General features: G+C 39.0%; 8 protein-coding genes and 1 long non-coding RNA gene across 9 annotated transcripts; 5 read left to right on the top strand and 4 right to left on the bottom strand.

The window, feature by feature from the left end:
- The first annotated feature begins 2464 nt into the window (after positions 1-2464).
- On the top strand, positions 2465-64526 carry js (jiangshi). Its single transcript, XM_028184579.2, has 6 exons — positions 2465-2620; positions 2658-2774; positions 39019-39111; positions 56909-57059; positions 60092-60213; positions 61580-64526. Exons 2-6 carry the CDS (start codon positions 2712-2714, stop codon positions 62684-62686), a joined length of 1536 nt encoding a protein of 511 aa, XP_028040380.2. The 5' UTR covers positions 2465-2620; positions 2658-2711; the 3' UTR covers positions 62687-64526.
- Positions 64527-71068: 6542 nt separating this feature from the next.
- Positions 71069-82419, top strand: LOC114250618 (uncharacterized). The gene is made up of 10 exons (XM_028184569.2): positions 71069-71410; positions 72400-72534; positions 73162-73336; positions 73838-74117; positions 74858-75664; positions 76304-76452; positions 78350-78473; positions 79095-79190; positions 79947-80192; positions 81584-82419. Exons 1-10 carry the CDS (start codon positions 71230-71232, stop codon positions 81677-81679), a joined length of 2289 nt encoding a protein of 762 aa, XP_028040370.2. The 5' UTR covers positions 71069-71229; the 3' UTR covers positions 81680-82419.
- A 2351-nt stretch (positions 82420-84770) lies between these two features.
- On the bottom strand, positions 84771-88528 carry LOC149500094 (uncharacterized). The gene is made up of 3 exons (XR_016325249.1): positions 86818-88528; positions 86241-86361; positions 84771-86149 (listed from the first exon to the last, which is right to left on the bottom strand). It is a non-coding gene; the product is annotated as an uncharacterized LOC149500094 (long non-coding RNA).
- Positions 88529-93959: 5431 nt separating this feature from the next.
- LOC114250636 (uncharacterized) lies at positions 93960-207928 on the top strand. Its single transcript, XM_028184597.2, has 8 exons — positions 93960-94269; positions 162481-163373; positions 165222-165331; positions 168551-168737; positions 169676-169735; positions 202393-202582; positions 206053-206233; positions 207404-207928. Exons 2-8 carry the CDS (start codon positions 162548-162550, stop codon positions 207443-207445), a joined length of 1596 nt encoding a protein of 531 aa, XP_028040398.2. The 5' UTR covers positions 93960-94269; positions 162481-162547; the 3' UTR covers positions 207446-207928.
- On the top strand, positions 180118-181799 carry LOC149500095 (uncharacterized). The gene has a single exon (XM_089737388.1). The coding sequence runs from the start codon at positions 180119-180121 to the stop codon at positions 181739-181741; it is 1623 nt and encodes a 540-aa protein (XP_089593514.1). The 5' UTR covers position 180118; the 3' UTR covers positions 181742-181799.
- On the bottom strand, positions 184476-185878 carry LOC149500096 (uncharacterized). Its single transcript, XM_089737396.1, has 5 exons — positions 185789-185878; positions 185552-185688; positions 185247-185425; positions 185118-185175; positions 184476-184958 (listed from the first exon to the last, which is right to left on the bottom strand). The coding sequence occupies exons 1-5, from the start codon at positions 185836-185838 to the stop codon at positions 184606-184608; spliced, it is 777 nt and encodes a 258-aa protein (XP_089593522.1). The 5' UTR covers positions 185839-185878; the 3' UTR covers positions 184476-184605.
- LOC149500097 (uncharacterized) lies at positions 188256-189946 on the top strand. The gene has a single exon (XM_089737385.1). It carries the CDS (start codon positions 188282-188284, stop codon positions 189902-189904), a length of 1623 nt encoding a protein of 540 aa, XP_089593511.1. The 5' UTR covers positions 188256-188281; the 3' UTR covers positions 189905-189946.
- LOC149500098 (uncharacterized) lies at positions 192639-194514 on the bottom strand. Its single transcript, XM_089737395.1, has 5 exons — positions 193952-194514; positions 193715-193851; positions 193410-193588; positions 193281-193338; positions 192639-193121 (listed from the first exon to the last, which is right to left on the bottom strand). Exons 1-5 carry the CDS (start codon positions 193999-194001, stop codon positions 192769-192771), a joined length of 777 nt encoding a protein of 258 aa, XP_089593521.1. The 5' UTR covers positions 194002-194514; the 3' UTR covers positions 192639-192768.
- A 78576-nt stretch (positions 207929-286504) lies between the features above and the next one.
- LOC114249929 (uncharacterized) lies at positions 286505-287096 on the bottom strand. The gene has a single exon (XM_028183649.2). It carries the CDS (start codon positions 287093-287095, stop codon positions 286538-286540), a length of 558 nt encoding a protein of 185 aa, XP_028039450.2. The 5' UTR covers position 287096; the 3' UTR covers positions 286505-286537.
- Between the last annotated feature and the right edge of the window lie 1262 nt (positions 287097-288358).

Genomic DNA, 288358 nt, shown 5'->3' on the forward strand with positions numbered 1-288358 from the left:
AGGTAGTAGGTGAGCTCACGGGGCTCAAACCTCACGATGTTGCTAACACGAACCTTAGCAAGAGCCGTGCTTCGCAGAATCTACCACTGGATTGGAAACGCGACCCACTGAGAAGATCCGGCGAGAAACTCAGTGGGCTGTGTCTGAGAGTTAATTTACTCGTCGAGCCCTTCGCCGCAAGCGACGGGTTCGACGAAAATGATGACCGGTGCTTGAGGTACCTAAAAGCACCGTTAGTGGATCGGGAGGATCCGAAATGACGTCTTTGGGGCGACGTTCCATTCTGTCCGCAGGATCGGGAATGTAGTTACCGTTGGCCACGATGAGAGGGTTCTCGTGCCGTGCCGCTTTATCGAAGTGGCGGTTTACCCGATGTTAAGCTATTGATAGTACCCGACCACTACCGGACTGGAAGTCTTATTTATATTGTAATAAAGGTTATGTCACCTCATAAGGTTATGTCACCTCATAAGGTTATGTCACCTCATAAGGTTATGTCACCTTGTGAGTCCCCCCCACCGCCCCGCCTATTTCTGCCGTGAAGCAGTAAAGGGTGGGGCAGCCGTTGTGACATGCTGAGACCTTAGAACTTATATCTCAAGGTGTGTGACGCATTTACGTTGTAGATGTCTATGGGCTCCAGGAACCACTTAACACCAGGTGGGCTGTGAGCTCGTCCACACATCTAAGCAATAAAAAAAGGGTGCGTGTACTTATGTACGCGCGTAAGAAGTTATACTTTATTTTTATTAAATTTATTTCTTTTTTTTTAATTTAAATTTTAATCAATTTGAAAAAAAAAACGATTAAACAACATCCTCAAACACGCATATTGGACATTCTTTTTCTTAACATCGCATAAATTCGGTAATCCTCGGTACGGTTCGGAAAGTTCACCTGCGGCTATATTCAGACTCGCCAAGTTACGTCGGTCGTATTGTAATGAGCGATTTAGTGGGCAACTTCATTCTGTTAATTTTGTGTCACGGTGCGCGCGCATCGTAAAATTTCACTCTCATCAATTTTTCATAACGCGCCTAAAGAAGTATAACTTCAAATTTAAAAATATAACATACTTCAAAAAGTTCATGATCGATTTCCGCGACGTAGCATCGTGCGATAAAAATCAAATCTACGTAAATATAATTGCTTAATAATTACTAGTGGTACTGGAAACCAATTCGGGTAGGTAGGTACCACCACTACGATGATTTTTCAATTAAAGCTCTCAGGCGTTTCGTTTTAAGGGTGTGCGGCGTTAATGTGTTTAGCGTTGTGTTATCGTCATCATACCCTTTTTCCGGTCATCTGGGGTTGGCGCAACATGTTTTCTGCTTCTATACTCCTCTATCATATACTATTTCTTCGCTCACTCCCCTCTTAAACATATCGTCTTTCACGCAATCCATTCCATTTTTTCTTGTTACCTTCATATTTAAAACTCTGTTTATGGGTTCTCAAAACTATTTAGCACTTGACGGACCGCGATCTTTGTTACCTCTTTAGTGCAATCAAAGATATATAGCGAAAAGCACTTTATGACACCAATTAGATTCCCACGTTTCCGCCAAATGTCACGAAAGACATTCGTCACTCGTAATCGCGGTTTTCCGTATGCGGCACGAATGTGGGTGTCATTATGTGAATAACGTAATGTGACTTGTTATGTGTGCGGTCAAGTGCGGGTCATACGCCCAACGGTGTCGCTACCGTAGCCTTGTAGAAACTGCAGGCCTGGAATGGTCTGTACCACGCGTCGCTTCGTGATGTGACCCTTTTGATTAACTGGACTATTTTTCCATCTTTGTTTGTAAACGTTACTAACAATTAAAGTGCAGTACTGCTGGCGGGTTGCAGGGGAGGTCCATACGGATGACCATAATGAATGATTAAAATGATGTCGGCCGGTAAACAACTAGTGATACGATACTAATAGGTTCTATGAACTGCAAAGAAGTTCTCGCAAGGGAGTTTTCCATTGAGTGCTATTGGTAAAAAGCGCCACCAAAAGTCGCTAAGGGATTTATCAGAGAACGGGAAGGCTATTTATTTTCGAAGTGTTATACCAATTTAATGCAATTCATGATCGGAATTTGTGGGCGTATTGTGATGGGAGGTATTGGGAAGGGTACCACTATTTTTTATATTTCTTCTGCGAAGCAGCCGTCCTTTGCGGTTTGAAAGCGACTTACTATGTCGCGACTTTCAGGTTGTGAGATCTATGGAATCCATTGGATATTTAGTTGTTAAGAAATTAAAATAGATTGACAAAATAGAACGGATATGCTGAGGAAGTAGAGAAAGCCCTAAATCTGGCATTAAAAGCGTGTGTACCTGTAATGAACATTAAATTAATATCATGGTGTTAAAACGAACGCAAAGTTCAAGGCTCAATGCGACCATAGTAGGGGAACAGGCCTTGCTGAATTCAGAACTCAAACATCCACCCATCTGCCCATCACCACACCGGCCGTAGAATATCAGTTGAATTCCGACAGCGAAACGTGCAGCACGCGTCGCAAGATACCTACGCCCGAAAATTTATCGAAATCGAAATGACATTTTAAATTCGAAAAGTTGACATTGACAACTGTCTGAACTGTCAATACTAGATCTGTAAAGCATATCTCTCTAATATATTAAGTGTATAATCTATGAGCATATCCAACAGGAGCCTATTTGTGTGTGTGTTAGTGCGAAACAGAATAGACATGGCATGTGAACGTTTGTGTGTTTGTTTGATTTTATTATGTTGCATCGCTGGGTATGCGCAGGTGAGAATTAGAATGTATATTTTTTCGTGGGTCACTAAGTAGATATTGTTTATAGAGATAAAGTTCCCTATTGTATTTTTTAATTGTCGGTTGCTTGCAATTGGCTTTATTGAGTTGTAAAGATTTTTATAAAAAAGTGTTTTTAAGTTGGATTCTGTTTATACTTTATGTAGGCATGTTATTATATTTGTTGTTGTATCTTTAATTGTGTGTTATATAATATATTTAATTGATGAACACAGTAGCACACAGCATAGACACAATAGTTTACATTATCGTTGGTTGGCTGGTAGATAATGCTCTAAGTATTAAGTCCGCCACGATACGCTTTGTGCATATAGTTTAATCAATGAATCTGTCGGTAACTTTATATGTTTGTTCGCCAAACAATTTCTTCCATTCTTATTGAGAGATAAGTGAACGAACTAGCGGCCTGTCTTGTGCTAAGTGGTTACCGATGCTTATCTATACACATGATAATGGGCATGCTATTATCCACTTTGGGACATGAAGCGTATTTTTCAATTACACTCTAATAGCAGTCTCAGCTATCAGCCTGGCTGCTTCACTACACAAAAATGCTGAATAGTGACAATTACCAGTACGGGTAAACCATGCGACTTACAACCAATTATGACTGGTATGTTATAACTGTTATAACATACGCGCTAATTAAGTAAAACAGAAGAGAGGAGCTTAATAAAAACAACTTTATTTTATACTACTCGTAATAGCGTTACTTTATTGAATTTTAAGATAATAATAATCAATTTAAATTAGAAATACTTTCTATAACTAAACGCTGGTGCTATATTATTGCTATTTGGGAGATTTTGTGGTGACAAAGCAGAAATTTGCTGGTTCAGAACACTCGCTCGTGACCCAGATCGTATCTCCTCAAGTCAGAGGTCGCGGGCTCGCCCAGTGCGATTTCCACGCTGTTTTTATTTTCCAATAATATATGTTTATAAATGTTGACGTCCGGCAGTCTGTTAGCTATGCCTTGCCATTGTTAATGACATGGATAGTGGCGCTTAAGCCACTCGTTAGCTTCGGGAAAAAAAGACACAAATAATGGGTAATAAAACATTTAGAAACACAACAAAACAATTCGTTTGAAAGATAATAAGGTCGTATAGGTCACTGTGTTGTTGTTTTAATGTAAATAACAAGATAATCAATTCATTACGACTCTATTTATTAAATCAGGCTTTTTAAGAACATTTAATACTCATTTGAGTTATGATATATACGACACATTCAATACCGTTTTTTATGTTGTTGATCGAACAGTCCACTTGGTTTTAAGTGGTTACCGGATTCTGTAGACATCTGATTTCCTCAAACCTGATTACGTGATATCGCGGCTGAAATAGGCAGGGTGATGGTATCTATGGAGCTGACAAAACGCCCAATCAGTAACTAAAACACGTAATTATGGGGACGGCGGGATGGATGTAATATGCTCTGCGTAAACCCTGACCCGCCGTCTCAATAGCTCCGACTGGGTTCCGGCCCGGTCCGGGGTAGGGCGCCGGCTGTGAGCCGAGCAGGAGTTTTTAGTGAGGTTCACTCCCACATACCGGCGGGATCCGGCGATTTTCTCCTGAGGATAAAAAAAACACGTTATTATAACAATTGTATTTTTTGCGGGCGTAACCTTTATTACTCGATGTTATCCCTTCATTAGCTTCTCCAATTGCACGCTACAGAGCACGATTATCGGATTATCACATCCAGCTCTCGCCAGCCACCCTGCATAGATCGTTGTTACTCCAACGAATCTGAGGCTTATGTGCAGCAGTCTTCTGATATAAACTGATAATGATAATGATGATTCCTTCATATTTTAAGTCATTCTTAAACTTTTTTTTGCTTAGATGGTTGGACGAGCTCACAGCCCATCTGATGTTAAGTGGTTACTGGAGCCCATAGACATCTACGATGTAAATGCGCCACCCACCTTTAGATATAAGTGCTAAGGTCTCAAGTATAGTTACAACGGCTGCTCCACCCTTCAAACCGAAACGCATTACTGCTTCATTACAGAAACAGGCAGGGTGGTGATTCACAAGAGGTTCTACCACCAGTAACATGTCTTAAGTACGTGTTTTATTACAAAATTTGGTACATGATTGCGGGATTCGAACACCGGCGCAGTCACATCGCTCGATATCAACGCACCGGGCGTCTTATCACTTATACCACGAAGACTTCAAAAACCTAAGCCTTTCAGAATAACTGTGTGCTTAGTGAGAGTTTTTTAGTGTTCTCGATCGCGTATTTGAGTTCAATTTCGAACCTCCGACCTCAAGAATGCGCGAAGCACACACCTGTGCACCGCGAGCGCATTCTTGAATTAAACATCGCGATATTAACACGATGCGATTAATATGTATGAACATGTTCTGTTACTATATGTTTTTGAGAATGTCTCGATTCATAAATTTGATTATATTGATGGGGATGAGGATGTACATGGGTGGACGAGCTCACAGCCTACCTGGTGTTAAGTGGTTACTGGAGCCCATAGACATTTACAACGTAAATGTGCCACCCACCTTAAGATATAAGTTCTAAGCCCGCCCTTTAAACCAAAACGCATCACTGCTTCACGGCAGAAATAGGGAGGGTGGTGGCACCTACCTATGTGGACTCAGAAGAGGTCCCATCACCAGTATTTACGCAAATTAATTTTGCTGGTTTGATTTTTATTACACAATGTTATTCCTTCATTGTGGAAGTCAATCGTGAACATAAGAAAGAACATAAGATTTTTCATAAGAAAAATTGGTACCTGCCTGCAGGATTCGAACATCGGTACATTGTCAGATACACTGGGCGTCTTATCTTTTTGGTCACCACGACTGTGATATTATGCCACACGTGAATGTGATATTGTTGACTAGCAGGGTGTCTTGTGAGCCTGCATGAGTAAGTACCATTATCCTGCCTATTTCTACCGCGAGCAGTAATGACTTGAGGTTTGAAGGGTGGGGCAGTCGTTGTCCTTAAAAATTGAGATTTAGAGAACGTAAGAACTACGACGAAAATGAATTGTAAAACGTGTTAAATAAACTAGATAATAATTCGTAAAACTCACGGAAATCATAAACATAGAATTCAAAAGTTTGATTCGTCTTGCTACTCGTTGTAATAGCATCTTCAAATAAGCCGCGTGTTCACTGATATTTTTTTTCTGTTCAACAAAAACCTAATCGTAATAATTGGAACTGGGCAATGAAAACGAATCCAAACCATTCTGCGATGTAAAGAATTTTACTTTATTAGTTTTAATATTACTACTGGCGGTAGGACCTCTTGTGGGTCCGCGCGGGTAGGTACCACCGCCCTGCCTATTTCTGCCGTGAACCAGTAATGCGTTTCGGTTTGAAGGGTGGGGCAGCCGTTGTACTATACTTGAGACCTTAGAACTTGAATCTCAAGGTGGGTGGCGCATTTACGTTGTGGATGTCTATGGGCTCCAGTAACCACTTAACACCAGGTGGGCTGTAAGCTCGTCCACACATCTAAGCAATAAAAAAAAAAACTTTCTTCATTAGTTAAGGATTCGTATCTCTCAGCCCGGTCACCGTCCTCGTCGAACCCGTCGCTTGCGACGAAGGACTCGACGAGCGAATTAACCAATAGACACAGCCCACTGAGTTTCTCGCCGGATCTTCTCAGTGGGTCGCGTTTCCGAATCGGTGGTAGATTCTGCGAAGCACTACTCTTGCTAGGGTCAGTGTTAGCAACTCTCCGGTTGAGCCCCGTGAGCTCACCTACAAACGTTAGGGTGAAGCTGAAATAGCCTATGAAGGCTATCAGCATAGGTAGGAAAAAAAATTTCTCTCAATCTGGCGATGCGAGATATTGGATTATAATTAATATTACGTTTCGCAGCGTTTAAAAATCTGCTCGAATAATTTTAGTATCGAGAACCCCTAGACGTCGCTTGCTTAACATATCCCAGCTACGCGTAAACATCGATAAAAAGCAAAAATAATATTATTATTATGATGTAAAGGTCGTTTTGAACGAATATTGGTCATGCTCTATTGTAGCCAAATACAGGTTGTTATGTTTTAGCATCGCTATAAAATTAATATTTATTGACCGAAGATTCAAACAGATTTAATAAGAATTTGCATACTTTTAAATATATACATTTGTAGACATCATCATGAATGCCGGTATACATCTATAGAAATGAAGGCGAAATGTCAGCTAAATAGTGTAACGGGTAACCTTTTGGAAGACAGCACGTGATTTTGTATGTCTTGATTTCAAGTTTATGAATGATGAGTACTATACACTAAATTAATGTTGTTAAGTCTAAATTTTTTTTTATTGCATACAAGGGTGGACGATCTCACAGCCTACCTGGTGTTAAGTGGTTGCCGGAGCCCATAGACATCTATAAAGAAAATGCCGCCACCCACCTTGAGATATGAGTTCTAAGGTCTCAGTATAGTTACAACGGCTGCCCCACCCTTCAAACCGCATTACAGCTTCACGGCAGAAATAGGCAGAGTGGTGGTACCTACCCGTGCGGACTCACAAGAGGTGGGAGGTACACTCCCAGTAAATACTACCCATGAATATGTAGCGTGGCATTGTCGTCAGGCAGGAAACCGTCCGTTAATTCATGACAATTCTCTATGCAGTATAATCAGAGGACGCATACTGCGGCGAAAACACATAATGTGGTATAACGTCATAAAGAATGAAAAGTGTAAATCAGTAGGCTATCGAACAAGCCAATACACTACTATAACTATCTATTTGAAAGAGTTGCTCAACATTTTCTTTAATATTTACAGACATAGATATTTAACGCGTCTCTGAACAGCTAACCGTTGCCAAACATCGAAGGTTTTTATGTATTGAAATACATTCGATTGAAATATTCGAATTGTGGTCGTTGATTTGACGAGTTTCACAAGAAAATTTCATTTGCGTTGTTATTCGAATGTAAAATGCAAATTGGTAAGAGCGCCGTCAAAGTCCATAGCCACGTTTGGACGCAATACCATTAAAATTCGTAAATCCACACCACCGTGAAACCTATCTGCAGTGGGATTAGTAAAAGAAACTCAGTATCTAAGTTGATGGTATCTTATTTATACCTTTAAACGAGCAATTCTTGTATATTCATATATACCTATATGTATATAATCTGAATCTCGGAAACGGCTCCAACGATTTTCATAAAATTTAGTACACAGGGGATTTCGGGGGCGATAAATCGATCTAGCTACGATTTATTTTCAGAAAATGTTGTTTTATTCGTTTTTTCAATAATCAACTCTTCCCGACATCTATTGGCGAATAATAATACTATTTTTCTTAATTGAGGGCAACTAACCGCTTTAAAGAGACAACAAGATGGCGTTATCAAAAAAAAAGCTAAGCTCGGTCATCGTCTAGTGATGAGTCATCGTCTATCGGAATAGCACGTGTCACGGAGACATTTCGCATTAAGGATTTTTTTCTTACCTATGCTAGTAGCGTCGAGGGGTCATATGCTAGATTCACCGAGCGAGCAGGTGAGCTCACGGATGCTTTAACCTGACAATGTTGCTAACAATAGCCCTAGCAAGAACAGTGCTTCGCAGATTAACAATCTCCGTTTAAAAAGGACATTAAGGTCAATTTAATTCAAACTTTGATTGTGGAAAGGATCCGTGCAATAGACATAAGTTTTGAGTATTATCTAACTCACGGTCTAGACTTTAGCGCGTGCTTGAAACCTTTAGTTACGAAACCAATTAAGTAATAGGCGAGAATCCGTATTCATTTATACTTTTTTGTAGGTTTTTTGTAGTGCCTCTTCAATGAGACATTACAGCGTCACTGCTGACACTCACGTTGAGACAATATGTCAAGGTATAATTTATGTTATATAACCGCCGACTTCAAATGAGAATGAATTTGAGATAGATCAGAAACGATTACACCACAGACTCTTGCATCCTCTGCCTCAGTTTTCTAGCGCATCGAAAAGAAATGCCAACGTAAGGTCACTTTCAACATTCGCATCTAGGTCTAAATTACAAAATAACACACATTTAATGAATAAGTGTATAATCTAGATTTGGACATCGTGACTTCGCGAAATGTCGTATTAAGAAACGTCCGTCATGATTGACGTGGAAGAAAACGAGAACAATGGATTATTTAACTGTCTTTCATTTGATTTTATTACTGGTAATATGACTAGACTGTGTCATTAGGTATTGCGGACGGAGCTGTGGATTTAGGGATACATGTGTCCGTGACAAAGTTATTATGCTGTTACGTATCGCTATCGCGCTGTATGTACATGTGATGAGATGAAATGACAATGAGGCTGGTAAGAGAGTTTGAAATATGAAAGAGGAAGGCTTTAGACGAAGAGGTAGACCGAAGAAAAAACTGATGGATTGCGTGAAAAACGATGTAGGGACACAGTTTAAGTAGCGCATGCGGTTGTACATAGCTTGTTAAAGTCAGTCGTACATAGCCCGTCCGACACGTGAGACACTTGTGACAATATACGGAGTAAAATCGGAACTAACTTGCTTTTTTTTTATTGCTTAGATGGATGGGTTGATAGAAGGTTAGGTGAAGAATGGTGCTTGTAGAAATTGCGACTAGCCGTGTTGTGTATAAGCTACGCTAAACGTGCTAGTTTTCCTCTTGTCTGCCTTGTTCGACCTTTGTTTAATCCCAGGTTCTGTTGCGGGTTGTAGGACGACTGGGACTTTGGTCGGCCGGAGTTCTGCACAGGTTGCCGCTATCAAGGTGGATGTGCTAGTCCAACCAGTTTCCCCCTAACATGTGATAAGATAATGAGTGAGACGACTATCAAACCACGACCTCCTGCTTGATGAAGAGATCGCTACAAAAAGAATTTGAAAACTATCTATACTATCTATACTAATATTATAAAGAGGAAAGATTTGTTTGTTTGTTTGTATTTATTGAATAGACTCCGAAACTACTGAACTGATTTGAAAAAATATTTTACTGTTTGGAAGCTACACTATTCCCGAGTGACATACATTTTTTATTTATTTATTTAGGGATCCTTACTAAAACTCCAATAATGTAACCCAAGCTGTAAAAAAATTACTTTAAATATTTTCTACATCGCGTGCCCTGCGCAAAACTATTGATGATAGAATAAAATAATGTACTACGACTTTGCAGAGCTCATTATTATTCACAAAAAGTGTCGCAACAGCATATGTTTTACTATTATAGTTATGCCGCAATAAGTGTTCCTTTATTTAAAAAAATAAAACAACGTCAAATATCGTTGAAATTTTTGTTAAAGAACCGAGCGGAGTCGGAGCGGGCCGCTAGTAAAGTATATTTACAGATCTCGAAATAACATATTGTTTCAGTAGCGCTAATTTTCGCAAACGCTGTCCGGTCTCGGTCTCTATTTTGTCCGGAAATTTCAAGGAGACCAGGAGACCAATAAAGCACCGATGCTCAAAACGAAATAAAACTCTACGGAATGTCTATAATTTATATATTCGATTTCAAGAATCACACAAAAAAAGTCATATTGACTTTGATACTAACCTTAAAAAGACTATTTAAATGACTAATGTTATTCTTACATAGATCGACTGGTATTTATTGTCACATTTATTATGTCTACCGCCATTAAAAGGCTTTTTTGTACTTTTTAAATCAATTTTGTTATTAAGAACTAAGCTCTTTAATGATTATTTTTTGCTTAGATGTGTGGACGAGCTCACGGCCCACCTGGTGTTAAGTGGTTACCGGTGCCAAGCCATCTTCAACGTAAATACCGCTACCTACCTTGAGATATAAGTTCTAAAGTCTCAAGTATAGTTACAACGTCTGCCCCACCCTTCAAAGCGAAACGCATTACTGCTTCACGGCAGAAATAGGCAGGGTGGCGGTACCTATCCGTGCGGACTCACAAGAGGTCCTACAACCAGTAATTACGCAAATTATAATTTTTGCGGGTTTCATTTTTATTACACGATGTTATACCTTCACCGTGGAAGGCAATCGTGAACATTTTTTGCATCGCTCAACACGAATGCACCAGACGTCTTATCCTTGAGGCCACGACGAATTTACGCTAAAGTACAATAATAATATGTGTGTGCACTTGACGTGGTATTAATAAACACACATTTTCGAGATTGAGTTGCTTTAATTTGTTTAGAGACGATTATTTTTAGTCTTTTCAAGCAGTTTTAGGTCACTGAGACAGAATATAAGTATATGTTTTTTTATTCATTTTCTTCTAGTATCCGATAGTTTTTTGGCGTTAATTGCGAATGCACGGTGGAAGCAGTTGAGGCCTGTAGTTATGATAGCGCGAATACCGCATCCATTTTGGGACAAGAAGTGGAGCTTATCTTAATTAATTATATAGCAACTGTTTTGATTTGAAATGGTACGCCGGCCGTTATTGCCCAAACGACTTCAACCTCATAGGTTAAGTTTGGTAGCGCACTTCACATTTTATTACGTAGTTAGGCAGCGGTTTAGCTCTGCCCCTGGCATTGCTGAAGTCCATGGGCGACAGTAGCAACTCAGCATCAGGTGGGCCGTTTGCTCGTCTGCCTATAAGGCAATAAAAAGGGAAGTACGCTCCTGTGTAAAGTCTGAGTAACTATTATTCACGTATCGTAATATACCCAATATGCAATCACAATACATCTTCAAGATACATTAACCTTTCATTTGCGGAACTGTATGAGACTATTCACACGGAATCGTTTCAAAATATTACAAAATGGTTGGGCTGTTGCGTGCACAGTAAACTTTTTGTAAACACGGTACGTACTCAGGTGTTTTAACGAATTAAGCCTTTTTTCCGTGGCATGAAAATAGAAAATTGTCTTTCCCGGGTCACGGGTGTGACCTTGTGAGTATTGTAGGTGTGTGAACTTACTAAAATTTTCATTATAGATGAAGAATAAATAACTCGGAAAACAATCACACCTGGTTATTGACCCAAAATTAACAAACCAGAGACTGATATGCATTTAAATAAAAAAAATATATTTATTACATTTATATTATAATAATTAGTATATATTTAGATTCTAGGAAATAGAAGTGTATTATTTGTGTGATAGATTGTAGGTATACAAACAGCCAGGGTTCACTACACAGATTTATAGTCTGTGGCAGGGACAGAAAGCCCGCCAAAACTGAAACACGTAAAAATAACACTCATACATAATATTTTAATTGCAAAATATTGCATTTATTGATTTGTATATATTGTAAATATAAATATAAATTTTATAAACATAAAAATATTGATTTGTAGGTTAAAATGAACAATTAAATGAAACATTGGCTTTGGAACTAACAGAGATCTATATTAAGAAAAGTCTTTAGACGGTAACCACTTGCATAAGTGATAGCTATAAGAAAAGTCTTTAGACGGTAATCACTGGCTTAGGTGAGCTGTATCACGACTATCAATGCTTCTAGAGCCATTTTTAAAGTAAATCACTTATTAAATCAAATGACATATATAATTATAATAAAAATCACTCCACTGATAAAATCTATTCTTACTGTACAAGAAATCGAATACAAGACTAAACTAAACCTTATATCTTCGTGGTAAAGACTAAAATCATATAACGTCCTAGGCCTAGGTTAGGTAACCTATGAATGAATATCCTAGGTCATTGGCCTGTATTTCTTATTCAAATGATAGCACTATATACTCTAAGTCTACTTCATCAAGATCTGCTTTCGCTTGAACTACGATGGTTTGAAAGAAATACGGTCACGTACTGAGACTGGTCATCTGTTACTTTCAATTGTTGTCGCTGATTTAGAAATGTTGTAGTCATGATTTCGGGACTCAAATAGTATATTTTAACCAAAATGAATGCACTAACTCATCGGGCGATAAGCGGCTGTTTTAGTTCATGCTGATCATCATGAAATATGAATTCGTTTGAATAACTACCGATAGAAGTAGGCATGATCGTACTCAAATGTGTCAGAAGTTGTTAAGACATCTTCTGTTTTATCCTCAATTCGTTTATACTTCTCATCTCCATGATGACCTGGAGCTCGGACAGTAAGTATCTACAGTTGGCATCATTGCGCCACTTTGAAAAGGCGGCACGACATGAGAACCTCTTGTCGTGGCCGCTGGAAACTACATACCCGATCCTGTAGACCGAATGGTAAACAGTCATTACGGATCGGTGATTTTAGATACCACAAGCACCGGTCACCGTCCTCGTCGAACCCATCGCTTGCGACGAAGGGCTAGACGAGCGACTTAACCCCTAGACACAGCCCACTGAGTTTCTCGCCGGATCTTCTCAGTGGGTCGCGTTTGCGATCCGGTGGTAGATTCTGTGAAGCACTGCTCTTGCTAGGGTCAGTGTTAGCATCACTCCCGTTTGAGCCTCGTGAGCTCACCTACTAATTAAGGTTACGCTTAGGTAGGAAAAAAAATACTTCTCAACTTCTTTCCGCCTTTTCGCTCATGATAGGGCATTTTGTCGGACCATAATGTTATTGTTGTAGTCCTAGGGTACCCCACTGATACATAAGGCCCTCACAAGTTGTCTCCACGTCACTCTTACGCTTGCTCCTTAACATCGCTCCAGGCCTGTGCCAGGCCTGGCTGTGTACAGGGCGACTAGGTCTTCTCCTGGCACGATTGATGCTGCTTTGTTGACTGTGTCCTATCCAACGCTATCGGACCATAATAATGTTTTTTTTTTTTTTTCGGGCCGAGGGCCGAACCTCCTACGAGGTCCCCGCACCTAGGGGGCGCGCGGGGTATGTGAGACTTAACGATCTGCAGGTGTTGAGAGCAGATCGCGGGCCCAAGGATTTTAGGGCCCACCCACTAAACGACTCCCCTGCACTCTTACACCCGACGTCCGATCTCCGTTCGGGGTCAGAACCTGGACACAGTAGGGGGGTTCCCGCGGTCAACACTACAACCAGACACGCGGGGCCACCCCGAGGACGCCCGACCGACGGGTCGTCGTGGCGATAGTCGACGACCAACGACGTCGGTCTCCGCGGTACGGCGGCCCTACCAGGCCGCCCGGGCGGTGCCGCTGGTGTTCCGGGATACCCCGCTGGGCCAGAACCAGCCTGCCGGGTCGGAACGCGATACACCGCCGACCGGGTTGCTCTTCAACAGTATGTTCGGCGACGACAGCGACGACGAAAATGCGGACCGCATCGCAGTCCGCAGCCGCCGACGCGCCGTCTCGTCCTCCTGGTGCCAGCGCGCTAGAGTGACGGTAGCGTGCGGCGCAGCCTCAACCCCCTTAGGTCGAATAATGGGTAACCTAACTCTGCTGTGTATTCGTTCGCTTCAACCCATGTCTCTATTGAGACCATCACCTGGTTGTTCAGAGTTGTTTAAAAGGTGGAATTTACTTTGTGGCAGTTTTTGTTGTCTATGAGCTTCGAAAACAACTTAACACCAGATCGACTGTAAGATCGTTTGTCCATCTAATAGTATCTGATAAAATGAAAAGTGTGACCCAAAATTTGTTCGACAAAAGCGTCACTCGGACTCAGGACAAATGAAAAGAGCACTGACTTCAAAGCCTTACTTAAAAACTATTTGAAAGCATGATTTCAAGTGTGTGGTTATTAAAATTTTTCATAAATGTGTACATGGCTGGGAACACAGAAATTATATTATGCACTGTACTCATATTCTATGCTGTAAAGGTTTACACCAAGTGCAATGGAAGATGGATTGAGGATTGATCAAGTCTGGTCGGCGAGTTCCAACATGTCAATGCTCTCCATTTAAATGTTAGAGTATTAACTAATTATCTAATAAGAACATATAAATCAATAAGAGTATTGATTTATATATGTTTTATCTTCGCGTAAAAGAATATTAAAATAATATTAATGTCATATTAACCGTAATTTTTTTTAAACACAAGTCGTCTTTTCGCGTTAAAAATGTACAATTTTCAAAAATATTCGAAATTGAGTTAATATGCGGAATCATTTGGTATCACCAGTATTTTTCTAATAAATACTGTCAAAAGAGCGCAGTTTAGTTTTAGTTTACCTATGTTTTGACTTCTATTAACAAAAGTAATACATAATTTTATCTAAAAGACAGATAATGTAACTGGTACAAAATAAAAAATAAATGTTGCAAAGATGATTAATATTAAAAATATCGCATGTTAAACCTTTAAAACACTCTCCTGTAAAATTAGTAAGTTTTGAGATTATTAATATGATAAGTATTCAAATTATTAGTATCCTAAAAAGTAACATTCTGGCATTTTTTATTTGTACACCTGTAAACAATGACATCAATTCGACTAAAATCCAATTGTTCAAAACCAATTCTCAACAATCCATAGTCATACCCATCATTGAAGATAAATTTTACGAATAAATTGCGACATCTTGCATAACACGATCGCACCTTATTTGACTTGCATTCACTGTGCGAACTCAAGGGCTTTGAACGTCTTCATGTTTCTATTTTATTGGCTTAGTCTATGGTAAATGAACGTAAAACATGATGTCTAGTTGTTATAGTTGAAATCGCGTGCGCCTTATAAATGATGACCGCTTGTTATTTTCCAAGTACTATTAAATTAAATTTATATAATTTATATACAGAGTGTTACCTAAACAGAAACAAACTATTGTTTTAATGTAAGAAGAAAATAATATTCATTGGTTAATCTAAAATGTGTTTGTCGGTTTGAAAATTTTTTGGGGATCCGTAATTAGTTTGTGTGATTTTTGTGTTTTTTTTTTGTTATTCTATGCGCCCGAGAACATGGCCCAATTGACGATGAGAGCTCGTGGGTATCAACGTGGATGCTATAAATTGATCATGAACTATCATTATATATTTAAGTATATGTCTATACATAGTAGCATGTACTCTATCAATATTAAAAGCCGACAAAGGTCTATTGCTTGAGACGCCCCACAGAGCTCAGTCTGCGTCAGCCGTCTTCCCAAATCATCAGTGTGCTTAGTGCGAGTTTTTTAACGTTCTCGATAGCGTAAAAGTGAACTCATATTTGTATGCAGCTGGAACAGCGCCGCTAGTGGCAAACATGGGCAAACGTTCCAACTCCATACAAATTTGAGTTAACTTTTACGCTATCGAGAACGTTAAAAAACTCGCACTAAGCACACTGACTGGAAGGGAATCTACTATACATGTACATCGAGGGGTTAAACGCTATTTAGTTTAAGCGACATTTAGCTTAATACGTGATATTTATCTTTGTAATTAACGGTGTGTTTTATTTTATACTCAGTTCGATGTTTGTAAATGAATTTCAATCGATTTTAATCCATTCAAATAGCTGAAGAAGCTTTTTTATTATGTTATTTTTTTCAAACTGTAAACGTTTAAATGGCTCTCCTGTAGAGCTGCAAAAATGTCGCTTAAGCCACCTTTCACCCCTCGACATAATGTTTGTTGAGCTGTCTCCACTCAATTATTCATCTTGGCTGTTTTATTTAGTTGCATTCCATGGAACCATCTTGACGTGTCTGGTTCGCTATCGCATAACCTCGTTTTGTGTATCGTAATATTAATGTGACTCCAGCCATGAGACACTCCTTCACACATGAAGGCCACGCAATACTCACATTTACATCTAAATTCACACCCACATTCCCACCCAATCCCGCCGTTAATCTGATTTGGAAATCGCGAAATATTTCTAAGTTTTTAGAAATGCAGCTTAATATTTTTTTATTGCTTAGACGGGTAATCGAGCTTACAGTCCTTTTAGTTTTACCGGTTTAGCGTTTACCGTTTAGTTTAGTTTAGTGGTTACCGGAGCCCATGGATATCAAAAACGGACATAATTACCGCCACCCAGGCAGGCAGGCAGCGGCTTGGCTCTGCCCCTGGCATTGCTGAAGTCCATGGGCGACGGTAACCACTCACCATCAGGTGGGCCGTATGCTCGTCTGCCTATAAGGGCAATAAAAAAAACCCCACTTTGAGATATGCGTTCTATAGTAGGATTATTGCCTCACCCTTCAAGTACTACTACTGTTTCACGTCAGAAATGGACAGTTTAGTGGGACCTACCCGTGCGAGGCCACTAGAGGCGATACCACCAGTAAAATATATTGGGGAAAATAGACGAAATAATCAATAACAAACTTTAAAGATCTGGGACGGTCGACGAAGTTTGATGGTTACCAGTAGAGATGGGTCGTACTAGATAAATCAGATACTAGGTCCACCTGTTCGTAATCTTAAGGAACACCTAATCCAAATAACTAATCTACATAATTTTCCTAATCTCATTCACAACCAATACTTTACTTGGCAAGCAATCTCAATCTCAAGTTCTGAGTTCGATAATATAATTTGATTAATTTGATCATTGGATCATTATTTGAATAATTTGGATTAGGCATTTAGGGATTGTGAGATACGTTGCAACGTGTAAATGAGTAAGATAGCGCAGGAACAGGTGGGAGCGTGTACTGAACATTCGATTTATGTTTTAAGAATACGAAAATTAGGTGGAACAGGTGGATTATACACATTGACAAAATGGGATTAGGTGCAGCCTAATCTCGTAAAATACCTAATACTCGGCTCTGTTCTAATAAATCCAGCTCATCTCTAGTTACCAGTAAAGGACGTATCCTGCCATTGGCCAGAAATTACTTTTTTTTTTTTTTTATATTGCCTTTGTAGGCAGACGGGCATACGGCCCACCTGATGGTGAGTGGTTACCGTCGCCCATGGACTTCAGCAATGCCAGAGGCAGAGCCAAGCCGCTGCCTACAAACAAGTGTACCCGAATTAAACCGTTGATGATCCCATAACGAACTCATACAGTGCTGACAAACTACGACCCTGGAGTTTTAATCGCGACGCAATCATACGATGGCCAGTCGTCGTACCAACGTGATTGGAATTAGGGTCGCCGCGTTAAGATCTTCCGCAAATCAGAAATATACCAAGAAGGCACAAGTAGACACACGTGAAAGATTTCGAAGCGTTCTTGGGTCAATACGAGAAAGGACTGATGCAATGACACGTATCAGTACTTCGAAAGAATTATTAAGCGTGTGATGAAATTATCCACTTGAAGAAACAACTTAACGTAATTAAATCTCATCCGCGCTGTTAAATAATTTGGATAATTACCGTGGGCATGTTGTAGATCCTGTTTCTGATGCCCGGTTCAATGCATTAAAAAGAACAATCATCATAATTTTGACTTGAAATAAATAATAAAACCGTGCGTGCCCTGTCTCATGCCCATGATTGTTTCCTCGAAAGATTAGAATACCGCCGCGCAATGAATGTAACTACAAATGACATCTCGAAATTATCGTAGCTCAATCGATGTACATGATCAATACAAAAACTATTCGTGATCGACATTCTGTAATCGATTTTAGTAATCGATTCAAGTCATCATCCATGTTGTAATGTATTATACGGCTATTTCGTTTAGTTACTTACAGCTATGAATTGTATTTTTTGCTCACCGAAATAATAAAGTACGAGGAGCGAACATCAAGATTTTCTATTAAATATTCGTTTTTCTTTTTCGATTTTCTTGGATTAGTATAGATTGAAATTTTCAACGATATTTGACGGTGTTTTATTTTTTTAAATAAAAGAACACTTATTGCGGCATAACTATAATAGTTAGACATATGCTCTCGCAACACTTTTTGTAAATATAATGTGTTCTACAAAGTCGTAGTACATTATTTTATTGTATTATCAATAGTTTTCGCAGGGCACGCGATGTAAAGAATATTTTTTACACCTTGTGTTACATTATTGGAGTTTTAGTAAGGATCCCTAATTTTTTTCAAAAAGATTTTAGCCTATGTCACTGGGAAATAGTGTAGCTTCCAAACAGCGTAAAAATTTTTCAAATCGGTAAGTAGTTTCGTAGCCTATTCAATACAAACAAACAAACAAATCTTTCCTCTTTATAATATTAAGTATATATAATATATATTAGCAGTCTTAGGAATTTCCATCTTTTGACTGAGTTTGTAGTAGTGTTTCCCATTAACTGTACCTATGAAATCCTAAGCACTCTTCTCTACGCCAACTTTATATAGCTTATAGCATATAGCTCTTGCAGGCTCGACAAATAGATAACATCACATTGTTTTGTACCGCTCAGAATTTTGTTATCATTTTGTTTTATGAACATTAATATTGCAAATATTTTTCGAAACTAGTTTTCATTTGACACCGCGATTTTTAATAAATAGCTTTTTTGATAGCGCGATTTTTAATAAATAATTAATATTGCTTTGTAACGAACAAAATATGATTGGTACATTAATTATGTGACTTTTTTTTACTTTTTATTAATAAAATGTTGATTTGAATAAATCGTTCTCAAACGATAAGATCACCATCTGGTTTTGTGTTTGTGTGTGTGTCTGTAGTTAACAAATGGCTTCATCGCTGTATCCACTCTATCTATGAAAGAGGGATCTTTCGTTCACTAATATCGAGAGGGCGGTACTCACCATGTCTCTAATATTACTGTAGTAAGAACTCTGTTATTTGTCAGTTTCTATGTTAATTTTTTCAATGAACATGCACTTTTGGATTCATCCGTCAATGGAACAGAGTTCATCCATGCCATTTGGAAAGATATATCTTTCTCTGGAAGATCCTTCACGATGTCTCTTGTATATTGTGATATGTCCGTCGAATAAGGTTTGAAAAGATTGCTTACCGAGTTGGCTGCACTCAGCACGGCTGATGGTTTTCAGTGACGGTGTTTCATGAGCACTAATCGTTATTAGGTAGACCGCAATAACATCTACCTCCAGAACAAACTAGTTGGACATGTTTAACTTTGATGACAGCTAAATTCAAACACATTCGATAGAAACAAACCACAGTGTTAGGAAGATTCGTAGCACAGCTAATTTTTTATTATTTTTTATTGCTAGATGGGTGGACGAGCTCACAGCCCACTTGGTGTTTAGTGGTTACTGGAGCCCATAGACATCTACGACGTAAATGCGCCACCCACCTTGAGATATAAGTTCTAAGGTCTCAAGTATAGTTACAACGGCTGCCCCACCCTTCAAACCGAAACGCATTACTGTTTCACGGCTGAAGGCAGGGCGGTGGTACCTACCCGCGCAGACTCAAAAGAGGTCCTACCACCAATAAAATAAATAAATAACTGGGAACAAATCCCGCACGGTCACCCGGCCCCAATATTAGGATTTTTTGTGGTATGGGTACCGGAGACTGACATACATACTTATATACGCTTAAATATAAACATATATAGATAATAAACATTCAGACAAAGAGCAAACAAGACTGCTCTTCACACGAATATTTTCTCGAGGCTGGATTAGAGCCCGCGACCCTTAGCGCAACAGTCAGGCCGGTAACGACTAAGCCACCGAGTCAGTCATAATGTATTATTACATGTATTCGTAGAGCACCATTTATTAACTCTTTGACTGCCGTATAGGTCACCCGTGTCCTACGCGGCGCACTGAAGTAATTATGTCGATTTCTGTTACTAAGACGCCTGGATTGCCTAACTCTTTGCCTTTTTTTGTTTGTTAATGTATGTTTTAGTCTTTTAGGTCTATCGTTCTTAGTATCGTTCGGATTCGTATTTCCCAGAGTCTAGCAGACATTCCGGCGTCTTAGTAACAGACGTAATTACTTCAGTGCGCCGCGTAGGGCACCGGTGACCAACAACACAGCATTCGAAGGGTTAAGGCAACTGAAGTACCATATAAATCGCAGCATCGCTTGCAATTTTACAAATGCTTCCAATAACTCACAGATATCGCGCTGTCTTTTTTTTAGGCTTAAAGTGAAAGTCTACAATCGAACACGTTACGGGTCGTGACCAAAAGACGTAAAGTGTTGGACAGAATGGATTGCTGTATGACCCGACCGACGTCCTGGACAAATTGCGACAAATCAGACTTTTTGTCAGAGATAAATAGGAAAGTTATCGGAATAATTTCTAAAATAATAAAATAACCGGTTTTATTGCAATTTGTATAAAATGTCGGTCGGGTCAGAAGTCAAAATAGCTTAGCTTACAGAACGAACACTATTTAATATTAATTTCTAAGAAAGCATATTTTACTTAAATTTGTGTCGGATTAATTCAACAGACGCTCTGTTATAAAACATTATGTATTATTATGCAGGGGAAAAGTGTACGCAATAAAACAGATCGAAATAGAAATAAAGCTTTAGAGCTAACCAGGCTTAAAGGGACACCCATTAAAATACTGATACTTGGGCTTCAAGTCTAAAAGTGGGTGGTGTTAAATAGTCGTTTCTGTGCACTTAATATGACACATAAAAATAATTACGAAATTTATTGAAATTATTTCTGTTCTACTATGTATGTACTTTCCACAGTTTGATAGCGAAAGAAAATCCTTAGCATCACTGTCTTAATTAACAGAATACATCCAACTTTGACTGGAAAATAGTAAAGTTTATAAATACCGATTTTTACAATATCTTTCTTTCAGTCGTGTTCCTCACTTTTTGACCGCCTGCATCCATGGCTTTCGTCCTCACGATTTTGCGCCGCTCACCCTGACTTCGGCTAGTCCGAGAGCATATGCACGGTGGTGGTCAACCAACACTAAGGGTGTACGGATCTGGCCAGACCAATAATTTTTCTTCTTTGTCGTATTACTCTTATCGGAGCGGTCGTAGTCGGCATTCAGTATTTTTGCTGTACAATCACCATTTCTCCCGGTTTGTGGTGAGCCTGGTACACTCATTTAAACAACCGCCAACTACTTCTTTTCGACTTCTCTTCACCAATACAATCTATACTAATATATTATTATAAATCTACAGTGGTTTTCACGGATGTTCCGTTATAACTACTGAACCATGCATCTGATTGACTTGAAACTTGGTATCCATGTAGAAAATACATGTACTTAATGGATAGGTTAATATTTATATGAGTGTTGGACTCCCTACGCCGGTTGCGGGGGCGTTAATGATGAGAATCTTTGTGGGGGTGAGAAATAGTAATGTTAATTTTAAATGCCCAGCGAAGCGGACGGGTACAGCTAGTATTATCACAAACGTGAAATTAGAAGTAGCATAGCTTTAAGTACACAACGATGTTAGCTGATAATGTTGACCTTTGCTTAGTAGTAAACATGTAGGATTATTTGACAACTAGTTTTGTTAATGTCGTAGTGTCAATAAATGAGTTATATTACACCTATGTCATTTGATTAGCTACCTACGGTATGAGTATGCTCGCATCGAGAGGCCTCATACGAACAGCCGCTAATGCTGTGTTTATTTAAACAAAAAATGTTTTCAAATTTAATGTGAAATCGACCAATCAAGATTTGAGGTTAGATATTTAAAGTTATTGCTATACATTGAAAGGGATGCTTTGTTTTTTATATCACGAGTGTTTGTCATAAATTTGCACGGCGCACGTGAACGATGACGTCATTATTCAGGATGTTCTTTTTGTAGCGTGTTATTTAAAATATTACTTATAACTTATGAGTGCAAAAATTTATCATTGTTTTCATTGACCATGTCCCTTTATTGTTGAACTCGCGGACTGTGGCGGATCTTTTACGCACTTATTGTTGTTGTCAATAAGACTGTCCTGGTGTCGTGTTAGATTAACGGGTCACAAAAAAATTACGTATACTTACAAAATTTCCCCGTCCATATAATATATGGTTGATGGATTTTAAGTCATAAATACCTGAAATTTTAATAGAATTCAAAATAATAGGATCACGTGTGCTGGTTAGTAACATTTTTTCGGGGATTTCGTAAAAGTGAATCCATCGAAATAGCTTGCACAACACTAAACTAGATTCCAATAAAGTTTCATAATGTTTCCACTCGGGTCGATAGTAAAACGACCACACAAAAACCACTCGAATGTGGCAACGGAATTCTCTCTGGTTTTGGGACGAACGAAGAAAATAACATGTGCTTCATAATTAAGTATTGCCTGTTAATATGAACATTAGTATTCAACATTAGATTATCAAGAGGATTGCATTCATAAAGGCCCAATCTTTTCAAAAATGAATAGTGAAGTGGGAGTCTTATAAAATAACAGAAGCGACCACGATTCGGTGGTAAATTAAGCTTTTTTTGCCCACCTATGTTTATAACCTCGAGGATTGTAGTAGCTTCCCTAGCGTATAGACGAGCTCACCTGCTCACAACTGCACTTGCACCTGAGCAGAGGCTCAACCTGGCTAATTTACTAACTAGCTCTAAACAGGGCAGTGATTAGCTCGCTGTGGGTTAATTATTTACCCAACCTCTCGTCGCATTCAACGAGAACGGTGACTGGTGCTTGGAATGTTTTAAAACATCAATAGTGGATCGGGAGGATCCGAAATGACGTAAATATTTAGCTAAGCGCGGCTCCGTGTAGGGATATTGTTCCGTTAGCGAGCTACAGCCGTGCGTAGCTGAATTAGACCATCAGCTTACTAGTGATTATATAGGGGAAAAAGAGTTTTGAAGTCGTCGTGGCCTAGAGGATAAGACGTGCGGTGCATTCGTGTTGAGCGATGCACCGGTGTTCGAATCGCAGGTGTGTACCAAGTTTTCTACGGTGAAGGTATAACACCGTGTAATAAAAATCAAACCCGCAAAATTTTAAGTAGCGTAATTACTGGTGGTAGGAACTCTTGTGAGTCCGCACGAGTCGGTACCACCGCCCTGCCTATTTCTGCCGTGAAGCAGTAATGCGTTTCGGTTTGAAGGGTGGGGCAGCCGTTGTAACTATACTTGAGACCTTAAAACTTATATCTCAAGGTGGGTGGCGTATTTACGTTGTAGATGTCTATGGGCTCCAGTAACCACTTAACATCGGGTGGGCTGTGAGCTCGTCCACCCATCTAAGCAATAAAATAAAAAATAAAAAAACTCAAGACGTATCGGGGTATTTTGTTATACCTGCTTTTTAAATTCTGAAAATTTAAAGATTTATCCAAGCGTAGGAAGGTTATTTATAAATATTCATTTTAAGTTTATAGTCATTTGATTCATAAATTATTTTGATTCATAAGATCTATGTGAGCTACTCTGGTTTCATCAATTTACTGCTAATTCTTCCCTTGTATTAACCCGCAGAGGTATCCTCTACTTCATTATCCGCTAAATACCAGTCTAGGGGACTAGTGAGTAGGTTAGCGCTGCAACTCCAGTTCGAAAGTAGCTGTTTATCTAATGCAATTTTAAAATTGGGCTGTGATATCCATGGGCTACAATGACCAGTTTTAGATTAGCCTAATTGAAGTAATGGCAAGGAAGTGACTCCATAGAGCGTCTTGTGGTTCAGAGCAAACTAGAAGGTACCAGACCGCGTGGAAGGTTGTCCATGCGATGGACCGATCAAGTCAAGTTGGCATTTGGCGATTGTTTACATCAGTGTACCAGACTCATCACAAACCGGGAGAAGTGGCGACTGCTCATGAGGCGCATAACATCTGCCCACAGCAATTAAACTTTTTACTGGTGGTAGGACCTCTTGAGAGTCCGCATGGGTAGGTACCACCGCCCTGTCTGTTTCTGCCGTGAAGTAGTAATGCGTTTCGGTTTGAAGGGTGGGGCAGCCGTTGTAACTATACTGAAACCTTAGAACTGATATCTTAAGGTGGGTGGCGCATTTATGTTGTAGATATCTATGGACTCCAGTAACCACTTAACCCCAGGTGGGCTGTGAGTTTGTCCACCCATCTAAGCTTTGAAAAAAAAAACTGAATGACGACCACGACAACTCTGACAAGAGTGATACGAAAAAGTAGAAGAATTTAAATAATAACATTCAACGGCTTTAGAAATTCATTTTCGGAATTGTAAGAGACATGTTTGAAGTAAACGAATTGAAAAAGTCCTTAATCCCAAGCTAATATTCTTTGGTTTCAGTTTGCGTAATAATATTCCAATAAAGACATCGTTTTCATGACTGAGTGGTAGGGTAGTGAGAATGGGCGTTCACGTTCCGCCAATATTGAATTAAGCGAGAATCAAGTTCAAACATAACATGTCATCGTTATATTAAACTATTTTGTTAAATGATAATATGTAAAATGAAGGTCGGACGTTCGTAACAGGTTTTCTAATTTTAATACAGGTTATGCATGTGTGGAGCCGTCTATATGCGCCTACGGTTCGCCCACTTGGGCACCTAGATTGTTCCATCTACGCTTTACCAAATATTGATTCTTTGCCAAAACTTTACAGCTTTTTTTTACTTTTTTTTAGTCTTAGATTGAAGGACTATATTCCTATTACGAAGTCCCATTTGACACATGTTATTATTATGTTATTGTGTCTGTGAATTAATTGTATAGTGATTATGTATTTTTTAAATGATATTTACGACCTTGAACGAAAAATGATTATTATTTCAAACTAACTGACCCAGCAGACTTCGTAGTGCCTCAATCGATAAATAAAAAACCTAAGCTTTTGTATAAAATAAACTTAAAACAAACAAAAGGAATCCGTCCGACGGGGGAAACATCAAAGGGAAAACAAAATTGTTATTTTTATTGAATTCTGAACATTTTCTTATTTATCTACCTTTTAAACCTTCTCTGGACTTCCACAAATAATTCAAGACTAAAATTAACCAAATCGGTCCAGCCGTTCTCGAGTTTTAGCGAGACTAACGAACAGCAATTTATTTTTATATACAGTCAAACCTGGATAAGCGAAAGTTCAAGGGAGCACAATCTCATTCTCGCTTATAGAGGTTTCTCACTAACCCGAGTTTCTCGCTAATGCATCCTCTGAATTTCATTTCGCGATTTTCCGGATTCAAACGCATTCACTATTTTAAGTTTATCACTTAATGACAGTACTTTAATTTTCCGTTTTGACATGATGCTGAACAGAACTTTCCTTCGCAATTGATTAACGATAAACTGAGTAAGTCCGACAAACAGGACGGTACACAGGCACACGTGTCCATTCGAAAAGAATGCGATAAAATAACAACGTTATTTAGTTCCACGAAAGTTAAGAATGAGTCATAAAATAGCAGATGTTAAATTTATAATTTGTTTTGTCATTTGTTCCTCCTAAATAATATAAATAAATAAAGCTCGACTGTCGCTTATAGAGGTAAAGATAAGTAGCAGGCTCACTTGAGGAGGTCCATGAGGGAAAAACGACTCTCTTTTCCTAAGGTTTCTGTTTCTCGCTAATAGAGGTTTAGGGAGCTTAAAATGACGGGTCCTGGCTCTCACTTATAGAGTTTTCTCACTCATCCAGTTCTCACTTACCCAGGTTTGACTGTATATAGCATTTATGTATATGGATTATGCGAAACGTGAAGAGTTTAAGAAGTGTCAAAAGGGACTTCGTAATTGGAATAGACTATAGCACACATTCCACTTCATGTTAAGTGGCTGCTCCCCCCTTCCCCTTGCGTCATATTCCTCACTGATGACCGTCGTGACCACCTTTTTGTATCTATCACCTTCGCACGCACAATCATTCTCCATCTATTCTTGTGACTGGCGGTGTAGAGGGCGTTGTGAAATGTGGAATCAAGAGTGGGGCAGATCTGGTCGGATCAACGTATTGGACTGCGCTTCTGATGCCTTTTCTCATCTCCTTTACTGGTTACGATGAGCCTCTCGAGATTGTTACCATCATTCCTTGCAATATGACCGTAGTATTCAATGATTCTGCGAAGACACTCTAAGTAGGTACCGAAGCCTAAACACAAAGGCTTCATTTCAGTTTCGACTCTACCTTATGTCTTTGTTTTGAAGTCTACCGTTTCCGGTAACCATATAACATCCGGTGGGTCGTGGTCTCGTACGTCAATCTGTGTAATTCAAATATAGACGAAAAATTTGTAAGAGATTTAAATCAAAATATGAAATGCGAGGTTAAATCGTAATAATTTCACTATCCGGGAAAAGCGAAGAAAATGCGATTTACTACTTAGTCTTTCTATATCATACATGTTCCTCTCATTTTAAATATTATCCTTTAAACATAATTTTGAAATATGCTTAGCATAAATTGTCAAATAAATTTACAACAACACATTCTTACGTTACATAGTTATGATTTTAAATCATTTTTATTTTCAATCCTTCTCAGTAACAGCTGGTTTCGAAGGTGCTATATTCATAATTTCCGTGTAATTTTAGTATGTGCCTTTCGAAATGAGTTTCGATTTTACGGTGTTTCAACTAGAGACTTCAATGCTTGCACAGTACCAGACAGTGGAATCACATCCATCTAGAACAGCTTTCCCAAAGTGGGCGATAACGCCCCCTTGTGAGCACTGCAGGCCTAATTGAGGCAGTAAGAGACCCAAAAAAAAAATGGGGTCGTTGTGTAGAGGCTTGGGAGGCGATTTGTAATTTCACCTAGTAGGATTCTTAGACACCGACTGAGCTCTTGCTATAGTGGTTTTTAAGTAGATGAAAAAATGGGGGCGCCAAAAAAAAAAGGGCTTTAGATGAAATTAGTTTGGGAGCCCCTGATCTACAGAAACAAAAATTCCACATACGACTATTTCAAATTTCATTTTTGAATTCAATTCGACCTTGAATCAAAAGCCGTCAAATAAAATCTCAATTTGACTTCCAAAACAGCTCGTTTAATGGGTTCCAAATGATTTAAAATCTAACAAGAGGACTGTAGAACAATAAATTTTATTACATTACAATGGACGACGCTTCCTAAATAGGCAACATGGCCTATAGATTTTATTGTTTCATGTCATTTAAATCTATGCTCCATAATATATGTATGTGGTTCCATGATTTCACTTTCTAGCCTATATTTGTATAGGTCGTTTCTTAATCTCGACACAAAAGCACCTTTCGGCGCTGTATTCGAATAAAAAAAGGCTATCCACTGAAAACTTACGTAGACTTGGTTAAAAAAAGCTGACACCTAGTGTGTACTGAAAATTTAATGGTCAACATGTATCGATTGCGTTTACCAATGCCCTTATACTTTGGTTTATTTATTTTGTCTGTCGATGTCTATAAACTGATATAGTTATAGTATTTTCTGTGGTTGTTGGAAGTTATCATACATAATTAAAAGTACTCTTATTTTTCGAATATTTTACAGTTACGTGGTCACAGACGATGAAAGCTGTGAATAGAACACCGACAAACCATAAAGTAGTGTTAATTAAACTATGATGATGTTATGGAGTTGCGTAGGAAGGATTTTTTAATTTTTTCAACAAGTTAATTGGAAATTCGACATCACTACAAGTCATGTTGGACCTGGAGTGTGACCTGGAGTGATGTCAAGGAGCAAGTGGAAGACAGGGTCAAGTGAAGACAACTTGTGAGGGCCCTATGTACCAGCGGGTTACCCTAGGACTACAACAACAACAACAATAGGAAATTTTGGTTTCGGAATATTCTGTTCTAAAGTCGTAAAGATAACGCAATTTCCTCTTTTAAAATACAGTGTGAAACTCTGGAAGAGAAAATGAAAAGATCAAAGAAAATTACTTTGGTCGCAGTATCTGTTAAGGTTTCGATCCGATAGGAAAGAATTTTCAAATGAAAAAATTCAAGAAAATTGTGTCATGGTTTCTCTATAAGGCTTTTCCTCGGGCCTTTTAAATGACTCATAGAGCCATTAATCAGATAACCATTAGAAGAATGATATTAAAATTTGTGGTATAGTTTAGGCGTAAAGAGATGACTAAATAAGGAAAGGTATGCTTGTTCATAGGAAATTGGAGCGCGTATTGTTTTTATACGAAAAATATTAACCGCTGGTAAAAATATAACGCGCTTCGCAGTTCGCTGTGACTAGATCGCGAAATATTACACAATATTAACACGAATTTTTAAAATCACTCCTGAGTCAAATCATCTCTTATAAGTCGATTGTAAATTCTGAACCCAATGAGATATTTACAATTTTAACGTATAGAACGAAAATATAAATTTAAATGTATTAACCTTATGTTTTCTTAAGAGGCTTAAAAATTTAACAATACACGCAATTGAGAAATAGCTTACATCTCGCCATGTTTGTATTGACGGATTAAGTTTTATTTTTAAAAAGGCTGTCTGTCGTCCTAATTTACTGGTGATTGAAGAGCTTGCGGCATTGTAGCATTAACCAGTACAGCCTGATATTGCTGATGTCCATGAGCCACGGAGACTGATCACCATCAGGTCGTATGTTCGTGTGTCTACAAAGGTAATAAAATAATTTAATATCTTTGATTATATGTATATAATCAAAGTTTGATATAAACAGATTTTTTATTGATGTAGTGGCCAGTGACATTGACAACGGTTATGTTCAGGACCGCGTGACTAGTTTGCTCGTCTGCTGGTATAAACTTATTTAAGTGACTTTATTGAAAAACGTATGAAAACAGGTCCAGTTCAAGTGTTTGGTCAACCATGTTCGGACCAGTATGTTAAATTATTCTTAAAATTTCAAATGATTAATCATTTAGTTTTCGATGACGCATGGCAGGAATTTTATAATAGATTTTGTTTAAGCGTATGTGGAATGCTAATATTACGGTCGAAATGTCTAGGTGCTGGTTGCTATGGTGTGATTATTATGTGGTCACAATTTTAAGGCTAGGGCTGTCCCAGAGGTATTATCTCAACGACGTTATGCGGGGGATTTTCTTCTGTGTTCTAGGTACTATTATAGAAACAAAAATAAAAAGTACACTACTGATATGTGTGTGGTGGTCTTATGAGGGCTTCTGGGCCCAGTGTCAGACTCGACTGAAAAAGCAATCATGAAACAGTAAGCTGTAACTATACTGAGACCTTAGAACTCATGTCTTAAGGTGGGTGGCGGTACTTACCTTGTAGATGTGTATGTGCTCCAGTAACTATTTAACACTAGGTGGGCTGTGAGCTCGTCCACCCATCTAAGCAATTAAAAAAAACTGCAAGATCTCAAAGCCAATTTTGTTTCTCGCCGGATCTTCTCAGTAGGTCGCGATTCCGATCCAGTGGTTGATTTAGCGAAGCACTTCTCTTGCTGGGGCGGATGTTAACAGACTATCTTAGGTTGAGAAAGTCAGAAGAGTCTCTTGAGAATATTTGCACATAGATATTATTGCACATAGTGAAATAACTTCTCTTTGCTGTACCGAATATTCAAAATAACTATTCTCAAAAGTTAAATAAGACGATTGTAAGTAAACCGGTCAGGTTTACACGCGCATCGTGGAGCGTGTAATAAGATTCAGTGACATACAGACAAGACGGTCTTGCAAAATCTCGTATTATTGATGATCTGTCGCCTGATGTTGCGAAAGTGTTTGCATCTACCGATATGGGGAATTCGGAGTGTCTGTTTGTGCGGATGTAACATTGTCCCTGCTCGTGGTTTGCTAGAAGAAACCTCACGGATGGGCTCTGGCTTATTTTTTTTACGTAATAAATGTTTCAGTTTATAACGCGGCGTAGCTCTCTGATTGTGGAAGTCGTATTGCGAAGTTATGCTTAGAAAGCTTGGTAATCACGGCGGGATTCAAACACCGGCATAATCGTATCACTTGTTATGAGTAGGTACATTAGGTGTCTAATATTTTAGAGCAGGATGACTTTAAATAAAAAGGAGGAAAATAATAATAAATAAAAAAATATTCATATAAATTTTCAAATAAAAAAGCCTCGCTTAGTAAAAGTATTTTCCGATTAATTGCATACATGCGTTTTTGAAGTGAAACTTCTTAGGCGCGTTGGGAGTAAAATTTAACTAGCAAAAGATTCGTTACGGCTAGAGAGAAAATATACAATTTAGGAAGAACGAGAGTGAGAAAATAGATAGAGTGTCTCTGAAACCACTCGATCGTGGAGAGAGGGAAACACAGCATTCCCTACTACAAAAGAAAGGACAAACCCGAAATCCATACAAACTTGGGCCTGGCGTTACAGTGCTAGAATTTGGGCATAAGTTACAATACCTAAGAAGGTTTCATGAGCCCAATTTTCAGGTCTCCCAGCAATGGCCAAATTGGTAAAATCAGACAATGTTTACATTTTAGGTTATGTTTATTGTTCGAGATATTTTAATAAAAACGATATTTTTGAGGCTATTTCCTACTAAAGATAAGTATTTTTTTACGAAACCTGTTGCAGCAACAGGTTGCTTTAAAATAAAAATGGAACCTGTTACGAGAAATCGCGCGTTAGGTTGTTTACGAAAACGAACGAAAGCCAAAAATTAAAAACAACGTAATGCGAAACGCGCTGCGCACGAAATGATTTTTTTAAGGGATTTTATGACCTGGTAACTAAGACCTTTAGGTCAGTCTTATTTTAATTTTAATGAAAACTTTTTTATATTACTGGTGGTAGGACCTCTTGTGAGTCCGCACGGGTAGGTACCACCGCCCCGCCTATTTCTGCCGTGAAGCAGTAATGCGTTTCGGTTTGAAGGGTGGGGCAGCCGTTGTGACTATACTGAGACCTTAGAACTATATCTCAAGGTGTGTGGCGCATTTACGTTGTAGATGTCTATGGGCTCCAGTAACCACTTAACATCAGATGGGCTGTGAGCTCGTCCACACAGCTAAGCAATAAAAAAAAAAAAAAAAAAAAAAAAAATGAAAAACTATATTTATATGATAACTTTTTTAAATAAAATATAAATCATTACGTGCTCCCATATTATCTCATCACATTTCATTTCATTTTATTTCATGCCTTTTTTATTTTAATTTTTTATTGCTTAGATACCCTTCGACGAGCTCACAGCCCACCTGATGTTAAGTGGTTACTGGAGCTCATAGACATCTACGACGTAAATGCGCCACCCACCTTGAGATATAAGTTCTAAGGTCTCAGTACAACGGCTGCCCCGCCCTTCAAACTGAAACGCATTACTGCTTTACGGCAAAATCCAAAATATCTTCAGTTGGCAACATTAAAGATAACATAACACGATTTGATACATTTGTGTTTTTCTATGGCATAGTCACATTAATATAAAAATGCAAAACTACCCTTTCATGCTATATTTAATGTTGTCAGTTGTAGATATTTTGAATTGCCGCCATTGTAAGTAGTTGTGTCACGATTCGATGGCCATACTCTATTTACATTGATTAAAATACCTATAAAAACAGTCATTTATCCTAAAGCAAAAGAGTATTAATTATTTTTTACACTTGATTTCCACTAAATCGATCCTATTTTATGGATGCTCTAATTCTAATCCGCACGTTTGTGGAGCTAGTTACGGATATTGAAATAAGTGTTGCAGATGTTTACAAAGATTGTTTAAAACAAAAAATTGAATTCAACTTATTTTCTACACTTGGCCATTGTCAATGAAGCTAAGATTTTAATAGGTTAATCAAGCAAAATAGACGAATTTTTTGGTACATATCCCATTCGTGTAACGCTTAGGCCCAAAATGGGGTTTCTCCTTTATTTAGCGATGAAAAATGAAGAAAGCCATAATGTTACACGTCGTTAAAGAAGTTTCACTTCTTTCACTTGTACGAAGTTGCACGCGCACCATTTTTAAAAATTCAGGTACAGTATGACACATGTCCATTAAACTCGACAAGAATAATGAGGAATTAAGTGAACCATGAAGAGAGTCATAGTGATGGGTAAAGTGGACGTAAGACGATCCAGAGGTCGGAACCATAAAAGATGGAGCGACCAAGTGTCCGAGCATCTGTACACGCGACTGAGCCAAGCACTTCACTGTGCCACTGACCTACATACGACATTCCCGATCCTGCGGACTGAATGGTAAACAGTCGACGTCGCGCAAAACACGTCATTTCGAATCCTCCCGATACACTAACGGTGCTTTTAGGTACCTCTAGTAACGGTCATCGTTCTCGTCGAACCCGTCGCTTGCGACGAAGGGCTCAGCGAATAAATTAACCCACAGACAAAGCCCACTGAGTTTCTCGCCAGATCTTCTCAGTGAATCGCGTTTCCGATCCGGTATTAGATTCTGCGAAGCACTGCTCTTGCTAGGGTTCGTGTTAGCAACAACGTCAGGTTTGAGCCCCGTGAGCTCACCCACTAGTTCGGTAAATCTAAAATAACCCCTTGAGGTTACTAGAATAGGTAGGAAAACATAACTGCAACAACAAAAAAAGACCGACATAAGTGGCTACAAATCACAAAAAGGTCACAGGCGAGCGCATCACGATGCTCAACAATGAGCGATCGATTGAAGGGGGAGGAAGTGAACCATGGACACGCAGTAGGATTATTTTAACCAAAACATAATAATTTAGTATACACGTAACCGTCGAAAATGAGAAATGATTCAGCTTGGGTCACAGGCTTACACACATTCGTTCGAATTTGCTACGCCGTGCCTTCTACTCAACATGTTATGAGTAATGCAATCACTACACCCGTACCAAGCGCTTAGAATCATTGAAAGGTATCCATCTGTGTTCCTTGTTGAATATATTAGTTGAATATGTTAGTAGTTATTATACCTAGTCAGGTCATAAATTCTGTCACATGTTTAATGTAAAATAATTGAAACAAGTTTATTCATTATGTAACCATTCATATACCAAAATGAACTTAACAAAACATAGATTCTTATAACACTAAAGTTTATTCAAAATGACCTCCGTGATTTTGAATACAGGCCTTCAATCTGCGCGGCCAGTCGTCTAACGCAGCACGAACGAGGTCCATGCCAATATCGGCGGCTGCCTTAATCAAGGATGTCTTGAGTGACTCCAAATTGGGATGAGGCTTTGAGCACGCCTTTTCCTCCAAGTGTTGCCATATCTTGTAATCTAAAGGATTCAAATCTGGACTGGAGGAGGGCCAGTCTTCGTGCCGGATGAAGTCGATTTCACGCGCCGCCAGCCAGTCTTGTGTGCTCTTCGCTCTATGAGTTGGCGCCGAATCTTGTTGGAATACCCAGTGCCTGTTATTGAACATGGTATGAGAAACAGGTTCCACAAGGTTCGTCAGGACTGTATTTTGATACACAACTGCATTCGTTTTTATACCTTTCTCACAAAAATGTACCTCTGTTAAGCCCCAATAAGAAACTCTCAACCATACCATGAGCGAGGATGGAAAATGACCTCGTTGGACACGCGGAATACGGTTGCTCGCTTCTTCACTACTGTGTGCGCACACCTTATCATTTTGTTTGTTGTAGCTCTCTTCTACGGTAAAAATTTTTTCATCCGAAGAAAGAATTTCCCGATATTTTTTTCCCGCGTACCGCTTCAACAAAGCGCGGCATCTCTTCAGTCTCAGTTCCATTAGACGAGCATTCAAACGATGTCCTGTTTTTCTTCGATATGCCCGAAGCCCTAAGTCTTAATTTAACACCCTTTTCACCGTGGTTCTGCTTAACCCCATCTGAAGGGCCAACAGTTTCTGCTTACGTTTGGGATTTCTTTGAATTCGCGCCTTCACAGCTTTTATCACTGCTGGAGTCATAACAGACCGAGGGCGACCACTTCTTGACCTGTCATCTACACTAGAGTCTTCATTGTATCGTTTGATGGTACGATAAACGAATCTTTTGGTTATATTCAAATATTTCAGTATGTTAAAAATTTGAATTGGCGCGTAACCGCAACGATGCAACGCAATAACTGCAACACGGTCTTCTTTAAGCGTCCACTCCATATTTAAAAATGAGTAAAATTCTAAAAGTATACATTTTTATTTTCATGAACAATTCGAAATTCGAATTCAATAAACTTTTTTGTGGCCAGCATTCTAAAAGAAAAGTTTTTACTGTGTGACAATACTTATGACCTGACTAGTTATATTAGTAAATGGTGAGGCGGTAGGTATATGATTTTAGATTCGCATTTTTTTATAATTAATAATGCTTAAACGAGAACGCATCTGATATTGTTATATGTTGTGAAGTAGGTCGCTGTTATCACGAGATATGATTTATTATAAACAATGCATAACGTCATCTTAAGCCTTTTTAAATACACAACAAGGAACAGGAAGGCTCGATTGCATCGCAGCAGAAGTAAGCAGGACGATAGCACCTAATTCACCTCTTGTGAGTCCCCACGGGTAGGAACCACCGCTCTGCCTATTTCTGCTGCGAAGCAGTAACGCTCGGCTTGAAGGGTGGGCAGTCGTGGTAACTACGAGTATACTGAGACCTTAGAACTTATATCTCAAGGTAGGTGGCGGCATTTACGTTGTAGATATCTATGTGCTCCGGTAATCATTTGGGCCAGCACCAGGTGGGTTTTTAGCTCGTCTATTCATATATGCAATAAATAAAAAATAAATCAAATTAAATTCGTAGGTTTTGAGTGCTTACTCACTGAATGTTATGCAACAGCTATGCAATAAAATAATTTATCTAAGTATAATAAAACAGAGAGAATGTCAGCGGTTCCGGGTTTAGATATATGTGTACATATGTACTAAAATACCACAGTAGGTATAGTGTGTTGTTTGAAAATATAAGTTCATTTGATAAATTTTAAAATTTTATCTTACCAGACCAACAATTCAGATAAATATGTTGTGGAAAAAAAAAAACTACCGGAAAGTTTCGGTAATTTCGGCTCTCAACCGAAGGAACAAAACACGCGTTCCGTGGATAAAAACATGTGTTATCACTTAATCTAGGAAGCACTAACACAAAGAACGGCTGGTTCAAGTCTACGCAACTCGGACAAAGAGCATTGCGCAAGTGCAGGAAGAGAAGGTTTTGTACTTATTTCGTAGCTATGAAAGTTTTATTAAACACTAGCTTACCCGGCAGACTTCGCAGTGTCTCAATCGATAAATAAAAGACCTAAACTTTTGTATAAAATAAACTTAAAGCAAACAAAAGGAATCCGTCCGACGGGGAACACATCAAAGGGAAAACAAAATTGTTATTTTTGTTTAATTCCGAGCATTTTCATATTTATCCACCTTTTAATCCTTCTCTGGGCTTCTACAAATAATTCAAGACCAAAATTAGCAAGTCGGTCCAGCCGTTCTCGAGTTTTAGCGAGACTAACCAACAGCAATTAATTTATATATATATAGACTAGACGTGAATCGAAATTTGACCTACGTTCATTTTGTAATTCAGAAGTAATGACATTCGTTGCGTTTACTCTGGATAGAGAATTGCTTGTGTCACTCTCTGGTTCTTAAATAATCAGACGGTTCGTAGGCACGTTGTTACCTTAAAATCACGAACTAGGGTATTTGTTCGTATTTACTAAAGCAACCATACCAGGCGTTTTACGTAGTTACCATGATAAAAAGTATCTTCTTTGTCTTGACTTACAGGCTATCTATCTGCGAAATCCCTTCATTCAGATCCCTTCTACCATTTTTGTGTAATTGATAAACAATTTTCACATTTATATTTTTAGACGGATATACATAATTGTAAACGTTTAAATATATGACAAAAAACTACATATGACAACATCCAGACAAAGAACAAAAAAACTATTTCATCACACGAATATTTGCTCGATGTGAGAATCGAACTCACGACCCTCGGCACAACAGGCTTTTTTTTTTAAGTGATTTTATGACCTGGTAACTAAGACCTTTAAGTCATGTTTTATTTTAATTTATATTCTTATTTTTATGGAGTGAAATGAAATGAAAATGATTAATTTGAGACATTAATCAACTGGGATGAAATTAAATGAAATGAGATGGTATGGAATGAAATATAATCTTAGTAAAATGGTGGTCATTTACTAAGATTTTTTCAGTGGACTTTTTGGAGGATCCCGAGAAGTTGCGTCCAGCGGCTTTGTTTCATTTTCCCACAATTGTGCACTTTCACAGATATTAAACAGTTATTAAACCACTGTTATTACACATTTAAACCTGAAGAAACACTAAATAGACAAAATAAAACAAATCACACAACTTCACTCCTCGCGTTCCCGCCAAAAAGTCTCGCACAACAGGCTCTAACTACTGCACCACAGAGTCAATCATTACGGTGTTAGTGCCGTAGATTGGGAGGGAATAGGGACTAGGGGTTGTCACAATGCTTTTGTGAGATTTAAATTTGTTGAATAGAAAATGACTTTTATTTAGTGTTTGTGATTATTAAATAGTTTAATTTAGTCGTCAGTTAAAAATAACTGATTAAAGATATTGAAAAGTTAATTACCTAAAGGTAAGTACCTACGTAACAACTAAACAGTGCCAGCCCTATCGAAAAACTCTATTGTTCCCATACGTGACCCGAATCACCCCAAAAGCCAAGGTGAATCAGGTCAAGCTAGTTTTTTAGGTTTTGTGTATATTTTTCAATGAACTATGTCTAATATCCAACCATTTTAATCTCAATTTTATTGGTTTCACTTAAGAAAAACCGCTGAATTTGTGTTGGAATTGGAAAGCGGCCCGATTTTTTTTTTTTTTTTATTGCTTAGATGGGTGGACGAGCTCACAGCCCACCTGGTGTTAAGTGGTTACTGGAGCCAATAGCCATCTACAACGCAAATGCGCCACCCACCTTGAGATATAAGTTCTATGGTATCAGTATAGTTACAACGGCCGCCCCACCCTTCAAGCCGAAACGCATTATTGCTTCACGGCAGAAATAGGCGGGGTGGTGTTATCTACCCGTGCGGACTCATAAGAGGTCCTATCACCAGTGATTACGCAAATTATAATTTTGCGGGTTTGATTTTTATTACACGATGCTATTCCTTCACTGTGGAAGTCAATCGTAAACATTTGTTAAGTACGTATTTAATCAGAAAAATTGGTACTCGCCTGCGGGATTCGAACATCGGTACATCGCTACATACGAATGCGCCGGACGTCTTATCCTTTAGGCCACGACGACTACTTACACGATTACCCCCAATCTACTTTGACGATGGTCAAATACTGTACTCATATTTCTAAAGATTGACAAACGATGAACCTGTGAACTTCTGTATTAGAGTTAGGCGATCCAGTTGAGCCGCGACCGTTGAGCTGGAAGTTAGATTGAAAAAAAATGTATCTTCTATCTACTGTTCAACGATCATAAGTCGACTGATAGTTTGATTTGTGGATTGAAATGTGCATATCAGCTAATCATCAACAAACTGTAATGTTCACCTACCTTCGGAAACAAAAAAAAAAACTCCGATAAATATGTTTTATGTACGTATTGTATGTAGTAGCTAATCACACATGATCCTAGAGAATTTCTACGCTGTCTTTTCCTGATGTTAACAATCGAATTTAGATTTTAAATATCATATGCGAAAATGAGTGAGTGATATATCGCCATAGTTCTTATTCTCTCGTTTATTTTTACTGAAGGGACTTTACTTCTACGAGTAATACTGTTTTTTCTTGTGGATTAACCGTTTAGTTTAATGTGAAGCGTCAGAATAAAACTGTATGCTTATTGCCCAGTAGCCAGAATTTATCAGCTGGGGAACGGACTGCATTTAGCAAGACCAGGAAGAGAAGGGTGCGGCAGTAATTGGAGCCAGTTTAGTTCGCAATTGTATCAGGAATTATTCTTGTAAAGTATACCGAAATGACGTCATAGTGTTGTAACCAATATACTTTCTTTGCCTAGGGGTTGATCGAGCGAGTTGAATGTGTGTCGGCCCCACTAAGTAACTGCAGACAATTCCTTCATAGACTTCCACGATCCATTTGCTTAAATTTCCTTTTATAAGAAGAGAGTGGTGCTTACAATATCGTGCCTTTAGAATTGAAGCGGCTTAATCTAAAATTCTTGTTTTTCGGTTAACGCCAAAAATGTATTACTGAGGAATTGCAATTTTTTTGTTTTTCGATTTTAATACTTTAATGTATGCGCTTGATTTAAAAGGGATGGAAAGGGTAAATTTTTCCTTTCTGGAATAAAAGATACTTTAATTTTAAAACTACTAGCGGCCCGCTCCGGCTCCGCTCGGGTTTTTAACAAAAATTTCAACAATATCTGACGTTGTTTTATTTTTTTAAATAAAAGAACATTTATTGCGGCATAACTATAATGGTTAGACATAATATGCTGTCGCGACACTTTTTGTAAATAATAATGTGTTCCACAAAGTCGTAGTACATTATTATATTTTATTCTATCATCAATAGTTTTCGCAGGGCACGCGATGTAAAGAATATTATTATGTATATTTTTCAAAATGTCACTATAAAAAAAAACCAGAAACTGTATCTATTACACGAAATTAATCTAAATATCGAGTCGTCAGTGATTAAGGTGGGATTTGGATCATCGGGCGAACATTGACATAACTTTAATACAGTAATATCTTTGTTCCAGAGTGACACTCCTCAGGTGAAGATACCACCCACCAGCTTTACGTGTCGAGGACGGGCGGCGGGATACTACGCTGACATGGAGACCGGATGTCAGGTAAGAGCAGTTGTACATGACGATATTCGGATACGTATATTGTAAGAACTGTGCCTTGAGACATAATTAATAATGAAGCATATTGTAAAGTCAATGGCTACCTAATAGACAACGCGATCTGCAAAGGAGGCGTTCGCTCCAGACCCTTTTATTTCATTATAGCAGACGAGCAGCATACGGCCCACCTGATGGTAAGTGGTTACCGGAGCCCATAGATATCTACAACGTAAGTACCGCCACCAACTTTGAGAAATGAGTTCTAAGGTCTCGGTATAGTTACAACGGCTGCCCCACCCTTCAAACCGAAATCCATTACTGCTCCACGGCAAAAATAGGCAGGGTGATGTTACCTACCCGTGCGGACTCACAAGAGCTCCTACCACAAGTAAAATGTATAAAGCTAAAAATAGCGTATTAAAAAGGAAGTCCGGTGAGTCTTTTCGCCAGTGCTTTTGAGGTGTCATGTTTTATTGGAACACAGTGGTTCATCGTGAGTCCTCATAACTGAATCATGAGGAGGCTGTCTCACCCTCCAAACTAATGTGTGATTGTTTTGCGACTCACGGTCAGGTGAGGCGTAAATGCTTGGATCCGAAGGCAAAAAAATAAATGCAGTTTCTGATCTCCACTTTTTCGTTAACACCAAAGAGTGTTTGTTTCAACGGGCTGTACGATAATCTGGACTTCAAATCGAAACCCACGTTAACTAACCCACGGGGAACTCACACGGTTCGGCACCAGTAAATGAACGCAGTATTCAGACCGTAGAATCCGTCAATTATCAAGAAACAAAAACCTCAATTATCAAACGAAAATGGGGTATTGAAATGGAAAATAATTTAAAACAAAAGATTAACGATATTTTTAATAGATCTATTTCTCGAAAATCTTCCTTCACGTAGAACAATAAATAACAACTAAAATTGGTTTTAATTACACATAATAGAGAACTTCCTTGTTATAATTATTACAGTTCTTTGATCAGATTATATTTTAAATGCACAAAAATCGTTGTTATATTATAATCGTTAAGCTGTACACAAATTAATTCGTCTTCATAATAGGTTATCTTGTAAAGATCGATTGTGTTTACGAAGCGCACAAACCAAAGATGTAATGTTTGTATGTATGTGCATATGTAGAGTATGTATGTATGAGACACTACATTGTGTCGCGGTTCGTGCTGCATTCTCTTCTCGACAGCAGAGGAGTATGGATAACACGATATACCGGTTTTGTAAATCGCGATGCTCCAGCTTAGTATGTCGATTATTGAAGCATGTGAGGACATGGCGCCTCGTATAGGTTAACGAAAAAGAGCAAACGAGTGCGGCAGCAACGTCCAGAAACACGGAAGGGAATCAAAAGCCTTAGGACGTGCTTAGGGCGTCAATAGTGGCCGTCTGCTGCGATCGATAGTGTAGTTGCCGGCGCCTACCATGCCCCACTTAGTCACCCCTGCCTTACTAGGCAGGGAGTTCTCTCCCGGGCTTGCAAAGTTGCACGATAATCCGTGATGATGGTAACGGTGGTATTGACGCGAAGTAGCATTTGTTTCTTGCTTAGATGGATGGATGAGCTCACCACGGCCCACCTTGTGTCAAGTGGTTACCGGTGCCCATAGATATCTACAACGTAAATGCCGCCACCCACCTTGAGACATGAGTTCTAAGGTCTCACTTTTATCAGTAGATCGGCTGTTCCGCCTTTCAAATCGAAACGCATTACTGCTTTACGGCAGAAATAGGCAGAGTGGTGGTATCTACCCGTACGGAATGACAAGACGTCCTACCGTCAGTAACTACGCAAATTATAATTTTGCGGGTTTGCCTTTTATTGCACGATGTTATTCCTTTACCGTGGAAGGCAAACGCGAAAATTTGTTAAGTACGTGTTTCATTAGAAAAATTGGTACCTGCCGGTGGGATTCGAACACCGATGCATCGCTACATACGAATGCACCGGACGGGCGACTTAAGTTTTAATTTACCTACGATAGAATAAGCCGTCAAAGACACCTTCAATGATATAGGCCAGGGCTATCTGCGACTGAATCGCGCAGAATCTCAGAATAATGCGAGATAACATTGTCGATAACGTTTAGTGTTCGGCCGGGTTTAGCAACGGTAGCCGTGTGAACGTCATTGTATCGTTACAACAACCCGTGATCTTGGAGATACTCGTGCAGGCGTAATACGCTTTAGTGTTTTGTTTAAAATAAATGTATTGCATATTTGAGTGAGCGAACTCACAGCCTGTGGACATCACAACATGAATTACCTTAATTTAAGCGCAAATGTCATTTTTTGTTTAACTGTCCCACATTTTTGTCACGAGCACATGGCTACTTAGCGGCAGACTCCTAGGCAGGATGGTGGTATCTACCCGTGCGGGCAAACAATACGATTCACGTAAAGGATTTGGTTTTATATTACACGAAGGATTTCGAAGGGTTCTAATGCCCCTATACTATTTTCCATTTTAAATGGTCTACATGGTCCTTTATTTCTTAAGAAATTGAGTCCGCGGTCTACACGATGGGAAATGCTTCTGTATTTTGTTAATGCTTTCGTAAGGCAGAACTGATCGTTCCGTGTTTTATTAAATTGTTTACGCTAATTTTTGTTTGCTGTAAAAATTGTTGAGTTTGGTTACAGCACTTTTAGCTCTGAGGCAATGCTAGTTAAGCGGCCCTCAAACTTTTTATTCAGCAAAGATTACATACTATTTTATTTGCCAATTCGCGACACCTTTGTATACTTACTTTTTTTTTATAGTTCAAGTAACAACCTACTGTTAGGTACATTTACTTTATTACAGTATTTGTTTAAAAAACGTAGTTCTACAGTTAACATTAAGTAAGGAGTTTTATATTCACTCATATGTACCCTACAGATGCATATCTTCCGGGCATCTTAAATACAAAATATGTTATCAGTAAATTCGGGACAAACTTGACAGAGGTTTTGCGATACACTAATGTGTCGCGATAAGGTGTTTGAGAGCCGCTGGACTAGTCGATAAATGGTTGTGAGGTGTTTCTGTATGTTTTGTGGATTTACGAACTCCGCGTGAGCAGTCAATTGTAGATCATTGCAATAAAATTTGGATGGCTGTCTGCGGCACCCCGTGTCTATGATTTTTAGATATACCGAATTATTTGTGATCTATTTGTTTCTTTGCGACAGGGTATTCAGATTGTCAAATTAAATCTTCCTACCATAATTGGTCCTAATGGAAGTAATAGCCATTTTATAGTTAATTTTTGTGCTACGAACTATCCTTCTTTGGAATGAACTAACTCTTCAAGGTGTTTCCCGAGCGCATGCGCATTATGACATGTTTTTCTTCAACCGAGTTTCGTGGAAAGTACTTAGCGGTAGAGAGCGGCTTGGTTATGATCCTAGTCTTGCTGATGTCCATAAGTAGCGGTATCTACTTACAATCTGATAGGCTTTAGGCTCGTCTGCCTATAATGGCAAAAAAAATCAATCACATTAACTGCCATAGTAAAAATGGATTGTTTATTTTATATTTTTGCCGTTTATTTGACGGCGGTCTGGTGTAGTGGTAAGTGACATGGTCACTACACAAGGTGGTCGCGAGTTCGAATCCCGCCAAGGGAAGATATTTTGTATGAATAATATAAAATGTCTTTTCCAGGGTTATGGATGTATATTAAATATATGTATGTGTATAATAAAAATCTTACATTTATTTCCGTTATCTGGTACCTGTAACACAAGTTCTTTACGAACTTACCACGGGACCAGTTAACGTGGCGTGGTTGTCAGTAAATATTTATTATATTTATTTATATTTATTTACCAGAAACAAATTATACTTGTATGATACTTTAAAAATCTAGTGGTCTTTATAAAGCTATAGAATAAGCTAGTCGTACTTAAAATATTATTTCTTCTTTTTTGTTCAGAGCGTGTATGTAGCTTTTATTTTTGAAATTGTAATTTGTTTAGAATGAGATTACATTAACTAGACTAATTTACTTACTACAGGAAGCATACAAGCCAAACTACCCACGAGTTCGTAAAACATATTTTTCACTATAGATTCGACTTTATGGTTATTAAGGTGATCCACGAACGATCGGTGTGCATGACAGCCCACTGAGTTTCTCGCCGGATCTTCTCAGTGGATCACGTTTCCGATCCGGTGGTAGATTCTGCGAAGTACGGCTCTTGCTTGCTTGCGGCGAGTGTTAGCAACACCTCCTGTTTGAGCCCCGAGAGCTCACCTACACGCTTGGGTAACGCTGATATGGTATCTCAAGGCTATTAGCATAGGTAGGGAAAAAAGTGCATGACATCTTAAAACACATGCAGTCTAAGCTTATGGACCGTCGCACCCCGCTATATAAAGAGGAACGCATCATTACTCCTTATCACACTTTTTTTCATATCCCTTGTAGTCAGACGAGCACACGGCCCACCTGATGGTGAGTGGTTACCGTCACCCACGGACTTCAGCAATGCCAGGGGTAGAGCCAAGCCGCTGCCTACTGCTTAATACTCTCCACAAGCCTCGTTTGAAGAAGGACATGTCATAGCGCTCGGGAAACACCGTGGAGGGGAGCTCATTCTATAGCCGGATGGTACGTGGCAAAAAAGGCCTCTGGAAACGCACTATGGATAACCGCAGTGGCTCCAGGTAGTATGGATGAACTCTACTCCGATGGCGGGCGGTGTGATGGTAAAAACGAGATGACGGCATGAGATGAACGAAATAGGCAGGCCTGTGAAAAAAGCACGTACAAAACCATACCTTGTACGGAATGATCTAAAATTTAAAATATAATTCGAGAACACGATGAGCCAGTTCTCTCGCCTTGACCTTTACTGGCTTACATAACGGTGCCGCGGCGCCACGCTCATGAGCGAGAGCGATTCTTGTATACAGCTGTTTTTGGGTTCACATTTAAAAGATAAATCTATATAGTAATACGTAAAGCAAAAACTGTGTACCCCTTTTAACGAAAATTGCGCGGACGGAGGAGTATCAAATTTCCTACACTTATAGAGAAGGAGTGCAGAATGGTAATTTTTCTTTAAAATTATGCAAAAAAAAAAACATGAAATCCATAAAAAAAACATTACACACTCTATCATTTGACACACATACTCACCCATATATAATATTTTATTATTGTTAAAGTCTGTGGTCTACTTGTGAATAGATTAATACTCTTTTTCTTGAATATTATTTATCTATAGTGTAGCTTTGGCGAAATCTGTGATTGTAGAAGGTTAAATAGTCTTTGACAATAGAACCATAATCATTTTTAATCTTCTAATTTAAATTAATTATGGTCGAATTTCGACCACTGGACGACCACTAGTTCAAATTAATACGTATGTTTCAAAGGATTTTCTATACATAATATACATGATAAAATCAATGGATCTCGGTTATACTTAAATGGAAGGTACACCGGAACGTTTTGTTATTTTCGGACCTCTTAAAAAATCCGCTCCGCTCATTAATGAACCAGCAGCTCAGGTTTCATACTTGCGTTTTCATTGAGACCGTGCAAAGACGCGTTCAACTTTCTTTTAATATTTACTGTTATGGCTCTATAAATCGAATTTAATTTAATTCTCAAGTTAGACCTTTTTGGCCCTGCTGAAATTCGTAGTATATAGCGCGGTGTGATGTCCTCTAATATGATTTTCGAAAAGTCTTCCAGGCTGAGACCCGCGAGCGCGCCTACACATTTTTTTTATTGCCCTAGTAGGCAGACGAGCATGCGGCCCACCTGAAGGTGAGTGGTTACCGTCGCCCATGGACTTCAGCAATGCCAGGGGCAGAGCCAAGCCGCTGCCTACCGAAACCGGCGAAGCTAGTACACCTTTCGAGGCTAGTTGCAGCAGGTAGGAAAAAATATAGATCTGCAGAATAGAGATCGCAGCGCATAAAATAAAACTTCCACTGTTCCAAAATCTTCTGTTATAATAATAATTAAATATTAATTAATACTTTTATTACGGCTTGCTCATTTTTTAACCGTCTTCGCCATCTTCCTTTCTCTGTTATTCTGTTTGTCATTATCTTCCCTTTCTTACCGCTTTCTGTCACTCACATCTTAACGCTCCGTTTTACACTGTTTTCATACGTTCCGTATCGGTCACTGCGGACTGTTGGTCGAGCACTGTTTCTAGCCATAAAGTTGTTATTTTGTCATCGGTCCTTGACGCGTGTGTAAATTTTCAAAACAACACAACGTCTTTGAGTATGCGAAAATGACGTTCAAAGATTCTATAGCACGCAAACATACGTAAAAGCATGCTTAAAAGGTATTTAGTTCTATCTTTATGTGTACATCTCGGTGTAAATGATCCTATAACAATCGTTTTTAATTGGCCTATGTAGAACCGTTTTCGACCCCGTCTCAGGTCAAGGCAAAGTGTTGTCACCTCAGAATTGTATTGAGAATGTCTTACAGAGACACTTAATTAGTGTTACACGGTTTTAAAAAGCTTTTAGCCAAACAGATTTTCGTGAAGAGTTCGCCGCATAAGACGCTCCTAATACATGTGTATCCTTGGTCCTATTAATATTGTTTGTTACATGTTAAACTAGGCCACGTTCCACTGTGACATCTCTCTGAATGTGTAAAAAATATATCCGTTTGTTAATTTTAATGGTGCCATCTGTCGGACGTTGATGGTACTATGTATTGATGTACTACACTTTCATTGACACACTCATTACGGATCCTCCCAATCCATTAACGGTGCGACGAAGGGCTCGACGAGTGAATTAGCCCATAGACACAGCCCATTGAGTTTCTCGCCGGATATTCTCAGTGGGTCGCGTTTCCAACCTGGTGGTAGATTCTGCGAAGAACTGCTCTTGCTAGGGCCGGGGCTAGCAACACTCCCGGTTTGAGCCCCGTGAGCTCACCTACACGTCAAGGAGAAGCTGAAATAGCCTCTCAAGGCTATCAGCATAGGTAGGAAAAAAAAGAAGTGTCAAGATTAGAAGTAAAAAGAGTCTTGATAGAGTTTAAGACGCGCGAGTAAATCCATATCAAACAAACAAACAAACACGCGCATTCACACTCATTTTCATATACGAAATTTACTTTGATATACAGTTACATTACGGTTAGAAAATAAAACATATTTTACGAAATCTGATATTATTTTAGGTTATTCTATGCTTTATTAATGGTTATGTTAGTTAAGTAACGCTTAGAAGATGTGTTCATGTGTTCATACATGCCAACATCACAGAATGTAGAATACCCGGGGTATGTAGATTCGTGCGACCATGTCCAGAGGTTCAAATCACGTAGACTTTTACTGAAGGTAAATACGTAACAATACAAAACACGTGCTCACGAACGATCTCCACGATAAGAAATTAAAATCGAGTAACAAAATTAAGTCGGAAATATTTATGAATTTTTGTAATTGAACTTATTTTGAGTCCGCAAAGGTATGTACTGTTGTCCTACCAATTTCTGTCGCAAAGCATGCGCTCTGGTTTGAAGGGTTGGACATACGTTGTACTAGAAAGTTGAGGTTTAAACCTTTTGTTCTGAAGTTGGGATGTCTATGGGTTTTGGTTAACAAATTAAAATAATATAATATAATAATAAATTGTAGGCAGATGCTTGCCTCTGCCCCTGGTATTCCTGAAGTCCATGGGCGACCGTAACCACTCACCACCAGGCGGGTTGTATGCTCGTCTGCCCACTAGGACACTAAGTTTCTTTTTTTTTAATTAAGCCGTATTCATAAATGATCTTTAATACTAAGTGGAAATACTGTGCACTTTAGATGTCTAGTTTAGTTTGTAAATAATAAGTTCAAGGCAAGACCGCATTCGCTAGTTAACCTCACACATAGTTAGGAGTGCTTCTTGATTATCGTCAAAAGGGCGATGTGATTATCATCCATCTAGGCATTTAAATAGGTTTGTTGGAGTTTGCTGATAAATGCTAGAGTTAGATTAGAGGAAGACGTAGATCTAAGAAGAAATGGACGGATTGCGTAAAAGACGATATGTGTAAGAGGGGAGTGAGCAAAGAAACGGTATATGATAGAGGAGTATGGAAGGAGAAAACATGTTACGCTGATCTCAGGTGACTGGGAGAAGGGCAGGATAATTACGTTGATAGATGTTACAGTGTGTGGTGTCCTAGAATAGGACCTTCTCCTCGTGGGGAATTGGGTAGTAGCATTCTCTGATTATCATACCAGTGCACTCATACTACGATAATTAATGAGGTTTCAATGCACACAAACATAGATATGACCTAAGCTCACCAAGACGGAGAGAGACAATTCGTCGCAAGTTGTTTGATCGCAGTAAGAATCGAACTGATAGCCTAGCAGTCATAGGCGCTAGTCACTCCATGCCATTGAACCTGTGCTTGAACATTCATGGTATAACCAATCATTAGAATAATGAGACGACAAAAAGGCGTATACTTACTGTGCATAAGTCGTAGATTTTACATGCTAGATAACGTAGCCTTTACTTCCAAAAGCAGTCATTTTTTAATCAAGCAATCGCCAATTATAGTCATAAAAACTTGAAAATAATTTCAGATTAAACAGATATTGATTCACCACTAAAGGTCAATGGTCTTAATAAATGCAATTTATAGGCTGAAGTCACGTCTTTCATTATCCGATATCGGCAAGCCTAAAAGGGTCTTTATCTGCTGGAATGAACTCTTCTCCACGGTGTTTCTCGAGCGCTATGATGTGTCCTTCTTCAAACGGGGCTTGCGCAGAGTACTTAGTTGTAGGCAGCGACTTGGCTAGGCCCCTGGGATTGCTGAGGTTTTTTTTTGCTTAGATGGGTGGACGAGCTCACAGCCCACCTGGTATTAAGTGGTTACTGGAGCCCATAGACATCTACGACGTAAACGCGCCGCCCACCCTGAGATATAAGTTGTAAGGTCTCAAGTATAGTTACAACGGCTGCCCTACCCTTCAAATCGAAACGCATTACTGCTTCATGGCAGAAATAGGCAGGGTGGTGGTACCTACCCGTGCGGACTCACAAGAGGACCTACCACTATAAAAAAACCACTCACGGTACGGTAACCACTCATCATCAGATGGGCCATATGATCGTCTGCCTACAAGGCAATTAAAAAAAATTGGTGTCTTCGTAGCGCCTAGCGTTTAAAACCTAGTATTACAGAAATCATAATACTTCGCTTATCATTGGCTCTATATGGGTTCAATAATGGATGGGTGAACGATCTCAAGAGCCACCAGGTGTTGAGTGCTTACCAGAGTCCAAAGACATGAACAAAGTAAATCCCGCCACTGACCTTGAAAAATGAGTTCCAAGTCTCCGTTTTTACAGTACAACGGCTGCCCTACCCTTCAAACCGAAACGCATTACTGCTTCACGGCAGATATAGGCAAAGTGGTGGTACTTATCCGCGCGGGCTCACGTGAAGTCCTACTACCAGTATAAAACAACTCCTGAAAGCTAATATGGCGGATTTTGTTGTAATTGTTCGGTAATTTTTAATCTAAAATTACATTTTCTTCTTAACACGTTCGCGGCAGCAACGTCTTACAACGTCGTGTTTTTAAAATTATGAAATGGCGCAACGTCATATTATGACGACTTCTAGATTATCATATTTATTTTGTCCGAAAGTCTTTGGACGCCTATTTTATGAGCAAATTCCTATGGCGCATCTACTTAGCGCCGCAACACATTCGATTTTCATAGACTTCATCGCCGCGTTCCCTAAAAAAAATCATAATACGTACATATTACGGCAGGACCTTTTTAGACGTTGCTAAACTTTGTATGGGAAAATGGTGCACTACAGTAACAATATTCAGAAATGAGGTTATTCACGCGAAGGTGTTAAATAATGCTAACAAACATATTTGGTAGTTGTTCTATGAATATTTACTGGTGCTAATTGTGAGCAGGCGGGGATAAATACCACTAGCCTGATTCCGGTTCCGGATGCCAAAGCCGGACTATCTACCAGAGGTAATACAAGAATGAACTGAAATGTATTATTTAATATTCAGTGAATATCTACCACTTTTCTATCTGTTTTGACTGTAAACTAATTATACATTTCCGTTTGAAGAACGAAATAGCCGCTCGTCTATTCCAATTGAGAATTTGACCTTAAATATCATGTTAAGTATCGCTCGTGTTACATTATTTATTGGTCACACCTAATGTGAACGGACTTCATCTATATAAAACGTATATATACTATATAGGTATAAAAAAAATAACAAGGCCATTGAAATCCTTGATGCGTCTCATAAATTTTTATGAACCAAAAAAATTAGTTCAAAAATAGATAACGACAAGGAAACATAACACAAAACGTAACGTTACGAATTACAAACTAATTTTGTTATATTATTATTTGAAAACATCAACGATTTCCGCCTTCGATGAATACAAATTGCGATCAACAATGCAAGCTCGGGCTCATTCGATGTCTTGTGACTTAACGAATTCGTGTCTAATTTCAATTCGATCGTAAATTATGATCTAATTATTTAAAACCGATGCTCTTTTTAATACATATTTTTAACGCAGATCGCATTTGTGTGATACATTTTATTGGATGTCGAACGGCTGGACCGATTTGGCTAATTTTGGTCTTGAATTATTTGTGGAAGTCCAGAGAAGGATTAAAAGGTGGATAAATATGAAAATGCTCGGAATTAAACAAAAATAACAATTTTGTTTTCCCTTTGATGTGTTCCCCGTCGGACGAATTCCTTTTGTTTGCTTTAAGTTTATTTTATACAAAAGTTTAGGTCTTTTATTTATCGATTGAGGCACTACGAAGTCTGCCGAGTCAGCTAGTCGTGTAATAAAAATCAAACCCGCAAAATTATAATTTGCATATTTACTGGTGGTAGGACGGCTTGTGAGTCCGCACGGGTAAGTACCACCACCTTACCTATTTCTACCGTGAAGCAGTGATGTAACTATACTGGGACCTTAGAACTCGTATCTCAAGGTGGGTGGCGGCATTTACATTATAGACGTCTATGGGCTTCGGTAACCACTTAGCAACAGGTGGGCTGTGAGATCGTCCACCCATCTAAGCAATAAAAATAAAAGAAAAAATCTATTTGGGTTCACCACATGTGCCGGCCTTACCATAATTATGTAACTGAATTTTTATTTTTGGGTTTTTTACTACTTAATTCTAATACCGTAGAAGCTATTAGTGGATGGAGGTGCGACAATTAATTATTCAGAAAATAATCAAGTAAGTTTAAAACTATATTTGGTGCAGTTGTTCTGATATCGGGTATTTCGATCGCTACTATGCTGCGGTGAATCGGGTTCCGGTTCGATTCCTAGTCGGGGTCAAGTTTTTTGTTGAGGTTAGAAAGTCTTAATTTGGGAATGGTGAATTTTGCCTCAACCGGGTCGGGTGTCCTCGGAGTAGTGCGGCCAGTCTGGTTGTAGTGTTGGCTACGGGAAACCCCTACTCTGACCAGGTTCTGACTCCTTTCGGAGATCGGATGTCGGTTAGAGGGTGCAAGGGGGTATGCTGAATTTGATATATTTCTAAAACCAACCTATGTTGTTCTACATTGAATACGGACAATGGGACATCATCAGAATGAGGAAGTAAGATGGGACCTTGACCTGACATTCGTGCTCGTGTCTGGAGCATCGTGTCTGAACTGATAACGTCAATAGTTCCGTGATGGTTTGTTGATGTTATAGACGACAAAAACAGTAGGGATGCTTCATTTATGTACCTAACCTTTAATACGTTCAGCTAATACCTTAAAATACGTTTCTCGCACGAGGGTCATCGCATTTAACTTTTGCTATTTATGACACCTTCCAGCTGTTTTTTAATTAATGTACGTCATCAATCGCAGGGACACAGTCATGGACTGCCTGCTTCTTGTAAACAACACACCCGGTGAGCTATCAGAAAATTAAAAAGCTTTAAACTAGCGACAGGTTCCAAGTTATTTAGGTTCTGGTGAGCAATGTAGTCAAACGTTATGACAGAAGACTCAATCCTGCTGTTCTATACTCATAGATCATCTCGTTATCTCACACCACAAATTGTGTGAATGATAACGCGAAGTTATCTTGATGCGGAAGATGTTTGCTTTGTAATAGACTGGTGACGGAGCGTCTTGTGAGTCTGCGCGGGTAGGTACCACCACCCTGCCTATTTCTGTTGTGAAGCAGCTGTGCATTTCGCCATAAAGGGCCGTTGTACTGTAAAACTGAGACTTAGAACTCATGTCTCAATATATGCGGTGGGATTTACGTTGTTGGTGTCTATGAATTCCGGTAGCCACTTAACATCGACTGAGCCGTGAGCTCGTCTACCTATTTTAAGCAATAAAAAAGCTACACTAAATTTAGATTAACACTAAAATGTTAAAAACCTACAGAAAAAAAGAGGTAAACCACAGAAACACAGTTTAATGTGAACCAGACCGCGAAATCATATTTTTTTAATCGTGACTCCCCAAATAACGTGTTTTTACGAGTCGTGAGTAAAAAAACATGTGTATTTTATTTAGATTTTTATTTAATATGTGCATAATGACTACCTGTTTAACTGACTGATAGTGATGCAAGATGCGTCGCGTCTCGAATTGCTTTATCGATTTAAAATATTATTCGATAAAAAATACCTATTACTACATCTAGAGGGGTGGATTAACTCGCTAAGATTTCACCTTGTATTACTGGACTCGTTCTTCAGAATCTGACACATGTTCGCTTAGTGGCTGAAATAGGCAAGGTGTTAGTATCTGCGTGTCATAAGTAATTACAGAGAATTCGCTAACACTAGCCTTAGTAAGGGTAGTGCTTCGCAAAATCTACCACCGGATCGGAACCGCGACCCACTGAAAATATCCGGCAAGAAAACCAGTGGGCTGTGTCTGTGGGTTAATTCGCTCGCCGCACTCTTCGTCGTAATCGACGAGTTTGACGGTGACCGGTGCTTGAGGGATCTAAAAGCACCGAGACTGAATCCGGGGGATCCGCATTGCTCCGTCGTAGTCGGATAAGTAATTAGCGGCGGCCACGATAAGAGGGTTTTCGCGTCGCGCCGCATTGTCGAAGTAGGATTCTGACGCTTTTCATTAATCGTGAAAGAATGTACGTATTTACTTGAAAGTTTTTTTTACTTTATAAGAGACATACCTAGACCCCGGCATAGTCACGATATTAAATATACTTATATTCATTTAAAATACAAACGCTTGAATTGTTTGAATAAATTAACTTTGTTTGACTTTGTTTGACATACGTTGGTAAACAAGAAACTAGTTCAAACACAACTGTCATCCATATCAATAAAATTAGCACGCTGCAATGAATGAGCAATGAACTCTCGTGACCCTAGATTACGAAATTAAAAACATAGTGTTATGTATCCAGTTTTGAGCTTGCTAAGTTTAATTGCTTATTAATGACGAAAGTCAAATCTGAGCAACGATTTTTAATTTTTCGCGTCCTTTATTTATTTAATTGAAATATAAAGGATTCAACAATCCAAACATGACGATTGCATGAAATGAATCTATGTGACTATACTTAGCTCTTTCAATTTGTAAGCATTGTATTTTTAAAAATTTATGAACATCACTACATTCGACCTTAAATTTTAATGTATCTAACATGTACATTATAATGCTATGATTCATGGAAGTCAACGTAGGTGCTTATAAAATGTATTGTGCAATCAACTTTATTGTTATGGTTTCGGGGGTAAGGTCGGAGGACCTTATCCATTTAGATCTCGAGTTTCTAATTAGTTTGACAAATGTGAATGATTTCTGAAATTTCAACTAGACAAAATCAATGCACATTTTCTAATCTGTCCACAGGTTGTATGCAAAACCATTGAAGTTTTTTAATTGATTTATTGCATAGTTAAGTGGTTAAGTGGTTACCGGAGTCCATAGACATCGATAATGTAAATGCCCCAACCTTGACATATGAGTTCTAAGGTCTCAGTATAGTTACAACGGCTGCTCCACTCTTCAAACCGAAACGCATTACTGCTTCACGGCAGAAATAGGCAGGATGGTGGTACCTACCCGTGCGGACTCGCATGAGGCCCTACCACCAGTAATTACGCAAATTATAATCTATAATTTTTATTAATGCATTTGGAAGTCAATCGTGAACATATGTTAAGTACGTAGTTATTCCATTAGAAAAATTGGTACCCGCCGGCGGAATTTGAACACCGATTCTCAGCATGAATGCACTGGACGTCTTATCCTTTAGGCCACGACGACTTGTAAAAGTGAAGTCAGAAGCGTATCTAACCATAATTAAATGACAACGTAATACTAACACAGAAAGCTGAGGTTTATACCGTCAATAATGGCAGCACGACTGCGCAACCATTGCTTGTCAAAATGACGCGCTGTTACATCAAATGTCAGATATAATTGCAACTTGTCATTGTAAATCGTTTGGACTGAGTTTGAGTTAATGTAAATATAATTTGACGTGTAGGCTAATTTTAATGCAATTATAGATATTCCTAATTTTGTAATGCTGAGATAATTTTAGATAAAAAAATAAGTTACAGGTTTTTCGTGATAATGGGGTTACTCTTACTTTGCCTGTTTTCTTAAAATTACACCCATAAAATATAAAATCCTTATGTAACTAAAAAAATGATTTTGAGTGAGCTGAGCGGGCGACGCGCTCTCTGCATGGTAATCGAGTATTTTGTGTATTTTTCTCTTGCCTAACGTTGCTAGCCTATGGGGCTAATTCAAGTACACACGGACGGATAGGTCACGGGATAGGTCACGGGGCTTTATTTGGGAGAAGTTTCTAACACCAGCTCTCGGAACAGCAATGCTGTGCGGAATCTGCCACCGGGTCGGAATTGCGACCAGCTGAGTAATTTGAGAACGGTGACCGGTTCTTGGAGAGCCTTAAAGAACCTGTGTATGAACTGAGAGGATCCGATTAGATTTTCTTAGGACGATAGCGGCTTTGCGGTGCCTCGTCGACTGTGTTGGTTATATAATTAGAGGCCGCCATGGTAAGGGGATAATCGTGTCGTGCCGGTTTTTAGATTGGAGTTTTCTGACGCTGTCATTAGATATACACGTATCAATCTCCTCGTGAAGATCTACATTCCTCAAACAGCACGGTGCTCCGATGGCTATCGCGCAAAAACGGGATTGGGTGATCTGGAGAGAGTTAATGTATGTACGGGCCGCGTGAGCGAACACCATATCCGTATAAATTACATCGCTTGCAGAACATGGGATAGAGGCGATTGATACGCAGCGAAATCGCAAATTGAATTAATGAGTAGATGCCTTTGTACTATTATGACCTTTAGCTACTTTGCGCACCATCAGAGTGTCGAAGCGTGAAACACCAAATCCTGTAATATGTATTAGGGTGTACCAGGAGGTTGGCCGATCGTTTAGTTTACTGGCGGTCTGTTGACGGTATACACTCGGTTCTCAAGAGCTGAATGAATCATTTGCCTGCCGTGGTGAGCGACGATCGACTTTGCCAGTGCACTGTCATGTAGAAACTGTAGATCTCACGACCCTGTGAGAGCATGGAGCCGGAGACTGGAATAAGATCGCATCCGAATCCAATCGATTCTGATTGTTTTTAGGCAATGAACTGGACCTTTTAGATACTGTAGATATGGAAGCGTAACATATGACCAGAAAATGCGTATTCACACTTCTCGTTCTGATCGTGAATTTCAGAAAAGCTGATTTTCTATCTATCTCTATCTCTTCTACGAATGCACTATACCTATAGGTATGTAAGCCACTTAAGTTGAATGCCTTTTCTAAGGCAACTGATGGAGCGAATCGATTAAAAATTAAATCGATTTGAGTAAAATTTATGTTTTTTTTTTTTTTTTTTTTTTTTTTTTTTTTTTTTTTTTTTTTTTTTTTTTTTTTTTTTTTTTTTTTTTTTTTTTTTTTTTTTTTTTTTTTTTTTTTATTGCCCTTGTAGGCAGACGAGCATACGGCCCACCTGATGGTGAGTGGTTACCGTTGCCCATGGACTTCAGCAATGCCAGGGGCAGAACCAAGCCGCTGCCTACCGAATGACCTGACCTATGTCAATTTAAACATCATCATACTTGTTGAATGTTGTCAACGCTGACAACTACCTCCGGTTCGAGCCAGCTATGAGATAAATCGGTAAAATAAACTCGGCGATCTTGTGCTTTTCATTATAACATAAAACACTACATACAATATGACTGCCAATAGTAATAATAACAGGACATGTCCAAGCCTCATTTCCATATTGTGCTATCTGTTTGGTAATAATTAATTGGAAGCATTACAGCGTTTCATAATAGGTTTTTTAATCCTGAATGTATTTAAGTTTTAATCTTTTCGGTATACCACGTTTTAAAGACAAAGTATAGTTTTAATGTTTTAAAGAAAAAGTTTGCGGTAGGCAGCGGCTTGGGTCTGCCCCTGGCGTTGTTGAAGTCCATGGGCGACGTAACCACTCACCATCACGTGGGCCGTATGCTCGTTTGCCTACAAAGACAATAAAAAGAAGAAAAAAAACAGTCTCCTAAAAGATTTACTTTTTGCATTCTAGCCACATTAAAAATAAGCGGCCTTGCGTTCAGTATGGTCCAGCGACCTTTGACAAGTCCATCTTGTGTAACGAAAACATGCACGATAATTACTATTAATTATATTATGAACGTCAGTAGCACATCACTTTTGTTACAACAGTGTTAATTTTATGTTAGTTAGTACGTACTTGCTAGAATCGTTTCCTATCAAAACAGGCTATTCAAAATGTGACGAGATTTCTGCAAGAGTTGTTTTAAGAACTTGTAATTTATTTACAGTTTGTAATGATCGATATTCGACCTTAGCTTTAAGAGTCAGTTTATATAGTAAATATTTTTGTTCCGTTAATGAAATTAAAAAAAAAACGTCTTCATTAAAATTTGTTTTATTAGTACTTTAGTCTTAGATACTAGATTAAATCGGTTGACAAAGAAGAAGATGATACTTGAGCGTTTTCTGTTTTAGAATAGAAGAAACTACTATCGAAACACCTGTTAGAGTTGGATTCCTAGAATAACGGAGGAGAAACTATTACTGGTGGTAGGACCACTTGTGAGTCCGCGCGGATAGGTACCATCGCCCTGCCTATTTCTGGCGTGAAGCAGTAATGCGTTTCGGTTTGAAGGGTGGGGCAGCCGTCGTAACTATACTGAGACTTTAGAACTTGTATCTCAAGGTGGGTGGCGTGTCTACGCTGTAGATGTCTATGGGCTCCAGTAACCACTTAACACCAGGTGGGCTGTGAGCTCGTCCACCCATCTAAGCAATAAATAAAAAAAATAAAAAAAAAGCAGAAGATCCACTAAGTCCTGATCCGCAAATCCATTGATATCATAATTATTCCGCGGCGTTAATTATTATGGTGATGGTTTTTTTACCCAAGATTATTAAACACAATAACACTTTATTGTAAATTAGCCGTACTCGCTCGCTTCGCTGGGCATTTAAAATTAACATTATTATTTATTGTCATTATGATTAGGGAGTCCAACACTCATATAAATATTAGCCTATCCATTAAGTACATATATTTTCTACATGGATACCAAGTTCTAAGTCAATCGGGTGTATGGTTCAGTAGTTATAACGGAACATCCGTAAAAACCACTGTAGATTTATATATTAGTATATATTGTGTTTGTCGCATTAAGCATTACAAAATTTAAATGTCAAAGAATCTTTTACACGATCCGTTTGTAAAATTTCCTCATGTATTCCAGGTTTACCACATGTGTGACGGCCTGGGTCGGCGCTTCAGCTACTCCTGTCCAAAGACCACCCTATTTCAGCAGAGAATGCTGGTTTGCGACCACTGGTACATGGTCAACTGCTCCATGGCTGAAAGGGACTATGACGCTAATCTGTTGATTGGTAAGTAAAATCAGATAATTATTCTTGCTGTGGACACACAGGTGTGTCTATTATGTAAACTGTATAGATGCAACGGATAGTCTGTGGCGGGTGCTATCATCGAACACAAGACATTTGTGACAGGTGCTTTAATTTCGCTAACGACATTGTCAATTGAAGCTTGCATATATACAAGTCCCGAACAACATTTCGTCGTGGCCTAAAGGATAAGACGTCCGGTGTATTTGTATGTAGCGATGCATCGGTGTTCGAATACCGCCGGCAGGTTCCAATTTTTTCAATGATATACGTACCTAACAAATGTTCGCGGTTGACTCTCACGGTGAAGGAATAACATCGTGTAATAAAAATCAAAGCCGCAAAATTATAATTTGCGTAATTACTGCTGGTAGGACAACTTGTGAGTCAGCAAGGGTAGTTACCACCACCCTGCCTATTTCTGCAGTAAAGCAGTAATGCGTTTCGGTTTGAACAGCGAGGCAACCGTTGTACTGTTAAAAGTGAGATCTTAGAACTCATGTCTCAAGGTGGGAGATGGCATTTACGTTGTAGACGTCTAAGTTATTAAGCTTGCACATATAAAAATCCCGAACAACATTAAAATTTGTGACGTCGGTCTGTCGAGAATATTCCCTCGCCCGGTGAAAGATCTTGGGTTTGTCGTAACCTTCAAAAGTCAAAATGGGGCTTGTGGCGCCATTACGGTTTTCCGCATTGTCCCGTGCCTTACTCGTAGGGCAATTCTAGCACCGGGACTTAAAAAGCGCATCAGCCTAACAGACTTTAGATCAAACACGAATCGACGAGCTGTTTAAGTGAAATAAATAGCTTCCGCTTAAAACACAACGAAACTGCGACTGTAAAATAACGATTACAACGCTTTTTTGTACGTTCTCAACAATTTGTTACATCAATAATTATCTAGAAACGCACAGCCTCCTCGAACCAGGAAACGTTGTACAAATAAAACAAATTAAACGCATGCACAATGCGTTGTTAATTACCGGTAGTATATTAGGAAGTGAAGATGGGTCTGACCCTGTTACGATGAACCACAATATTATGAAGCGTTGTGAATTAGCAACAAAAAAGAATTTAAAAAATGGTGCGCGTGCAGCTTAGTGATGTTGAAGTTAACTTCACTTCTTTCACGGTGTGTAGTATTTTGGTTTTCTTCATTTTTCACCCTTACATCAAATTTCTAATGGAAGATGGAATGCTGTGTAAAAGAGAAACGACTTAGCTCGCTTTGTCCTTTCGGTCACCATCCTCGTCGAATCCACCGCTAATTACTTATCCGACTGCGAAAGAGCAACGCGAATCCCCGGATTCACTTTCGGTGCTTTTCGATCCCTCAAGCACCGGTCACAGTCGAACTCGTCGATTACGACGAAGAATGCGGCGACTGAATTAACCCATAGACACAGCCCACTGAGTTTCTCGCCGGATCTTCTCACTGGGTCGCGTTTTCGATCCGGTGGTAGATTCTGTGAAGCACTGCTCTTGCTAGGACCAGTGTTAGCAACACTCCCGGTTTGAGCCCCATGAGCTCACCTACACGTCAAGGAGAAGCTGAAATAGCCTCTCAAGGCTATCAGCATAGGTAGGGAAAAAGAAAAGCTTTGTCCTTTCCCTCTCTCCATGATCGAGTGGTTCGCTGTCTATTTTCTCACTCTCGCTATTCCTAAATTGTATCTTTCCTCTCGACCCGCAACGAATCTGTCGCAAATTAAATATCTTCTCAATGCGCCTAAAGAAGTTTCACTTCCAAAAGTCGTTATAAATTATCTTTGAAGCATTCAGTCAGTATTTAGCAATTTTTAATTACTAATATTTTAAATCATAAGTTATTTCGTCTTATTCTCCAACATCGTTATCGCAACACCTCTCTGCCTGTTTTCGATGGCTAAGCACTTATGGGTTCTGATTTGAAGGAGGGTACAGTCGGTACACAATACAATAACCATGAAAACACGATCTTCATTCTTGGTCAAACTTTTTGTTGCCCGGGTATTATCCGAAATGAAAAACAACGATGCTGTCGACATAATATGTTACGAATTAGTTAAGGAAACAGTGAAGCTGGAAACCTGTACATCTTACACGAAAAAATAATCGTTAAATGGAACTAATCAGGCTCTTAAATGCATTGAAACATTAGAATGGTCTTAAATTTTTTGTTTTGAGCGAAAATTACATTTTGTGGGAATCATTTTGAAGTGATAAACATTTTTAGCATCATTGTCATTTGAAATTGGATGGAACAGGAAAGACACATGAAAAGCGACACTAAAAATAAGACTAACAAACGTATCTATAGGATTTAGCTTGCGAGATAATCTATTTGAAAGAATTGAAAAATCTATTTGAAAGAATTGAAGACCGATTTGAAAAATTCTTTTTCCATTAGAAGCCGACATTGTCCCTGATGAACATAGAAAATTTTTTTTTTTTTTTTTTTTTTTTTTTTTTTTTTTTTTTTTTTTTTTTTTTTTTTTTTTTTTTTTTTTTTTTCTTTTTTTTTTTTTGTTTCATGTGTTTTTTAATGTTTCCGAAGCGAAGCGAGGGCGGGTCGCTAATCATTTATATAATACTGCACATATCTTTCATTTTTGAAGGCACATTAAAGAGGTTCAATCAGCTTTTAGAATTATTTTAGTTATTGTATTAAATTAAATTAAATCTAAAGAAAACAGTAACAATGTGTCTAGTCTACAAGTAAGTGTACCTACTACTTACTGTTAGTTATATGGTGAGGCTGTGCAATTTCCCTTTGCTAGTTTGAAACGTATTTAACTTAGTTACTGAAAGAAATGGAGTGGTGATATTTTAGATCGCATTTAGGTACCAAACAGTAATTTAGGAACCCCTTAGTTGGTCATTATTTAGTACAGGCTCATAAATGAAATGTTTGTCGTTTATATTATGAGACTGATGGATATAACCAAAATTTTTGTTGTTGTTGTTTCTGTCAACCAATTAAATTAAAAATTTCGCTCATAAATTTTAAGGTGCTATAAATTTTTTTCTAGGCCAACGCGACAAACCGTTTGTCTCAGACGAGGAGATGAGCCAACGTACTCCCAGACCCGATATACTCTCCGTACCACTCACCAGTAAATATTACGATGGATTAAAAGAAGCAGAATCAAAGGTATCAGTATGAAAGTAACTATAATATAATTTATACTTAATGTTATTATAATAATACCTAATCAATTTATAAAAAATTATCGAAAGGTTGAAAAGCTGTAGACGAAAATATTTGCACTAAAAACACACACACATATCGCAATCTATACTATTTAAAGTAATATTATACAGCTGAAGAGTTTATTTGTTTGGTTAAACGCGCTAATCTCAGGAACTACGGATCCGATTTGAAAAATTATTTCGGTGTTAGATAGCCCATTTAATGAGTAAGGCTATAGGCTATATAACATCACGGTAAGACTAATTCAATGGGAGCACTAATAAACAATGTTTCAAAATCTGTTTTTTTTTTCACTTTTGAGAGCTTCCGCTGCCTGCGCTGCGGAAACGGTTAGCTTCGCTAAATTAATATTTGACAGAATTGTTCCCCTTTAAAAGTTCTAACAAAAAAGTGGTAGCATGTTATAAAGTCTATATTAAGGTTGGTTCACTATAACGTTTTTTAGGCTAACCAAATTTGTTCTAAAATAAAGCATTATTTGTGAAGTTGTTTTTGTAAAGATGATATTAATTCATATCCAAATAAATACGTTATTCATTACAAGTATTTAATTTAAAAGAAATTCTTGATATCATTTCATTTCAATAAGTATCCTAAAACATATCGCAGTTTTAAAATAACATCGCATTTACTGGTGGTAGGACCTCTTGTGAGTCCGCACGGGTAGGTACCACTGCCCCGCCTATTTCTGCCGTGAAGCAGTAATGCGTTTCGGTTTGAAGGGTGGGGCAGCCGTTGTAATTATACTGAGACCTTAGAACTTATATCTCAAGGTGGGTGGCGCATTTACGTTGTAGATTTCTATGGGCTCCAGTAACCACTTAATATCAGGTGGGCTGTGAGCTCATCCACCCATCTAAGCAATTAATAAAAAAAAACCATATTAATGATCAAGCGCGTAATAATGATGTACCTACAAGGCGTCAGCCGGCCGGTGCGCGACGCCACAGAATAACAAGAAACACTCAAATCAAGATAGGCTTTGAAAATTGTAGATTTTTCTCGATTTCTCCAGGATCCCATCATCAAACGAACAAAACCAACGAAAAAACAATTATCAGAATTGGTTTAAGCTTTCTCGAGTAATCGGTGAACATACATGACTAAAAAAAATTGTGGTCAAATTGATAATCCCTTCTTTTGAAGTCGTTTAAAAGGCGTGATTTTGGTACCTTAAATGGGTCCTTAACATTCTATTATTCAAAAAAATATTTTCACCTTCTAAGTATTATAAATTCGCGAAAAAGTCGCGGGCAAAACCCTAGTATTAATATATTTTACAATGAAAACTATTCTGGTATTGCAGTTCCTATTGCACCCTGACAACGACATTGTTGGCGTTGCGGACACCATATCGGGCGACGAAGACAACATCCTAGACAGCGCGAAGCAGAACTACAGACCACCTACGTCCTGGTCGACCCGAAAACGAAGACCCAATGTCCAGATCAACAACATTGACAGTCTCGCTGGTGCCGCTTCACAAGAACCGGGTCCAACTATTCGACCACAACCAGAAAGTAGAGACACTTCGCTAAAAAATAAAGGAAATCAACCAGAACGTGAATTAATGCCTCCACTGCTGCCTTCTACTACTGAAGCCGAAGACGATGCGACTACAACTCAAAGCTCCGTTTACCAATTCATAAAGCGCTTCGACCCTAATTCCCCTGATTCCATCAAAACAGCAATCACTCAGTCCGAGATTATTGATCTGAACAAACACTTACCTGAGGGCCAAGTGAGTTCGGAAGGCCAGGTCAGTTCCGAAGACGAACGTACGCCAAAAAAGAACAAAAGCTTCGGTAACAAGCTGAACGATTTCAAAACAGATAATGACAAAAAGTTTAGGGAAGGAACTAGGTTTGACAGTGTCAATACGAAGCCTAATCCAACAGAGAATAACACCGATGGAGATTCTGGAGTCAAGAGCAATATTCCTAAGCCGGAACAAGTGTTGCTTCCACCGAAAAAGGATTACTCTCAATCTCCACTGGACTCGACTACAATGGGACCGCCGATTTACTATGAATGGAAATGGGCAGTTCCCGCATTCGGTTTACTTCCTCCAAAGGAAGGTAATATCACGAATTCGACAGCGCTACCTACTAAATCTCCCAAAACCGGTAAAAGTCCTTTCAGTACTGCAAGGAGGACTACCATCAAAGATGAGGATGCCACCCCTAAGCCTAGAAATGTGGAGTACAACATCAGTTCCTATTATGTTCCTGATTATGTATTCCCGTTGGATGGTCCTCACCCAGGGTATGAGTCTGATGATGCGCAGACCTCGTTCCAGGTGCAAGTGTCCAGACCAGGAAGGTCAAGCTACGGTGAGAACCCAAAATGTCCACAATGCCATCCTGCCTATCTTAAGCCAGGGTCGTGTGAGCCATGTATTGTCAAACGGTAACCATAACAATATTTTATTAGTTTAAAATAAATTTAAGTATGTTTTAAGGTAATTTTATAATAATATTAAATAATATACAATAACAAATATGTATTCAAAATGATAAAGACAATTGATAAAATAAGATTTCTGTCATCAATGGATTTTTTTGTTACAAATTTAAAATTAATGGAATGACCTAAAGTATAAAGCCTTGTTCGGACTAGGCGAGTATTTTAATCGAGTACCGAGTAATTTAGTGGCTAAACTACTCGCTACTGCACAGAAATCGTTCGCATTACGGTCGAGTAGAGTACACAAGTGAGTAGTGTTTAGCAAGATGAACAGGCCGCAACCCAATAGAGTGAATAAACTGATTAAGCTAATCGTAATGGCTATTTTATAAGAGGTGGACGAGGAAATTTCTGTGATTAAGAAAAATAAGTTATGGGTACGAAAATGGATCGATAGAAGAGATAAACTAGGAGCTACTAAATGTCTTCTGAAGGAATTAGCATTAGAAGCGATCCTAAAGAATACTTCCGATAGTTTGAGAATGTCCGTAAGTTGTGTGAATTTTCTGTTAACGAAAATACACTCTCAAATTCAGCGCAATGATACCCATTTGAGAAGTGCCACTAATGAACTCGACTAATCAACAGGTTCGGACTTGTTTAGTCAGTGAGCCAGTAAGCAAGGACGCGTGGTGGGAGGCGCTACTCGCCCGAAAAAATAGAACAAAATGGATTGACTTGACTAAATTATTTACTAGCCTACTCGACTAAATTTTTGGTGTTCAGACACATTTATCTACTAAATTACTCGGTATTCGACTAAAATACTCTTCTAGTCCGAACAAGGCTTAAGAGAGCATTTTTTGTTTAGTTTGTCGTTTTGGACAAACCTACAGCCAGATCTTGTTTGATAAACAATCTTCTCTTCGTTGTTCAAACCTACATTGCTTGCAATGTTTTAAAACTGAGACCTTAAACAACAGCGAAATAAAACTGTTCAGTAAAATGATGTAATTATAGAAACCTGAAAAAAAAATACTTTAAAAGGCATTTCCAGGTTTTTTTTTCACATTTCCACTTTTAAATTTTCCACACTTATAAACTTTTGTAAAACATCTTAAAAACAATTACTGTAAGAAGTAAGAAATAAATAAAAAAGCGAATTGCAAAGAGCGAGTTAATTTTTTTTTTAAATAACTTTCAAAGCAAATGATTTGCAGACATACATTTCTTATTATAAAATGTAATACTTAGACACTATAAAACCAATACCTTTTATAGCGTTGCCATCGTGATACGGAACACCGCCGTTTTTTTAAAGTAAACGATTAATATAGCCATAGATATTTCATTTAATATAAAATATGAAGTAGGTACTTAGAGTATAAGCAGATATAATAAATATAAAAGAAACTTAGTCTCACAACAGTCAACTTTAGGTATTTTAGAACCCATACATTGAAATTGATACAATATGATTCTATAAAAGTTAAATGTGATTAATATATTCGAAATTGATCCAAAATATCAGACACGTTACGATGCAGAGTGAATAATACGAATACCGGACAAATATCACATATCTCTCTCTAGCTTTCATTGGAAGTAGAAGAAAATACTACACGCGTGGATACATGATACGCAAACATTGGGTTTCATGTCTCAAAAATCAATTTATCAGACATTCTGAGGTGTTCCTTTGTTCAATGCAGTCTAACTTTTAATTTTGCGTGATAATTTACGAAATAGACTTATTTAGAAGCTAATTTGTCGATAATAATAATTTAATATTTTATATGTTATTATTATAATTATATTTTTATACGAATAAAATGTTAACTTTAGAAGTTTTTTTTTCTTATTAATTTTAATTTACTCCAAGTTTAGATTTCCGCGGTTCCACGCTTGATCGCGGGTCGTCCCTCATGTGTAGTTAGCTTTTCTTTGGAAATGTCACAAATTTTTTAATTTTTTTATTGCTTAGAAGGGTCGACGAGCTCACAGCCCACCTGGTGTTAAGTGATTACTGGAGCCCATAGACATCTACGACGTAAATGCGCCACCCACCTTGAGATATATGTTCTAAGGTCTTAGTATAGTTACAACGGCTGCCCCACCCTTTAAACCAAAACGCACAACTGCTTCACGGCAGAAATAGGCAGGGTGGTGGTACCTACCCGCGCGGACTCACAAAAGGTCCTACCACCAGACGATCATTTGCTGGCCCATCATGGCCGATTGTGAAGAGGAGCCATTAGAAGTTGCCAGTTCTGTCATAATATGCCCTAAAGGATAAAATAACACATTTTTATTATTTCTTTTATTATTTCGGGGGTCGATTGCTTCCCGCTTCCGTAGGTTTTACCCGCGATTCCCTACAAGTGACCCCTGGGTGGTGCAAAACGGGAGCCGAATACATAATCGGTGGTAGGACTTGTCCGACTGGCTGGCGACCACCCTCCAACTAGAGTCCGCCGCCAAATAGCCTAGCTGTGTTCCGGCGTGTGGGTTGGAGAGCCAGTGTTATTCCTTCCCTTTCCTCTTCCTGGTTCGGGGTGAATCTTGGCGATACCTGGAACATGCGGAGCAGACGTGCGTGTGAGCTCGCGGGACGTGATTGTTTGACGGGGGTATAGGGAGACCCAGTGAAACGGTGTTCGCCGCCGCCCGCCGGTCAGTTGGGGACCTGAACCCGGGTGTCACTACTAAACTCCGCCCCGGGAAGCTGTCCCGCCAACCGGTGTAAAATCCTGTCGTGCGGTCGTCGTGCCGGAGTCGGAGACCGGAGTGGATCCCGGCGATCGCACGCAGGGTGGACTGGGGGCCCTTCCATGCCCTGCGTCAGTCGCTCACGCAACCCGTGGTCGAGCACGTACTGTGCTTCGCGCTTTATTCAGGTATTGTCACGATTTCGCCCTGAACATCCTACCCCACCCAATCCCACTCTCCAAATAAAATTAAAATATATATATGAAAGTTCGAAAAAGGAAAAGGGTTTTGTCGGCGATTCCCCATTCCACATTTAATGTGGATTTCAGCAATGTAAGGGGTCTACATAGCAACCTCGACGCCGTACACCACCATCTTGAGACGGCGCAGCCTGCCCTCCTTTTTCTGACGGAGACGCAGATATCTGCTCCGGATGATACTTCGTACCTTGAATACCCCGGCTACGTATTGGAGCACAACTTCCTGCGTAAAGCCGGGGTGTGTGTATTCGTCCGGGCTGATGTCTGTTGTCGCCGTCTACGAAGCCTCGAACAACGGGACCTGTCCCTCTTGTGGCTGCGCGTAGATCACGGGGGTTGTACCCGAGTCTACGCGTGCCTGTACAGGTCCCACAGCAGTGATGCAGGTTCAGTTCTGATAGAGCATGTGCAAGAGGGGACTAACCGCGTGCTTGAGCAGTACCCATCTGCGGAGGTGGTGGTTCTTGGAGACTTTAACGCTCACCACCAAGAGTGGTTGGGGTCCAGAACCACTGACCTCCCGGGTCGGGCTGCCTACGATTTCGCCTTGGCCTACGGCCTCTCCCAGCTGGTGACACAGCCCACCCGTGTCCCAGATATTGAGGGGCACGAGCCTTCTCTGTTGGACCTTCTGCTGACCACCGATCCAGCCGGATACAGTGTGGTGGTCGACGCTCCACTTGGATCGTCTGATCACTGCCTTATCCGTGCTGCCACACCACTCTCTCGTCCTAGTCGTCGAACGACGACCAGGTATCGAAGAGTTTGGCAGTATTTGTCAGCAGATTGGGATGGATTGCGTGAGTTTTACGCATCCTACCCATGGGGGCGGTTCTGCTTTTCCTCTGCTGATCCTGACGTCTGTGCGGACTGTCTTAAAGACGTGGTGCTCCAGGGGATGGAATTGTTTATCCCCTCCTCTGAAGTGCCCGTTGGGGGTCGCAGCAGACCCTGGTATAACAATGCCAGCAGGGATGCTGCACACCTCAAGCGGTCCGCATACGTTGCATGGGATGATGCTAGGAGACGTCGGGATCCTAACATCTCAGAGGAAAGGCGGAAATATAACGCCGTTTCCAGGTCCTACAAGAAGGTTATTGCCAGGGCGAAATCGGAGCACGTTGCTAGAATTGGCGAGCGATTGAAGAGCTATCCCGCCGGGAGCCGTGCTTTTTAGTCGCTCGCCAATGCTGCAGAAGGTAACTTTTGCAGGTCTAGTCTCCCACCACTATGCAAGTCCGATGACAGTCTGGCCCATAGTGCGAAAGAGAAGGCTGACCTTCTGGTCAAACTCTTCGCCTCGAACTCGACTGTGGATGACGAGGGTGCCACATCACCGAACATCCTCCGGTGTGATAGTTCCCTGCCGGAGATCTGCTTTACACAGTGTGCAGTCAGGCGGGAACTCCGACTCCTGGACGTCCATAAGTCGAGTGGGCCAGACGGCATCCCTGCAGTGGTTCTAAAAGCGTGTGCCCCTGAGCTGACGCCTGCGCTAACGCGTTTGTATCGCCTCTCTTATTGCGCGAACAGGGTTTCGTCTTCATGGAAGACCGCCCACGTCCACCCTATCCCCAAGAAGGGTGACCGGTCGGACCCATCGAGCTATAGGCCTATCGCGATAACTTCCTTGCTTTCCAAGGTGATGGAGCGAATAATTAATATACAACTCCTGAAGTATCTGGAGGATCGCCAGCTGATCAGTGACCGACAGTACGGTTTCCGTCACGGTCGCTCAGCTGGCGATCTTCTTGTATACCTTACTCACAGGTGGGCTGAAGCCTTGGAGAGCAAGGGCGAGGCTTGCTGTGAGCCTTGATATCGCGAAGGCCTTCGACAGGGTCTGGCATAGGGCACTTCTGTCGAAGTTACCATCTTACGGAATCCCCGAGGGTCTCTGCAAGTGGATCGCTAGCTTTTTGGATGGGCGGAACATCACGGTCGTTGTAGACGGTGATTGTTCTGATACCATGACCATTAACGCTGGCGTTCCACAAGGTTCGGTGCTCTCCCCCACGCTTTTCATCCTGTATATCAATGACATGCTGTCTATTGATGGCATGCATTGCTATGCGGATGACAGCACGGGGGATGCGCGATATATCGGCCATCAGAGTCTCTCTCGTAGCGTGGTGCAAGAGAGACGATCAAAACTTGTGTCTGAAGTGGAGAACTCTCTGGGGCGAGTCTCCAAATGGGGTGAATTGAACTTGGTTCAATTCAACCCGTTAAAGACACAAGTTTGCGCGTTCACTGCGAAGAAGGACCCCTTTGTCATGGCGCCGCAATTCCAAGGAGTATCCCTGCAACCTTCCGAGAGTATTGGGATACTTGGGGTCGACATTTCGAGCGATGTCCAGTTTCGGAGTCATTTGGAAGGCAAAGCCAAGTTGGCGTCCAAAATGCTGGGAGTCCTCAACAGAGCGAAGCGGTACTTCACGCCTGGACAAAGGCTTTTGCTTTATAAAGCACAAGTCCGGCCTCGCGTGGAGTACTGCTCCCATCTCTGGGCCGGGGCTCCCAAATACCAGCTTCTTCCATTTGACTCCATACAGAGGAGGACCGTTCGGATTGTCGATAATCCCATTCTCACGGATCGTTTGGAGCCTCTGGGTCTGCGGAGGGACTTCGGTTCCCTCTGTATTTTGTACAGTATGTTCCATGGGGAGTGCTCTGAGGAATTGTTCGAGATGATACCGGCATCTCGTTTTTACCATCGCACCGCCCGCCACCGGAGTAGAGTTCATCCATACTACCTGGAGCCACTGCGGTCATCCACAGTGCGTTTCCAGAGGTCTTTTTTGCCACGTACCATCCGGCTATGGAATGAGCTCCCCTGCACGGTGTTTCCCGAGCGCTATGACATGTCCTTCTTCAAACGAGGCTTGTGGAGAGTATTAAGCAGTAGGCAGCGGCTTGGCTCTGCCCCCGGCATTGCTGAAGTCCGTGGGCGACGGTAACCACTCACCATCAGGTGGGCCGTATGCTCGTCTGCCTACAAGGGCAATAAAAAAAAAATAAAAAATCTGAACGTTTGAAAATAAGTACCGTATCCATATCTAGGTAGCTATGCGGTAAGGCACCAAAATCTACTTATTTTAATTTATCATAAATGGAAAAAGTACGGTAGGTACCGGTAAAATGGGGCGATTAGGGATTGAGAGGCGAATCGGGAAAAAACCGGGAAAATCTTTCGACGCTCAATATAAGTTTTATATTCGTTGCAAAATCTTCCATTTTTTGTAGTTTAATAGTAGAATGTTGAAAGTTCACAAAACAACTCTGAATATGCATCATAATAGCTGCTAACTTATAAAAAATCGCGTTTCAAATTAACTTCCTGTGGTGGTAATTATTTTAGTGCTAGAAACTTTGCTCTCTTTTATTTATTTGATAATAATAGAAGACGACTATGATTTATAAACGTTATTTAGTGTTTGAACCAGCATATATATTAAAGGTAAGTCTCAGTTGTTATTGGTTTTAATGTATTTGATTAAATAAAAATACATGTAAAAATCTGTTGTTTTTGGGGATATTGGGGACGTCTCAGGTATAAATAAGAACGAAAAAGGGGTCAATTGGGATGAGAATAAGTAAAATGGTAACGAACTAAGTATAAATAGGTACAGGTTTGTAGGGTTGTCTATGTAGTTATAACAATATTTTTTAAATTTGTTGGTAAAAATCTGGTTTATTCGAAGCGAAATTGGGAATAAGTCTTTAGTTGAAATAGATAAGCAATTTAATATAAGTAAGTCGATTTTGCAGAGACATGTAATGAGTCGTCTATTATCAAAGCCGGCAATCTGACTTTTGAACAATATTGGTAAATCAGAAAAACGAATTATTGACTTTGTATTCCATTGGCAGTCACAAAACTCTTCGGAACGACATCTTAGATAAATAACAGGTTAACTATTAACCTTTATTTAATGCAGGTTTTGAACCGTATTCTTTGAAGGAGACGATTATATTCAAATCAATCTGTATTGACATAGCAATAACATTTTTTTGTCCAAATGCACAGATTGCCACCTTTGATAATAGACGACTCTAATAAGATCAATGAAATCTCAAGGTGGACAAAAATGTCTAAGTAATACTAAAATATTTAATATGTGTTCAGAGTGGGGGGTATTCATCTGATTAATCCATGGAATAACCGACACACCTAATCTCTTAACCCAGATAGAAATAGCAGCCCCTAAGTACTTACCAAGAACGGAGAAATATAAACCGTTTCTAAGAAAGCCCACTATATATTTTTAATTTTTTTTTTTTTGTTGTTAATGCACTGTCGATTGAACCTATAATTGAGGTGATGTCTGCCATGTACTTTTGTCAGTTTTTCAATTTTTTTTATTGATGATCACTTTGTTGGTGCAACTAAATAAATAAATAAATTAAAACTATATATAAAAATAAAAGTAGTGTCAACCCTAGCAAATTTCTCATTTCGTCCCAATTAACCGCAATTTTCGGGTAATTAGGGATTACACCTACTTTTGCATTTTTTGCTTAAACTGGAATGCTAGTTGCATAATTTTAAATTAGACAACAAAGATGCCCCCAAGACTCAATCATTTTGATCCTGATATAGCGTTATATACATCAACAACTACCTTAAAATTGCTCATAAAGTTGGAATTTGTCCCTAATCGCCCCATTTTACGGTACAGGTTAATGTTAATGACAGTGACACTTGAAAGAATGTAGTCTGTCAAAATTCAGTAGTGTTCCATTAAGTAGTGTTCCATAAAGCTTTGTACATATTCTTTTTGTGAAAAATAATATAATAAGTGAAAGATTATATGGATGAAATGAGGTGAAGTTGATCTATTTGGAATTGTCAATTAGGATGCAAAGTAAATGAATTGAGACGACATAAAATGAAATAAATTATCCGTAAAATGGTCGTTATTTACAAAGACTTTAGCGGACTTTTTGGAAAAACCTGAAAAGTCACGATCGGCGACTGTTTCTTTTTCCCTTATTTATGCACTTTCATAGATATTAAGAAGTTACTAAATCACTGTTATTAAAAGTCTATGCCTGCAGAATCATTAAAATAACAAATTAAAACAATTCATTGCTTCACTGCTCACGATTCCGTCATACAATTGCAATTAAAGTTCACACTGTCACTTCCATATTAGATAATCTTAGAAGGCTCATGTTTTGACCTTAGGTCTCACGTTCTATTAATTCTATAAGGACATTAACCCGTGCTTTGATTACTGGTAGCGTGATTATTTGTAGTATTGAGCGCTGAGAATGATCAGAAGGATCTATCAAGCTATCAAGCAAGAAGCTATCAAAACAGTAAAACCATAAATTTCCACCATCGATTCATAGGTTAGTATCGATTTAAGAATCGATATTTGTTGATAAAAGTCGAAGAATCGATTATTCAGTCTTAAATGGTCGACGCATCCCTACTCAATGGCTAATGTAATGTAATGACAAATTAAATAAAAAATTGACACAAATCGTTCAAAACGTGGTTATGACCGTAAAATTTGATAACTTAGATTAAAAAACAAAATAAATTGTTTAATCTTATCTGCAAAACTTAGTAATGAGTAAAATAAACCCTTTGGCCGGCTTGATCGGGAATTATGATGATTCTGAAGAAGAAGGTGATGATACGTCAATGCAATCGGTAGCTGTGATTCCTCCTGGAGTTAAAGCCCCATTAAAAACTCAACCGTCGGAAGCAGCGCGCTCCGGAATCCACAGAGCCCCGATATCACATTGTCGTAAGTTTTTAATTGCTATGCCTTATATTTTACCTGTAAAAACAAGCTAAGAGGAAAATATTTGTTTTTAATCTAATAGTAAGATATATTAAGATTATCATCATATAGATTGTTTAACGATTATAATTCAATATCGTTTCCTTGGTGTAGCATCCTGGCACATGTAGTAGATTGAATGTGTACATGTTATTATGTTTTCAGTTTTTCTTTTGAGTTCTTGCCATGTTTTTGTGCTATCATTTTTATTTTGAGAGTTACAGCCACCACCGCGTCTTATATTCACCTTCCAAATGGAATTGTTAATCTAAGCCTTAACTATTGAACTGTATGTACAAGATATTTTTTAGTCTATTTGATTTCAATGATCTTGTGCCATTTTAGGTGGATTTGAATTGTCTAATTTGTTTAATAATCTATTTTAATCCGCTGCCACCTCTCTCTCTCTTCATACTGAGAACTGTTTGCAAGCTTTTAACATCTGTTGTGTTTTCTTCTGTTTCATTCTCTAGTTATTTTAGGGAATATTCTCTGTTTGACAGATACTAGATAAAAATTCTCTGTGTACTGTAAAATCTTGTTTGATATTAATAGATTAGCATAATTAATATTTGGCAGATGGGAAATCATCATCATGCTCTATTTCTTGATTGTGTTCACAAATGAATAATGGAAGAATAGAGCTTGATAAACTACATTTTGTTTTTTAATTGGTAATTGGTAGTGTTCCTTATATATATAAATAGTTTTGATTTTTTAAATCTAATTAATATAAGTAATTAAAAATAATATTGAATAAATAAAATAAAAAAATTAAAAGCAATTTCTTAGTACTCTATTAATATGGTAATAGGAATTTTAATAAGAAACAATTATAAATTACTCAACATTGTAGTCTTCCTCCTTAAAGATGTAATTAAGAATACATAATTATGGTTTGTATTTATTCATTTTACTAGTTTCTTTAATGTATGATTTATTATACCCTTCAGCATGGTCAGCATGCTATGATGAAGCCAGTGGCTTTACATACTACTGGAACCAACAGACTAATGCGGTTACTTGGGAAGCACCTCCAGAGTATTTATTGGCTTTGAAGATTGCTCAACAACAGTTGAACATGGGAGGTTTGTAATGAAATACTTACAGAAATACATAACATCTCGAATTGTTATTTGTTGAGTGTTACATTCTTCCAACGGAAAATTGAAGGTTGTTCTTATAGATACCCATACAGAAACTTCGAATCAAAAAATCGAATTCTTACAGAATCTCATTTTACTGGTGGTAGGACCTCTTGTGAGTCCGCACGAGTAAGTACCATCACTCTGCCTATTTCAGCTGTAAAGCAGTAATGCGTTTTGGTTTGAAGGGTGGGGTAGCCGTTGTAACTATACTCGAGACCTTAGAACTCATATATCAAGGTTGGTGGCGGCATTTACGTTGTAGGCTCCAGTAACCACTTAACACTAAGTGGGCCGTGAGCTCGTCCATCCAAATAAGCAATAAAAAAAAGGAAATATTTACAGAAATACATAACATCATTATTTGTTGAATGTTACATTCAACTGAAAATTGAAAGCTAGTTCCTATAGAAACCCATATATTTCTAAGATCTCTTTAATCACACACTGCACTGACGTTCATGCAGCATACTTTCTGAATTTATTTGGTCTTCAAGTTACATACATGGTAGTGACAAATAAAAAGTTAAGCCATGAAGACATGAAAAAAAAACATGTTTAATACTCTAGGTTCATCGCAAGTATCAGCAGCAGAATGGCAAATGTACCAGCAAGTATTGGCGGAACAACAGACTAAATCACAAACTCAGCCCCCTGCGATAGGAACAACAAATGATAATGTAAAGAAAAAATTTAATGTAAAGAATAAATCGGGATATAAGAGAAGAATTAGTGATGAGGATGAGTGAGTATTCTTTATGAATTTTAGTTCAGTAGCATCTAGTTTTTATATGGAGCTGTGACCAATTTATAACTAAAATATACATGATAGCATGTTCTGTATGCCGTTATGTACCTGTTTGTGCTGAAAAGTTGTTCATTAATTACAATTTATTGCCCACAATATATAACAAGTTGATAATGTAAAAGAACACACTGCCAGAAGTACCAACTTGACTAACATAATGTTTTCAGTGATCTGTGAGTGATCTCTTTTAGATTAACAATGACAGAAAGAACATTCACAGTGAACAAGGAGTGACATACAATTTCAATAGGGACTATTTATTAAAATCTACATACCTATTTTTTTATTGTTGACTTCAATCAATCATTGTTGAGTTCAATCGATTGTTGAGTTTATCAATTTTATGACATTGTCAAGTTTAAGCATCCTTTAATATATCAATTGAATTAGGGATAATATCTTTGCATATGCTATCTTAATAGTTCATTTACTTCACAGGAAAATAGAACTTATAACTTCGTACTATCATTCTGATTCTGAATCCAATGATGAATCTGAAAGTCCTGTCAAAGCTCCTCCACCACCAAAGCCAACATTGAAACCAAAAGTGCCAGTTAAGAAGCCTAAAATGAAAGAAAAAGAGCCACCAATTGAATACGGACCAAGCTTACCTCCAAAACAGAATTATACTGTGCCAATAGGCCCAGAAATGCCTACCGACTATGTGATTACTGGTAGTCTCAAAGTCAAAGAGGGGAGTAGGTCAACAGGAGAGGAGGTAAGAATAAAAAATGTATAATCTCCCAGAGTTTCTGCATTGTACTTCTTTCAATATTGTAGTAACTTGTAAGAAACATTCTACAAAGTTCGGTTACATACATATGTTATAAAAGTTTAACTCAACCATAGAGCTGAAATAGATTTATTTATTTTCAAAGTATTATTATACTGCTCTTAGTTGTTAAAAAATTGCCAACCCTTTATTTATTTAGCAAATATCTCGTTTCTACCTTGATATCAAGTTGATATCTGCAAATCGACCTGTTGTCCATGCAGGTGGGAATTCTCATTATTTCCAATCCCGCTTTGAGTAGAATGTTTCTGTGCAAAAAATATTAAGTAAAACATCTTTGTGTCAAAAATACTTGAAATTACTTACCATTCATTTAAATGATGAAATTCTGCGCCTGATAAAAGTTACAACTGTTCTATTGCGTTGGAAATTTATAAAATATTTTGCCTAATTTTTTTTTTTTATGGTCACTCTGATAGTTTTTCTTGTTTTTACATGTAAAATATATACTGACATTTTCAACAAATTTATTCTTAAATTATTGTAATAACTCGTAAACTTTTGATTATCTTTTCATTAGTGTTGCTATAAAATATAAATTTTCAACAAAACTGAACATGTATGAAACTTTATGAAGTCTAAGTTTTCAATCTGATGATATCAATGAATTTCGAACTTAAAAATCACTAATGACAATGAACTTAAAGCAAGTTAAAATTCTCCAGGAAAAACTTCCAACAAAAACAGGAGACAAACAAGAAGAAAGTGATTTATTGAAAAAGTTGAAAGACAAAGCCAGGATATTGGAGAAGTTGGGAGGCGACATACCTCCTGAACTTCAAGAAATCATTGAAGACAAACACGAAGAAGCCATAGATAATACCAATCCTCCAAACGACAGTATAGATGATTTACTTAGTGAAATCGAAAAGACAGAACTACCCAAAGTCAAAACTAAGAAAATTGAGACTATTGAAGAAGGCAATAGTAAACCAGGAAGCCAAACTAGCTCCCCGCACAGAGACTTGTCTGAACACAAAACTTTATTCCCCAGTGCGAAGAACATTGATGATGACGTTTCCAACAAAGATATACCTAACAATGCTGAAGTCGAGAAACCAGAAAGATCAGCATCTCCTCCAGAAAAAAGTTCAAATATATATTTAAGTGATTTAAGTGAGACCAAAGAGGTTGTAAGGAAAAAGCTTCGAATATCAAACTCTGTGTTGCCTGATCGAAGTAAAACTGAAACACCTTCATATACCACGAAATATTCACAGTTCATTGAAGGTTTTTCTAGTGAAAGAACCGGACTCGGCTTCACACAAGAACCAATGGAGGATGACTGTCCCAAAACCACCATTTCATATGGGAATGGTTTGACTTTCACAAAAGGTGAAACTCTTAATGAAGAGAAGCACGAAGATGATGTTGACGATTTAGAAGAATTGGTCGTAGCCAAGTTGAAGTATTTAAATCAACTCGAGACGAACACAGTCACACCCATTCAGGAGATGTTCATACAGATGCAGGTGAGCGGTGCTCTTAGTGTGATATGTAGACATTTGGTGGTAGGACTTCTTGTGAGTCCGCGCGGGTGGGTACCACCATCCGGCCTATTTCTGCCGTGAAGCAGTAATGCGTTTCGGTTTGAAGGGTGGGGCAGCCGTTGTAACTATTCTTGAGACCTTAGAACTTATATCTCAAGGTGGGTGGCGCATTTACGTTGTGGATGTCTATGGGCTTCAGTAACCACTTAACACCAGGTGGGCTGTGAGCTCGTCCACCCATCTAAGCAACAAAAAAAATAATTTGGAATAGTAGTACTTGTTCATGTCCCTGGTCCCCAATTTATGTCTGTTTGTTCATTAGTTCCTTTAAATGCACACAAATTTTAGATAAGCCTATTTTATTTAAAAGTATTTGATTAGCAAAATTCGGTGTGGGTTATAATATCGAGGGGTAAAAGGCTATTTGGTTAAAGCGACATCTAGGATGATATTGAGTTATATATATATCAGTGTATTTTTCTCCGTCGAATTCGATGTTTTTAATTCAACTTCAATTAAGTTTACCACACTCAAATAGCTGAAGAAGTTGTTTTTGTTATGATATTATTTCCAATATTTTAAATTTTTAATGACTCTCGATGTGTCTGGTGGGTGTGGCAGACGCTGCGTGCGGTGCGGGGTGTGGAGAGGGGCGCGGAGCGGGGCGCGGGCGGCGCGGCGGCGCGGTACTGGCGCGCGTGGCTGCAGGGCGCGGCGCGGGCGCTGCGGACGCACGAGGCGCCGCCCGGCTGGACCTGTGACTTCCTGAGGTACCGCCCCCGCACTCTCCCCCCCGCCGCGCCCCCGTGTCTCTTCATGTGCTCTATAGACCTGTCGGCTCCGGAAAGGATAGACTTTTACTGTGCTAAAGAAGTGTTGATAGTGAATTATTGAATTTTAAAAACATTATCACAAATATTGTCACACTATGTTCTCTTTACCCCCCCTTATGTGAATTTTGCACTCAATCTCGGAACGCCGTTAGTGTCGTGAAATCAGTGTACTTTGATAATTGAATGTCCTAATTCATTACATTTACAATATCTCGCCACAAATGGTGATTTACAAAATTTCAAGAAAATGACGTCATTTCATAATAGAAGTCGAAACGTAGTTTTATCGTCTGTAGCATAAAGATTAATATAGCGGCCCGGCCGTGCGCCCGTCCCCCTCCCGTCGGCACGCGGCTCCACGCCTGACCCCCTCCCGTCGGCACGCGGCTCCACGCCTGACACCCTCCCGTCGGTACGCGGCTCCACGCCTGACCCCCTCCCGTCGGTACGCGGCTCCACGCCTGACCCCCTCCCGTCGGCACGCGGCTCCACGCCTGACCCCCTCCCGTCGGCACGCGGCTCCACACCTGACCCCCTCCCGTCGGCACGCAGCTCCACGCCTGACCCCCTCCCGTCGGTACGCGGCTCCACGCCTGACCCCCTCCCGTCGGCACGCGGCTCCACGCCTGACCCCCTCCCGTCGGCACGCGGCTCCACACCTGACCCCCTCCCGTCGGCACGCGGCTCCACGCCTAACCCCCTCCCGTCGGCACGCGGCTCCACACCTGACCCCCTCCCGTCGGCACGCGGCTCCACGCCTGACCCCCTCTCGTCGACGCGTAGCTCTCGCGTCCGACACCCTCCCCCTTCCGGCGGTGCTCGGCCGAGGCTCTCTCCCAATGACTGATCACTAACCTAAGCTAATTCTAACGAAATCGTCTCACTCGTGTAATTTTGAAACTGTAACTTGCCCTATTTGCTGTTGTCTATTGTCTCACTAAACTAGATACACAGTTAAAGAATCCCATTCGTTGCAAGCGCGACGTCCGCTGGAGCTAGGGTCGGTCCGCGGCCCCTTCTCTCGGGACACAGTCTGTTCTCGATCATTGAGTCCGCGTATACTGACCTCAGATCTTCAACAACTTGTTAAGTATTGTGGTTGGTTCGCGAGAAATATTTTGAATAAACAATAGAAACTTATATTTTTAAACACATCTTATTTAACACATATTTAGATGTCATACGTAATAAATATATCGAGTCGTTTTATTCAAAGTATTTCGATATATAAACTCTCGAAGCTAAAACTCTGTGATGCAAACTGTGATATTAATTATAGAATAATAAAATTTATGGAACCGTTCATTGAAGTTTCTTTAATAAAAACAAGAAATACAAATTAACCCATGAAAGATTGAGCAAAAACCCATACACAGTCTAACATTTAGCTGTAAGAACGAAGATGGAAGACCGAACACTCGGGAGCGAGATATCTCGGAGGCGCTGCGCCCGTGAACTGGTGAGAGAACACACGCTTTTAATTAAATCGATTATTGTTTATATTCGAGATAAATGCGCTTTGATCTTTTCCAGAAGTTTCCAGACGCGCAACGGGTAGCTCGGCATGCCGCCAAGGAGACTGTCAAGTATTACAACCGTGTATCGATACCACGAAATCGATTATCATATCGATACTCGGACGTTTAAATCGATTAATCTGCAATCGATTTTTCTGCATACGAATAGTGATATTGTGTTTTATGTTAAAATTAAATAATCGAGCTGCGTATTTGAAGGTATAAGTTGCTAAGTTATGAGTTGACTTTTGAAAATCATCAAGTTCCGTGTAACGAATGACACGTGTTTGTATGGTTGTCGTTGTCTGTGCACGCAGGGCCGAGGGTCGGTACCGGTACGTCCGCGACTCGGACGGACTGGTACAGTGGGAGTACCCCGCCGTGGCCACCACCGACATGGACATCTCCACCACGCCCCCGCACCCCGGCTTCGAAGGAAAGGTAACCACCCCTACCTAACAAGTTGTCCGACAACGCGTTTGCGAGACAAGAACGAAGTGTGACATCGAGTATGAAACATCTCTAAAAGCTTTTTATTTAATTTTATTGCATAGTTGGGTGGACGAGTTCACAGCCGACCTGGTCTCTAGTGGTTATCGGAGCTCATAGACATCTACAACCTTGAGTTATAAGTTTTAAGTCTCAGTATAGTTACAACGGCTGCCCCACCCTTCAAACCGAAACGCATTACTGCTTCACGGCAGAAATAGGCGGGGTGGTGGTACCCACTCGCGCGAACTCACAAGAGGTCCTACCACCAGTAGTAGTAAGAAGAGTATTTACGTAGATATACTTGAAAATTTAGGTCAACATCTCGTACCTGAAATCTAAAAAATAACGAATATTTTATCCATGACATAAATAAGCTCCTTGAGTATTCAAATTGTGCTCTCGATATCATAGATACTAAAAATTGGCTCAATGGTAATGGTAGTGGTTACCGTCGCTCATAGACGTGTCGGTGTCTACCAATCTAAGATCGATCCCAATTCCTTTGGTACAATGGCTCGTGTAAGTAAGTAGTAGACAGAAGCAGCCGCACTGAGCGCGTGTGTCCCGCAGGAGAGCGCGCCCCCCCGCAGCCCGCCGGCCCCGCCCCCGCCCCCGCGCTGGCCCGACCCGCCCCCGCCCGGCTGCGACGAGCACCCCGCGCTCGCTGTGAGTACACGTGCACCGACACTGCATACCGAACTCGACACACTGTACCATTTTATTTTATTTTTTTTAGGGACACCTTAAATTTTTTTTTAAATGACGTAATGAAAATTATGTGGAAGGGAGCATGTCTACAAGCAACACTTCGCTATGTCACGTACTGTAATAGCGTTGATGGATAAATCTTAATTTGTATTCTATATTCACATATAAAACGACATAACATTTTGATTTAAAAAAAAAAAACATGCCCAATTCTTATCTTTAAAATGAATATTGAATATGTAAATTCACTGGAAGTAATTAATTCTGCTAAAACTCCTAAAGTTTGTAGTCGTTCGAGACCAACCGATGCTTTTATAGTCTTTGAAGGTGGGATTCCCTATTGACAATGGGAAATTTCTTAAATTATTTGATAATATAATAAAACCTCAAAGTTCTATATTACAGCTTAAAAATCTCGATTGGTGCTTCTCTGTCCTTTGAGATGTACGATACTGCAAACCCAATCCAAATGTTCCTGGTCAGTACTCAACATAAAAAATAAAAAAAACTGAAGAACTCAGGACCGGACTCAACTAGTTGTCCAGCTGTCTATAACATTATCAATTTTAAATTGTGAACAAAATACTCCTTGTATTGGCACGTTAGCTTATGAAACGCTAACTAACTTCAGAGGGTTATATTTGATGACGTCACACGATACTTGATCCCCGTCCCCCGGAAGGCATACGTACATGTGTGTTTTGTTTCGCTCAGGAAGAGAAACGCGAAATCGGTGACGAGCTGACGTCATTCTACAACGACATCGCCGAGCTAGAGAGGCACGAGCCGCCGCGCGCCGCCCCCCCGCCCGCACCCGCACCCCCCTCTGCACCCCTCTCTGCGCCCGCCTCCGCCCCCGCCTCCGCGCCCGTCTCCGCGCCCGCCTCCCCAGAGCCGCCCCGGGCGCCGCGGGACGCCGACCGGGAGAGAGAAACCAAAGCTACCAAGAAGAAATCTAAAGTGAGTTTTTTCTTTCGGTGCTTAACGAACTTGCGACCTGTCTGATGTCAAACCGTTGCCCGTGGGCATCACCAATGTGCTTAAGTAAAATTTAATAAATAATAGTTTAAAAAAACTAACAAAATACGCTTTTATAGAAAATCCAAATAAATAATAGAAAATAAATTTTAATAAATTTGAAATTAAAATAGTGTAAGAAAAATTGCTTTTATTGTTAAAAAAGCGTGGGGTGCTTTTCAGGATATTATCACAATAACTCTTCTTCTACTCATATCTGTTCATAAAATATTTATAGCTACTGATACCATGCGCCCCACGCTTTTTTTATAATAAAAGTCCTTAATAAGTATACAAAATTTCGAGTTAATTCGACGTTTTGAAGAGTGTCAAAATCATGTTCAAAGATTCCGTTACATACTCACATACATACGTCTGAAGCTAATAAAAGCGCATTAAAAAAATGTGTGCAATTCACACGTGGTAGAAGTGAAACCTTCCAAAATTAAAATACAATTATCCTAAACGTCTTAAGTATATGTAAAATTTTGTCATTAGTAAATAATTGTAAGGTAGCGCCCTCTGTGAATTGATATTTTAATTTCACGTATAATCCTAAATTAAAATTCACTACAAGAGCTTTCATACACACGTTAGTATTAAAAAATCTCACAGATGGCGCTGTATTAAATAGTATGTATATTTCTGTCTCATTCTTTGCTGGCTTCATCCTACACATTTTTGTATTTGTGTCTCTTACCTGTCGTTTTTTCCGTTGCATCCGGTTTGAAATCACAACGATTCTAAAGAAGTTTTCACTTCAAAACCTTCGATACTGAACTAGTGTAAGTTATGGTTCACTGTGCTCTTGCTTGTGTTGATGCGCCAGTTACTAGTGACGATCTGTCGGCCGCGTGGACAGACGACCCCCCGCCCCCCTGTGCTCTTCTCGTCGGGGTGCAATCCGCCCCCCTAACCCTAGAACTCACCCTTGTTATAATGTTAATGTCTCCCACTAAGCTTGACGAGGATCTTCGGAGGTGCCGCGGCGCTGGCTCTATCATTGTCAGCGCGCTAGCCGTAAACAACAAAAATCGTTTGACAAAAAAAAAATTCGATTTTTTTTATCGCTTTGTTGGGTAGACCAACTCACGACCTTCACCTAGTGTGAAGTGATTATCGGAGTCCATAGACATCTACAACGTAAATACCGCCACCTAAGGTCTCAGTTTTTACAGTACAACGTCTGCCCCACCCTTTAAACCGAAACGCATTACTGCTTCACGGCAGAAATATTCAGGATGGTGGTACCTACCCGCGCGGACTCACAAGACGTCCTACCGCCTGTAATAAACCTATTTTTACCTTAGATTAATTCAGTCTGTTATTCGCAGGTAAAAATATCATCGTCGATCGGCATGAAGCAGAGGACCGTGTCGAGCCTGGTCGCCAAGTGGCAGCAGGTCGCCGACCAGATACATTCCGACTAGACGTCCGCGCTCACAGAGCCGCCCGCACACTACACTACACCAGTGTGTCCGGCCCGCACCCGGCGCCTCAGCCCCGCCCTGGCACGATAGGTGCAAGCTTCATGACCTCGGATTAGACTCTTCATTACTTCGGATGAGACTCTTCGTGACCTTAGATGAGACTCTTCATTACTTCGGATGAGACTCTTCGTGACCTTAGATGAGACTCTTCATTACTTCGGATGAGACTCTTCGTGACCTTAGATGAGACTCTTCATTACTTCGGATGAGACTCTTCGTGACCTTAGATGAGACTCTTCATTACTTCGGATGAGACTCTACCTGACCTCGGCTGAGATTCGCATGACCTTCAATGAGATTCAATCCATGGTATTTCCGTGAGTGGTGAGGGCAGGTCCGGTGCCGGACTGCTCGCAGTCAAGAATAACATTGATTAATTCTTGGAACAATCAGGTAAAAGTAAGGTCGCGAGCTCGCAGCCAGCGGCGGCCGGCTGAGGTGTGAGGTTCCCGTTACGAAGATATATATTTTTGAAATTGAATATAAAAACCCCACACCGCCTCAGGAATGTGGAACCCAAACGAAGGGTCCGTGATTTAAACGAATATTTATAAACGTAAGTTGTGAGAATATACAATTGATGATTCAAGTCTGTGTTTAAGAAAATGTTCCAAGTTATTGTAATAATTGTGTACATAATAAATTATAGTTTTTTAAAACGAAAAAAAAAATTAAAAGAGTATTGTTTGTTTTAGTCTCCTTTGTGATTTAAAAAAAACCACGTGTGGCACTCGGGGACTGCCGCGGTAAAGCTATTGCATAGCATTTCTATCAACTTATGCAATTATAATTAGAGATTAATAATTTAATATTAAAACAATAATAAGACCACGCTATATTTATAAACATTAACAAAAGCAAAACATAACTGTCCCCTTCAGGTGGGCCGTATGCTCGTCTGCCTTCAAGGGCAATAAAAAAAAAACACAGACTCTTTCGCTCTAGACCGCGCGCAAGAGAGATGGGTAGACTTTTCATGATGTGCGACGTCACGCCACGCGCTTATTCACAAACACTACACAAGCGCAACGTGTGAATGTATTGAACGCGAGCTACATGGTAGGCGGAGTGGGGGTGGTAGGTTTTATTTTCGTTACGGGATTTCTTGATTCGGTCGCCGCGCTCAAAGCCCGCAATGAAAGCTATGCAATAGCTCAATAAAAAATTAAAAGAGGATTTTTTGTCTTTAGTTTCCTTTGTGATACAAAAGATTTTAATATATCCATAAATTTGAAACCAGATTTTATACTGCTTACGAAGGTTTTACGAATAGTTAGCCGAACTGATGGTGAATGGTCGCTGTTGGTCACTGACATTAACAGCATCATGGGAACAATTGAGGACATTGTCGCTTATACCTACGTAGTACTAGCACGGGCGTTTCAGAGAACAACATAAAATCCTGGCAGATATTTTACTAATGATTTTTGTGCTGCTCGCAATGGAACACGATAATCATTTGATCCGCCGGGTGCAATGACCCCGTGCGGCGCGGGGGTTCGTTCACTTTCCTCACTTAACATTTCGAGATCACATGAGGCCGTCAGCGTAAAAGTGGCCTAACCCGCAATTTTTCACAATCGTGCTTATAATTTATCTATTTATTTATCTCTATATATAAAAATGAATTGCTGTTCGTTAGTCTCGCTAAAACTCGGGAACGGCTGGACCGATTTGGCTAATTTTGGTCTTGAATTATTCATGGAAGTCCAGAGAAGGTTTAAAAGGTAGATAAATATGAAAATGCTCGGAATTAAATGAAAATAACAATTTTGTTTTTCCTTTGATGTGTCCTCCGTCGGAAGGATTCCTTTTGTTTGTTTCAAGTTTATTTTATATAAAAATTTAGGTGTTTTATTTATCGATTGAGGCACTACGAAGTCTGCCGGGTCAGCTAGTTTAAAATATAAAAAATTTTGATGCAAAACCGGCCTATCCATAGTTTCACCCATAAATAACAGATGGCTCTGTAAACATTATTTTTGTGCGTATTGTTTTTTTGCCTAATCAAATTCAATTCATGAAAACTTAAACCTCATTGCTCAATAATAACTATAGGCCACTTTTGCGCTGACGGCCTCATATGTGCCTTGAGTGAGTTATTTGTGCTTAGTACGAGTTTTTAACGTTCTCGATAGCGTAAACGTTAACTCAAATTTGTATGGAGTTGGAACAGCGCCCCTAGCGGCAAACGTTCCCACACCATACAAAACCATCCAACACCATGCAAAAATATAGCTCCTATTGTTTCGTACGTTGTGTTAATTACAAGTTGATCCAAAAATGCCACTTTCACGTGAAATAAGGACCCTGTTCGGAGCCGCTCAATTGGTGCTCAGAAGGTTCGGGAGATACTAACAGTTCCCGGGAAGCGTTAATGTTTCATCAGGATTCCAGGATTTCTTGTGCATCCTACAGTCGACCCTCGATTTTAGATCGTTTCAGCAAACCCCTACGCATCTGAACCCACACTATACGCTATTACAATTCCACTGGTATCCATTCACATACAATCCCAAACTACCATTTCCTTTGATTTCAATGCAATCGATTTCTTGACTTCCCAAGATAAGCTTAACGCCAATATGGGAACGAGTCTGCCTATCTACGGTTAAAAAAAATCATACTAGAATTTCCAGAAGTTCAGAAACAAAATTGTCATTACACAGACAGCTGATGTGACAGGTTGTCTTGTCAAGCGTCCTCTATCTGGGCCATAGATTATACACTTAATATATTTGAGATAGATGCGCAACTCTCATTTTTATTTTTGCTTTAGTTAGAGCCCAGGACAGCAGGCGTCGCTGCTGTCGATTATTAATCTCCCTACCCCCCACCAGGTGGCTTTTTTAGTAATTTTAATATTTTTTATAATTAACTCTCTTTATGAAAAAATCTTATCGTTTAGAATCGCTGAAATTCCCGGTAGTACTTATGAAATATTAAAGAACGTTTGATTGTGTTCAGCATTCTAATCGATAAGACCTTTTCATACAGAGAGAAAACAGTTTTTTTAAATAAAAAGCTGTAATTCTCTGTAAGCTATTTAATTTCCCTATATTACAAACAATTTACTGTTAAAAGATAGTATGAACGTACAATTGTATAAAATTTCGAATAACAATAACTCCAATAATTACAAACATAGTAGACAATTTGAATTAAATTTAATAAATTTGTTTCTTAACTATAGCAGTTCTTGCTTAAAGTTGATCGTGACAGATCATGACCTTGTATGAAAATATTACATCTATAAACACTACCTATGCTTCGTCATACAATAATTGTCATTTATACTAGCATTGTAGAGATAATACACACACTAAAGTGAATACTAAATTATTCTTAGCATTCTTATAAACATTTAGAAATTTAAGAAATGATTAACCCACAATCATGTTCATAACATGTGACATTTTGTTCTGCACAAACGTTTTATTACATGATTTGAAAAACAAAAAATGTTTAAAAAATGTAATGATGATTTAAAGTACTCTTAAATATTGATAGTTTGTACTTAATGACGCTTATAGTAATCTTAGACATGATTACATTAGTTATACTTTTATTCCCTATCTAAATTATTTCTATTCTGACGTTTCTGATGCTTTAGCTTTGGTAATACTAGATGAAACAAACAGCAGATTGAAAGAAAATCATCTTAAAGTTAATTACATTCATTACAAACCATTAGTTTACATTTTGTTAAAAAAGAAACTGGTGTTCGTTACATGCAAATGAATTATAAACATACACATGCAAACATAAAATGTAAATTTATCTTTTAATCCAAATTAAATGTACACTAATATTACATCTAAATAATAGAAAGGGTTTCGAAAATTTTTATTGCACTCAACAGCAGACGAGCACGCAACCCGGCCCGTGATAAGTGGTCACCAGTGCTTATAAACTTCAGCAGTGCCATAGGGGTTGCTGTCTATCACTTAAGTTTTAATAAATTATTAATATACTCAGTCACAAGCATATTGATTTCACATAATGAAAATGTAAGAAACATAATCATGTTTGGGCATTTTCATTTATATCTGCTCATACAGAAAACACAACTTAGCAAATATATTCCACAGTAAATCTAAATAATTGCAAATAATGCTTTTAAAGACCGTTGACTTTTGATCATTAATTAAAATCATCTTCTCGTAGAATTTACAAAAGGTTATTTACAAAAATTTATATCAGTATTTTCATATATTACTAACTTACTAATTACAACTATTCAAACGTAATACTATAACTATAAGAACTAAACAACCTATTTTAAAACAAAATTGGCATCAATTTAGTTCTTATGAACTATTTCAATTATTAATTTATCAATTATAAACATATTTAAAAAAAATTAAGATCCCTTGAGAGTTCACGTTCCTTGCTGAATCAGTTTCTCTTCTGAAACGGAGAAACAAAGTATCTTAAGTATGTAACAAATATTGAAAAAATACGACCATGAAAAATTTAGTGTTAATGTAATCTTACTTACAAATTAATATATTACATAACACGTTCTGGTTCAAATATAGTGCATCAATATTTTCATGTTTCAGACATTTTAGTGCTCCTTATAATTTTTCCATAAAATTTTGTCATTATCAAACCTTTGTCTACAAAAATAAAAACATTATTTTATATTGGGTAGAAGGATGAACGTGGTCACAGGCCACTTGGTGTAACTTAGTTATCAAACACCAGGAAACAAAACGTGAATGCCATCATCTAACTTTGGATGTGAGATCAATTGTGCTGTATTTTATTTAAACAGGAAAGCATGACTGATTGATCATTCCAAAAAACTAGTTCGGGCCCACTTGACAATAAGCATATAATACGCTGAGTTGCAAAACATAAATACTTCCACCCACTCGAGACAATTTTATTATCTGAGGTGTGTGTGTGATAGTACGAGACTTAATACCGACTGTTTTGATCAAAACTTAACATATATGATAGCTAGGCAGCAGAAATAGGAAGGACCATTAGTTGGTGCTAATTCATTTAATTATATTATGAATAATAATTATGTTAGCAAATAATATACCGGGAAAATAGTGTCAACTCACCGTTATCAAGGCATCCGAAATAGCATTTCATTTTCGATCTTCGAGGCATGCTGATTTTTAATAATAAACATTCTGTAAGAAATGAAAATAGTTACACAGGCTTACGAAACGCTAACGAAGAAAAAAGTATTGGAGCCAAGTTATGTCTAAAGAGAATTCAAAACAGAGTTTCTCAATGTCTAATCGTCTAATATTCTCATAAAGCTAAAAGTTGCTCTAAATTAATACTACAACGTAAAATAACTCACACCAAGACCAAAAAAAAACGATTTAAAAAATTAAATCGTTACGACATTTTGAAAACTTTTTTTTTTTTTGAGATTGTTTTACGGCCCTGGAATTTTGAAAACTTCAAAGCAGTGTTTCCACTTACGTTTTTTTTAACACATTTTACCCTAGTTTCTTTTGAATTTACCCTAAAATTTCCTAGACAACTTTCATAAATCCTTTATATGAGTCGACTATTATCAAAGCCGGCAATCTGACTTTTGGACAATGATTGGTAAATCAGAAAAACGAATTATTGACTTTATATTCCATTGGCAGTCACAAAACTCTTCGGAACGACATCTTAGATAAATAACAGGTTAACTATTAACCTTTATTTAATGCAGGTTTTGAACCGTATTCTTTGAAGGAGACGATTATATTCAAATAAATCTGTATTGACATATCAATAAATTTTTTTTGTCCAAATGCACAGATTGCCACCTTTGATAATAGACGACTCATATAGAAAGCGTAAATAAAATACAGAAAATAAACCACAGCATATTATTTAATGTAGGTATATATAATATAAACGCCCCCAGAAGATCATAGATCTATAGGATTAGAATTTTCAAGGAAGTCGACGCATTGCTTTTATATTCTTTTGCTGCACAACCTAACACTGTTCGGTTCTAAAATTGAGCAATTGTTTGCTGGCAAAGTTGGGAACTTTCTATGAAGCAAGCCGTTCAGGGTTTCATTAGAAAGCCTGTTTCTTTTGTCAGTTTTTAAATTTGAGAACACTGAATAATCTTTCCACCTCAGTCTTTGAAGAAGGAACTGCTAGCAAAAGTGAAATGACAATTACAAGGTTTTCGTAAATGAAATTACCATGATAATTTTTCATGGTACATGAAGTACCTGTATATTACAATACAAGTAAGTTCTGGTGACATCAACGAAAATAGGTAAATAAAAATTTGGCGGATTATACTTATTGGGATTCTGGGGAATCCCTAAGAAAAAGCAGTGGCTTAATCTATGATTTACTTTACTAGAGGGTTACTGTTGAATCAAACCTTTATAGTTTTTATACACAACTCTGTTTTATTCTTTTACTTGTCAACTCGACTTAATGTCATTCTCTCTCCATAAAATAAAATGTTCATTGTTTTACTTTAATTATCGTTTATTTTAAAATTCACAACAGTTACTAGTATAGGCTTTGCTTTTTACCCCGAAATATCCTAAATCCTGGTATTTTTTAAATTGTCTTTATCATCCAAAATATCAGCTATTTTTCCCTAAAAAAGGGAGAATTCCCTAAAAGTGGAAGCACTGCTTCAAAGTACGCTACATTTTTTATTGAGTCAGAACTCATATCTGCCATCTAGTGAGTTTATTAGATCATTAATGCCTAAAAGTTACAAAAATGACGTCGCCACAGGAGTAAGATGACGCTAGTTGTATGTTATTTTCCTTTGTATGGGAGTTGCACCCCCCTGATCTGGGCGCTCTAGGCACTGATCACGAATTAACGTCACTCAGATTTCATGACACAGATCTTGATGTCGTTTTATGAGGTCTCCGTGCTAAACGTAAATAATACAATTAATATTTATGTGTTAGAGGGACAGTTAGAGGCGTATTTCATTAGATTAAGTCGTTTAAATATCAAGAAAGAAGAGATAAGAAAGAAGGTATTAAAGCTAGATATAATTTTGTTTTACTGGATTCTATTTTATGTTTGGAATTCCGTAGTTATAGTACAGGATCCCTGGTACACTTTTCATCATTTATTACTAACAAGCTGATTTTTCGTGAGTAGCTTTCTTTTGACTAGACGCCCAACTTTTTCCTTACAGTAACATTGGTAAATAGTAGCTTAATAGGGGGTAGCAAGGATAAAGTATGTTGATTCCACGAATTTAAAAAAATTATTACTAACCGAATTTTTCTTTGTTAATTATTGAGATAATTATGTAAATAACGTGAAAAAATACCATTAAATAGTGACTGATACTGATACCATCCACCTCGAGATATGTGGTCGAATCGAGATTGTTATGGTATAACCCTTCGGACCATCAATTTGTGCCGAAAGATTTTTTTTATTGCTTAGATGGGTGGATGACCTCACAGCCCACCTGGTGTTAAGTGGTTACTGGAGCCCATAGACATCTACAACGTAAATGCGTCACCCTCCTTGAGATATAAGTTACAACGGCTACCCCACCCTTCAAACCGAAACGCATTACTGCTTCACGGCAGAAATAGGCGGGGTAGTGGTACCTACCTGTGCGGACCCACAAGAGGTCCTACCACCAGTAAAAAATGCCCCCTGCCTATAGCGGCCGTGAAGCAGTAATGCGTTTCGTTTTTAAGGGCGGGGTAGCCGTTGTATTGCAAAAATTTAGACCTCTACAATCATGTCTTAAGGTTTGTAGTGCCATTTAAGTTGTTGATGTCTATGGGGTCTAATCACTTAAGCAAAAAAAAAAGAAAAAAAAAACAATCTGTTAAGACAGGTCAATGAAAAATAAAGGCTTAAAATCTTCATAATTTAAAGAAAACGATTGGAACGCCGCACCTGTTATCTAATTGCCGTTTAATGGACGTCTATTGCTCGATTAACCAAATTAATTAGTTAGATACCCATTTTCGCAGACCGTCCCCTCTCGGAATCACCTTCAGACGTCTGGTATAGCATTAAATTGGTGTAGAGGGATAGAAAAATGGCCCATCTGCGGCTGCCGAAACTCGTTCACATCGAATATTTAAATTGAGGATTCTCCGAGTACCGAGAGCCTCCAATAGACACACGAAGGCCACTCGTCCCCTTGAGGTCTAAGTCGAAGTCCTAATTACATTGCAATGCCCTATCCTAAAAATGGAAATGCATGACTGTTTCGCGGAAATAATAAGTAAAATGGTGTGATACCTACCCGAGCGGACTTTCGATACGCACTGTCACTAAAAACAATTATTTATTTCAAGTCAAAAATTAGTTAAATATTATGATCATTATCCAGGAGTGTAAAACTTTAATAGAGCGCTTCAAATATTTTCTTAATTTTTTTATTGCCTCTGTAAGCAGACGAGACCATATGGCCCACCTGATGGCTAGTGGTTAACAATGCCAGCGGTCCAGCCATGTCGCTATCTATCAGTGACTACTCTCCGCAAGCCTTGTCTGGAGAAAGACATGTCACTACTTTTAAGTTCTAGTCTAAGCAGAATTATAAACGTATCGGCATAACATTAATTAGTCGTAAACTCGTTGGATGTTTATCAACTAAAAGAAATAAATAAAATTCAAGGACATACTGTTATTTTGTTCAATAACAAAACGATCTAAAACTGCCTATTTAATATGCAATTTTATTTTCTCAACAAAGAACGTAAATCTCCGATAACGACAGACTGGAACTGGGCTTGTGAAATATGTACCGGCTGCGTTGTTCAGCTGCTCGATTACATTACATTATATAGGTATGTATATATAAATAACTATATGTGTCGGAGGAGATATGTATGTCGGAGACGGTAATTAGTTTGGTAGCAAAACAAAGCGCAGCACGATTCCCGAGAGTAGTCGATGTGGCCTAAAGGATAAGACGTCCGGTTCATTCGTATCTAGCGATGCACCGGTGTTCGAAGCCAGCAGGCGGGTACCAATTTTTCCATCCTAAGAACTGTCATTCGGTTTTGTTAGCTAACGTCAAGAGAAGATTTTCTAAATTGTTCTAAGACAACAATCGCGTTTTGTGTACTCAATATTTCTCTTAGCTCGATCACCCTAGCTATTCGCCCCCATGATGTCTGAACATGGTCATAATAATGCGGTTTCCCCGACATGTATATATATTTAACTTACCTGTCTCGCTACCTGCGGCTGACACAAAGAAGTTCCTTCTATTTTAATCGCATCTCATTTATTATCCAATCGTGGCTAGTCTACACTTCGAACTGGAACATTTGACTGATCGAGCCAGGACGATTATAATAAACAGTACTACCAGTCAAATATTAACGAAGAAACACCTTACTATTCAACATCCAAGACTGTCATTATCAAACGACATTAATGCTTTCTCGCTACCTATTTAAATAAATAAAATAACTTCTGAGAAATAAGTATCTCCTCTATTAAATTAAGCTCATATATCCCAGAGTCTAGACATTTAAATGGATCTAGTCTAGCTCTGACATTGCACTGAAATGTATTTAAAATTATAGGATGTCATTACGACTGAAAAATCCACTGATTCCAAACTATAGACACTTTCGTTGGCTTCATGTTTTAATTGAAGAAAATTAGGTACCTAATTGGAAGCTAATATGACTAGTCGGGGTTTAAATCGTTAATCGAAACATATTCGTGTTCGCGAAGGAGGAAACGAAAATAGCATAAAGAAGTGAATGCTCGGGTAGGTACAATTTTACAATCTATCTCTGCTACGAAGTAACCGTGCGTTCGACTCTGACTCTTTTACTGGTGGTAGGACCTCTTGTGGCACGGGTAGGTACCACCACCCTGCCTATTTCTGCCGTGAAGCAGTAATGCATTTCGGTTTGAAGGGTGGGGCAGCCGTTGTGACTATACTTGAGACCTTAGAACTTATATCTCAAGGTGGGTGGCGCATTTACGTTGTAGATGTCTATGGGCTCCAGTAACCACTTAACACCAGGTGGGCTGTGAGCTCGTCCACCCATATAAGCACTAAAAAAACTTACGTATAGCTATTAACGGCCACACAACAGACTGAAAGAAGTTAGCTTGTGTTTTTCTAGGAGAAAAAAGCACCGAGTATTATTGTAGCGAAGGATAGGTTATAATTAAACTAGCTGGTAGCCACCGCTTCGACTGCGTGGTCAAGGTGAAGTGTCAGTATAGTTTTCCACGGGAATGAGAAGTCTTTTTGGGATAAAGAGTGGCTTTTAAAAAACATGCTAATTCGTTGCTTCCTTTCGGCGTGAAAGAAGGATAAACAAACACACTTTTACATTCATAAGAATTTTTTTTTCATTGCTTAGGTGGGTAGACGAGCTCACGACCCACCTGATGTTAAGTGATTACCGGAGCCTATTGGCGTCTACAACGTAAATGCGCCACCCACCTTGAGATATGAGCTCTAAGGTCTCAGTATAATTACAACGGCTGCCCCATCCTTCAAACCGAAACGCATTACTGCTTCACGGCAGAAATAGGTGGGGTGGGGGTACCTACCCGCGAGGACTTACAAGAGGTCCTACCACCACCAGTAATCCACCAGTAAACTAAGATTTATACTACCTGTAATACTGCCACAAAAGTTAACGCAATATAAGCAATTAATAATCGTAGTTTACTTCATTATAATGTAAAAATTACCCAGACTGGAACCTTATTGTGTATAGTCATTGCTTATCGCTATCCATAGCATGATTACCGATTTTAAAATAGTATTTACAATTGTAAATCATTTTCATATGCCTAGACCATAGCGAAGCAGATATTTTCTGAATTTGAATAATGAAAGGCTTGAACTCGACAACCTCTTATTTAAATACGTGGAAAGGAATAATTCTACCCACTCAATTAGATATAATTTTGAATGGGAAGTATATGACTACATATATTCTTTTACTTTAATTAAAAAGTCCGAAATAATTTAATTCAGGTATACTTTATCGTCTCAGTTCCATATTTGATCACTGGCAACACATATTGGTCAAAGACTTTCGTCTTGAGACACTGTGGTATCTGGATTCGACGGTTGACCTCTTTTTAGAAGTTGGACTTACCGAGAGAGAGACGGAAGACGTAGCGTGGGTAGGCCTCCCACAATATGGACCGACGATCTATTGAGGTTTGCGGGGATCCTCTGGATGCAGGCAGCACAGGACCGGTCTTTGTGGCGCGGCTTGGGGGCGGCCTATGTCCAGCAGTGGACGTCTATGGGCTGATAAGAAGAAGAAGAAGAAGATACTTTATCGAATAAACGTTCATAAGCTGCTCGTGTATAATTTTATTTGAATGAATGTTTTGGTCTGTAGTTTCTTGTGAGATCTCATCAATGTTCCATGTTGACTGATACCTACTTGTTCGCTTTTAAATTTGAATGATCTGCGATACTATCAAATTAAGTTGGCATTAACATTCGTACTTAATATCTTACGCACTAAGGTTCAATTTCTTGTGTATGTAGGTCTAACAGCGACAGACAAAGGTATCGCACGTCGTTAATTGAAAGACAATATTGTTATTGAATCTTAATCAATCGTTGACGGCACGTATCAATTCGTTTTGGCGAAATTTTTGTGTCTAATTAATTTATTATAATACCAGTGTTAGGTTTATTAACTAGTTAGCTATGTAGAGTACTGTCAATGTGCTATTTTTCCTTTTATTTATTAATTTTTTTATTTCTTTTAGTTGTTTGTTTAAAAAAGTACTGCCACATCACAAACATTTAACATTGAAAATAACTTAAACTATTTAATTTATGGCCTGATGCATGTGACAATAATGGCGTACATAACATTGGCAATTCATCGGCTCGAAGATGGAATACAATAATAATAAAAAAAAGAGAATACCTAAAGAAAACATACTTTGAGATTCAAATTTAACAAGTAAAACAGTAATAATTGTTGAAATATTAATATGAATGTCTAATAAATTATGTCATGTCATATAAAAAAAAAGAAATGTCAATATAATTACAAGTAACAACAAGTCAGTTATAAAACAACAAAACATATTTTCTTGTCAATATTTAATGATACTTCTGTTGTAGTTTAGTAAATTTAATTGAAGTTCCGGAAAAAATGTTGGCTTTATTAATTTTATTGCGATAGCCGTAAATACAAACAATAAATATCGATTTGAATGTAATGGACACTAATTAACAGTGTGAGCTGTGACTCTATGAAATTTATTTTCATTGAATAATATTAAAATTTTATCCTAATAATTTCGAGTGGGAAAATACCTTTAGCCGTAGCACTTGCTACGTGCTACGCGTCAGTGCCGCTACGCGAGCCCTCCACTACGGACGTCAACGCGATCTCGGATCCAAACGAATAAAACCGTAAATGATTTTCGAGATTTTTGTTTCATAAAAAATATTAAATACTTTAATATAAATAATTTATTCCGTGTTTCGAAGTTTTATTACGTGATTCATTTTTATTGTACTATTAGTGACTTTATTGATTGGTAATCACCAATTTGTAATCGGAGTTGTGGTGTTATGTGTGAGTATTTAATTTTAATCAATTTGTATTTTTTTTTAATTGCACTCGATTCCTTAACATTTTACCGTTTAAAATGGAAATATTATAGAATTTACATAAGGTGCTTTTCTTTCAAGCGATTTAGTGCACACTTAGCGTTGAACTAAAAAGTTCAAAACAGTATAGTTAAAAACTGAAGATCAAGAGATATCAGTTGTCAGAAACATTCATCAATATACAATGTGTTGGAGAATAAGACATTTGTTTCACAATAATGATCGAACTCCCGAAGTAGACTATACGAATTACTGCCTTTTTCCGATTAGTGATTAAATTCGATAAAACATTTCAAATCCAACTGCCGCACACTTTGGCCTTTAACTCAGAAGTAAATCCTGCTTTGACATTTAAAACAATAAAAACAAAATTGTTAGTAGGTACAGTTTTATATAGCCTGGGAGCCCACTGAGTTTCTCGCCGGATCTTGTCAGGGGGTCTCGACTCCGATGGTAGTTTTTTTTTTATGGCTTAGATGGGTGGACGAGCTCACAGCCCACCTGGTGTTAAGGATTTACTGGGGACCATAGACATCTACAGCGTAAATGCACCACCCACCTTGAGACATAAGTTCTAAGGTCTCAGGTATAGTTACAACGGCTGCCCCACCCTTCAAACCGAAACGCATTACTGCTTCACGGCAGAAATAAGCAGGGTGGTACCTACCCGCGCGGACTCTCGAGAGGTCCTACCACCAAAAGCTTCTGCGAAGCACTGCTCTTGCTAGGGATAGTGTTAGAAAATTCTCTCAGGTTGAGCCCGTGAGCTCACTTATCCCCGGGCGTAGCTGGTATAGCCCCTTAAGCTACCAGAGATAGGTAGGGAAAAAAATAGCCAGGATTATGTCCTCGTTCATACTTCTCATATGTGTTTATCCATGGCCTTCGTCCTCATGATGTTGCACCATCTCATCTTGTCTTGAGCTGCTTGGGGAACATCGTAGAGGGTGGGATCGAGGCTAGTGCGAACCTGGTCAGTTCAATACGTACGTTGCCCCCGAGATCTATTTCCTTCCACTTTGCCGGTAATTAGTTCTAATAATAAAGTAAATGCAAACCTATCCAAAATTAAAAGGGCAATTTTACCAGAAAATCCTTGAACTCTTAAAAAAAAAGCAAAGAACTTTTGAGGTTTAAGCTTCTCGTGAAAACTTAAAAAAGTGTAGGTACTAATTTCGACAACATCAAAGTTCCATTTCTCTAACGACATCCGTTTTTTACACAAATTCGACTTTTTTAATATGCTTTCCTGAAAATACCGTACAACTTCCCAACAGAAACCCACCAGGGAAATATTAAAAAAAAATGTGATCCTGCGGAATATTAAAAAATGAACCCACGTCGAAATGTAATAAGCTATTTTTTTCCGTATCACTTTTGAAACGTATTTTCCTGTTTAAACGCTTCCTGTCCGCCCCCATACATACATGTCGTGAACATAACATCAAATAAACGGTGACTTAATTATGGAAATACGAAACGATAAACGTCTTATAATATTTAATTTTTTGGAAGTAAATTCACGAATATTTTATATTAACAAATTAATGTTTACGCAACTGACATAAATAGAACGAAATTGTTAATAAAAACTCCAAACGTGGGTTTCACGGCAAAGTTTTACTGTATAACAGAATATTATAAGGTTTTGAATGTATTTGATATTATTTATTGCATCATTGTGGGTCTTCGCAAATTCCTGGTACTGCAATACAGTCGAACTGTTTTGATGATGGGGATAGTTTGGTCAGGGCACTTTTGAAGGACTACAAAGCATTATTAGATTTATCTGACATATTCTAAGCCCGAACGCCGGTGGCGCTACCACCAGTATCATGCCCATCGGTGCTACCAGCATTTGAATGGTATAATATCATACAATACATTTAAGATTTTGACTTGGTGTAGAATGTGTGTGGCAGCATTAATGCGTGCTATCTTCGGTTTACATGTGAATCAAACAGAAATAACGTGTGACTTCAGATACATCTCAGATTAACTGACAACAACTATATCCGGTCTTGTTGTTCGATAGCCGGGTCGCCGGGTGATTACCGGTAGTTGTACAACAACCCAAACGCTCGTATCTAAATATTGTATCAAGGCCGGTCCTCGTCGTTGTTCAGCGTGACTGTTTATAATTTTGTCGTAGCTGCCACTTGGGTCCAGTTTATTGTGAGCTTTTGCTTCCGCAGTCAGAGTTGTTTTACTTGATTCTGCTGCAGCCAATCCGAGTTCACAAAATATTCTATCACGAAAAAAAAAAAAAACTCAGTTTTTTTATTATTTTTTTATAACTTAGATGGTTGGAAGAGCTCACACCCAACCTGTTGTTAAGTGGTTACTGGAGCACATAGACATCTACAACATAAATGCCGCCACCGACCTTGAGATATGAGTTCTAAGGTCTCAGTATAGTTACAACGGCTGCCCCACCCTTCAAACCGAAACGCATTACTGCTTCACGGCAGAAATAGTCGGGGTGGTGGTACCTACCCATGCGGACTCATAAGAGGTTCTACCATCAGTAATTACGCAAATTATAATTTTGCCGTTTTGATTTATATTACACGATGTTATTCCTTCACCGTAGAAGTCAATCGTGAACATCTGTTAAGTACGTATTTCATTAGAAAAATTGGTACCCGCCTGCGGGATTCGAACACCGGTGCATCGCTACATACGAATACACCGGATGTCACTCTTATCCTTTAGACCACGACGACTTCAAAGGGACTCTGGGGGTTTGATTGACGAGAACTTTGGCTGGATCTTTGAGTATAGCCCGGACAAACTCTTATCGTATTATCATACGCTATGGACGTGCTTTTTTTATTTTTTTTATTGCCCTTGTAGGCAGACGAGCATATGGCCCACCTGATGGTGAGTGGTTACCGTCGCTCATGGACTTCAGCAATGCCAGGGGCAGAGCCAAGCCGCTGCCTACCGCTTAATACTCTCCATAAGCCTCGTTTGAAGAAGGACATGTCATAGCGCTCGGGAAACACCGTGGAGGGGAGCTCATTCCATAGCCGGATGGTGCGTGGCAAAAAAGATCTCTGGAAGCGCACTGTGGATGACCGCAGTGGCTCCAGGTAGTATGGATGAACTCTACTCCGGTGGCGGGCGGTGCGGTGGTAAAAACGAGATGCCGGTATCATCTCGAATAATTCCTCAGAGCACTCCCCATGGAATATACGGTACAAAATACAGAGGGAACCGAAGTCCCTCCGCAGACCCAGAGGTTCCAAACGATCCGAGAGAATGCCAATCAATTCGAATATCAATACTGAGTTTTGTCAACAGAATAATATTAAAAATTGTCTTTACCACTCTGTTCTGTTGGTAGTACTCATATTGATTTACTGTCAGTTGTGTTTGTAAATCAATTAACTACCAAACGAAATGCCACTAACCTATCAAAGAGATTCGTTGCAAGGTTCACGAAATGTAAGTTAAGAAGGTAAATTTTATCTATTCTTATGAATGAGCTTAAATGCTTAGAAGAATATAGAAAATAAGTGAAAGATTGGAAAGGTACGGGCGTTGCAAAGCTCAATAAATAAATCATAATACGCATATACGTATGGGCATAAACTAAGATATTCAAAAATTCGAACCCTATGCAAATTATTTATTTATCGACAGAGTTAGTAAGTAAGGGTTGCTCGGAAGGGTCTGTCTGGCCAATCATATGTTTTATTTGTAGGCAGAACGCTAGTGGTGGCTATGCCATTTGGATTTTTTTAAACATATAACCTGGTACTAGATCAGTAACAGATGTATTGACTGCGACCGTAAATTGAATGGTGCAATCATCAGTCGTCAAGCATCTAGTTGACTAAATTTTGATCTCCTATCATACAGGCTGCGTCACTCACGTTATTTTCCGTAACTACAACATAAAGAAAGACGAACCCTGAACTCAATTGGCGTTTGAGCAAAAAACCTTTGTAAATAAAATTACAAATCCTATTGTATATTCATGTCTTATCGATTGTTCTATTTACGTAGATACTATTCGATTTATGACATTTAGAGTGATGTTCTATTTAAATATCAAAGACGTCATAGAAATAATTTCTTGTCCCGTCATTATCTATGTATTACTCGTAGTACGTGACGCAAAATTTGTACCCCTTTTTACGAGAATTGTGCGGGTAAAGGAGTATTAAATTTCTCACACTAATAGAGAATATAGAGGAGTGCAGAATGCTAATTTTTCTTTAAAATTATGTGTAAAAAAAACATTTAATCAACAAAAAAACATTACACACACTACCATGTGTTTGACACAACACATATAAACATGTACACTCTTTGTTTATTGTCAAACACTTAACTTTGTTAATATTTTTTGTCTTTAATATAATTATTTGTCTATCAGTGTAGTCTTGGCTAAATCTGTGATTATAAAAGTATAATAATAGTCTTTGACAATAGAACCATAATAATGTCAAACTTATAATTTCAACTAATTATAGTTGAATTTCGACTATTGGGGGACCACTAGCTTACATAGATTTACAATGAAGCTTCCGTAGTGATTATATTTTTTTCGTACTGATAATGATTTGCCCATTTACAGCAAAAATTAACAGAGTAGTGAAATAACAACTGTTTCCTATGTGATACGTAACGGGAAGAAATATACTGATGAGACTTTTTAATTACTGAGCACCCTTTTAATAAACGTAACGATTAAGTTGACGTTCAAAGTTATAGAGAAGTTTCTCAATTAGTCAGTTGGGTACAACAGTCGCATCTTCCAGCTTCGATCATTGTTAGATGTTAGCTATCAGGCCAAGATTGTGGAGTCAAAGCATTGGCCGTATTGTGTCGTTATTGATTTGAGAGACGAGTATCCAGAAGACGTTTAAGCCTCTTATTATCACCGTGTATCATAACGAAAAGTGATTGTCTCGGGTGTTGAAAGTCGTCGCGGTCTAAAGGATAAGACATCCGGTGGATTCGTATCTAGCGATGCACCGGTGTTCGAATCCCGCAAGCGAATACCAATTTTTGTAATGAAATACGTACTTAGCAAATGTTCAGGATGACTTCCACGGTGAAGGAATAACATTGTGTAGTAAAAATCAAATCCGCAAAATAATAATTTGCGTAAATACTGGTGGTAAGACGTTTTGTGAGTTTGCACGGGTAGGTACCACCACTCTGTCTATTTCTGCCGTGAAGCAGAAATACGTTTCGGTTTGAAGAGTGGGGCAGCTGTTGTCGTACTGTACTGAGACCTTAGAACTCATATCTCAAGGTGGCGGCATTTACGTTGTATATGTCTATAGGCTCCAGTAAAACTTAACACCAGGCTGGCCGTGAGCTCGTCCATCTATATAAGCAATAAAACCGGGTCACAAAGGCCAGTCCACAACAGCATGGCTAGAAGTTAGAAGGAACGTTTTTGATTCACCGACATGTTCGATCATGAATAGATAATGAATTTATGATTTAGAGTAATATTCTAAAAAGAACATGCATGCTTTAGTTGCTGAGATAGTTTTGAAGTTGTTAACCATTCACGATTGGCAGTGGCAAATTGCCCTTGGAAAAACTACTATAACACTCGGTAGGATAACAAATTTAATGAAGTTTTTAGTAATGTCAAAAGTGTAATGTGTAGAGGTCAGTCGCTTTCTCAGTGGAATTGAGTGCCGATAACATTATATTTAAATTAAGACATGTTCTTAGAATCCAATCAAATTAAAACGATGCTGCCAGAAAAACAAATTATTCCACGAGAATTCTATGGAAATTTACTTAAAGAGGTATAATATATATGTATACATACAAACATACATAGCAAACGAAATCTGAGATGAGACGCGAGCTTTAATTTGTCTGAGTTCGTTGAGTCTTGGAAGATTTTAGAATTCGAGATTTTATTTTAAGATTACCGAGCTTATCATGAATGTATCGTCGAAATGTTTTTGCTGCTTGAATTAGACGTAATTGTGATATATCTATCTTCTTAGGCATACCATGTATCTACTTTTGTAAATTATGTATAAAAACCAATTTTGTTTTGTTGTTCAGACAAGTAAATGATCTTACGGTCCACTTGGTATTAAGTGCTTTCCGGAACCCATATAATTCAAAAACGTAAAAGACGAGCATACGGCCCATCTGATGGTGAGTGGTTACCGTTGCTCGTGAACGTCAGTAATACTAGGGGCAGATCCAAGCCGCTATATACCATTCCGTACTCTCCATAAGTCTCGTCTGAAGAAAGTACATGTCGTAGGACTCAGGAAACATTGTGTAGGGAAGCTTATTCCAAAGTCATAGCAGAAAGGATTTCTGGAAACACACAAAATACGCCAAATATATATATATATTTGGGAAACCCAGCCCAGACATAGGAGCAGTACTTCAAGCAAGCCTAGACTTGCTTGACTAAAAGTTTTTGCTCAGGCGCGAAGTACCGCTTCGCTCTGTTTAGGATTTCCAACATCATTATTTGGCGTCAACTTCGCTTTGCCCTTCTATTGACTTCGGTATTGGTCGAAACGTCCACCCCATGTATCCTAATACTCGTGGAAGGTCACAGGGATCTTTCTTGTAATTTCGGTGCCATGACAAAAGGTGCCTTCTTCGCAGTGAATAATGTCTTCTTATTGCCAATAATAAACACGAGGCTAAGTCGTGAAAATAGTTATATGAATGGGCGACAGGAGAAAACTGAAGAAAGTACTAAAATACAATTAGTGCTTGGAATAGGTAATATGATATTTAAAGCAATATAATTGAGAAAGTTTTAGATTGGCTATAAACAGGAGGCGTATTTCGGATTTGAGAAATGTATTCTGCTTTAAAGAATTATTTAAGAAAGTAAATGAATTATTAAGAAACTCGAGCTTAGTAAATAGCTATTTAACAACATTGACCTTGACAATGTCACAATATATTCGTTCTCGTCGATTCATATTCGTCAATCGCGAGACTTGTTACAATAATTTCACAAACAGATTTTTTTTTAATATGTAATATAAGTACGGATGTGTGGAAGGGGCAATGATGATACTACTACCCAATGTTAATTAGTTACTGGTGACTCTAGGAACCTAAAATACGTACGCATAGACTCCTTTAAACACTGCAGTGTGACCAGACGTGAACTTGAAAAAAATTGTAGTTTTAAGCAATCTGAAAGGAATCGCGAAAGACCGCTGACCAGATTTTCTTTTATTGCTTAGATGGGTGGTAAAGCTCACAGCCCACCTGGTGTTAAGTGGTTACTGGAGCCCATAAACATCTGTAACGTAAGCGCACCACCCACCTTGAGATATAAGTTCTAAGGTCTCAAGTATAGTTACAAATAGACAAATGCTATTGAAGAGGCCCCAACCAGTGGCGTTCCAGTTGTGATTGATTGGTCTGAATCCCAGTAAGCTTGGTGAGAGGTCTGGAGGCTTGATGATGGTAAGCACCGAATTTCAGTCACGAGAAATCGACGAGGAGCCTAGACATCACGACGTGACCGCCTCAATCCTCAATTATACCATATAGACTGGTTCATTTTTCAAGTCGATCATAGGACGGCTTTGTGGCCTAATTAGCAATAGAAATTTCGTGTACATTCGAGATTTACTTTTGTCTGGTGAGAAAATTCAAGTTCAAACACACTGTACCTAATTCTGTGGACAATTAAGAGCACTACTAAGGTTTTAATCTTATTGGATCCACGCACGACTGAAATGTCTATAACTACTGTTAAATACCTGCACTAACTAATGTCTATTAGTATCTGTATTATGTTTGCTCATTTCCGTTTCGTGTAAAACATATCACTCTGTCATTCAAGGGAAAATAAATAATATGTTCTTTCTGCAAAATGTGTATTAATAAAAGAATCCAGTAGCATCCAAGATATAGTATGCTCCTATAATAAGCAAAATATCAACAACTACTAACTGATTTTTTCTATAAAAAGAATATCTAAATCTATACAAAGCGGTAGGTGGCGGCTTGGCTCTGCCCCTGGCATTGCTGACGTCCATGAGTGACGGTAACCACTCACCATCAGGTGGGCCGTATACTCGTCTACCTACAAGGGTAATAAAAAACATTTTGAATTTTGACCTCTCACCCAGTAGACTACGCAGCTTTATTAAGTAAATTTTTTCTCGAATGTTATTGAATCTAAATTGCGTATTATGCATATAGCTAACAAATATGATGGACTAGAAAATCGCAAACCAATTGCTAAAAATATTTGACGATAAGACGAATTATTAGTAAAATGCTTAAGTGGGCTTAGCTTTAGTATTTTTGTTTTTCAAGAGCCGTACACACTTAAATGACCTGAATGAATATGAAAAATAACTTTAAATGTATATAATCTCGCATTTGTAATTTTTATTTTAGTACCTCAATGACTAAAAAAACTGTAAAACAATTGAAACGTAGGAAGCGGTTTAAATTCGTTATTTCATTCTTAGATTACGTTGTATACTCGCGTGTTCATAATTTTGCGTATAATTTCTGAACAATAGACTGTCCATTTGCAAGCTTTGTCATTGTTATTCTAAATTCTGACAAAGCATTCTTTCGTCACCTTCTTCTATGTTACATAATATATGTGTAGGAGCAACCGCATTCAGACATTTTAGGGCCGAGGAGCTAGGGTGATCGAGTTAAGAGAATTAGTGACTTCACAAAACACATTTGCTGCCTTAGAACAATTTTGAAAACTTCTCTTGACGTTACCAAACGAAAACGAATGATAGTTCTTAGGATGGAGGCACCGCTCTTCGAGAAGGCTTGTTGGTAAGTGTCATGGCGTCTATGCGCGCCTCCATCGGCTAGACTCTGTCGTAGCACGAACTTAGCCGAGTTCCGACATTATGATCGTGTTGGCTGTCACCTCTCGGGAATCGTGCTGCGGTTTGTTTTGCTACCAAACTAATGACCGTCTCTGACATATGTATATTAACGATCATCCAGTTGTTGATTCACAAAATTTCTAAAAATGAATTTTGTTGAAGATGTACTCTTTCCATCTCTCAAATATACAGAGTTCAGATTCAGAGCATCATAAGGAAACTGCCAATTTTCACAAATACCGCATTTGTGATGTGCAATAGGTAAAAAGTATTTTCAGGACAAACAAAGCAACGACAAACATCTTCTAAGCTTCGATATCTAGGACAGTAACCATGTATCCATCGCCGAAGATACTAATGTAAAATTTGGCATACAAATCGAATCGGAAAATATAGTAATCCAAAATCGAAATCAATAAATTGAATTATTTTTTTACGAAAGGTCGTGGAGGAAAATTCTGTAATTTTCCTAGCTCTTTTCTCTTAAACCAATTTTCGTAAAGTAATTGTACCGAATTTTGGGTATGCTTCTAATTATTTAGAGTGTGTGGGTGATATTAAACGCGAGAGTGAATATTTTATAGAGTAACATTTAATTTTGGTTGACCATTAATTTAGATACACGCGGGACAATATTGGAGAGTCTAATACAACTTAACTTAACTTGGTTATTGTAGCTAAGAACACAGATATAAGCTTAGTTTTGAAACTATAATATATGTTCTGATATGTAAAATATGATCTGAGAACACGTCGTCACATCTTGTGACTGCATTTTGTTGGAATGAAACTATTAATTGAATAACGAAAGATAATCGATATCATTCAGTGGAAATCGTAATTTGGGCTATGATATTTATGTATCAATCCGTTATCATGAGGTATAACGAAACAGTTTTCTCAAAAATTCAACTAGGCTTCAAAAGTACAACATACAACAGTGCATATCTAGTCTATCTAATTACATTTTATCTTTTTTGTATCTCAAAGATATCTCAAAGATCGTGCCTTGATTTTCCAAATTTGGATTGTGTTTGGGATATTGTAGACAGTAGAAATCTCAAATTTAATTTAAGTTAAATTATTCAGTACCAAACTTTTGGAGACTTGCATAATACATGACTTCCCATGATCTTGGCAGACTCCATGAATTACTTACGTCATGAACCTCTCCTCGGCTGCGGTGACTATGCTATGCTACGTTAAATTCGATTGATTTTTTCGCAACTTATCAAGTGTTCTTATAAATGTTTCCGACTAGACCAATGTATGGTTGCATCGTTTGATATTTTAACCATCAAAATGAATGGAGTCATAAAAAAATGAATATGTGATGGGAATGTAACGTAATGGGGCGGGTACCCTAATAAATTGATTACCCCAACCTTCGTTCGTGATCAAAAAATATTATCTAATAATTTTAGAGTGGTTATATACAATATTAGCTCACGGTAGGACGTTCCTCAGGAGTGAGTTGTGGAGAGGCACATATTTTTATCCATTATCTCACAATCCCACCTTTTTTTCCCCTACCTAAGCTGATCGTCTTGAGAGACCATTTCAACGTAATCTTAACTAGTAGGTGAGCTCACGGGGCTCAAGCCTGAAGATGTTGCCAACACGAACCCTAGCAAGAGCCGTGCTTCGCAGAATCTACCACCGGATCGGAAATGCAACCCACTGAGAAGATCCGGTGAGAAACCCAGTGGGCTGTGTCTGTGAATCAATATATACGCAGAGCCTTTCGTCGCAAGCGACGGGTTCGACGAGAACGATAACCGGAATCTCAGTAAGACACCAACGGAGCAAGATATTTCAATATTACTATTCTATGTTAAATATCATGAACATGTCAGAACTAAGAAGCGACAGTGAGCTCGCTTCATTTTATAGCCAATATGTGTTGTAGGAAACAAGAATTGGAATTGCTATCTCATGTGAGCTTAATGAATATAGCAGTACTATCAGTACCATCTGTCATAAAGCCAATGAAACTATAGTTATTTATTATATATTATTAAATATATTTTATTGTTCACTGGTAGCTTTTGCGTCTATTCAAGTTACGCGCGCACTGGTAGGTGAGCTCACAGACCCAATCTGAGAGTATTTGCTAAAACCAGCCCTAGCAAGAGCAGTGCTTCGCCGAATCTACCACCGAATCGGTATCGCGACCCACTGAGAAATGCATAAAGAACGAAGCCTAAAATTTATAAGTTATTGTTAACATTTTCGTGTTGGACACTGCTGAGCTGTTTCTAAAGATCTACTATTTTGTGTTCCGGCTCGAGACATGGAACAGTTATTTTAAGCTTGTTACGCCGGTAAGAGTAACACCATCTATCGCAGAATAGCCGAACAAATATCGAATGCACTAGTAAAATCGAGAAGTACAGCGCCATCTATTGTCAGATAGCAGAAACACACATCGAGACTACTCGACTTGCACAGAATGTACTCGATAAATCTAGGGATGTCGTATCGACTATAAAAGCGTTGCAGAGATGGCACACAGTCAGTTAGTAATTGGATCTACTCGAAGCAAAATAGCGAACGGATCACCTGAAGCGAAACGGAAGAAGTGAATGAAGAATTTTAAAGTGTTTTGTGAGTGTTTTAATTAAGTACTAATACATACATACAGTTTTAATTTGTCCGTAAGTAGAATTTTCATTTATCCCGAACCCCACCGCGTTACATTATTGTTATCGTTTTCGTGTTGTACACTGCTGAGTTGTTTCTAAAGATCAACTATTTTGTGTTCTGGCTCGAGAAATGGAAGTTGTTCTAGCAACGGCGCTCATTCAAAATAATCAGAAGAATACTGATCAAAATGTAAATCTCATTTTTAATGAGTGAACGTTTGCTATCGACATCCCCGAGGTTAATCGAAACGAAATAATCTTTCACGACTCTTAATTGAATCCGCAATAGTGTTGTAATTCCTGTCGATAGTTAAATGATTAGACATTATTTCATCAAAGTTGTAGCTTGTTTCTATGTTGTGTGCAACTTGAGCTACTAACAGTTTTAAGATTAGTCACCTGACTAGTAGCCAACTCCAAATTTGTTACATTTCTAATACACGAGTGTCAATTAAATCAAGATTTATATTTCCTCTAAGTGATTGATTAGAATATTAATTAAAAAAAGACAAACAGTGAACTTTATAGTTTTATTTACTAAATCTAAATGCGTTTCGGCTTGAAGGGTGGGGCAGCCGTTGTAATTATACTGAGACTTTAGAACTTATATTTCAAGGTGGGTGGCGCATTTACGTTGTAGATGTCTATGGGCTCCAGTGACGACTTAACACCAGGTGGACTGTGAGCTTGCCCACCCATATAAGCAATAAAAAAAAATTAATGCACACTAAATACTTATAATAAATTATAACCTGTGAAGAAAATATACATGATTCATTGAGAGAAGACAACACTTACTTCTCTGTGTTGAAATTATTGAACCTCGGTAATGCGCAGTATTACCGATGTTCGCCACTATTCTGGAGAAATTTTTGTCTGACCGAAGTTTCATTTTTTGTATCAGCTGGTTAGTTTTTGGAAATACTAGTCTAGTTTGTCTATGGTGTTTCGTGGCATCTGTTTTTAAGCCGGGTTCAACGAGTGTGTTTTGCGGTAAGATCCCCGGTCCCTGGTATTACGACATGGCAGTTACAATTAATCCTAGTGAGTTCACAAAGAGCTATAAATTCGTATGGCTATCGAGAAAAATAAACTTTTTTTTTCTGTTTTTATTGCTTACGGTTAGCGTGGTATGGACATGTGATGCGTAGAGAGGAGATGCATATGACTAGGAGATGTATGGAAATGGTAGTGGTAGAGGGAAAAGAGGTCAACCGAAGAAGACATGGATGGAGTGTGTGAATGACGATATGAGAGAGAGAGAGGAGTGAGTGTTGAGATGAGGGCTGATAGAAGAGAATGGAATATAAAAATTCGTTGTACCGATGAGCCCTGGTGATAACTGGTTACCGAAACTCATAGACATCAACAACGTCAATGCGCCACTCATCTCGAGACTTGAGTTCTAAGGTGTTCATTTTTACAGTACAACGGCTGCCCGACCTTTCAAACTGAAACGCATTACTGCATCACAGCAAAAATAGGGGGACTGGTGGTACCTGTACAGAATAAGGTTCTACTATCGGTATAAAAATGTGTGCAATTTACAGTCAGTAGAAGCGAAACCATAACGAGTTTTTTTCTCATTCTCTCGCAGCCGGCATGGCATAGCTATGTCTCTATATTATTAGTATCGTGTAATTGAGTTTGAAATCACAATGATGCTAAATAACGAATAACCGAAATAAATGAAGTCGTCGTGGTCTAAAGGATAAGACGTCCGGTGCATTCGTGTGCTTTTTTTTTTTTTTTTTCCTACCTAAGCTGATAGCCCTAGGGGCTATGTCAGCGTAACCCTAACTTTAGTAGGTGAGCGCACGGGGCTCAAACCTGATGACGTTGCTAACACGAACCCTAGCAAGAGCCGTGCTTCGCAGAATCTACCACCGGATCGGAAACGCGACCCACTGAGAAGATCCGGCGAGAAACTCAGTGGGCTGTGTCTGAGAGTTAATTTACTCGTCGAGCCCTTCGTCGCAAGCGACGGGTTCGAGGAGAACGGTGACCGGTGCTTGAAGTACCTAAAAGCACCGTTAGTGAATCGGGAGGATCCGAGATGACGTGTGTTGGGCGACGTCGACTGCTTTCCATTCTGTCCGCAGGATCGGGAATGTAGTTACCGGCGGCTACGATGAGAGGGTTCTCGAGTCGTGCCGCTTTATCGAAGTGGAATTAGTGTGTAGTGATGCAATGGTGTTCGAATCCCGCGGGCGGGTACCAATTTTTCTAATGAAATACGTAGTTACCAATTGTTCACGATTGACTTCCACGGTGAAGGAATAACATCGTGTAATGAAAATCAAACCCGCAAAATTATAATTTGCGTAATTTCTGGTGGTATGACCTCTTGTGAGTCCGCACGGGTAGGTACCACCACCCTGCCTGTGTCTGCCGTGATTTGAAGGGTGGGGCAGTATTTGTACTGTTAATACAGAGGCTTAAAACTAATGTCTCGAGGGGGTGGCGGCATTTACGTCGTAGATGTCTATGGGTTCCGGTAGCCACTTAACACCAGGGGGGCCGTGAGCTCTCCCACCCATCTAAGCAATAAAAAATAAAAAAGTATTTTTATTACAAAAAATCAAAATTTCGCTTTTTTATGATTTTTCTTTAAAAATTAAGAAGTTTATGTGGTTTATCTAGTATAGTTATTATTCAATCACCCACATCAATACTTTGCCAAAATGCCAGGCCTGCTGTGACTTAACTGAACTTAGTTGTTTCAAATGTTCGAAGAAAAATCAAATAATCGCATCAGAGCTTTAAGTGACAAATTATTTATTTTATCAGGCCCTAATTGCGTTTTACGAAATTAATGACTTGAAATTTTGATCACTTTTGATTAATTGTACAATCTGTTTAATTTAGATTTCAAGAGATTTGGTGGTGTTTTGTGTTTTGGAAGCCACATTGAAAATGCCGTGATTTAAAGATTAACATTTGAAAATTTAAATTGGATTTCAAGATTATGCATTCATTTGGATGGCGTGTTGACTCTGTAACAGTTGCTACCACTGTTTATACTGTTCACAGTACTAATTTGTTTTGTCGTTTAAGAGAACATTGGCATATTTTTAACATTTTAATAATACTCAGATATAAATCGACAAATTTAACTGTAAAAATATTTTCCCGACCCTAAATCATAACGAGACATGACTTTGAATAATAACATTACCTAAAAATCGAAGTAGTTTTATAATTCGTTGACAGAATTCAAGTTATAAATTTGTTATTTGGTCGGCGAAGTCTTTAGGCCAGTCTTTAGGCCTTAGGTCCAGTTTTACCATCCGGCTATGGAATGAGCGTGGAGGAGCCACGGTATTTCCCGAGCGCTATGACATGTCCTTCTTCAAATGAGGCTTGTGGAGAGTATTAAGCGGTAGGCAGCAACTTGGCTCTGCCCCTGCTGAAGTCCATGGGCGATGGTAACCACTCACCATCAGGTGGGCCGTATGCTCGTCTGCTTACAAGGGCAATAAAAAAAAAAGGTTTAATTGTGACCGAAGTGACTATTCGGGGGTTGAAGTTTTGCAATTTACGATTTGTTGTTAAGAAAATACGTACATATTTAACCTACTTAAAAATGGTTTAATTTGCAATTTTTTCCTTTGTCGTATCACTCTTGTCAGAGCGGTCATGGTCGTTATTCAGCATCATTGCTGTGGGCAGATGTTATGGCCACACAAGCAATCGCCAATCCTCCTGGTTAGTGGTGAGCCTGGTACACTCATGCAAACAGCCGCCAACTGCCGACATGATCAGCTGGTCGGTCCATCCCAAGGGCAACCTTCCACGCCATCTGGTGCCGTCTACTTTCATAATCAACAAATATTTTAAAGTTAAAAAATGGAACTGATATTTTTTTAAATTTCTGATTGATTGTGGTAGAGCATATTTTGAGGTTTGCGTGGATGGCTACATCAATCCTAAGCATTTACATGGAAGCAACCATATATTTAGATTTGAAGGACGGACCAAAGTAAAACATGTTACTATATAACATTTCTCGGTCGTTATCAAGTATAAGTTATGTTCGGTCCGGGTCTCTCCCTTGGGGCTCGGACATGAGGTTTCCAATTTAAGTCTGTCTTACTGTTAGATTACGTTTCTGTCGGTAAGGATTTCGGTTTGGTTTGTTTCAGCAATGTACCGACCTGATTTCCGTCAGTAATATTTTGGAGTTTTCATAGCTTAGGTTTTTGTAATATAGTATTTTTATTATTTGTCTACTTACGAACGAGCGACTGGTTTTAACATAATCTGGTATGACGACACCTAGATTTTTGATTTCAATCAGGCCCGTAGTCTTTTAACACCCTGACCTTAGACTCTAGATTTAAAGATAATAATTTATCGAAATTGAAAGTTCGTATTAAAACGTACCGTCTTAATGTTTTTCATTGATTTATGGTACAACAGCTTGATGCAGATCTCCATTACTAATGGCTTTATCAGAAGAACACCGTATCCACTAAGATCCAGTATTCTCAAAACGCTATTACTAGAGACAAGAAGCTGTTACCGACAAAGTTGATCCTCCGAGTGTAGAAGAAGAAATTGCAGGAAAGGTCTAAGCTGACTTCAACAATTTCAAAACGAATAATCACATGGATAGCCCACCGCACGAACATCTCGGTCCTGTAACAGCTTAAAATGGAGAACACTCAACGCCTGTCTACCACCTGCAACGCATAATGCGCTACTTTGGCCACGTTGCCCGCAGAGGTGTAGATAACTTGGAACGTCTGATGGTCACTGGAAAAGTAGAAGGAAAACGTCCTAGAGGCCGGAGCCCCAAACGTTGGTCCGACCAGATCTCCGAGCAAACCAGCAGACCACTTAGCGTTGCACTACACCAGGCAACTGACCGGAACCGAAAGAGGCTGGCAGTCGACAAGCTGAAACGGAGTCACGATCCTCAGTAATGAGGGAGCGATGGAGAAGAAGAAGAAAACTCAGTCGTCACACTTATAGAAACTGAAATAGTGGAATACCTATGTCCAGTATTGAACTATCGACATCATGAATGAGAAGTACATGACCGCAGAATAACGTCTGCATATTTCCTTGGACGTATTTATTATGTTTTCACATCTAAAATAGAAAAAGAAAAAAAAATATTGATTTATGTTGTAATATTTATAGAGCTATTACAAATTTACGTTTCCTTTTGACATTGAATACACTACAGTTTGAAATTGTTTTATCGTCTGCTAAATATAAGTCTTTTGTGTTCACTTGAAGATGCCTTTCAATCTTTAAGCCCACTGAATGAATCAATTGAATGAAACAGATGAGAGTTGACGGCTCTACTAAAACGAATGGATTTTCTGTTGAAATCAACATCATTATGTAAATTGTTGATTATTATCATTGGTATTTATAGACGGCGAACTCTTGGCACACTTAGACTTCATAGTGAATACTGCTAATCTCTTAAAGCATTAGCTTGGAGTGTTAAGTAGTTTCATCGAGCTAGTATTAAGGATATGGTGTTGGCGGCACATGTTACGCATTCGTTAAACGGTCTTACAGACGAACGCTTCCATCCTCAACGAACTAAACCTGATCAGAAGCTATCCACTAAATGTCTATATAGAGTGCTTCAATATTTTGGCCATATAGCAAGAAAACCCTCAACCTGGAGAGACTCATAGTGATGGGTAAAGTGGATGGAGTGACCAAGTGTCCGAGCATCTGTACACGAGACTGAGCCACGCAATCCAATCCCACACGCCTTTAATAGTAAAAATTAAAACTACTAGGACGATTTCATTTCGCGTTTTTGATTGTAATTAATTGATTTCCCTTGATAAGCTGCCAACGGACAAGCGACTTTCAAAAGTGTGCTAAAGTATGCGATTCACATGAAAATACAGCGTATGCGAATAGTTTTCATACATGATTGTATTACAAAACCGGTCGTGGCATCCTCGGTATCGAGTAGCCAAATATCCGTATATTTAGAAGTTTTCGGGGAGCCTTCTTTATGGAGAGATTTGAGTGAAATAGCGGAGTTCATTCCCTAAATATTCCTTTAGATGAAGGTGTAATCTGTGTGAGTTGAGTGAAAATGTTAGTTTGAAATTCGATTAATTTTTTTTATTCATTCCGGCTGTTTCTAAAGCGCAATGGGTTTTTTTATTTTCCCAAATTACCGCATTACCAAACGTCATACGAGTTATCATTTCAATGACAATTAATAATTAATCAATATTGGATTGATTATTTTTACAGTACCAGTTCCGCGAAGAAAAAATGATACGTACAATTATAGACAATCTTATCTCAATCATCGTTATCGTAATTTGAATAATTTAGAGGACAAATTAATGATTGAAAATGGCGGCGATCGAAAATGTGAATACTTGTCATTACGGCACTGACTACGAAAGTGAATTTTTTTGATGTTTATTGCTGCTCTTTTCTTCGTCGATAAAATATTGATAAAAACACAGCCAGTATGAATATGCTCGGAATGGCATCACAGCTCAGAAAAAATTGGCTGTGACGCTATTATGCCTTCGGCTTTTAAGCGTACGTCGTTTCAATGGATGATACATAATAAGTTGATTTTTACACGCTTTATATTAGCTTCACTTGTTATGCACTCCATGCTTTTTTTTTACAATAAAATATATATGTCGTGGATAACGACTTTTAGTAATATTAAGACGTTGTTTTGACTATTGTTTTAAATGATGAAATGTTGTTTTGATAAATATCACAAATTGTAGGGTAGACTCCGTAACGCCACAGTATAAAATGGCGGTGCGTGGACAGAGTCGTGGCGTCGCCATTCAGTTCCGATTGCATCACCTTACAGTCCGGACGTGTTTTTGCGAGAAACTGTCGCTGCCGTCGCGATCTTGTGTCTTGAGTTTCGCTGCATTGTCGTTGTCGCATCGATCGCGGCATTGTTGCGAATTCTTGACGCACTATCGCTGGCGTCGCGACCTTGTGTCGTAAAAGCAACTCGAACTTGTCGATTGTGCATTCGTAACGACTTCACATTATCATCCACTCATATCATTTATTAAATTTATTTATTTATTCGGCGAGTAAAACAGTCTCTTTCGAGACTAACCCCCCGCTGAGATCACCGCTTGTTGTGGCATTCTCACAACCCAGTGGGGCCCCACCTTCCCAAACTTCCACCCCAATCCTAGCCGACTGCCGTTTTCACGGCAAAGGCACTCCCCCCCCTTGGAGCTGGTAAAGCTCAGGGGGTGAACTCCTACTCAGGGGACTCGCCTTTCGGCGAGTGTGCCTTAAGTCCCGGGGACGCCCCCCCCGGGCAAAAACGAAAAAAATGGAAGAAGAGCTCTTAGGGTTTCTCGGGTTACTTGCCGAGAAGTACCCGGTGCTATCCAACCTCACGGCCGAATTCGCGGCCTACAGGGCCGCCCGCGCGAGTCCCGCCCCGCCCGCGTCCCTCGCCGCGTCATTTCGAGCCGCGCAGTCATGCCCCGCCCCCAAACCCAATTTGAGCGCACGTACGCACGTAGCGACTCACGAAGCGCCTAGCGCCAACGAAGCGCCTAACGCACCCGCGACGTCATTTTCGCCAATCTCATCCGTCGCGTCGTCCGTAATAATTAACTCAGGTTCAGACTCCGATACCGGATCGGAGATGGACTTCGAGTCCGCGACGAGCCCGCAGCCCGGAACCTCGGATGGGTTCCAAACGGTAAAACGTGGGAAAAAACGTACTCGCGCCGTGGAGTCCCGGAGCTCCACGACAAAACAAACAAAATCAGCGACTGCCTCCCGTCCGCAGGTAGTCGTGACACCGGAGTCGGACTCCGGCCGCCGCGCAACCCCACCGCCGCGTCCCAAGCCCGCACCCGCGCAAAAAACCGTCGCCCCGCCCCCGCTGATTCTCCAGGAGAAGTCAGCATGGAACCGCGTCTCCCAGGCCCTTCAGGCAAACAAAATAAATTATACCCATGCGCGTAACGTCGCGCATGGGATTCAAATAAAGGTCGCAACGCCGGGCGACCATAGGGCTCTATCCGCGTACCTCCGAAAGGAGAACATAGGTTTCCATACCTATGCTCTTCAGGAGGACCGCGAGCTCCGCGTAGTAATACGCGGAGTTCCGAAGGAACTCGACATAGAGTACGTAAGGGAGGATCTGACCGCTCAGTCCCTCCCGATAGTAAGTGTGCACCGGATGCACAACGGACGCGACAAAAAACCATATAACATGGTTCTAGTCGCTCTAGAACCAACCCCGGAGGCCAAGAAAAAGATCGCATGTCTCGCGACAGTATGTGGCCTATCCGGGGTTACCATTGAAGCCCCCCATAGACGTGGCACTCCCGGACAGTGCCACAGATGCCAACTATATGGCCACTCGGCTCGGAATTGCCACGCGCGCCCCCGCTGCGTGAAGTGTCTCGGCGATCACGCCACGGTAGATTGCTCGCGAGTTAGGGAAACCGCGACCGAACCTCCAAGCTGTGTCCTATGCCTTAAGCAAGGGCACCCCGCGAATCACCGTGGATGTCCTAGGGCTCCGCGAAAACGTCCGACCCACCCAGCCCCCCGTATCGTCGGCCCAAAGACTTCGGTGCCTTCAGCACCGAAACCCGCCTTCGTACCGGCTGCGGTTCCCACCGTCTCGGCGTGGAACAAACCGCTGCCGTATACGAGGTCGGGAACACAAACCGCACCCCAGCCCCCGCTCGCGACACGTCCCGCGCCGCAGCCCCTGCTCGCACCTCCCCCCGCGCCCGCGTACCGTCCCCCGCAACCCTCAGCCGTCAACGACTTCACGCTCGTGCGCGACTTCGTCACGGCGGTCAACTTCGACCGTCTGCGATCGTTCGCAGACGCGATGCGAAGGGCGGTAAACCCCGAACAACGGCTCGCGGCCGCGTTCGAATACATGGACGTTTACGAGTCCGTGGCCCGTACTTTCTAAAATCACCGGTAATCAATGGCGCAAAACGCTAGAGAGAAACCATATTCCCTTACGTTAGCATTCTACAATGCTAACGGACTCGCGCGACAACGCGATCAAATTTACGAATTCCTCCGCGACAATCTTGTAGATATTCTGCTAGTGCAGGAGACCTGCCTGAAGCCCTCGCGTCGTGACCCGAAAGTCGCGAATTACGTCATGGTTAGGAATGACAGACTCACCGCCTCCAAAGGCGGGACTGCCATTTACTATAGGCGGGCCCTGCACGTTGTCCCTCTCGATACCCCCTCGCTCTCACATATCGAGGCGTCAGTGTGCCGTATCTCGCTGACGGGACACCAGCCGATCGTCATCGCATCCGTCTATCTCCCCCGGACAAGCCCCTTCTGAGCAGTGACATCGAGTCACTGTTCGGCATGGGAGACTCCGTCATCCTGGCAGGCGATTTAAATTGCCACCACACTAGGTGGAACTGCCACAGTTCAAACATAAACGGTAGGCGTCTCGACGCGTTTATAGACGACCTTACCTTCGAAGTAGTCGGTCCCCCAACTCCAACATGTTATCCGTATAACATCGCGCTCCGTCCGAGCACTATAGACCTGGCACTGCTGAGGAACGTAATTCTGCGCTTACGCTCCATCGAAGCAATGTCAGAGCTCGACTCAGACCACCGACCTGTCGTTATGCAGCTCGGTCGCCCCCACAACCCAGTCACAGCTACGAGGACCATGGTGGACTGGAAGAAGCTGGGCAAATGCTTAGCCGATGCCGCTCCACCAATCCTCCCCTGCGGCCCGGATTCAACTCCATCCCCCGAGGACACAGTCGAATCCATAAACATCATCACGGATCACATCTCTTCCGCGATCATAAGATCCTCAAAAGAAGTCGATGTGGAGGATAGCTTTCACCGCATCAGACTGTCCCCCGAACTTAGGAACCTCCTAAGAGTTAGAAACGCGGCAATCCGGGCCTACGATCAACTTCCCACGCACTCAAACCGGATTCGGATGCGTCGTCTACAGCGGGATGTAAAATCTCGCCTAAGCGACGCCCGAAATGAGAATAGGGATAGCTACTTAGAAGGACTCGCGCCCTCTCATCAAGCATACTGGCGACTAGCAAGGACTCTCAAGTCCGAAACTACTGCTACTATGCCTCCTCTCGTACGCCCTTCAGGCCAACCACCGGCTTTCGATGACGATGACAAGGCAGAGTTGCTGGCCGATGCACTGCAAGAGCAGTGCACCACCAGCACTCAATACGCGGACCCCGAACACACCGAGGCAGTCGACAGGGAGGTCGAGCGCAGAGCTTCCCTGCCACCCTCGGACGCGTTACCCCCCATTACCTTTGACGAAGTTAGAGAAGTAATAGAAAACCTTCAACCTAAGAAGGCACCCGGCTCCGACGGCATCCGCAACCGCGCGTTAAAACTCTTACCAGTCCAACTGATAACAATGTTGGCTACCATCTTAAATGCCGCTATGACGCACTGCATCTTTCCGGCGGTATGGAAAGAAGCGGACGTTATCGGTATACACAAGCCGGGCAAACCGAATAATGAAACCGCTAGTTACCGACCGATTAGTCTCCTCCCAGCGATAGGCAAAATTTACGAACGGCTCCTTCGGAAACGCCTCTGGGACTTCGTTACCGCGAATAAAATTCTAATAGACGAGCAGTTTGGATTCCGCGCCAAACACTCGTGCGTACAATAAGTGCACCGCCTCACGGAGCACATCTTAATAGGGCTAAATAGGCGTAAACAAATCCCGACCGGCGCCCTCTTCTTCGATGTAGCGAAGGCGTTCGACAAAGTCTGGCACAACGGTTTGATCTACAAACTGTACAACATGGGAGTGCCAGACAGACTCGTGTTCATCATACGAGACTTCTTGTCGAACCGTTCGTTTCGATATCGAGTAGAGGGAACTCGTTCTCGTCCCCGTCATCTGACTGCCGGAGTCCCGCAAGGCTCCGCACTCTCCCCGTTACTATTTAGTTTGTATATCAACGATATACCCCGGTCTCCGGAGACCCATCTAGCGCTCTTCGCCGATGACACGGCTATCTACTACTCGTGTAGGAAGATGTCGTTGCTTCATCGGCGACTCCAGACCGCAGTAACCACCATGGGACAGTGGTTCCGGAAGTGGCGAATAGACATTAACCCCACGAAAAGTACAGCGGTGCTATTCAAAAGGGGTCGCCCTCCGAATACCACTTCGAGCACCCCACTCCCCAATAGGCGCGTAAACACCTCCGCCGTTAGCCCCATCACTCTCTTTGACCAGCCCATACCGTGGGCCCCGAAGGTCAAATACCTAGGCGTCACCCTCGACAGAGGGATGACATTCCGTCCCCACGTAAAAACGGTACGCGATCGCGCCGCGTTTATACTAGGACGACTCTACCCAATGCTTTGTAGACGAAGCAAACTGTCCCTCCGTAACAAGGTAACCCTCTACAAAACTTGCATACGCCCCGTCATGACGTATGCAAGCGTAGTGTTCGTTCACGCGGCCCGCACCAACTTGAAACCCCTTCAGGTTATACAATCCCGATTCTGCAGGATAGCCGTCGGAGCACCATGGTTCCAGAGGAACGTGGACCTCCACGATGATCTGGAGCTCGACCCCGTCAGTAAGTATCTACAGTCGGCATCGCTGCGCCACTTTGAGAAGGCGGCACGACATGAGAACCCTCTTGTCGTGGCCGCCGGAAACTACATACCCGATCCTGTAGACCGTTTGGTAAACCGTCGACATCGCCCAAAGCACGTCATCACGGATCCTCCTGATCCATTAACGGTGCTTTTAGGCAATACAAGCACCGGTCACCGTCCTCGCCGAACCCGTCGCTTGCGACGAAGGGCTCGACGAGCGAATTAACCCACAGACACAGCCCACTGAGTTTCTCGCCGGATCTTCTCAGTGGGTCGCGCTTCCGATCCGGTGGTAGATTCTGCGAAGCACTGCTCTTGCTAGGGCGGTGTTAGCAATTCTCCGGTTTGAGCCCCGCGAGCTCACCTACACAAGCTAGGGTACGCTGAAATAGCCTCTCAAGGCTATCAGCATAGGTAGGAAAAAAAAAAAAGAGTCGTGGCATTCCGTGTCAGACAGTTCTTCAGTCCGTATCAGACGGTCCGTCCGTCTCTGTCAGTCAGTCGGTCTGTCGGTATGTGGAACGAAACTGTCGGTTTACCCTGTCATTGTGAAAGTTGTGTGTGTTGAGTTTCAATAATTATTATTCAAAAGGTTTTATTGACTTTTTATAAACTGAGTTCAACCAAATACGAGTGATGACGGAAACTACCGCTTAGCCATCCTTGGCTTCCGCCGACATGTATATTTTTACACTACTTTCAATTTAATTTTATTAAAATTTATTTTCTATTTTTTAGTTGAATTTTATACAAAGCGTGTTATTTTGTTTTTTTTAAACTATTTATATTTCATTTCTCTTCGTCATCATAAAACAGCACGTGCAGCCAGATTTCAGAGCTGAATTTACACGATGCACAGAGTATGTAGTGTTTTTACTATTTAACTACAATGTGGTCAAATAAAAAATAAATAAAAAATCAAGTCTTTCTTTATTTCCGCTGTGTCTTGCGTCCCTTAACTTTAGTCTTTAAGTATTCGTTAACGTGAGAGATAGCCATTTATAACCGAGCTATCCGCCTGAAGGCCAGGGTTGGGTTACAATCGGTACATTTAACTTCTTTTTTATAGAATCGAAATTGTTGAGTATAGATATAGAATCGATTTGTTGTGTTACTGGATATTTATTAGGCTTTTCCGTGAGAAGTCGAGTGCATCCATCAAGATTCGAGTTACAAACCTAAGTTTACATCGTTAGGCACTTTGTGCTTGTATGGTGGCATTTCATAAATATTTTATAAATTTTTTTTTATTGCTTAGATGAGTGGGCGAACTCACAGCCCACCTGGTGTTAAGTGGTTACTGGAGCCCATAGACATCTACAACGTAAATGCGCCATCCACCTTGAGATATAAGTTCTAAGGTCTCAAGTATAGTTACAACGGCTGCCCCACTCTTCAAACCGAAACCCATTGCTGTTCCACGGCTAAAATAGGCGGCGTGGTGGCACCTACCCGTGCGGACTCACAAGAGGTCCTACCACCTAATTCATTGGTACTGGGGATGATTTCAAGAATATATTTGTATTGTACGATTTACAAGAGTCACATATTAAAACGCTATTATCGTTTCGCTTCAGCTTATAAATACGTATTAATATTTTGTAAGTTTGATTTTGTACAACTATATATGTAATGCACAGTAAAATATAAGTTTTTCTATCTTAATATTTGTAATCAATAAAAATGAGTTTACACGTCCTTCGACTGACTGGGTGGGGCAGTAGGCAGCGACCTTAACTGTTGCGCCAAGGGTCGGGGGTTCGATTCCCACATCGGGCAAAGATTCGTGTGATGTACAAGTCTGTTTGCTCTTTGTCTGGGTGTATTAGTTGTTTATCAGTCTCTGATACACACAGCCCAGGGAACACTAATTTGCAGCCGAATGCCCGTGCGTGATTTGTTCTCAATTATCTATATATTAATACGTGAAACAAAAACTTTGTATCCCTTTTTACAAAAAATGCGCAGACGGAGGAGTATGAGATTTCACTTATAGAGTATATAGAAAAGGAGTGCAGAACGCTAATTATTTTTATTCAAATTATACATAAATATATATATTAAATCAATAAAAATAATTTTACACAACCATGTATTTGACAAACGCGAGCATATTTACTCTTTTGTTTATTTTTAAAGTCTGTGGTCAAATTGAGAATAGATCAATATTGTTTGTCTTTGATATTATTATTACAATTATTCAATATCTTCATTAAGATGACTACCGTCATGTGCTTTCGGGTTGATTTCATTGCACCAAGCTGAATAAGCATACAGTGTAATGGCTATCCGATATCGAGATAGCTGATAACGCTTCCAACATTGTAACCAGTCGCCTTGAAGGCAAACAAGTTTTACGCGTTACGTCAATCGATTGGAAATAACTACCCGCAACTATCGCGAGCCAGCGCTGAGTTTCCTAGCAATTGTGACGGTAGGGCCATTGAGCTTGCACCGATAGACATTACTACTACAGCCCGTTTTTGCCGTGATGCAGTAATATACTTGAACTCGTCGTGGTCTAAAAAATAAGACGTCCAGTGCATTCGTATCTTGCGATGCAACGGTGTTCGAATCCCGCAGGCGGGTACCAATTTTTCTAATGAAATACGTACGTAAGAAATCTGCACGATTGACTTCTACGGTGAAGGAATAATATCGTGTAATAAAAATCAAATCTGCAAATTTAGAATATGCGTAATTACTGGTGGTAGGACGTCTTGTGAGTCCGCGCGGGTAGGTACCACCACCTCGTCTATTTCTGCCGGGAAGCAGTAATGTGTTTCTGTTTCAACTGTACTGTAAACATTTAGACTTAGTACTCATATCTCAATGTGTGTAACGCATTTATCAGGAATTTTGAAGTGAAAACTTTTTTAGCATCGTTGTTATTCAAAAGTTGATGACGAAAAAGCGACAGTAAAAAGACAGACAGACACATAAATTCATAAGATTTAACGTGGGAGAAAATGAGATAGGCAGCATTATACCGTGTTTATTATAATCGTGGTTCTCTTTGTGCTCTGCTTCGTACCTAATATTCGTACTTAATACATTCTGAATAAATCTAGGTAATATATACGAATAAAATGTAAAATAATTATCAAACTTTGTATCACTAAGATCATTACTAAAACCTACAATTATCCTCTTCCCGAAATTTTACATTTTTGATTATTACTGTTAATTCGGCCTGAACTAAGTAAATAATTAGGATAGTATAACTATAACAACTCCCGAAGTTGACGTTGATTCCCTTAGTAATGGTTCTCGAATAGACAATTCTATACGGCACGTGTTTTATCCTTAACAAAAATATTACACAAATTTGAATAGGCAGATTTGGGCGCGTCGTGTGTTTATTGAACTCAAAAGCTCTGTACAAATGAGATAAAAGTTACATACGTTCAGCGCTTTTCGTTCAGCTTTCGATAAGTATTTGGCGGCTTGGTGAGCGTTTATTTAGCTTTTGTGCTTTCAGTGTTAATGGTTTTGAGTTTTACGTAGAAATTATTTGTTTATTACCTACGCTAAATTTGAAAATTAATTTTAATGGTTATGTTTATAGTTTCTCTCACGCTATCCACAGATCACAGGTGCCACAAAGTGAAGGCTCACATTAAGACATGAATTTGACCGCACTTCCTAATTGAGCTGGATTGTACGCAGCGTTAACCAACTAATTTACCACATGATTTTATACAATTTGATCATTTTTGAACAGCATTTTGATGGACAGTTTCAATAGAGTGCTTTAATTTTTCATTTAACACAGTTGTTCTATCATATTTTAATAGTTAAATAAGTTATATTTATAACAAAGATTGTGACAATTATTGGAAGCAAGCATTCATTGTGATCACGTTTAGACCCTCTGGGTCTATGAACCCTGTTTCTCTCTGTGTTTGATTTTCTTTTGTTTTCACCTTATCCCTCTAGGTGGGATCGGTACAGCTAATTTTTCTCTTCCATTCTCTTCTATCAGCCGTCAGCTCAACATTCACTCCTCTCTCTCTCTCTCTCTCTCTCTCTCATATCGTCATACACGTTTGATGAGAGATTTAATGCGTATTTTTTAAACTTTACGTATTCGATGTAATGTCTTAGACTTTGGATACTTGGATAATGTCATAACAAAGATTTGTTTTCTAAATTTACATATTTCTCCCAACCATTTCGCTGATAGGCTAGGGTCTATTCCAGCTATGCTGTGACCAGTAGGTAAACGCACGCGGCTCACCCCCTGACAGTTTTCTAAACTTAACCCTAGCAAGAGTGCCTTGCAGAATCAATCACCGGATTGGAATCGCCACCCACGGAAAAGATCCGGCGAGAAACTCCGTGGGCTGTGCCTATGGGGAGTTTACATAAACTTTTTTCGTTACTATTTTCATGTGTGAAGTGAAATTTTGATTTTGGAAGGCAACAAAAACCGCGCATTTTCCATTGTTTCAATATACCAATAATATATTCTTAGTTTTTTACATATACTGTATTTCCGTTGTACGAGCATGTACCGTATTATCTATTGAGGTCAGCGTGCACGGCTCTTGTTAGGTACAAGACCGATGGGAGGCCTGGCCTCATTGAAAACGGTTGCTTATTGTGATTTAGAAGCACGTGTTTACTGTGCACAATATTATATTGTGGACGACCGGCACTCCGCTTGCGTCACGACGCCGTAAACAAGCTCCAGACGGCTTCCGAGATGATTCCGTGACATTGTGTGAGATAATAGAATATGTGGAAAGCTGTGTGTGTGACCTAGAAAAGTTTCACCCCACCATTGTACGTCGCTATCGCTAAAGGCATCTTAAGAATTCACCGGAGAACAATAATAATAATAATAAGGGTATTTCTGATATATATTACTATCCCCTACGACGAGAGCCTCGTGCGGGCCGAGGCAGATAAAAAGACCAAATATCTGGACCTGGCGCACGAGGTGACCGATATGTGGAGGGTGGTATCTACAGAAATAATCCCCATAGTTGTATCGGTGAATAGTTTGGTCCCTAAAAGCCTCTCAAAACATCTCGAGAGGCTTGGTCTTAACAAAAAGTCGGTAATGGCCCAAATGCAAAAAGCAGTCTTGCTGGACAATGCCCGTATAGTTCGCCGGTTTCTCTTCCAATAGTTCCTAACGCTCCGGCCGATTGTTGCTCACCTCGCCGAAGTGTGTCCTGCCGTCTTCCCAGGCGAGTCAGTATTTAATACAAATAATAATAATAATAATTGACTCAAAAAATATATAAATATACAGAATTAACTTATAAACGTTTAATTATATACATATATACACAATATACATCCAGAAGAAGAGCAAAAAAATCTGTTTATTACACAAAAGTTTGCTCGATGTGGGACCCCTCGAACCCTTGACCGCTGGTGCAATCGTCAGGAGCTGAAACTACTACACCACCGAGTCACGGGTAAAAGTGATATTTAAATGTTGTACTAGCAAACTAAAATTGTAAATAGTCATTTTCTGGGCTTAAAACGCATTATAATCGCACACAAGAATATGGAAGCTCTATTCACCAGATCTGCCGTAAGCTCGTTTGCTGAGCAATGAAAAAGCTTTTATTATGTAGGTTGCAAGGCTGGCTCTACATTTTAAAAAAATACTCTATGTGCCTCGCAATGAACAGTGATCAATGTTTGGATGGACTAGCTCACAGCCCACCTGGTGTTAAATGGTTACTGGAGCCCATAGACATCTACAACCTTGAGATATAAGTTCTAAGCTCTCAAGTATAGTTACAACGGCAGCCCCACCTTTCAAACCGAAACGCGTCACTGCTTCACCTCAGAAATAGGCAGGGCGGTGGTACCTACCCACGCGGACTCACAAGAGTTCCTACCACCAGTAAATGAAGGTAGTGTGAAATGAAAATAGAAAAATTTACTGCGACACCAAATAGAGTCGGACAACAGAGGCTAAATCGATTTAATTTTCTGAAATCTGAGAGCCGAGTGCTTTCTCTGCGACTCCCACTCGACTGTACACGAGTGCTTTGAGCGGAACTCGTTCGGATTCCAATTTCCTTTGGCTTTAAACGACGATAACGATAACAATTTTACTTTGTGTAAATTTAGTGAAGATTTTTTTCCAATCGAAAGCTCTTACCCTTGTGGCCAATGGCTTTTTGAGTATTTTTATCTGTCTTGGACGATTGAATACTTAAATTATACGAGTAGTTTTGGAAATATGTGATTGACCAAATATTGGTTTTTGCGATTAACATCAAGATAATATAGTTTTCTTGTGATACAGTTATGGATTTTCCAACGTGTAAGAAATTAAGTAAAGTAAAAGAACTGACACGGAAAATATAATTTAGGGAATAAAAAATTCACATCTCACTATTCGACCACAGTCGTTTAATCATATTTTAGTTACCCAAATCAAATTGTAACATTGCAATGTGCTTTGTAACACTGTTTGATTTTTTTTAAATAAAAACAATAAGAGTTCTTTCCATGTGACTAGGAGATGTATGGAAATGGTAGTACAAAGAGGGGGAAGAGGTCTACGGAAGAAGACATGGATGTAGTGTGTGAATAACGATATGAGAGAGAGAGAGAGAGAGGAGTGAGTGTTACGCTGACGGCTGATAGAAGATAAAAATTATCTGTGTCGACCCCACCTAGTGGGATAAGGTGAAGAAAAAGAAGAATAAGAGTTGTTTCCATTGCATTGTGTAATGACATGCGTTAAGTATCTGATGCATTGTGCGTCATTTAATTTCGCAAATCCAAGTACGTCTATAAACGTTGGTTACAAGCTTTAGTTGAAATTTCCATCCGATCTCTTTGTGCTACAAAATTGGCATGCGTTGCGGATTGGCGCTTTGGACAGCAGTTACTGTAAGCCGTGGGTCGCGTTTCTGATCCGGTGGTAGATTCTGCATAGCACTGCTCTTGCGAGTGTTAGCAACACCTCGAAGTTTGAGCCCCGTGAGCTCACCGACTCGTTCTGCGAATCTAGCATAATCACTCGAGGTTACTAGAACGGGTAGAAAAAAAAATGCACTATACAATTTGACGTCCAGTTTATTTCGGAAAGTAGGAATCAAATTGTGACATCCATGATGACCACTCATTATCAGGTGTTCCATGAGTCTGTTCAGTAAAAAAGTACGAGAATAAAAAACTGAAGAGATCTTAGGAATAATTTAGATTTGTCTGTCGTAGTTATCAAACAGTTTGTAGTGAAAGCAAACCTTTAGATACTTCAGCCTTGATTATTAACGGCTCTGTGGAGAAGCCGGCCTCTCGTGTTATGTACGTACTCGAACAATTACGCTTGGAGGGCTGTGGGAGCAATAGTCTATGATGAATTGAATTGATTATTTGATAGCATTGATGGAATGAATGTTATCTGATGTTGTGGCGCGCTCATAGGTCAGTGAGTGGATGCGTGCTCGACACGTGAGAGGGTATATGTTTTAGATTATTTCCGAATATATTTTTGTTTTAAACTATTGCATAGCCTTTGTCGCGGGCTTTGAGTGCGGCGACCGAATCAAGAAATTCGGTAACGAAAATAAAACCTAACACCCCCCACTCCGCTTACCATGTAGCTCGCATTCAACACATTCACACGTTGCGCTTGTGTAGTGTTTGTGAATAAGCGCGCATCGTGACGTCGCACTGCATGCGCATCATGAAAAGTCTAGCTTATGAGTGTGAAGGGAAGTTAATGTTTTGCTTTTGTTGTTAATGTTTATAAATATAGCGTGGTCTTATTAAATTATTGTTTTAATATTAAATTATTACTGTCTAATTATAATTGCATAAGTTGATAAAAAAATGCTATGCAATAGTTTTACCGCGGCAGTCCTCGAGTGCTACACGTGTTTTTTTTTTCTTAAGTTCGCTCAGTGCATTTCCTACAATCAATGAAGTTCTTCATTCAAGAATATAATATTAAATTGAGCTGGTCTGAACAATTACGCCTATAAAAATGTTTTTGTGTGACAAGAAACGACCAAGTTCTGATGGTATGATAAATTCATGAAAAGCCCAGTTTATAGACATAGTTTATTCACGTGTATTGCGGATTGATTGGAATCGACAATGTTCTAGAGTATTCCACGAAGTTGCTTGTCGCAAAACAATTGAAGCCCTTCCCAGAAATCGGTCAACATAAAGACTCGAGCGAGATAGATGGTTCTTTAGTCTGAATTTATTTCATCCAACTGCCGCTGGTTTATCGAAGTCTTTGTGAACGATATCTACAGGGTGTTTATTTACAATCTATTTTTGTTATTTTAATTATATTACAGTACATGTTTAAACCTCGCATTAGTGCTAAAATATATATGACATGTTTGTTATTCTATCATCATATTTAGTCTCCACATAATTATTTGGAAAAATTATATCGGGTCCGTAATATAACTTTGTATTTGCTTAATCTCAAGAATAGCACACGCCGTCTTATTTATCAGCTCGCGGACAATTTGAATGCTAATGAGGACGTAAAAACAGTAAACTCCTTTTCTATTAACATTAAAGTTTTGCAAACTAAATAAAAGCGGCAAAAAACGTTTATACGTCATTTATAGAAATGGTGATTCGATATTCATTATTTAAAAAAAAAATCTCTATTTCATTAAAAGTTAGTTTAAGAGTTTAATCACTAAATGTACATTCAAATGAACCTACAAGTGAGAGACACCGTAAATATGACGTCAAAATGATCCTGATTTCTTTCAGTGCGTGCCAGTGGAAGAGTATATACTTTGCTTAAGTTATTTTGTAATTGTATTACTGCATTATCGGAAGGCTGACTTTTTTTTTAATTATAAAAGAATATGTACATAATATACAATATGAATTTTCTAATTGATTTTTTTGTCATCATACGAAACCAGCTGTTAAATACTGTTACGCGCCGGGGTTCGGGATAAATAAAATTCTGCTGAAGTACAAATTCAAAACTGTATTAGCACTTAGAACATTTCACAGACACTTTAAAATTCTCAATTCGCTTCTTCCGCTTCGCTTCAGGTGATCCGTTCGCTGTTTCGATTCGAGTAGTTTCTATTCAATTCCTGCTCAACGCCTGTCTGCCACCTGTCTGCAACGCATAATGCGCTACTTTGGCTACGTTGCCCGCAGAGGTGTAGACAACTTGGAACGTCTGATGGTCACTGGGAAAGTAGAAGGAAAACGTCCTAGAGGCCGGAGCTCCAAACGTTGGTCCGACCAGATCTCCGAGCAAACCAGCGGACCACTTAGCGCTGCACTACACCAGGCAACTGACCGGAACCGATGGAGGCTGACAGTCGACAAGCTAAAACGGAGTCACGATCCTCAGCAATGAGGGAGCGATGGAGAAGAAGAAGAAGAAGTTTCTATTACTAACTAACTGCGTACCATCTCTGCAGCATTTATATTCGATACGACATCCCTAGAATCGTCGAGAACATTCCTCACAAGTCGAGTATTTTCGATGCGCGTTTTCGTTATGTGACAATAGATGGCGTTGTACTACTCGAGCGTTCTAGATTTTCCCAGATCCTTCGATACTCGTTCGGTTCTTCGGCAATAGATTGCTTACTTTTACAACGTAACAATACTGTAAAATACCTTGTCTCCGTTCACATGCCCTCTTTCCAAGCTTTTATTAAGACATTTCACATCTTGAAGGTACTGTTCTATCGAAAATTTTAGAGTCAAAGCTGCTAACGTTAGTAAATAAATTAAATTGGTCAAATTCTCTTCAAATACACACACCCTATGCGATTTTGCATAACACGGCGCTCGGCGAGGCGCTTTGTGTAACACAGCGAACGATTAATATGCTCATAAGAAATTCAATTCACATACCATATTAACCTCAGATGGGCCGAATGCTTTCTACCTCGTTAGGTTAGGTTAAAAACGAATTCAATTCAGATACCATATCACCATTAGGTAGGTGGCTTTAATTGTTTCTGCGTCGTAAGCCAATGATGAAAAAACTATCTAATTGCAGAGTAACATAAATGATAGAGATCTGTATTTTATAATTAAGTTGGGTGCATGAGCTCCCGACTCATTTGGCTTTAAGTGGTCACAATAAGCCATGGGAGTGAGTGACATGAGGTCTTAATCTCTGGTATATTATAACGACTGTCTAAGACTCAATAATCATTCTACTTTTGTTTGGGGTTTTCTTGGGGATCCTTCATCGCGGAAGTCTTTTTTATTTATTGCTTAGATGGGTAGTCGAGCTCACAGCCCACCTGGTGTTAAGGGGTTACTGGAGCCCATAGACATCTATAACGTAAATGCGCCACCCACCTTGAGGCATAAGCTCTAGGTAGGACCTTTTGTCAGTCCGCACGGGTAGGTACCACCGCCCTGCCTATTTCTGCCGTGAAGCAGTAATGCGTTTCGGTTTGAAGGGTGGGGCAGCCGTTGTAACTATTCTTGACTACTAACTACCTTAGAACTTGGTGGGTGGCGCATTTACGTCGTAGATGTCTATGGGCTCCAGTAACCCCTTAACACCAGGTGGGCTGTGAGCTCGTCCACCTACCTAAGCAATAAAAAAAAGCGTATGCCGTTGTCCATAACATTGAACTGTTGTATCCATTGAATGCTTCTTTATAAGTGCTCGCTTTTATCAACAAGACTTACTCATGTACATTTATATACTGATTGCATTTCTGTTTTAACTCATAAAACATAATAATATAATCTATCTTTTTCTATCTACTGAATTTATTTACTTTATTTGTTATTTACAGTTACATTTTTTATTCTAATTTTGGAACCTGGCAATGCGAAGCTACATATAGATAAATAGCTCGCCAGTGTTTTTTCAATGTGCCTTGAATGAGATTTGAAAAGTGTCAGTCGACAACGATTCCAAATTAATTAAAGCCGATGAAAATTACTTACAATCAGGTAGTTGATCGGTGCCACTGACACCGGAAGTATAAAAAATTTTTTTTTTTTGCATTAATTCGATAATATTTCAATATTTCTATCTACTGTTAAGCTATTTTTGACGGTATTGATAATGAACATTTTTTTTATCGAAGATACAATTCGGATTCCACATCATTGTGTTTCCTTCCAACAATTAGCTGTAAGCATTATCGACAATCGGTTTGTCTAAAACATCGCGTGCACGCGTCGCGTGTCCTATGTAGTTTATTCACCTTACAACTCCGATATAAGAAATGAATTTAATACTATTATATAATATTTCAAAACAAATTTTAAGTAAACAAAAATAAAAGGATTGTGTGGTTTTATGAGACCACCGTAAAAGTGAAACTTTTTTTCACATTATAAACATTTAACTCTGACAAACAACATTTACATTAAAGACTGCCAAAAACAAACAAAATAGCGTGGAGCACTGGCACAAGTGAGTAATAGTCTATACACTACCCGGTCAGCTGCTGCGAACTATAGGCGCCGCCATATTGGCCTTGGCTGCTCTGACGAGCGCCTTTCACTTTATCCCTACTCCGCAGCCTACCGTCACGCGACATGCAACACACAGAAGAGTTTGTAGTCATCGTGGCCTAAAGGATAAGACATCCGGTGCATTCGTGTGTAGCGATGCACTTCCACGGTGAAGGAATAATATCGTGTAATAAAAATCAAACCCGCAAAATTATAATTTGCGTTATCACTGGTGGTAGGACCTCTTGGGAGTCCGCACGGGTAGGTACCACCACCCCGCCTATTTCCGCTGTGAATCAGTAATGCGCTTCGGTTCGAAGGGTGGGGTAGCCGTTGTAATTATATTGAGACCTTAGAAATTATATCTCGAGGTGGGTGGCGCATTTACGATGTAGATGTCTATGGGCTCCAGTAACCACTTAACACCAGGTGGGCTGTGAGCTCGTTCACCCATCTAAGCAATAATAAAAAAAAAAAACGAAAAAGTTTGAATAAATATCATCCTTTTGTCTTTGCCTATTTGCCCACGTCTCGGCTCGGCACAGCGGCCTATCGATACAGTATCTCCGCGATAACGCCGAGTCACCCGAAACTAACATAATGATCGTTAAGTAAGAAAACGTTAAATAATATACGAAGTATTATCAATATTGATTTTCGATTTATCATGTTTCGTCAGTGATTCATTAGTCGTGACCGTAAATGGATCGTAATTGGATAAACATTGCTTTTGTATTGTATTTAAACAAGCTTACCGGTATATACAAATATGTATGTAATTAACTATATACAAAAAATACAGAATATAGTAAGTAAAATGGTAAAATCAAACAACATAATTTACAATACTTTTACTACACCGCAAAAGAAACTGAACTTTAAAGTGGTAACAATCTATACTAATATTATAAAGAGGAAAGATTTGTTTGTTTGTTTGTTTCGAATAGGCTCCGAAACTACTGGACCGATTTGAAAAATTATTTTTCCATTAGAAGCGGACGTTGTACCTGATGAACATAGGCTACTTTTTTTTATTTTTTTTTTATTTTTTTTTTTTGGTTTCATGTGTGTTTTAATGTTTCCGAAGCGAAGCGAGGGCGGGTCGCTAGTCTTTAATAAATAAACAACGCCTTTATACATATACAAATAATATTATTACGCGCTGGGTTTCAGGATAAATAAAAGTTCATCGAAGTATATATTAAAAACTGTATTCAACACTTAGAACACTTAAAACACTTCACTACACTTTAAAATTCTCAATTCGTTTCTTTCGGTTCGCTTCAGGTGATCCGTTCGCTGTTTCGCTTCGAGTGGATCCGATTACTAACCGACTACGTGCCATCCCTGCTACGCTTTTATAGCCTATAGAATTATCGAGAATATTCCACACATCTCTAGCATTATGTTTCCGCTATCTGACTATAGATGGCGTTGTACTTCTCGAGCGTTCTAGGTGCTACTAGATCCTTCGATATTCGTTCGACTATTCTGCGATAGATGGCGTTACTCTTACCGGTGTAACAATATTATTGATTCCTTCATACTGTTTCTTTTAATGTACACTATAGCTTATTAAAGTAGCTGTTGGATTATTTACTTATCAAGTCAACAAAGATCAATCACAAATTTGCTGGTTTATATTTCTAATGAATGGTTGATGGAATGAATGATAAATATCAGTTCTAATGTAATCTTCTTCTTTAACTTAAGAAAGAACAGAAATAATATTTATAATAACAATAGAGCTAAAAGTGTTAAAATAAAATAATAGTTAAAATAAATTAAGTAAAAAACAAAATTTCATATATATATTCAAAAATAATTTTATCTGTCATAATTCTGTACGTAAACACATAATTTACGTAAACGTCATTATCTGTACATCAAATATGTATGTGTGTGATACTGACATTACGCGGCGGCCTAACCTTTACCCCGAAAAATACTGGTATTTGAGGGTTGTATAAATATATCTGCATTTTATATAGTTCACGTTCGTAATAAAAATAATTGATGACATTCTCTACCATATTTGACGAGTTAATATTATGCCAAGCAATCAATGGTAAAGCGTCTTAAATGGTATCGGTTTATTAACGATGTACAGTAAGCACAAGCACAAAGGAAAACAGAGTGAAATATAGCCCTAACCAACAGATCAGCCCGTTGAGTTTCTCACTGGATCTTCTCAGGGGGTCGCGAGTCCGATCCGGTAGTAGATTTGCGAAGCAGCTGCTCTTGAGTTATTAGGTCTCCTTCGAAAAAAAAAAAAAAAAAAGGTCTCCTTCGAAGGCGCTCGGACAGCTGTTAGCAAAACCCACCTCTCCTGGCTGAACCTTTGCTCGCCCACCTGTCTGGTGAATCTGGAAAGGTCTCTGGGCCACCAGTAATCATTCAATCCTAAAAAAAAACATCGTGGCAGATAAGCAGGATAATAATTCCTACCTATACAGGCTCACATGGTTGCATCACTTGATGTGAGTATACAAGGTAAATTAGACAATTAATTAAAAAATAAGAAAAAAAATGGGAGAAACGTAGAAAGCAGTGCTATTGTTTGAGGTAGAGCTATATGGTAGACTTCTGCTACCAGAACTTGGCCGTTAATATTGACCAATGTTCTTACGAATTGATCTTAAAATACTTCTTCATCTCGAAATTGGTAGTAATTAACGACACGTATTTAGGCAATACGTATATGAAAGAGTTTTAAATTCAATGATCATAACTTGGTACGTTTCGTAAAAGCTCCTCGAGGGATATTTTACAATGGAATTTGCAATTTCAATTACGTTGTAAGGATGCCACAACGCCACTTCATGCCATTATCTAAATTGCATCAGTACGGCACAAGAAATACTGGGCCGGATTTGCGTTCGACTTCCTGGGGGTCGAAATAAATAAAGTTTTCTATTTGAAGGCATGCTTATAAATGTTATGATTCTGGCTTAGCATAAAGCACAGTTCTTAATAGTTCGGTCAATTGTTCATCATTGTAATCTACCAATAACACAATTTTAAAAACAGATCTGTAAGCATTTTTATTATGTTACATAATATGTGTTAAAATCGATTTATTTGTCTTGGTTAGTTGTACATCATCTTTCAAATAGTCACGTAAAACAAAAATCAACAAAAAAAATTATTATGAAAAATTTGATTAAGTTTATATTCATTTGTAGCTTATTATTTGTAACACCTATTGCTGTGAGCTGTTACATATACGACCCCTCCTTTGCCTAGTTTACTTAGTCCGTTAGAGTGTGATAACTGGTTGTAGGACCTCTTGTGAGTCCGTACGGGCAGGTGCCATCACCCTGCCTATTTCTGCCGTGAAGCAGTAATGCGTTTCGATTTGAAGGGTGGGGCAGCCGTTGTAACTATACTGAGACCTAAGAACTCAATATCTCAAGATGGGTGGCGGCATTTACGTTATAGATGTCTATGGGCTCCGATAACCACTTGAGACCGGGTGGGCTATGAGCTCATCCACCATCTATGTACTATGAAAAACAAAACCACCCATATAAGCAATAAATAAAAAAACGTGTTCTCAATCGTCCGGTTTAGGCAGTATCTTCAAATCCTTCTCTATGTGACTAACTTACTTAGGTACATATCTGTGGTCTGTTCAAATAAATCGCCTGCTTTGATGCCCCTTGATCTACAGGGACCTTTCGCACTTACGTTTTCGCCATTTTTCTTATATCTCTCTTTTTTTTCTATACGTGTCTCGGTGGAAATTTTGGAACTGTACCGAATAGAATTGTTGACGTTGTAACTTATTTTGGATGAGACGTTTTGTTGTTTGACGATACTTGTCGCAATATTACAGATAGATCTCTAAGTCTCAGTCTGTTTGGAGCTAATTGGCTACCGGTGTGATAGAAATGATGATTGTTTGCTCATTCTGTTGTCTACACCAAGATAGTTTGACGTAAATGTATAAGCAAGTTCTTAGCCGTGAGGATGCTGAACTTTGTGATTTCCGTGGTCATAGCCATCACGGTTGATGGTAATTGCCACTTATCGGTATTTGTGATACTAGGGATAAAGTTGAGAGACTGCCTATCCTGTACGCTGTTTTTGAACCTCGTTTTAAAATTCTTATTTCAATATTAGCTCACAACTTTTAAACCTAACATAAAAACCAAATATGTACTCTGTTTGGTTTTTGCTGAGAAACAATTTTACAATTTCTTTTTAAAATAGACTAACTAGATGAACGGTGGGTCGTTGGATCGGACGAAATGGTACCCAAGATTCTCAGAGAAATAAACAAGTGGTACTAACCTACTGGAGTGCACGAAGTACTCAACAACCATACTTAAAAAAATATAATTCTGGATTGGAGAGAATTACCACTATGGAGTGATAATTAATCAAATGTAATGTATTATATTTCTATTCAGTGTAGATATTAAATATTTTGCTACTTAGTGACAAAGTATAATTCTGGATTTCATATTTCTTAAAATTACTTTTACTCATTGTATTTTTAGTTTTCTATTTTCAAGATGTAGTCAGCTATTGCACTGTCGATTGCACCTGTGATTGAGGTGACATCTGTCATTGTCAATTTGTTAATGTTTTGTATTGATGATCATTTTGTTGGTGCTAACTAAATAAATAAGTAAATATATTTTTTTTATTTACTACAAGGAAATAAACCAGCAACTAACATAATTTTATAATATAACAAATAATGGAAACAAAAAGCCAATTAGAGGTCCTCACCAATATAAACAAATTAAAACACTAGGGAAACAAAAACATAATATAGAAACAAAGAAATTAAAAACAATCAGCAAGCAAGAAACATCATAAGCAAAGAAGGAATAATAGCGAGATCATAATACAGATTGCTCATATGCGTCTTATGATTAATAGACGGTTAGAATATCAAATAAGACCATCTAGCTGGTCTAAATCCTGCCCAGAGTTCAGTTGTTTTCGTTCTATTTTGTGGCGTTTTACTGTCGTGGCGGTCAGACGATTTAACTATCCACCCAGTGACCGTAACCCTAAGATATAACAGTTGACCTTGAGACGTTAGATGTTCCCTCGCTCCGAGTGACCGCCATCACACCCTTGGGTCTTGGCGTTATTACCTTGGAATAAACTGACGATTCCTTTTTGTGAATTTACTCTATTAGCACAGATTTAGATGTTCATCTGTGGGACGCACTCTGCTGGATGAGCATTTATTGCTACATCGTGTAATATTTATCGTGCTATAAAAATCAAACCCGCGAAATTATAATTTGCGTAATTACTGGTAGTAGGACGTCTTGTAGGTCCGTACGGGTAGGTACCACCACCCTGCCTATTGAATTTTCTGCCGTGAAGCAGTAATGCGTTTCGGTTTGAAGGGCGGGGCAGTCGTTGTAACTATACTGAGACCTTAGAACTGATATCTCAAGGTGGGTGGTGCATTTACGTCATGGATGTCTATGGGCTCCAGTAACCACTTAACACCTGGTCTGTGAGCTCGTCCACCCATCTAAGCAATAAAAAAAACATTATATTGATGGCCGACTTTGAGCACTAATTCCAAGTTTCCTCTGCATCGAAACAATGGGTATCCTAGTATTTGAACTGGAAGATGTTCAGATAACTGAACATCTTCCAGTTACATAAGTAACGGTCTAGAAAGTGACTGCCCATCTCTTGCCATAGGCATCGTAAAAGGTAACTAGGGATCTCACCAGATAATTGATATAAAATTGAGAACTATAATAGTCGGCTGCGAATATCAATTACCTTCCTGAAGCCAATTTACCTTTGAAGCCTTTGTTTCCGTCCGTACATAGTTTAAGACACAATAACGTTGAGTCAGCTACTAAATCGTTTCCCACGAAACCTTAGCGTGTCATGGGGCTTTCAGTATCGCCACAAATATCGATCCGCACTATCAGAAGCTCGGACCATTCCATGAATATATTTCTTCCGGCTGCGATTTTGAGAGTTTCGATTTTTTTTAAACTAAGCTTAAATTGTGACAATGACTTTACAAACAGCCAGTCCATCTGGTGGTGGGGGGCTTAGAGTGCATTTCCATAACAATCTCAGTGCAGCCACCCACTTGGAGATGTGGGGCCGAAATTTCAGTAGCACAGCTTGCGCTACACAAAAATACTGACTCCAACCGAGGACTCGAACCTGAAATCAATAGTACAATAGGCTCCGTCACTAGCTACGGCACTAATAAGGCTTCAAACGTATCCTTTCAACAAAACAAATTATTACACTGAAACAAACACTTGGTTTCAGAGAAATATAAATCGAACAAAATATTTCGAATAAGTAGAATGAAGCTACGACTTCCTCATTGCTTCTCAATTCTCACACAGAGATGGGGAATGGGGATAAAATCTATTTCCTCTATATATTCTTAACGTTAAATCAGCTTGCGACGGGAAATCTGCACTGAGATTAGTTTTCATCATTCTATTCATCATGTAGTAGCTAATGCAGTGGATTTTTTGAAGTTATACTACTTTAGGCGCGTTATGAAAAATTGATGAGATTGAAATTTTACGATGCCCGCGCAACGTGACACAAAATTAACAGAATGAAGTTGCCCACTAAATCGCTCATTACAATACGACCGACGTAACTTGGCGAGTCTGAATATAGCCGCAGGTGAACTTTCCGAACCGTACCGAGAATTACCGAATTTATACGATGTCAAGAAAAGGGATGTCCAATATGCGTGTTTGAGGATGTTGTTTAATCGATTTTTTTTCAAATTGATTAAAATTTAAATAAAAAAAAAGAAATAAATTTAATAAAAATAAAGTATAAACTTCTTACGCGCGTACCCTTTTTTTGTGGTAGCGTGTGTGTGAGTCGTCATGAGTGAGGTTGATCATATTTTTCATTTTAAAGAGAGAACATCACGTTTCTTTACGTGAATAAAATTATAGGATCCGTACACTAATTTAAAAAATCTTAAATGTAGCCACGATTAAATGTTCAATTCAAATTTAGCTGCCGATACTAATTCATGGCGGAGTGGATAGTTCAGAATTTTACGCGGAAATAAATTTTCATGCATATTTCCCTAGTGGTATTATGGACGGGGAAATTCGATCGGGAAATACTGTAATGGTTTTTCAAAACGAACAATTAATTATAGGCGACGGGAAAATTTTATTTGTCTGTTTTACTTTAGTTTAACGTCTTAATTGATTTAATTTCCAGAATTCCTTCTCGTTTTTATTTTAAAAAAACTTCATTTTTTTATTGCTTAGATGGGTGGACGAGCTCCCAGCTCACCTGGTGTTAAGTGGTTACTGGAGCCCATAGACATCTACAACGTAAATGCGCCGTCCACCTTGAGATATAAGCTCTAAGATCTCAAGTATAATTACAACGGCTACCCGCCCTTCGAACCGAAACACATTGCTGCTTCACGGCAGAAATAGGCAAGGCGGTGGTACCTATCCATGCGGACTCACAAGAGGTCCTACCACCAGTAATTATCGCAGTCTTATTAATGGCTAACAATTCTAAAATAAAATTACTAACCAGTAAAGGAGTCTGCGGCGCAACTAAGGACTCTATCCGTCCAATCATGGAGCAGGTGCCGAGGAGAGTGTGTCTCGCTTCAGTGGGGAACAGCTCTGATGTGTATATATATATATATACTGCTGAACGCCATGCTGATGCACAGCTTTCCGATCATGTTGAGCGTTGTTTGGAGCCAAATGATGTCTGTAAATTATGTAATGTGAGTAAAAAGTTGTCCTTCGTAATAAAATTTTCGATCATTTACAATATTCAACAGGACTGTAAATTTTACTGATTATAAGGAATCGACGGTATAGAAACCAGACAACCTCCACTAACTTCAGCCTTTTTGGCACCTAATAAATAATCACTTAATATCACGTATTGAAATGGCAGTTGATTTGCGTCTAACAGAACAATAAGACCTATTTCAACTTTGTTGACGGTAAAAACATCGATTTCGTTTGATCTCGATTGCTCGATTGTGAGCTTGCGATCATAAAAAATGTAGTCGAACACAAATTTCAGTGAGTACCTTATTCCCTTTTCGTATTCCATGTATATTTCATGTAAATATAATATTAAAGGCGACGAAATCAATAGAACGTACGTGTCTGTAACGAATTACTTTTAAAGTATTTTCGGAGTCTGTTTTGATACGTTTTAAAATAACTTAAAATCGTTGAAGTCATTGTGGCTTAAAGTGTGTATTCGTATCGGGTGATGCAGGTGTGCCGGTGTTCATATCTCGTAGGTCATTGAGGTCACCACCCCCTTGCCCATTTCTGAAGTCTATGGGCTCCAGTAATCATTTATCACCAGGTGGGCTGTGAACGCGTCCACCCATATAAACAATAAAAAAAAAAGATACAGCTACCGTTATGGAATTTTTTGAAATTTAAGTTGAAGAAGAACACGTTCAAACACTATAAATAAAGACATTATTACAGTTATTCACCACGCCCTACTAACTGTAGTATTAGCAAGCTGTTCCAATAAAATACTCCATGCTTACATACGTCATAATGTATGCTCTCCCGTTTATGTAGACTAATGTAAACACGTTTGAAAAGATAAATATGGTAATTTATTTAAAGCAGAATTTCTTGAGCATTTCCGTTTTAAAATATTGACGGTTCAGAATACAAATTGAGTGCATTTCCACGGAACACGGAGAGCGAGCGTGGAGAGTTTTAATAATATATCCAGCGTAAGACGTTTTCTTCACATTTAGGGAGTGATTTGCACAAGGAAAAATAGTTATAGGTTTTTCGAATACGAGCTAGACTATTGCCTTCAAGTGTTCACATGTAGATTAATGTTAGACACTCCAAATTCATCGGCCGCAAGATTAAAATAAGGTTTCTCTTGTGCTATCGGCATTAGAAATATAGATATCCGAAACCAGAGCAAATGGTAGTCAAATCCAAAATTTTAGGAAATATGAGAGAGAGAGAGAGCATACTTTATTGCACACCAAAACACAATTAACAGATTAAAAAAAAGTCAACAAGCAGATACGTTTGTACAATAGGTGGTCTTATCGCTAAAAACAATCTCTTCCAGACAACTGTTTACAGTAATTCTGGAAAAGATAAAGATACAGCAGATATGTTGCGGTGTACTATTAATAATTTAATATTAAAGAAAATACATACACACAATAAATAGATATATACCGTTACATATAATATGAAATCTCCATATAATTTATATTTCAATATACTTACACACACATCACACAATCAACAGTAAATGTGTTATTGTTTGATACTAGCATTTGAATATAGTGCTTTACAATATTATTTTTTGTGAAATACTCCAAATGTAAGTCTTGTATCAGCTTTAACGGCTGAAGGCACGTAAGAGCTTTCAAGCGCACTTATAAAATGCATTCTCCGATTTATTTACACCAGGTGTCGAGCAGTAGTCTATACTCGACCCTAAGCATTGATGCTACAAGATTTAGAATCATTTTATGTATTGCTTTTTACTTTTCTATTTTTACTGCCAATGTATCTCGTGTCAGTGGCGAGAAAGCCTTTATTGTTAATAAAAAAAAACCATAATGAATGAAACGAAACAAAAAATTTAGGAAAACTAGTTGACAAACAGAGAAGGAAGATGTACTGAAAGGTTTTTGTTTTCGCTAATTCAGTTTTGTTAGACGAGCTAGTTGACGGTTGAAAAAATTTTCTATTCTTCTGACATTTGGGGCTTGTAATCTTCTCAGCGTGTCGCGATTGAGGTCCGGTCCTAGTTTCAACAAAGCCTTGTTCATTGGAGACATGGTGCACGAAAAGCCGCGATAGCAAAAATATCGATGCCTTTGAAATGTGGGTGTGGCGGAGGATGCCCCGAATACCATGGACTGCCATGAGAACTAACGAGTCCATTCTAAGCGAGCTGCACATCCCAAAAAGGCTCTCTGTCATCTGCCGGGAATGCATTATTAGCTTCTTCGGACACATCATGCGGTCTCCCAGACATGAATTAAAGAAGCTCATAATTTCGGGTCGCATAGGGGGCAAGCGCGCCGTGGGCAGAACACCAGTCAGATGGTCGAATCTGGTAAAGGAAGCGATTACACCATGCGGCTTATGGTACCTATGATCGAATACTGTGGAGGAAAGTCACATGTGGTCGCGATCCTCAGCAGTGGGGGAACGAACGCAGTGAAGAAGAAGAAGATTGTTCTTGTTAGAGCAGATATTAGCACGTTATCTCAGACTGAGCTCTGCAAGTAAGCCTACACATCAAAACAGACAGAATAGGCTACTGGAGGCTCTAAAAGTAAGTAGGCAAAAAGAAAAAGCCTTGAAAATCGTGACTTTGCTACTTTTAGTACGAGAAGCTATATGTGAAAGCTATGAATAAGTTTTAGTGGCGGGACGAATTTTCGTTGCATTCTCCAATTATTTGGAACCTCTACGTCTACGGGGAGCTATCGGATCGAATTGCGCTTTGTAACTTGAAGTACCCTGAGGAATAATTAGCGATGATACCAGAAGGTCAATGCTATTCAAGCACTAGTTGAGAATAATTAACTTTCTAGAGCTCTCTTTTCGTCTTTCGAGGTTTGGGAATAAATTTCAGGCAGTTCCTTAACGCTACTTTGATGCCAAAACGTAATACATACTTTACTCTAATGGATACTACAGAGTCTGAATCCGGCTGCAGACTGTTACATTTCGTTCAAAATACAAAATACCAAAAGATTTCGCTTTGATCACATCGATTTTGATATTCACTTCTACTTACATATTATTACATACAGCCAATATCCAGTTAACTGAACATTATAGATTATATTTTTGATAAAAAATCTCAATTTGATTGAGCCCGACTGAATGGGTTCTGGAATTCTTTGTAATTTTATTTCAGTACGTGAATCTTTGGATCATTGTAAATTAGAGGTACTTCGAGTTGTCTACCTTTAAATGCTATTTCAGCAAATATATTATAGCTGTTACTATTATAACTGTTACTAAAGGAGTATATTTACTGGTGGTAGGACCTCTTGTGAGTCCGCGCGGGTAGATACCACCACCCTACCTGCTTCTGCCGTGAAGCAGTAATGCGTTTCGGTTTGAAGGGTGGGACAACCGCTGTAACTATACTTCAGACCTTAGAACTTATATCTCAAGGTGGGTGGCGCATTTACGTCGTAGATGTCTATGGACTCCAGCAACCACTTAACACCAGGTGGGCTGTGAGCTCGTCCACGCGTCTAAGCAAAAAAAAAAAAAAAATTATGCTATTATTGCAATTGACATTGTGTGAGTTATTTTATGGCTCGGGATGGCTGATCAAATCTATTTTAGGGGTCAACAAACTTCAATTGCTACGTTCCATTAGACGTCGCTTGCTAGCCCGATTTGACAATATTGAAAATTGAAAGCGCAGTAGCGTGGGAATTATTAAGTCACGAACACATACGTAAGTGCATCTGGAAGAAAACGAGACAAAAGTAAGCTCGGATTCTCATAAAAGCTCCACGAAAGCCCCGCAGTATAACAGACGGAGGAAAAAAGCTTACAAATTGCGGACATTAAATGTAAACTTTCGTTGTGAAATATTAGGGCTCCAGAATAACGGGATCCCTCGTAAAAGAACGAATTTCACTCATAACGCACATTTCTATGCCGTTATGTATGCCCCTTTTGTCCGTGCACCCGTATGCCCGTGTCATTTCATTTCACGTGACTGGAATAGTTCGGGTAAATTCGTGAAATACTCGAAAAACTTTCGGTGTAGAGGGCATTTTACTACCTTTTTAACCCCTACTTTGGTGTAGTTATTTTAACTAAATTCGAGGGATCTGTCAGATAAATGAACATGAAATGGGACAAGATTATATATATGTATTTTTTTATTGCTTAGATGGGTGGACGAGCTCACAGCCCAATGGAAATCTACAACGTAAATGCCGTCACCCACCTTGAGACATGAGTTCTAAGGTATATTTACAATGGCTGCCCCACCCTTCAATCCGAAAGATTTACTGCTCTTACTGCTGCTACTAATTGTATTGTATAATGGTGGTATCATCTTTCAAGCCCAAATGATGATTGCATCGCCTCGGAAACAGGCAGGTACTTGACCCTGTAGGCACACAATTCGTCCTAACAGCAGAGTTATTAAGGCCACTGTCGCTAAATCCACCTAGGAAACTTAATCTTTACTTGAGAGTAAATATGTACATAAATATCTATAGCTACTTATCGGGTGGAATCTACACTGATCAGCTTCACCGACTGTTTGTTACGAAACTTTTCACTTTGTTAACCTTTTTTTACAATAAATAAATATTTACTAACAATCACGCCACATTAACTGGTCCCGTGATAAGTTCGTAAAGAACTTGTGTTACAGGTACCAGATAACGGAAATAAATGTAAGATTTTTATTATACACATACATATATTTAATATACATCCATAACCCTGGAAAATACATTTATATTTATCATACAAATATCTTCCCTTGGCGGGATTCGAACCCGCTACCCCCTTGTGTAGTGACCATGTCACTTACCACTACACCAGACGGCCGTAATAACCTTTATTTGAAAAAATATATAGAAAGATATTTTTATCATACACGTTTCTAGCTTACGAAAGAACTGATCTTAAAGGAGATCCCTCTCAATAACTTGTTTACAGATCGGTATCACCTTTCTATTGAACAAAGTACTTTCCAAGTCTCTGTTTGAATGGAGTCTCAAATTGTTCGGACCTTTCAGAGGAATCAATGCTTTTGAAAGGGTACAATGGGACAAAAATAGGAGAAAACAAACTCAAGATCGGGTGAGGTTCGTATAGAATTTTATTTGCCGTGGTTCGATTCTTTTCTTCCGAAATCTAATGATTTGTTTATTCATTTGCTCCATAGAAGAAATCGCTAATCTATTGTGAATCTTACTTTAAAAACTCAATGCATGATTGAATTGCGGCAAAAAAGGAATTCGAATTATTCCAAGGTGGGGGATGTCACATTTATGGGCTTCAAGAATAACTTTACATCAGGTGGGTCGTGAGCTTGTTCATTGTTTTTTTTTTATTTTTTTTTATTGCCCTTGTAGGCAGACGAGCATACGGCCCACCTGATGGTGAGTGGTTACCGACGCCCATGGACTTCAGCAATGCCAGGGGCAGAGCCAAGCCGCTGCCTACCGATTTACGCGATAAATAAATAGTTCGACGTTAAAGCATAACGTGAGCTGTGAGTTTTGTTCATCTATGTTTATAAATGAGTAGACTGATCGAGAGTGTTGATGATAATACTAATTTACCTCGCTTTCAATATCACTATTAGAAAGTTTTAATAAAAGCGAGAACTTGTCCAACTTCGAGCTTGTGGCTGTAAGAGTCGTATATCGCTGGGTCAAGTTGAAAAGCGTCGTTGGACTGCAGCTTTTCAGATACTCAACATAGCAGGCCTGTTTACGTACAAGGACAAATTCGACATAAATCACAACGAATGTGCCATGTTGTGGTAATTGAAATATATTTCGGGTTCATACAATTGTTTGAACTTACCACACCTCAATTTCACATGGAGAATTTCTTTCCCTTTGGAAAATGGGCTCACTGTAAATGTCACAGTATAATTTTAGGAATTTGATTCTTGTACGACGTTTTTGATTACCACATTAAAGCGATCGAAGGTGTGCCTAGTGTATGAGATTGGTGGTAGGACCACTTGTGAGTCCGCGCGGGTAGGTACCACCACCCTGCCTATTTCTGCCGTGAGGCAGTAATGCGTTTCGGTATGAAGGGTTGGGCGGCCGTCGTAACTACACTTGAGACCTTAGAACTCATATCTCAAGGTGGCTGGCACATTTTACGTTGTAGATGTCTATGGGCTCCAGTAATCACTAAACAAAAGGTCAGCTGTGAGCTCGTCTACCAATAAATAAATAAATAAAGAAACTTTTTTGGCTTTGCATGCAAACGAGCATGCCGGCCAGCTGATAGTAAGTACTCGTCGTCGCTCACATCAGCAATGCCAGGGGCACAGCCAAGCCGCGGCCTACAACTCAGTACTGTGATTTCATAGCGCAGATTTTAATTTAACATCAACCGAATACGCTTATCAGTTAATTCGTACCAAGTAAATTTACGTATATACGTTATTGCTCTTCACGTCATTATCACTGTAAAACATAGAAATCAATATTTGGTTTTCTGACATCGATTACTAATGTTTTCGAAGGGCTCGTGCCCTACTTTAATGTTGACATGTCATTAAAAGGCACTGTTGACATTCTGAAATAATAAATATGTTGATCGCGCTTGAAGTACATAGAGTAGTTTGATGGTATTATGAATACGCGTCCGATAGGCGATGTCCCATCAAAATTAATGGCACGTTCTTATACTTATGCACGGACAAACAAATCTGAAGTAACAATGTGTGTCGTCATTAACTTGTGTACACGCTTTGAACGTGTGAATGTATTAAATTTAAATAAAAGTGGAAAGAGCGTTTCCAGATATTTACTTTGCGACATAGCATCTGATTCTGGAATGACTTAACAATGTTACATGAGCTCTGTGCTATATTATTCTTCGCGTGGTGCTTTTACGAGAGTTCTGAATGGTACGAAGCAGTTTAGTTTTCACTGTGGCTTTGACTGTAATCTAAAAACGATATCAACCATTCAATAATCGATATTCATAATCAATCGAATTCAATAATCGATAATCGATAGCAACCATAATCTCAAGGGGCTATAGTTTCGCTGAATGTGTAGGCGAGCTCATTTGGCTTGGCCTGGGAGACTTTACTGACACTTGCCTAATTAATAGCAGTGCTTCGCTGAATCTACCACCGGAACGTAATCGCGACCCACTGAGAGGATCCGGCGGGAAGCTCAATGGGCTATGTGGGGTTAAGTTGCACGACGAACCCTTCGCATTCCAAGGGCTCGACGAGAACGGTAACGGGTGCTTGGAATGCTTTAAAGCACCGAGTGTGGATCGGGAGAATTCCGAGCGTTCCGATGCGTCTTCAGATACTTAAGGATAGATTCGAATTGTGGGTCATCGTGAAAATATACCGACGCTTGAAAGGCAAACGTGACTAAGCGACAATGCGTGAACTTTACAGTAGACTAATATAAAGTTGAAAAGAAAAAAATCTATTTTAACGAATCTAGCTGTAGGATTGAAATATATATATTTTTTTTGCGCATCGAAGGTGGTTATTGCCTATCATTCATGTATAAAGCAGTTATTGTCGCTTAGTCACGTTTTGCTTTCAAGCGTCGATACATTCCTCACGTATCACGGTTATCCGACGAATATCCTGCAGAAAGGGAATTGAATGACTTGTAGGGTGTTTATGCGAGTGCCGACCGCGTGAGGGAATAAGTTATGACCGGGCGTATGCAAGCTCTGTACAGTGTAAGTGATCAGCATACCCAATTATAAAATCTAAAAAACAATGTGATCGCGACCACAAAATTATCATAAAGGCTATAAGGTTTATTATGCGGTATTAACTCACCCAACCCAATAGTAAATAGTCTCACTATGGTGAACTAGCATGGTGAAGTAGCATGATTATAAATTTAAAATCACACGATAAAATAATTTAATAATGTCAAACAGTTGTTAAGCTTTAACATGTGCTAAAATAACATTGAGTTATTGTCGTTCATTTAACTGTAACGATCAGCCGAAATTTGACGACCGAATGATTGAACGGCTAATGGAGCGAAGTTTCGGTGATTTACAAACTTCAAACAGTCGACACCTAACTGATTAATGACGGTAATCCCAGCCAAACTCATCTGATCGTTTGGTCTCTATATACTAAATATATATTTAGCACTGTGTTCTAGTATTTTTTAAGCTTTTGAAGAGTCTTTAATATGATTAAAAATCATTTATCTCTAAAGTTAGTATTAGTTCTTTTTATGAATCATTTCCGACATTCTGAATAATTCAACGATTTTGTGTAAATTTCGTTTTGCTGAACAAAAAGTGAGTCGCACCCATGGCACAATTTTGCTCCTGTTAGAAAATCGACAAGGCAACTTTAAGCCATTGGTTAAAATAAATACTACGTTTTCAATTAACGTAGCATTTTTTTCCATTGCCGCAGACAAATTCTCATTCTAGTTTCCTTACAATGAGAAACTACGTAGTTGTAAAAATAACTAGGTCATCTATATAAACCAAATTCTTACGTTCGTGTTTTTCTACGATCCTCAGTTTTCCACATTAACTGCAGATCCGTTGTAAGCGCCCTTAAGTGTTGTTCTTAACGATGCTTAGAGAGGCTTCAGGGTTTTCTTTCTAAGAAAAATGTTTGTAGATGTAACAACTATTTTCATTAGGATTGTATGAAAAGCACTGATGAACTTTATTCTTGAGGAACGCGGACTTTCTCGATTCTTTGTAATTCTAACGTGACTTCAAGTTTTTGCTTCTAAACGTCTGTTGAAGGTCTTAATGATTCTAAAATTGTTGAGTCGATTTAAGTTGAAGTCTTTGAAGATTATTTACACTTTTTTCTACCAGGCTGGCATAAAAGTCTGGTTCTAAGTGGTGTTAAAGATGCAACCGTAGGAAATTCATCACCTTATTCCAGTGTTGAAAGAAGTTAGGAATTTCAGTTTCAAAATAGTTAAGAAAGCTTACGAAGTTTGATTGACACTTTGGCTCCATGGTTCAAGAGTACGTCACATTTTTCAGGTAAAGAAAACATTATGGTCCTTGAGCTTCTTTTCTCATAAATGAACTCCCAAAAATGTACTAGCATTGTTAAAAGAATGGTTAAAAGAAAAAAAAAAGAAAATTTATATGTATTTATGTTCACGTTCATTATCTTTGAAGAGCTAATATTACAGACCTGTTTCTAAAGTAGTAGTCAGTTAGTCAGTTGTCTATTGTAATTTTAATGAGGGCATGGGGTCGATTACCATGTAATGCAAGTATTTTAATGCTACTAAATGAAAACACGATAACAGTAAATATAATAACCCAGTCAAAAATCTAATAAAAAAAAAAATATATATACCCTGTATTTTTAGAAAATTATTAGATCAAAATTTAAAAACAAAATCTAAAATCTGAAATACGAACGATATTATATACTTCAAATAAATCGTACGATTTTCGGCGCAAAATTCATTTTATAATTCACAGAACAGCTGTTATTTATAATAGTAGAAATGATTTATATTAATGTTCACGTTTTAATTAGCGCACTCACCTTCACGCCGTGCGATCACGTAAATTGAATCGGGTGAATAAAGTTATGTAATTATGATATCAGGTATGCGCAGCGCCATCTTGAGACGAACGAAGAGCCTTTTGCTAATTAGCATCTATTTTGTTGACGTTAGCTTATTTAGTCTTATTAACTATGTTAAAATTATATAAATGTACTCCCAACGTATTCTTTATATTGAGCGATTGGATAGAGTTCAAAGAAAGTTTTTAAACATCTTCTATATCTTGTCGCCGGTTATCGTTCTCAAGGGCTCGACGAGTAAATTAACCCATAGACACAGTCCACTGAGTTTTTCGCTGGATCTTCTCAGTGGGTCGCGTTTCTGATCCGGTGATAGATTCTGCGAAGGACGGCTCTTGCTCGTGCTAGCAACGTCGTCAGGTTTGAGCCCCGTGTGCTCACCTACTTGTTAAGATTAAACTGAAATAGCCTCTCGGGCAGTTGACCGGGCTGGGCCGGGCAGTTTATTCTTTTTTATTCATTGAATAGGCACGGTTACGGAGCAGCGTTACGGCTCATCTGGTGTTAAGTGGTAATCGAAGCCCACAGACATCAACAGCGCAAACGTCGTCACCCATCTTGAGACATGAGTTCTAAGTTAGAACTGCTGCGCGACCCTTTAAACCGAAGCCGTGTACTGTTTCACGGCAGAAATAGGTAGGGTAAAGAAAATAACGTTAAATTACCACGGACGGATTATGTTGAATGATGTAGAAATAGCACTTCCTGGTAATGGCTGGAGATTGCTGGCGTCTTATACCAATTTGTATCAGCATATCAGCACACTTATAAAAGAAACATAACTTAAAATATATCAAATATAATGTAAGATGTCCTTTAGTTACATTTACATACTATAAGTTTTAATTCCGTATTTGTTCGAATTGTATTCTTACAATGAATCAAAACATACCGATTCTTTTCTGAGTGATAGTTAAAATGGATTTTGAGGCTCCAAAATATTTCTAAACATCACTGTAGTTCATGTTTTAGGCCAGTTCATTCGTATCCCGTTCAAACACTAACCGAGTTTGATTAAGCACAGATATTTACTCGGCAAGGCCTGGATTTGTGAGCTAGCCAAACTTAACATGTGGATTACAGCTGGTTTGAGGTAGCGTTTACCGTGGATCCATACTTACTTATGATGATATAAGTACTTACGGCTAATTCACATGTACAGAAAAACAAGACGACATCCGTAAGAGAAATATGATGTACGAATAAAACAAATAAATATTTGAAAATTATTTTTTAAATATTGTTTTAGGAAGCCTCCATCAATAATTCACACATTGAAAGGGAATAAATAATACTATTAAAAATTCCCAATAAAATGATTATTACAAAGCAAGCCGTCATAAATCTGTGTCATTTCCTGTACCTATTTACGTATTTTGGTTTCTGAAATAATATCGGTATAAGTCCACGAAGTTCGGTTCCTTCGGATTGTTTACGTTTAATTTTTCAAAATTCAATATTACATGATATGCATTAAATTTATGTAATACTAGCTGTACCCGTCCGCTTCGCTGGGCATTTAAAATTAACAATTATTTCTCATCCCCACAAAGATCCTCATCATTAACGCCCCCGCAACTGGTGTAGGGAGTCCAACACTCATATAAATATTTGCCTATCCATTAAGTACATGCATTTTCTACATGGATACCAAGTTTCAAGTCAATCGGATGCACGGTTCAGTAGTTATAGCGGAAAATCCGTAAAAACCACTATAGATTTATATATTAGTATAGATTAAACAGTTTAAGCTGTTTAATCTGCTGTTAAGCTGTTTAAACGACGGATGCTCTAATCTACGCTAAGAAACTAAAATGGAAGTGGGCTGGGCACGTAGCGAGGCTAAAGGATGAGAGATGGACCAACAGGGTAACAACGTGGAAGGGTCCAATCGGCAAACGCCGGAAACGCAGACCCCACATGAGATGGTCAGACGAGCTGATAAAAATAGCTGGTACCCGCTGGCCGCAAATAGCCCAAGATAAAGATACATGGTATTCTTTAGAGGAGACCTTCACCTTCATTTGAGGAGGGTTCATGTAAACAAACTTTTATATTTACACACTATAACTTTTTTTAAAAGCACTATCTACATTTATAATTTTCTAAACGAGGGGAGGGAGGGAAGAGGGATGAGAGAAGGAAGGAGAAAGGGGTAAACAAGTGTAAACAGCATCACTATTATTTTTTCTTCTTTCCTTTTTTTCTTTTTTCTTTTCTTCTTTATAATTCTTCTATCTTCTTCATACTTGAAACGTGTACGTAACCTATTATTTGCATGAAATAAAAGGCTTATTACTATTATTATTTATAGATTAAACATATTTTTTTCTTTTTATTCTTGAATACATTAATGTGTATGTAGGATAAATGGTATTAAGCTTTTTGGAACAAATTAGCTTACCGTTGTCCCCTACGCACCTGCGAAGACAGACGAATACTTCAAAATAGCGGCTTTATTTGTTTCTAATAATTCATATTTAGTGATTATTGATAACACGCTTCATAATATTAACACTTCGCGCATCCAGGTGAAACTAACAGTTTTCTTTCCTTTCAAATTAGGTATTCTTCACACAGTAGATAGTTAGGTTCGTACACAATTTATCAAATCAAATCAAATCAAAAAAAAATTATTCAACATAAATGAAAGTATATACTTGTTGAATGTCAAAAGAACTACCGCCAATTCACAAAAACTAGCCACCGTCCTGAGAAGAATTGGCAAGAAACTCAGCGGGCATGTCTTTTTTTTTTAAATCTTAGTTTTTTTTTTAATATTAGATTTTTTTTAATATTCATTTTTAACAATATTCATTTAGAAGTTGCAACCGAAATATTTGTATGAAACGACTGCGCAGTGATTCTGACAAATCTTCCAGTAAATGTTCCACATCTCCATTCAAGAGAATATCCAAGTGGACAGCTCTACTTTCCAATACATATTGTGTCAATCTGAATAACATTAGATCCCTTTTGTGCCGAAGACATTTTGAAATGGTAGCCTAGACAGCGGCCTCTGAATTACTTCACTTATTTGCGCATTTCGAATCGATTTGCGGAAATCAATTCAAGTCAATGTCTCAGTTTTAAAGAGTATTAAGTCTGTAATTCAGTGAATTTAAGTTAGGTTTTTTTTTATTCCCCTTGTGGACATGAGCATACGGCCCACCTAATGGTGAGTGGTTACCGTCGCCCATGGACTTCAGGAATGGCAGGGGCAGAGCCAAGCCGCTGCTTACCGTCAAGTATGATAAATAGTGGATTTTACTAATTACTAGCTAGTATTTCCAAAAATAACTAGTAGTTCATAAAAAAAAATTAATCACACTAACATTCTTAGTATCTAACTATCTTCTAATCTAATCTAACTATATTTTTCTTCTTACTTACATCTTTTCTTTCATAATAAAAAAAACAGTATCTTATAAGAATACAGTAATTTTTAGTATGAAGGACACAAAAAATAATAATTAAAAAACAAGCTGAAACATTGAAAAAATAGCGTTTCACTTACTTAAGCTAAATTCTCAAACTATGAAATAGCACTAAGATATCATTTAACTTGAAACAAAAATCGTATACGAGGGCGGCACTGAAAATTTCGGGAATTAACGAAGTGACACAACATTACTATTTAAAAATGTATTTATTGCTTTTCGAAGTATTCTCCGCGAAACATTCTCGCTCACGACTCGGTCGTGCGCGGACGTGCTTTCCGATCCGTGGCCCGCTTGCGAGCTGCGTCTCTGAACTCACAGCTGTGCTCGACAGTGTAGTGACCGTGAATACATCGTGCTTACAATTCGGTAGTGCGGACGTGCCGATCCGTTGGTCGCTTGCGATTTGCGTCTCGGAGTCCATTTTTGTGCGCTAAAGTTTTGTAACCGCGAACCCACCCTTTACCAACTGCCTTTTTCAAGGCAAAACCAATCGCTACGTTCAGGCTTCCTGTGGCACTCACAGGCTAGCGATTTCCTAACCCTTCCCAAAACAACAGTCTTTTTCAAGACTAGACCCCCGCTCGCGATTCTGCCTGCTGTAGCACTATACAGCCCGAGCGGGTTCCTTTCCTTTTCCCCGCCGATTGCCGTTTTCACGGCATAGGCATTCCCCCCCCCTGCTCCTTGCTGTCCTGCAGCACAGGGGGGTTACAAATCCTATCCGGGGCCTCGCCTTTCGGCGAGTTCAACAAAAGTCCCGGGGCCGCCCCCCCCGGGCAAGAAGACCGAAGATGAGCGAAGATTTTGTGTGCGACAGTGATAGTGCTAGGGACATTGTCGGGTTCCTCCGGGATAGGTACCCGTCAATTAGGGCCGAGTATCTCAGCTATAGGGCCTCTCGTGGCAATCCCTCCCCCCCCGCGTCCGTCGCCGCGTATTTCAACCGTGCCTCGGAGGCACGCCGCGCGCCCCCCGCCGCCGCGTTAAGTTCGAGCGCACGTTCCGACGATGCGGCTCACATAGCGCCTAGCGCTACCCCCACCCCCGCGCCCGCGTCTATTGCGTCAGCCTCACTGACTTCGTCCGTCGCGACGTCGATCGTCTCTAATAGCTCTGTCTCTAATAGTTCAGGCTCCGATACCGAATCGGAGATGGACTTTGAATCCGCGCCCAGCCCTCAGCCCGGAACCTCGGATGGGTTCCAAACGGTTACCCGCGGTAAAAAACGTACTCGCGTCGTGGAGTCCCGGGGCTCCACAACAAAACAAACGAAATCCGCGCCCGCCTCTCGACCGAAGGTAGTAGTTACACCGGAGTCGGACTCCGCGCGCCGCGTAACCCCACCGCCGCGTCCCAAGCCCGCGCCCGCTCCTAAAGTAGCTGCCCCGCCCCCGCTGATACTTCAAGAGAAGACAGCGTGGAATCGAGTATCCCAGGCCCTTCAGGCAAACAAAATTAATTACACCCATGCGCGTAACGTCGCGCATGGGATTCAGATAAAGGTCGCAACGCCGGGCGACCATAGGGCCCTCTCTTCATACCTCCGAAAGGAGAACATAGGTTTTCACACCTATGCTCTTCAGGAGGACCGCGAGCTCCGCGTAGTAATACGCGGAGTCCCCAAGGAGTTAGACATCGACTACGTTAAGGAGGATCTGATCGCTCAGTCACTCCCTATAGTTAGTGTGCATCGGATGCACAGTGGGCGGGGCAAGCAGCCCTATAATATGATTCTTGTCGCGTTGGAGCCAACCCCGGAGGCCAAAAAGAAAATTTCATGCCTCTCGAAAGTTTGCGGCTTATCCGGGGTCTCCATCGAAGCCCCCCATAAACGTGGCACTCCCGGGCAGTGCTACAGATGCCAGCTATATGGCCACTCGGCGCGTAATTGCCACGCGCGTCCCCGCTGCGTGAAGTGCCTCGGCGATCACGCTACGTTAGATTGCGTTAGAGATAGGGAAACCGCGACCGAACCCCCAAGTTGTGTCCTATGCCTTAAGCAAGGGCACCCCGCGAACTACCGTGGATGTCCTAGGGCTCCGCGCAAGCGTTCAATCCTCCCAGCTCCGCGAACCGTCGGCCCAAAGACTTCGGCACCCTCAGTGCCGAAACCTGCCTTCGTGCCGGCTGCAGTTCCCACGGTTTCAGCGTGGAAAAAGCCGCTGCCGTATACGAAGGCGGGAACGCAAACCGCACCCCCGCCCCCGCTCGCGACACGCCCCGCGCCCCAGGCCCTGCTCGCACCTCGCCCCGCGCCCGCGTTCCGCCCCCCGCAACCCTCTGCCGTCAACGACTTCGCGCTCGTGCGCGACTTCGTCACCGCTGTTAACTTCGACCGTCTGCGATCGTTCGCAGACGCGATACGTAGGTCGGTAACCCCCGAACAGAGACTCGCGGCCGCGTTCGATCACATGGACGTATACGAGTCCGTGTCCCGCACTTTATAAAAATCTTTACCGGTAATCAATGGCGCAAAAAGGTAGAGAAAAACCGTATTCCCTTACGTTAGCATTCTACAATGCTAACGGACTCGCGCGGCAACGCGATCAAATTTTCGAATTCCTCCGCGATAATCTTGTAGATATTCTACTAGTGCAGGAAACCTGTCTGAAGCCCTCGCGTCGCGACCCAAAAGTCGCGAATTACGTCATGGTTAGGAATGACAGACTCACCGCCTCCAAAGGCGGGACTGCCATTTACTATAGGCGGGCCCTGCACGTTGTCCCTCTCGATACTCCCTCGCTCTCACATATCGAGGCGTCAGTGTGCCGTATCTCGCTGACGGGACACCAGCCGATCGTCATCGCATCCGTTTACCTCCCCCCGGACAAGCCCCTTCTGAGCAGTGACATCGAGTCACTGTTCGGCATGGGAGACTCTGTCATCCTGGCAGGCGATTTAAATTGCCACCACACTAGGTGGAACTGCCATCGTACAAACGTTAACGGTAGGCGTCTCGACGCGTTTATAGACGACCTCACCTTTGAAATAGTCGGTCCCCCAACTCCAACATGTTATCCGTATAACATCGCGCTTCGTCCGAGCACTATAGACCTGGCATTGCTTAGGAACGTAACTCTGCGCTTGCGTTCCATCGAAGCAATGTCAGAGCTCGACTCAGACCACCGACCTGTCGTTATGCAGCTCGGTCGCCCTCACAACCCAGTCACTGTTACGAGGACCATGGTGGATTGGAATAAGCTGGGCACGTGCCTAGCCGACGCCGCTCCGCCAATCCTCCCTTGCGGCCCGGATTCGAATCCATCCCCCGAGGACACCGTCGAATCCATAAACATCATTACCGATCACATCTCTTCCGCGATCATTAGATCTTCAAAAGAAGTCGATGTGGAGGACAGCTTCCACCGCATCAGACTGTCCCCCGATCTTAGGAATCTCTTAAGAGTTAGGAACGCGGCAATCCGGGCCTACGATCGTCTTCCCACGCGTTCAAACCGGATTCGGATGCGTCGTCTACAACGCGAAGTCCACTCCCGCTTAAGCGACGCGCGTAACGATAATTGGCATAGTTATCTAGAACAACTCGCGCCCTCCCACCAAGCATACTGGCGACTAGCTAGGACTCTCAAATCCGAAACTACCGCTACTATGCCTCCCCTCATACGCCCTTCAGGCCAACCACCGGCATTCGATGACGATGACAAGGCTGAGCTGCTGGCCGATGCACTGCAAGAGCAGTGCACCACCAGCACTCAACACGCGGACCCCGAACACACCGAGTTAGTCGACAGGGAGGTCGAGCGCAGAGCTTCCCTGCCGCCCTCGGACGCGTTACCCCCTATTACCACTGACGAAGTTAGAGACGCGATCCACAACCTCCAACCTAGGAAGGCACCCGGCTCCGACGGCATCCACAACCGCGCGCTAAAATTTTTGCCAGTCCAACTGATAGCAATGTTGGCTACAATTTTAAATGCCGCTATGACGCACTGCATCTTTCCCGCGGCGTGGAAAGAAGCGGACGTTATCGGTATACATAAGCCGGGCAAACCGACAAACGAAACTTCTAGTTACCGTCCGATTAGTCTCCTCTCGACGATAGGAAAAATTTACGAACGGCTCCTTAGGAAACGCCTCTGGGATTTTGTTACCGCGAACAAAATTCTCATTGACGAACAGTTCGGATTCCGCTCTAAACACTCGTGCGTACAACAAGTGCACCGCCTCACGGAGCACATTCTGATAGGACTAAATAGGCGTAAACAAATCCCGACCGGCGCCCTCTTCTTCGACATCGCGAAGGCGTTCGACAAAGTCTGGCACAACGGTTTAATTTATAAACTGTACAACATGGGAGTGCCAGACAGACTCGTGCTCATCATACGAGACTTCTTGTCGAACCGTTCGTTTCGATATCGAGTAGAGGGAACTCGTTCTCGTCCCCGTCAACTGACCGCCGGAGTCCCGCAAGGCTCCGCGCTCTCCCCGTTATTATTTAGTTTGTATATCAATGATATACCCCGGTCTCCGGAGACCCATCTAGCGCTCTTCGCCGATGACACGGCTATCTACTACTCGTGTAGGAAGATGTCGCTGCTTCATCGGCGACTCCAGATCGCAGTAGCCACCATGGGACAGTGGTTCCGGAAGTGGCGAATAGACATCAACCCCACGAAAAGCGCAGCGGTGCTCTTCAAAAGGGGTCGCCCTCCGAACATCACTTCGAGCATCCCACTCCGTAGTAGGCGCGCAAACACCTCCGCCGTTAGTCCCATCACTCTCTTTGGCCAGCCCATTCCGTGGGTCTTGAAGGTCAAATATCTAGGCGTCACCCTCGACAGAGGGATGACATTCCGTCCCCATATAAAAACGGTACGCGACCGCGCCGCGTTTATTCTAGGACGACTCTATCCAATGCTTTGTAGTCGAAGCAAACTGTCCCTCCGCAATAAGGTAACTCTCTACAAAACTTGTATACGCCCCGTCATGACGTATGCAAGCGTAGTGTTCGCTCACGCAGCCCGCACCAACTTGAAATCCCTTCAGGTTATTCAATCATGATTCTGCAGGATAGCCGTCGGAGCGCCTTGGTTCCTTAGGAATGTGGATCTCCACGACGACCTGGAGCTCGACTCTTTTAGTAAGTATCTACAGTCGGCATCGCTGCGCCATTTTGAGAAGGCGGCACGACATGAGAACCCTCTCATCGTAGCCGCTGGAAATTACATACCCGACCCAGTAGACCGAATGGTAAACCGTCGACGTCGCCCAAAGCACGTCATTACGGATCCTCCTGATCCATTAACGGTGCTTTTAGGCACCACAAGCACCGGTCACCGTCCTCGTCGAACCCGTCGCTTGCGACGAAGGGCTCGACGAGCGAACTAACCCATAGACACAGCCCACTGAGTTTCTCGCCGGATCTTCTCAGTGGGTCGCGTTTCCGATCCGGTGGTAGATTCTGCGAAGCACTGCTCTTGCTAGGGTCAGTGTTAGCAACTCTCCGGTTGAGCCCCGCGAGCTCACCTACTAACGTTAGGGTGAAGCTGAAATAGCCTCTCAAGGCTATCAGCATAGGTAGGAAAAAAAAAAAAAAAAAAAAACTCCGCGAAATTTGACACATTTTTCCATACGATGGAACCAATCATTGAAGCAACCATTCCATTCGGAAGTTGGGGTCTCCAAAATGGCCGTTTTGTAGGCGTCCACAGCTTCTTCAGGTGATGAAAATCTCTGTCCACGCAATTTATTCTTTATTTTAGGGAAAGTATAGAAATCATTAGGGCTTAGGTCGGGGCTGTACGGCGGATGGTCTAATAATTCTATGTTTTCATGCTCTAAAAACTCTTTTGTTCTGTGCGCGGTGTGAGAACTCGCATTGTCGTGATGGAGGATGATGCGGCGGTTGCAGTTCTCTTTACGGAGTTCAGAAAGGACCTGTGGCAAACAAATGCTAGCATACCATTCTGCATTAACCGTTCTTTGTCCCTCAAGAGGAATAGTCGTAACATGGCCTGTTTTGGATACAAACGTGGCCACCATTTTTTTTTCAACACTCCGTGAACGAACAATTTTTGTTGGCTTTAACTCATTTTCGAACACCCAAACTCGTGACTGGTTTTTTGTTTCGGGCTCGCACGCGTATATCCAGGATTCGTCACCTGATATAATGTTGTATACAGCATTTGAGGATCCTGCGTAGAATCTTTCGAGAGTTCTGATGCACCAAGTAACGCGAGCCGCTTTTTGCTCTTCATAGAGCGAATGCGGTATCCATCGGGAAAACAACTTTTTTACACCTAATTGTTCATTGTATTTGACTCATGCCAATGTCTAAAGTTGCCTGAATTTCGCGGTATGTCACATGTCGATCTTCCTCAATCAGCTTACGCACAGCATCAACGTTTTCTTGGGTGACTGCAGTTTTTGGACGACCTTGACGGGGATCATCACTGAGCTTGACACGTCCACGTTGAAACTCAGCAAACCAGCGATAAATTGTGGCTTTGGATGGGGCTTCATCACCAAATGCAGAAATCATCCGGTCAACACACTGTTTTTGTGTTAAACCACTTCGAAAGTCATAATAAATCATCGCTCTTGAATTTCGAGAATCTTTTTTTAAATAAATAAATGGTATTCGATTTTTAAAACCAAAGAGTTTTCAATTAAAAAGATTTTAATATGACAGGAACAGTGGAAATATTCCATTCCCGATACTTTTAGTGCAGCCTAGTATATACTACGGATCATTTTAATAAACTAATAGGTACATTTTTTTTATTTGTAGCTAAATGGAAGTCAGCGTGACACTTAAATTATTACTGAAAGTCAATTCATATGATGTGATATTATACAATACCACCCAACGGTAGGTATAATTAGAAAAGTATTAAATGCCATTTATTTTTATTGGTTATGATCGATACCTCATTAAACATTCACCGGAGTTGAATAATTTATTATTATCTTTTAACGTTTCTACGGAAGCTTTTTGATGTAACACTTACAATTTATGTGCCATTTGAAGTAATTTCCGTGTTCCCTTCATCTTTGTGAATTTATTAGGCGATTTTTTATTTTCTCTAAGCAAATTTAATCACAAATTTTCATTTATATATTTGAATATTTATTTTTTATTAGCAGTAATTTTGGGCTTCGTGACCTTTGAGAATACTGGTGTATTCGTCATGTGACTATTTTTTTTTTGGAAGACAATCCTAAAGTATATACAAACTTACCTTACAACTAAACACCATTTTAAAGGTCTCCGCATTTAAATAACTAAGTCATTGATTCCGGAATAGCCGCCAGTAGTTGTTTCATTTTAATCTGAACACCACATCTGTGTTTATAAACGACTTCCACGTAGATTGAAGAATCAACAAAAACAGTTAAGTTTTTTTATATACCTTAGTGCTTTTCGATATTTTAGTAATTTAAAATTTTCTCCGATTTCGGAGGGTTTTATAACCAGAACTTCTTTTTACCAAATTACCTCGAAAAAGGACATCCGAGTGAGGATATAAGAGTAATAGCCTTACTTGCCCGCTTTGCTGGACATGTAAAATTAACATTATTATTTATTGTCATTATTATTAGGGAGTCCAACACTGATATAAATATTAGCCTATCCATTAAGTACATATATTTTCTACATAGATGCCACGTTTCAAGTCAATCGGATGCACGGTTCAGTAGTCATAACGTAACATCCGTAAAAACCACTGTAGATTTATATATTAGTATAGATTACACTTTTTCTTCTTTTTCTATAGCACTCTTTCCACTTCATGGAGATAAATTGTTAAAGAGATCTATTTGTCTTTGTTTATTTTCTTCGAAAAGCGTTTTCATGTTCGAGCGCAGAAAACTAATTAATTAATAGTAGCCGACGGCTCGTTGCAACAGCTCAGTCTTGTTTGAGTTTTGTTTATTTGAAATTTGAGCTGCTGTTGGACTTCAAATGCAACGGTTTTGAATAACGGTAACATTTCCGTAAAACATTCAACTCACCGGCACATGTACTTTTGACGTGATAACGTCTTATAATTCGATGGAGCTGGCTGCACGCACGAAAAAACATATTACCGCGCTCTGAGGCGTATTTTCTTATGACGTTGTCACGTTCAACTATCGTCAGTAAACCGACTTTACAGACAACCGATTTTTTTTAAATAATTAAATATTCTCTCATGTATCTAAGTATCTACGTCTATCTATCTCACATATCTATCTATAATATTTATCTTATTAGATAGATTAGACTGCTTATTAGATAGCTGCCTATTGGCGCGCGATCTATTTTTTTTCTTTTCAATTATGAATTTCTCTCATTTGTCTAAAATAATGAAAAAAATTTCATCGAACCTCCTCTCGAGGTCATAACTTTCTTAAATTTTCGAAGACTTCAAGCTATTTTTTGTTTTCTACCTATCGCCGTAGAAACCACAATCGCTTGCAAGAGGGCTACCTTTTGCTTAATTTGGAAGTCGAATTAAATTAGTCAAGTTATAACTTTGATTATAGCTTAATTAGGTACTTGACAGACATTTTGATTACCTGCGGGAAGTATTCGACTACAAAAGCTGATTAAATTTGTCTAAGGCGGTTCATTTGAAAAGCTTTTCCTTTTCTTGTTAAAAGTTTCGAATCTGTTACTGTAAGGCATATTGTAGACCGAAAGGAGAAGGTACCACAATCCTGGCTAATTAGCCGCGACGCAGTCATGCTAGTTGAAGTGTGGCACAGTCATTACACAAATGAGACTTAGACATCATGTTTCATGGTAGGTTGTGAAATTTACATTGTTGATGTCCATGGGCTCCGGTAACCACTTAATACCACAGCTTGAGATAAGATTGAGAATAAACGAAGATACACCAGGTATAATACTTTATTCGGTTTTCATGATTCGTATTCATTATTTAAAACTATTTCTATGTTACTTTACGAATGTCCTCCGTGACCATGAAAGCTATACAGTATTCGTCGTATCATCATCATCAGCCTGTATCTCTGCACTGCTGGATGTAGGCCTCTCCCATAGTCCGCCACAATGAACGATCTTCCCCTTCCGCCTTCAATCTTCTCCAGAAAATCGCCACAAGTCATCGGTCTACCGGGCAGGGGGACGCCCAACGCCCAACGCTGCGTCAATAATAATAAAATTATAATAAAAACGCAAGATCCAATCGTAAAAACAGCTAATTATGCCATCAGACGGACCGTGGCTCCATTAGTGTACGAACCTATTTGATTACTGGTCTCACTGCAGAACTAACTCTACTCGCCAACTGAAATTTGTAAGGAGCGCACTGCAGCCTAGAATTGATTGAAAAGGCCGTTGAATGAGCAAGCTTCGGTGACTTCTTCAAAATAATCAAATAGATTTACACGATACTTTCAATGATGCTGACGATTGACTTCTGCGGTGAAGGAATAACATCGTGTAATAAAAATCAAACCCGCAAAATTATAATTTGCGTAATTACTGGTGGTAGGACCTCTTGTGAGTCCGCGCTGGTGGGTAACACCACCCTGCCTATTTCTGCCGTGAAGCAGTAATGCCTTTCGGTTTGAAGGGTGGGGCAGCCGTTGTAACTATACTTGAGACCTTAGAACTTGTATCTCAAGGTGGGTAACGCATTTACGCTGTGGATGGGCTCCAGTAACCACTTAACACCAGGTGGGCAGTGAGATCATCCACCCCTCTAAGCATTAAAAAAAAAGCTAAGCAATGATTATATAATACTTTGTTATAGATTATATTTAAACTTCTAGCTGCCACGACCGAAAAGCATTTTTAAAGAAAAGGAAAAAAATATATACGGAAATACATCCGTACTTCTTTGGCACATTTCGCGGTCTATAAACGGATCGAGTGAGCGAAAAAAGCATTGAGAGCCCGCAATTTCCGGTGTGCTCCCCTCGGAGCCTCCGCCGGATGTTGCCGCCACCATTTTGACGCGTATCTCGAGTTCACCGTGTTTTTCCTTTATCCCGCCCCCATCTGTATTGGAAATTGAAAATTACGAGTCGCAAATTAACTTTACCAGATCATCACATGTGTTTAGATTCGTAAGGCGTTTTTTTTTCTTCATCTAAACACTTCACGACCTCTCCAATTTGGGATACGTTAAAATAAGCGTTGCAAAATATAAGGATTAGAATTACACAAGATGCAAATTGTTAATTGTTTGAGATTCATAAGACATATTCCTAATAAACATTTTTGAGCTTAAGTTTGCTGGTGAGATGCTCGTCTAATTAATGAGTACTAATGAGTAAAATCCGTCGGTGTTTCTACATTGAAGAAAAGTAATGAAAATACAAAGGCGTTACTATAGAAATGTATTAGAATATAAACAAGCAATTTGGAGCATTGTTTTCAGTATGTATATTTGTTTATTTGTTTGCTTGCTCAAATTTCCGGAACTATTGTTATGGATTTTCATGTAGTTTTCACAGACAGACAACATGTGTCTATCTGTGGATTCGGAGTAAGATTTAAACTTTTCTCTTTCAAAATCGGTTGCTGGAAAATAGGTTTCTGGAAATTTACATTTATACTGTAAGAAGTTTTAGAGCAAATAACAATATTATTAATAAGAAAATAACGCTGCCTGTCCAAACCGCTGTCTGTCTGAAACCAATTTTGATTAAATGTGCTAAGAAAATAGTCTGAGTCCTTGAGTAAGTGAGGCTACTTTTCATTTCAAGGCTACGCATTGGTCTCTGCTCACTACATCTATAGTCTGTATAGCCAAAGCCGCGGCCGGAAAGATTTTTTTTATAAATATGTACATCAACTAACAACCAATTCTTGAGTTTTTTTGTATAATACACTTGGCTAAACTTAGGGCTCTGTTTTAATAAGCTGATTTTAAAACCTTGTATATCTATAGATTAGTCTATCAGCGCACACGCCTCTTCCAGGCCTTGCCACTAAGACTGGTCCAGAGAATATCCGCGACCATATAGTATTGTTACGCGCTGGGGTTCGGGATAACTAAATGTTCCATAAAATTACAACTGAAAACTTAGAACATACTTAAAACATTTCACAAACACCTTAAAATTCTGAATTCACTTCTTCCGCTTCGCTTCAGGTGATCCGTTCGCTGTTTCGCTTCGAGTAGTTCTGATTACTGACATACTGCGTGCCATCTCTGCAACGCTTTTATAGCCGATACCACATTCCTGGAATTATCGAGAATATTCCACACAAGTCGAGTATCGTGTTTCCGCTATCTGACAATAGATGGTGTTATACTTCTCGAGCGTTCTAGATGCTACTAGATCCTTCAATATTCGTTCGGCTATTCGGCGATAGATGGCGTTACTCTTACTGGTGTAGCAGTATTTTTTGCTCAAGCTTTCCAATTCAATGTAGTCGATAAGCTCTTTCCGAAAATACACTTCGATTACGAATAAATACGATATTCAATATCAAATAATTACCTAACAAATTTTTCCCGTAAAATGTTCGTGACGAATCGAAAAAGCCACAGAGCCGCGAATTAGAATGAATAAAATGGGCCTGATACATTTTACAGGAACTCAGCCCGGTCGCCAATGAAATTCGATTTTGAGCCACGAATCAGCAAGAACAAAGCATTTTTTAAAGTTTGTTGCAAATGTAGATTCAGCTAGTTTAATTTAACACGTATTTATTGAAAATAGTGAACAGACTGCCTAATACGTACTCCTACTCCTCCTGGCATCGTGTTCTATAATGCTGAGGGTCGTGACTTTTAGGGAGCAATTTTTTTGGGACTATGTTCCTCCATTCCTTCCTGCCCTCTGCGCAGTGGATAGCGACATTGATGCCGGAGTCCAATGTCGTCTTAATCTGGTCGGACCAGCACATGGGACTACCTAGCTACTACTTTGCCGGTTATGACTGTAGTTTTGCTAGATCATCACCGTTCTACCTAGAAATACGTGCAGATTTAATAGAAATCAGATAAGCAAAGCAAATCAAAGATATCTCGAGAGTTTAAGATAAATTTGTCAGCTAATGATACTGCGATGGCGACGTCTGACTTTATCCTTCAGTTACGAGCCTCATTACTCAGACTGCGTGAGTTCGAAAACTTTTTTCTGATAACAGAGCTGTGGAAATGAGCAATTGATTCGTTCGTTCCGCTGTCGAACCATTTAAGATTTCAAAAACAAAATTAAATGATCTTTGACGCTTTGAAGCTTTTTATTTTTATTTTTTATTGCCTAGATGGAGGGACGAGCTCACAGCCCACCTGGTGTTAAGTAGTTACTGGAGCCCATAGACATCTATAACGTAAGTGCGCTATCCATCTTGAGATATAAGTTCTAAGTTCTAAGTATCAAGTATAGTTACAACGGCTGCCCCACCCTTCAAACCGAAACGCATTACTGCTTCACGGCAGAAATAAGCAGGGTGGTGGTACCCACCCGCGCGGACTCACAAGAGGTTCTATCACCAATAAACCTCGGAACCTTCGAACCTCCGTACAAGAAATCGACCAGCGTCTCATCGCTTTGTCCACGATCGCGTATTACGTTGATTATAGTCTTCGGTATGAGCTCCAATTTGTAACCAGAGTTTCTTTTCTTATCTTAAAAAAAAATCATTGAAAACAGTACAGCATAAAATTAATCTTCGTATCGAAAACATCAGAGTATCCGAAACTACGAAACAGAAGAATGTTGAATACTTTTTGAGATATGTGAGAAAATAGAAAATTTCGCTCAGAGAAATAGCAGTAAATTTTATATGCGCCTCGGGAGTTCACGGTTCACACTTACGTTGTCGCGAAAATATTATGTTTTGAACACATTCTTCTCTGTCTTTTCTATTTAATATTAATGTAAGAAAACTTTCACTATAAAACCGAAACTTAGAATGTTAAATATTTAAAACCTCCCAATAATTATAAAATATCAGAACAACTCACGATGGTAAACCCGGATTCAAATGACAAATCATTTTCTTTTAACAGGTAATGAAGAATTCAACGAGTCTCAATAAGGCAGTAAGATTGGATCAAATGCTATGAGCTTATAAATATGCTACATAGAACTTCGTCTTCAAGACGACGTAGGACGTCAAGAAGTGCCGCCACATCGCCGCAGACAAGATCACCAAGAAACTCAGCTCTACCCTCCAGACGTGCTTCACTAGCTACAGCAGAAACTGACGAGGAAATGGAACCAACTCCTCAAAGAAGTCCAAGAGCTAGTCTCGCACCAGACGCAATCATGGACTACCACAGAAGCCCGCGTCATTCTTTAACACCCGAAGTCAGATCAGCGCGGAATTCCATAACGCCTGACACTGCAATGCCGATGAGAAACAGTCTCGCGCCGTCCAGAAACAATTTAGGTGTCGATCTTAATTATGGCTCGAGGTTAAGTCTGAACCCTCAAGATTTCAATAGGAGCCCTAGAAATAGTATCACTCCTGACGTGTCAGCTAGAAGCCCGCGAAGAAGCTTGGTGCCTGAAGGTACATTATGGAACCAGCCTAGGAATTCGCTGGTGCCTGATGTGGGAAGAAGTCCAAGGCATTCCGTGGCCAGCATCCAGCTAGATCCAGCACGCGCTCAAAAGGATTTAGGTCCTAGTCCACGAACGAGCCCTCGTGGAAGTGTCGGTCCTGACTTAAATTTGAAAAAAGAAGAAATAAACAGAACTCACAGAGGATCCTTGATTCCGGACTCGCAGAGGAGTCCGAGAGGTAGTATTGCTCCCTCTGAAAGAAGTGCTAGAGGTAGTCTTGTGGCAATTGAAAATGAAGCTGCAAGAGTTAGTCCCAGAGGTAGTCTTACATTGACATTTCAAGAGCCTTTGGTATCGAAAGAAAGAAGACCTAGCGAAGACAGCCAGGCTCCAGGTAAGAAATATTTTCATTCGAAATAAAATGGATAACAAAGTATGTCAAAGATGAATCACAAGCTCAAGGTACAAGTCGTTAGGGCGTAAAGGATAAAGCGTCCGGTGTACATGTATCGAATGATGCGACTCTACCAGGGTTTACATTATGCAGTCACCAGTTTTCTAACGTACGTGTTAGACACTTATCGAGTATTTGTTTATTGATGACTTCCACGATGAAAGAATAATGTCGTGTAATAGTAAAGTAAGATTTGTTGTAAGCCCAAGCGTCCCGGTATATTCTATTTATTTCTGCTACAACACAGTCAGTCTTTTTTGATATACTTTACAATACAAATGCAAGTTCGACTTTATGTTATCATTATTATGGTGGATGGCGACACGCTGTGATGTCTATGGACTCAACCAACCACTTTGCACCGGCAGAGGACATGATCTCGTCTACCCGCATCCAAATAGAACATTCTATGAAATGATAGCAATTTCTGCTCTTGCAATTATAGTTTTCCTCCGCACACAGATGAATGCAATACGAGCGTAACTTCTGTTTAGATTGCATTAAATATTCACGGCGTGTCTCAGTGTTATCGTATTTAGAAACGTATATTTGATATTAATTTATGCACTATTCATAATATCATAAAACCTATTTGCTGTTTTAAGTTTTTAGAAGTTTGTTATATAAATTAATGCATATAAATAAAGTTGGAGCGTCTGTTTGTAATATTGAAATAACCGCTTTTTACTACATGCATATGAATGCGGTGTATGCGGTAATATATATACGGTACATACACCAAAATAACATATTTACAATTTTTGTCTGTCTGTCTGTCTGTCTGTCTGTTTGTTCCGGCTATTCTCTGGAACGGCTGGACCGATTTTGACGAAACTTTCACTAATATGTAGCTGATGATATAAGGAGTAACTTGGGCTACTTTTTTAAGACTAGCTTCGCCCTACGACGTCACCCGCGGTACGACAGTAACCGCGGGTAATATCGCGGGGCTCAGCTATCAATAATAAACTTTAATGTTTCTGAAGCGAAGCGAGGGCGGGTCGCAGTTATACATATAAAATGTACCTTTCTGTTGATATAACTCGGGCGCTTTAAGAGTTATATTCTTTGGTGGTATTATGAAAAAAATATTTCACTGAGATGTCAATAAGCATGCCGTGCGACATCACGAATAAACAGAATAGGTGACATATTATTTCGTTTTAAAAGTTTGAAGACTAAATATCAGACGAAAAAGCTTTCGAGAGCTTGTAATGTGTCACGTTTTGACAAGAGGTGTAAGTTTTAGTTATTTAGCAAAGACTGGTTTCTATTTTCAGTACGATGGTAGGTTATGTTGCAAGCACTAGTGCCTACTTCTATCCGCCGCTCTATATAGTTACAACAGCTGCCCCGCCCTTCAAACCGAAACGCATTACTGCTTCACGGCAGAAATAGGTAGGGTGGTGGTACCTACCCGCGCGGACTCACTAGAGGCTCCTACCACCAGAGGTGGGTCGTGAGCTTGTCCACTAACCTAAGGAATAAAAAAAAATTGCCTATGCTTCTATCTCATAATCGAAAATGATATTCACTTTGTAGTGGCTGTGCTAATTAATAACTTTATTGTATTATCTAATTAAAACCTCATAAAGTGTTAGTCTGATTTTTGACAGTAGTGATGTGGTGTATTTCGAAGTAGTCATTGATGTCATGAACTTTCCAAGCACTCACGAACGCACAATCCACTATCAATGTGACTTTTCGATAACAGAATACCATGAGAGGCCTAATGATGTAAAGCATTACTTATGTGGTTTTTGATACAAGTAACGGTATTGGATGCAGGTAAAGGAAGAAGCGTCTCTCCGTACAGAGCGTCATTCGGCGGACGACAGAGCGGCACTGGAGCTCTGTCAGATACTGGGTCTCGAAGGGCATCTAGCTCCGTCAGTCAGGTCAGTTGCTTATCTGAATAATGCCTTTGTAGGCAGATGAGTATCGTCTCATCTGATGGCGTGTAGTCGACGTGGCTTAGGGACATCAGCAATGCGAGGGCCATTCCGTTGACTACCTTAATATAAATTATAATTTGAGTAATTACTGGTGGTAGGACCTCTTGTGAGTCCGCACGGGTAGGGGCCACCACCCTGCCTATTTCTGCCGTGAAGCAGTAATGCGTTTCGGTTTGAAGGGCGGGGCAGCCGTTGTAACTATACTAAGACCTTAGAAGTCATATCTCAAGGTGTGTGGCAGCATTTATGTTGTAGATGTTTATGGGCTCCGGTAACCACTGAACACCAGGTGGGCCGTGAGCTCATTACTTCACGGCAGAAATAGGCAGGGTACCTATCCGTGCGGACTCACAAGACGTCCTACCACCAGTATGTATCAAGGTGGATGGCGATCATGAATTTGTGACTGACATCTATGGCATCCGATAGTTTCTTAAAAATAAGTGGATCATGAGTTCATCTGCTCACCTTCTTCTTTTTCTCCACCTTATCCCACTATGTGGGGTCGGCACAGCTAATTTTTCTCTTCCATTCTCTTCTATCAGCCGTCATCTCAACACTCACTCCTCTCTCTCTCATATCGTCATTCACACACTCCATCCATGTCTTCTTCGGTTGACCTCTTCCCCCTCTACCTTGCACTACCATTTCCATACATCTCCTAGTCACATGCATCTTCTCTCTACGCATCACATGTCCATACCACGCTAACCGTCTGCTCCTTAATTTGTTGTTTACCGGGGCCACTTTCAAACTTCCTCTGATATACTCATTCTTTATCTTATCCATTCTTGTCATTCCACACATCCATCTCAACATTCGCATCTCGGCCGCATGCACTCCTCTTTCATGCTTAACTTTCGTCGCCCAACACTCAGATCCATACAGCACGACAGGTCTAATGATCGTTTTGTAAATTTTACCCTTGAGCTGAAGGGGCATTCTACGATCGCATGCTGTTGCAGAGACCTGTCGCCATTTCATCCAACCAGCGTTTATTCGATTTGTGACGTCCCGGTCTATGTTGCCGTCGTTCTGGAGTATAGAGCCGAGGTACTTGAAGTCGGAGCAGACTGGCAGGGATACACCATCTAAGGCGATTGGCGTGAAGTCTGAAGAACCACCAAAATCACAAAACATGTGCTTGGTTTTTGTTCGACTGATCTTCAAACCCACGTTTTCCAACCTTTCTCTCCATTTTGCCAATCTCCTCTGTATCTCAGGCCCTTCCTCTCCAACGAGAACAATGTCGTCGGCGAACAGCATACACCAAGGCGCCTCTTCCTGTATGTCCGATGTTAGGGCATCCATTATTAGGATGAACAGGTAAGGGCTTAAAGCTGATCCCTGGTGTAAGCCTACCGCCACACTGAACTCGTCGCTATCGCCAGCTGCGGAGCGTACGTACGTACTAGCTCTACCGTACATAGCTCGAACAAGCCGTTGGTATTTCCCTGGCACTCCTTTCACTTTCATGCTCCACCACAAAACCTCACGGGGAACCCTATCATACGCTTTTTCTAAATCAACAAACACCATGTGCACATTTTTACTTGCACGGCGATATTTTTCGCACAATTGGCGCAGGCAAAAAATGGCGTCCGTTGTACTGCGTCCCGGCATGAACCCGAATTGGTTTTGTGATACCTCACTCTCATCTCTCATTCTTCTCGCTATCACTTTCTCCCAAGCTTTCATACTATGTGACATGAGCTTTATTCCTCTATAATTGTCGCATACCTGTATGTCACCTTTGCTCTTAAATACAGGCACGAGTGAACTTTTGCACCACTCGTCAGGCATGACCTCTTCTTGAAACAATTTATTGAAGAATAAAGTCAGCCACGTGCATCCATCCGCTTTCAGAAACTTCCACACTTCTATTGGAATACCATCTGGTCCAATAGATTTTCCATTCTTCATATCTTGTACAGCCTTTCGTACTTCTTGCATACTTATTTCCCTTACTACCCCAGTATTTATTGGAACATTTTGCAGTTCACCACTCCAGTCATTCTCTTCATTCATCAACCTTTCAAAATACCTCTTCCATCTATCTCTTATTTCCTCATCATTTGTTAACACTCTTCCAGCACTATCTTTCACGCACTTAATGTGGTTAAAATCTCTTCCATCCTTCTCTCTTGCTTTGGCTATCCTATAAATGTGTTTTTGTCCTTCAGGTCTTTCTAGTGACTCATACAAAGCATCCTGTGCCTTGGCCCTGGCAATAGCTACAGCCTTTTTTGCTGCCCTCTTGCTCTCTTTATATGCTGTTTTTAACTTCTCTTTCGTCACCAAATCTGGGAAATCTGTGTTCTGGAATTTCTTAAAGGTCTTTTTCTTTTCTTTAAGCGCTTTTTGAACGTCGTCGCTCCACCACCAAGTTTCTTTATCTTTAATTTTCTTTCCCGTTGACATTCCAAACACACTTTTTGCCATATTCCTTATGCACTCAGCCATTTCATTCCAACATTCATTCACCGTTCGTCCACTCAAATCTTTCATTTCTATCATTTTATCTACTACTTGTTTTCTAAATTTTTCACCACATTCTGTGTTCCCAATCATATGCCATTTTATTCTCGGGACCGGTTTGGAATTGCTTGTTTGTTTGCGTATGTAATGCTTAGAGTCCAATACTAATAAACGGTGTTGAGGAGCTAAGGATTCACCTGGGATAATTTTGCAGTTTTTAACAGAAGTAATTTTATGTCGTCGGATCAAAAAATAATCCACCTGGGTGTTGCAGTTTCCACTTTTGTATGTTATAAGATGTTCATCTGCTCACCATATGCCAAAATAATAGTAAAGAGTTACTGACAAACAAAAAGAAGTGATGGTGAGACTATGGAAGAAAACAATCCACTACAGTAGGTACTAGTACATTAGGCTCTGATTAAACAATAAAAGTGCTTTTTAAAATTAACACTTCTCTTTTAATTATTCTATTTAAGACTTCAATGAGCATTACTTGTGATTTATAAAATGAACTAGCCTTATGAGCCGAATTAACTTTTCAAGTAGGTCAAGCTACTATGAGGAGCCCGGAAGGTGTATAGAGAAACTCGTGAATAGATAGCACTAAATTAAACATAATATGTTCATTTGATTTATTTCAAAAAAACATATTCGTTCTTCTAGCTTTTTGTTTTCTATCAGGTCTCAGGAGATGAGCAACGAAGGCTATGCGGAGAGCAGGCAAAATACAACGAGAGAGTTGGTCTTGGTCTTGGCGTGGGGCTCACGACGTATGGATCTGTGGCTTATCAGCTCAAAGACGCCAACATGGAAGCTTCTGGCACCATGGACTTCGTCTGTCGGGCCGCTAAGATTATGAATAGAACTAGTGAGTTTTAAATTAAATTATTCAAATTTAATGGTAATTTTGTATAAAAAACTCAATCATGTGTTGAAATCTTGAGTACTCAAATTAGTTATTCTGATTTCTGTGGTCTTTAATTCGATTACTGCTTCAAATGGATTTTTCAGAAAAAGTGCTATCAATATTCAATTTTAGTTTAATCGTTCAATTATTTCATTAATAGGATATGTTTCATTTATCTTTGGATAACCAGAAACATGGCTTAAAATTTCTCTACTAGTTTTCTAAATACCGATCTGCGTCTTATTTCGTGTCTATATCTGTTAAGATAAAAAAAAGGTAGCTAGCGGTAGTGAAGGTGGTAACAATGTGGATTACGCATATAGACATACAAGTTAGAGTCAGGCAGTATCGTGACTCAGACATAATAATCTTTATGGTCAACAACAGTGTACGTCTGAAATCATTGTGGCCTAAAGGATAAGAGGTCCGGTGTACGCATACCGAGTGATACGACTGAGCCGGTGTTCAAATACCGCTTGTAGGTACCAAATTGATGAAATATGTACCTAATAGATGTTCGCAAATAGCTTCCGCAGTGAAGGACTAACATCTAGTAATAAATATCAATTATAACTAGCGTCACTACTGGTGGCGGGATGGTTAATGAATGAGCCCACACGGTTAAATAACGCAATCCTAATTGTTTCTGCCGTGAAAGAGTGAGAAAATAGCCATGCTCTACAATTGAGACACAGATCTTAATTAAAAATCAGCTGAGGAGCAGTCCCATTTTTTTGCGATGAAAGGATTTATTTTGATGTTGGAGACATTATTGCTTAGCCAGGATTATTGGATGAACTTGGGGATCAGGAGGGAGATGTATATGTCTTGCCTTTTGATTCTTCTTTTTCAAAATTCTTACGCGTACTGACGTGACCTTCAATCATATTTTGTTGCAGTTCTGATGACAGTGTTTCTAGCTTGCTTATCTACTTTGCCCGTCATCATGCTTATCATGGGTGAGTACAGTTTTCAATAGTTTACCTGCATACATTTCAAAGTGGTTATGGCCTAAAAGGATAAGACATCCGGTGCATTCGTGAAGACAACGATGCAATGGTGTTCGAATCCCGCAGGCGGGTATCAATTTTTCTGATGAAATACGTACAATTGTTCACGATTTACATCCACGGTGAAGAAATAACACCGTGTGATAAAAATCAAACACGTAAAATTTTTATTTTGCGTAATTACTGATGGCAAGACGTCTTATGAGTTCGTACGGGAAAGTACCACCACTCGGCCTATTTCTGCCGTGAAGTAGAAATGCGTTTCGGTTTGAAAGTTGAGGCAGCCATTGTACTGGTAAAACTGAGACCTTATAACTCATGTTTCAAGGTCGGTGGCGGCATTTATGCTGTAGATGTCTATGGACTCCGGTTACCGATTAACACTACGCGGACAGTGAGTTCGTCCACCCATCAAGGCTATAAAAAACATCAGGGAATCTTGAATTATTTGATATTCGCCAGCTTACGTCGGAGGGTGCGTGCAATAGGTTGCGATGAGAGCCCAAAATCGCACGGGCTAAAAACCACTACCAGGCATATAATACGTACATGGGTAGTGATATTCATTTACTAAACCTCATGTTTAACATTTGTGAACGCAAAAACTTCTGACGGACACTCTTTGCGTTTTCTCAATACGCCATACCCAACGCGTCCATTGATCTTCAATTTTATGTTATATGAAAACCAACACAGTTTAGTTAATAACCCTTTTTACGGACTTTTTAACATTATCGTGTTAGGTAGCGTAAACATTATTAGCTACCAGATAGGTAAATTTATCAAACGTACTTTTGATCTGTTGCCTATTGTAAGTGATTAATAGAAACGTTACAACAACGTTACCCACTTATACAGGCTGCTGATTCTTCGAACCGTAGAAAACATATTATTATACTAATTGGGTTCCTTTACGCTTGTTTTTCATCAATACCAAACTCATTTGAGTGGTTTCTGGACATAATTCCGCTAATCTAGATTAGCGGGATACTGATACACAAAATACCATATTATTATTTTCATACCTCATACAGCCTCTCGTTAGGTATTTTAATCTAGTCGGTCAACAAGCGTGAAATGAGTGCGTCCCTAGCTGTCATTGTACTAAATGTGTTCCATTGCTATAAATATCTATTCTTCTTTTAACTTGAAGGCAATTATAGAACGATTTTTTTTTAATTGTTTCGAGTTACCAAATGTTTTTACTTATTTTGCTCGCGTTCAATTTACGATTAGGACAATCGAAGTTTTCTTGATTAGTTTTTGGGGCTACGATCACTTTCAGAAACTACCATTTTAGTAATAGCAGGGTGTATCCTGAGCACGTGCGGCTGTGCCACCAAGACCATTTCTACGGAAAAGCAGTCGAACTTATCGGTTTGAAGGATTTATCTGTTATCACGAAACACAATTAAGACTCGTGCTTCAATGTTAATAGTGGCATTCACATTGTCATGTTTATAGGCTTCAAAAATATGTATTTACATCGGGTAGGCCGTCAGGATATCTAACCATTTTATTTTTATTATTACTATTATCTGTTTATCACATTCTATTACCTAATAACTTAGAATTTAAGTAAGGAATGTACTTAGCCCCATTTGGAAAGTTAAAGCAACTTAGACACTATTTTCTTTACAGAGTAGATACGGATATAAAAACTCACCAAGGTAATGAAAGATTAATCAAGTGTTAGGATATTAAAGGTGAGATCAACTCTTTTAAAAGAGCTTCCCTGGGTTTGAAAATAATTGATTTTTGCTGTAGGAAATTGATTACAGTATATTATATTATATAGTATAGTATGGTAAAGACAAAGATGTAATAATATACTTTTGTAATTTGTCTTACAAACTGCGAGAAGCTCTAAGTCTAGACTTGCACAAAACCAGCCATGTAAAATAGTTTGATGGACACTTTTACTACTACTACTTTCCTGGTACGCCTTTACTTTGTATAATAACAAAACTAACAAATAACAGAAAAATGTAATGGATACTGCCATAATATTGATGATCAGCTCTAATATAGCATGTGCAGAACCTAAAGAGCATTTTAAATTAACAGTTAATTCTGAGAATTTATCTTTGGTGAAAACTATTTTGCAATGTGCTGTTCTTCTGTAGTTTAATTCTGTTTGGAGCTACTTGTAACCCATTTTTCATAAATAACTGTTAAGATTGTCGTTTTTAATGCATACAGGGGTTTTTCTCTCGATCTCTTTCATCGGGCGATTAGCGGCTTAAGCTGCTTTAATGCTTTTCCCTTATCTTACGGATTCAGCGCTAAAGCGATGATTTGAGTATTATTTAGGTTACGGAAATGTGTCGTAAATTAATGTAAAATCAATGAAATCGGCATTTATTCTAACGTTTGGAATAAAGGGTATTTATTACATATATAGCAGCCTACCCCGCTTGGTAGGTGCAGCGCCGTGTCCTGGTCGCAAAGATAGGACCGGATTTGTCGCTGCCTGGCATCGTAGCGTCGTTGCTTGGCGGCTGCGAGTCCTGGAAAGCTATGCTCGACTTTTGCGAGTACGCCATCTCGCGGAAGGCGGTGGTGAAGTGAGCGAGGCAAAGCTCTCCTCACATTGCATACTTTCCCGCCACCGAGCATGGGGTCGAGACCGGGTCCCATCAGTGACCCAGCCCCTTAAGATCTTCGGGCTCCACCAGCTTTGTGGAGGAAGAGACCAATGCGTGGGGTGGCATACCCGGCACGCTCGCCCGTGACAGGAAGCCGGGTGATGGTAGGCCGCGTTCCCTCGACCGCTCCGGGGAAGGTGCAGTGTGGCGCAGGCCGGCGGGCGTCTAGGAGACAGCGGGATGGGTATAATATGTTCTGCGTCAACCCTGTCCCGCCGTCTCAATAGCCCCGACTGGGATCCGGCTCGGTCCGCGGTCAGGTGCCAGTTGTGAGCGGCAGGAGTTTTTGGTGAGGTTCGGTGGTTTCGGTGGACCGGTGATTTTGTCCTGTACAAAAAAAAATACATTAAATTACAATTCTAGTTTACCATCTACAGCTACGCGCGTTTGGACTATATTTCATATCGCGTAGGCGAAGAGCCCTGCTTATTTGCGAGATGAAAAGGAGCCTATAATTTTTCTCAGGGCTCAGACTATTACTATACCGAATTTCACAATTACTTTAGTGGCTATGGTGCGAAAACGTAACAGAAACAGTTACTTTCGTATTTATGATGTTAGTATAGATTACAGTAGCCCTAGCACGAATAACTTGCGAAAATGTATTCGTAACGTTATCGAATTATATTTGTATGAGATTTGTACAGCGCCCCTATCGTACGTAAAAGGAACTAATTTTGGTAGCACGAACAAATTTCGTATCGTAATCGTATCGTCACGTAAACGATACTTGAACCTTATAAACAATGAAACGCTATAATTGCGAGCACGAACACTGTTTTGACGTACGGTAAAGTAAATTTCGAAGGCTGGGTATCGAGTATTGTCGAAACTTTATTCACTTAAGATTTGTTGGTGAGAAAGGTTTCGTAACGTGTTTAAATATAATTTTATCCATGTTTTTATTTTTTAAGTAATTTTTTATAAATAATAGTGTTTTCTTATCACTTTAGTTAGTTCTTATATACAATTAATTTTAATAAATTGCTCAAAATGCAAAGACCACCGTTGTACGAGCGTAGTCCTTTATATTATTTTGTTCATTCCGATAGAGGCACCCGTCACGTGCGGACGTGCTCATCGTCCACTCGATCGCTCGGTCTTTGTTCGCCCGGCTTTTGTTAGCCCGGCCATTGTTCGCGCGGCCTGTGTTCGTGATACATCTGCCGACCAAGTGTGTTTCCTGGAAGCTTTTATTTGTTTTGTTTTAGTTATTTTTGTGTTCGTGGAACATTTGCCGACAAAGTGTTTTCCTGCAAGTATTTATTTGTTTTGTTTCTTTTTGTAATTTCTCTTTTGTTGTGCTTTTTCTTTGTCCTGTAGTAATCGCGCCGCATTGCCACCTGTGTTCAATAGAACCGCTCAGGTCCGAGAAGTTGGGGCCTCGCCGCAAGGCGAGTGTTTTCAAGACCCGGGGCCGCCCCACCTGGGTACTCAGCGATCATGGACGCTGTATTCGCGGAATTCCTCCGACTTCGCCACCCACAGCTCGCCTCAGAGTTTCTGGCCTTCAAGGCCAATCACACTGCGAGCCCTCTCGAGGACTCCGCCGCGCTCGCTGCTCCTGCGTCGCCTGTACCTGCGTGCAGAGCTTCTGCATTGAGCACCGCAGCCTCTGTCGTGCCTGCCGCTCCCGTGTCGCCTATACTGGCGAGAAAAGCTGCTGCGTCGTCCGCCGTGACCATCGTTTCAGCTGAGCGATCATCCGCGGCCTCCGTCGCGCCCTCTAAAACACCTACACTTGCTCGTAGGTCGCCTGCACCCGCCTCCTCGTGCTCCGATTCTGACTCGGACATGGAGGTCGACCTCGCCCCCGCCTCATCGACGGATGGATTCACCCTGGTACAGAAGGGTAAGAAGCGTGCCGCGGAGTCTCGAGCTCCCGCGGCCGCTAAAATTAGCAAAGCCGTGAACGCGTCGCGCCCCCGCCCTCAGACTCCCGTTGCGCCCCCAGCCCGTGCCACTCCGTCCCCGCGTCCGGTGGCACAAAATAAAACCCAGACCCCTCCCCCGGTTATCCTTCAGGAGAAGGCAGCTTGGGATCGAGTTTGCCTGGCCCTTAAGGCCAAAAATATAAATTTCACGAATGCCCGTAACCTCGCGAACGGCATTCAAATTAAGGTTCAAACACCCGACGACCATAGGGCCCTCTCTTCTTACCTCCGTAAGGAACGTATAAGTTTCCATACTTATACGCTCCAGGAGGAGCGCGAACTCCGCGTTGTAATACGCGGAATCCCTAAAGAGTTAGATGTAGAGCTCGTCAAGGCCGATCTGTTAGAACAGGGCTTTCCAGTGAATTCTGTGCACCGTATGCACACCGGTCGCGGTAGGGAGCCATATAATATGGTTCTAGTCACCCTCCAGCCTACCCCCGAGGGTAAGAAAATCTTCAACACACAGACCGTCTGTAGGCTCTCCGGTATCGCCATCGAAGCCCCCCATAAAAAAGGCACTCCTAGCCAGTGCCATAACTGTCAATTGTACGGGCACTCTTCCCGTAACTGTCACGCGCGCCCCCGATGTGTTAAGTGTTTGGGCGATCACGCCACGGCCCTCTGCGCTCGCGACCAAAAAACCGCGACGGAACCGCCTAGCTGCGTCCTGTGTCGAACACAGGGTCACCCCGCGAATTACCGTGGTTGCCCCCGAGCCCCTAAAATAAATCGCCGCGTCGCCCGCCAAAATCGCCTCCGAGCTTCCGGCCCAGACATCAAAGCCTCGGCACCCTCTGCGTCGCAGGCTAAGCCAGCGTTCGTTCCGGCGGCGGTGCCCAGTGTCTCGGCCTGGGCAAAACCGCTGCCGTACACGAACACGGCTACAACTCCCTCCTCCGCGATTCGTCCTGCCCCCGCGACTCGTCCCTCTCCCGCGACTTGCCCTCCGACCGCGTCCGAAAATCTCGCTTTAGCGATCGACTTCTTTCAGTCGATCAACTTTGAGCGCGTTAACGCTTTGGGCGACGCCATTCGCGCTGCCTCCACTGCACAACACTTTATCGCCGTTGTGCAGGAATACGCCGACGTATACGCGTCATTAAATACGTACGTCCTCCCCTCACTCCGCCGGTAATCAATGGCGTATATAAGTAGAATAAAGCCCCTATCCGTAACGATAGGATTTTTTAACGCTTACGGTCTCGCAAATCAACGTGATCAGGTTTCTGACTTTTTGCGTGACCATCAAATTGATATCTTTTTAGTGCAGGAGACCCTACTTAAGCCCGCGCGCCGTGACCCTAAAATCGCGAACTATAACATGGTCAGGAACGACAGGCTCTCTGCCCGTGGTGGTGGTACCGTCATTTACTATAGAAGAGCCCTGCATTGCGTCCCGCTCGATCCTCCCGCGCTCGCTAATATCGAAGCATCAGTGTGCCGAATCTCACTGACGGGACACGCGCCGATCGTTATCGCGTCCGTTTATCTTCCACCGGATAAGATCGTTCTAAGCAGTGATATCGAGGCGCTGCTCGGTATGGGGAGCTCTGTCATTCTGGCGGGCGACCTAAATTGTAAACACATCAGGTGGAACTCACACACCACAACCCCGAATGGCAGGCGGCTTGACGCCTTAGTCGATGATCTCGCCTTCGATATCGTCGCTCCACTAACCCCGACTCACTACCCGCTAAATATCACGCATCGCCCGGATATACTCGACATAGCGTTATTAAAAAACGTAACTCTGCGCTTACACTCGATCGAAGTAGTTTCAGAGTTAGATTCAGACCACCGTCCCGTCGTTATGAAGCTCGGTCGCGCTCTCGATTCCGTTCCCGTCACGAGGACTGTGGTGGATTGGCACACGCTGGGCATCAGCCTGGCTGAATCTGATCCACCATCGCTCCCGTTTAACCCGGACTCTATCCCGTCTCCTCAGGATACCGCTGAAGCCATAGACATCTTAACGTCACACATCACCTCGACATTAGATAGGTCATCGAAACAAGTTGTAGCGGAGGACTTCCTTCACCGCTTCAAAATGTCCGACGATATTAGGGAACTCCTTAGAGCTAAGAACGCCTCGATACGCGCCTACGACAGGTATCCTACCGCGGAAAATCGTATTCGAATGCGTGCCCTACAACGCGACGTTAAGTCTCGCATCGCCGAAGTCCGAGATGCCAGATGGTCTGATTTCTTAGAAGGACTCGCGCCCTCCCAAAGGTCTTACTACCGCTTAGCTCGTACTCTCAAATCGGATACGGTAGTAACTATGCCCCCCCTCGTAGGCCCCTCAGGCCGACTCGCGGCGTTCGATGATGACGAAAAAGCAGAGCTGCTGGCCGATACATTGCAAACCCAGTGTACGCCCAGCACTCAATCCGTGGACCCTGTTCATGTAGAATTAGTAGACAGTGAGGTAGAACGCAGAGCCTCCTTGCCACCATCGGATGCGTTACCACCCGTCACCCCGATAGAAGTTAAAGACTTGATCAAAGACCTACGTCCTCGCAAGGCTCCCGGTTCCGACGGTATATCTAACCGCGTTATTAAACTTCTACCCGTCCAACTCATCGTGATGTTGGCATCTATTTTCAATGCCGCTATGGCGAACTGTATCTTTCCCGCGGTGTGGAAAGAAGCGGACGTTATCGGCATACATAAACCCGGTAAACCAAAAAATCATCCGACGAGCTACCGCCCGATTAGCCTCCTCATGTCTCTAGGCAAACTGTATGAGCGTCTGCTCTACAAACGCCTCAGAGACTTCGTCTCATCCAAGGGCATTCTCATCGATGAACAATTCGGATTCCGTACAAATCACTCATGCGTTCAACAGGTGCACCGCCTCACGGAGCACATTCTTGTGGGGCTTAATCGACCAAAACCGTTATACACGGGAGCTCTCTTCTTCGACGTCGCAAAAGCGTTCGACAAAGTCTGGCACAATGGTTTGATTTTCAAACTATTCAACATGGGCGTGCCGGATAGTCTCGTGCTCATCATACGGGACTTCTTGTCGAACCGCTCTTTTCGATATCGAGTCGAGGGAACCCGCTCCTCCCCACGACCTCTCACAGCTGGAGTCCCGCAAGGCTCTGTCCTCTCACCCCTCCTATTTAGCTTATTCGTCAACGATATTCCCCGGTCGCCGCCGACCCATTTAGCTTTATTCGCCGACGACACGACTGTTTACTATTCTAGTAGAAATAAGTCCCTAATCGCGAAGAAGCTTCAGAGCGCAGCCCTAGCCCTAGGACAGTGGTTCCGAAAATGGCGCATAGACATCAACCCAGCGAAAAGTACTGCGGTGCTATTTCAGAGGGGAAGCTCCACACGGATTTCCTCCCGGATTAGGAGGAGGAATCTCACACCCCCGATTACTCTCTTTAGACAACCCATACCCTGGGCCAGGAAGGTCAAGTACCTGGGCGTTACCCTGGATGCATCGATGACATTCCGCCCGCATATAAAATCAGTCCGTGACCGTGCCGCGTTTATTCTCGGTAGACTCTACCCCATGATCTGTAAGCGGAGTAAAATGTCCCTTCGGAACAAGGTGACACTTTACAAAACTTGCATAAGGCCCGTCATGACTTACGCGAGTATGGTGTTCGCTCACGCGGCCCGCACACACATAGACACCCTCCAATCCCTACAATCCCGCTTTTGCAGGTTAGCTGTCGGGGCTCCGTGGTTCGTGAGGAACGTTGACCTACACGACGACCTGGGCCTCGAATCAATTCGGAAATACATGAAGTCAGCGTCGGAACGATACTTTGATAAGGCTATGCGTCATGATAATCGCCTTATCGTTGCCGCCGCTGACTACTCCCCGAATCCTGATCATGCAGGAGCCAGTCACCGTCGACGCCCTAGACACGTCCTTACGGATCCATCAGATCCAATAACCTTTGCATTAGATGCCTTCAGCTCTAATACTAGGGGCAGGCTTAGGGACCCCGGTAACCGTACTCGTCGAACTCGACAAAGAGGTCGACGTGCAACCTAACCCATGCATCAGCCCGCTGAGTTTCTCGCCGGATCTTCTCAGCGGGTCGCGATTCCGATCCGGTAGTAGATTCATTCGCGAAACAATTGCTCTTGAGTTGTTAGGTCTCCTTCGGAGGCGCTCGGGCAGTTGTTAGCAAATCCCACCCCTCTTGGCTGAGCCTTTGCTCGCCCACCTGTCCTGGTGAAACTGGAAAGGCCTTCGGGCCACCAGTAAACTTTCAATCATAAAAAAAAAAAAAAAAAAAAAAAAAATTATTTTGTTGCTGCAAGTTTACTTGAAAATGAAGAATATTCATCAAGAGAAGTTAGGTAAGTACCTACTTCAGTCAATCGTGTTATATTCTAATATTTTTTAAACATAAATTAATTGAGAATCAATTGGTTTTATTACTTATAGAGAAATTACACGCAGAGTTGCTCTGAGAAAGAAAAATAATCCTGTGGACATAAATGACGCGGAATTCAAAAATAGATACCGGTTGAATAAAGAATCATTCAAGTTTCTTTGTAATCAACTTAATCAAAAAACATCTTTAAAAGCAAGTCCAGGATAAGTTTGGAACTTAAGGTAAGTTTGTTTTTATTATCTCAGTAGGTAGACGAACATACGGCCCACATGATGGTAAGTGGTAACTCACTCGCTCGCTCGCTCATGTATGTTAGCAATGCTAAGGGCAGTGCCAAGTCTCTATTGTGAGAAAAGCTTAAATGTAACATAAAATTCAAACATTTCAGGTTCTTTGCGCGCTATCTTTTTATGCCACTGGATCTTACCAACGCTTAGTGGGAATGGCTAAATATTTGGGCCAAACGACTGTAAGCAAATGTGTGAAGGAAGTAACAGATGCTCTTGTAACTCCTGCAATTTTAAATACTTTCATAAAATTTCCTTATGCCAGAGCTGATAGAGATGTAATAAGAAACAAGTAAGTGTGAACTATATCGAGGGGTGAAAGGCTATTTGGTTTAAGCGACATCTAGGGTGATATTGAGTTATATATATATACGGAATCAGCGAATTTTTCTCCGTCGAATGATGCCGGATTTATTAAAATCAGAGCACTTTTTTGGCGTTTGAAACAATACTATTTTTGGGTTGTTTCCAAAGTGGCAGTGTATTATCCAACGTTGATTTTGAATTTTTTTTTTAGTAATGTACTTAAACCATACAATGATATTAAGAGACGAGACATAAACCAGTTACCTTTTCTCAGAAAAATAATCCAATAAGAGTTAAAGCGTGTTTCCTGTTTCAATTTTTTATTAAGCAGTAACTTAAATCATTTTGACTTCTACCAATTACATGGTGTGATGTCTCTTAAACCATTTGTCCGTCACCCAAATACGACATGGAGTGTCGCTTAAGCTCTTTCAGCTGCATCTATTTTCCATGCAGCGTGCTACTTAAATCAAGTAGTTCTTTTGTTTCAGATATTTTGCTTAGCCGTTAAAACATTTTGGTCCTATTATTTTATTAAATGCATGTCGCTTAATACAGACAATAAAATGAAGTAATGCAATATGAAACATTTTTTCGGTATAAATAAAAATACGGGTCGGTCTTTCAATCATTAAATTTTAATATGATACATTTCATTTATGTCGCATGATACCATATTTATTCAATCTCCCGGGAGTTAAAAATCGTGATCTTTCAACCGGACTGCCGCGCGCAGGCGCTTCAGTCGAACTCCAGAGTGCATCGAGGAGTGACGTGAAGAAATATGAAACCGAATCCTTGCTTAGAAAAAAACTGTCCCTACAAGTGTCAAGAAATAACCTCAGAAAAAAGGAGTGCCATATTTAAACATTTTTGGGAATTATCTCCGGAAAGAAAAAAGCAGTGGATAATATCTATGTCCTCTAAGCAATCCATAAAAAGGAAGAGATCCAAAGACTCTAATTACAGAAATAACACATTCTGTTATTTCATAAATGATGGAGAGGGTCGGCGACAAGTTTGTTTAAAGTTCCTCATGAATACTCTTGATGTCACTCAAAGATACATTTATTATACATTAACAACACAGGAACTTGGTATGGCGAAAGAAGATGGAAGAGGAAAATGCATTCCCCCCAACAAAACATCTAACGCAATCAAAGAATCAGTAAAATCTTTTATCAAAAGGTTACCTGCAATACCATCGCACTACTGCCGAAAGGATAGCACAAAACTATATCTGCCTGTTGAATTTAAAAATATAAAAAATTTATACCGCTGTTATAAAGAAGACCTCATTAGTAAAGGAGTCGATGTTGTAAGTGAAAAAGTTTTCCGTCAAATATTCACTACTGATTTTAACATTGGGTTTCATGTGCCTAAGAAGGATAAATGCATAAAATGCCTACGTTTTGAAGGACAGAAGCCAGAGGATTGTGCCGAATTTCAAGATCATTTAGAGGAAAAGAAGGCATCAAAGAAGCGGTTAGAATGTCATCGACAGTTAGGTAAAGAAAATCCTTCCATTCTGTGCACATCTTTTGACCTCCAAAAAGTTCTCAATACGCCTCATGGCAATAACATGTTACTATTTTATTCTGGAAAGTATGCTGTTTATAATTTATGTTTTTATGAAAGCATCACAAGGAATGGTTTTTGTTTTATCTGGGGAGAATCTGAAGCAAAGAGGGGCGCAAATGAAATTGCTACTATTATACAGAAATACATAGAGAATGTGGATTCTCGGGGTACCATTACATCTTTGATCTTGTATTCAGATTCTTGCCCTGGACAAAACAAAAATAAAATAGTCCTTGCAACAATACATAATGCTTTGTTGCAATCGAACAATTTACAAGCAATTCAAATGAATTACCTTCTCCCTGGCCACACGGAAATGTCGGTAGACAGCATACACTCTACAATCGAACAATCCGCAAGAAATATTACTCTATGGGCCCCTTCGCAATGGGCTACAATAAGCCAGCTAGCAAGAAAAGAACCAGCACCTTATAATGTTGAAAATCTGACACACGAGGATTTCTTAAATTTTGATGATATGTCTGAAAAATATTTTAAGGGTAACCTTGTAGATAAAATTAGTAAAACCCGTACAGCAACATTTAAAAAATCTCATCCAAATCAAATGAAAGTGAAATTTTCAATGAAAGATAATGCATCCGAAGAGATTATACAAATTATTGCGAAACCTAGAGCTATCAATCGAAGATATAATTCAAGTTTGCCGATTACCAAAGCCAAATACATGGACCTAAAGAAATTGTGTGACACTGGGGTCATACCCAAGATATTTCATAAAGAATACATAAATCTACAACACTGCAATTCCAAAGATGTTCTACTGGATACTGATGTAGAAGATACAGTCGAAGAAAATGATTATTAAATACGTTATTTCTTATTGCATTATGATTATTATCAAGCATTGGCTGTATTTTATAATTACTACAAGTTTTGTTTATTGATTTGATATTTTTATTTTGTTTTTATTAGTTTAAGTTATAATTAAACAATATCGGTTGTGATTAATTATACTCTTAGTAAGTTTTATGACAGCCGATCTCAAGTAATACTGAATAAATAATACCTAATATCACATCAGTAAAAGTAATAATACTTTATAATGTACAAAATACTAATACGTATTAATACTTTAACTGATGTGATAATAATCAAGTAAAATCAGTCTGAATGTAGGAAAATCATGTATAATGAGTTAATTATAGTTGATTTTCCTACACTCAGATTGATTTTACTTGATTATTATACGAAACATGAATACTTTAACTGATGTTGTTAATTAATATGTTGTATATTAATCAAGTAAAATCAATCTGAATGCAGGAAAATCAACTATAATTATTTATTATCTATATATATAAAAATGAAACCCGTTTTCCGTTGTCACGACATAACATGAAAACGGCTTGACCGATTTGGCTAATTTTGGTCTTGAATTATTTGTTGAAGTCCAGAGAAGGTTTAAAAGGTTAGATAAATATAAAAATATTCTGAATTAAATAAAAATAACAATTTTGTTTTTCCTTTGATGTGTCCCCCGTCCGACGGATTCCTTTTGTTTGTTTTAAGTTTATCTTAAACAAAAGTTTAGGTCTTTTATTTATCGATTGAGGCACTACGAAGTCTGCCGGGTCAGCTAGTATTATTATAATTATAGATGATTTTCCTACAGTCAGACTGATTTTACTTGATTATTATACAAAATATTAATAGTTTAACTGATGTTGTTGATTAAGACTAAAAAATAAATAAATATAATTGATGTTCCCACATTGAGACTGATCTACTTAATTATTTTTCTAAATAAATACTTTAACTGTTGTTGTGTTTTGTGTATTTCTTTATTTATTCAATATAAGCACCTGAGATTTTCAGTGATTGCGATATATTTAGGTTGTTTTAACAGCCACTGATAGTATTAGACGTAAAAAAATGTAACATCAAACGGTAAATTTTCAATATTATATGTCACATAAGTAAATTCGCCTGTCAGTCATTTTAATCTAAATTGGTAGTTGAGATAAATAGCTTGCTACTATTAATTTTGGGCTAAGTCACTTCATGCTTTTTGGCTTACTCTGAAAATATATCGCAGCGTCGCTTATTTTTTTTTCCCTGTAGCCAATTGTGGTTATGAAGTCACTTAAATCTTTATTCCATACTCTGAAAAATAAGGGCTTAAGGCAATTTGTATTAAGCGACGTTTATCTTTGTAATTAAAGGTCCGTTTTATTCGGTATTAGCATCAACAACTTGATGTTTTTAATTGAATTTCAATTAAGTTTACTCCATTCAAATTGCTGAAGAAGTTTTTTTGTTATGAAATTTTTTCCAAAATTTTAAACTTTAAATGGCTCTCGTGTAAAGTTGCAAAAATGTCGCTTAAACCAAATAGCCTTTCACCCCTCGATATAATTTTATTACAAACATTCATTTTTATATTATCACGATTTGGCGTAAACTTATGACTAAAAAGTAGTATTGTTATTTTTATTTTTTTTATTGCTTAGATGGGTGGACGAGCTCACAGACCACCTGCTGTTAAGTGGTTACTGGAGCCCATAGACATCTACAACGTAAATGCGCCACCCACCTTGAGATATAAGTTCTAAGGTCTCAGTATAGTTACAACGGCTGCCCCACCCTTCAAACCGAAACGCATTACTGCTTCACGGCAAATATAGGCGGGGCGGTGGTACCTACCCGTGCGTACTCACAAGAGGTCCTACCACCAGTACCAATTGTTTGTTTTTACCTTACAGATTTTTTGCAAAGTATGGTTTCCCAGGAGTTATAGGATGCATTGATGGATGTCATTTCCATATTTTCACACCCAAAAAAGAAGTCGAACATTTGTATTATAGTAGAAAGCATTTCCATTCATTAAATGTGCAAATGGTAAGCGCAGCTCCGCCGGCGTGTCCAAATGAAGTAAAATAGAAAATTAAACTGATGTAATGATTTTTCTTCAATTTTAGATTTGTGATAGTGATTGTCGTATTTTAAACGTAAATGCGAAATACGGAGGAGCCACCCACGACGCTTTTATTTGGGAAAATAGCGTGGTCAACAATTATATGCAGAGCTTACATCGAAATAACGAGCAAGTGTGGTTGTTAGGTAATATTTTATTAATAACCTTTACAAATATTCAGACTAAGTTTAATTTATTTTAACTAGGTTTTTTTTATTATTTCCAGGTGATTCTGGTTATCCACAGCGACCCTGGTTAATGACACCAATTTTAGATGCTGTTGAGGGAACTCCAGCTTATAAATATACAGTAGTTCATGGAAGGACCAGGGTAGCTATTGAAAATACTTTTGGGCGACTAAAAAACCGATGGCGTTGTTTGTGTAAGGATCGCACATTACACTATGCTCCAGTAAAATGTGCAAAAATCATAACAGCATGCTGTGTATTGCACAACTTAGCCATTGAGTTCAACATACCTGAACCAGAACCAGCAGAGATTGAAAACCCCAATTTGACTATGACAATATCTGAACATATTTTTCAAGAGAATACTACAGGAGATGGGTTAATTAGGGGTAGAGCTATAAGAAGTATTTTAGTGGATAAAATTAATAGACTTCATACATAATTTTACTTTTGTTTATTAATTTTGTAAAAATATAGTAATTGGTAATTATAATTAAGTAATTGGTAAAATAAAATAAAATAAAATAATTAAGTAATTGGTAAAAAAATATAGTAATTAAGCTTAACTTAAGACTTTCTCTCCATAAACCTCACAAAAGCTTCCATTGCCTCTTTCATAAATTCGAGCCATTGACCCTGCATCCGTAGCTCTTCATCTCTCTGTCTTACTCTTTCACGTACCTCAAATTCTCTAACTCTCAACCGATCTCTTTCTAATTCCTCATATACCCTATCACGCTCTGAAGCATACTCCCTTGCCTTTCGGTCTATATCTAAAAACATTTTTGTTAAATTGTTCTTTCTTTTTTTCTGTGGCGGAGGGTTCCACTCCTCTTCCTCGTTAATAACTGGAGGGGGAGCCTCAGTTGGTGGTGGTGGAGCCACTGTTGGTTGGCTGCTTGTGCTAGGAGTATTCCAATCTATAAATTATTCCAATATGTAATAAGCCAGTTTATACAATTAGTCTCATTTAGGTTCATAGATATCATAGCTGTGATATCCTTCTTATTTTATGTATAAAGATACAGTATTAAGAAACAATGAACTTCAATAAATCTAAAATTAAAAGGGCTACGCACCTATTTCCGGTTCCTTTAAAATAATTTGAGTATTTGGCCTCTCAGTTGAAATTTCTTCCTGAAATAAAAAAAAGATTACTTACTACATGCAATATTTATTGCACAATTGAAATGTAAAGTATAGCTAACTTGTGGAAACCCAGCTTCTTTTATCTCCATGCCAGTAGCTGCCTGCACTCCAATTATCTGCATGACCCTTTGTTCTTGGTCAGTCAATAATAAATGGAGCGCTGGTCCGCCACCAGTGCCACTAGCAGCTCTATTAATTTTAGCACACTTTTTCTTGCAATTATTCTTATAATCACTCCCACACCTTCATTAACAAACAAACGTTAAATTAGAATTTCTAAACAAGAAAGATTAATAATAAAGTTAGTAGATTCAGTCAAGTGCTTCAGCAGAAAAAAATAGCGTCCCTTGAGTTAACACTTGACATACCTTACGCCATTTGTCCTCACTCTTAGGATCTCCTGAAGAATCGGTATTTAGTAATCCCGTTAACTCATTCCACTTCATCTGTATAAAATTGCGACCTCGTGGACCGCCTGATGGTTTTGATAAATCTCCATTTCTGGAATATAAATTGTATGGCACATTACATAAATAATATTGACTGAAACACTTGAGTTAATAAAACTTTTCTAATAAATTAGAACTTTATAAGTACTTACGCTTCCATAAATTCCACCATTGTTAAATACTGTGAGTGGCTAGTTCTCATATTTAAATAGGTAAATCTTGAAAATAAGTACTAAATTAATAAAAACAATGAAACACTTTCGCTCTTCACAAGAACTAAAGCAAACATAAACAAACTTAGCCTTGGCCGATATCAAGTGGATTCGTTCGGAATCCGAATTTTTTTGTTTTGATATCCAAGACACTAATCCTTCGATTTTAATGTCATAGCATGTTCTTAAATATCTTTCGTCATATGTACTTCACTTTGTATGCACTAGTTAATTATTTTTTAATTAAATAAACCGTAAATTCAAAAGTTTAAAATAAAATGACAACTTGGTTAAGTTTCCGAACGAATCATTAATTCCATATGATAATCATTTCATTCCACAAGGACCGTCCCTACTTACGTTAGGATGACGTCACTAACGTATTCGAATCGAGCTTACGATAGTTGGCAAAATGTTGTTCGTGCTGCGGAGTAACGTTAATGTATCGAGGGCTCGATACATTAACGTTACGAATTCGTAAAATTTTCGTGCTTGGGCTACTGTAGCCCTAGCACGAATAACTTGCGAAAATGTATTCGTAACGTTATCGAATTATATTTGTATGAGATTTGTACAGCGCCCCTATCGTACGTAAAAGGAACTAATTTTGGTAGCACGAACAAATTTCGTATCGTAATCGTATCGTCACGTAAACGATACTTGAACCTTATAAACAATGAAACGCTATAATTGCGAGCACGAACACTGTTTTGACGTACGGTAAAGTAAATTTCGAAGGCTGGGTATCGAGTATTGTCGAAACTTTATTCACTTAAGATTTGTTGGTGAGAAAGGTTTCGTAACGTGTTTAAATATAATTTTATCCATGTTTTTATTTTTTAAGTAATTTTTTATAAATAATAGTGTTTTCTTATCACTTTAGTTAGTTCTTATATACAATTAATTTTAATAAATTGCTCAAAATGCAAAGACCACCGTTGTACGAGCGTAGTCCTTTATATTATTTTGTTGCTGCAAGTTTACTTGAAAATGAAGAATATTCATCAAGAGAAGTTAGGTAAGTACCTACTTCAGTCAATCGTGTTATATTCTAATATTTTTTAAACATAAATTAATTGAGAATCAATTGGTTTTATTACTTATAGAGAAATTACACGCAGAGTTGCTCTGAGAAAGAAAAATAATCCTGTGGACATAAATGACGCGGAATTCAAAAATAGATACCGGTTGAATAAAGAATCATTCAAGTTTCTTTGTAATCAACTTAATCAAAAAACATCTTTAAAAGCAAGTCCAGGATAAGTTTGGAACTTAAGGTAAGTTTGTTTTTATTATCTCAGTAGGTAGACGAACATACGGCCCACATGATGGTAAGTGGTAACTCACTCGCTCGCTCGCTCATGTATGTTAGCAATGCTAAGGGCAGTGCCAAGTCTCTATTGTGAGAAAAGCTTAAATGTAACATAAAATTCAAACATTTCAGGTTCTTTGCGCGCTATCTTTTTATGCCACTGGATCTTACCAACGCTTAGTGGGAATGGCTAAATATTTGGGCCAAACGACTGTAAGCAAATGTGTGAAGGAAGTAACAGATGCTCTTGTAACTCCTGCAATTTTAAATACTTTCATAAAATTTCCTTATGCCAGAGCTGATAGAGATGTAATAAGAAACAAGTAAGTGTGAACTATATCGAGGGGTGAAAGGCTATTTGGTTTAAGCGACATCTAGGGTGATATTGAGTTATATATATATACGGAATCAGCGAATTTTTCTCCGTCGAATGATGCCGGATTTATTAAAATCAGAGCACTTTTTTGGCGTTTGAAACAATACTATTTTTGGGTTGTTTCCAAAGTGGCAGTGTATTATCCAACGTTGATTTTGAATTTTTTTTTTAGTAATGTACTTAAACCATACAATGATATTAAGAGACGAGACATAAACCAGTTACCTTTTCTCAGAAAAATAATCCAATAAGAGTTAAAGCGTGTTTCCTGTTTCAATTTTTTATTAAGCAGTAACTTAAATCATTTTGACTTCTACCAATTACATGGTGTGATGTCTCTTAAACCATTTGTCCGTCACCCAAATACGACATGGAGTGTCGCTTAAGCTCTTTCAGCTGCATCTATTTTCCATGCAGCGTGCTACTTAAATCAAGTAGTTCTTTTGTTTCAGATATTTTGCTTAGCCGTTAAAACATTTTGGTCCTATTATTTTATTAAATGCATGTCGCTTAATACAGACAATAAAATGAAGTAATGCAATATGAAACATTTTTTCGGTATAAATAAAAATACGGGTCGGTCTTTCAATCATTAAATTTTAATATGATACATTTCATTTATGTCGCATGATACCATATTTATTCAATCTCCCGGGAGTTAAAAATCGTGATCTTTCAACCGGACTGCCGCGCGCAGGCGCTTCAGTCGAACTCCAGAGTGCATCGAGGAGTGACGTGAAGAAATATGAAACCGAATCCTTGCTTAGAAAAAAACTGTCCCTACAAGTGTCAAGAAATAACCTCAGAAAAAAGGAGTGCCATATTTAAACATTTTTGGGAATTATCTCCGGAAAGAAAAAAGCAGTGGATAATATCTATGTCCTCTAAGCAATCCATAAAAAGGAAGAGATCCAAAGACTCTAATTACAGAAATAACACATTCTGTTATTTCATAAATGATGGAGAGGGTCGGCGACAAGTTTGTTTAAAGTTCCTCATGAATACTCTTGATGTCACTCAAAGATACATTTATTATACATTAACAACACAGGAACTTGGTATGGCGAAAGAAGATGGAAGAGGAAAATGCATTCCCCCCAACAAAACATCTAACGCAATCAAAGAATCAGTAAAATCTTTTATCAAAAGGTTACCTGCAATACCATCGCACTACTGCCGAAAGGATAGCACAAAACTATATCTGCCTGTTGAATTTAAAAATATAAAAAATTTATACCGCTGTTATAAAGAAGACCTCATTAGTAAAGGAGTCGATGTTGTAAGTGAAAAAGTTTTCCGTCAAATATTCACTACTGATTTTAACATTGGGTTTCATGTGCCTAAGAAGGATAAATGCATAAAATGCCTACGTTTTGAAGGACAGAAGCCAGAGGATTGTGCCGAATTTCAAGATCATTTAGAGGAAAAGAAGGCATCAAAGAAGCGGTTAGAATGTCATCGACAGTTAGGTAAAGAAAATCCTTCCATTCTGTGCACATCTTTTGACCTCCAAAAAGTTCTCAATACGCCTCATGGCAATAACATGTTACTATTTTATTCTGGAAAGTATGCTGTTTATAATTTATGTTTTTATGAAAGCATCACAAGGAATGGTTTTTGTTTTATCTGGGGAGAATCTGAAGCAAAGAGGGGCGCAAATGAAATTGCTACTATTATACAGAAATACATAGAGAATGTGGATTCTCGGGGTACCATTACATCTTTGATCTTGTATTCAGATTCTTGCCCTGGACAAAACAAAAATAAAATAGTCCTTGCAACAATACATAATGCTTTGTTGCAATCGAACAATTTACAAGCAATTCAAATGAATTACCTTCTCCCTGGCCACACGGAAATGTCGGTAGACAGCATACACTCTACAATCGAACAATCCGCAAGAAATATTACTCTATGGGCCCCTTCGCAATGGGCTACAATAAGCCAGCTAGCAAGAAAAGAACCAGCACCTTATAATGTTGAAAATCTGACACACGAGGATTTCTTAAATTTTGATGATATGTCTGAAAAATATTTTAAGGGTAACCTTGTAGATAAAATTAGTAAAACCCGTACAGCAACATTTAAAAAATCTCATCCAAATCAAATGAAAGTGAAATTTTCAATGAAAGATAATGCATCCGAAGAGATTATACAAATTATTGCGAAACCTAGAGCTATCAATCGAAGATATAATTCAAGTTTGCCGATTACCAAAGCCAAATACATGGACCTAAAGAAATTGTGTGACACTGGGGTCATACCCAAGATATTTCATAAAGAATACATAAATCTACAACACTGCAATTCCAAAGATGTTCTACTGGATACTGATGTAGAAGATACAGTCGAAGAAAATGATTATTAAATACGTTATTTCTTATTGCATTATGATTATTATCAAGCATTGGCTGTATTTTATAATTACTACAAGTTTTGTTTATTGATTTGATATTTTTATTTTGTTTTTATTAGTTTAAGTTATAATTAAACAATATCGGTTGTGATTAATTATACTCTTAGTAAGTTTTATGACAGCCGATCTCAAGTAATACTGAATAAATAATACCTAATATCACATCAGTAAAAGTAATAATACTTTATAATGTACAAAATACTAATACGTATTAATACTTTAACTGATGTGATAATAATCAAGTAAAATCAGTCTGAATGTAGGAAAATCATGTATAATGAGTTAATTATAGTTGATTTTCCTACACTCAGATTGATTTTACTTGATTATTATACGAAACATGAATACTTTAACTGATGTTGTTAATTAATATGTTGTATATTAATCAAGTAAAATCAATCTGAATGCAGGAAAATCAACTATAATTATTTATTATCTATATATATAAAAATGAAACCCGTTTTCCGTTGTCACGACATAACATGAAAACGGCTTGACCGATTTGGCTAATTTTGGTCTTGAATTATTTGTTGAAGTCCAGAGAAGGTTTAAAAGGTTAGATAAATATAAAAATATTCTGAATTAAATAAAAATAACAATTTTGTTTTTCCTTTGATGTGTCCCCCGTCCGACGGATTCCTTTTGTTTGTTTTAAGTTTATCTTAAACAAAAGTTTAGGTCTTTTATTTATCGATTGAGGCACTACGAAGTCTGCCGGGTCAGCTAGTATTATTATAATTATAGATGATTTTCCTACAGTCAGACTGATTTTACTTGATTATTATACAAAATATTAATAGTTTAACTGATGTTGTTGATTAAGACTAAAAAATAAATAAATATAATTGATGTTCCCACATTGAGACTGATCTACTTAATTATTTTTCTAAATAAATACTTTAACTGTTGTTGTGTTTTGTGTATTTCTTTATTTATTCAATATAAGCACCTGAGATTTTCAGTGATTGCGATATATTTAGGTTGTTTTAACAGCCACTGATAGTATTAGACGTAAAAAAATGTAACATCAAACGGTAAATTTTCAATATTATATGTCACATAAGTAAATTCGCCTGTCAGTCATTTTAATCTAAATTGGTAGTTGAGATAAATAGCTTGCTACTATTAATTTTGGGCTAAGTCACTTCATGCTTTTTGGCTTACTCTGAAAATATATCGCAGCGTCGCTTATTTTTTTTTCCCTGTAGCCAATTGTGGTTATGAAGTCACTTAAATCTTTATTCCATACTCTGAAAAATAAGGGCTTAAGGCAATTTGTATTAAGCGACGTTTATCTTTGTAATTAAAGGTCCGTTTTATTCGGTATTAGCATCAACAACTTGATGTTTTTAATTGAATTTCAATTAAGTTTACTCCATTCAAATTGCTGAAGAAGTTTTTTTGTTATGAAATTTTTTCCAAAATTTTAAACTTTAAATGGCTCTCGTGTAAAGTTGCAAAAATGTCGCTTAAACCAAATAGCCTTTCACCCCTCGATATAATTTTATTACAAACATTCATTTTTATATTATCACGATTTGGCGTAAACTTATGACTAAAAAGTAGTATTGTTATTTTTATTTTTTTTATTGCTTAGATGGGTGGACGAGCTCACAGACCACCTGCTGTTAAGTGGTTACTGGAGCCCATAGACATCTACAACGTAAATGCGCCACCCACCTTGAGATATAAGTTCTAAGGTCTCAGTATAGTTACAACGGCTGCCCCACCCTTCAAACCGAAACGCATTACTGCTTCACGGCAAATATAGGCGGGGCGGTGGTACCTACCCGTGCGTACTCACAAGAGGTCCTACCACCAGTACCAATTGTTTGTTTTTACCTTACAGATTTTTTGCAAAGTATGGTTTCCCAGGAGTTATAGGATGCATTGATGGATGTCATTTCCATATTTTCACACCCAAAAAAGAAGTCGAACATTTGTATTATAGTAGAAAGCATTTCCATTCATTAAATGTGCAAATGGTAAGCGCAGCTCCGCCGGCGTGTCCAAATGAAGTAAAATAGAAAATTAAACTGATGTAATGATTTTTCTTCAATTTTAGATTTGTGATAGTGATTGTCGTATTTTAAACGTAAATGCGAAATACGGAGGAGCCACCCACGACGCTTTTATTTGGGAAAATAGCGTGGTCAACAATTATATGCAGAGCTTACATCGAAATAACGAGCAAGTGTGGTTGTTAGGTAATATTTTATTAATAACCTTTACAAATATTCAGACTAAGTTTAATTTATTTTAACTAGGTTTTTTTTATTATTTCCAGGTGATTCTGGTTATCCACAGCGACCCTGGTTAATGACACCAATTTTAGATGCTGTTGAGGGAACTCCAGCTTATAAATATACAGTAGTTCATGGAAGGACCAGGGTAGCTATTGAAAATACTTTTGGGCGACTAAAAAACCGATGGCGTTGTTTGTGTAAGGATCGCACATTACACTATGCTCCAGTAAAATGTGCAAAAATCATAACAGCATGCTGTGTATTGCACAACTTAGCCATTGAGTTCAACATACCTGAACCAGAACCAGCAGAGATTGAAAACCCCAATTTGACTATGACAATATCTGAACATATTTTTCAAGAGAATACTACAGGAGATGGGTTAATTAGGGGTAGAGCTATAAGAAGTATTTTAGTGGATAAAATTAATAGACTTCATACATAATTTTACTTTTGTTTATTAATTTTGTAAAAATATAGTAATTGGTAATTATAATTAAGTAATTGGTAAAATAAAATAAAATAAAATAATTAAGTAATTGGTAAAAAAATATAGTAATTAAGCTTAACTTAAGACTTTCTCTCCATAAACCTCACAAAAGCTTCCATTGCCTCTTTCATAAATTCGAGCCATTGACCCTGCATCCGTAGCTCTTCATCTCTCTGTCTTACTCTTTCACGTACCTCAAATTCTCTAACTCTCAACCGATCTCTTTCTAATTCCTCATATACCCTATCACGCTCTGAAGCATACTCCCTTGCCTTTCGGTCTATATCTAAAAACATTTTTGTTAAATTGTTCTTTCTTTTTTTCTGTGGCGGAGGGTTCCACTCCTCTTCCTCGTTAATAACTGGAGGGGGAGCCTCAGTTGGTGGTGGTGGAGCCACTGTTGGTTGGCTGCTTGTGCTAGGAGTATTCCAATCTATAAATTATTCCAATATGTAATAAGCCAGTTTATACAATTAGTCTCATTTAGGTTCATAGATATCATAGCTGTGATATCCTTCTTATTTTATGTATAAAGATACAGTATTAAGAAACAATGAACTTCAATAAATCTAAAATTAAAAGGGCTACGCACCTATTTCCGGTTCCTTTAAAATAATTTGAGTATTTGGCCTCTCAGTTGAAATTTCTTCCTGAAATAAAAAAAAGATTACTTACTACATGCAATATTTATTGCACAATTGAAATGTAAAGTATAGCTAACTTGTGGAAACCCAGCTTCTTTTATCTCCATGCCAGTAGCTGCCTGCACTCCAATTATCTGCATGACCCTTTGTTCTTGGTCAGTCAATAATAAATGGAGCGCTGGTCCGCCACCAGTGCCACTAGCAGCTCTATTAATTTTAGCACACTTTTTCTTGCAATTATTCTTATAATCACTCCCACACCTTCATTAACAAACAAACGTTAAATTAGAATTTCTAAACAAGAAAGATTAATAATAAAGTTAGTAGATTCAGTCAAGTGCTTCAGCAGAAAAAAATAGCGTCCCTTGAGTTAACACTTGACATACCTTACGCCATTTGTCCTCACTCTTAGGATCTCCTGAAGAATCGGTATTTAGTAATCCCGTTAACTCATTCCACTTCATCTGTATAAAATTGCGACCTCGTGGACCGCCTGATGGTTTTGATAAATCTCCATTTCTGGAATATAAATTGTATGGCACATTACATAAATAATATTGACTGAAACACTTGAGTTAATAAAACTTTTCTAATAAATTAGAACTTTATAAGTACTTACGCTTCCATAAATTCCACCATTGTTAAATACTGTGAGTGGCTAGTTCTCATATTTAAATAGGTAAATCTTGAAAATAAGTACTAAATTAATAAAAACAATGAAACACTTTCGCTCTTCACAAGAACTAAAGCAAACATAAACAAACTTAGCCTTGGCCGATATCAAGTGGATTCGTTCGGAATCCGAATTTTTTTGTTTTGATATCCAAGACACTAATCCTTCGATTTTAATGTCATAGCATGTTCTTAAATATCTTTCGTCATATGTACTTCACTTTGTATGCACTAGTTAATTATTTTTTAATTAAATAAACCGTAAATTCAAAAGTTTAAAATAAAATGACAACTTGGTTAAGTTTCCGAACGAATCATTAATTCCATATGATAATCATTTCATTCCACAAGGACCGTCCCTACTTACGTTAGGATGACGTCACTAACGTATTCGAATCGAGCTTACGATAGTTGGCAAAATGTTGTTCGTGCTGCGGAGTAACGTTAATGTATCGAGGGCTCGATACATTAACGTTACGAATTCGTAAAATTTTCGTGCTTGGGCTACTGGTCCCGTGATAAGTTCGTAAAGAACTTGTGTTACAGGTACCAGATAACGGAAATAAATGTAAGGTTTTTATTATACACATACATATATTTAAGGTACATCCATAACCCTGGAAAAGACATTTATATTTATCATACAAATATCTTCCCTTGGCGGGATTCGAACCCGCGACCCCCTTGTGTAGTGACCATGTCACTTACCACTACACCAGACGGCCGTTAAATAATATTCCTGGCCGTCATTCTTTCCGGTATTAAAATCCAATCGATACTTATGTATAAAGTCTCAGGACATTTGCTTTACGGTGCCTTTGCGCTTCAATAAGCACTTAAGATTAAGCGGAGCGTAAGCTTTAAATGTAGGCTTGATAATTATTTTCATGAAACAAAACATTTAGCTATTCATACAGGAAGGTATGAAAGTATTTTCTTAATAAAATTTCATAACAAACGAGAAGATGAACTTTCTGTGTGAGCTTTTCCGTGAAAGCTTGAAAGTTTCTCCGTGGGAAGCACTTCAGAGATCATTCCGAAAACTAAGGCGTAAGATTATCTTTGTTATATTGTGTTATATTATGCTGTGTTTATTTTTGTACAGCTTTGGATAAGAACGTGGTATGGTTTTAGTGTTAACATTATTATTACTGGAATTTGTTGAGTCAAGTCCATGTTGAGTGGTCATATTAAGACATGAGTTCGAAATCACGCTCGTGTTTTAAGTTTATATAGGCAAATATCGAATATTAATAATAATTGGTGAGCGATCAACAGGTCTTGTGGACGCGGCGACTTAAAATGCCCTCTTTGAAACTTAAATTACAACCGAAACTATTATTTCCATATATTAAGCCAGCATTCATATTGTGGTATGGTGTAGTATGGTATTAGGGTGTGGTATCTATTAGTTTGGGCAACTATGTGACACCAGGCGGACTATGGTCCGTCTAACTAACATAACATAAAAGTGGGATTGAAAGGTTAGGTTATATTTAGCAATAATAGTTTTGGCAACGCGATAATATGCAAAGCGTATCTTCTTTTATGAATTAAGGATTACTGGTGGCCGGTATGCCTTACCAGTTTCACCACGACAGGTGGGTGAGCAACGGCTCAGCCAGGAGGGGTGGGATTTGCTAACAGCTGCCCGAGCATCTTCGGAGGAGACCTAACAACTTAATATACTACCGGATCGAAATCGCGACTCGCTGGGAAGATGCGGCGAGAAATTCAGCGGGCTGATATAGGGGTTAGGTTGCACGTCGAACTCTTTGCCGAGTTCCTCGAGTATGGTTACCGGGGTCCCTAAGCCTGCTCCTAGTGTTAGAGTAAAAGGCGTCTAAGTTCGCGTTAGAGAGTAAAGAGTCGTTGAATCTCATGGATTCGTAAGGCCATGTCTAGGGCGTCGACGGTGACTGTCTCCAGGGAGGAGTTAGCGGCGGCAATAAAAAAGCGATTGTCATGACGCATAACCTTATCGAAGTACCGTTCCGACGCTGAGTTCAGGTTTTTCCGGATCGATTCGAGACCCAGGTCGTGCAGGTCGACGTTTTTAACGAAACGCGGTATTCTGACGGCTAGCCTGCAAAAACAGGATTGTAGAGTTTGGAGGGTGTCTATGTGTGTGCGGGCCATGTGAGCGAACACCACACTCGGGAATGCCATGACGGCTCTTATGCAAGTTTTGTAAAGAGATACCTTGTTCCGTAGGGACATTTTATTCTGCTTACAGATCATAGGATAGGCTCTGCCGAGAATAAACGCGACGCAGTCATGGACAGAAGTAATATTGAGACAAAGATATACGTCTTACGAAAATCAATTGTGATAGGATTGTGATATTAAAATGAAACTAAATAATAGACAGAAATAAATGTAGGATAGGGCTTTACTAGTCGTACGCGTAATTTGTCTAATTATTACAAAGGGCAGACAGCGTCTTACAATTTAATGAAACAAACAACGTCAGAAACAATCCGCCTTACACACCACTTGACGGCTTACAACCTCAAGTAGTCTAATACCCTCTTATCGAAACCATTTAGCCGCATTAAATCTAATGCCAGTGCAAAGAAAACTGGCCCTTTTGATTTCTGTATTTATAGTTGCTTTTGTTTAGCATAAATGTCAGTTATGACGTTATACTGCCGGCCACTTAGCCAGTACTCTGTTCCAGTGTAGTATTGACAGTTCATTAGACTGTCGCTCAACGCCACTCGGCACAACTCCTTATTGGAGACGTCATAATTTCGCTTTGAAGATGATTACCTGTCAATTTGTATTCTCTAAGCGCCTTGCTATAATAAATCCAAAACGCGGGCCAAATGTTAATTTCGCAATAAAAAAAATGTTTTAATTCAAAATATAGTCAATATAGAGAGGGGTGAAACGATATTCGGCTTAAGCGATATTTTTGCATCTTTACAGGAGAGCCATTTAAAGTAAAATAAATTGGAAATAATATCATTACAAAAAAACTTCGTCAGCTGTTTGAATGGAGTAAACTTAATTGAAGTTCAATTAAAAACATCGAACTGTTGATGCTGATACCAAATTAAACAGACCTTTAATGACAAAGATAAATGTCGCGTATTAAGCGGAATATCGCTTATACCAAATAACCTTTCACCTTTCGATATACTGTTATATTACTTTACAGTTTTCGTGATCACGCACGGCTCTAGAGTAATTTTCATTATGTCAACGACTCGAGAAAAACGAAGAAAATACTATGATTTGTGTTCCTTACTAGATTGAATTTAGGGCACTGATCGTTTCTGATTATAAATTGCCTGCTTCGTTACAGATATGCCTTAAACAATATTGTATATACAATCGACTTTTAAAATACTCTGTTAAGCATCAGCTTGTTTTTTTTTTAGTCTTGAGAGGCTGTTTCAGCTTTACCCTAAAATGTCGGTGAGCTTTCGGGGCTCAAGCCGGGAGTGTTGCTAAGACTGGTCCTAGCGAGAGCAGTGCTTCGCAGAATCTACCATCGGATCGGAAACGTGACCCACTGAGAAGATCCGGCGAGGAACTCAGTGGGCTGTGCCTGTGGGTTAATTTACTCGTCGAGCCCTTCGTCCCAGCGACGGGTTCGGCGAGGACGGTGACCGGTGCTTGAGGTACCTAAAAGCACCTTGAGATAGAAGTTCTATGGTCTTAGTTTTAACAGTACAACGGCTGCCCTACGCTTCAAACCGAAACGCATTATTGCTTTACGGCAGCAATAGGCAGGGTGGTGATACCTACCCGTGCGTACTCACAAGACGTCCTACCACCAGTAATTTGCACCGATAAGAGAAAATACTGTTTGCTTTTAAATGTAGGATAGCATTAGACATCTTTTGAGCTTGTCAACCTCATCTGTTCCATAAAAATCTTAATCGTTATTCTGAAATTTAATTTTTCTCGTCTTCCCAGTTTTTTTCCCAGCGCCGAAGGACGTCAATCTAAATTAACATCAACGTAACGTCTCCCGCATTCGCCCGTTCAATGTTCCACAAAGCTTTTTTCAATTTGAATCGGTTTAAATTTGTGTCGTGCTTTCGCCGAAATAAAAGTGGGTCGAAAAATTATTATTACGACAAAGAAAACAATTGTGGATCACTTGTGTGTCGCTCCGAACTGATTGAGTTTCGAATCAAATTCGAGATCGCCTGCATGCCGTTTTATCTTTTGGTGTTTTTATATTTAAAATTCATTTTTAGCATATATGTGGGATGGGGTAGTAGAATAAAACAACACTTACTTAAGTGTTTCGCAATTAATTTTATTTTTCGCCTTAACCACGGAACGTTTTACGTCTGACATTTTTTTTTGACACCCAGTGGTTTTTTGCGTATGCTGATAGCCTTGAGAGACTATTTCATATTTTCCTTGACGTGTAGGTGAGCTCACGGGGCTCAAACCAGGAGTGTTGCTAGTATTGGCCCTAGCCAGTGCCTCGAAGAATCTACCACCGGATCGTAAACGCGACCCACTGAGAAGATCCGGCGTGAAACTAAGTAGGCTGTGTCTGTGGGTTAATTCACGAGAACGGTGATTGGTAACCAGTGACAAATACACAGATTAAACTAAACTTTTCCGAAATATATAGCCTTGAACTTAAAAAATTATAATTACATACTGTATGTAAAGTATCTACTGATCAAACCCGGTTCGCCCTGCTGATCGATCTTTGCTCAGTCAATCTGAAGATTTCCTTTTTTTTTTTTTTCTACCTAAGCTCATAGCCTTAGGGGCTATTTCAGCGTAACCGTGGCTAGTAGGTGAGCTCGCGGGGCTCAAACCTGATGACGTTGCTAACACGAACCCTAGCAAGAGCCGTGCTTCGCAGAATCTACCACCGGATCGGAAACGCGACCCACTGAGAAGATCCGGCGAGAAACTCAGTGGGATGTGTCTGAGAGTTAATTTACTCGTCGAGCCCTTCGTCGCAAGCGACGGGTTCGACGAGAACGGTGACCGGTGCTTGAAGTACCTAAAAGCACCGTTAGTGGATCGGGAGGATCCGAGATGACGTGTTTTGGGCGACGTCGACTGCTTTCCATTCTGTCCGCAGGATCGGGAATGTAGTTACCGGCGGCCACGATGAGAGGGTTCTCGTGTCATGCCGCTTTATCGAAGTGGAAGAAGATTTTCTAAATTTCATTGAAATATGTACAGCCGTGCAGAAGTATATAGGGATACACGCGTACACGTCAATCATTAACAGAACTTTATGTCGCAGAATGGGCCGATATCTTCATTATGTCCTAATATGGTTGGCGTATGATAGGTAGTCGTGCACAGAGATTGCGCAGAACGAAACGATGACAGTTCCGAGACGACTTCACTCTTCCTAAGTCAAGCAACGAATGTGGTTTGATTCCACTCGAGGGATGACACCTCGACTCTGCTAGGTCTCTGAAACTGTGATACTTTAAAACAAATATTTTTTTGTATGGAAACTAGCGACATCTTGTAGCGGATGCCCCTAAACATATATTTTGTTAAAGTTAAGGCATTTCATTATTGCATAACTAAACACAGAAAATAAAAATAATAAAAAATCATACCAATTTGTTATAGAAAATTTCCAAAATCCTTCATTGAAATAAAATATAGGATAGGTAATATGTTACTGCCATCTACAGGAGCAATGAGAAACTAATCGAAGCGAAGCCATCTAGTGGCCGACACCCGTAAATTTTTTTGTTGAGTGCTTGAGTTGCTTATCTACAGAGGCTGCACTAAAAGTATCGGGAATGGAATATTTCCACTGTTCCTGTCATATTAAAATCTTTTTAATTGAAAACTCCTTGGTTTTAAAAATCTAATACCATTTATTTATTTATTTAAAAAAATTATTATGACTTTCGAAGTGGTTTAACACAAAAACAGTGTGTTGACAGGATGATTTCTGCATTTGGTGATGAAGCCCCATCCAAAACCACAATTTATCGCTGGTTTGCTGAGTTTCAACGTTGAAGTGTCAAGCTCAGTGATGATCCCCATCAAGGTCGTCCAAAAACTGCAGTCACCCAAGAAAACGTTGATGCTGTGTGTAAGCTGATTGAGGAAGATCGACATGTGACATACCGCGAAATTCAGGCAAATTTAGACATTGGCATGAGTCAAATACAAATAATCTTGCATGAACAATTAGGTGTAAAAAAGTTGTTTTCCCGATGGATACCGCATTCGCTCTGTGAAAAGCAAAAAGCGGCTCGCGTTACTTGGTGCGTCAGAACTCTCGATAGATTCCACCCAGGATCCTCAAATGCTGTATACAACATTGTATCAGGTGACGAATCCTGGATACACGCGTACGAACCCGAAACAAAAAACCAGTCACGAGTTTGGGTGTTCGAAAATGAGTTTAAGCCAACAAAAATTGTTTGTTCACGGAGTGTTGCAAAAAAAATGGTGGCCACGTTTGTCTTCAAAACCGGCCATGTTACGACTATTCCTCTTGAGGGACAAAGAACGATTAATGCAGAATGGTATGCTAGCGTTTGTTTGCCACAGGTCATTTCTGAACTCCGTAAAGAGAACTGCAACCGCCGCATCATCCTCCATCACGACAATGCGAGTTCTCACACCGCGCACAGAACAAAAGAGTTTTTAGAGCAAGAAAACATAGAATTTATAGACCATCCACCGTACAGCCCCGAACTAAGCCCTAATGATTTCTATACTTTCCCTAAAATAAAGAATAAATTGCGTGGACAGAGATTTTCATCACCTGAAGAAGCTGTGGACGCCTACAAAACGGCCATTTTGGAGAGCCAACTTCCGAATGGAATGGTTGCTTCAATGATTGGTTCCATCGTATGGAAAAATGTGTCAAATTTCGCGGAGAATACTTCGAAAAGCAATAAATACATTTTTAAATAGTAATGTTGTGTCACTTCGTTAATTCCCGAAATTTTCAGTGCCGCCCTCGTACAACTAATTTAAGTGTATTAACTATGGACTCTGCCGAAGCACACCACCCGAAATGTGCCGATGTTTCACGAACAGTTTTGGCTCGCATCCACTAGGTAGCACTTTTTCGCTTCGTTTGTCGGGTCCGGATGTGACATTTAAATTTATGATTGGACGAAGACAGACCATCGCGATTGTGTCTGTCAACCTAATAACGATAATTAAAATCCGAAAAATACGAAAACGCTTTGTTTTTGTATTTTTTAAAGCAAATTTAATGAGTCTGAAGTGAATATCTAGGGTTTTGTAATCTGCTTAAGTTCATCGTTAGAGCAGCTTGAAGTTAGCATAATTATGATTGCCTTGTCATCAGAAGCAAAATACGCGAAGCAACAATTAATCTGGGCGATTTTAAAGATTACATTAATCGCGCCGTTCCAATACTGTAAGTGCTAAAACAATTCAGTTAATAAAACTGATGATCCAACTTCGCTCTTATTAACCTCCTTATATATGGAACAAAGACAAACAATTGAAAATCAAACCACCTAATCACGGCAAAGCGCGTCGCCATTTTGTCATAATCCAAGTTATAATTGCTCCGAGCATAAACAAACAGAAAAAGATCCCGAGATAATGCTATTGTTGATCGTATCAAACAATCTAAATGTTTATTTACACGAACAACGTAGGTGTGCTCGATTCAACGGACGCAAATACATTACAAATATTGACAGGTTCGCGCGCCGTTTAATCAGTAGTGAACCGGACATAATCCGTGAGACCGGATAATTCCGGATACGCAGGTTTCACTACAGGCTTTAGTGTTGTTCGACAGAAATTTACGGATCAGAACGATTTTTGTAATTAGCGTTTTAAGAGGATGTTTCTTAGAATATTTATACTGACGCAAACCAATTATAACGTGCAGAGACGGTGAATGAATAGTTAACTAATGCATTGGAACTCCAACATCGGATATTGAGATTATTAGATTTTTTGGATTTTTTATTGGTGATAGGACCTCTTGTGAGTCCGCGCGGGTGGGTACCACCACCCTGCCTATTTCTGCCGTGAAGCAGGAATGCGTTTCGGTTTGAAGGGTGGGGCAGCCGTTGTAACTATACTTGAGACCTTAGAACTTATATCTCAAGGTGGGTGGCGCATTTACGTCATAGACATCTATAGTCTCCAGTAACCAATTAACACCAGGTGGGCTGAGAGCTCATCATCATCAGCCTGCATCTCTCCACTACTGGATGTAGGCTTCTCCCATAGTCCGCCAAAATGAACGTTCCTCCGCCTTCCGCATCCAATCTCTCCCAGCATATCGCCGCAAGTCATCGGTCCAGCGGGCAGGGGGACGCCCAACGCTGCGCTTACCGGTACGCTGAGACTTACCGGCTGGAGCTCGTCCACCCAAAAAAGCAATAAAAAATAATAATTATGTGTGTACATTAAATGTGTCACCAGGAGTACAATACATCAGAGACTGCCCAGCCGAGCCTCGTATTCCAGTGTACATGGTCGTGGGGGGCGCTGCGGGTGGAGCGGGTATCTGCTGGCTCCTCTGGGCTCAGCTGGCCAGCAGGAACTCCAACTCGTCGGCGAGCGTACCGGAGACTATCCTCGCGTACACTCTCACCGTTTTCTTGATGGGCTGGTAAGTTTCGTTTGACTATACTGTATTATCTTGAAAATTTTCCGGAAAACATTTCTCGGGAAATGTTAAGAAATCGAAAGAGAAAAATTTCGTTGTAGCGCATACAATTTCTAACACATAAAGTAATGGGTATAAATAGTTTAATTAGACTTTTTATTTCCAATGCAGGTACTGACTTGCGATTTGACACGAATCCAATATAAACGAATTCTGGCAGCTGTCATTGCAATATGTCTTTATCACGAAATATAATCTTACAACGATAACTTTTTATCTTTTTATTGGATTTATGGGGGCAATGGAGCCGTTATTTCCATCGATAATTGCAATAAAATCGATGCATGATCTCGAAGTATCAAATATTGTTGTCTAGACCCAAATCTAGCATGGACTGGACTGATTTTCTTAAACAGATATTTTTCACCTTTTCCGGGCTTTGAGTGTACCGTCCGACCAATTAGTTTATTTTACTGCTTAAATCATAACATACATTCATTATGTGGATCAGGATTTCTTCCTCTTCCAGCCATAATGGTACCACACCAGACGTTCTGAGGTAGAACAAAGCCTTTGACTTGAAACCACCACATAATACATTGAGACATAGCACATAATGAATTGAAGATAGAATAACATATTATATAATTGGAAGAAAATATAATTGACTTTCTGTAGCGTGTAATATTAGAGTACAATTATTGTATATATTATTATAATAGGCTTTAGTTCATTTTTTATTAATTAATAAATAGATCTATCTAGCTGAAAGTATGGACTATGCCCGAATTATCGCGAGTGCAGCTCACAGATATGACACCTCTCGGTACGTAAGGGCAGTGTTTGATCTTAAGCGACCGCTTAGGGTTGAGCTACGGGTCGCAAGCTTGTCAGTACCTTTTCTACATAAAACGTATTAGTAGTGTGACAAAGATGTTCATGCTTACAGTTTATATATTTTTTATTATTATTACAAGATTTAAAATATGAATTCTTGTTAATTTTCCAAATCAATTCGCATATAAGAAACTCTTGAATAGCTATATATACGTGCTTACAATATCTCCAATAAAACAGAAAAATCAATACAAAATTAAAGATATTATAGCAAAAGATTAGTTACAACATTTATAATTAAAATACTAGAATTTGAATTAGATGTATTCAATCAAGATAAGTTAGTTGGGAAATTTCTAGAGCATCTAGTATCTATTCATCGGTACACCGATAGAAATTGATTAGCTTCCAAAAGCTCCAAGTTTCAGTCGTGAACTTTACTTGTTGGAAACAAAACACCCACAAACGAATAATTATTGAGAGTACCTATCGTGTTTCGATTCAGTTTGTGCTTAAATTTTACTCTTTTACCTTTTTTAAGAGCTTTCGGTTTTAGTTGAAACTTGTACAGAATTACTTAATTATGATCTAAAATTATGGTTAAATGCTTGGGCATAAAATTTGAATAATTATTCTGATAGAAGCGAGACAGAGTCGTAAATCGTCGTGATGTATCAGACTCTCAAAAACCGAAGAAATGAGAGGTCCAAGATCGTTTTCTTGCCGGAATCAGCCGTAAGACATTTAATATTCAGGGTGTTTGTTCTCAACTTGTTTTTGTCTCGTCGAGTTCCGGCTACATAAGAGCAAATTCCAGGTCGGGGCCGTTACATGCTTCTTTAGAATTTATTTGTTTATTGACGATGCAAAAACGTAAATATTGGAGCACAATAAGTCCATATTTCGTAGCACTAGGCCCCGGGACTGGCTATAAATACACGGAGGATTACGCGCGGATTCTCTGAAATGAATTTATTACTGAACTGGGTCTGTGCCCTAATAAATTTTTCAAAACTTTATCGGGAGCGTCAAGATTTTTTTCTTTTTTACCTTTATTCTACAGGTTTTCTTTTGGCTGAATGGATACAAAAAACCATTTAACACCAAGCAGTCCCCGAGCTCATCTTCCCACGTGCACAAAAAAAATTTGGTCTTTAATTTAGGCCACGTTTCAAAACGAATCGCCCGAACGACTCCAAGCTGCTTGAGAATGAGTACTCGGCGAGAGTTTTGAGACACGAAAGATGAGACGGCATATGTTTGTATCGCCTTTCTGCGTGTTCTTAGCATCCAAGAATTATCCATTCTAGCGAAGTTGAGCCGATATTCCAATAAAGCTGGGAATTAATATCATCTCCTAAGCTCGGCGGCACCAGTCACGCTATGACTTGTGATGTTTATCAGAATTCTAATGATTTATCATTTGATTCAGTCCCTCTCACTGACTTTGTATCATAAGAAGGCACAGAAAAGTTGCCAAAAACCTTGGTTTCTTAATTGAAAAACTCAATTCACTTTCCTTAATTCACAAACTTACTCAAACTAAAAAATAGCTAATGTTTTATCTGAAATAAATGTTACATACACATTTAATTCATATATATACCTATCTAAAAACAGAATTATTTTGTGCGTTGAAAAGAAAAATTACCGAGATCACGATGACATTTATTGTACCATAATTGAAAACCTTTGAAAAATCTTTCCCCTTTGAAAATATATCCTATTAATTTTGAGGATAAAAGAAGGAAAAATTGGATGGTTAATTCAAATCTTTTGAAGTCATTACCGTAATTTCAGCTTTAATCTAAAAAATCTAATTTTAAAGCGTTGAACGGTTTTCAATTCGCATATTTTCGCATATAACAACTGGTCTACTTATATCTGGCGGCGTGTACTTAAATACTGGTCTAAAATCTGGAGTGTGTATTTCATGTTTAAATAATATCGCTTTTGACGATGTTGGTCTAGCGATTAGCGATCCTAATGACTGTATCACAGAACCCCTAATAGAATACTTTAATTTCTAATAGAACTCGGTAATTTTGTTGATACACTTATGCTTGTGTGGTTTGTGTTCTAACCCACTGAATTCTGGGACTGTTAAATTTGGTGGATTCGTTTTTAAATTTAAACAACTTCTGTTCACATTCAACAGTAATGATAACCGTACTCACACTTTTAGATGTTGATCGATTGGGGATTTGGGAATATCTATCCTATTCTAGCGTTCAGGCTTGAACACACATTACACTTTTTGGCAGAAATAGGGAGTGCATCAGCATTGATAATAATATGTGGTTTATTGATATTTACTGGTGGTAGGATCTCTTGTGAGACTACACGGGTAGGTACTACCCCTCCGTCTATTTTTGCCGTGAAGCAGTAATGCGTTTCGGTTTGAAGGGTGGGGCAGCCGTTGTAACTATACTGAAACCTTAGAACTCATATCTCAAGGTGGGTGGCGGTATTTACGTTGTAGGTGTCTGTGGGCTCCAGTGACCACTTAACACCAGGTGGACTGTGAGCTCGTCCACCAGTATAAGTAATAAAAAAAAAGTTCGGGAAAAGGTCGTTTATCTTTATCGTCTGCGATTTTCGAATATGTAAACGTAAAATATGTTTTCTTCCAACAGGTTTGCGTGCGGAAACTACTGGACTCTAGACATAATGTGGCCCGACTATTCCCCGACGCTCTTCGAACCAAACCAGTGGTGTCACAAGACCTTGTACGTGTTCGCGCTGACCCAGCTTGGTGTTGTATGGGGCGTGTTGGCTTTTATAGTCCTCTTACTTCTGGCTTTAGTCATCTGCCAGGTAAGAAGTGCTTCTTACAATCTACCATCTACCATCTCTGTATTTTGTACCGTATGTTCCATGGGTAGTGCTCTGAGGAATTGTTCGAGATGATACCGGCATCTCGTTTTTACCATCGCACCGCCCGCCACCGGAGTAGAGTTCATCCACACTACCTGGATCCACTGCAGTCATCCACAATGCGTTTCCAGAGGTATTTTTTGCCACACACCATCCGGTTATGGAATGAGCTCTCCTCCACGGTGTTTTCCGAACGCTATGATATGTCCTTCTTCATACGAGGCTTGTGGAGAGTATTAGGCGGTAGGCAGCGGCTTGGCTCTGCCCCTGGCATTTCTGAAGTCCATGGGCATCGGTAACCACCCACCATCAGGTGGGCCGTATGCTCGTCTGCCTACAAGGGCAATAAAAAATAAATAAATAAAAAGATGGTCATGAGGAATTTAGCCGGCGAGGCTACAAGAAGTCGTAGACACCACAATTAGCTCTCTTCCATCAAGATTCTCATCACTGATTGAGTCACATCTGTTCTGGTAATAACAGTTATCCTAAAATTGAGATTACAAAACGTACTCCTCAAACAAGTATATTGTTGTTTGAAACTCTATCAGCATCACACGAAAACTTTTGTGACGTAACTAATTCGTCCTCTGCATACTGCAACTGTTTGTTAGCGCATTCCACATCCATGAAACAGTTTTGGATCGCGTTAACTCAACAAAGTCAGAACTAATTAATTGCCATTGCTGTTTCGTGTTTCGTATTTTATGTAGATTCGTTTGTTGGAATCAAAGTAGGGTGTGGTATCTAGTGGTGTATACCTTTCAATGCAGGAGCCTACCGTGAACTGTTCTTATCAGATACTTTTTATAGGTAAAGACAAAGTAGACCTAAGACTAGTAAATTTGGTTTAGATTGGAGAGCTTTATTGTTCGGTGGTTCTTATTGTTCAAAATAGACCGTGTGACTGATACGCAGTAGGACATTTAGTCACGTCCAAATCCAGCCCCACTAAAACGGTTCAAAATGTAGGGGTAGTTAAGCACCTATGAACCAAGTAGTTGTGCCCTTGCATTGCTGACGTCTATGATCGACGGTATTTACTAACCATCAAGTGGTCCTTATGATTATCTGCCTACGAGAGCAATAAATAAATAAAACACCTCTCAGGTATTCGGCTGCGGCTGGCTGGGCCCGCCTCGCTACAAGTAGCAACGGCGCAGCGTTGTGCTGGAGTTATGGCACAGAAACATTAACAACACCATGGATGTAGCGGGCGCGCTGCTTCCCTTCACCCAAGTCGTCAGGCCTGAACTCACCATCCACGTTCAGGAAGTCCTGACCCAGGCCGAAAGGGAAGACCCATCGAAGTGCAAGAACCCTATACCAGAAATCAATGAACCAAAAAACGGTGACGATGTGAGTTCTAGTAATTTAGGCGAAACTCCTAGGTGTGTTAGTAATGTTAATGGTAGTTCTAGAAGTATTGGAAGAGAGAATAATGCTAAAGTGTCTGGCGGTAAAAGTGCTAATCATAAAGTGAGGAGTGAAATATCTCATGGAGCAAAGTATGGGAGCAGTCAGAACCAAGCCTGATGGTTGTTTGTCGTGCTACCACCGCACAGCAAGAAACACGTACATTTCGAAGCCCACGATAAAGTATACTACTTCTAAAAATCTACTAAGCTTAGAAGTCGAAAATAATAATCGTTCTAAAGAAGATTTTCTGAAAAATTATGTTGTGAATTAATTTTTGTTGAGTGTTTGTAAAACTAACCGAGAAGAAACGTTTTGAAAGCTTTTAATTAGGAAGTTGAATCTACAAGCTCTTTAAGTTATTAAAAGCTTCAAATATTGTTTTATCTAATAACGCGAAGTGTTCGGAAAATGTTTGAATTGGATCTGAAAGTTCCTTTTAATGATTTATTTCTTAATAATAAAGTAGACGTTGTAGAAGCGTTAGCGAAACAAGATGAACTTTAAAGGCGAAGGGTGATTTACGTTAAATTTTGTTGACTCTACGAGAGAGCCATTTTGAAGTGGCGAAAAAATTTAAGGTTTTGGTGCTTACTTCCAGCAGTGATTTATAGATGAACAACCAGGTTCAAGGCCCATCTGATGTTAAGTAGTACCTGGAATCCATATTTATTAAAAAGTTAATATGGTCAGTCATTTCGAGACGTTAATACATTAATGTCTCGAAAACAAATACCTAACGCATCTAATGGCGACACTCTATACCTACTAATTATCTCAACCTAACAAGCCTTGGTATTATATTGGTATTAACAAGGAGATGTTCAAAAAGCACCCTTCGTCCGCACGTTACTTAGATATACATAATCTATTTATCAACAATATTATATTATCAATTTTGTAATGGTAGTGCATTTTTCAAATAAATGAAAATATTGTGATTAAAATTTCCTTGAAACAACGAAAAATTAGAATTTATTGAGCACATTAAATGTAGCACGTGTAATATATAATAATATATAGTATGTCGTATTTATTATTGTCTTAATACTATGAAAACGGTTACCCTAACATAATATAAATTGCAATCATTGTATTATAGTGTCCTACTAATTTAACTAGTGAATTAATAAAGTCTCTAACATTTAGTGAAATATTGTAAAGCTCTAAAATAACATTTAATTTGATTAAATAATTCCCAAGATAAAATCGTTAGCATAGAAAAGGCAATGGACATAAAGACACTAGCGCAATTTGGATTTTATAGTACATTTATAGTATCGTAAGCTACCGCTTTTCTGCTTGTTGAAGTCCGAATAGCTTTAAAGCTTTTGGAAGCGCCGTAAATAAATGATTCACAATTTAATCTCTAATTAACATATTATATTAAATCATATTATATCATATCATATTATTTCTTAATTCTACGTTTTGAAATCTCTAGCTTTAGTTATAACACGTTTATTTGTATATTGTTATTTGAATTATGGTCCCACGCGTGGTTTATGAGACCCATGGACGTGAATACCAACGGGTGCCGTGACCCACCTCAATACGTGAGGTCGAAGTAAATTCTCTTGTATATAACGGTTGTCTTACCCTTAAAATCGAAGCGCAGGATTGCTCTGAGAAGTAGGCAGGACGAGTTCATAATGCATCCTACGTGCATTGCATTAAATAATGACAATATGTAATATGTTTATATATTTGAAAATGTGTCAATATATTGCATTTAGTCTCGGAGTCTAACGGCGGGACTGATTTCGAAATATTTTTTAGAAAGTCTACAGATTGGTTCAGCGCGTGAACCTGTGAAGTTTGGTAGTAATTGGATCAAATCTCAGCCAGCAAACCGGGTTCGATTAGGTACACATAAACACATGAACTTCACACAAAGATTTTATCTTTAGCAAGCAATTACCACGCGAACTGAGTTATCGTAACGTCAAACTAAGAATTAGATAAAAATAAACAAGAGGTGACATTATTTAATTTTAGTAATATCTAAAACTCGAAAGAAATTATTAATCTCGATCTAGTCACACGAGTAAAAAAATGTTTCATTAATAAATAAAACATATAGCATGAGGGAAAATAAGCTTTTTAGAATAATAAAAATATTATTTATATGCACATTTAGATGTACCGACACGATTGTGTGGATTAATTAAAATGGTAATAGATGGAATGTGATTCAAGACTCTATAATAAAATATTTACAGCCTAAGTAAAAAACTGTTGAAGAAATTTGATTAATATTATAATGGTTTTTATTACATATACGCTGTATAATAATATAATAAAAATACCACTGGTACACAAACCTCCTCCCTGAGTCGCATTCCTCATGTCTGCGGGTCGTGACCATCTCCTCCCATTATCCTTCTCTGGATGATGTCTCGCGATCTTCCTCTATCCTCGACGGTATCCAGAGGATTTGGTCGGACCAGCGTATTGGATTGCGGCCACGAGATCTTTTGCCGGGAATCTTGAGTCGTATAAAGCACAATCAATAAAAAAACGCATGGGCTATATTTAAGAGTACGTTGTTTGAATAAAAAGTCTAAAATTAAAAAGCTAATTACAAATTAGAGTCTTGAAAGCATTCTAGATACATATAGAACAATTTGGATCAGGCTTTAATAGTAAAGGTTTTTGTGTATAAAATATTATTGTAGTCGTAATGAAAAAGTATTATCGTAAATTTATATAATGTAAATAAATGTGTTATGTATTCAGTGTTATATATAGATGCTTTGGGAACTTATTATCATTAAAACACTCAATAAAGCTATTGCTTATCAGGTATTATAATATATCAGGTATTATATTATTATATCAGGTATTATATATCAAATATTGGATCAGCATCAGTTGATATTACAAAGAAGACTTCCACGGTGATGGAATAGTGAGATAAAAATCAAATCAGTAAAAAAAATTGCGTAATGATTGGTTATAGGGCGTTTTGTGAGCCCGCATGTGTATGTACGACCACCTTGACAATTTTTGCCGTGAAGCAGTAATGCATTACGGTTTGAAGAGCGGGGCAGCCGTAAACCATAACAACTACGACCTAAGCCCTTAAAAAATACCATGTTTTGCTGCAAAAGAAACACGACTAGTCAAACAAATTGCATGACTGATTAACTATAGGCAGGATATTAATAAACGCCACACAATAAGAGGTCGTGGCCTAAAGGATAAGATGTCCGGTGCATTCGTGTTGAGCGATGCACCGGTGTTCGAATCCCAGGCGGTTATCATTTTTTCTAATGAAATACGTACTCAACAAATGTTCACGATTTACTGCTGCAACGGCTGCCCCATCCTTCAAACCGAAGCGTATTACTGCTTCACGGCAGAAATAGGCAGGGCGGTGGACTCACAAGAGGTCATCGAGGAGACTCACCAGTGCATATATACAAGTATCGAACAACAACATTCGGACCGTTGGTCCACCGAGCAATATTACCCGTTTGGCGGAAGATCTTCCCATTGTCGTTAAGTAAAATGAAAATAAAATATTGCTTATAATTAATTAAAACTAGTTTAATATCGCTTTTTTGTGATAATATTAGTAATTCATTCCGATTAGATTCCTGATTAGAATTAGTTCAATATTCAAATCTTGAGAAACCCTAGTCGTTTTGTTACAACGAAATTTGTATTAGAAAGGTCGGAAATTGTCAAATAAAATTAAACCGTAAAAGTCATTTTAAGTATCTCAACAATTCGAAACAAATTACTCTTTTTTAATTTTTTTTATGGCGTAGATGGGTGGACGAGCTCACAGCCCACTTGGTGTTAAGTGGTTACTGGAGCCCATAGACATCCACAACGTAAATGCGCCACCCACCTTGAGATATAAGTTCTAAGGTCTCAAGTATAGTTACAACGGCTGCCCCTCCCTTCAAACCGAAACGCATTACTGCTTCACGGCAGAAATAGACAGGGTGGTGGTACCCAACCGCGCGGACTCACAAGAGGTCCTACCACCAGTTGATATTTTTCAAGTAGTATTGACTAAGTAGAGAGCTAGGGCTTATAATTTATCAACAAAGATACCAAGTGTGAAGTTGGTAAGCACTAAATCGCTGGAAATCGCTTCTCTAGTTGCACTACAAATTTTATTAAAATTTCAGTAAATCCACGTCATTTTTTACTAAGAAGATCATTAAAAAACGACTGGAAAAAGTTCGAAAGGCTACCAAATAGATACATAGTTTCAAAAAAAAAATATCCCTGAACCTTTTGGACAAATTTAGTTGAGTGTTTTAAACATAATAAGTTTGAAAATGTGTATTGCAAGATTGTAAATAGTATTTAAGTTTCTGTAAATAACGAAAATGTCTCTTTAGATGTCTGCGCCGCCGATACTGAATTCCGTGGCATCGTGTGAGTATCATAGTAGTATCTAATGCTACTTTATTTTATGTTTATTTTGTTTGAGAAAACGTTTATTAAAATCGATCAATCGATGGATGTCCTCTAATAACTAATTCTTGTTTAAAGCAGTCTTAAAAAATCTAGTTCTTGATTGAAAAATAATTAGATCCAAATCTCGAAACGATAAAAAAAACAACATTGAACAATCACGACTAAAACATTTCTGATTGAACATTTTATATCTTAGTGACTGTTAATTTTATTTTATTATATAATTTTTCTAATAATAGGACATAATAGATCTAGAAAACATAGTCTATATACAGATCGACACCCAGAGAAAATGACAAAAAAATAAGCACCAATCATGAAAGAATCCAATCCTTAATACATAAGTATTATTAGCTTCGTCTAAAAATGCATATAATAATATGTATGTATGTTGGGTTCAGCAATATAATACTCAACTATTAGTATTTCTAATGTAAATCACATTTTTTTAAATCAAAACGTTTCCTGAGAATTTGTTAATTTAACTGTGCTAAATATTTTTATGAATAAAAACACTTACAGTACTTAATTTTAATATATAATAGTATAAGTTATTATATTATATTCTAATATACTTGCACAGAAAAAGTTAATAATGAGTTATAATAATAGTATTTTAAATAAAATAATATGTATACTATAGTATATGTAAATTAAAATTTGAGCAATGCGCATAGAATTGATTTAATTAATGTATAATGTAGAAAATTAGATTAAATGTAATATGAGAGTAATTACAAAAAAAAGTATCTACACATTTGTATTGTATTAATTTGAGATTAAAATTTTGAATGTACTTAATCTTTTAGAGAAATATAGTCAAATATTTAAATTGTTTTAGAAACTTTATAAAAAATATTGTACTCTTTTCTAATATTATATATTATAGATATATTATATATATTATTCGTAGATATAACCGCTTACATGTGGCAGCGATTTAATAACGACACATATTATGTTTGTGGAACTGCCAACGTGTGCGATATAAAAGTAAGAATTTAGCAGCAAATGAATATGGGAACATAGAACGTAGATATTTTTGGAATATTATCTTTTAGTATTAACAGATAAATATTTGTATTAGATGCAAATTATCATATACTATATATTACTCAAAATATATTACTATTTTGATCAGATGTAAAAAGGATTCAACTAACAGTGCGTTTTTATGTTTTTAAAGCGGTAGAAATGAGATATGACGATCGTCTATGACATTATCAATGACAAATTAAGTGAGTGAACAATTGTAAACATGTTTGAAAGTATATTACTTATATATATATATATAATATTATATTAGTATTCCATGTATCGAAAAGCTGGTGTTCATATTATTGCAACAGAAATTATAACCAATAATCAAAATAATAATCAAAAGTTTTGACGTAAACTACATTGTCGAAAAAAAATTGTTTTTTAAAGTTGAATCCCTTTTGTATTAAAAAAAACATTATGTCGTATGGGATAAGATTGAAAACTCTATATCAGTATTTGGAATAATATTCGCAATCCGTACTCCACCTACGGCGGCTTTACGTGTTGCTGCATCGCATTTTAACTAAACAATAATATATTGATCTAATCCTTTATTCGTAGCTCGCGATATTGGTCTAGAACCACCAAATAATTTCATGACAAATTATTAGAAAAATCGCAATAGAAATAATAGTATATTCCTCACAAATTAAAACATTTTTCGTTTAACTTATTGGATATAGCGTTGTAACGATGTTAATATCTGTTTTCAAACAATAGCTGATCCAAATCAGACCTACAGAACAAAGAGTTCATTAAAATAAGATTACCAAACCAAGTCGATGCTTAATTGATACATCAATAACCTTTTACGCTATCTGATAAAGGGTACTCTGTGTATTCTATTTATTTAATTCACTAAAGTTATAGAAGATTTAAACAGTTTTACGTCCAGCAATATAAAACCTCTTAAATAGTTTTTATCTCACATCTCTGATATGTTAAAGGTATAGAGAGCATTCAGTGTTTATGCTAAAAATAACTGAATTGATAATTAGGGAGAAATAGCACACCTCCAAACTAGGAGTCTCAGTACTGCGGGAACCAGAGACAGGTAGGTCTACAAGCTTTTATACGTTTAAATAAGGGCTAAAAAAATTGTTTAGTACATGGAATCAACCCTACAACCCTCGGTACAGAAGTCAGGGCACTTCAACTCAGATTAATATACAAAATAAAAAATATTAGTGTACTTACCCTTTAAATGAGAAAGCACTATTGACACAGTCATATATAGATAAGTTTCTACGACTACTATACTATTATACGTATATTCATTGTTCAATAGCGTAAGATAAAAGGGCCTTCATCCTACATACCATCTTATATCCAAAATAGTAAGTCTTTGCAACTTGTCTTGTAACCAAGATAGGCAAAGGATGACCTAATGCCACCTAACTCACACCATTGTCACATGTCACACACCAATAATGCATACGTATAACCAACAATGCCAGTAAAATAATTCAATCTTCTCCCAGAAGACGTACTTATCATATTATACCGAATATTAGGATTCTAATATTTATAAGGTATTCGCTATATCACGTTGACATCCTTGACCTGAGCTTTCACAGTCTCACTGGGCTTTCGTAGAGATCCCGTTTTGAAATAATATTACAAAAACCTTTATCATCGCTATGTATTGAAATTTTTAAAGGTTTTATAAGCTTTGGAATTTTAATTGCTTTAATAGGGTCTAGTAGAGTATAATATCAAATTTGCTTTAAAAAATATTTCGAATACTTTAGCTCCCAATTAAGAATATCATGGGAATAGCATAGTATATTGGAACAATATTAAAGACGAATCCTGGAGAATTAATTTCTTTTCGACTTTATCTAATATGGTAAATTATATAATATAGTTAATTCTCTTTCTACAATTTTTTTACCTATAAAATTGCCAAATTTTTGGCATTCTTAAGGTCAAAGGTTATTAGAAGCTGACAAAGTTGACAAAACAGTCCCTTAAATCAATCGGACCATAATCGTAATTCCATCGCTGTGCTGATTTACAGTAGGGACTTTAAGTGAAACAAAATGAATTATTGGTTATTGGGAACATTGATACGTTTAAACGGCTTTGATACGAAAATTATATATAAGATTAATGGATCGTACATTACATATTAATATCTTTTTCCGGATCGGAAATGATTGACGCAATAATGCAAAGCAGTGACTTCGCAAGCCGGAAGGGAGCTTCGAAAGCCCAAAGGGCATAAAACTACTGTTAGGTTATGAATTAATGTTCCTTCTTCAACCCCTGTCCTCCCAATCTGAGTGTGGGTCTCTTCATATGCACTCCATTCTTTCTGGTCTTTTGCCTTTCGCAATCCCTACCATTTTGATCAGGCCGTGATCCACCTCAATGGTTGTCTTAATTGAATAGAATGTTCAGTTTTAGTTAGTGCAATGGTAAGGTGCAATGGGTCAGATAACGATAGCTCACGGAATAATGGGATTTTGCACGTGAGTATAAATGCTCATCGTGTGCTGGTGTTTTTTTTTTTTCTACTTATGCTGATAGCCTTCAGAGACTATATCAGCGTTACCCTAGCGTGTAGGTGAGCTCACTGCTTGCTAACTTGCTAACACTGGCTCTAGCAAGAACAGTGCTTCGAAGAATCTACCACCGGATCGAAAACGCGACCCACTGAGAAGATCCGGCGAGAAACTCAGTGGGCTGTGTCTATGGGTTAATTTATTCACCGAGCCCTTCGTCGCAAGCGACGGGTTCGGCGAGGACCGTGACCGGGGTGCTGGTGATGGTGCGTATATATGAGCCCTCAGGATTAAGTAATAGCATCCTACTTATTTCGGCCGTGACCTAATCTCGTATTCCAGTAAAACGGGAGACTGGTATGATACCTTTGAATAGCATTGTGTAGCCGCTCAGTGTTAGCTGATCCATAAGGTCCTTCACCCAGAAAATTCAATAGAAAATCCGTTGATAAAATATATTTTTTCGTAGTCTTGTCTCTTTTTAGTGTTGTCGTATCAGGAATACACGAACACAAAAAATTGTTTCTAGAAAATTGATCGCTATTCGGTGATTGGTAAGGGAGTTTGTTCGGGTCTCTTATGGCCACACGGGGTTTACTCAGTAAAACCAAACGTATCGTCAAACTTACCTTTGTTGTATCAGATAATTTTCTACCAGTCCAATCTGAGCACATTTATTTCACAATATTTTTATTTGTCCAGAAGTCTGCTGCATAGCCAATGTGTATATCGGACGTCCAATCTATACATATAAATAAAATTGGAATGTCTGTTTGTTATATTGAAATAACCGCTTTTTACTACATGCATATGAATATATAGGTATATATACGGTACTTACACCAAAATAACATTTTTTACAATTTTTATCTGTCTGTCTGTTTGTTTCGGCTAATCTCTGGAACGGCTGGACCGATTTTGACGAGACTTTCATTAATAGGTAGCTGATGAAATAAGGAGTAACTTAGGCTACTTTTTTGACTAACTTTGCCCTGCGGCGTCACCCGCGGTACGACAATAACCGCGGGTAACATCGCGGGGCTCAGCTATCAATAATAAAATTTAATGTTTCCGAAGCGAAGCGATGGCGGGTCGCTAGTTTTGAATAAATTACTTTTCATTGATGGATTAACATAATAGAGTTCGAGTATTCATCATTACACCAAATTTTATTTTAGTTTCAATGTTATTATGTACAATTCAAGATTAGCTTAATCTTGATTCTGAGAGTATTAATGTAGGATAATACATTCTTAAACTAATTCGAATACAGTTTTCATTGTCACGAACGACTAAACTCATATCCTTGATGACATTAGGGCATTGTGAAAACTGCGTTCTGACGTTAATAAAAATAATTTAAAAAAATATGTGTGGCGTCGTAGGACATAGATTATACACTTAATATATTTGAGATCGTAGGACATCGGATAGGAACGAAGTTCCTTATTAAAAAAAATTTAATTTTAAGTCTATTCGAGTATAAAGAAAATAAAACTGGAAGTTTCGCAATAACCCACGGTCATTCGGTAACGTGCGAACTTATTGTGGTGCACTTCATTCACGGTCTGAGATCGTGGTCAATGAATGATAAAAAAATATGTTCTTTTTTGTACGTTATTACAAAGTTAAGTCCTACACTGTGTGCATTACTAACTTGTACGTTATTACAAAGTTAAGTCGTACACTGTGTGCATTACTAATAAAAATCTTACGTTAAGGACGTTTTTCCCGGTTAGGGGACCCCTCCGCATGGTCCCATAAGGAATTTCGTTCCAAAAAAACACGAGATAAGCTAGCTTTTACCCTCGGTTTTGCCGGCGGTAAAGAAAAAGGGTCATGAGAGGGATAAAAGATAGCCTATGTTACTCTCCTAAGCTATTATAATACTAACACTCTAAAAAAAAACCTGCCAATCCCTTACTTTATTTCCACCGAAAAAAAAAAGACAACCAAACACAAACAAACAAACACATTGACACATTTATAAAATTATTAGTATTGAAGTGTGGATTTACTGTTTTGCATTATTGATGGTCTGAAATTTAAGGTTCATTTCTATCAAAAGATAGTCAGTCTGTTGTACCATAAGTGTATATTATTATGATGTATTTTTGAAGCTTCTCCAACATTGCAAGAATCAAATTTCAGTACAGTTTTCATCATCGTCAATATCACCTTATCATGAATCAGACTGTGTGCCATCAACATAAATATCTTTAAGCATACCTGCATATCAAAACATTAACCAAACATGTGAAGACTATTGTAACTTGCTTATATAGAAAATTATATTATTACATAGAAATGTATTATCGTATAGAATAAAATAGATGCATGATTTTAGAAAAATATAAATATTATGTAAAATTAATGTATGTACCTTATTTTAACGAAGTGAATAAATAAGATTGTGTTTTTAATGATTGCTTTGTTTTATTGATCGGTTGAGTTTCGTAAAACTAAGGCCCGTGGACATAAGTACCATTTTTTGTCATCTTTGTGTAATAGAGTATATCATATTATTATTATCTTTTTAGTTTCATAATTTGTTCTCTTAATTTCTGCCGTGAAGTAATAATGCGTTTCGGTTTGAAGGGCTAATACTGTTAAAAGTAAGACCTCACAACTCATGTATCAAAGTGAGTGGCGGCGTTTACGTTGTAGATGTCTATGTGCTCCGGTAACCACTTAACACCGGGTGAGCCGTAAGCTCGTAAACCCAGCCAAGCACAAAAAAAAATTATATAAAAATTATAAATATAAAATTTTATGTATATTTACTAGCTGTACCCGGCCGCTTCGCTTGGACATTTAAAATTAACATTTTATTTCTCACCCCCACAAGAATTCTCATCATTAACGCCGCCGCAACCGGTGTAGGGAGTCCAACACTCATATAAATAACTACATGCATTTTCTACATGGATACCAAGTTTCAAGTCAATCGGATGCACGGTTCACTAGTTATAACGGAACATCCGTAAAAACCACTGTAGATTTATATATTAGTATAGATATTACGGAGATGAGTGAATGTTCACATCCCATCTGGTGGAATGTGGTTACCGGAGCTCATAGACATTACTATGCGACTGTCGGCACTCACTTTGAGGTCGAAATGACAACTGCATTGTACAACGCCTGCCCACCGTTTAAACCGGAATACCAGTTTGCTTCGCGGTTACCAGGCTAGTAATACCTACTCGTGTGGTTTTATAACAGGCTCTACCATCACTAAGTACCTCCCACAAGTAAAACTCTTATTTGCCTTTTACAGCTCCCACGAGAGATGCGGCAATGCTATACTCGGTCAAACATCACCGCACAGCCAAAACTCATTTATTTACGATCAGGTGGACTGTAAGCTCTATTTCCACTCTGTATTTTGTACCACATGTTCCATGGGGAGTGCTCTGAGGAATTGCTTGAGATGATCCTCTCATCTCCTCTTTATCATCGCACCTCCCGCCATCGGAGCAGAGTTCATCCATATTATATGGAATCGTTGCGTTCATCGACAGTGCGTTTTCAGACGTTTTTTTTACCACGTACCATTCGGCTATGGAATGAGCTCCCCTCCACAGTGTTTCTCGAGCGCTATGACATGTCCTTTTTCAAACGAAGCTTGTGGAGAGTATTAATTAAGCGGTAGGCAGTGGCTTGGCTCTGTTCTGGCATTGCTGAAGTCCTTGGGCGACAGTAACCACTCGCCATCAGGTGGGCCATGTGCTAGTCTGCCTACAAGGGCAATAAAAAAAAAACTTCCAGTCATAAGCTCTTGGGAAACAACAAAAAATGTAAAAATAGAAGCCATAAATTGATTGAAGCAAGACTAAAACTTTTATTATAAAGTGGCAGAGCTTTCTCTGGATATACCAACGTGGTTTCTCTTTGTGTTTCCACTAAGCTTAGTCAAAAAGTTGCCACTCCCAGAGGACTAACTTTTTTAATAAATGTTAGCCAGCTCAGCTCATGAATTTTCAGCACTAACCACCTTTCACTATTAGTTTATATTGACAACTTGAATTTTAATAAATAGTTTTTAGCCGACTTCGAATAAAGAGTATTTAAATTATTGCAGTGTAGGTATATAGCGTTTGTTTGATCGCACAGAATTTTTCAAATACTTATCCTAATTAGAAAAATAAATGTCAATTAGTATACTGAATTTTTTTATTACATTTTAGTCCTTTGCTCTTAATGGTAGGCAGCGACTTGGCTGTGCCCCTGGTATTGTTGACGTCCACGAGTGACGGTAACCATTTACCATCAGGTGGGCAGCATGATGGTCTACCTAAAAAGGCAATAAAAAAGTTGATTTACCCCAATGCTAACGTAATTAATGTAAAATATTGCTATTCTCGGAATTATTTTATCTACTGCTTTGAAGGCTTCCCATGGGCATCGGCAAGAGCTTTGATTTTCCCTGTGGGTTATAAAGTACATCCCCTATCGAATTATCGTCAATTAAGAACACACGATTTCTTAGCAAAACATTCGAAACATTAAATAACGATTTCAACAATATTTAAGAAAACTCACAAGTTTCATTTTTCTTCATCCTAGTACTCGAGGGGCCCCGAACGACTTTACTAGATTTATCTCGAACTACAAAAGATAGCTTTCACAGTTCCTTCCAAAGATACTCTTGGGTGTGATCGTCAAAGATATCATGCGGATATATCCTTTCTTCTATAGATTTATTTTTTAAAACATCAGTTTATTCTAAGACTTAAAAAACTTAGTAATAATGTGTTTACTTTATTTGAATATTAGTAGTAAATGAAGATGTTTTTAATTCTATTATGACAATAGATTACTATGTATTTAGTGGTAACGAAAATAATAAGGTTTAATGTATCGACAGGTTGACCTGACAGATGTCATGTCAAAGTAGATAAATATCATGTCGCTCTGTATACGAACATGAGAAAAAATATCTTAAATATGTTTAATGTGAGTGAATCCACAGTTATGTAACCAACTATGTGAGTTAAGCGTTTAATAAATAATCGTACAACAGTTTTAGAGTGGAATGAATGTCTAGACGCATTCTTGGCTTACCTCCAGTTAAAAGGCTATCAGAGTTCATAGACTTCATCCACAACGTAAAATGTCCGTTAATCACATTTAGAAATGAGTTTTAATGAGATTTCATCTTTTTGTATCTTTAAAATTTCTAATTCTTCTTCTACTTAGTCGTACACTGTTGACAGAGTGGTCGTGGTCATGCACCAGTCGAATCCTGCGATACCGATGCTCTCGCGGTGCGACGCCATGTGGCACGGTTTTTCGCAGAGTGAGAGCAATCATTTATATTGGAGTGAGTCACAGATTTTATGAGGTCGGTTCATCATGTTGGAGATCGTCCGCGAGATCTTTTGCCCTCGATTCTCCCTTGCACCACCAACCGCTAAATAGAGTCCTTTTGACAGGGGATGTGTCCGAACAACTTGAAGATTCGTATTTGTACTGTTGACGATAGTCTCTTCTTGACGTGGAGCTCTTTCAGGATCAAAACGTTGGTATGATACGTGGTCCTCAGAATTTTGAGGAGACGTCTTCAACACAAATTTCCAGTGCGCCAATCTCAATCAGCCTCATACAGAAAAATTTTAAAGACCAGACATCTCATTAACCGAACTTTTGTGTTTCTAATAGAAATGTATAATTAGGTCACCGCCAAAACAGGCAGAATAGTAGAAGGCAGCAGAAAGGTACGTTATACTCACACAGATGCAGCTCAGTCTATAGCTATGGTCTATCAGCTGGGCACTCGGTTTGCTATGCCATTTCTGATATGCCAAATAAAATGTTAGATAGTATTTTTATAAAACACGCTGTTGACCTGTGTTTTTCATGCCTATACTAGCAAAATACACTTTATTTTCCAAAAAACGGATTCCATTCGCAGTGACGGGATATGAGGGAGGTCCGTCGAATATATTTTTTTTGCTGAGATGGGTGGACCAGCTCACATCCCACCTGGTGTTAAGTGGTTACTGGAGCCCATAGACATCCACGATGTAAATGTGCCACCCACCTTGAAATATACGTTCTAAGATCTCAGTATAGTTACAACGGCTGCCCCACCCTTCAAACCGAAACGCATTACTGCTTCACGACAGAAATAGGCGGGGTTGTGGTACCTACCCGTGCGGACCCACAAGAGGTCCTACCACCTAAACCTAATCAAAACATAACTCAAAGCAATATGTCTATTTGGAACACAATAAAGACAAGAAGAGCGGAAACTGAAATTTCATCGGAAATTAGAAATAATTGCATTATTTTAATATACATTCGTGCATTATCCGTCACGGTACAATACAAAATCCAAATACAGAAAAATACTCGTAAATAAAATGATGAAATTAAATATCATTGAACACATGATCGCACACATGACACAAAATCTATTCGGAACAGATGTATATACGTACTTGTCGTGACATCTCTAACAGGCGAACCAGAAACATTCAATTTATTCTTAAGAGGATTTTGCGTGCGGAATTTCTTATGTTATTTTGTGGATGTGATTTTTAATCAAAATGTTGTTTTTATTATTAAACCTAGTCAAAAATATCCAAATTAAATAGACCAGGGTGTATAGTCGTTGCCAGCACTTCTGATTGGTGGACCAATTTGTGAGGCTGGTGAATTTCCACTTCAAGCAAATATTGATCAACAGGTTTTGGTTTTGCTTTGTGTTCCAGTATAATATCCACGTTGAATCACATTGCGTGATGCGACTATGCTGATGATCAAACTTAACACACAAATAGCTATTTTTAAAGAAATACGTACTTGACATAAATTTACGAATGTCGCGATGAAAGAATAACATGGTGTAATTAAAAAAAATATATTGGAAAAAGTATATTTGTTATGAGTAGTGGTCATAGCGGGTCTAGTAAGGCTGCAGGGGTAAGTGTCACCACCATGTCTATCTCTTCCACGCAGCAGTTATGGGTCCCGGTATTAAGGTTAGGACAGTTGTTATACTAAGACTCAGGCCTTATGTTTCAAGACGAGAGGCGGCATTCTCGTAGTGATGTCTATAGGTTTTGGTAATCTATTAGCATCAAGTGCTAGTTGATGCACTAATAATAACAAAAAATATCTAACATCAATAAAAACCAAAATAAAAATAACGAAAACAGGAAATCTTTTAATGGCTAATGCTTCTAGAGAAGCTAAAACTTAATGTAACTTTGACATTGACGGTGGCGGTTGATATTTATTAAAGGTCCTTTCGACCTCATTACCAATCCACTAGGGCTAATCAGCTTTTAGGATTTGTGATTAGATAGACTAAGGACTTCAAGAAGCCGCAAAGTGTTCTTTATCTGTTTTTTGCTATCTTTGGGAGTGTGTTGGAGTCTGGAAGTCCGGTATGGTTTCCGTACTACAGGCTTCACAGCAAAGATATCAATAGGGTGCAGAATAAATTCTTAAGAATATTAATCTATCGTCTACGGCCAGGTCGTTTTCACATAAATTATGAATCCAGACTTGTTCTTTTCCATGTCCAATCTTTGGAAGCTCGCCGTAGGTATTTTGATTTGATATTTTTGTTAAAAATTGTACACTCCCATATAGATTCTATGGAACTTCTCTAAAATATTGTTATTAACACCCACTTCAGAGCCCGAAATTCGCATTAGACCTTTTTGCGTTACGGACATATAAAAATGATATATCCTACTACAACCCTATGGTAAGAATGGTCAGGCAGTAAAACGATTTGGCTAAATGTCACGGTGACCTTGATATTTTTGAAAGTAGAGTCAAGAAATTTGTCAGATGCGTGGATAGTGTGATAAGATATCCTATTTAACAATGGCTAGATGTCGATATTGAATGTGTGAGAATTAATCTTCATCATACCCTGGAAAAGGGTGAATGTTTGGTGTATCGCATTTGCATTGGTGTAAGGTACGGCTGCAGCTGGGGTCATGGATTATTTGTGTTGGTGGTAATTGTGGTGATCTACATATGTGGGAGTATCTTGTATTTTTATTTATTTATTTGTAATTTTGTTTTCAATAACAGGTTTGGAGGCTTGCTCGCTATGTACATTAATATGGGTTTGCTAAGTTCATATATTGTTTAGATTGCAATCCAGATCAGATTTAAGTACTAATTGCACGATTTAGTTAATATGTGAGTACTAATTGCACGATTTAGTTACTGTGGTGATTGTGATTTGTTTTATGCCTCAATAAATAAACAAAATAAGGTGCATGTATCCAAATATAGAGTAATATATAAAGTTGTATGTCGCTAACAGGAAAAATATTTAAATTTGTTTATGTATTGTAAATTGCTTACCCTTTATTTTGTGCTAGACTTTCCTTGAACATCGAGAACACTAATTATATTATTTGAACAAAAACATTGATTTAAATTAGGAATCGAACTCCAATGACGTGGCAGTCAGAGTAATTGCCACTACATCAATGACCATTCTATTGCTTGTGATAAGTCCGCGTGCCGAAAAATGTATGTTATGCCAATTTAGCCCCGCTTTCAAAGTTATTAATTTATAGTGTAAGGAGCCTCCGAAACATCGTCATCGAATACTCGGCAAACCTATATAAAGAGGGTACTTAGATAATTCTGGACATTCTGCTCGTTACACTCGCAGTGCACGGACGACTTGCGATAATCAGTGTTGGTTGCTAGCAAGGTCACGTAAGCCATTTCGTTATTATTTTTGTAAATTGATTGTAGAAGTTTGCAGTAATTGGTTTAGTAATAATCGTGTTGATTGTACTTGTATAGGTTAGATTTTATGATCTGAGTTGTAATTATACGCATCGTTTGTTAACTTCATAATTTCTTAATAACATTCCACTTCTGATGCCTAAAAAGAATTACATAACATGGAGTATCTCGAGGTGAATGGCAGCATTCATTTCGTATCTATATATATAGTGTCCCATAACCATTTCACACCATAGAACGTGAACTCATCCGTACAAACGCTATGGACAGTATAACATTGTATACAGCCTGCTGTAGACCTAACCATTTCATTTAAATGAGGGCTGCTAGGATCTTTAAGTAGCACGTTTAGTTCGCCATTAAACTGATAATAATCCACCAATTATAACACAGCTTAAAGGTACACCATTAGTACACGTACCAATTTATTATTTATTAAATATATCTTACAAGACAACTAGGAATATTGTGGTAGATAGGACTATGGTAGCCGTTTAGAATTAAGTCATCTATCTATCGCAATAAACATCAACTGCTCCTATTGTTATTGCTATGGACGTGCGCTACTTTGAGATTTCGGCAAAGCAACCAACAGTGGTAATTAAATAATTCCATTTTGTATTAAATCATTTCAAACACAAGACCGCAAAGATTGATTACGAGACATTCAACATTTGTATTGATTATCTCCAGACTCGGGTTCTGACCGATGTTAATCAATTGCCACTAACGAGAAGTGAAATTCTGACGCGGGATAAGAGTGATTAAATTGATTATTTTGTTAGCCTTAGTGTAGTATGCTTCTCAAGATGAGACGAGATGTGGCCACTGTATTTTTTTTATTGTGAGACATATCTTCCATAACTATATATAACCATAAATCACGCCATATAGTCACCGCAGCTTCCTCTATCTACTACTACAAGGGTCAATAAAATAGAGCTAAGAAACTCATTTGCTATTTGGTGGCAGTGATAGAAATTAGTTTTACCTAATATTAGCTGTAAACATTGCATATTTTAATAAATAATCTCTTATATAACTATATAACTACAGTAAATCGCATTGTTTTATATTTGATAAAGCCCTGCGAGTACCTACATAGTTTGATATTCTCAGGATATTTGTGCATAGATTCATACGATTTCTTCATATCGTTTGTGAGTAATAACTTATTTTGAAATTAATACTTGAAGAGCTATACACATATAGAATAGGCAATAGAACACGGCAATAACAAAATATTTTTTTCCGAAATAAATGCAGCTCAGTGCTAAAAATTGTGTTTAATTTTTTGCCTCACTCTGTGGTATCTGAGTTGCTGAATTTAAGTAGAACGATTGAAATACGAATACAATTAGGCTATTAAAGAAAACGAAAAAAAGTCAGTAATGTAAAGAAATTGGCTTCAAAAGAAATTATTTCATTTGGCATTCAATCTAATTGAGTGATAAGCATTTTTTCTATGGAAGATAAACGAAGAATACGTTCTCATTGATTAAAATATTTTCAAGTGGTTTTGTATATTCTTCATCAAGAATTTTCGAGAGTTAATTCAACATTCGCAAAACCCTTGTATAGGCGCTAGGGTGAATGTCAAAGGTTGTTTCAGGACAATAACCAAGTAATTCTATTTAAGGTGAGAGATTTGACATTTTTTCAGAGTTGTTTATGCTGCAGGGTAAGATTTATAGCTGAGTCTGGGTCAAGGGGTTCCTGATGGGGGTCAAAATAAAATTATCAGGTTAATACATAGAGTACATGCTATGCTAATGATGCTATGAGCTCGCGCGGGTAAGTAGCCTGCCTAATCCTGCCGCTAAGTAACGATGCATTTAGTTTTAAAACAGGAAAACCATTTAAAGTACAAAATGTTATAAATCTCACAAGACTAGTGTTTTGAACAGTAGAGAATATAAGATAAAATTTAATGGAAGGCAGCAGCTTGGCTCTGCCCCTGGCATTGCAGACGTCCATGAGCGACGGTGACCACTTACCATCAGGTGGGTCGTATGCTTGTCTGCCTACAAAGGCAACAAAAAAAAAAGAATAACAGTAGGAGGAATGACGCAAGAGGATTTTTTAAAAGGAGAATCGAAATTTTGAGCCCATCATTTATTCAGGCCCTTGATTAGTAAGATAAGATGTTGATAACCTTTTCTCAGCTTTTGGTTATGACTAAATGGGTTCATATTTATACGAAGCTAAAAGAGTAGGATAAGAAGTAAAAGAAAGGGAAAGAAAAGCAACTTCAAATACCACTTCACTGAAAGGTACATTTCTCCGAATGCAGAAAGTCACAAAATAAGAGTTGCAAAAATCGAATAGGACAAAATAAAACTAAACTGAATCCCTCCCTGCAAAGAACCGGCATTGGCGCTCCGGGTCAAACACATTGAAATAAATATTTCATATTCTCGCAGGAATAATTTTGCACTTACAAGATTTTTTCCTCTACAGCGTTATGTTTGTACGAAAATTATTTTGTCAACGATTCCCGGAGGAGCTGTGTCGATCCGAGTCGAGGTTAATGACATTTTGACGTATTTTCAGGACGTCTCAAACACACGTATGGATTCTGTTGAGTGGTATTACATAACTTAAGTGGCGTTTTACAAATTTGACACCCAAAAATTGATTAAAGTGTTAGATTAAAGTTTAATTAGATTACAGTTTTATTTTGGTATTCCTCTCATTCAATAACGAAATAGTTTTGCGTGATTTTATGATCTATCTGTTTTTTTAGCATAAAGAATCAGCTGGTGGAGGAGTAGGTTTACGTGAGTTAATATCATAGGCTTGGCTATGTCTGCCCTGACGTTATTATGCCTTTTGATACGTATGTCGTTCCCGGTTAAAACTGTACTAAAATAGTGGCTAAACGATATTCATAGGGCTCATATCGTAGTATTTGAAGGAAATAAAGTGTGCTAAAAGTGCAGTGCAAGGTCGTTTTGCGATAGAAAAATGAGTTACTAAGATCACACCTGATGACATCCTTACATTCATCCCATACTTCAAATCCTTTACTTAATGGCAAGTAGCCGCTTGGCTCTACCTCTGAGATACATGGGCGACGGTAACCACTCACCATAAGGTAGGCCGTATGTTCATCTGTCTACAGGGACAATAAATAAATATTAAACTTAAAGATGTTTTTCTTCTGATAATATGAACAGTAAAACGTGTGCACGGTTTTCTTACTTAAAGTGCCCAAATCCCCACACTCAGATAAGATACATCAAAATTACTAATTAATTACACGAAAATAGCCGTCACGGTTCGGTGCACGTGATCGCCAATTAGGCGGACCTTAATGAAAACGGTGTCTTTTGAAAAATATGCAAATTAATCGAGAGCTCCAGCCGTCGAGTCGACCTCGCCACAGTGGCCGACCCACCGCTAACTAACTGATATGTAATTGAGTTTTTGAATGTTGGGTACACACGGTAAGCGAAATAGTGAGGAAATGGTGAGGTGGAACTATTAATTAAAACTAATTTTACGACTTAGTCTCGCTTTTATTATTTCTACAGCTATTGACGTCAGCGGTTACCAAGAAATTAACGTAAACAATAAATGTTAAAGAGATAAATGCAGGAGTGAACTATAGTAGTTACTAATAGTAATTATTGAAACTATCAGTTCTATTAATGAGTGTATAGCAGACCTTTAATTCCCAATAAATTCTTGATCTGCCATTATATTCGAGATACTACAGCGATACTGTGTAAGTTATTTTTTAGTCGGCAAACGAGGTAATTGAGCAACTAACAGATCAGATGTCCAATATGCTCATAGTATCATCAAACATAGATTAGAGTATAACATTCCTAGGTGCTTGAGGTAGAGAATTTTAAAGCTGATATGCACGTGCGACCTTTCACTGCCAGAAAGCAATTTATGTGTTCCCGTTTGAAAGGTAAAACAGCCATTTCAATAACGAATGGGCAATATGCCCAGCTAAGCTTAAACAAAAACAAAAATTACGAATTAATTAACTTCTCGAAACAAACTCTGCTAATTTAATTGAAAGAGCTCGTTATATCGCTCATACCGCGTGCTTCAGATTTAAAAAAAGGATTAGCCAACTTAAATCCCGTGTGTTCCGTACGAAACCAAAATGAGTTAGCGCGAGTTTTACCTGATTACGCCCACAATAGTCCCTTTGTTATAAGTGAACCGTACAGGGCCAGAGTCGGGGGTTAATGCAAAGTCATTCTGGATCCCACCCTGGATCTGGATCGCTGCCCGGAATAATACTCGACGTGTATTTTGTTTTAAAAGGTCACAGCTATTGTGTAATGTTGTTCCTGAACACTAGCTCGATGATATTGTTGTCGTTACATTAAGGTACTCGAAATTGGATTTCGTTTTTTAAATATGCCTCTTAAAAATCTATAATATGTTTTCCAAAATCCAAAACAGAAATACTATTGTAAATTTATTCAGAATTTTGTAAGGTAGAAACCTTTATAAGATGATGGCCCAAGAACTTCTTCAACAACAAAAGGAGGAATTGATGCTACCGGTACTGTGTGTGAGAGAGATGTTTCTCCTATTGAACAGTAGGAAACATTCCTATTCCGTTTTTAATAGTTTAAAACTTAGAAATTCTTATGAAACTATATAGCCAGAAATATTTTCGCCGTGTGAGCTCATTTGGTATTTTCTTAAATGTGGAATTTTTGCCATTTGACCGTTTACCTGCAACCGGTATAGATGCTAAGGATGTCATGCTTCTTCGGATGCTAGTATTGTGAACTTCCATAGTTAAATGCCAATGTATATTCGAGTCAATGGCGTCAACCGTGAGCAATTGTTAACTCCTTGACACGTATGTTCGATAGCAAATGAATTGTCATGATAACCCTTAGTTAGATTGTCCAAAAATACAAATCATGTCAATTAGACATTTACGGCCACGTCAATACAATCCAATTTTCTATGGCCACTAAATCGGTGACAGGTCCAAATGACCAGTTGATCGAGCAATAACTGGTACTAGTTACAGATGACTGCGTAACCGTCAAACTGGATTAAGGGAGGATTTTCACATTGTCTGTCCCACGATGAGTTCTATCTTTTTATGTGTCATGAAATATTCGTTATATTCGCTGGATCAGAAAGATTGCTTCAGTAATTCATGAAGGGATATTTAATAGGGCAATTTATCGCCTTACAAAAAATTATATTGGTTGGTTTTACATGCCCATGGAAACACGGCGTTTTCGCTTTAGGCGTCATCAGGACGGTCGTGAGCTGTTTGGTAATAGCCTTGACAGCGACCACCCTACGCAACTTTCACTAATTGGGAGATGTATGTGGCGTTAGAGAACTCCGATTCAACCAACTGGGAGGGAAGATGTGTTTAGGGCCACCGGCGCAAAGTCCCTTGGACCATTACCGTTAATTTGCGCAAACCATTCTTAACCGCGCATGTGGGTATAAGGAACGACAAAATAACATTCGGACCAAAAACATGTGTTAATTAAATTCTTTCTCATAAGATATCACTATAGCCGGCTTATAAATATTCAAAATATGTATTTTATTTATTTATTGCCCTTGCAGTCCGTGTTTAATAGACAGCTTAGACTCCTAACTGTAATGTTCAAGTTCATGAAGCCTTACGACTTAAGGCAATGACGTTGGGTTGACGATAACTTACATTATTTCTACACGATAATGACATGCTTAAAGAAGGGTTGTGATTTTTAAGACGACATTATCTGGTGTTGCGTTGCAAAAAATTTTAAACTACATTGTGAGTTACTAAAGCGAATTTTACCAAAGCAATGCTATTAAATTTTAATTTAATTAATTCTTGTGTATCTTTTTTTTTCAATCCTACCTATGCTGATATCCTTGAAAGGTTATTTCAGCATCGCCCTAACATATAGGTGAGCTCACGGGGCTCAAACCGGAGTGTTACTAACACTGGCTCTAGCAAGAGCAGTGCTTCGCAGAATCTAACATTGGATTGGAAACGCGACGTACTGAGAAGATCCGGCGAGAAACTCAGTGGGCTGTGTCTATGGGTTAATTCGCTCGTCGAGCCCTTCGTCGCAAGCGACAGGTTCGACGAGCCTTCTCAAAGTGGCGCAATGATGCCGACTGTAAATACACACTCACTGAGTCAAGCTCCCGGTCATCATGGAGATCCACGTTCCTTAGCAACCATGGTACTCCGACGGCTATCCTGCAAAAACGGGATTGAACGACTTGAAGGGGTTTCAAGTTGGTGCGGGCCGCGTGAGCGAACACTACACTTGCATACGTCATGATGGGGCGTATGCAGGTTTGTAGAGTGTCACCTTATTTCGAAGGGACAATTTGCTTCGCTTGCAAATCATAGGGTAGAGACGTCCTAATATGAAGGCGGCACGGTCGCCTACCGTTTTGATGTGGCTTGCGTATCGTAATTTGCTTCTCACACATCTATGCATATTATGTTCTTCTAATTACCTACCTCTAAGAATTTTATTTGGTTATATTATTTGTTTAATTCACAAACCGAATGCATAACACTTTTTTGTTACGTGCCAATACTATTGTCTACTTCTATTACATATAAGTCGTGTTGCAATTCTTATTGATTTCGGAAAATAATTTAAAACCAAACGGTTCATTTTAATTTCACTTTAGATTTCAGTTTTAGTATTAACATATTAATACTCGTGGTTGTAATAGCTTTTAGTTGTTAACTTTCCAAGTAAGCTCACTGTGTTATTTATGAACTCAACTAAACTAAGACCCGGAAGAAGGTCGAATTGTTTTCTATTTGGTGCACCCAGGAATCTTTTCTGGGATCGAATCTGTCACACGCAGGTGTGATAGAAAGATCGACAAAAGATTGAGAGAACGAGACAATTCGTTTAGTTTCTCAACTGGTATATTTAGTTAGTGACATCTCTTTTTACTGTTGAACGAACTTAAAGCCCGTTGTCATTGAATCGACGACCTCTTAGACGAGAGATGTGCTTTCACACGAGTGCTGTTTAGTGTTTTTTAAAGTAAATGATAGGTAAGCAGATAATATATTTAACTCGGGCTAGTTACAACTGCTGACTCCACATGTCTCTCTTCCCAGCTATTTACCCCACATGGTGGTGGGGTCAACTTTCCTTACTCTACTGCTAGCTCCACATCTCTCTCTTTTCAGCTATTTATCCAACATGTCGGTGGGGTCAGCTTTTCTTACTTTATTGCTAACTTCACAATGACATCAACTGCTCAATTTACGGTTTCTCCTTAATTTAAATTCGTATAGTGCAATAAAACCCTCCAAAATCTTAGTCCACCACTTTGCCGAACGGCCGAGAAGCAGAAACGTGTTCCTGTTCAAAGAAGGGAGATGTCCTTAAAAGAAATTCCTCCTCTGATGGACATATTTTAGAATACAACTGAATTTTCGATGACATGAGGTGATGACATTTACAATGTGGACTATGAGTCCCAATAATAATAACTTCGTATGACGTATGACGTATGACGTAGTGAGCTTGTGTGCCTAAATATAAAAATATGCTCGACGACATTCACAATATGAATAACGCATCTACCATACTCCAACATATCACGTTACATTCCCCATACAAATATATATCCTCAATCAGAACGACTAATATCCTTATAATATGAAATAGAAAAACGATCTTTGTTCCTATAGCGAGACAGGCTTATTTCGGTTGCTAGGGAATTTAGGAAGCCTCAGCAGTGTGGTTTTGATGACATCCTTTGATTGATGATGTCTCCGAGACTCTATCGCTTGAAATATTAGTTTCCAATATGTTATTGGCGCGAGAACTGAGTGCTTTTTGATGAGCGCTTTTTGTCTTTAAATGCTTTTTATCAAATCGCTTTGGGGATCTGGGTAGAGCATATAGTGAGATCGGCTAATTAACCACTAGTTGAGACATACTGCTCTACTTATAATAAATATTCAATTCATTTAATAACATTACAAAGAATACGATTGGATACTTATCGGTTAATACAACTTGTGCTCACTGTTTTGTGGTTTAGTGTTGTTTTAAATTTAAATTACTGGTGGTAAGATATCTTGCGAGTCCGCACGGGTAGGTTCCATCACCCTGCCTGTTTCTGTCGTGAAGCAGTAATGCGTTTCGGTTTGAAGGGTGGGGCAGCCGTTGTAACTATACTTGTATGTTGTATGGTTAAAAGTGAGACCTTAGAACTCATGTCTGAAAGTGGGTGGCGATATTTACGTTGTAGATGTATGTGGACTCCAGTAATCACTTAACACCAGGTGAGCCTTGAACTCGACCACCTATCTAAGCTAAAAAGACCAAGAAATAAACACCTAATATTAGTATCATTGTCACAATTTTTTGCCAATTATCTATTATATTATAATTTAGTGCCGTCTAAAATATGATACTTCTGTAATCAGAATCTCATTTTTTCGCACGTAGCTCACGGTGTCAACTTCCGGAAGCGCACGTGCCGCGCACGTTCAAAGAAATATTATACACATTTACATAAGACTTACTGTACTGCGCGGCTTTATGAAGTTTTATCTGAAGAAAGCTGTTGCCGTTATTCTTTAAGTTGAAGTAGAAGGATAATGATGAGCAACATTTTTTATATTTTTTTGTAATTTCTTTAAACAAGTAGAGTAATTTCAGAGCTTACTTTATTCAAAGAGGTTTCTGAAGCCTAAATACACAAATTACAATTATACAACAATAGAGCTACTATCAAATTCAAATTCAAATTCAAATTCAAAATCATTTATTTCAACTTGGATGTCATCAAAAACACACTTGTTGAATGTCAAAATGTAAAAGAAAATGTTAACTCTACCACCGGTTCCAAAAAAAGCCACAGTCCTGAGAAGAACCGGCGAAACAAACTCAGCGGGCTTTTTTTTTTTTTTGTATTTTCTCAACTATTTTCTTTTTTTTTTAAACAAGAAAACATATTTACAGTATACAAAAAAACAAGTCAAAAAAATACAATTCAAATAAATAATAATAATAATGAAAAATGAAAAGGCCAGGAGCGAACGCCTCATTCCCACGTAGTGCCATCTAGTAAAAAATCCTTAACTTTATAATATGCCTTGTTGCACAAACGTTCCTTGACAGTTTTCTTAAATCTATGAACAGGTAGTAGTTGAACGTTTTGCGGGATCTTGTTGAAAAGCTGTACACCCAGCCCCCTGAAAGAGTTGCTTATTTTCTTAATTCGAGCCGCCGGCAACGCAAGCATATGTTTGTTCCTAGTGTTCACATTATGCAAATCGCAGACTCTGGGGAATTCTACAATGTTTTTACGCACGTACAATAAATTTTCAAAAATGTATTGGGACGCTAAAGTTATAATTTTGATTTCCTTAAACTTGTCCCTCAAGGATTCCCTCGGGTGCATATTATAAATAGCACGAATAGCCCTCTTCTGCAGGATGAAAATCGTTTCGACATCGGCAGCATTGCCCCATAGCAAAATGCCATAGGACATAACACTATGAAAATAACTGAAATAAACTAGACGTGCCGTATCTTCATCAGTATACGTTCGTATTTTTTTTTATATCCCAACGGATGGGATAGCAGGGAGCAGGGAGGTAGGTAGGATGATGGTTCTCATCCGTATGGGCTTGCAGTACGTCTTACCAGCGGAATACAAGTACACTTCATTTTAATTTTGTTCTGTGTAAATTTGTCTAACAGCACTTATAAGAGTTTCAATCGCTAGCGAAACCTCTGAAATCATTGCTGAATTGATTGATTGATTAATTTGGATCGCCTCTAGACATTCAACAGAAATAGGATTAAAAAAAGAAAGAGAAATTGGAAAAAAAATGGTTATTAGTATTGACATAAAGGTCATTAGGTAATATCATTTTTTTTTGGTTACAGAGGTGAAAGAGCTCACTAGTATTAGACAAAAAAAACACTATAACGTGAATGTCGTCACTCATCTTGAGACATGAGGTCTAATAAGTATTAAATACTACAAAGTGCTTTATTATGATTGAAGAATTACTGGTGGCCCGGAGGCCTTTCCAGTTTCACCAGGACAGGTGGGCGAGCAAAGGCTCAGCCAGGAGGGGTGGGATTTGCTAACAGCTACCCGAGCGCCTCCGAAGGAGACCTAACAGCTCAAGGGTAGCTGCTTCGCGAATGAATCTACTACCGGATCGGAATCGCGACCCGCTGAGAAGATCCGGCGAGAAACTCAGCGAGCTGATTCATGGGTTAGGTTGCACGGCGAACTCTTTGTCGAGTTCGACGAGTACGGTTACCGAGGTCCCTAAGCCTGCTCCTAGTGTTAGAGCTGAAGGCGTCTAATGCAAAGGTTATTGGATCTGATGGATCCGTAAGGACGTGTCTAGGGCGTCGACGGTGACTGGCTCCTGCGTGATCAGGATTCGGGGAGTAGTCAGCGGTGGCAACGATAAGGCGATTATCATGACGTATAGCCTTATCGAAGTACCGTTCCGACGCTGACTTCATGTATTTCTGGATAGATTCGAGGCCCAGGTCGTCGTGTAGGTCAACGTTCCTCACGAACCACGGAGCTCCGACGGCTAACCTGCAAAAGCGGGATTGTAGAGATTGGAGGGTGTCTATGTGTGTGCGGGCCGCGTGAGCGAACACCACACTCGCGTAATTTATGACGGGCCTTATGCAAGTTTTGTAAAGTGTCACCTTGTTCCGAAGGGACATTTTACTCCGCTTACAGATCATGGGGGTCTACCGAGAATAAACGCGGCACGGTCACGGACTAATTTTATATGCGGGTGGAATATCATCGATGCATCCAGGGTAACGCCCAGGTACTTGACCTTTCTGGCCCAGGGTATGGGTTGTCTAAAGAGAGTAATCGGGGGTGTGAGATTCCTCCTCCTAATCCGGGAGGAAATCCGTGTGGAGCACTACAAAGTACTGAACCAATGTTCTGTGATCACTTTCGTGATTTTAATCTATATAATTCTGATTATTCTAGATTTATCACGAGACTCTTTGGTTGTAACCGAGTTTATTATTTTATCCTAAATCCCAACTCGTGACAGTAACGTGTCCCTATGTACATGTGTTTGATTTGTGATTTAAGTGACCTTCGGCAAAGACCTCTTCTCCGGCAAACTTTCATCACTCGTCCTCACTATATGCACGACTCTTGAACGAACAAATTAACGTAAAAAAGAAAATTAAATTAAGAAAAATGTGCGGTTCACCTAAATACGGTATCGCAATCTTCCCTTGAGTTCGCCCTCGTTCAATTTTAATTGAAGCTTCATAGTACATCCCTAATCCAATCACGAACGTTTCGCATTTATAACGGACTTTAAAAAAGCGATCCGGAATAAGGTCGGTCGATATTAAGTGAGAAATAATCGTAAAAGCTTTTTAGAAGCCGTTAAAAAGCATTACGGTCTGGCGTAACTCGGGACAATCAGTTCCGTTTGTTTTTCTTTAGTTAAATACGAACACGACTGCGGTTTATTGCACACCCAAAATAAACCTTAATATGAAAAAAGATGATCAGCCACAATCACTAAAACCAAAATATAGAGTAGATAAGATATAGTAAGATACATAAGATCTAGTAGAATATAGATAATAATATGATATATATATCATCATCATCATCATCTCAGCCTCTACTGTTCACTGCTGAACATAGGCCTCTCCAACTGATGTCCAGTGCGGCCGGTCCGTTGTCACCTGGTTCACACACACTGCACACATTGGTTGTACACCTTTGTCTTCAGGCACTGAGGTTTTTTTTTTTTTTATTGCTTCGATGGATGGACGAGCTCAAAGCCCCCCTAGTGTTAAGTGGTTACTGAAGCCCATAGACATCTACAACGTAAATGCGCTACCCACCTCGAGATATAAGTTCTAAGGTCTTAGTATAGTTACAACGGCTACCCCACCCTTCGAGCAGAAACGCATTACTGCTTCACGGCGGAAATAGGCGGGGTGGTGGTATCTACCCGTGCGGACTCCCAAGAGGTCCTACCACCAGTGATTACGCAAATTATAATTTTACGGGTTTGATTTTTATTACACGATGCTATTTCTTCACCGTGGAAGTCAATCGTGAACATTTGTTGAGTACGTAATTCATAAGGAAAAATTGATACCAGCCTGCGGGATTCGAACACCGATGCATCGCTTCATACGAATGCACCAGACGTATTATCCTTTAGGCCACGACGACTTCAAAATTTTGGACAAAAACACATTTCTTTATTTACCGAACGCTGGCCAGCCGAGTTGGATCCGCCTACTGACCTCTCTCTCGAAGCTGGACATACCTAATCGAGTATATATATATATATATATAGATATAGTAGATATAGTATTAAGACAATGATACAACTAATCATGCAGTTGCATTTAGCGGTAATTTATGTATGAAGTTAACCATTTTTTTACATAAATGGGTGGACTAGCTTATAGCTCACTCGGTTTTAAATTGTTACCTAAGCCCGTAGACATTAATAACTTAAATATGCCACCCACCTTGACACATCAGTTCCAAATCTCAGTTTTATAGTACAACAGCTGACAGCCCCTCAAACCAGAATGCATCATTACTTCATGGGATGTATAGGCAAGGTGGTGTTACCAATCCCTACAGGTTCACAAGACTATCCTACCTATCACTAGCAAACTAGAAATTAAGGACTATCTGCTTCTCTATGAAGCTTAATTTTTTGAACAAAACTTACCAAGTTACAGGTGATTGTAATAAAATTCTCGTGCATTGGAATGATGGAGAAGTTTTTAATATTTTATAGTGAAAGAAGAAAGAAGAAGTATCAAAAAACGATGACCGTAAATTAAATAATAGTGTTACGCGCTGGGGTTCGGGATAAATAAAATTCTACCGAAGTATAAATTGAAACCGTATCACTTAGAACACTTCAAATACTTCAAAAACACTTTAAAATTCTCAATTCACTTCTTCCGCTTCGCTTCAGGTGATCCCTTTGTTGTTTCGCGTCAAGTAGTTCTGATTACTGACTGTGTTTACTGTGCCTCTTCTTTGTTCTGACTGCGTGCCATATCTGCAACGCTTTTATAGTCGATACGACATCCCTAGACTCGTCGTGAACATTTCACACAAGTCGAATACCTTCGATGTGTGTTTCCGCTACCCGACAATAGGGGGCGTTATACTCGTTTTTACCATTGCACCGCCCGCCACCGGAGTAGAGTTTATCCATACTACCTGGAGCCACTGCGCTCATCCGCAGTGCGTTTCCAGAGATCTTTTTTGCCACGTACCACCCTGCTTTGGAATGAGCTCTCCTTCATGGTGTTTTCCGAGTGCTATAACTTGTCCTTCTTCAAACGAGGCTTGTGGAGAGTATTAAGTGGTAGGCAGGGGCTTGGCTCTGCCCCTGGCATTGCTGAAGTCCATGGGAGACGGTAACCACTCACCATCAGGTGGGCCGTAGCTCGTCTGCCTGCAAGGGCAATAAAAAAAAAACTTCTCTAGCGTTCTAGATGTTACTAGATCCTTCGATTTTTGTTCGGCTATTCGGAGATAGATGGCGTTACTCTTACCGGCGTAACAATAGCATTGCAGTTCAACAAAGGAAGAGACAACAATAGTCGTTCCTCTAATTCCTGTATTCACTGCTCTTGTTACTTCGCTTTTCGTAATTTCCAAACCAACCAAGGCGCACTTCCGAATTCATTATCGAGATGGTACTCGCAGAATTTCCGCGACCGATTGTTTTAATAGCAACGGCTGTTCCAGTTCGTAAACACGATATTGTTTCTTAGCAAACAATTAGTTGCAAGCCTAAAGCCATAATATTGAATGCTTCGAAAACGAAAAGTCGTATCTAAAATTCGGGACCAGGGGTTGAGCTTTAGTGTAAAGGGTTTGGGTTGAAAATGGCACTCTCGAAATTTTTGTCCATTTCATATTCAGGTTTCGCTTTGTTTAGTTTTTTATCCGTGACCGGAATCAGAACGAAATATATTTTATAATAAGAACCAATTTTAGTTAAATATTTATTTAGATACTCGAATGAAAAACCTTAGCTTTGAACATGTTTGGTTTTAGGGTATTTTTTAGAACCATATTAGCTTGTAAAATAAAGAGCATCGATTGAATCTCACGAAAGGTTACCAAGGTTCATGTGTTTTAAAGGAAATTGTGTATTTTGTAATTTTTGAGTGCATTAGCGGGTAGTTTACCCTGAGAAATAAGTCAAACTCACCATTTACAAATACGTCTAATGTTCCAAACGTACACGAGCGAAAAGAGAATTATTTTATATAGTATATAAAATAAAAGGACGAAGAAATAAACTGTCAAAAAAAAAGATAAAGCCAGTGATTGCACAACTGCTTATTTTTTACTTATCAATCTGATCCTGGCTTAAGCTGGCGGTAATAGGTGCGTTTACGTTAAGTTATCGATTGGCGTGTCGCGTGACCTGAATATCCGGGAATTGGCGTGTCGCCCGAGTGCAACAATAAAAAAAATCAAACCCATAACATTATAATTTGCGTAACTGCTATTACTGATGGTAGGACCTCTTGTGAATCCGCACGGGTAGATACCAACACCCCGCCTATTTCTGCCGCGAAGCAGTAATGCTTTTCGGTTGAAGGGTGGGGCAGCCGTTGTAACTATACTGAGACCTTAGAACTCATATCTCAAGGTGTGTGGCGGCATTTACGTTGTAGATGTCTATGGGCTCCAGTTACTTTTTAACGCCAGGAGAGCAGTGAGCTCGTCCAGCCATCTAAAAAATTAATAAAAAAATGTAAGATATGCCATTGTCGCACACTACAATATTATTGTAACCCTTCCTATACTAGCATTTCCAGAATTGAGGGTAGGCCGTCGAAAAGCAAGCTTGTTTTTGTTTATTGCCCAGCGAATGGACCTGATGTTCTCTGTTGAAAATCCTTGTACACCTCTTGGTGTATGTCGCCCAGATCTTATACGTCGGCTCTTAATGATTAGCTAGTATTAACTGGATATGTCCAGGTACCAATTTTTCAATTGTGTTTTTAAGTCTGGGGATATTTCGAGACGCCGAGCTACGGTAATTTAAAATGAATATGCGCGAGGAAAAACCACGATCCTGCCTATCTCGACTGCCAAACATTACATATGAATGAAGTGCGCCGATTTTTATTATAGGTAATATATAAGTGTAATATATCTGTGACATTGACCCCATTTTTTGTATCACGCTTGGTAGCTCCTGGATTTGTAAGCAATATGACCCTTTAGTGTCAGTTATGCGAACTATTTATGTAAGTATATTTCTCAATAAAAATGTCAATTGAAGTTTTCATTTGGATATATTTAGAGTACTCGAATTGCAAAACAAACTAACAACGTTTATTTACAGCCACGATCGCGAAGAAAATCGACAGAACAAACTCATTACAATCAACACGATGATTTGTGATATCCATTTATTAAAGGGTCCTTTTATCTTCTCATGCACGGTCCAGAGCACTGATACCGACATGAGATCGTCTACGTCACTGCAGAATAAATGTCTCCTGCAAATATTCCAACACAGGAACGTGCTTCGAATGTGCGTCATACTTTGGGGACGGGAAATGAAAAAATAGCATTAATTTAAAAGTACAATATCCGTTTTTGTTTCAGAGCGAAAGGGTCGACGATCTCTCATGACCTCTGTTGCATTATTATGACTTACTCACTTAATCGGATTTTTGGTTGGCGGTACAAATAGTCAATATTTTCTGCCGCTTTTTATTTATTTATTGCATGGGTGGATGAGCTCACGGTTCACCTAGAGCTAAGTGGTTACCGCAGCCTGTAGACATCTACAACGTAAATACCGCCACCCACCTTGAGACATGAGGACAGACAGACAGACAGAGACCAGAGTAACAGTAACGACCAGACAGTATGTACCACTATCGGGCTCATTTTGGTCGCGAAGTAGTCATCCATTCCTGATTGGGATACAAGTGATTTAATAAAATTTATATTTAGCGGCACTCAGGTTTTAAAGACTATGGCACAAGTAGGTCAGAAGTGGGTCATATTGACTAATCTACGTTCTACTCCTCCTTGCATTGATGATCCCCAATGCTGAAGGTCGTGGCCTCCTCTAATAACTTGCTTCGGGATTATACTGCGCCACTCCTGCCTATCCACGGCTGTGGACAGAAATGAGGAATGTTGATTATATGTTCTACAACTATTGATCAATTTCACTGACCTCAACGGAGACAAAAAAATAAGATAATTTTTAAAGTACAGACCTCACATTTTACACACTCCGTATACAAAATAATTTATGGCCAAAATACCTTATTTAATTAAGTTGAAAAATAGCTCAGTATAATTAAAAGTAATTAATTAAAAGCCCACACAGGAAAAGTGCTGACGTTGAGTTATGGAAGTGCCAAGGAAATCGCTTTTTATCCTAAAATCTTGTTCACCCTTAAGAGTTTTAGGGTTTGCATCGCGCCGGCGGCCCTTCATAAGCCCACAGTTTTTCGCTTGAATGGGTGTCAAGATCGCGAGCGAAGGACGATTAAAGGCCCTTTTAAGGCTCTGACATCATTAAAATTAAATGTCAATGGGTCTTTCCCTAATATTGTGGTACACATTTATAAGTACCATCAATTCAAGAAGATTAAATCGTAATCTAGGTAAAACTAATGGGGACTTAATGGATATCGTCACAACGTATCAGAACCTTGCTTGAAAATTTGATTCTCAAATATCATAGTTGAAATACAAGGCTGTTTTAGGATAGAAATAGGACCAATTTCTGTCTTACATGTTTTTTACTTAAAATATTTGTATCTTGTATCTTTTTCGGTTGTAATTGATTGTAGACATTGTCGAAACTGCTTTAAGGTTGAATTTTATATGTTAACTATATAAACCTTAAAGTATTCGAAGCGCCGGAAACAAAAAAATAAGAAGTAATTTTATAGATAATAATATATTGTATGTTGTATGCTGGGGACGGTTTCCAACAAGTCTTAGTGTTTTGTTTTGGGATTTAGGTTCTCTCTCTCTCTTTAGGTCCGTCCATTATTAGCAAACTATCGATTTCCAGAAGGTACTTTAAAATTATTCCTAGACGACACTACATTTGTTAAGATTAAGCATAAACTTTCCATTTGGTTGTTAAAGGGATAAGCCGTTTCACTGAATCGGAATCGTAAAGCCAGACGATCTTGATCAGCTATAGGATCATCTCGCAATCACAATTTAAAAAGCAGTCTCGAATGAAAAGAAAAACAAACTGAACTTAAATTATAAGCATAACAGCAACTAAAAGAAACCGAAAATAGCAACACTATTCTCGAATCTTACGACATTCGAGCGATCGAGATGAACGTTTCTAGATGTGAATGCGTTAAGAATTTATCGACGTATAAAAAGAGCGAAAGTCGTAAACTGAAATTGCTTGAACGTCACTCGTTTGTGGCCACAGAGAAATGCTCAGTAATTCAACTTGGCTAAGTGGCATCTAAAAACTAGATAGGGCTATTCATTAGGAGATTAATGAATAAAATAACCGCAGCTGTTGTTTTATAGGTAAACAGTTTTGTTCAAGTTATATATAGAGGGCGAAGAGGTCGACCGAAGAAGACATGGATGGAATGTGTGAATGACGACGAGTGAGAGAGGAATGAGTGTTGAGCTGACGGCTGATATATGTAGAAGAGAATGGAAGAAAAAAAATTGCTGTGCCAACTCCACCTAGTGGGATAAGGTGAAGGAGTAAAATATCACCTGTAAAATCGCAAAGATTTGAAACATATTTACTTCTATATTTCGAGAAACGCAAGGACTTTAAGATTTCAGGTGTGAATTTGGCTTAATCGAGCAACTGTTTAGCAATCATCAGGTCATTTTAGGAGTGTTAATTTCTATGTAATTTCCTGACCAACCCACCACATCGTTCATGTCTACACTACTAATGGTAAATACTACTGTCTTTTTTTTATTTCTTTTTTATTGCTAGGTGAATGGGCGAGCTCACAGCCCACCTGGTGTTAAGTGGTTACTGGAGCCCATAGACATTTACGACGTAAATGCGCCACCCATCTTGAGATATAAGTTCTAAGGTCTCAAGTATAGTTACAACGGCTGCCCCACCCTTCAAGCCGAAACGCATTACTGCTTTACGGCAGAAATAGGCAGGGTGGTGGTACCCTACCACGTAGACTCACAAGAGGTCCTACCACCAGTAAAGTCTCCGTCTCTGTCTATTACTTATTTTCCACTGATCCTAAGGCATATTTTAAGTTCGTACGGGTCTCTCCAGTACCCACATAATACCGCAAACATCTGTTCACAATAAACATTCGCAGATATCGTAGCTACAAACCTACTGCCTAAACATTAACGCTACTAAAGACCAAAACTGCCTCACTAATGCGCGTTCATGCGGCGGTAATAAGAGGCGACATCTGCACGACATGTCGTTTGAACACGGGTTTGATAATACACCCTCGTTTATGCTAGTAATTATTGTTTACGAGTATTCATGAACCTAACGATTCGTGGTTTGATTTCTTCGAGAAGAATAGAACTTGCAGTTTTCACTGGCATTGCAAAACACTATTACGGTTTGACGTCTAAAGAGATCTTACAAAATTAGGAATTCAAATCGTTAACCGTGACACTGTCTGTATTGTGAAATGGTTCGGGAGCTTGTTCATACTATTTATTTATTGCTCATGTAGGTAGACGAGCTTACAGCCCCCCTGATGGTGAGTGGTTACCGTCGCTCATAGACATCAACAATGCCAAGGGCAGAGGCAAGCCACTGTCTACCGATATCCACGGTGAAGGAGTAACACCGCGTGATAAAAATCAAACTTGGAATAAAATATAATAGCTTAACGACTGGTGATAGGGTGTTTTTTGGGTACGCTCGGGAAAGTACTACTACATTGGCTGTTTCTGCCGTGAAGCAGTAATACGTTTCGATTTGAAGGATGGGGCAGCCGTTGTACTGCATAATTGACACTTAAAACTCATGTAGAAAGATCGGTGGCGGCATTTACGTTGAAGATGTCTATAGCCTCTATAGCGCCAAGACGCTGCTTACCATTTAATACTTTCCACAAGCCTAGTTTGAACATGTCATAGCGCTCGGGAAGCACCGTGGACGGCAGTCCATTCCACTTCCATTACTTACGGCCTTTTACAGTATGGTACCAAAAGCAAATTCGTACATTTGATAGGTTAACAACAAACAAATCGGCACAATAGTAACACTTTGATTAATAGCTACCTGTATCAAAACCCTCGAACAGCGTGCAATAAATAAGACAAAATCAAAGAAGCAAAACCTTGAGAAATTTATTTAAAATGGCTGATCCGGCAGACTTCGTAGTGCCTCAGTCGATAAATAAAATACCTAAACTTTTGTATAAAATAAACTTAAAACAAACAAAAGAAATCCGTCCGACGGGGGACACATCAAAGGAAAAACAAAATTGTTATTTTTAGTTATTTCCGAGTATTTTCATATTTATATACCTTTTAAACTTTCTCTGGACTTCCACAAATAATTCAAGACCAAAATTAGCCAAATCGGTCCAGCCGTTCTCGAGTTTTAACGAGACTAACGAACAGCGATTAATTTTTATATTATTTATTAAAATAGTTATAGTTGCACAAGGAAAAAAAACCCAGGGCCAATACTTAACAAGTCTATATTGAACTATGTCAGGAGATTAGCTTCAAAGCCAGATGCCGTGAAGAAGGTCAATGCGGATGAGCTGAGACCATCCGAGTGCAATGACCCGTCTCCGCCTGGCTCGATAGTGAGGCAATTTTTTTTTTCAAAACATCTCTAACATTCCTTCGTTTAACAAAATTACATTTCGTGCGGTAAGCGATTTTGTGTTATAGCCGTTGGTAATAAACTGTCAAAACCGGTTAATGCGGGTCACAACAAATGACCCAGAATATAGACGAAGAGACGGAGATAATTAAGTGCATGTCATCTGCTGAGCGATTTGAGGTCGATTAATGTCGGGTACCGTCGCCTTTTCGGGTTTATTTTATGGGCTTATTACCTTTATGGACAGACAAGAATACCAATTGATAATGAGTGATGATCATCGCCCAGGGGGGTCAACAGTGACTGAAGCATAACTAAGCCACGGCCTATTACAAATCCCTCACGTCTAATTAAGACGTCTGACGTAAGTATTCCTTTTTATTTATTGCTTAAGGGGTGGACGAGCTCACAGCCCACCTGATGTTAAGTCGTTACTGGAGCGCATAAACATCTACAATGTAAATGCGCCACCAACCTTGAGATATAAGTTCTAAGGTATCAGTATAGTTACAACGGATACCCCACCCTTCAAATCGAAATGCATTACTGCTTCACGGCAAAAATAGGCGGGGTGTTAGTACCTACCCGCGTGGACTCACAAGTGGTCCTACCACCAACCACCACTTCGTAGCATTCCTTCTCAGAGCACCTTTCCTATTACATAGGCTTTTCGGAGCTTATTAATATTATAAAAAATAATTTTAACAATTTTCCGAGCGGGAAATTGAAGAAAATTCCGCGTAGAACAGATGCGTCGGCGTTTCCTTCCCTTCATCCTGTTAATATGTAAATTAGACGCTGTCGCCGATACAAATAATAATATTTTCTTGTTTTAATTTTGCGTTCGTAAAACTCAATTTACATTTCTTAAGATAATGTTCTGTTATGGTTCACAATTTTCGGGCTAATGGAAAATTGTTGCATTTTATTTTAAGATCGGTAGCGTACTTACAAAAAAAAGGTTATTATAATCACGTGATGGTGATTCAACGGGATATAACGGCTTCTTTTACACAAAAAATCCAAGGTTTGGCTCAGGAACGTTTAGGTTAATCGATTTTGAGGGTACCTTTAGGTTTTCGGTCCTTAATAATTTAGGGAATACTTGTAGGACAACTTTGTTATCTGTCTGGGTCTGGGTCACAAAATCTCAAGTTTAACAGTAATTTCAATCGAACGAAATATTCATATTTTGTCACTGTGCTCTACAATCTTACGTTTGCGAGTAAAAAATCTACCTTTACGTAGAAAATTTACGGTATTATACTCAATTAACCGCAAAATAAGTTTGTCTTTCAATAAAAGTAGCTATAATTATAGTATGTATTTTAATTAGTATTCGATAGATGGCGTTACTGGTTCTCTGAATCGCGCTATGTTGCGGTGTGGATTAATATAAAATTTACTGGTTGTAATTTTACTGGTGGTAGGACGTCTTATGAGTGCGCACGGGTAGGTATCACCACCCTGTCTATTTTTGCTGTGAAGTAGTAATGCGTTTCGGTTTGAAGGGTGGGGCAGCCGTTGTACAGTGAAAACTGAGAGCATAGAACTCATGTCTCAAGGTACGTGGCGACATTTACGTTGTAGATTTCTATGGACTCCGGTAATCGCTTAATATCAGATGGGTCGTGAGCTCGTCCACCAACTGTAGCAATAAAAATAAAAATCGAGGCCACTATTATAAAGCGTGGATGCAAATTCTTCCCAAAAAAGATTCACTTTTTATTTTAGAAGTTTGAATTGCGAAGTGCCTTACCTCGCATACGGAAATCTCAAGGTGCAAGTTTTATTTGCTACAAGCGGGTATCTGAGTGTAAGGAAACTAGATTTGGGAAAAATTGTCCACATTGGTAACCCAGTTCCGAAAAATGAACCAGTTCTTATGAAATAGTTCCTTCGTTCTTTTCGTTCAGTGAATATGTATTCAGTACAAATTGTACTTATTCAATTGAGATATAATTTGGGAAAACCTTTTGGATTTCAGTACAGAATTAAATTGTGATGAAAAAGATGGCTGGGCGAGCTCACGGCCCACCTGGCGTTAAGTGTTTACTGGAGCCCATAGACATCTACAACGTAAATGCGCCACTCACCTTGATATATAAGTTCTAAGGTCTTAGTATAGTTACAACGGCTGCCCCATCCTTCAAACCGAAACGCATTACTGCTTCACGGCAGAAATAGGCGGGGTAGTGGTACCTACCCGTGCGGACTCACAAAAGGTCCTACCAACAGTAAGAGAGATTTAGTTAGACCAGTTGGATTCTGACGAATTTCTTTTAGCTATATTTTCGCTATTATATACAGAAGTGTCGTCTTGTCGGGTAATGCGAGTGTTTTTAGGATGAAAACCTTGAAGGCAGGTTCCATACTGATGTGATTATACGATTTTTCAGAAATATCAAGGAACATTACCGGAACGTGTTCTGTACCAAACAGAGACAAATATTATTCAGTTGGTGTTTAATATATTTGTACTTAAATTAATTTAAAATTAAACCAAAGTGAATAAAATCTTTCAAATTAGTTTTATTTATTACAATTATTATTGTCAATGCAATATTTATTCATATTGGAAATAAATATCGTTGTATGAGAAATCTACTGTAAGACCATAGTCAATGAATAGTTTTTTTAAACGAGGATGGTAGGGTTATTAGCCCCAAATATGATTACTTTTATTATAATGATAATTATTATCGCTCGTTAATTACTTAGAATTGTCTCAAAAAAATTGGTTGTCTGTAAAGTCGCTTTACTGACGATAGTTGAACGTGACAACGTCATAAGAAAATACTGATGGGATGGTTTCATTTTTCAAAAGAAAATTTTAATTTTATTTGTTTGATAGATATTTTGTATGGACAATTGATACCACATTCACTTTTCACTGAACTTCATACTTGACGAAAACATGTAAATGTATTATTGTATAGCAGCTGTCCACGCGGATGCATTGCTCACTCAAGTTGGAGAGAGACAGATGTCGAACGCTGCCGAACGCGGAGGCCGATTGTGCCTCTTTGTCGCTCTCGCTTGCACTTCAAGCCTTAAATAGAACGCTTCAGAGCGACGTAACGCCGCATGAGTCATGTTTTTTCGTGCGTGCAGCCAGCTCCATCGAATTATAAGACGTTGTCACGTCAAAAAATCGTCATTACACCCTTAATTCTCATTACCTCTTACTTTTCTATAACTTTCTCGTCATCAAAATAATGTCACAAAGTATAAATTCCATTGAAAAGCATCTTAAAGTATTTTCCTGCTTACCGTTTACGTAGTGATATCGTGAAAATTTTTTCTCATCTTTTTCTTTCTCTAATACAGCCACACATATTGTAACCAAACCGACAAGGGGTGCTAAGTGAGGCGTACCAAAATAATTGGTTAGAGAAATTCAAATATTTGAAGTGCGTGTCGCAAATTCATTATTTGACAAACACGTTATGTACTATTTTTATTTATTCCAATATTATTTTCTGCCGACAAAAAATAAAATAATGTTCATATCACTATCACGTTTATACATTTTAGTATTTCGATCACTGCTCCGACTGGAATCCGGCCCGGTCCGAGGTAGCGCACCGGTTGTGAACGGCAGGAGTTTTTAGTGAGATCCAACTCCCACATACCCCACCTGCCGCGCGGCGATTTTCTCCTGTGGAAAAAAAAGCAAAAGAGCTGATTATAATTTACATAATCGATCTAATCGTGATGACAAATTGTTTTTTTACTGATAGTAGTATTCTAAGCACGCAGAGATAGGTTGTACCACCTACTTCAGCCGTGAAGCAGTCAGAGCTCCGATTCGAATGATTGGATTGCTGTTTATATTACACAAAATGTATGACGGAGTAACTGGCACGATGTTGTTTTTGCAAATGATGACGTCAGCGTCGCTGAAAATCACAACAGAGAGCTCTACCTAGTTTGGATGCTCAAGCCAGAATGTTTGTCCGTTTTTTTTCCTACACATGACGATAGCCTTGAGAGGCTATTTCAGCTTCGCCGTAACAGGGCGCCCAAACCGGAGTGTTGCTAACACTGGCTCTAGCAAGAGCAGTGCTTCGCACAATCTACCACCGGATCGGAAACGCGACCCTATGAGAAGATCCGGCGAGAAACTCAGTGGACTGTGTCTGAGGGTTAATTTACTCGTCGAGCCCTTCGTCGCAAGCGACGGGTTGGACGAGGACGATGACCGGGGTTGGCGAATTTAGTTGGCGAACCCACAGAGGCTCGACTTGAATTGGTTCATTCGCTCGTCGAGCCCTTCGCCGCAAGCGTCGGGTTCGACGAGGACGGTGACCGGTGCTTGTGGTACATAAAAGCACCAATATTGTGCGACAATAGTCACTCGTATTTATAGTAGAAAAGTGGAGATAGCTTAGTCATGGATTCTCTTCAATACCGTCTTAAAAAATTGCTTACATGCGTTGGACTCTTAATAGTTATCCAACAATATTAAACATGGAGGAAACAGTTAACTTATATACTAATCTTAATTAACTAAATAGTAACGCTGCGCCAATATGTATAATAAGATGGATGGCAGTAATCACATCGTGATGTCTATGAACTCTTCTTAACGCTAGGTGGGCTGTGAGCTTGTTTACGCATTTAGGCAATAAAAAAAAATAAAAACAAGGTAAGGACAACGCAGACGTGCTGAACATGTGATATCCTGAGGTGAAATCGAAAATTCCTATAATATCTCTTTAATTTACGCAACACGAGTCGGCACAAAGGATATTTCGGAAAACCGATACGAACTTTTGTTAATTAATTTTCCACAAAACAGCCGCCGCCGAAAAGATGCCGATATTATCAAGAGAGAACGCTTTAAGCTCTCATTGTTGTAATTAAATTCATTGAGTAATCATTAATTAATTAATTTTGCGTACTGATACTGTTTGTGAGCCGGCTAATTACATTTGTCGAGATCGAATGTGGAATGACTTTGAATTCAGTGTTCGCAATAATATTTGAAAATTCATTAGGAAACTCATTAAAACATTTGAAAATTTCCGGAAACTCATTTCATATGAAAATCGTTGTAAAAACTGTTTAAATAATAGGATGTGTATTTGTCGTGGTGTGCAACCTCTTTGGCAGGACAGAAGACATACCTATGAAGTCGTCGTAGCCTAAAGGATAAGACGTGCGGTGCAGTCGTGTTGAGCGACGCACCGATGTTCGAATTCCAGGCGGGTACCAATATTTCATTGTAACTATACTGAGATCTTAGAACTTATATCTGAAGGTGGGTGGCGCATTTACATTGTAGATGTCTAAGGGCTCCAGTAACCACTTAAAACCAGGTGGGCTGTAAGCTCGTCCACTCATCTAAGCAATAAAATCTATGGTGCTGAGACATGGACTCTGAAAACAGGTGATCGCCGCCGCATTGATGCCTTCGAGATGTGGTGCTGGAGGAAGATGCTACGAATCCCGTGGACAGCATATCGAACCAACGCATCTATTTTAAGACAGCTCAATATCCAAACCACGCTCTCTACTATCTGCTCGAGGATATTTGAGTTCTTCAATCCCATTGCCAGAAAGAGCGGTGACAATCTTGAGAAATTGATGGTAACTGGGAAGATTGCAGGCAAAAGATTACTATGCGACTCAGGGAGGAGGAGGCAACATCGCTTTTTTACTTAAAGCGTGGAACCAGCCTTGGTACAGTATAATTGAGACTTCCATTGTATGTTTCTGGGTCAATAGTGGCATTCACGCTTTAATATATTATTATATGATCTACAGGAACCACTCAAAAGCCAATGGGCTGTGAGTACTTCATCCTATGTACATTGACAACAAAGATCACAAGCATGTGGGTACAATCGAAGTAATGGCCCTTCGGTTGCGAAGCACACTCAACATCGCTGAGCTACGAGAACCACTCTGTATAACAAACACAGAAATAAAAAAATCTTTGTACGAAATCAAATGGCGTAGACGTTTTCGTAGCACTAAACTGTAGCACCGCGTAGTACCTCTACGAATTTATGTAGACCCCAAATGCCCAATAAGGCTTAATTAGAAGCAAACACGCTTCGCGCCCGCCGTGCACGCCACACATACAACCGAACACAATGCAACTATTAATTACTACATAAATAATTAATTACTGGTTCACACGTAATGAATTTCTCTCGATTGAAATGTTTGCAGTACAAACGTTTTAAAAAAGGGAGATTAATCTGGAAAAAATCTCCGGATAATATGGAAATTTCGTAAACTGATCATAAGCAGGTTAAATTTGAGCAGTAGGTTGTCAATTGGTTTGGCTAGTAAATAAATAGAAACGAGTGTAAAGAAACAGTATATAGACATACTATGTACATATATTATACGTTAACAATATTATAAACGATTTTCATTTAAAAATTCAACGTCCGCTTTGCAAATATAAAACGTAATATTTCGTGTTCAGTTCTAAGAAACGTAATAAAATACGAATGACTTAACTCTCGCACACTTAGTGGCAGCGATGTAGGTACGCGGGGACTCGCAATTAGGACGGGGCCAGAGAAACAGCAACTTTAGAGGTCGTCGTGGCCTAAAGGATAAGACGTCCAGTGCATTCGTATCTAGCAATGCAACGGTGTTCAAATCTTGCTGGTGGGTACCAATTTTTCGAATGAAATACGTACTTAACAAATGTTCACGATTGACTTCCACGGTGAAGGAATAACATCGTGTAATAAAAATGAAACCTGCAAAATTATAATTTGTGTAATGACTGATGGTAGAACGTCTTGTGAGTCCACACGGGTGGGTACCACCACCCTGCCTATTTCTGCCGTGAAGCAGTAATTCGTTTCGGTTTTGAAGGATGGGGCAGCCGTTGTACTGTAAAAACTGAGACCTTAGTACTCATATCTTAAGGCAGTTGGCGGCATTTACGTTTTAGATATCTATTATGGGCTTCGGTGATCATTAAACATCAGCTTGGCCATGAACTCATCCACCCAGCTAAGCAATAAATAAAAAACTTCTGCACGCTTTCACCCGTCGATCTGATCCTTTAAATATAATCCCTATTATTTATTTATTTATTTGCGTAGATAGGAAAACAAGCTCACCACTCCCTCATCTCATAGTACACGAGCTGTTCGCTACTTAAAGAATTAGGTTGTATGTCTTCGCGACCTTAGAATAACCCCTTAAGATGAGAGATCTCTTCCGTGCGTAGCTTTAAGTGTCATCCGCTTTGTCATGAGAATAAAAAAGATGCTATTGTGACCGTATATAGACGAGATGTAATTATCTTCAACATTTTTTTATAATACATGGTGTTTTTATAACATCCATAAATGAAAACAATTTTAGGGTCTACCTCGGTGACCACGAAAATTGAAAAGTGAAAATATAGCTTTATCACGTTTTCCAGTAAGTCACGGCTTAGCTGTGCTCTTAGCATCGCTGATGTCTATGATCGACGACGATACTTACCATCAGTCAGACCATATACTCGTTTTCCTAATATGACAATAAAAAAAATTAAATATTAAATATATATTTTTATTGCTCTTGTAGGCAGACGAGCATACGGCCCACTTGATGGTGAGTGGTTACCGTCGCCCATGGACTTCGGCAATGCCAGGGGCAGAGCCAAGCCGTCGCCTACCACTTAATACTCTCCACAAGCCTCGTTTAAAGAAGGGCTTGTCATAGCTTAACACCAAAACAAATGTATCGGTAATAAAACTAATTCGCGATTCTAATGGCCTCGTATAGAGCAGCAAAACGTCCGTACATCAAAATGCAATTACGTGCTCGGCGGCGAGCATCAGTGCACTCGCAGGCCGCGCTTCAGATTTTAAGGCAAATTTCGTTAAGTCTTTCCAATTCGTCCGCCACTAGCGCAGCTTTCGAACACGTCAAACATAATTTACTGACGACGAACAAAACTACTTAAGCTCAAGGGGAATTTTTTCAAAACGATCACTATACCTGTCGTGCTGTATGGAACTGAATGCTGGGCGATGAAAGTACAGCATGAAATAATGCAGATGCGAATGTTGTGGCGGGTGTGTAGTGACAAGAATGGACAAGATAAGGAATAAATCAGAGGAAGTGTGAAAATAGCCTTTGATAAATTTGAGAGCGGACAGTTAGCACGGTATGGACATGTGATGCGTAGAGAGGAAATGCACGTGACTAGGAGATGTATGGAAACTGCAGTGCAACATTATAATTTGCGTAATTACTGGTGGTAAGACCTCTTGTGAGTCCGCACGGGTAGGTACCACCACCCCGCCTATTTCTGCTGTGAAGCAGAATGCGTTTCAGTTTAAAGGGTGGGGCAGCCGTTGTAACTATACTTGAGACCTTAGAACTTATATCTCAAGGTGAGTGGCGCATTTACGTTGTAGATGTCTATGGGCTGCAGTAACCACTTAACACCAGGTGGGCTGTGAGCTCGTCCACCCATATAAGGAATATAAGCAACAACAACAATAAAAGGTAAAGGGGGAAGAGGTCGACCAAGGAAGACATGGATGGAGTGTGTGAATGATAATATGAAAGAGAAGTGAGTGTTGAGATGACGGTTGATAGCTGAAAAATTCGCTGTGCCGACCTCACCTAGTGGGATAAGATGAAGACAAAGAAGAAGAAGAATAAAAATAAACATATAATAAAAATAATAAAAATAACTACTTTAGCGAGGACTTAATCTTGCGTTTATTGTTTTCACTTTACAGCTTCTCGGATCTCCAACATTAAAGTCCTCGGAGATTAAACCGTAGACGGTTACGGTGTTGATTATATCTATGCATTCCACATTAAACGCTAGGAATAATGTTATAATTTACTGATTCTATTCCTAATTTCTGAGTTGGGCGCAAGCATTAATGCACAACTATTACTAAGTGTGACATTAACAGGGTGACAATGATAGGTACTAAAGACACGTAGTTATTTTTACTATAGTATATAAATGAATCTAAATAAGCTTGCCTTGAGACCTTTTCTAGGAGGTTTTCACTCTCTTTATTTTTTATTGGAATTTCAAAATAGGCGACATTTATGATTTCATACATCAAATTCGAATCATTACAGCTTAAAACTTTAAAAAAGCCTAAAGCTTTAAAACCAATCGCAAAATGTCTTTCGTGACTTATCATTGTTTCCGTGTATTACTGTGGTTATCTCGTCGCTAATTCTAGCTCCTAATGACATCATACGCTATGAAGTTGCATTCATAAACAAATTCAGTTTGTGCTTTAATTTCGATTTAATAACTTATCTTTGAAGTTTCCTCAAGGTAATATATAGTTATATATATGGGCGAGGGTAATCACTAGTAATAGGGAAGGGCTTGCTTGCGCTGAAAGTAGAGTTAATGTTTCCGCGACACTTATAACTTACTGTGCGACGCGGCGTCGCCCGCGTGATTTCTAGAAAAAAATATTTTGTGTGTATTTGACATGAGAACTCATTTGGTAAGTATCTAATTAAAGCTACTTTCACGGTTTGATCTGGGATTTATTTTTCTCATTTTACGTTTTGTGACGCGTTGGTTTTTACAGTTCTTTTGACGAATCACTAAGTTGTTCAATGACATTTGAACATCGCTTAGTCCAGTTAGCTTTATTGCATAGACGAGCTCAGAACAAGGTAACGGCCCACCTGATGTTAAGTGGTTACCGGAGCCCAGAGAAACGCAAATGCAGTCACTTAACTTGATATATGAGCTCTAAAGTCTCCATTTTTACAGTACAGGGTGCCCCGCCCTTCAAAGCGAAACGCATTACTGCTTCGCGGCAGAAATAGTATAGCGTGTGGACTCACAAGACGTCTTACCACCGGTAATTATCACAAGTGCTATTGTAAGGTTTAGTCAAATTCATGTCAGTATTTTCTGCATTTCGAACAAACATGAAAAATACTCAATAATTTTCAAATAATATTAAACTCCCCGTAGGTACAGGCAAACTTTCGTTATTTATATTAACAGCAACGGTACAATGTTTGGGTATGTAAAACACAATGTAGCTGTGTGCGGTCACGCTATGATTGTAAACGTTTAAAATATTTTATGACTAAATCTACTTTGTTGTTTTTAGTGTATACAGAGAATACATTACAATTGTGAGAATACCTAGTCAGGTCATAAATTCTGTCACATGTTTAATGTAAAATAATTGAAACAAGTTTATTCATTATGTAACCATTCATATACCAAAATGAACTTAACAAAACATAGATTCTTATGACACTAAAGTTTATTCAAAATGACCTCCATGATTTTGAATACAGGCCTTCAATCTGCGCGGCCAGTCGTCTATCGCAGCACGAACGAGGTCCATGTCAATATCGGCGGCTGCCTTAATCAAAGATGTCTTGAGTGACTCCAAATTGGGATGAGGCTTTGAGCACGCCTTTTCCTCCAAGTGTTGCCATATCTTGTAATCTAACGGATTCAAATCTGGACTGGAGGAGGGCCAGTCTTCGTGCCGGATGAAGTCGATTTCACGCGCCGCCAGCCAGTCTTGTGTGCTCTTCGCTCTATGAGCTGGCACCGAATCTTATTGGAATACCCAGTGCCAGTTATTGAACATGGTATGAGAAACAGGTTCCACAAGGTTCGTTAGGACTGTATTTTGATACACAACTGCATTCGTTTTTACACCTTTCTCACAAAAATGTACCTCTGCTAAGCCCCAATAAGAAACTTCCAACCATACCATGAGCGAGGATGGAAAATGACCTCGTTGGACACGCGGAATACGGTTGCTCGCTTCTTCACTACTGTGTGCGTACACCTTATCATTTTGTTTGTTGTAGCTCTCTTCTACGGTAAAATTTTTTTCATCCGAAAAAAGAATTTCCCGATATTTTTTTCCCGCGTACCGCTTCAACAAAGCGTGGCATCTCTTCAGTCTCAGGTCCATTAGACGAGCATTCAAACGTTGTCCTGTTTTTCTTCGATATGCCCGAAGCCCTAAGTCTTCATTTAACACCCTTTTCACCGTGGTTCTGCTTAACCCCATCGGAAGGGCCAACAGTTTCTGCTTACGTTTGGAATTTCTTTGAATTCGCGCCTTCACAGCTTTTATCACTGCTGGAGTCCTAACAGACCGCGGGCGACCACTTCTTGACCTGTCATCTACACTAGAGTCTTCATTGTATCGTTTGATGGTACGATAAACGAATCTTTTGGTTATATTCAAAATTTTCAGTATGTTAAAAATTTGCATTGGCGCGTAACCGCAACGATGCAACGCAATAACTGCAACACGGTCTTCTTTAAGCGTCCACTCCTTATTTAAAAATGAGTAAAAATTCTAAAAGTATACATTTTTATTTTCATGAACAATTCGAAATTCGAATTCAATAAACTTTTTTGTGGCCAGCATTCTAAAAGAAAAGTTTTTACTGTGTGACAATACTTATGACCTGACTAGGTAATATTATTTTTATATTATACTTGTATTAATTTTCCAGCTGAATATCGACTTTTTTTTTATTGCTTAGATGGGTGGAGGAGCTTACAGCCCACCTGGTATTAAGTGGTTACTGGAGCCCAATAGACATCTACAACGTAAATGCACCAACACCTTGAGGTATAAGTTCTAAGGTCTCAATATAGTTACAACGGCTGCCCCACCCTTTAAACCGAAACGCATTACTGCTTTACGGCAGAAATAGGCAGGGTGGTGGTACCTACCCGCGCGGACTTACAAGAGGTCCTACCACCAGCTATTACCCAAATTATAATTTTGCGGGTATTATTTTTATTACACGATGTTATTCCTTCCCGTGGAAGTATATCGTGAACATTTGTCGAGTACGTATTTCATTAGAAAAATTAGTACCCGCCTGCGGGATTCGAACACCGGTGCATCGCTACATACGAAATCACCGGACGTCTTATCCTTTAGGCCACGACGGCTAAATGAACATGACATGGTAACAAGAATTTGGAACTCACTGTAGTAACGCAATAAATCTAAGTACTTCGTTTTCATTGGTCAAAATATGTGGTGGGACTTTTGTTGTATTTTCTATCCATTTCAGTAAGTTTGTTAATACTGGATGGACTGGACTGATAGTTCCTTAACCCATAAACATATACTTAAAATCTGACAATCACACGGGCAGTATATTATGTGAGCTTTTCTCTCTAAGATTTCTATAAATATTTTATGCTCAAATATTGCATATCTCTGTATGCAAACAAGCAAGCTTCATTGCGAAATTCAGCTAAGTCCGAGTGGGGCTTTTAAATGTAGAGTCAAGTACAAAAGCAGTAGCAGCTCCGACCATATTTTAATTAAGAGGAAATCTTCGCGTAACTTTTAATAAGTTGGAAGTTCAGTTACTTGCTTTGAATATGAATGACCGCTGTTTCATTTAATGACTCTAATGTGCTTGCTGTTTTGAAAACTGGAGCTATGCTTTATATTAATGACTAGCTGACCCGACAGACTTCTTAGTGCCTCAATCGATAAATGAAAGACCTAAACTCTTGTGTAAAATAAACTTAAAACAAACAAAAGGAATCCGTCGGACAGGGGGGACATCAAAGGAAAAACAAAATTGTTACATTGTACAACACAATTGTACACAAATTGTACAACACTCGATCCGTACCATTTTAAATTATCTCTTGAATATGAGACACTTTGCCGCTCAGCTAGTCCCAAAAGATCTGATTTTCTCCAAACACTCAATCGCAGCAGAGTTCCTGCGGACATTTTAGAACAATAAATTCCGACCCACCATTCACGAAACGCATTGTTACTGGTTACGAGACGTGAGACTAGGAATTGGACATGCAAACTAGGCAACAAGCTTCGAAGTGGCACGCTGTTATAATCTTCACTCTTCTTTCTTCTTTTATATATATATTACACCCCGCCACGGCTTGTAAAGCACTAATTCCACACCTTACGATACCGCAATCGCGCCGTCATCTCTCGGGAATCGTGCTGCGTTTCGCTTAGCTACCAAACTAAGAAGCGTCTCCGACATAATATATAAATTAAAGAGCACTCCGTAAATAGCACGAAGGTTGATTAAGAGCAGAGCGCGTCATATTAGACTGTGGTTTGTTATTTGTCCTTCGCATTCGCGGGATATTTTATTCCGAACATATAAAAGTCAAACACACCAGTTCAACAATATATATTATATAATGTATACAATGTTATAATATAAACTAAAAAGAGTAAGCAACGCTAGGCACTACAAGATACGAAATCAAATAAAAAGTTACGTTTTTACAATAAACTTAAATCGACGCGCGCGAATCTCGAAGTATGACGTCACGGGACACCTGCGCGTTCGGAAACTCCGATCGCGACCGATGATGCCCGAGTGCAACCGAGTGTTGCACGCTACAAGACGATGACTAGAAAAATGTTATAAATTCATAAATCAGTTCGTTTGCTTAAAAACATAAGGATCTAATGTTTTGATTTAAAAAATATATTTTCAGTTGAATGCGCTATCTAGTAATGAAATCTGAGCTTTATACACGTACGCTAAAGGTGCTCTTGTAAAACCTAATGAGTTTGATACAAGTATTTGTAATAACAGTAACATGATCAGATATCCCGTGTATAGCTAAATGTTGTTGCATGTTTGAATTTTTTTTTATGAGTTTAGTTTAAACTTGAAGTATCCGCGTCCTTGTATCGGATGATACGACTCATCCTGACTTTAAAATTTAAATCCTCTGGTGAATGTTTTATAACATGATTTTAAATCTCCGGAATGCATCAAGCCATGTAACAGATTCGTTCAACGTTATCTGGATCAAGACATCGGGCTTGCTTGGAAATTTGCTCACGTTTTGGAGGGTGGGGCAGCCGTTGTACTTGTAAAAATTGAGGCCTTAGAACTCATCTCTCAAGGTGGATGGTGACATTTACGTTTTAGATGTCTATGGGCTTTGGTGACCACTTAACACCAGGTTGGTCGTGAGCTCATCCACCTATCTAAGTAATAAAATTAAAAAACGTATCAAAATCGGACGACAATATTACTTCTATAACTATTTGGCGTTTATCATCAGGACAAAACATTGGCTATTTAGACGCGTCTTATAGTTTATTAATTAAATTTTATTGTTCTATTCAAATAAGTAATATAAGTTTACGAACGTCTTTAAGAATTTCATTTTAGTAAATCTGAGAATAAGGGCCTTTTTTAATCTTGTTTTTTTATTGTATTTTCTTCGGTTTTCTCTTGTCGCAGACGTAAAACTATTTTAACGATTTGATCTCGGGTTTTATACTGTCATTATTATTTTCCCGACGTTTTCCTGGTTACGGACGATTAAAGTTAATATCGTGCTTACCGCCCCCTGTTTTATATTAAAATATTTTTAGACCCTTACTTTTCTTTACTGACCAAACGAACTAATAGTCTTTTAAGGTCTACTTCTTTAACTAGGATTTTCATCTTCACGTTAAGAAGACCGTAGCTGTTTGTTAAACACCAGTTTCAGTCTTCAGTTTTCTATATTGGTGTTAGAGTGTTTTGTTTTCTTTTCAATGGTCTCCCGCACCATACTTGGAACCATATATTTTTTTGTCTTAACCTTCTGGAATTTAATTAAATTACAAGGGCTTATGTTCACACTGTTATTGTCTAGTATGTTTATATTATTTATATTGGCCATATGTGACATCGACAACGTGGAATGCCGCCACCCAAATTAAGACATGAGTTCTAAGGTCTCCGTTTTGACAGTACAACGGAGATACCCAACCCTTCAAACCGGAACGTGGGTATTACTGCTTCACGATAGAAATAGGCAGTGTGCGTATAGAACCTGTACTAGCTCACAATATCTTTTAACGATAAATTTTCTTACGTGTTCACCGAGTGTCCACACGTGACTACGCTACGAGTCCCTCCACGTTCTTATCGGTTAATTAGTGCGTGAACTCGTGAACTTTCACCCCCGCAGCTATAGCTTTTAATATTATTTGACTGACTTGCAAACTTTCTCCAGAATTAATTAACTATAAACAGCTCTCTTCCTCCCATTTCGTCCCTCCTTTAATATTTACTGACATATATACTTTGACATCCTGAGTCTTCGTGCGTGATCAATTCTTGGCTTGCATAAATTTGTTTTTGTACTGTTATTTTTGGAGTTTCTGAGGTTGTATAGATCTTAATTTGAAGATAATTTAATCTAAATATGCACTTAATAAATGTTCGCAGATTTTTATAGGTTAATTTTGAAGATGTTAAATACTTTTATTATTATTATTATTATTGTTATTGTGTATTGTATCAATAAGTAAATTGATTAGATTGCGCTCTTCTACTCACTTATGTAAAGCTCTCCCTCTTTAAGAACCGTTAGCTGGTAGATAACTCAATTATTGAGTTAAGCTCGCCATTTCATAACTTTTCGCAATTATTATATTGTATTAACTGCATGTACAATAAAGAATACTTTGATTCAATTGAATAGTTATAATAGCTTTTTATTTCAGGCCGGGGCCCAACCTCCTAAAAGGCCCCCTCGCCTAGGGAGCGCACGGGTTATGTGGGCCTGGACAGTCCGCAAATGCTCCGAGTGGACCACGGGCACAAGGGATGGAATTTAGGGACATACCCTCTAAACGACTCCCCTACATTTCATCCAACGTCTGATCTCCGCCCTGGGACAGAACTCGGTCAGAGTAGGGTTCGCGCGGTTAACATACTTGCGACGCAACCCCGAGGACGCCAGACCGAAGGGTCGTCGAGGCGGTCATCGACGACCAACGACACTGGTCTCCGCGATACGCTTTAAACTGCTGAGTCGACATGCAGTTACACCTCTGAGAAGAACTGATAAGAAATTAGGTTTTAGTCTGTTCTTAAATATTTCTTATTGTGATACCAACAACACGAGTAGGTTTGTAGGCAGCGGCTTGGCTCTGCCCCTGGCATTGCTGAAGTCCATGGGCGACGATAACCACTCACCATCAGGTGGGCCGTATGCCCGTCTGCCTACAAGGGAAATAAATTAAAAAAAACGAAATCGGAAACACCGATTAAATATTTCTCGAATATCATTCTTCGGACTCTAAGTTATTTAAGCCAATATAAGCTAATGTGCACTGTGCTCTATAGCATCTTTTTTTTCTTTCAAATGTCACTTAACACATGACAATAATAACATAGTTTATTTTCAAGCCTTGTTGATACTACGAGTATATCGCGACACTTCGAATGAAAAGTACAAATTTGCACAAAAGCAAATGGTAAGGTTAGTAAAAGTGAGAACATTGTCAGAACTAAAAAATATATGTCGGTACATCAATTAGCCGGTAAGAAAATTATTTAATAATTTTCGGCATCAATATATTATGCATCGATATTTTAAGCATCAAATAATATTACCCAAGAACAGAACAGGATAATAACAACAACAACAACAACAACAAGAAAGCTAGTTGAAATTATAATTTAATATGAAATGGCAACAACTGATATCCGAGCTGCGTCAAGCGATAATGACCTCTCTGGATTGCCCGATTTACATGTTACGATTTTAAGATAATTTGTATTCATGTATTCGTCGTATTATTTTAGATAGATTATTTAATAGAAAAATTCACGAGTTTACTCAATATTTAGTAGGATTGGTGCTTTTCATACGCTTGGAAAGTCTTCGGACTATCAGCAATTATGGCCTCCCTATGAAAAATAGCCGATCAGCAACGGTGTGGGATCTTCTGATTTCTGTGGTTTGGTTTTTCTATAAACATTTATTATGAAGTCAAAATTATAATCTGTGAAGCTACTGGTGGTGGGTCCTCTTGTGAGTCCGCACGGAGAGATACCACCACCCTGCCTGTTTCAGCCGTGAAGCAGTAATGCGGTTCAGTTTTAAAGGTAGCCATTGTACTACCAAAATTAAGAACTTAGCAGACGTGTCTCAAAGTGGGTGATGCAATTTAGGTTTTTCATCTCTATGGCTTTGGTAACCACTTAGCATTGGGTGGCCCGTGAAATTGTACACCCATTTAACCAACAGAAAAAAACAGTCGTAACGATAAGTCGTATCGTGATAGAATAATGTAAAAGGTATCGATGCAGATAAGAGATACAAATTGCTTTACATTTGTGTGGGAAGCAGGAAGGAAGTGTTCAATGGTACCTATTTCTAGTTGTTTATCCCTCCAATGCTTCCTTAGAGGTGTTGAAGTTTGAAACTCTAAGTATCTTATTTCTTGAAATGTGCAATGAAATTTTTTTTTTACAATTTTATAGATTATGCGATTATACGAAATATATAAGATTACTAGCGACCCTAGCGAATTTATTATTGATTTCTCCACTATTTAATGGATTTTATTATACATATAAACCTCCCTCTTCAATCACTGTATCTATTAAAAAAAATCGCATCAAAATCCGTTGCGTAGTTTTAAAGATTTAAGCATACACAGGGACAGAGAAAGCGATTTTATTTTATACTATGTAGTGATACGAAAAAAAGATTATACGTTTAGCTAAGCTTACGTAATATTTTTCCGATTATTATTCTGAAGATAAATACCAATACAGCCATTCTCTGATATATTTTCAGCTTCAATTTAACTAACAATCAATCTATTTTGCCTATCAAGGCCTACTACTTTTCAAGACAATTGATATCAGTAGGAAACAAATAGATTGCTAACACTCAGAAACAGTAGATCGAGCCTGAGTTTCCAATCTGAAAGCGAGTTCACGTGAAAACACATTGGCCTCATCAGGCTTTATCAACTTTGCGGAAAAATAAACTGCCTCACCAACTTAACCCTGTGTCTCTAAGTAATGTGTAGGACATATAACATAATATCTCAAAGTTTTTTTAGACCAGAAAGAAGACAAACCCTAAGCTTCAAGTACCGATGATCTTCAAATAATTAAAAAAAATACGTGAACCTTCCGTGAGATTTCTGGAATATTCCTTATTCCAATTTGTAGTTTTGTTCCGGGATCAGTCATGACTTATTCAACAATCCATTAGAATATTAAGAGACTTGTCCAATACCTACCAGAATTCGGTCGAATCGATATGTCAACACAGTCTCGTAAGGCTGTCGGAGTACCGGAGTGGAGGAATGTGTATTACCAAAATAAATAGTGTGGAACAAGAAACGGGTGAAATCAGCTAAACACTATATTATATTGTCGACAGTTAGCATTCGACTTAGCCATTGGTTAAGATTCAGGTAGATTTTTAATCTAGCGCAGCGTGGTTTTTTTCCTACCTAAGCTGATAGCCTTGAGAGGCTATTTCGGCGTAACCTTAGCTAGTAGATGAGCTCACGGGGCTCAAACCGGAGTGATGCTAACACTGACCCTAGCAAGAGCAGTTCTTCGCAGAATCTACCATCGGATCGAAAACGCGACCCACTGAGAAGATCCAGCGAGAAACTCAGTGGGCTACTGTGGATAGACCTGAGGTAAATTGACGACCTGATAAAAGTTGCAAGAGTCGGCTGGATGCAGGCTGCACAATACCGCTTATTATGGTGAACAGTGGACATGCGTGGGTTAATACAGTGCAGTACAGAACAGAGTTGATATTGATATTAAAATTGAGGCCGATAGCAATCCTTACACGTGTGCTGTATAGCTAGCTGCCTTAACTTCCACTTCCACTTTGTCAACTGAAAGACTAAGAGCTATTTTGCCTAAATACTCAGCTTGATCCAGCGTATAATCAGCGTGAAACCGTGTACAAGAACCTAACGAGCGAATCGGTGTCAGACTCTCAGAGCGAGTCCTCGTCGCCGTTATTATTTCGGTACCCTAATAAAACCGGCGCACCATATAAATTCCCCTCGTTTCCTCGAGTGCCGTTTTATTGCCTATCTCCGGTAAAATAATCCGGTATAAGAGATGATTGCAATTGTCTTTTCTTGATTTGCAGAAATTTTCTTTACGCCTTTATAATTGAAATTTACGTATTAACATAGTCCGGTTCAAGATGATGTCTTGAAGTTTTAAATAAATATGCATGTGGTAAATCCTATTATCTTTAGGATGTATTGTTGGGAAGATTTTTTGTGTATTGCCCTTGTATACAGACGGGCATACAGCCCACCTGATGGTGAGTGGTTACAATCGCCCATAGACATCAACAATGCCAGGGGTAGAGCCAAGCCGCTTCTCACGTTTAAGCACCCTTCACAAACATTGTTTAAAAAAATAATGTCATAGCGCTCGGGAAACACCATAGAGGGCCGCTAATTCCAAAGCCGGATGGTACGTGGCAAAACAGATCTCTGGAAACGCATTGTAGATGAACGGGGTGGTTCTAGGTAGTATAAGTATAGTAAGGTATTTTGTAGCATCCAGAAGGGTCCATCTTCAATCGCATTCTTCAAACAAGGTTTGCCAAGAGTCCTCAAGTAATCAGCCACTGGCATTGGTGGCGTCAGTGAAAAATTATTTATTTATTTATTCTCCTACCTTTCGAAGCGGAGTGTTGACTGTTCGAATGCAGAAATAAGCAGAATGTTTGGGAATATATACCCAACGGTCGGTATTTTTTGGCACACGAATTCTAGGTTTAGGTTTATTGACATTAGAGTTAATTAATGAATCAAAGAAGATAAGGATGAAGTGTGCGAATGACGATATAAGAGGAAGAGAAATGAGGGCTGAGATGTGAAAATTTATCTGTGTTGACTCCACCCAGTGGAATAAGTTGGAGATAAATAAGAAGAGTAATTACACAAAAATGACTGGAATTTCTTTGCAAGAAAAAACGACTTTAAAACCTCAAATAAACTTACGCAGGTAATTAAATTTGCTGCCGAATTCGACATCATAGCTGCTAACGAGTTTGTATAATATTTCGGAATAATCTCAGGGGAAGCAGTCGACTCAGCGCGCGTTTGATTTCTTAACTTGCCGAATGAGTTTGGAGAATACGTGTATTCCCACAACTGTCAACAGTTTGGAAATTATACAAACCGAATATTTAAAGCATTTTCGTAAGGTCCTAAACGTTTTCAGTTGTATTGAAAATTTATCGAAAATTCTCTAAATTTTTTATAATGCGTGATTCCAAATGTCCTGTGTTTTGATTTACGCCTTCTATTGCCTTGGAAAGTGTAAGGGCCATTCAAACATCAACCATAATTATCAGGAGCACAGTCACGCCACTATCTGTCACTGAGGACTTCAACTTTAAAAATATTTATTAATATTTAAGTGGCCCATAGAAACCCAGATATTGTTGTGGTATGTACAGAATACAAAAAAGTGTAAATCTAAAAATCCAGTGGTATCACAAGTGTCTATCTTATTTGATATATTTAGTTTGTTGGATTTCACTTTGTTTACAACATCACAAATGTTTTAGAGCTTTGGGAGATAACCACAAAGAGAAGATCCACAACCGAGCGAGTGATATTGTACGGTAAACCGACAGTCAAAGTTTGTTGTTCGGAACTTGTATATAGTATGCAACCTTACCTTCAGAATGTCATTATCGAGATTTCTGCCTCTTCCAAATATCTTGTAATACCATCAAGAATATATCATTGTCAGCAGCCTAATTCGCAGTCAGGTCAAAGTAGACTTGATTTTAAACGATTACCTATATTTTTAACGTGAGTTATTTAAGTAAAATACAAACTAAGTTTCCTTAAAGCTGTACAAAAAATCCTACGTCTGCTGTACCCAGCGAAATAGCACTATTCACTCGTTCTCATTCAAATATCTCAAACGTGAAGTTAAACAGGATACCACAGCTAGGAACAGAGTGAGAGCGAGTAGGAGTACATCCTCTCATCTTCTATGAAAAATTACGCAAATTACTGCTAACTAAAGATCATCTTTTAGCTCCCAAGATCACAACATTTTGTCAAACTCTTAGAAAGCATGAATGATAGCGACATTACATCCTACATCCTAATGTTACAAAACTGATCAAATAAATACTCTGAATAATTTTATTAAGATCGAAGCAAACAGTTTCTACGAGCTTGTTCTAATAAAAAAGAAAAAAAAACTTTTCAATCCTGTTTTCAGTTAAGATCGATAATTATCAAGGGATTTCAACCCTTCACGTCACCAGGTTGATTGATGAGCAGCTTTAAGATGTGGTTCTGTGTAAAGCTCATAATTACGTTCGTAAATAAAAAGGGTTTTTATGTTTTAAGCTTAAAGATCAGAATAATGCTTAGGGCTATTTTATTATTTTTTGGTCAGACGGAAAAAGGAATGAATTTGACAAATAAAAAAACGATTGGTCAAATATTATTTCAGTTTATTAATATATTTTACCTTATCTATCTTAAGAAGGAGGGAGCCTGGAGATCATTAATACAGGTCTTTGAACCTAGTACAGGCTTCAGCTCTTTCAAAGGTTTACAATATAAATTATAAGGTTAATTTCCATTTGTATTTGTTTTTCCTATAACAAAACAAAAAAACTGCTAAACATAAAGGATCTTAAAGACCAATTTAGCAATTTTTAAACGGGACACTTTTTAAGCGAACATTAACAGGCACTTCGATTTTTTTTTATTGCTTAGATTCTCCTTTAAGAGAGAAATAAATAAATTATTATTATTATTATTTTCCCGTTTCCGCCATCAGTTTAATGTGCGTATTGACGTGGAGGATAATTATGATTCTAATTTACTTACTGATTAATTTAAAATCGCTCTATATATGCGTTTCTGTTGGAATTGTTACCGATCAACTCAATCCATTGCTTCATCTGCTAATGCCATTACAAAGCTACAGCCCAAACAATTATCTAGCGCCGACCTCAGAGGGAACTCGCTGTCAACATCAACTGATTGCCTCCTCGCTAAGCATTCCGTCGGAAACCTTTTAGAGCAATTTTCCCTAAAATATTTTCATTTCGATGCCTTAAACGTAAATGGAAAATAGTCGTAGAGATTATTAGAAGCTTTTAAGTTATTAAAAATATTTTATTTAGAAATCTTTATCGTTTAGTAGATTTCTAAGTAATAATTCACATTCCTAGAATTAATATAGATGATCTAAATTTTATCTTATAATAACATAGGTACTTATTTAAACATTAATATGATCAGATATTCTAGTTATCTATTAACGGTAGCAACGATGATGATGGCCATAATATAATGAACTACTGATTTCGAAGGTTTAAATTCTTAAATTTTAAATTCCTTTTTGATTATTGTCTCTTGGTGGGGATGGTTGGTATATTGGTATGTTGGATAGTGACATATACCACAAAAGCGACAAACGGATTCAGGGAAATTCTCGAATGAACTTAGATTTCAAAGAATAGTAAAAGTGAATAGCAGTCACGAATAAAGTGTTATAAAGTTGCATTTGTAGTATTGTCGCTAGCGAGGGAAGCGGGCTAGAATAATAGTGGCTTTACGGCGACAGATAGCGCCTTCCACTGAACGAGATAAATGCCTAGACTTATGCTCTTTCCATATTGACAAATCTCTGAAACTGAAAACACTATTGTAATTGTTCGTAGGGGATAGAGAAAAGCACTATATCCATTGTAAAGATTTAAGAAGATTTAAGTTAGATTGAAGTCGTCGTGGCCTAAAGGATAAGACGTCCGGTGCATTCGTGTTGAGCGATGCACCGGTGTTCGAATCCCGCTGGCGAGTTCCAATTTTTCTAATGAAATACGTACTCAACAAATGTTCACGATTGACTTCCACGGTGAAGGAATAACATCGTGTAATAAAAATAAAATCCGCAAAATTATAATTTGCGTAATTACTTTTGGTAGGACCTCTTGAGAGTCCGTGCGGGTAGGTGCCACCACCTTGCCTATTTCTGCCGTGAAGCAATAATGCTGTACGATAGCTCAGTTTTATGATATTTTAAAGATTTAAAGAATTACGGACTTACCGCCAACTGCTCAAAGATTTCACGACTCCTTTTTCAAATGTTGCACAAACTGCGGCAACACGTAGCGCTAGTGTCGCGCTCAGTTTTGATTGCGCGGGTACCGGGCAAGTTGGCGGGAGATTTCAAAATGTAAACCCCAAAATCGAACATTCCCCCCACCGAAATCCGCCCGGATTTCCCATTACGATACCAATAACAATGTTTTGTTGATTCAGTTTCACAGTGGACTGTATTTATTAAAATTATTTTAAGTACTTAAATCTAAGTATTTAAACAATAAACTTGACTTATAACTAAAAGGGAGATCACACAAAGACCTACCTTTATGTAATCTTATTATGTTTTCTGTATCATACGACTTACTCTGTGTCCGTCGCTATTGGGAGCGGACAAAGCTTAACGACAGGACGTGTCATTTCATTATTTTTTGTACGAACTTTAACAACTCGCACGATACCATCCGCACCAGGCTTAAGTTCAGTGACTCGCGCTAGATCCCACTGTAAAGGTGGTGCATGTGACTTAATTAAAACTAAATCTCCGATTACTAAATTTCGACAGCTGTTGAACCACTTTTGTCGTTGTTGAAGTGTGTGAAGGTAATCTTGGCGCCACCGTTTCCAAAAAAGTTGTGAAAATTGTTGTACAATTTGCCACCGCTCGCGAGGTAAAAGTCGTTGCTCACTGATATCGAATGCCGGTACAGCCAACAATTCACGCCCGATCAGGAAATGTGCTGGCGTTAGCACTTCGAACTCCATTGGATCGTTAGACAGTGGACATAGCGGTCTCGAATTAAGAACTGCTTCAACTCGAGCAAAAAGTGTTCCGAGCTCTTCGAATGATAATGATTTGTTTCCCACAGTTCGTTTCAAATGTAATTTAGCAGATTTTATTGCAGATTCATAAAGACCACCGAAATGACTACCACTCGGAGGATTGTGGCTCCAAAGAATATTACGCGCTACAAGTTCTCCTGATAAGCTATCTAAGTGTGATTCGAAAAAACGCGTAACATCTGCCAAATGTTTCCCAGCAGACACAAAATTGGTAGCATTATCCGAAATAATCATGTGACATAGACCTCTTCTTGCCGTAAATCTGTCTAGAGTAGCAAGAAAACACTCCATGTTAAGCGAAGACAGGACCTCTAAATGTACCGCTCGAGTGGCACAACAAACAAATACACATAAATAAGATTTAGTGCTGCGTGCATTTCTCCTTTTGGATTCTTTTGTTAGGAAGGGACCGCCGATATCAATACCGATTGTGTGAAACGCGTGAATGTCTTGAGTGCGGAATTTTGGCAACTCCCCCATCATAGGCTGCAGATGAGTGGGAGAAGCTTTAAAGCATGCAATGCATTTCAAGGTACGAGAACGAATCGCGCTTCTAGCAGATATGATCCAATATTTTTGAGAAATAATTCCTTGCAAAGTGCGAGGACCAGCATGTAAATAAAGCTTATGATGATAGTCTATTAAAATGTTTGTAAAATTTGACTTTCTGGGTAAAAGTAAAGGATGTTTCTTATCAGGGGAAAGGCTGGAATTAGACAATCTACCCCCCACCCTGAGGAAACCGTCTGAATCAATGAAGGGATTGAGTTTCCGCAAACTCGGAGAACATCTCTGACCTTTTTGTAAGTTCATAATATCTTCCGCAAAGAAATACATTTGAACGATTTTAATAAGAATGTCGTGAGCCTTTCTGCTATCATCCACAGACAGCGATCTACGTTCTGATTGAGAGACTCGACAGTTGTGGATAAACAAGTAAAGCCGCGCGATTATACTCACAAGCTTACCAAAACTAGAGTATCTGTTAGTGAGGTCCAACAGTGAATGTGCTTCTATGATTTCTGTTGAGACAAGTACAGTATTTAAAGCTTTTAATTCAGGTGGATTTTCATCTTTAAACTCGGTTATAGGCTTGATTGGCCACTCAGACTGTGAGTGCTTAAGCCAATATGGACCATTAAACCACTCGGGCATAGCCAAGAGTCTTGATGGTAAGGCGCCTCTAGAACATATGTCAGCAGGATTATTTACCCCATTGACATGACCCCAACAATCGTTAGGGACACTGTCGAGTATCTTAGATACTCGAGTCGCCACAAACGTTTTTAAGGTGTGCGGTGGTGTGTTCAGCCACGCTAATACTACCGATGAGTCAGTAAACAACATAGTCTCATCGACGTGAAGCCGAAACCCAATTAACGACTTGACATACTTCACTGACCTTGCCAACAGATGTGCACCCATTAGCTCAAGACGAGGTATTGAGACTGTTTTAAGAGGCGCGACTTTAGATTTGGCTAGTAGGAGACTAGTTTTAATATCGCCAGTACCATTGAGAGTGCGCAAATAAATAACTGATGCGTACCCGAGCGCTGATGCATCACAAAAACCTACAATTTGACAATAAGTATGTTGTAGTATTGCAACGTGACGATCATGTTTTATGTTTGTTAACAAAGGCAGTTCTTTGATATAAGATTGCCATTCAGTTTCCAATTCTGTAGGTAATTTGTCATCCCAATCGATATTTGCAGCCCAAAGTTTCTGCATAATGCATTTCGCATAAAACACACACGGAGCTACGAATCCGAGTGGATCAAATAGACGACCGATTTGGGACAAGACTGTTCGCTTGGTTACTACCGGGTTTGACGGTGTTGTAGCAAACGAAAAAGTATCTGTGTTCGGCAACCACTGCAATCCCAAAATTTTGATTGACATGGTAGTGTCATCATTGAATGCAATAGGCGTTTCACGATGACTGTCAGGCACATGTTCAAGGACCCGTACGCAATTGCTTGACCACTTACGCAACACGAATCCCCCCTCCTCCAGTAGCGCCTTTAATTCTACTTGTAATGCTACTGCTTCTTCGTACGTATCAACAGACCATAGAAAATCATCCATAAAGAAGGCAGTTTTTAAAACCTTAGCAGCATTGGGATACTTTTCTGCTTCGTCTGCTGCTAGGGTTTGGAGAACTTTAATAGCAAGGAAGGGACTGCTTGCTACTCCGTAGGTTACAGTATTGAGTTCATACACCTGTATTGATTCGTCTGCAGAGTACCGCCACAAAATATGTTGATAAGGCCGTTGACTTTCGTCGATTAAGATCTGTCTGTACATTTTACATATATCTCCAGATAAACATATAGCTCGAAGCATAAAGTTAAGAAGTAATTGGTTTAAGTCAGCTTGGAGTTTTGGTCCCGCAAGGACAACAGAATTGAGCGACTTCCCATTTGTTGTTTTGCATGAAGCGTCAAACACGACTCGTAATTTAGTGGTTGAACTCGAAGGTCGCAAAATACAAAAATGCGGGATGATATATTTTGAATCCACGTTTTGTACCTCGCCTAGGTGGGTCATATTCCCAAGATCTTCGTACTCGCGCATAAATTGGTGGTAGACTGATTTTAAATTCAGATCACGTTCGAGCTTCCTCTCTAAGTTAACAAATCTACGTTCTGCTGCTCCCTGTGAATCACCAAGTTCGTGAAACAATTTCAAAGGGTATTTTACGACATATCTACCGGCATTATCACGTCTATGGTCGCGATCAAACAACGTCTCCGCCAATATGTCATCTGGATGTTGTGGTTTGTCGAATGGAATACTTTCAATCTCCCAGAAGGACTGCATTATTTGCTCTAATGAAATAGAAAGGGCAGTAAATGTTGTAATATCATTACCTTCGATTTGACGACTCTTTACATCCAAAGTTCTTTGACCCGAAATCATGACTTGACCTGTAATAACGTAGCCGAAAATGGAATGCAATGCCACCGGCATATTCCTATCTTGTGGCATGATCTTTTCTCCATCATAAATTTGAGGAAATAGATCTCCGGCCAGTAACATGTCGATGGGACCCGGTGTACCAAAAGTTGGATCAGCAAGTGGAAGATTTTGAAATTTATGGATCACATCATCTGAGATAGACATAGTTGGTAGATTTCCGGCTATTTTCGTAACTATGACTGCATCAGTAGTTAATATGGGGCTGTTGCACTGACGCGGTTTTACAGTACAGGTAGTTAGCCCCAGATCTGCAATAGGCTTGGCACCTAGACCAATGGAATCGAAATCACACTTTCTCCGCCCTAGTCCTAACCTTAATGCACAGTCTTGAGTTATGTAGCCCGTCATGGCACCACTATCAATTATAGCACGTACGGGTTGATAAATGCCCCAACAATCTGCGACGTGTATAATTGCGGTTCCGAGCAAGACCGTCGAAGTTGTAGAAACGGTAAGAGCCACCGAGCTGGCATTATTTCCGGAATTGGCACCAGCGCCAGCATCGATGTGAAGTGTGTGATGGTGCATGTTTTTGCAAACTGTACAACGTACCCTAGATGGACAACTCTTTAATATATGATCATCACGCAAACAATTTTCACATAGCTTCAACTGTTTTATTTTTTGGAGCCGTTGTTCAGGAGTGAGATCACTATATTCGAAGCACCGATATATTGAATGAGGCTTCCCGCAATAATAACATTTTTTTATTTTATTTAAAGTTTCATTTGAGTTTTGTTCGTTCTGAAGATTTTTAGTAGCTGCAGTTGCGGCTGAAGCCAAAGATGCTCTAGGCGCACCTACCCTGGTATTTGAATTATTAAGCTTTTTATCAAAACGACTGGTATTCTGGTAACCCTTTGCGTATATAGGTTTTGCATTGTCTGTGCTTTGGTTAGAGACCGATTTACTTTCTGACATTTCCAGGACACGGACCTGGTTCTCCACGAAAGCGATAAGACCCTCAAATGTCGGAAGATCACCCGGTACATTTTTGTTTTCAAATGCGCGCCTAGTAGTTGAATCCAGATTACGCAAAGATACATAAAACAAAACAAAACTTGATAAATCTGGTATGTCTAATGATTTTAATGCTTTGACGCTATCTTGACACGCTTGTAAAAAGGCATTTAGGCCGTCTACTGACTCATATTGTAATGGTTTGAAACTAAAGACTTTATCTAAATATGAAGTCGCTAGCGCCCTCTTGTTTTCAAAACGTGTAACTAAAGAATTCCATACAATGGAATAATTTGTTGCTGTTATCGGCATTGATTTTACGATAGTGAGTGCTGGGCCACTCACAGTCGACAATAAGTAATAAAATTTTTCAATATCAACTATATCAATATTAGAATGTACTAAACTAGTAAAAGTGTCTCTAAATGTGGGCCAATTTTCTAACTTTCCGTCAAAGTGGAAAATTTCTAATTTCGGTAATCGAGGTTTTACAGTTTTACCGGAACCGAAATCACATCTAGTATTATCACTACCTGATAAATTTAGACTATCCGCGATATCACAAACAGAGTAATACATCTCATCAAATGCTTTGATTTGGTCGTATGACGGTACATACGACGGATTATAACGTTTTTGGACACAAATCATTTCACTCATAGCACTTTCATATGCAGTTCTCAAAGCGACAATATCTCTAAAACGGGCGCGAAATTGTGGCTGCATATCAGTATTACTTCTAACTACTCGCGACATCTCGTACAATGATTGTAAACGCATAAATGCCATCTCCTTGGTTGTCTGATGTGGTTGCAACAACTGATCGACATCGTCATCGGAAATTATTGCTTTTTTTCCAGATGTTGCTTTCGCCATCTTACAATTTTATTTAGGTAGGTACTTATGAATTCACAAATTAATTTGTTTAAAACACAATTTAAGAACTAGTAGAATGTTATAAAATACGAATAATCAAACAACAAATATTACTGTTCTACCAAGTAAAATTGTAACACAAAACAATATTAATAATTAATTAATTAATATTCGAAGACAATACTACGTTTAAAAACTATTTAATCCGACAAAATTAAAGATTCTAAGATTTAGTTCAATAACAAACAATAAGAATTATCAATAAAAATATTTTATGGTTATTTTATTGAAATTTAATTTGGTCCAAGTAATGGCGGCAAGGCGTCAGATATGTTTAAGTAGTATAAAGTTCGCAACAAATTTGAAATAAAGTTTAATATTGTAACGAAAATAATACTAAATACCTGAACGCCAATGTATATTATGAATCACTGTATAAATTTCTTTATTGTAAAACACAAAACACAGAAGTTATGTTTTTCACAAAAACACACAACTACCTACTTACGAATAAAAGTTTTTGTAGGAATTGTTTTTACAATAATTACGTTTTTCTTATACTGAATCACTGGTATTTGATTTCGTAACAGGTAAAATCCGGTCGAATGATCATAAATGTACGATAGCTCAGTTTTATGATATTTTAAAGATTTAAAGAATTACGGACTTACCGCCAACTGCTCAAAGATTTCACGACTCCTTTTTCAAATGTTGCACAAACTGCGGCAACACGTAGCGCTAGTGTCGCGCTCAGTTTTGATTGCGCGGGTACCGGGCAAGTTGGCGGGAGATTTCAAAATGTAAACCCCAAAATCGAACAAATGCGTTTCGGTCTGAAAGGGTAGGGGGCAGCCATTGTAACTATATTTGAGACCTTAGTACTTATGTCTCAAGGTGGATGGCGCATTTACGTTGTAGATGTCTATTGGCTCTAGTAACCACTTCACACCAGGTGGGCTGTGAGCTCGTCCACCCATCTAAGCAATAAAAAAATAGCCTTAGTGTAACAGAGTAACGTAAAGAATTCAACAATGTCCTAATAGTTTGAAGAATCAATACGAGGTTTACAATATGTAACAGGTTTGAAAGAAATGTCCGTGGTTTATTGTTGTTCCATACTTTGAATTTTTGCGTTCTAAATAATCAGTTTGAAATCAGAAACTTAGACTTGATCCATTTGACGTTAGGCCTCCTTCGGCGTTCAGGCTGTTGATAAATCCCACTCTGCCTGTCCGTGCTGTGCTCGCCTACCTACATACAAAAATATTGAAATTAAAAAACTATTTATACTGATTATTGATTTTTATTTCATTAGTCGTTGCGTAGATAAGAGAACAATTTCTCCGTCCACTTGGTTCTGTATAGAAATTACCGGAACCCATAAAAATGACAATGTGATAGCTGCCCTCCTTCCCGAACCATGATATCAAGGTCTTAATTGTACAATACTGGCTATACAGCCTTTCAAGCTGGAAATCATGTCTGCTTGGTGACAATCGTATGTACGATGGTGATCCCTACCATAACAGATTTAAAATTAGCTCTACCAACAGTAATAAAAATTTGAAGTAGTCGTAGCCTAAGGAATAATCTAGCGATGCAACGGTGTTCAAATCCACTTAACACTAACTGGGCTATGAGCTCATCCACCTATCTTAGCAATAAATAAAAATGTCTGTACGCTGCTGCTCATGCTAGGGTAATGGGGCAGTATTCTTCCATGCTCATACCATACAGTTAAAAGTAAACCAAAAATAATAAAGTCCTATCATCAGAAAACATGAACTCAACAAACATATTAATCCATTTCGCATTGAAATACAACGCTCTGGGTTAGTGGGATCTGTCGACCTAGTTTCCCTGCCACTCGATATTACAAGTCAATGACCGGTCAAGTTTCGACCCAATAACCTATCCCACGCCAGTGGGTCAAAGTTGACTTGCATGCGCAACATAGAGTTTAAGTTTGTTTGTATTTTGTTCATACAATTCAGTATTTAGTCAACGTAATCTACTTTAATTAGTAAGTAGTTCTTTATGTTGCATACATAAATACAGCATTCCTATAACAAAACAAAAAAACTGCTAAACATAAAGGATCTTAAAGACCAATTTAGCAATTTTTAACGGGACACTTTTTAAGCGAACATTAATAGGCGCTTCGATTTTTTTTTATTGCTTAGATTAGTGGACGAGCTCACAGTCCACCTGGTGTTTAGTGGTTAATGGAACCCATAGACACCTACAACCTAAACTAAAACTAAATGAAGTCGTCGTGGCCTAATGGATAAGACGTCCGGTGCATTCGTGTTGAGTGATGCACCGGTGTTCGAATCCCAGGCGGGTACCAATTTTTCTAATGCAATACGTACTCAACAAATGGTCACGATTGATTTCCACGGTGAGGAATAACATCGTGTAATAAAAATTAAACCCGCAAAATTATAATTTGCGTAATTACTGGTGGTAGGACCTCTTGTGAGTCCGCGGTTGGGTACCCTGCCTATTTCTGCCGTGAAGTAGTAATGCGTTTCGGTTTGAAGGGTGGGGCAGCCACTGTAACTATACTTGAGACCTTAGAACTTATATCTCAAGGCAGGTGGCGCATTTACGTTGTGGATGTCTATGGGCTCCAGTAACCACTTAACACCAGGTGGGCTGTGAGCTCGTCCACCCATCTAAGCAATAAATAAATAAATAAATAAAACTAAGAAAATCAGTTTTTTTTTATTACTGGGGATTGACTCTACAGCCTCTCTCCGGTGTCTCTCTCGGTCCCCTTTCAAGAAACACACATGAAGAGACGGGGTGCTGCTATTTTTCTTCTTAGTACGAGTTTTTTAACTTCTCGATCGCGTAAAAGTTAACTCAAATTTGTATGGAGTTGGAACAACTCCCCTTCATTTGCCGCTAGGGGCGCTCCTTGCCAGCATACAGGTAGACATAAAAAAATTGTTGTTGTCTGTAAAGTCGGTTTACTGACGTCATAAGAAAATACTGATGGAATGGTTTCATTTTTCAAAAGAAAATTTTAATTTTATTTGTATGATAGATATTTTGTATGGACAATTGACACCACATTCACTTTTCACTGAACTTCATACTTGACGAAAACATGTAAATGTATTAGTGTATAGCAGCTGTCCACGCGGATTAATCGCTCACTCAAGTAGGAGAGAAACAGATGTCGAACGCTGCCGAACGCGGAGGAAGATTGTGCCTCTTTGTCGCTCGTTACGTGCTCTCACTTGCACTTCAAGCCTTAAATGGAACGCCTCAATGAGTCATATTTTTTCGTGCGTGCAGACGGCTCCATCGAATTATAAGACGTTGTCACGTCAAAAAATAATTAACGAAATAGCAATATCGTAGTTGATTTTTGTGCATTCGCTGGACTTACTTACGTCTTACGTTACGGGCTTACGTTAAAAAACTCGCACTAAGCATACAGATAGCACACCCCTATTTTAAGCACACGGATAGCACACCCCTATTTTTACATGTTAAAGTTTAACCAAGGCGGGAACATAATAAATTCTGGCTTCGCTTTGGCATGCAAATGCTCTAGTCGCTTTGTGAATGAAATCAAGCGGCAGTACTGAATTTGTTTCCGACTCAAACAGTCTATTTATAGCGAGCTGCTACCATTGCTTGTCCGTGTTTTGTTTAAGCGTCATTGGGCGGACGATCACATGGCATACTTGTTATTAAATTTGCTTTTTTGTTGCCTGTTTAGGTAGACGGGTATATTGGGCCACTTGATGGTGAGTGGCTCATGAATATCAGCTGAAGCAAGCGTGTAAAGGACCTTAAGGTTCGACTCATCCATCAGTCTAGTGGTTAATGATTCCATTGTAACACGGATCTGGCTTCGATTCGAGGTGAGAAACTATAGTCAATTGCTGGAACCTTGCCGTTTGACCAGGGTAGTAGAGTGAACTCAAAAACTCAGCAAGGAGGAGGAGGGGGGCGGGGGTGATGGAAACCTCCCGAGCTCAGGCAATGAGAGTGAGCCCGATGTAGTCGACTTAAAGCCATTCATTCATTCTAGGACATGATGATAAGAATCAATTATACCCCAAAATCCCAAATAACTCCTAAGAAAAGAAAAACTACTACTATTATAATTACGTACATTTTAGTTCCATAAGCCTGTTATTAGCTCTAGCGGACATTACTGCATTATGATAATTAGATATGCTTATTATGTAGTTATATACAAAAGTCGATGTGTGTCTGTTCCACATAGATTCCGAAATCTTCCGATTGTCCTAGCGAGTGACCCGGTGAAGTTTGGTGACGATAGGACCAAATTCGTATCAAAGTTCGGCAAAGCGGTCGGTCGGGCTTACCCAGTAGCTCATAAAGCAATTGCTAGACTGCACAACGCAGCAAGAAGACCGTATGCTGGAAATCTTAAAACAAAATATTAACAATCGATGCTGAAACGTGTTGGAGTTCCGAAAGAACCATCGTCGCTACGGTTCAATACCCGCCGGATTGTTTTAAATTATTTCTTGTGCTAACATCATTAAGCCTACCGACCGTTTGGGGCCACGCAGCTGTGTTAAATCATATTCAGTTATTTAATATATTATACTATATTTACTTAAAAACATATTAATTAGATAATGTTTTAAAAAACTATGCATATTAACAAATTTTTTTTTTTTTTAAATGCTATATAAAAATAGATTATATTAATGTAATTTGGGGGGCGACGTTACTCGCGTCCGTAGGATTTACCACCTTCTCCTAAGGTCCACCCTACACGTGCCCCCCGGGTAGTGCTAAAGAGCAACAACGCCGAACCACAGGCGGCGGTTAAGTAACCTGTCAACGGCTACCACAAGCCGAGAAGTGTGCAGTAAGTGACTTTCTGAAAAAGTGGTTATGGTGCCTTGGGAAAGTATTATAAAAAAATATCCCAACCTCTTTTTTAAATGAAATGTCGAAAAATATGGAATGTGTTATGTCGTGCCATCCGGCTGACCCCGGCGCTCCCCGGTACCCGGGCCGGAGAGTGAGAAATTTGCTACCGAAGACCTCACTGAAGTAGGTGACCAGGCTTCAGTGTTCGTTAATGCTACTGGAAACAAGAAGAAACTAGTGCAGCAGGCCCTTCACCCAGGATTATTTACCAGGGCCAAGAGTATGTCTATGAGCAACATACCAAACACCCAAACCAAAGAAAGCTCCTCTCAGCTGGATGCTGAAATGCAGCAATCAGATTTAGAAACAGTCACCCAGTGCTCCCACATATCAAAACCACCAGACTGGCAAAGAGTTCCCATGCTACGCCATCCAAAAAAAAGAAAATTATCCTCCACACCTTCTCCCGAATTAATAAAAACAACAAACAGCTTTAGCGGACTTCCGATAGATCAGCCGGAATATAGGGCGAGAGATGCAAAAGACAAGAAAACTAATAAACCTCCACCTATAATCTTGTACGGAATTGAGGATGTTCATAAGCTCACTGAACTCCTAGAAACCGCAACAGATAGATCTAATTTCTCTTTTAAGATTATTAGCAGAAACCAACTTAAAGTTTTATCAGTGGACCTGGAGATATACCTAGTCAGGTCATAAGTACTGTCACACAGTAAAAACTTTTCTTTTAGAATGCTGGGCACAAAAAAGTTTATTGAATTCGAATTTCGAATTGTTCATGAAAATAAAAATGTATACTTTTAGAATTTTACTCATTTTAAAATATGGAGTGGACGCTTAAAGAATACCGTGTTGCAGTTATTGCGTTGCATCGTTGCGGTTACGCGCCAATTCAAATTTTTAACATACTGAAAAATTTGAATATAACCAAAAGATTCATTTATCGTACCATCAAACGATACAATGAAGACTCTAGTGTAGATGACAGGTCAAGAAGTGGTCGCCCTCGGTCTGTTAGGACTCCAGCAGTGATAAAAGCTGTGAAGGCGAGAATTCAAAGAAATCCCAAACGTAAGCAGAAACTGTTGGCCCTTTAGATGGGGTTAAGCAGAACCACGGTGAAAAGGGTGTTAAATGAAGACTTAGGGCTTCGGGCATATCGAAGAAAAACAGGACATCGTTTGAATGCTCGTCTAATGGACCTGAGACTGAAGAGATGCCGCGCTTTGTTGAAGCAGTACGCGGGAAAAAAATATCGGGAAATTCTTTTGAAAAATTTTTTACCGTAGAAGAGAGCTACAACAAACAAAATGATAAGGTGTACGCACACAGTAGTGAAGAAGCGAGCAACCGTATTCCGCGTGTCCAACGAGGTCATTTTCCATCCTCGCTCATGGTATGGTTGGGAGTTTCTTATTGGGGCTTAACAGAGGTACATTTTTGTGAGAAAGGTGTAAAAACGAATGCAGTTGTGTATCAAAATACAGTCCTGACGAACCTTGTGGAACCTGTTTCTCATACCATGCTCAATAACAAGCACTGGGTATTCCAACAAGATTCGGCGCCACCTCATAGAGCGAAGAGCATACAAGACTGGCTGGCGGCGCGTGAAATCGACTTCATCCGGCACGAAGACTGGCCCTCCTCCAGTCCAGATTTGAATCCGTTAGATTACAAGATATGGCAACACTTGGAGGAAAAGGCGTGCTCAAAGCCTCATCCCAATTTGGAGTCACTCAAGACACCCTTGATTAAGGCAGCCGCCGATATTGACATGGACCTCGTTCGTGCTGCGATAGACGACTGGCCGCGCAGATTGAAGGCCTGTATTTAAAGCACGGAGGTCATTTTGAATAAACTTTAGTGTCATAAGAATCTATGTTTTATTAAGTTCATTTTGGTATATGAATGGTTACATAATGAATAAACTTGTTTCAATTATTTTACATCAAACATGTGACAGAATTTATGACCTGACTAGGTACAAGAAGGTAATAACTGTTATACGAGAACATGGACTAATAGGACACACCTTTAACATAAAAGACCAAAAATGCTACAGGATCGTTATAAGAAATCTCCACCACACTACTCCTACTACTGCTATCAAAGAGGCTGACGCCTTTGCTGTTCACTTAGCAAAAGTATTCACGCCTAATGATGCTGACCCAAACACTGATGATTCCTTCATAGATTCGGTCCTAAGTCAAGACTTCCAGCTCGATTTGCCGATTAGGCCTACAACTCCGAAAGAAGTCGTGGCAACAATCTCTAAATTGGAGGACAAAAAGGCCCCCGGGTTTGATTTAATAGACAAAAAAGTCTTGAAGGAACTTCCCAAAAAAGCCATAGTTTTTCTAACCATCTTATTTAATGGCATACTAAGAACTGGACACTTTCCATCACTGTGGAGAGTTTCACAAGTAATTATGATACCTAAAGTAGGGAAGCCAGTGAACGAACTTAGCTCATACAGGCCGATTAGTCTACTAACCGTAACGTCAAAACTTTTTGAGTCAGTCCTGCTGCACAGATTATTGGAGGAGATTCATCAAAGAGCCATAATCCCGGACCACCAGTTTGGCTTTCGCCAGCAGCATGGCACTGTGGAACAAGTCCATAGAATCTGCTCTGTAATAAGGAAGGCACTAGAGAGAAAGGTGTACTGCTCCTCTGCCTTCCTAGACGTGCAGCAAGCGTTTGATAGAGTATGGCACAAAGGTCTCTTGTATAAAGTAAAAACTCTTCTACCCTGTACGTTCTTCCCCATCATAAAATCTTATCTAACAGAGAGAATATTTCAAATAAGAGAAGAAGAGTGTACATCGCCATTTCACTCAATCAAAGCTGGTGTGCCGCAAGGGTCTGTCCTGGGTCCAGTCTTGTATACAATTTACACATGTGATCTACCACAAAGCGAACATGTTATATTAGCAACATTCGCAGACGATACCGCTGTACTGGCATGTAGCAATTGCCCAAACGAAGCTTCAGACTTCCTACAGACTGGATTGCAAGAAATTGAAACCTGGCTTTCAAAGTGGAGAATAAAAACTAGTGTGACAAAATTCGTTGATGTAACCTTCACTCTCCGTAGAGGAGACTGTCCGTCAGTAACTCTGTGCAATCAACAACTCCCGCAAGAACACTGCGTAAAATACTTGGGAATACACCTTGATAGGAGACTCGTATGGAAACAACACGTACAGAAGAAGAGAGAAGAAATAAACCTGAAATACAGAGGACTCTACTGGCTGCTTGACAGAAATTCCAAGCTGTCAGTAGATAATAAGCTACTCATCTACGAAATGCTCTTGAAACCAATTTGAACATACGGGATTCAACTATGGGGTTCGGCGTGTGACTCTAACATAAATATCATACAGAGGGTTCAAAATTACATCCTGAAACAAATATCGAACTGTCCGTGGTTTATAAAAATATCGGAGATTCATGAACCCTCAAAATCAGGACTGTTAAACAGGAAATCAAGACCTGGAGTATGAAATACAGAAAAAGGCTAGAAATGCATCCTAATAAGCTTGCCACGCAACTAACCACACCGGACCTAATAAATAGGCTTAAAAGGTGACAAATCCTAAGTCTTGATAGACACGGTTGACAGAGTGGAGCAGTCTCGATGGAGAATTTGCTCTGACCGTCTAACAGCTCTCAACACATCTGCTCATAGTCTAGCTGACTGATAGCAAGATAAAGAAAAAAAAAAAGAAAAAATTAATGTAATTGTAATTAATGAGCGGACGGTTAACGTGGTATGGACATGTCATGCGTAGAGAGAAGATGCATGGGACTAGGAGATGTATGGAAATGGTAGTGCAAAGTAGAGGAGAAAGAGGTCGACCGAAAAAGCCATGGATGGAGTGTATGAATGACGATATCAGTGAGAGAGGAGTGAGTGTTGAGCTGACGGCTGATAGAAGAGAATTGAAGAGAAAAATTATGTGCCGATTCCACCTAGTCGGATAAGGTGAAGAAAAGTAAGACTATATAAAAATAGATTGTCGCCGATGGCGTGTCTACAACGTAAGCTACCAGTGGTTAAGACTCCAGACTGAGAAACCTCCTCACAATACTCGCAGTATCGATGATAACTGCCTTCTGTATAAGACCCCTAACGCAGCTGGATAACAAAAGTTTCTTAAGGTGTTGATTGAAACTTTAGAAGCCGTGTACCGCCACAAATATTGGAACAACGATGGTTGAATCAACATGCCTTATGGCGGTAGTCTCGTGGGCCAGTTCTAAATAATAAATTATTATTATTAATCGAATTAATTAGAGTTAGAGACCTGTGGATTCCTTTTAACATAAACATTTTCTTATTTAGTTAGCAGTCATACGAGTATAGAAAGAGCCTGCGTTTCTCTGCAGTAACTTCGTTCAATACTTATTTAGAACTGTTGTTTGTTTTACCGTGATTCACATCTTAATGTTGTTTACGTTATATCGAATTTTGTCGAATAATTAAATTATTCTTGAAATCAAGTTTGTTTTGAAGTGACTTTGAATGAATTGAGAATATTAATAGCATTTCAGCATGAGTTCGATTGAATTTTTTAAGTAACAGTGACAGTGACTTCTTAAAATATTATTATCTTAGTAAGGACATAGTAACAAAACAAAAGTAAACAGTATGTAATTTTAAAGTGTTCCTTAAGTGTTTTAAGTGTTCTAAATGCTAATACAGTCTTAATTTGTACTTTGGTGGAACTTTTTATTTATCCCGAACCCCAGCGCGTAACAATACGATTAGGATAGTTTACCATTTCGAGCAAATTAATGGAGCTCTCTACCATGATTGAAAAAACATCCATCTTGTGAGGTCATAGGATGGCCGGGTTGTGGCATAACTATATTTTATAATAAAACGACGAGCTCTGCGTGTGTCTTGTTTTAATGGCGGAAGTAGTCTGGCCGTATTGCCATAGATTACATTCTCTACCTAACATCTCCCCTTTTAAGTTAAAGACTACACTTATTTTTAAGGTAAGTACAAAACTTTTCTTATATGACTAATTTCCTTATAGCAGTTAAGACATTAATATAGAATGTTTAAACTGTGACAATAATTGACTTTGACGATATGAAATATGACTGACAGTTGACATCTTATGATATTTTGGCACACATACAATTAATTAAAAACAATACTTTATTTAATATCTTATGAACTTATGACTAATAATTATAACAAAAAACAAAATAATGATAACATCTAATTTCGAGAACATCAACACATCGACACATTTATAGCTTATTTTTATAATTTATATTGTCGCTTGTTTTATGGCCCAACCGATCGCCCGGGGCCGGAGACAAACGATGTTTACTCCGGCGCTTCGTAAAACAAACAATACTCTAAGAGAAGGTGTTTTTGCACCTATTCTTGAACATCGTATATATTATTACATTCGATTTCTCCCTTCGACAGTGGCGCTCGCGGCTCTTTTTCTCTACGTATTTTTCTTATAATATCGCCTTATTGAAGTTATCGCTCGAATGTTTTCGGCAAACACATATTTTATTACGTTTTTATTAAGGTATTTATAGTTGGTTTTATTTGATTTAGAGTTAGACGAACATACCCGATGGTGATTGCTGACTGAATATTAATTTAAGCAATGCCCGAGGCTTAGTAGAACCGCTACTCACTTTGGACTACTTCGCTTTGGACTCATCATCATCATCATCTCAGCCTCTCTACTGTCCACTGCTGAACATAGGCCTCTCCAACTGATGTCCAGTGCGGCCGGTCCGTTGCCACCTGCATCCAACGTGACCCAGCGATTTTCACCAGGTCGTCGGTCCACCTGGTAAGTGGCCATATAACTCATACGAAATTCAAAACCTCACAAGCACCCAAGAGAAATAGCGTGTTTTTGTAAGCCAGTAGATTTTACAAAATGATATTATGACAAAAGGCTATCCGGTTATCGATGAGCAAATGCGGGTATGCGCCCAGGTTACCCCGAGCTGACATATTCGTTATGTTCTCCCTGCACCATTATCCCTTTAATTCCTATCTTGAGGTTTTTATTGCGTTAGTTGGTTAGGCGAGCTTGAGTTACGTGACTAAACGAAGAACAAGCTCACAGGCCACCTGTGTGCTCAGTGCGAACAGCGCCCCTAGCGGCAAACGTAGGCAAACGTTCCAACTCCATACAAATTTGAGTTAACTTTTGCGTTATCGAGAACGTTAAAAAACTCGCACTAAGCACACTAGTGTGAAGTGGTTACCGGAGTCCGTAGACAACAACGACGTAAGCGTCGCCACCCGACTTGAGACATGTCTCCACCCTTGAAGCTTGAAGTCTCACTTGTATAGTAATTTCTGCCTACTTCTGCCGCGAAGCAGTAATGCATTTCGGTTTGAAGGGTGGGGCAGCCGTTGTACTGTATAAACTGAGACCTTAGAACTATCATACTATTATACTCAAGGTAGGTGGCGGCATTTACGTTGTATATGTCTATGGGCTCCGGTAACGACTCTTATTACACGATGTTATTCGTTTATCGTTGAAAATGTTCGTGAACATGAGTCAAGTGCATGTTTCATTAGAATATTTGATACCTGTCTACGGGATTCGAACGCCGGTAAAGTGGCATCGCTTAGGTAGGTACACCGGGCGTATACCCATTGGACCACGACGACTTCGAAAAGTGAAACTCTGGGAAAGGTAATATGAATTACGGAAATACCTCACCTAATGCTATTTGATACCTTATTTGCGGAACGTGACCAAAACTGCAAAGCTAGACGAACAAAACAAAACTGCAACTGGAGCTTGTTACAAACTATTCAAATTAGACCTCGGCGTACTGGGCGGACAGCTAGCGACGTTGCTGCAAACTTTACTCCTTCTTTTTGCTGTCCTTGTCGCACAAGGTGCTCGCGTCACATCATGATGAGTTTTATTTTATTTATTTATTTATTTACACTTCATTTAAAATTTACATTGGCGGTTTTTTTTTCCTACCTAAGCTGATAGCCTTGAGAGGCTAGTAGGTGAGCTCACGGGGCTCAAACCTGATGACGTTGCTAACACGAACCCTAGCAAGAGCCGTGCTTCGCAGAATTTACCGCCGGATCGGAAACGCGACCCACTGAGAAGATCCGGCGAGAAACTCAGTGGGCTGTGTCTGAGGGTTAATTTACTCGTCGAGCCCTTCGTCGCAAGCGACGGGTTCGACGAGGACGATGCCCGGGGTTGGCGAATTTAATGCCTATGGCATTCTCTAACAGTCAACCAGATCTCCGAGCAATCCAGCGGACCACTTAGTGCTGCACTACACCAGGCAACTGACCGGAACCGATGGAGGCTGGCAGTCGACAAGCTGAAAAGGAGTCACGATCCTCAGTAATGAGGGAGTGATGGAGAAGAAGAAGAACAGTCAACGAAAGGTAGTGCAGAGTAAATAGTAGTAGGTGCAATGAAATTTATATTAAATTACAAATATATACACAAACAGATATAAGGATTTCTTTGAATTCGCGCCTTCACAGCTTTTATCACTGCTGGAGTCCTAACAGACCAAGGGCCACCACTTCTTGACCTGTCATCTACACTAGAGTCTTCATTGTATCGTTTGATGGTACGATAAACGAATCTTTTGGTTAAATTAAACTTTTTCAGTATGTTAAAAATTTGAATTGGCGCGTAACCGCAACGATGCAACGCAATAACTGCAACACGGTCTTCTTTAAGCGTCCACTCCATATTTAAAAATGAGTAAAATTCTAAAAGTATACATTTTTGTTTTCATGAACAATTCGAAATTCGAATTCAATAAACTTTTTTGTGGTCAGCATTCTAAAAGAAAAGTTTTTACTGTGTGACAATACTTATGACCTGACTAGGTACATATTATATAATAGCTTACAGTATTCAAAGGAATATAATTAATAACATCACTTAACAAATAGCTTTCTTAATAAATTCAAGTTTTACGAAGATACTTTCCTTCGTTTTCCTAATACGAGGAAAATATTTTGCACGTGGATGTTTTTGCGCGCTTTACTGACGATGCCAATTTTGTTCGGAACTTGTAAATGTCGAAGTGGCGACAATGTTATCACGCGCGTCGCCACTTATCGGCGGGCAAGAAATTAATATGTTTTAATATTTAATAACAATAATAATAAGCCTTTATTGTTGTTTTACTTACTAATTACTAACTTAATAAATTACTTATAATAAATTAAATTTAAATTAAACTTATCATCAAGTATTGCGTTCGGAGTTCAGTGTGGTTTTCAAAACAGCTTGTCTCTCGACAAAGGCCTCCTCTAAAGATTACCAATATTCTCTATTTTTGGCCATTCGACACCAATGCGGGCCGGCTACACTCCTTATATCATCTTCCCAACGTTTTGGCTGTGTTCCTTTTTTTGATATTTAGCATCTTATAAATCGACCCGGCAGTAGATGTATTCGCGAAGCAGCTGCTCTTGAGTTGTTAGGTCTCCTTCGGAGGCGCTCGAGCAGCTGTTAGCAAGTCCCACCCCTCCTGGCTGAGCCGTTACTCACCCACCTATTCTGGTAAAACTAGAAAGGTTTTCGGGCCAGCTTAATCCTTGCTTCACCAAAAAAAATAATTAAATGTTCACGACCCACAATACAGTTCACGCATGCGAATGCGACATTATATATTATAGTAATATACTGCATGGTGTATTTCTTAAAATTATTGGTATTGTGATTCAGACCATTTGGTCCGACTTTTGTGTCACTTTAAGATTTACTTTTACCGTCACTCCAAAGATTTCAGAGTGGTAAGTCACTTATCATCGGGTTACTGTAGACTCAGTGAATAAAACGAATTATTCTTATATTTCGTCAAGACTTTAATTACCATAAGTAGTTTAAGCACAAAATCTGTTCCTCTCAAGAATGTTTAATTCGCGTGTATTCTTGATCACTCGCTCCATTTCCTCGACCGTTGCATGTCTGTCGTTGGACAAAAGCATCCTACGGTTTCCCCTCAGCGGACACGGAGTATGCATCACGAATTTCTCGGTCAAGAACTGGTAAGCTTGCACTTCGTATCCAAATGGATTTAAAAATCCGTCATTAGGTTTGAGAGCATAGAATTTGGCTCTATTATTTCCTATCAGCATGCCGTTTTCTTGACCCTTGGTAGACAGTACAGGGTTGTCTTCAAACGAGTACGGGAGGCCAGGGGCCAGGTATTCGTCTTTGAACAGCTGCATGTCTTCGGCAGTCGGTTTCGTGATTGTGATATTGGTACAAGCGGTCGTGGGTATGACGCCGCCCATAAATGAGAAGGTGTACATTATGTACCAAGTGCCCAGGAGCCTGTCGTTTGATAGATGCTCTTCATTATTGGCCATGCACTTTATGTCGATATCCGTCAAAGCGAACGCTGGCACTAAACACGCTAGGTAGATTATCGACAGCATTGCTAGCGGTATTGACTTTGGTATCGTGTAATCGAAGTTTTATATGTGTACGGGTACATTACGATTTGAATCTTATCGCATTGACTTTACGATCTCATATATATTAATTCGGTTTTCCTCGAGTTTACAAGAGATAATCGATGCGAATTAGAGGCTATGCTGTGTAAATTCAATTGAGTCAATAACTTTTTGTGTCACGCCCGGTGTCAAAGTGGGCCGAATCCTTCGGCTCCGATTCCCGCTTAACACCAAACTGCTTGAACGAAAAATCGCCGTAAAATATATTTAAAAAATCACAATTCTTTAAAAACTGGCGCTTGTGGGCAGAAATTTTTGACATAACAATTCGTTTCTCTATATTCCTTCCGCTCAAGATTTTCACAGCGTGAAACGAAACGCATTTGCACGTTTTTTATATTATCTGTGCATTTTCCCTCGCTGACGACATTGGCGCTTTTAAAAAAAAAATTCAAAACGTATTTTATCTAATTATAATTTTCGTACTAAAAATATATAACATCACTTCCACAAAACCGACTTATTATTTGTCCCAAACGTGGACACCCTACAAATTTTGTTGATCTGGATTTTTTTTTTATATGTGTACATTTTTCCAATGTTTGTCCAAAAGTTACATGTGTCTATTCACAAACATATTCCAATACGAAATTCATTAGTAGATTGTAATCGAACTGGAAAAGTCGTTCATAACGTTCTTACTCGATAATCCGGCGTTTGATTAGCACTATCTCGACGGAAAAGTATTTTGTACCGATATGTTCTTCACAAAAACCTTATCATCAGAATCTTATCGATTACCTTTTAGACGTTTTTTTTTATTCTAGATTAAATCAGTGTGTTTCTAGCCAATTACTTTTTATGATACTTCAATTTTGTCTTTTCATTTTCACGAAATATTCATTGAAGAGGTACAGGGTACAGAAGATTTGACTACGCTAATTGCATATTTTATATCTGATCCAAGTATTCTCATTGAGATTCTGTTTGTAGTTCTTTATTAGATCATTCATCCTATTGGAAGCGGGTGCATTAGTAGAATGCGACAGCCCTTAAAGAAATTCAGGCAATTGATAGTTTTTTTATCGCTTACATGGGTTGACGAGCTTACAGCCCACCTGGTGTTAAGCGATTACTGGAGCGCATAGACATCTACAATGTAAATGCGCCACCCACCTTGAGATATGAGTTCTAAGGTCTCAGTATAGTTACAACGGCTGCTCCCCCCTTCTAACCGAAACGCAT

Source organism: Bombyx mandarina, chromosome 23 (genome assembly GCF_030267445.1).
Source record: "Bombyx mandarina strain Sakado chromosome 23, ASM3026744v2".
Lineage (NCBI taxonomy): Eukaryota > Metazoa > Arthropoda > Insecta > Lepidoptera > Bombycidae > Bombyx > Bombyx mandarina.

Bases quoted from the DNA above. Each gene is read 5' to 3' on its own strand.
- js (XM_028184579.2), top strand. From the start codon at position 2,712: ATGGCATGTGAACGTTTGTGTGTTTGTTTGATTTTATTATGTTGCATC. The intron at 39,112-56,908 runs GTAAGAGCAGTT...CATGTATTCCAG, and splicing joins ACATGGAGACCGGATGTCAG to GTTTACCACATGTGTGACGG. The intron at 57,060-60,091 runs GTAAGTAAAATC...ATTTTTTTCTAG, and splicing joins TGACGCTAATCTGTTGATTG to GCCAACGCGACAAACCGTTT.
- LOC114250618 (XM_028184569.2), top strand. From the start codon at position 71,230: ATGAGTAAAATAAACCCTTTGGCCGGCTTGATCGGGAATTATGATGAT. The intron at 72,535-73,161 runs GTTTGTAATGAA...TTAATACTCTAG, and splicing joins ACAACAGTTGAACATGGGAG to GTTCATCGCAAGTATCAGCA. The intron at 76,453-78,349 runs GTACCGCCCCCG...CTGTGCACGCAG, and splicing joins TGGACCTGTGACTTCCTGAG to GGCCGAGGGTCGGTACCGGT.
- LOC114250636 (XM_028184597.2), top strand. From the start codon at position 162,548: ATGCTACATAGAACTTCGTCTTCAAGACGACGTAGGACGTCAAGAAGT. The intron at 168,738-169,675 runs GTGAGTTTTAAA...ATTTTGTTGCAG, and splicing joins TAAGATTATGAATAGAACTA to TTCTGATGACAGTGTTTCTA. The intron at 206,234-207,403 runs GTAAGAAGTGCT...AACACCTCTCAG, and splicing joins TGGCTTTAGTCATCTGCCAG to GTATTCGGCTGCGGCTGGCT.
- LOC149500095 (XM_089737388.1), top strand. From the start codon at position 180,119: ATGAAACCGAATCCTTGCTTAGAAAAAAACTGTCCCTACAAGTGTCAA.
- LOC149500096 (XM_089737396.1), bottom strand. From the start codon at position 185,838: ATGAGAACTAGCCACTCACAGTATTTAACAATGGTGGAATTTATGGAA. The intron at 185,426-185,551 runs GTCAAGTGTTAA...AATGAAGGTGTG, and splicing joins GGACAAATGGCGTAAGGTAT to GGAGTGATTATAAGAATAAT. The intron at 184,959-185,117 runs GTGCGTAGCCCT...AATAATTTATAG, and splicing joins TTTAAAGGAACCGGAAATAG to ATTGGAATACTCCTAGCACA.
- LOC149500097 (XM_089737385.1), top strand. From the start codon at position 188,282: ATGAAACCGAATCCTTGCTTAGAAAAAAACTGTCCCTACAAGTGTCAA.
- LOC149500098 (XM_089737395.1), bottom strand. From the start codon at position 194,001: ATGAGAACTAGCCACTCACAGTATTTAACAATGGTGGAATTTATGGAA. The intron at 193,852-193,951 runs GTAAGTACTTAT...TTTATATTCCAG, and splicing joins ATGGTGGAATTTATGGAAGC to AAATGGAGATTTATCAAAAC. The intron at 193,122-193,280 runs GTGCGTAGCCCT...AATAATTTATAG, and splicing joins TTTAAAGGAACCGGAAATAG to ATTGGAATACTCCTAGCACA.
- LOC114249929 (XM_028183649.2), bottom strand. From the start codon at position 287,095: ATGCTGTCGATAATCTACCTAGCGTGTTTAGTGCCAGCGTTCGCTTTG.